General features: G+C 41.0%; 3 protein-coding genes and 1 long non-coding RNA gene across 11 annotated transcripts; 3 read left to right on the top strand and 1 right to left on the bottom strand.

Moving 5' to 3' along the window:
- Nucleotides 1–399: 399 nt before the first annotated feature.
- Nucleotides 400–7,198, top strand: LOC130249550 (uncharacterized). Of its 2 annotated transcripts, none has more exons than XR_008839818.1 (3): nucleotides 400–2,842; nucleotides 4,225–4,340; nucleotides 7,111–7,198. It is a non-coding gene; the product is annotated as an uncharacterized LOC130249550 (long non-coding RNA). The 2 variants fall into 2 exon arrangements; XR_008839817.1 differs by having other exon boundaries at nucleotides 7,107–7,194.
- Nucleotides 5,833–108,729, bottom strand: PAG1 (phosphoprotein membrane anchor with glycosphingolipid microdomains 1). Of its 7 annotated transcripts, none has more exons than XM_056484438.1 (10): nucleotides 108,502–108,635; nucleotides 84,051–84,110; nucleotides 80,375–80,557; nucleotides 46,692–46,756; nucleotides 22,766–22,977; nucleotides 20,108–20,159; nucleotides 19,510–19,606; nucleotides 16,323–16,915; nucleotides 11,730–11,789; nucleotides 5,833–9,680 (listed from the first exon to the last, which is right to left on the bottom strand). In XM_056484438.1, exons 5-10 carry the CDS (start codon nucleotides 22,888–22,890, stop codon nucleotides 9,330–9,332), a joined length of 1,278 nt encoding a protein of 425 aa, XP_056340413.1. In that variant the 5' UTR covers nucleotides 22,891–22,977; nucleotides 46,692–46,756; nucleotides 80,375–80,557; nucleotides 84,051–84,110; nucleotides 108,502–108,635; the 3' UTR covers nucleotides 5,833–9,329. The 7 variants fall into 7 exon arrangements, with proteins under 7 accessions (XP_056340413.1, XP_056340409.1, XP_056340411.1 ...); XM_056484434.1 differs by lacking the exon at nucleotides 80,375–80,557 and adding an exon at nucleotides 48,651–49,108; XM_056484436.1 differs by lacking the exon at nucleotides 80,375–80,557 and adding an exon at nucleotides 48,915–49,108.
- Nucleotides 108,730–161,418: 52,689 nt separating this feature from the next.
- MRPL53 (mitochondrial ribosomal protein L53) lies at nucleotides 161,419–164,631 on the top strand. The gene is made up of 3 exons (XM_056485146.1): nucleotides 161,419–161,553; nucleotides 162,476–162,588; nucleotides 164,218–164,631. The coding sequence occupies exons 1-3, from the start codon at nucleotides 161,465–161,467 to the stop codon at nucleotides 164,340–164,342; spliced, it is 327 nt and encodes a 108-aa protein (XP_056341121.1). The 5' UTR covers nucleotides 161,419–161,464; the 3' UTR covers nucleotides 164,343–164,631.
- Nucleotides 164,632–175,305: 10,674 nt separating this feature from the next.
- FABP5 (fatty acid binding protein 5) lies at nucleotides 175,306–179,841 on the top strand. Its single transcript, XM_056485278.1, has 4 exons — nucleotides 175,306–175,553; nucleotides 178,239–178,411; nucleotides 179,347–179,451; nucleotides 179,588–179,841. The coding sequence occupies exons 1-4, from the start codon at nucleotides 175,478–175,480 to the stop codon at nucleotides 179,636–179,638; spliced, it is 405 nt and encodes a 134-aa protein (XP_056341253.1). The 5' UTR covers nucleotides 175,306–175,477; the 3' UTR covers nucleotides 179,639–179,841.
- Nucleotides 179,842–221,856: the final 42,015 nt, after the last annotated feature.

Genomic DNA, 221,856 nt, shown 5'->3' with positions numbered 1-221,856 from the left:
GGTTCAAATCCAATGTTCTTACCTGCATTAAAGAGCATAGTGCCACTACATTCATGGCAGATCCTGTTTTAGTCAGAGACAACTTAAAATTGGTGCTGTTGTATTCATGCTTGAATTTTGACAGGATTGTGGCTTTGGGAGGAGTAAGGTGCTATATATCACAAAAAAGTCTTAGTAGTTCTTCTCACATGAGCGAAATCAGCACAGAATTCCCAGAACAAACAGAATTCTATAAAATAATGCAGGTTTTAAGACTGGCAGGATGAAGTGACTGCAAGGACTGAATTATATATTTGTTAAGAAAACAACAATAAGAGGCACAGGTAAAAAACCAACCAACCAACCAACCAACCAACCAACCAACCAACCAACCACTGAAACGAAAGACAAAGCTTATTTATTGTGGTTTATTCTGTCTGGCTATTGAATTTATATATAGATTTTATTCCAGTGAATTATGCCAGGATTTTTGAATTAAATTAATTTAATTGCAATGTAACATGTTTCCTATTTGACATCATTTACATGGATTTCCAATAAATTCAAGAGTTACTTGCAAATATAATAACCAGAGAAAATGGCAGAGTCTCTTTTAAATGCTTTCAGAGAATAATTACAGAATCATATGATTTTTTTCTGCATATAAACAAGTAAATGTTAGGATACTACTCTACATAAATAAAACCTGCATTTTTTATTATTGACCTATGTTCTTACTTTTAGATAACTGCTTCATATGTTCATGTAGCATTTTTTCCCCATAAATATTTACATAAAACTTGTCTACATTTACAGTAAATAACGTTAATTGCCTACTGTGCTTTCAGAAGCCAAAAGCTGAATTGGCTATAGAAATATCTGATGAAGATTCTTGGAACAAAGGTATGACTAAATGACATCAACTTGTAGTATTCTATTACAAAATAATGAGAGGAATTTAATGGCATTTGTAAATTTACAAATGCAATTTAGTGTTGGATCTGAACTGCTCTAACAGTAGGATAAGCCCTGCAATTACAATTAAACTACAATTTATGGAACATACATTCTGGAAAACTACAGCATTTGCAGCAGTGCTGATAAAAGTATTTTGATTTCAAACAGGTAGCAAGCCAAATAATCTTTCATGTAGCAAACAATCCTTAGGTAATGCCATCTCAGAAGTCTGCATGCATTGACTCCAGGTGTATATGGCACAGTTGTGCAGTCACTGGGCTGCTCTCACTGCTTACAGAGCTGAACTTTGCTGTATATTCAACTATATCCACTCAAAGATAGCCAGGACAGTACTAAGCCTCTCTTTTCACGAGGTCAGACTGTTTTGAGGATGTTTTGCAGTTCTGTGTCAGTGATCAGAGACTCAAATAGTTGTCCAGAAAACAATTTTTGTTGCTAGAACACTATGTAAGAGAACTTTGCTCAGAGATATTCCAGTAACACATATTTTTTCATTTATAAAACAATGGATAAAGTAAACAAAAGTGTCTGTATTTACAAATTCTTATCCATTATGTTCTTAGTATGCAATGTTCCATATGTAAAGCAATTTTATGCTAAAGCCCATATAGTACCCAATTTTAAGTGACTCTTACTGAGGCATGATTTTATTAATTAGCTATTAGACATAATTATCCATATAACTGACAATTTTTGTTGTTCTTATGGAAGTCATATCCATTCACTAATAGAAAGAAAATACATTTCACTGAAAATACAAACCAAAAGTACCTATCACTAAACCAAACTTCTAAACTCTTAGGGCCCAATCCTGCAGCCTTGGCTCATGCAAAGAATTCTATTTAAATAAAGTATTCTAATTAGAATTGATGTTTTTGTTTGGGTCTTGGTTTTGTTTTTTGCTAAAAACCCCTTATGATACAAGTCCAGATCTACACATGGTACTTACTTTAGTGCATTTATATTTGTCCATGTTGGGTTTCTAACAGAACAAAAACATGATTTAGAATTTATTCATTTCAGTTCTGTTGATACAGAGTCTTGATAAACAATAATCCAACTGCAACATGGTTGGGTGGTAATGACTTGCTCCTGCCTCTCTATATAGGGAGTATATAGGGAATACTGAGAAGAATAAGCAATGTTATCCATCTCTTGTGGGACTCTCAGCAACTCCTCCCTTTACTGTAAGCTTTTCTACTTTAAAAATCTTTTGAAACAGGTTGTCTGTGAGATGGGGGAAATGCAAATTAAACTTAGCTATTGTTACTTTACCTCTTTATTCCAGCTGCTGCAGTGGGCTGTACCTGTCTTACCCTGACAGTGAATGCTCTTCTGTGGGCCTGAAGGTGGGCTCTTAGCACACTTTCATTTAGAAAGACCAATCAGACCAAGGAGAAGCAGCTCACAACCCCTTCCTTAAGTTAAAGGGGTTGGGACTGTGAAGCAAAGGACCATTCCTAAGTATTCATTGCCACAGAGATGAGATAGGCTCTGCTGGAAATTATGAAGGTGGCACATACAGAAACTCAGGAGCCACCACACTGGCTCATTTCAAAGACCTGTCTGCTGGTAGGATGTTCTGAGGAGACTGGTTATGTGACCTTTCTCAGTCTCAGATACAAAGAGCAAATTCCAGTATCCTCAGACATGTGAGAAAGCAGTTTCTTGTGCTCTTAGATGTCTCTTTAATAATACATTTAAACATTGTGACAATTCACATCTTTTATGTGTTTTTGAATATCAGTGCTTGCAAGCTACAGAATTTCTTGCCTTGAAAGAAAGTGAAGACCTCCACAGATGTCCTCCACACAGGATGCAATTACCTCAAAACATCTGAACAACTGAAGTCCAGTGTCCTGAATCTCATGGGCACATTGAAAAGGTCCCATTCAGAAATTTTAATGTGATGCCGTTTCTGTACCCTCTGTACAACTGTCATATTTCACTAAGGACAAACGAGATACTCAGATGGTGACAGCTGAACAAAGTGGGGAAGAGCAGTTCCATAAATAAGAGGGTAGTCTAAATCCCACCTATGCTGGAAGTTAAAATATGAGTTAAAATTAAAATTGTTCTCTTTTTAGACATGAGGAATTGATGTCTATTTTTTTTTTTTTCCTTAGTAATAAGATTTGTAGGGTTTAAGCCCCCTCCTTAGTATAACAAGATTAAAAGGACAAGAGTTGGTTATATTGTCTTGTAATGAACAAGAGGCGTTCTGAAATCTCAAATGAAGCATTTTGAAGTCAAGTGATACTTACATACCTTATCAGTAATCTAAGCCGATTGTTGTATTATCATAAACTATAAGAAATAACATAGCTGCTTTCTAAACAAAAAAAAATTGTATTTTTTATACAAATACATGCTAGTCAAAATTAGCCAACAAATCTGCAAAGACAAAACCATTGTAAGACTGTGCTATTATAACAATAAACGAACACCACAAATGAAAGACAATATTTAGGGATGTGTATGGGAAGAGAGCACCACATACAGTAGTCAAGTGGCTGTGCAGTAACAGTGAGCATCTTCACCTCTACAGAGACATCCATGTTTTTAGGCACTTTGCTATCATACTTGTAATGACTGTCCTTCTGGCCAGTTTAAAACTGAAGGCCTCCAGAAACAAAACCTCACAGCTTGTAGAAACAGAACTGTAAGATTGATATTACCCATAGACTGGGCACAGACCAGTGGGTATGTAATGCAAAGATAATCTGTGCATTTCTATGGAAATTGGGGTGCTGGAGCTAAAATATATCTACATTATGTAGACACTCTTGCTGACCTTTGGATTATATGTAAATTAAGTTTTATCAATTAATCAATAGGAACCTTGTATTACAAATAAGTTGTTAGCTTTCTGCTCTTCAGGAGAGAAGAACAGTGCCTACTGTATGTGATATCCTAATGCACTCCTGGAAAATCACCATATAGGCAACTAATTTGTTTAATTTGTTTTGTGAGCCTGGGATATTTTATGCTGACCAACCAAGGGGGTGCTCTCTCCTTGAATAAAGGGAACCCTGTATTTTTAGCTCTGTGATGTTCCATTCAACAGCATTTATCTTTAACATAATCCTGAATACATGTTGCTTGCCAGCAAGGAATATATATTATACATGTATATTTTCTTTTCTGAGGCTGAGATCTGCTCTGGCAATCACTTCAGCCACCACCATCCCAGAGGAGATGCTACAAATCAACTTCAGCACCAGGGTATGAAATCATATTAACAGTAATTATGTTCCCTGCTCCCAGGAAGAGACCTGCCCTTGAAAGTCCTTAGCACACCACCAAAGGAGCATCTGTCAGGCTAAGTATCTTTCTGCATTCTTCTGTTTTGCAGCAGACTACTACACCAAATTACTTGTGAGGTATGTAAAAGCCCTATTCAGGCATACTCCAACCTCAAAAAATAAAACTCATCTGAAAAAACTGGTTATTTGCCTAAGAGCAAAAGTCCCTCACTGGAGTGTGGTCCAAATATTTGTTGCAGAAACAGATTTCTTACAGTCACATGGTAAACAAATGTATTTGCACAATAGGAGACAGAAAAAAAGTCCTTGAGCTGGGCTATGATGTTTCCAGTCCCACAGTGCACAGACCAGAGTCTCCAGCTGCTTCCAGGCCAAGCTGCCTGGCCTGAATGGCTGGGCAGGGCTGCCACACATGGTGACTCCACTCTGGATGCCGTGAGATGAGCAAGAGACAGGGCAGCACTGCCAGCTTTTGAGTCAAGAGTAGCACAGGTAATGCTAAGTTCTGGTATGCAGACAATATCAGAGAGAGCACTGTGTCACAGCTTCACACATCAGCTTTCAGAAAGCACATGCAAACCATTTATCCAGCCTCTTATAAAAGCACCATTGAAAGGTTGAACAGAGAGCACCGAGTATACAGAATTGTGTTCAAAACAGCAGACAGGAGTGTTCAGGGAGCCATGGAGAAGCATGCAGCCCAGAAGCATCCCTGCAGGATAGATTCCTTGAAGGCACGATAGATGAGGGTTTGGAGAACAAGGCAGCTGGTCATCAGCTACTTGAAACTATGGGGATGACCCAACTCTGGGTTACTCATGAATATGAATCCCCACGCCCACTCATCCCTCACTCCATGGATCCTGCTACATGTAAGCAAGCCTGCAATTTATATTGATAGAAAGACTGAAGCAACTAATTGTTCACATGGTGACATGAACACCACCTCCCTGAATGCTCACTATTGTAAAACCTAGGTTATTCAAAAGAAGACTGATAATTCTTATTGCAAAGCTTAGTCATCATAGCTACATTACTGGGCTTTATAGTGGATGTTTGTGAGTGACTATTGCTATTGTAGGGCTAATTGAGTACATTAAATGTGTATCTAACTTGAGACTAGTAAATGTTGGGGTTGTCCCTTTGTACTTTTGAGTTAAACACATGCAGTATAGAAAAGAGTATGGAAGTACTAGCTACTTTGTAGAAAAGGCACTATAACTGATTTAACTGTGGTAATTAGGTACATGCCTGTGCTACAGGTATCTGCAAAGAATTAATTTTTCTCTGTGACTGAAAAAGTTATTCTACACTCATGATAGAAAAGGATGACTGGTTTACATATTGGATTAGGTATGTGGTAAGAACAACTCTCATGAGAGACACAGATTCATGGAAGAGATGCCTGAACCGCATTTCCTATTTTCTACTAGTTCCCAGAGGGAAATCAAAAAGACATTTTCACTAGTGCAGTTATATACACATTACAGCTTCACTTGGCTTACTGTGGCAATTTGATGTGAGATCTTATTGTACAGTTTTGCCAAAAAAAGGAGGCAAAGAAATAGACTGTGACACTTCCCCAGAAAACATCACCAGGTAACAAATACTTAATTTTGGATTTATTTGGATTTTTTTTTTATTTATTTGGATTATTTATTTTGGATGTTTTTGGAAAATACTTCATTTTTAATTAGGGATATGGTGAAAGAGTTAAAAAGAGCAGTAAAGAGACAAGTAGAAGATACTCCCTTTTCTTTACAGTCAGATTAATCTCTGTGGGAATTAACGCTGGAAAAATCTTTCTATCAAATATATTAATGAAAAGGAAGCATTGACAACAGCCATAAAGGAACAGGTGTTACTTCTGGGAAGAGAGGACTGAAACGGAACCTTTATTCTTTGTCAAGAAATGTAAATACTCACCAACCTCAGACTGAATTCTAAAGCATTTACCTTTAGCATTAGATTACATAATGGAGATTGCAAGGGAGTTATGGACTCCCCCATACATCCTTGTTCAGGAGGGTAATTTGTTTTTGCAGCTCTTAAATCCAGTGTGGGTCTCAAGGCTGAGGGCAGGTACACATCCCAAAAGCAGCAATCCAGAATGTGAACTGTTTCTCCATGAGAATGAGGTCTGATGGACCATTAAAAGGTTGTGACCATCCTGGAAGTCATTTAAACAGGAAGGAATGTGCCACTGCCACAGGACGGCAGATACAGTACAAGCTCCCAGTGCAAGGCTGTATAAGACAGGTTAAAAACAGAAACCAAAGAAAGAAGAGAGGGGGAGGAGAATTTTTCTTTCAGTGTGAAAAAGGGAAGTCTAGGGGGTCTCAGGAGCAGTTGTCAGAATAGAGAAAAGACAGAAGGACTTGTGTCCCTTCTTACAAAGCAACATTTCTGATCTAGCTATGAAAAACAACAGAATGACTGAACAGTGCTCCACCACCCTTTGACCTGCTGGTCTCAATGGGTGTATTTTTAGAGTGACGTTTCCTTTTCCTCTTTTGCACCTTAAAATTTTACCATCAAGAATTCAGTGCTATTCTTTGCTATCAATGGACATTATCTCAAGGTATCTTTGAACTGGTTTTGAAATTGAATCTAGTGAACCTGGCAAACCTCATGTTCCTACTGTTTCTTCAAAAGCAGTCATCCATGTAAAGGGATAACTGCATCTTGAGATATATTTGGGAATTTCAGGAGTTGAGGTATGCCTGCCACTAAGCTGCAGGAGTCAGACTGAAGACTACATATATAAACTGGTACCCCTGAGCAAGGAACAGACAGAAAACACATAGTTAAAGACTAAAGAAATTCTCCAGACTTAGCACAACAAATCTTCTGAAACATGGTGCATCTTATCTTTGGCCTTAGACAGGGTGAAGTAGAAGGAGAGAACATTCAAAGGTGAACTTCAGGAATTCACATTCGAGGAAACAGAAACAAAAACCTTCATAAAGGAAAAACTCCAGAAAGCAAAACCACAGTCATCCTTAAAAAGCACTGAAGTGGAAGCAAAGGGTTTGCTGCAGCTGTCAAACATGGCAGCATGGTCAAGAGCAGGATGGATGTGGAGTGGTCTGAACTGCTTCTCCTCCAAGGAAGAGAGTCGTAGATCGAGCGTGCTGCAGCTGCACAAGGTCAGGATCCACAAAGTCTGATCCGCCCTGTGGGCAGAGGCTGACTGCACAATTGCACTGCTCCTCAGAGGCAAAGCCTGTAAATCAGCACACTTCTTTCAGTTATGAAACTGTTTCTAATAAATGTGTGTAAACAGATCCATGTTTGCTCTTCATAGTACCAAGTCATGTGGAGCACTGACCAACAATCCGAGAAGGGCTCAGCCATCAAAACCCAGTACCAATCGAGCTGAAAGTAAACCTGTTTTGTGTATTACAGAATAAGCCAACCTCAGTTTATGTACTGTTTATTTTGAATTGAAAATAAACTGCTCTTCAAGCACATGCCAGATATTACGTATGTGAATGTTGCCAAGCTTGAACTATAACTCACACTTGTGTCCAAATTACAAGTGTATGCTTATATACATGGGGCTATGTGCACATGCATGTCACACAATGCTAGTTCTTTATTGTTGGACTATTCTTGTACTATTGTACTATTTATTGTATTATTGTTGAAGAAAAAAGTACCAGTCCAGTACCTGCTTATTTCATCCAAGCACTGTATTTTGTTTTTCACAGTAACAAAATAACAGCATTTTTTAAAAGCCAGTGGCTTTCAAACTGCTTGTCAGAGGCCCAAGAAGGTCTTGGTTGCCCCCCTGCTCCTTTTAGCAGAACAAGGGGGACCACTGGCTATGCCTGACTAAATCCCACTGTCTCTTTTGCCTCTTTTTTGCCCTTTGGCAGTGTTCTTTTACATAGACTCCATGATTTTAGCTTAAAAACAGCAAGGCATGTTCCATATCCCTGCTCAAGGAGACAGAAAAAGCAAACAAAACAACCCCAAAGTAATTTTCTTTTATCTACTTTTGAAATAGGAATAAAATTAAAAAAAAACCAAAACCAAATAGAGCCCAAATAAAGAATGGGATTCCTCCTGTTACAAACCCCAGTAAATTAATCTACAAAAAGTTTGAAGATGAAAAATATATTGTAAAAAATAAAAATGCTATCCATTCAACACAGTACATAATATTTCCTATATAAGAAACTAGACAAACATATTAAAATATTTAAGTTTATAAAAAGGGCAAAATTCTGCAAAAAAATTACTCAACGCTACTAAGGTTAGACTACACATTATGCCAATGCATTCATTTGCACAACTTTTTGCAACATGACATGACGGGGTGTGTATGTGTAGGTGTTTATGTCCATTTGAGGGAAACAGTGCAAGAATGCTAAGGGTGACCTTGCCATTTTAAAGGGATATTTCACAAGTAATCAGACAAAATCCCTACAAATACCAGTACACATCTGAAATACTGCAAGTCACATTCTACAGCCCTTGACATTAAAAAAAAAAAGAAAAAAAGAAAAAAAAGTCAGCAGAATTAATTCAAGTACATTTGGAGTCAGTCCCTTGTGAACTACTGTTGTTTGCACTTTAGTTGCAGTGAATGTGGACAGAGCTCCCCAAAAGATGCAGAAGTGAGTGCATCCTCCCCAGCCCTGCAAAGTCTGAGTTGAGGTACAATTATCCGTGGTTTGCTCAACATTGCGGATGCCAAAACTTGAATGAAAAATTATGCTTGAAAAACACTTTGAAGAAAAGGACATAAAATGATCTCTTAAAATGAGAAGCTAGTTTTGTGTAGTCTTTTTGGTATGTAATCCTATCAGGACGACAAGCATGGCACTCCTCCCAAATTATGTTTGCCTTGGAGCTAATGATAATAAAGAAACCTTTATGCTGTCCTGGTCATCTTTCTGACCTGACGTACCCTTTCCCACGAGCTTGATCCGCCACCCAGAAAAACCAGCAGGTATCCCACCCTGGCTGAAATGTATGTTGCTTCTTCACAACTTGTGTTCCATACTTAGCTTTGTTCCTCAAAAGGAAAAGCACTTCCCTGTCTGTGTTTCACTTGTCCTTTGAAAATAACAGTGGGGAAATCTGCTGCTGGAGTGGTTAAAGTCTGGTGAATTCCCTGTGGTGCTGCAAGTCCCCTATGCTCTCATAGTCATTCTCTCCTGAAAGAGCAGTGTGGTTTGTGTGAGGCACAGACAAGGTCCTGTCTTCTTCCTGGCTCACTGACTGGATAGCTTCATAGTCCGGCTCCAGCTCCCCGTTTGGTCTGTCCGCTGGCTGAGGCACAGTGGTAGAATTTAGGGTGTTTTCAAAGTCCTTCACACTGGCATAGAGGCCACTGCAAATAGATGGAGACCTCTGAGATGCAATTTCTTGAATGCAGGTGTAAGGAGAATCCAGTGCCTTGATGGCCTGTCCTGGCTTACTCACCGATGAGTACATGGCTGAGATCTGGGAAAAGGAGACACCTACTGAGTATGAAGCTTGTGCACCAGTCTGCACCCTTGTGCTACAAGGATATTGGTTATTTAAGAACAGACAGGATCTTCTGATATAAAGATATCCTTTCTAAAAGGATATGATTTCTCCCTTGAAAAAAATATAAAATTTTTATTTTACAAATCCTTCCTTTTCTGGCATGCATTTTTAAATCAGTTTTCTTTCAAAAAAAGGATGCTTTATAAAATAAGTTTGCAAATGTAAAACTTCCTTGAATATAAAACCCTGGTGAGAAAATTAGAACTGGGCAAAAGGGAATGGCTTTGTGAGCAGAAGCTCTTGAAGTTTTGTTATGGTCCTGGAGTCAATTTGGACTCAACAGGGAGAGAGGAATCAAAGGGAGGATCAGATTGAACTGCTGTGACATAGTAGAAGAATCCTGTCTGATCCTTAGGGCATTTGAAATTATTATTGTTACTATTTTTAATGATAGTGGCTACTTTTCTGCTTTTAGAGACACTGCAATAAAAGAATAGTTAATTATTTTTATAGGCAGGACTTAAACACACATGTGAAAACAACATTAAAAATCTGAAGATAAATTACATCAGATAATAGCAAATAGTGCCAATACTGATATGCTTTGTTGACTACACTCTGCCTACAAAGAGGAGTTGTTTCTCAGGCATTGAGTATGTGAACTTTAGACTGGAGACTGAAACCTCTCAGCTGTAAACAGCAGAAAGGGAGCCAGCATTTCATTCCTAACTAAAAATTCCCTCTGGTGAGGTGGTACACTTCAACAAGTGCATGAAAGTTGCCCTTCATGAAAAAGTGAGGAGAAGCCCTCATCCACAGAGCCACAATCTCTCTGCTCAGGGATTACCTGGGCTGATGCCAAGCACAGGAATCAGTCTTAATTCCCTCTCCCAGGCCAAATGGATACTAGCCTTTGCACAGGACAGATGGCTGAATTTCCCTGCAGGGCTTCTCTGGTACCCAATATCACAGTGCAACACTGCTCTTCTATTACATTTAAAGTCTTTCCCAAGCATGCAAGGCCACTCTGGGTTTGTATCAATCCAGTTAAAAGAGTATATTGACATGAAAATGTCCATTACCATTAGGCAACACAGACTGAAGCAGATGAACCAGATCACTGCTGATAATTCTGGGATTTTTTTGTGTGTGTGTTTGGGTGGGAGTGGGTTTGGTTGGTCGGTTAGTTGGTTGGAGTTTTTTTTGTTTGTTTTTGGTTAGGTTTGGGGGGTTTTGGGGCTGGTTGGTTTTTGTTTATTTGTTTGTTTTAGAGGGACATCAACTTGAAAATGTCGATACTTCTTACTTTTTACTGATTTCAGCTAACCAAACAAAAAATGGCTTTTCTGCTTATCTGTATTTCAACTCTTCTCAGTATTATATTACATTAACTCAGTTCAAGATCTGGTTATTCATTAATGTCTGGGAATGCTTCTCCCAGCAGAAGGCATTAGCTCACTTAGTTCAGTGCCAAGTTTGTGTTTACTTTTAGAACCAGAGAACATATTTATAAATGGCATGGGATGGAGATGTTCACAAACAGCCTTATTTATGTTTAACTTTCCTCTTTGTTTAACTCTCCTCCATTTATCTGACCAACAGACATTTTAAAAAACAGTTGATGTTCCAGTGCTTTTATTGTGCTTCAGTTTACTTCCCAGAGCTCCAAACACTTTGCATGGGGAAGGTGGAGCATATATTTTAAAAGGCTGCTGGTTATTCTTCATGAGAAGGTCTTGTCATCCAAATCAAGAAATTACCCTAACAATCAACTAATTGTGGCCTCTTATTATTTTCTGGCATAATTTTTAAACTATGGGCCTGGATAGAGCCATATGTTAGAATACTTCTGATTTTAGGAACGTGGCAATAGAAACTCTGTGCAGAGAATCTTGGGCTTTCATTTTCCCTTCACACAAGTTTCACCTTTCTTAGATTCTGCTTAATCATACAGAGCTTATGCTAATTTCTGCCTAAAAACTGGTCTCTAGTTAGTTACTGAATTTCATGCAAGAAACCTACCTCATCTTCTGTAAGAGATGGATCTTCCTCTCGGGACTTGTAAGACACTGAACTAAGCCTCTGTAAAAAAGGAAGAAAGAAAGAAAATAAAAGGCTCATTACCCATCAACAGTGTGCAATCTATAACAAAACCCTCCCATTATAATCAATACATTCTATTTTATGGGCATTTGCTCTCAAGTTCCATTACACATAGCTAATATCCCCACTATTCAGAGTACTTCTCTGGAGATAACAGCCCTGAGGTTAGTAAAGCTTTTTAATGTATCTGCTCTGGTCCTGACCTGAAAAGGGTAAAAATAATGTAATGGTTAAAACAAACTCTGCACCACTGTATCCCTTTACACTTCTTATGAAGTGTCTGCAGAGGCTTCTGAACAATTAGAAGTCAGCTGTTATGATACACCAGTTGCCCTTTCACAGGATTTTACATGACAAAAGAACAATACTCAGGTGACACCTTCTGGATGATTATTATCCTTCATTCTGTAGATCCTGGACATGGGAAAGCTGTGTCCTCCACCCCTGGAATGCAGTCCCTGTGCAGAGGTGCTCAGCAGCCTGGCCTCACAACCACTCAGACCTGCTGCAGCCCCCTGAGCTGCAGCCAGCTGACAGCAGAGTCACTGAAGGATGGAGGGCTTGGTTTGGTGTCAAGTCTGATTTCCAGCATCTAAAGTGATCTGTGTGAAACAGGTCATGAAACAGCAGGGGAAAAGCATTTTGCTCTTATGAAAAATGGACCTTTACAACAACAAAGATCCTGCTGCTACACAGCAGCTGTGGGATGCCTCCTCCCAAAGAAGGCTTTGCTGGACTCCTGCTCCACAGGGATTCAGAGGGAGCCTTCTAGCACTGTATAAGGCTGCACTTTGGACTTCCACACTTCTTCAACTAAAACACTTCATACCACCTCCAATGCAAGCCAGCATGGAGGACTAGAGTTATTTTTAGCACAGTCAATAAAATACCACTTCCAGGCACACAGAACTAGTTTGTTTGTTTGGTTTTTTTTTTTTTTTTTTTTTTGGTTTTTTTTTTGGTTTTTTATTTTCAGAGGCTCATTGTGATAGATTCTTTCATCCTTCCATTTTCTTGTTGTTTTTACTCCTAGTAAATACCAAACTTCAGGTTCCTGGGCACAGACCCTGGCCCAAAGCACAGTAAAGTTCTGCCTATTGCTCCTGAAAAGCTTCCCTCACACTGACAAACTCCCTCACTTCTTTCTCACAGACAGGAGAACAGTGCTCTTTAACCTGTGGTTTGTTTACCTAAAAAAAAAAAAAAAAAAAAAAAAAAAGGAAAAGTCGAATATATTTTGGCTTTGTTAGATCTGTTTCGTTACAGCAACTTAGTTTAGTCTTTCCTATCTGCACCATTATTTTTTGTGCTGAGGAATAAATACTAATTTCATCCTCACACATTAAAACAAGGATGTGCTCAAAAAATTATTCAGTGACTTTTCTGTCATCAGTGTGCCTATAAGCACCATGTGTCAGGACCTCTTCTACAGTTTCCCACTCAAGTACTGATAAATACCCCAGGGTGTTTGCCATCCTGTGCTGTTCCCCTGGATACAGCATTCATTCTTCTAAATGTGAAGCTTGTGGCACAGGCACATCAATTTTGGAGGATACTGTTATTGTGGAAACTTAAAAAAATCCCACTTGCCCCCGAACATTTTGTACCTAGCAACATTTTAAACTATGCTGAAACCTCACCAGTAGCAACACAAACATGTGTCCTTATTTGCCTTCCACTTTCCTTTCGTTCCTAGACAGCACTTGATTTTTTGCTCTGGCTCAGCTGCTGCTCCTGACTTGGGCACAAGAACAAGAAGAACATTCTCCTCTGGTGCATTTGTAAGAGATGCTTTGCCCATCCTCAGGCTGTGCAAAGCTGAAATCAGATGGCAGCAGCCAGATGGACACACAGAGAGCATTTCTACCAGTGCTCACTCTGGAATGATCTGGGGGAAAAAGGAGATCCGTATTTCCTTTTTAAATAAAAGAAAGAAATCTATTCTGCTATTCCAGCATTATTAGAAGAACTATGCTCAAGGTTTTGTAGGTGATGGAGGCCTGTAAGAAGCCTCGTGCTATTAAAGGTGTCTTTCCTCAGCAAGTCTTTCCAAAGGATTTGGCTGGTTCACAGCCAAGAATCAGTTTAGGTAAATTTTCATCCATTATAGCACACCTGGCTCTGAAAAACATTCTAAAAATGCAAACTCAACAGTTTATGAAAAGTCTCCGCTATGATCTGAATGCATCCTTATCATGACTTCTGATAAAAACTACAAATGGAAAAATAAACTGTTTTCATGCTGTTACACATGGGAATGGTCTCTGACTTGGTCCACCTAGTTATCTCCCAGACTGGAGTGCTTCAGGAACTGGCATGGGCTGGGGATCACCCTGTCTGCCCTCTTTTAGACAGTGAGATTGAAACAGCTTGGAGACAGTCTGTACCTGTTGGCAGGTACAAGCCTTGGTTACACAGGTGCCTCCCTGCCTGTCCCTTCTTTGTGCCCTCATTATAGTGAGGGAGACTTGCATGAAGGGCACACAACCTCTGTCTGCATCAGGGCCAGGGCAGAAGGTTGAAGAGTCTGGGATACAGATGTTGCACTAAACAAAGCAGCTAAGTAGATTCAGAGAAGAGAAAGCAAAACCAGAAATGCCATGGGGTCTAACTAAAAGAGTTATCAATGTAACATACACTTCCATGAATGTCTTGGTCTCAATTGCCACACTGAAAAAAACAGGCACTGCTCTGCATTGCTTGAAGCAGCACAATAAAGGGAAAAATTATCATCATCACAACAGAAAAACAACCCCACAGCCACCTCCCCACACAATGCCAACAATAATGACATTTATATATTCCATCAATTACCATCTCAGCTCTGCTGCAGCTGTAGCTCTCAAGGACAGGACAGGCACACACCTCCATGCATAATGCATGTACCCAGCAGCGAGCACGGGAATCATCTGATGCTGCCCGAGATTTGACTCGGGGTGCCTTCAGCTCTGAATACATTTTAATTAGACAAACACCTTTTTTCTGGCACTTGGGGGACGGCATGTGTCATCTCTTGATTAATCCTTCAAAACCTGAACCGTTTTAATCAATTCCCACTCCTTGCAGTTATTGACACTGCATACACGGTGTGCTGGGGAGCTACAGAGCAGCAAAGGCTTTTCCTTTGTATTGGTGCCTGGCAAATACAATTACTTTCTGCTAGTCTTTTCACACCTAGTAGGAAAAATGTCACTGTTACACAAAGCTGTTTATCTAAAAGTTTAATTAGAAATTACTTATGGCTAGAATGTGGGAGGTGGGAATATTGCTGGATTATTGTCGACAATCACATCTTAATTTTTTACTTAACGAGCTCATTATTTGTAAAAATGTGCACTGAAGAGTCTAGCAAAACGATTTTTATACTGCAAGAAGTTTATTCATTTGGACTATACTGTGCTTTACAAGTTACATGTTATTTATTTATTTAAGAAGATATTCTTCTGCCTTCTTCCTGGATTACTCAAATTCTTCAAATAAGAGAACAACCAGAAACAGTAACAATACCTCAGCTCCACTGTGATTTCTCATGTATATGTTTACATTAAAAAGTCACATTGCATCTTAAGAATTTTTTTGAAATTTTCACCATTACCTACCTCTTATTATTTGATGACTGAAACACCAAAAATCTGCTAAACCTACAGTTCTTTCATTCACAATTAATAAGAAGATATCCAAATATTCTGAAAAATGCAAATTCAACAGTATATGTAAAGTGTCTGCTATGATCTGAAAGCATCCTTATAATGACTTCTGACAAAAAACTACAAATGGGAAAAGAAACTGTTGAAAATGCCATAATTCTAGTTTTCAAGGAATTTACCACAACTCATTCCTAGGGAAGAAGCATAAACTGCTGAGCATATGTAACTTTTGGCTGTGATTTCAGCATTTAGAAATTCCTTACACTCTGTTTATATGTGACATACAGAATTTGACAAATATATAAGCATACAGCTGCAATCCCTCTTCCTATCCCTCTCTCCTACAGCAAAAGACAAAGTGAGTCACTTTGAGCAGGTGCCTAACACTTGCTCAGCTAAGTCAAGGTGGCCCAACAAGAGGCACATCTAAAGTAAGGACATCCACCAAGGATGGATTCCCCCCTCACCTTTTTGTAAGCTGGAGTTTCATTAGAAAAAAAAGAAAAGGGGCTTCAGAACAAGATATAGATGCTGACAGAGATACTGGATGCCTTTTGTAATAGCTTCCACAAGTATAATGCCATCAAACAAAGAAGCAGAGGCCTCCTATGCAATTCCTGGATATTTGGGAAAAGCCTTATGTAGTGCACAGCTGCAATAATCAAAAATACAGGTAGCAAAAGAATAAGCATATGCCTCTAATGCAAAGACTATACTATACATTATCATATTTCCATTTACAGTCTTGCTTCATCTTCAGTGGGGTTTTTTCCTTGTTACTTTTTTTTTACTGTTACCTCTCCCACCCATATGTTCTTTATCATTATTTGGCTGTTTGATGAGGACAAATACTTGCAGTATTTACCTTTTCTGGTTTACTTGCTCCTTCTGTCACTTCTTCTTCCACTTCTTTTTCTTGCACATTCTCATTTTCATCAAGAAGTTTCATGGGTACTGGAGGGGGAAGCTCATCCTCTACATCTGGTATGTTGTCAAGAGGACTTTCTGAATTTGCACTTTGGCGACTCTTCTTATTTCTGTCAACAGATGCATATTCTGCTGACTCAATTCTGCACTCAGGAATCTGAGTCTGACCTTCAGAAACTGTCAGTGAAGCCTTTGATTTGCTGTTAGAGTTCCCTTCCACAATGACTACTGCTCCAACATCTTTAATTTCCTTCACAGTTTCGTACAAGCAGTCTTCAACGATGTTCTCCTGAGAGGAGCTGTCTTTCAAGACTTCATAAGGCCCTTCCATCCCAAGACCTTGGTCATTTTCTGCATTTCTAGATGAGATGATAGTTTCCATGGGGTTGTTAGGGGGAATACTGGGTAGTTCCCGGCTCTGGTGACATTTTATAGACTTTCCAAGACTATCCTGTTGATCTAGTAGATCAGTAGATGTCTGTACTTCTTCATAAGGCTGGATACAGGCAGCTGTACTGTCCTCAGAAAGAACTAAAGAAAATGACAGAGAAGTATTACAAACAAAGGCATAACTAAAAGGTGTGATTTGGTACTCTCTACATCACTTTGTTTTTGTGACATGCTGGAAAGGACAAATGATACTAATGCCTGGAAATGCCTAGTGATTAGCATATTTTTTGCTTATCAAAAAGTTTCAGTTACAGACATTTCTGCACTCTACTGGTAAAATATCTTTCTCACAACATCTAAAATAGTCTGCACACCCCCAAGTCACATTATATGGAAACAGCATTCACTGTGAGAACAGGGGGTAGGAGGTTAGTTGTGCATGGATATTCATCTGCCTTGTACTCAGTTTCACTGAATGATTACAGAGTGCTTAGTAGTCTCAGATGGGAAACAGGTGGGAGGCCACAAATGAAGTGCCTTAAAAAAGTCCTTGTTAGATTTCCCTCTTTGCATTTCCCCATACTTTGGAATCAAAAGGAAAGCGTTCCTTCTTCCTCCCTCCCATCCCTCAGCTTGTTTAACATGCTGGCCAGATTCTCATTGCACTTCTCTCAGCCCTCCCTGCATGCTACACCAGAAGCTCCTCACCAAGGCTGAGCCATACTTCCCTTAGTCTCGCAGCACATAATGTAGGTTGACAACCTACTAACAAGCTGGCCATATGCACAAGAACTTCAGAAGGCAGTGTTAGGCAGAACATGTTGTTTTAGGTCCCAGAAGTGGGCCACATGTCATTGTCACTAGAGGGTACTAGGGGCTGAAATGTATGGGGCTTCTCATCTTCCACCCCTCGTGTGACATTGGCATGCATTCATGGGCTTATACAAGCACGTTTCAAGCATGGTAGGCCACTTTACCTCACACTATTTCTTTAAAAAAAATCACTTCTGAACAGCTTTACTTCTCCTTTCACAGTTCCTAAGGCACTGTCTCAACAAAAACAACCCATTCTTCTGTGTCCTTCATGGTGAGAAAAGTGTTGCCAATGCAGTCATTGCCCTTGATTTGGTGGTTGCCATGGACATTGCTTTCTCTTGTGTTCAGGGCATGCAGACACAGTCAGCACCTGCAGGGAGACATACCCTGACTGCAAAACTCAGGACAGAACTGGAGGTGTATGATGGTAATCACTGTCTGAACAGGAGATGGGAGTTTTGCCTTTCTGGTCCTTGATTCTAGGGATTTCTGTGCTGTGCTGAGCACTCTTACAGAACCCAGAAAGCACACACCCCATTCAGCCTGGAGGGGATAATAAAAACACTGAGAGCTCAAGTTTCTGTGCTTCTGTAGTTATGGGTGGTAGCACAGAAGGGATCAGTGTAGCTGAAGGGTTGACATAGAGAAGACAATGCTTGCAGGTGAGTAAAGGATAAAACCACTGCATTTCATGGTTCTGCTTCCACAGCCCTGCCTCTGCTCAAAAAGCTAGCAGAAACAGTAATAAAAAGAACTATTAACAAAAAGTGAGTATGTAAGTAAGGAATTAAAGCACAGGGGTTCCTTTTATTCAGAAGGGCTGTTATGCAGAGTGTGATCTGAGTATAATATCAGACAGTCTGAAAGCTGTCTACTGGCTGACAGCACACCTTTTAGCAGCAGCTCTGACAGCTGCACATGTGGTGACTCATGGCAGAGAGAAATACTTCCATTCTGCAGGGCTTTGCTCTGCACATCAAGTCCCTCAGGGAACCACACACCTACATATACAACAAGCCAATGGATGAGAACAGCAATTAGCTGCAAAAACAAAGTTTAAAAATTACTTTGGATACTAAGGGGTAAAGTCTGAATAGCTTAGCCTGTGGCTGCAGGAGATGAGGAGAGAGCTGTAAGTTGGAGTGGAGCCCCTGGTGTTGGTGTTAGTGTGAAGACAACAGTCGGCTCCCTGTGGCTCTGAGCTGAGAGTGAGTTTATTTTTAGGTGCAGCTGAGTAAAATATTTTCCAGTGATACTTCAGGGTGAATCATTTTGAGTGTTCAGCAAAGCAAAGACTAAGGAAAAAATGGAAGCCTATTTATGTTGCCTGTTTTCTAAAATACAAAAATATAAGTGACAGCACAGCACAGGACTGTGATCCAAAGTTGTAATTCCTGGAGGAGGACCTGAAATACTTCCACAGCCTCCTTTTGAAACTCTAAGGTGCAAATTCATCTTCTGGTTTTATCCCAGTTCCATAGCTTACCAGGATTAGGGAAGGTGCCATTCTCTGCCTGATGACCTGGTCAATCTGCAGGTATGGCTTGGTGACCCAGACCTGGCAGCCCAGGAGAGAACCTCAGCACTTCCCAGTACTGTCTGGCATGGAGGACTGGGAGCAGGGGCATAGGGCTGTGCCAGAGGACAGCCAGCAGTGAAGTGGAGATGCAGCCTAAACCCCCTGAATCTCCATGAGATGATCAGCACCACTGACTTCCCAGCAAGGCAAACGACTTTGTGCATTTTTTGATTTGGTTGTAAGTTCTGTGTGATCTGGTGTCTGACATGTGAGGGATCACCAGCCCAGGACACCCAGGGACAGCAGGGTCACCCAGGGATCCCAGCTGAGGTGGGAGCTGTGAGCACTGGGAGGGTGCTGCTGGCTCATCCCAGCCCAGGGAGGAGCTGCCACTACTCACCATCACCATTGCTGAGGGCTCCATTCTGCTCACTGTTTGGGGGAGGCTCTGTAGCTGAACTTGTGATGGAATGGCTGAAAACCTCCTTCTCAGAAGGCTGCAACACAAAGTGGTGACCATTGGATCAGAATAAATGTTCACATAAATACACATGCAATGAATTTCATTCTCATCTCCAGAGCTCTGACCCACAGGTATTACTGGCAGGAGAACCAAACCATGCCAACTAGGTTCAAAGATTTAAGTGCCTGTGCTTACAGATGTTAAAAAGAAGTAAATGCAAAGATGCCAAAAGCTTTTCAAGCTTTATGGTAATAACTATGGCTTCAACCCATGAGAAGACAGCGGGCTACAGATGGAGTAGAGGAAAGGCTGGAGTACAGTGGTGGCAGAAAGGGCACTGAGAAAGTGCAGATTATCAGGATCCACACAAGTTTTACACAAGTTTTTTTCCTCTTCCTGTTCTGCACTTTTTAAAGTTTCCCATGCTCAACCATCTCGAAATTCCTGAGCTATTTTTGAATCTGTTGTATTTTGCAAGGAGCTTGGTACAAACCAACCACAAGACAGACACAAGCTGCCAGAAATACATACTTACCACATTCATCAGATTTTCATGATCTCCATTCTGATTTTTGGCCTTCTTTTCCCTTAATGAAAAAGGTACATGAATTTTTACTGCAAATTATGCTAATATACAAATGCCAATCATTCATAGACCCTACACTCCTGCAGGGAACAGAACTATGGTTCAAAATAATATGGAAAATGGAATAACTGAAAATTATTACAGGAATTGGTATGACTTCTGTGTAAAAACACCATTGAGTCAGAATGGTGATAAACATAACTGAAGAGGTATAACACACAAAACCCTTCTTCTCAATCAGTGTAAGATCACAGTGAGAATTGACTGATGATAATTAAGATATAATATAAATAATTATGTAGAGACAGGACATGGGGGAATGGCTTCAAATTGAAAGGGAGTAGGTTTAGACTAAATATTAGGAAAAAATCTTTACTGTGAGAGTGATGAGACACTGGAACAGGTTGCTCCAAGAAGCAAATCCTTGTGGATGCCTCATCCCTGGCAGTGTTCAAGGCCAGGCTGGATGGGGCTCTGAGCATCCTGGTCTAGTGAAACGTGTCCCTGCCCATGGCAGGGAACTAATGATCTTTGAAGTCCCTTCCAACCCAGGCCATTCTATATTTCTATGATAGTGAAATAATAAAAAAATATTATTCTTTAATTTAATTGTATCTGAAATTATCAGCTAAACATTCTGGTGTCAGACTACTTAGGAAATCCCTTGAAATGTGTCAGTAAAAAATGTGTATTCTACAAGAAACTAAAAAAGGCCAACAAATCCAGATAATTTCCACTAAAAATGCTAGTAAAATTGATAATAAGCATCAGCAGTTCAAAAAGACATATAGATTTCATAGCAGCATAAATGTTCCTTTAACATTTTTAAAGGAATCCCACTTCCCTGGGTCCTTCATAGGAGTCTAAGCATGGATCACATTTCCAGTTTTTACCATTTGGGAAATACAGCAATAAAGTATGAGCTTAAAATAATGTTAGTCTTTTCCTAGATGAAAAGTCAAATAAGAAGGTGAGAAAATATTGATAATATGAAATTTATGCTTCTTCTAAAGTCTGCAGTACTTCTACATCAGCAACTGTTAAAATTCTACCTAACTGGGAAATGAAAAACAGCAAGTGAGCATGCACCAATGCAGAGCAGAGAAAGAATTTCCTCTCTGGAAGTTTTTCTGACTCTGATATTTTAGAAAGAGCAAATTTTATTCAGTTTTCTATGTCCTCATCCATTTTTGAAGACTAAGCCAGGAAGAAATTCTGCATAATTGCATTTATGCATAAACAACCTGCCCTACAGAATGACCTGAAACAAAAGATACTATGTCCAAACTAGCAGCACAAGAATTTATTAAAAACATCACCAGAATATTTCAGGCAATGTATCTCTGTAACTGCAAAGATTACTCAGTAGTTTGAACCATCTTTCTGGAGATGTTTCAAGGACTGGTGTGTTACAAAACAAAACACAGAATTATAGAATCATTTGGATTGGAAAAGGCCTCAAAGATGATACACAGTACCTAAATGCAATGTTTGTGGGCTAAAGAATATTTAAAATAGATTTTCTACTTTAAAGTAATTTTTTAAAAAAAATTCTACTATTTTTTACACAGATATGACAGGAAACTGTGACAATAAGAAGATGCTGAAGTTTCAACTTACAGTTTACAAAAGTGTTTTTCCTGAATCACATGAAATTGCATGTTCTAACTTGGGCTTTTTAGGGTTTCAGCCAACTTTGGGGCCTGTTTTTGCCCACAACTGTTTTTTTGCATGGTGGGCATTATATAAATCCTGCTGAAAAACAAGACCTTCCACCATATACACATCTTGTGCCAATACAGTGCATTTTATGGCTGCACAATTCCCTCCATGTATTCAAAGCTGAAGGGGTGAAAGCCCATGCTCCTTATAGTACATGCATCCAAACTGCAGATTTTGCTGCTGCACTGGATTTTTTCCCCCACAGACTTGGCTGATTCAGCTGTGCTTGCAGAATATGGCAAGAGCAGTATGGAGCACAGCAGTCCCACTCCTCACAGCAGAGGGTCTGACTGGTGTGGCTGTGCAAGGGCACCATGGACAGACTGCAGGGCTCAGCTCATGTCATGGAGGAGCTTTGAAATGTGCACAAACTAAGGCAGCAGAAGTGCCTGCATTGGTGAAATTGAATCCTCTTATGGAGAAGAGAATAAGGATGAGGTGTAAGGCATTAATTAGTACCACTACTTGATCCTTATTCATTTTTGCTTGAAAGGCAGGATCAATAATATATACCCTATACTTCAGGAGTGACCACAGCAAAGCTGGAGTACATAATCAACTCCTTTTCCTTTTCACCTATACTTTTTTTTTGTCCTGATTAGCCCACCTAATGTTTTCAGTTTCAGCTCAGGGGTGTGATCTGCTAACACTCAGCTTCTACCTATGCTCCAGGGGAAACCACTGAACAAACACAATTGTGTACTTCTTTCACAGCAAAAGAAAAATATAATTAGATTTCAGAATTAATAGAACTACTTAAACTGAAGTTTCCTCTCTAAACTATACCTTTTTAAAAAATTATTTCTGTACCTCAGTTTTTCCTGCTATTTATACATGAAGCTATGTCCAAAGTGAATCAAGAACCATAAAGCCTTGGAGCCTTACCCATTGCAGCTGGAGCAAAGGAAGATGAGGAAGGTGAGGAACAAGAGTGTTGTCATGGCTGCCAAACTTCCCCACAGGATCACGTGGATCTGTCCACTGCCTAAAAAAACCCCCTCCAGCCCCATGGTGCTAGCAGGAGCTGGTATCACTTGGGGTGGAAGAAGTTACTCCTTGAAGAAGACTGACATCTGTGCTGCATGCACCTTCTGTTTCTGCAGAAGGAAAAACACCATCAGAGGTTAAGAGAAATTTTGAAGATAATGAATCTGACAGCTACAAGTCTGGCGGGAGAGATTTGCAAATCCAGATCTCATGAAAACCAGTTTCAAGTACAAGCCAGCCAGCCAAAGAGATTTTCAGCTACATTTCTGACAGTAACATGGAACAGATTTGTCAAATATTAACACAAGCTGTTACCCATCTACAATCTCAACGTGAATGAAAGGTAGTACAGCATCTCTGTACTTGTATTTTCAGGGAAAGATGTATAAATCCACTTTGAGGGACAGAGTAATCTATTTTGTGGTTATATTTGTAAATTTCATTGAAAAGTGAGCTTTTGAAACCAGCTACAACTTCTGCAAAGTTAACAAGCCAAAAAGGGAGCTGCAGCAAGTGTTTACCTCCTCCTCTCTCTCTGTGTCTCCTGCCTGCACGTGATTAGAGGCTTAAAGTGCAATGACAAATAAGCCAGGTAAGTCTTTGAAAGGAATACCACAACAACCTTTCTCACAGTAGATCAGATCCAGTCTTATTTCTGTGTGACATGCTTATTTTCTTAATAGTAAGTCTGGAGAGTAAAAATACTGAACTTTCTTTTCTAGCTTCTCCCCACCTGAGCCTAAGAAAACAACAGAGCAAAGTAAACAGGGTGTTTTGTTAAGAGCTTGAATAAACACAACTTTTGCTGCAGCACAGCAGCCCCTGGGGAGGACTCCTGGGCAAACCCTATTTGTGGATATGTGTTTTGGTATACAATACATTGTAAAATTCTACATATATTTAATGCAATACATTGTTGACATGGCAAAATTAAAAAGAGTTTATTAATTCTTCACTGCTGAAGGTATCAATTCCTCCATAATTTGCAAACAGGTTATGCAAAGACTATTTACAGGCTTTCAGCCTGACTTGGTTGATAAAAACTGAAATAGAATACAATGGCTAAGAAATGAGCAGATATATTTTGGGAACGAAAAAATAGCACAAATATAGGATTGACAGTGTCTAAAGCCACTAATGACTTACTTTAATGCACATATTTTCATAGATTTTTTTTTTGTATAGGAAATATGTATGTACATATATTTATTTCTTTACAGCAGAAGCACCCTTTGTAAAAACAAGTTCAATTAGGTACCCATGTAATATTTGTATACAAAAACATATCACCATTTTGTTATTAAAATCTTACAAGAAAAGATGATTTATTTCCAGAAAAAGGCCTTTGAGATCCAAGGAAATCTGGTGAATCAGAGAAGATGCTTAGTTACACATAACAACTAAGTTATGTGACCAGGTAGTTCCTACAAAACAACATTTGTGTTCCTGCATAAAGCAGACTCATTAACTTCAACCATGCTGGATCAGACTTCTGAACACCTTCGAAGAAGAACTTTACTTATTTATCCACAGTGGATAAAAGCTTTTTTAAAACACTTTTTCCTTTAGATAATAATGGCAGGGATATAAATTGAAATGGGAAGAAACAAACAACAGATGGGAAAAGTTGCTGATCCTGAAAAGACCAATTTCAAGGTGTAGTTAAATATTTTTAGTTTGGGCAAGAAAGAAGAAAGCCAGGTATTATGTAACTTCTCCAAACCCCTAAATATACAGGAAGAACAGGTGCCACACACCTTGGCAAAGCACATACATCTTACTGACACCCAAGAGCCACCACTCCTCAGCAGTGACACTGCCAAGCAGTGTGCCTCTCTGGTTACCTTGGCAGAGCCTGAAAAATCAAACATTTAAAAGCAGTGGCACATCACTCTAAAAATTACATATACAGCAGGTGACACAGCCCAGCCTCATTCCTATTTTAATGCCCAGGTTGAGTTATTTCTACACTGAGTCATAGCCATAGCACTGACTCTGAAATGGAGAGATCTTAAGGGAAACTGAATCAGATTTAGTCAGAAGAAAACTTAGTGCAATGCCCACAAAGACCTCTGTGATGTCATGCAAAGGCACTATGCATTGACATGGATTCCTGTAAAGGTGATGGACTGTGCTCATCTAGAAAACATTACAAATGACAAATGAATAGAAAGTACTTCCCTTTTAAACTTCTCTTTCCTTTTTTTTTTTTTGGTGAATTTTCAAATACATTTTCTGTCCTGCTAAAACTTAGGAAAAAAAAATCTTAGACATATAGTAGTTTCTTTTATCCAATCTTTTTGCCTTCAAAACCCCATAATTTTCTTTCCCCCCCCTAGGAAAAAAAATGATGAAATGAAAATCGAATGTAAAAACAAGTGAAACTGAACAAAATTTTTTTTCAGCATTTTTGTTGTCTTTTCTCCCCTGGCTTTCCCAAGAAATAAAAAGAATGCAAATGAAAAAAGAAAGGAAAGAAGGAAAGGAAGGGAAGGAAGGAAGGAAGGAAGGAAGGAAGGAAGGAAGGAAGGAAGGAAGGAAGGAAGGAAGGAAGGAAGGAAGGAAGGAAGGAAGGAAGGAAGGAAGGAAGGAAGGAAGGAAGGAAGGAAGGAAGGAAATGTAAGAAAGAAAGATACAAGAAAGAAAGATACAAAAAAGATAATAGGGATTTAATATCTTTTTCTTAAAACAGGAACACATTTTTATTTTCTTTCAGAGCAGATACAGACCTGTCTTAAAGAAATTGAAATTATTTCTACTACTAAGTTCATAATTTTGTATCTGCTCTGAAAAAGGATACTGTACTCTCAGAAGACTAAGTAATGTAACTTAAGCTAATTAATTTAACTCAGAAAAGTGTGGAGGTTTTTTTTTTTCCTTCTTCTAAATATAAGTCCTTAAGGTTCCAGGGCTTTAAAAAAAGATAATATTTGAGCTAAGGAAAGCTAGTGATACCTGGGGAGCAGCCCCATGGAAAAGCTGAGCCTTTGAAGGCTTCAGTACAGAGTTGGGAAGTGTTGGGATGAGCCAGAGCAGATGGAGTTCAGACTGAACTGCAAAAGGAGTGAGATCAGAAACAGTCAGTCAAGGAAAACCTCTGTGTGTGATGTCAGGAGTGAAGCACAAGACTGATGCTACACATAAGGCAGCCCAGCAGGCAAAAGTCAAAATAGCAAAGGGAATGACCAATGCCAGAAGATGTAGTTAATTTACAGGAAAACAGCACAGAATGCTTTGACTATATGCTGAGAGAAAGAGGTCAGAAAAGGACAGAAAAGCACAGTGGCACTTGATCCAGGGGAGGTGACTGCTGCAGACACCTGTGCATGCAGAACAGAGACTGACAACAGGTAAAGCCCTGAATGAAGGAAGCTGAGCAGGCAAAATGTGCCCAGTGATTCCTCTTAGCTCCTTGAAAAGCAGGAGCTTGGCATAAGTGCTAAAGGACCTAGAATCTGCTCAGCACACATGGCAGCCAGAAGTAAATACAATTACACAAAAAACATCATTACACAAAAACATCTCAGCCTTCCCCTAAAAGGGACCTACAAGAAAACTGGTGAGGGACTTTTTTAAAGGGCATGTAGTATAAAACTAGAGGAATGGGTTTAAACTGAGAGTAATTTAGATTAGATCTCAGAAGGGAATTTTTTTACAGTGAGGGTGGTGAGGCACTAGAACAGGTTGCCCAGAGAAGCTGTGGATGCCCCATCCCTGGAAGTGTTCAACACCAGCTTGGATGGAGCTCTGAGCAATCTTGTCTAGTGAAAAGTGTCCCTGCTCTGGCAGGTGGGTTGGAAATGGATGACCTTTCATGTCTCTCCCAGCCCAGGCCATTCCATGATTCCATGGCTCTAGATTCACCCTCTGTGAACCCTTATCATATAGGGACATCAGAGGGCTTACTCCTTCTGTTTAATGCTTCCCAAAAAATGAGGCTGAAATAATATTCACCCAGGCTGGTGCCTTTAACACAGGAGAGTTTCTGGAATGCTTGAAGCTGGACCAGCACTCATCAGCTGCACAACCAACCCTGGAAAGAAAGCTGGCAAAGACATATACTGAAAACACAACTGCCTGAACTCCCTCTGCTTCCACTATGTGAATGCCTGGACATTAAAACATCAATAACTGGATTTAGGAGATTCTCCAGAGACTAACTTTAAAGAGAAAGTTATTTGAAATGATGGAACAACAAGCAGCTAATTTCTAAGAGCTCTCTGACAGCTGAAATGATTAACTCCTGCTTTTACAATAGAAAGTGATATTGTGCTGCCCTCTGGTGAATCTCTCCATTCAGGGACTGGGATTTGTGGCTCTTACAATGATACTGCAGAGCTTGGTGCAAACTCTGCTGCTACAGATGGAGTTCACGTGGGGCCCTTCATCTGTCAGGCTCAAAACAGTCCCACCCTTGGAAGTCTGTCAGACTCAAATAGTTCAAACTTGCAGACAGACACTGCTGAGACAGAATAGTGGTCAATGGAACTGCTGGGGTTTTAAAAAAATGTTTTCCTATGTGAAAACCCTTTGAAGATGAAGATGTTTTCCACTGTACCCTTTCCACAGAACTCTCCACACAAGTTGTTGAGGATGCTGAGCTCTATAAGAGAATTACAGGAAAAGGCCCGGAACTCGTGGGTAAGAAACCTGGTTATTTCATCTGTGGCATAATTTAAACAATAGTCTGCATTCACATTTCAAAGTCAATACTAGTTCAGAAAACTAATCTTTACACTATATTGGATGAAATTCCTTCTTCTTCTGGGAACTTCTTGCTTTTTAGACATCAATATTTGCCATTATTGAAATCTGTATGATAAATTATGTCTGTAGCCATTCCTCAAAATTGCACTTAAATGCCCAATTATGTTTGTGGTTTCAGAATGATATTTTGTTGCATAACCTACACTTTTATGGTGAATAATGTGTTATTTTCGCTTGTGGCTGTTGCAGGGACAACATAGAGCTTAGGCAGTTCAGCCTGACGTGATGCTGAAGAAAATGCAATTTTGGTTCCAAAAGACCTGTATCTGGAGTGAAGCAGATAGGCTGCACCTCTGGGGAGCACATGAAGCAAAAATTTTAACTAGTGGGGAAGCTGCTGCAGAAGTTTGGAGTAAAACCCAAACACCTTTGAAGATCAGCATCCAAAAGACCCAGTGCACTTCAGGTCCAGGATGTGGGCAGGATTTTCTGAGCCAAGTCCTGCCTGAGTTCATGGTGGTACATGGAAAGGATGTGTCTGTGACAGGCAGCTGCCATGCTCTGGTGTCCCGGCAGGAGATGGCAGCGTGTCCCTCTCCCACCACCTTGCCCTTGGCTTCTGGGTTTAGAGCAGTTTCATTCATGTCCTGCTCAGCCCACGCCTTCCAGAGGGAAAAGAGTGGGAAATGTCAACAGCTTCACCTCTCTGGGTTTCTTAATGAATTATAGATGGAGCGTAGGCAGGAGACAGAATTGTTCTGACAGCTGAGCGACTCTGAATGTGAGAATCCAAACGCGACAGGACAGGAGAGACTCGGGGATTGCAGCTCCCTGTGCAGGGCTGTCAGCCTGTGTTGGGCTAACAGGGCACTGCCCTGCCCAGGTGCTTCATGTGCTCACCCCAAGCTCTATTACAGCACTCCCTTGTGAACTGCTCAGTGTCCTGCTGCTCTCTTCCCCCGCCACCCCTCCAGCTCCCAGTGCTTTCACTGTTAAACTGCAAACCAGATCAGGGAGAGGAGATGGTTCACAAGATCTCCTCCACCCCACAGCACACACCTGGCAAGGAGAATAGGAAAGAAGGTTGGGATTTTTGTATGAGATTTTTATTACTCTGGTAGCAATCCCCCAGAGAGCTGTATTAAAGCAGAAAATGGGGAGGTACAAGAGATGTGGACCCACAAATTGAGACAGGAGCTGAGAAGAATGAAGTGAATGTCCTCTTGCCGACATCTAGCTATAAATTCAGCCACAAAACAAGACCAGAAACCTGGGCTGCAACAAACAGGCAACAGCAGAAATTGTCCTGCACGTGACTAACACCTCTCACTGTAAAAGCCTTTCATCTTCTGTCCTCCAAATCCTGAAAATACACTTTCTCTATGAAGATAGCATCCTGTAGGAGACCTGAGGATTTACCCTACTCCTGCTCCAGAAAATTCCCTCTACAACTTCAGACCCAGCCCAGGCACCAGCAGGCAGAATATATCTCCAAGGGTCAAACACTGAGCACAGCCCTTGTATGTGACACCCAAATGCTTCTGGAGACAGCAGGCAACAGGATTGCTGTTTGGACTGAAGTGCTGCCTGGCAGAATGCCTCCTAACACCACAATCAAGATTGTGAAGTTTCTTCAAAGACACTTAAGAAAGTTGTAAAACATATTTGTAATTGGTCAAATTGCTGTTTCTGCATCTGCAATGGCTTCTTTTAGCTTCTAGCTGTCTAAATGTAGATCCAGTACTGAACTACACATACCTTAAGATCAAGATTGCCTTTCTCATGCAGTACCTAGTGCATTTTGCTTTTAGGGTTCCTATGCACTACATCAGGACAAATCTTTTCCTACAATAGGTTAAAGCTCTTCTGGTGCAGTTGTGTTTTGAGCTGCTTGGCTTGGCAGAACTGATTTATGAGCACAGTTCAAGACAGACACATCTTATTCCAAGCAGTGAAGACCAGATGTGCACATAATGAAGGCCTGATCCTGAAAGCCAGGCTGGAAGGAATTACTGACACGAACAGAACTGCTGTTGCAGGCTGTCAGACGAGCCTTGCAGAGACTGTGCATGCTTTTAGCCTTCAAAATAGTTCATGTTTCTGCCTTGCAAAACAGCAGAATAATGAGGTTCTGATCTAATGTACCTTATTCAGAAATCATGGCTGGTTTATCTAAGGATGTGTGTGCTTTATAATGCCAAAACAGATCTAAGACAAAACTGAACAGTCCCAAACCACTGGTCACTTTAGGCCTTAACATCTAGAGAGAAATAAAGTCTCTCTGAACCCATCTATCTGTGGCACTGCACAAAAATTAAAAAGCCTCTTGCAGCAGTAAAAGCTGATCTATGCCTCAATCTGCATTTATAGTCCAAGCAACTCATTCATGCCTTGTCACACCACATCACCTCAAGGTTAACATATTCAAAGTTGACCTGACTTCTCCTGCCACTCTTTCTCTCTATTCCTACTGGAATTCTAGTAGGTCCACACAAGCCTGCAGTGCAGGCAGCCTCTCCCCAGAAAGAAAGGAATTTGGGGAAGTGGAACGAGTCAGGAAATTTGTATGAAGAATTAAGCGTCTTAATTCAAGACAGTGGAATAGTTTTCTTGAAATGGTATTTCAGAAGATAAGAGATGTCACTATGTTTCATAGCAGGCAGTAAAACTAGATTTTCAAAGGAAGGTGAGCATAACTGCATGTGAATGTGATTGTGTCTCTGTGAAACACAGTGTGCATCCTGGGGTTAATACACGTGCATAATTATGTACCTAACCTGTCACAGAGATATCACATTTATTTCCCACATTCACAAGGTCTTTCTGTGTATAAACCATACACTCACAAATCTTGTCAAACACAGCTTCCATTATAAATCAGGCCCTGAGCAAAGAGGTTTGTAACCAAAAACTTAAAGCTCACAAATTCATTCTGCAGTGGCTAATAAAGTTCCCCCCATGACCCTGCTAGTAGCACAAACCTCCCCAAGCACAAACAGGGAGAAGGGGAGTACTGAGGCCACAGCTCTCAAATGCAGAGAGCACTGGCTGGGCTTGGCCAGCTGCTGAGGAAGAAACCCATCATGAAGCCTCTGTGCAACAGCTCCTAGGAACAGCACCACATATTTTCCCCAGGCTTTAGCAGCCAAATAATGACTGTCTCAAATGCAACAGCAGAAAAGCTTTATCTGCTGAGTGACCATGCCAAAGATTACAGCTTAATTGCTGCATTATTATGTTCTTTCCCACACCCCCACAATATCCCATATTGCTTTCTGGCTGCAGTGAGGTAATTAGACCACGATTACTGCATACTTTAGAGCATACAGAAATGAAAGCTGTCTTTGTGTTTTCCAGCTCTGACACAACTACTCCTGATAGCTTTGCTTTTCCTGGAACTAGATGCTCTTTTATATTAAACAAGGCCTGTTTATAATTGCACTTTGCTGTTTATGTAATTTTACCATGCCAAATCCCCTTTCAGTTTTTGCAGTGTAACCACATTTCGAGCAACCCTTTTGTGAACTCAGGTAATACTAATGGAAACTGAGAAATTCCTCCTAGCCTGGGAGGTAAGCACACAGAGTTTGCCTCAGTCATCTGACCTAAAAGACCTCTAAAATCCATGGCAATTGTACTTGTTCTCAAACTGGTGTTTGAATCAGGCCCATGAAACACAACAAATAGATGGTACTTTTCCAGAGGCTGCTTCCAATTTCCAAAGGACCCCAACCATATAATATTATGAAAGATTGCCAAATATGCAGCAGAAAACACACTGCTTTGATTGTTCCCCAATGAAATATAGCTTTAGAAAAAAAAAAAAAAAAAGAAAAAAAGAGAAAATCCTACTTAGAGTGAGATTCCATTTCTATATGATTTCTATATGTTTACATTTCTAAAACCAGGGTTTGGTTTACTCAGATGCTATCTACAGGATCCCACCAGTGAGATCTCATCTCTGTGAGAATGAGAAGACTAAATGACTTCTATTAAAACTAAACTTTCAGATTGTTCAAATTTTATTATTTGTAGTAAGAATAACTCTACCTGAAATGAGAAATTAAAAAATGTCCTGTATCCAACTGTCAGGATGCTGCAGCCTTTTAATGTGCCTTGAGTGAGATGCACCCTCAAGCATGAAGCACATGAAGATCACATGAAGATCATCCAATTTTTTTAAAAAATTAAGCAAAATAATTTTAAATCTAAACAGTCCAGATTACTGAGTGCCAATGCTGTCATAAAATCTATGTATATAAATGTCTGGAAGACAGGAGTGTTCCAGGGAAGCTAAGTGATGGTCCTTGGAGGTAGAATACAAATTAAATCAGAAGGGCCTGTTATATTTAACATTAAGTAATCTTGAAACAGAAGGAATTAGTGAGAATTGAGGTGTGATATCCCACAGAAAGAGAGGCAGCAGTGATTGAACTTGGTGACAGATCAATTTGAAGAAAACAGTTACAATGTGCTTTGTATAGATGTAGAGCTACTTCAAGCCCAAATTTATTTTCCCTTTAATTGATTCAATAAAATAATTTTAAACTTTTTTAGCATTCATATCTCATTAGGAATGCCAGCTTTTCTTAAGTATTTGGTGCATATATGCAGAGACTTCTTCAGTGCTGGAGATGGTCCCTGTCTTGAAGAGTCTACTTTTAGTCAAGGTAAGACCAAGATAGCACATGAGAGAATTCCTGTCTAAATAACTTCCTTTTCATGAAAAAATGTCCAAGAAAAAGAAGGATTTGATAAATTTTGAAGAGTTCTTGCTTATCTTATCCAGATACCTGGTGACCCCACCCATTGCCACCTCTCCATGATCTTTGTTTTCTCTGAGCTGGAAACACAGCCATGTTTTCCTTGAGGGAAGGTGCCACCTTAACTTCAGTGTTGCAAAAATAATCTAAACTGGCTGTCTGTGTGCTCTGCATGAACAGTAAAGACTCACTTCTTCCTGTGGAGAGAGGGGTACCTTGAAAGTTAGCTGTGAAGGTCATTCCTCATCTCCTGAGACAGACCAGTGAACTTCCAGGCACCTAGAATTAGGGGAGGAGATATCTATAGATCATGGACAAAACCAGGGGAGGTTAATGTGTGCTGACCCACTGGGAAGGGCCTCAGATGCCCTACTCTGAGCTGAGCTCCTTGGCTGACCCATCAGACCTGACAATGTGGATAACTAAGCCTTGGGCAGCAGGAGCAGCCCTTTTCACAGCCTCATGCTATGGCACAATTTAACTGCAATTTCTCCCCAAGACCAGCATAATGACATCATTCTGCCCTTTCAATTGAAAGCAGAGGTGGGGTAAATGAAAACATCACTTGCTTTTGACAGTCCAGAATATCCTGTGGATTCACCTCCCCATGAGCCACAGGCAGAGTCCTGCTTGGCACCTGCAGCAGCATGAGCAGGGAGGCAAAATAAACCCAACTCTGTCCTGCCCCCCACACCAACATTTGACATGTGGTGCATTTCATCCATCTTCTCTCCTGGAGAAGGAAATATAAAACCCTGGGCTTGATCCTAACAGACCTAGGCAGCAGAAATTAATCATGAGTCCTGCAGGAGTGATCTACGAGCTGGGTACCACCCCCCTCAACACACTCAAACCCCTTACTGCCTCATCCTGACACACAGCAAATACAATTATAAGATCTAATCAACTGCAACTAATGTAATTCTGAAAGTCTTCACAGCTAATGAAAACCAGGTCTTTCCCTTCTCAATTTAATTGAGTTGTTTGGTTCACACACCGTGGAAAAGAAACCCTCCATAAAGCTATGTATGAATATTGCATTTACATATCCAGCCTATCACAGTAGTGGGCTCTTTTTCCTGACTGTTGGATATTACATGGTAGGAAACTACCTGTGAAGGGAAATGGGCTTCAGAAAATAAATACTTTCTCCTGTTGTTTCAAGGGAAATCTCCAGTCTGAATGTCTGAATCTACTAACTACCACTTTGTAGTCTGAGCTTGGCACAAAAAAAGCATTTCCTTAACATGAATAAATCATGATCCCTAGTAAAAATACCCTCCTCTTGCATTAAAGCAAGAATCAGAAGACAGAATTTGGCCTACAGCTTGTAAACTCAAATTTGCTGAATAACAAATGACTAAAGAAAATCCCTTTTCCCCCTTCCTCCAGTGTGTTCTTCTTGTTGCCTGTTGGCATCAGTTTTTCTGCAGTTTAAGCATCACTAATGCTTCAAGACTTCCCCTGCCTCTCTGCTTTCTTGTGTCATCATTAGCATTATTTTCACAGGAAGTTCTACAATATGGGCAGTACTACAGAGAGAAAGATAAATACACCATGCCTCCTGCAAAAACTTTTGCTACTACCTTGAGTTACGAGCTGCCAAAGCATGGTGACAGAGAAGCAATGGCTGGTAGGCAGGCTAAGCAGAGCATTGCCTCACTTCACATATATATATATATACATACATACATATATATATATATATATATATATATATATATATATATATATATCAATAACCAGCTGGGTTTTGCTTCTTGCAGGTTTCTCTGCTGTGCTGACCATTACTTTTCCCCCACAGAACATAGTCTTGTTAAGGTTTTGAAAGAGAAGACTGAGATTTGATGAAAGCCTGTCAGGCTTTCAGGATAACTGCTCTCCAGAGACAGGAGAGACAGTCAAGACAGACCAGGTAAGAACAGTCTTTCACCTGTGATGCATGAGGCAAGAGCAGACAGCAAGCTCAGAACCTCTGTACAGCTGATCAGCAGTGTCATTCCCACAGCAGCTGAGAAGAGTCTTCCAGCTGTGCAGATGTGACCACAGCTGGCACATGCACAGGCATGAGCACACAGCCACATGCATGCTCACCACTAAAGCAGATGCTGCTTCCACTCCTGCATGGCCAGGAAGCCTCCACCTCTGTCACCCTGCCTCCATCTCTGTCACCCTGCCTCCACCTCTGTCACCCTGCCTCCACCTCTGTCACCCTGCCTCCACCTCTGTTATCCTGCCTCCTCTTGGCATCTTCATCCACCCTCTGCAACCCTAACCTAAATCTATTCTTGTTCCCCCTTCCACAGCTGTCTCCTCCTCCTTTCCAAAGGCCACACCAGTGTTGCCACAGTGCCACAGCTCCATGAGCTGCCATCAGCTCTGCACCCACCTTGAGGCTTGGTGCTTCAAGCAGACAGCACAGTCACCCCGAGTATTTCCTAAAAGCCCTTTTGGTGTATCACTTCTCCTTTGAATTATTTTTCTGGAATAATGTACTTGTCAAACACCCACACAAATGCTTTATAAAACTACCAGTACTGATAACAACATATATTGATTACTTTGGTTATGGCCTGTTAGTATCAGGATGCCCAAGTGGTGAAAAAAAGGACATATCAGAAATACAAAAAGCAGATGCTGAGAAATATATGAAAACATTCTCTCAGAGAGAGAATGGAATGATAGGAGTTAGGCAATAGAAGAGCTCACCTAAAATGCATTCAATAGCCTTAAGCACTATACCAGACACAAACATACATGATAATGAGTAATCAGCTGAAGAATGTATACAGAATGTATACATTCCACCCAGTAATTTCAATAGCTACTTATTTTTTACAATTTACCATTACTCCACTAACACCCTGTTCAGGTTCCATTTTCCTGAACCAAAGAATTTGAATTTCATCTCCTTTATTCTTTGAGACATGTGCCACGCTCAGGCCTCTTGTAATACCTCCTGAATATGGTTAATTTTAAAGGATAACCTAATGCTACATGGTGAAAAAAGGTTTTTTATCCTTTTTCATCACTTTGGGACACAGTTTTTTTGCAAAGCAATCAGATTCTGCAGAAGGAAAGAGTTTTCAATGAAACCATTTATAAGTCAAGAAAATGATCATTAGTTTTTGAAAGCTGAAACATTTACAGGTTGATTTGATGTCAGTGACAGTAAATTAATTTTTCCTTTTGTTGAAAGATTTTCTTGACTGCAATGAACACTTGGGAAACCGCCTGAGGAACAAAGGTAATCTAGCTCTGCATTTACTTAGATTCAATATCAAATTTATGTGCTAATTTCAGAAAAACAACCATGTCATCCTTATAGAGGATCCTTTTTGAATTTTCACTGACTTGAAACATATGATTGCAGAGGTTAGTTTGGGGCAGCTGCTAAACTACATGCTTTGCTATGTATTTCCATGAGTTATTCAACCAACAGGAGAATTGCATGACTTAATTCATCTGGAAGAAAGCAAAAACAACAGAAAGATTCATCAGGCTACCCCAGTTTCACAAGTATAAAAATAGCAGAAGGTGCTAACAGATATTATGTGGGTAAGAATGAGAGCTAGATTGGCATTGGAGAATTTATTTTTAGAAAAATCTCTCCTTTTGGAATTGTTACAGGAATGCACTGACCCAAATAGATCATGGCTCCTATCATTCCCAAGTGCGTGTGAACAGATAAAATGCTGACACGCACCAAAAAGGTTTGGGGCAAAAAAAAGCAAGCACAATCTGCACAGAAACTGCCAGAAAAAGAAAAAGCACAGCAGCTGGTACACAACTGCTAATGGGCAAAGACAGCACTGCTGGCAAACACAGGTGAAGTGAAGGAAAGGAAAGGGCAAAATGACGTTGGGAAACGATGTCGGCCCAAAGTGATGGAGAAAACAAGGCAGTTACCATGGGTGCCTACTGCTGTCTCAGAAGGACTGTCATTTCAGCCATTTCAGGACACACAGTTTATTCCACTTAGCTGGTGCTGTCCAGTGATCAAGCCACAGGGCCACTGGTGTCCCTCTAGTGCAGCTTTCTGACTCGGCTTGGTTGCCCATGGCTGTTTTTTGTGGCTATGCAGGTAAGGCAGGGGGACTGGGACACCACAGATCAAACCCAGTGTGTCTCACCAGCTGAGTTACAGAGCACAGCAGTAACAGTGCAGAACTACAGTTTTCTCTCCTTCCTTCCTCAGCCCTCCACAGCTGTTTATTTTCTCCCAGCAAAGTCCTGAGCAGCTCTGCAGGCTCAGTGAGGTGTCACACCTGTGACAGGATGTGTGGAGGCAGCCACCCATTGCGAGGTGCGTGAGATGCCCAGGTGTGTCTGTGTGAGTGATGTGCCTGAGCTCCTGTGTTCCAGGAGCACATTCCAGGCAATGGAGCCTCACAAAGGATGCACATAACCAACTCAGGGGGATGCCATTTAGTTGTCTAAACACTGGCAGCTAGAACCACCTGAGCTGCCTAAAGGCATCCAGGATGTCTGGATGTTTATGCAGATATGTCCGTAGAGATGAACAACTTGATGCACGAACTGCAGGAGATTTGTGTCCCTCTGGAGTGGACAGATGGAGGCCAAAGGGCATAGTTTGTGGCATTTCAAACACCATTCAATTCCCACTCTTTAGGCAGATGAAACCTGCACCTGGATGAGGTCAGCAGACATGGCACAGGACCGACTCTCACACTTCTCATACAGATATTAAGAAACCACAAAAAATGTACCAGGGCACCTCAAATGGCACCAGCTGCTCCTGCATGAGCAGCTGAAGGGGGCTCTGATTGCCACTGACTATAATGGGGCCTGAAGATGCCTTGCAGATACTTGCCTAAATTCAGGAGTTTCCAGCTGCACTTGAATCTCACACCAGTAACGCCACGCTTCATTACACAGGCACAAACATCTTCCTCTAAAATCATTTCCTACACAAAGCTGAACGCTCTTAGCACTAAATCCTTCTCAGAAAGCCATAAGGATTTATTCAGGGATAAAACATTTTAGTCTAATATCAGAAAAACACTTTTCTCCAAGTAAAACAATGCCAGAGCATCCCACTCCTTCCAGCTGGCAGGACAAAAAATTAATGTCCAGACTTTCAGAAGCGTTTACTATCACAGACCCTGTAATGTTTAATTATCTGATGGTGCTTAGGACCTTGGGTAGAAAAGAAAAGAAGCAAATAAAACAATACAAATCTAGTCATCATATGAATATTTCAGACCCCTCTGCTGGAGAATCAATGTGTGGGCTCATATCAACATTGTGTTTAATGTCCCTGTGCAGCAACTGAACACATATGTAAGCATAAAATTAGCAAATAACTATCAAAAGACCTCTATTCAGGCAAAAAAAAGAACTTCTTTTCCCTTTATGAACATTTTTAAACAAAGTGTTCTTTTTTCCTGTAATTTTTCCCCATTAAAATTTTATGTTACTGCAAAGAGATAGAAAGCAGGAAACTTCTGGCCCAATTTTGTTCCCAATTGCTCTTGTATAGTAACTGGAGGCAGAATTTTGTTCTCTCTGTAAAATTACGTACAACTGTAGATTTTCTTTTATTTAATGCAACATTAACATACAGATATACAGACTCAAATATTAAAACTCAATTACAGGCAACACTTCTCCAATTAGCTCATATAAAAGTAGAATATATAATTAAGCCTCTTACTCTCCAGTTAAAGAGACCAGCAACATTTCTAAGATAGAGGAAAATGCAGAGATGCTAAGGGACAAAAAAAAAAATCTGCTGCAATATAAATTTTCCACTAATCTCAAAAATTTGAAGTCCAGTCATGGACCTCTTTTGTAGGCTTTAATACTGGTGTGCTGTTACTAAGGAAATAGCCAAGTGTCCTGCAGATAGTGCTGAGGACTAGTTACTATTTTCTGGAAGTAAGTTACAACTGAAAATGTCAGCCTTCAAAGTAAATCCGCCGAGATCGAGCCTCTTCCCAGAGTAATCTATTACATGTCAGTAAATAGATGAGATATAAATAAAGTAGGAGCTCTGTGCAGTGTAAGTCAGGCACTGCCACCATATTAAGAGGCTTATGGCAATGTTACTTAGCAGTATTTGTTTTAAAGTCTCAGCAGGCTCGTCCTGCTGAACGTTTTGTGTAAAACCATCTGCCCAACAGACAGAATCGATCTCTGAGTGTGTCCTGCTTGGTTTGTAAATTTACCCACTGTGACTAAGTACATAACTCATTATTAAAAACAGTCAGACCTGGTCTTTCCTGAGGGCAAACTAATGTTTCTCATCATCCTTAAAAAAACAACACGCAACATGAGATAAGGAATCAGCAAAGCATTTAAATAAGAGCTGTTATTTGAAAGATTCACTCCCGTGGCCTGAATCAACATGCAAACGTGGACTCCCAATCATCTTCAGAAGATAATTATAATTCATAATTGGCACTTTAAAGTGTTTTCTTGGAGCTGTGCAAATATTGACTAATTAGCCACAGCAGAACCCTGTGGGCTAGGCAAGCAGGTACCCTAATCCTCTTTTTATCTGAGTGAATTGCTGGGGAATAAAACCCCAACCCTCACCTGCTGGAGGGGATGAGAAGGTGGGGAAGTTTCCAGCCCCATTCCCTTCACCCAGCTCCCACCACTGACATTCTTCCTCATCTAGAGAGGGGATGAGATGAGCTCTATACCAACAGAGCTCTGGAAATAGTGGACAAACATCAGCTCCTTAGCTAAAGTCCTGTCAAGCAAAAGGTCTAGATATTCAAATGTTAAAATAAAGCCTGAGGATTTGATACAAGTACATGCACTATTTACATGAGGATGGTAGCCTCTTCTGCCAAGGAACACTTAAACAATGATGTACTGCACAATTATGGCTTATTCCTGGAAATAAAATATTACACTGGTACTTGTAACTAAATATTAGGAAAAGAGGCCTATGTGTATGGAGTAAGACACTTTTTAACTTAAAATTCAGGGAAATCTTATTATTCACCGTGTACCCAAGATTAGGCTGAAGAAAATGTGTTAGAGCCTCTAGAAGGCTCTACCTTCACCATGCCAACAATATCTTAAAGATAGGTCTAAAAATGGACTGAAGATCCTTGGAGGCCACAGCAGCTAGAAATGAATACTGAATACATCCTCCATTAAATCCAGTTCTTTAATTAAATTGCCTGTGGGAAAGCAATGATTAGTCATTAGTGTCTCAGGTTTTCTGGTTTAAACCAGCAACCACTAATGATGGCTTTATTCTAGAGCTTTGTTACGAATCACCACATTCAGGGGCACAAACAAGTCTTTTCCAAATAACTGTATTATTGCAAGCTTACAAAATACACATGATATGCAACACGAGCCATTTTTATTTGGTGTAATCCTGCTTTGTCTATTGAAATAATTGGTCATATGTTGTGTCTAATTTCAGCTACAATCTCTTTAGGGCAAAGATTGTGTCCCTGTGGTTTTGTAAAGCCTCATTCACAGCTATAATGGTGTATAAATTAAATAAATAATGAGAAATTATGATCTGTGGGAATTTATTCTGCATTTATCAGGAATTTACAAGTGAGGATATACATATTTTTTAAATGGATTTTTTTTTAAAGATCTTCCAGAGATCTGGTTCTCTCCTCTGTTTTAGAAATTGAAAGATGCCTTTCAACTGCAGCAACTACTTAGGTAAGAATAATAACAGGAAAAATCATGTTAGTGTGGTGACTGGTTGAATAATAAATCTAGGGTTATTCCACTCTGAAGCAAATTCTTCTGCATGGTTCATGTATAACAGCTTCTGAGACAAGCAGGTTTTCATCCATGGTAAAGAGCATTAAGATGATGGTATTTTAACTACTATATTAATTATCAACTCTGAGCAAAGCTAGACAAAACAAATACTAGGAATAGAAAATAACTGGATGCCTTAGTGAGCAGAATTCATTAAAAAATGCCCAAACCAGAAGAGTACAGATTAGGTGGCTTGGGCTGCAATATGATAAAAGGTTTCTGTGCTTAGAAGATTTGGAGAATTGTGAAACAGTTCAACAAAAATTAATATTTTATACATTTGGCACCCCACATGAGTCCCCTAAATGCTGGAACAGGGGCTGGGGGATCATGGCCACAGCAAGAAACACACTCTCAGCAGTAACAAGCCAATCTAAAGCCAAAGCAAGTCTATGCTAAAGCTCTGTATGCCATATCATTTTGTGTGTATGTGCCCTCTTCCTTTTCAGGAGGAAAAGAAGAGGGGGGAAGAGCAAGAATTGTTATCAAAATAAAGAAGTATGTTAATGCAAAGAAGCATTCAGATTGCTCTGAGGATTCAATGAGAAGCTCAAAGGACCTCAGGACTCTGCTGGGCTCCCACACCTGGACCTGGCAAGTTGGTGGGAACACAGTGTGACTCGGGTCTGTAAGAATAAAAGACACATAGTAGAGTGAGTGCCTCTTTCCAGGTACTCCAGTGTGTATCTGCAGTAGGTAAAACACAGCGATAAAGTAAAATAAGTCAGCTGTGTTACTAGAAATGTTAATTGTCCTGGCTGGCCTTTTGCCCTTAAAGACCTGCAACTTCTCAAGCCTGCAAGGTGAGAGGTCTGGTCCCCACAGCCTGAGCATGTAATTACAGATGGACATGCCCCATCCCTCAAGATGCCAACTCAAACTCATCAAATGTATAATTTTCCTCATTTTTCTTTTAGGTTAATAGAACTAAAACCTGCAAAGGGAACAGCATGTGAAGTCAACTCTGTACACTAGGATGGAAAATGCACTGATTTGCACAGAGTTAATAACATGCCCTAAAATGGCCATTCACCCTCAAAAGACATTAGCATGTAATAGCAGCTGCTTATCCTTTGAGTGCAGATGAATATTGGAAAGAGGTGCTGAGAGGCTTTGTCCTAGAATTACATGTCACTGGCTTAAACATGATGTGTGAAAATTATTTAAATTGCCCATATTAGTCCGGGGCTGAAATGGTCTGGTATTGTTAGGAGTGGTGCAAATGTCTTCCTCTGGTCAGGGTGTTGTTTGAGAAGAACATGTACTATCTGAAAGTCTAGAAAGCCTCACTACAACATGAAACTGAAAAACCAAAAAATCACCCCAATAAAATAATACTGAAAAATATTAGCTAGTTAATGGCAGTTTTTAATTGTCTTACATATAGATTTATTGCAAGTAGGAGCACTGAAAGAGCAAGAACTGTTATTTTTCAGATAAATGTTACAGTTCAAATGTCACTGACTATATTACAGACATTCACAATTGGCTCTGAAATGTAGGGGAAAAAAAAAACTTACACTCTTGTATGAAGGCTGGCAATGATCACAGTGCTAATGACCATGAGAGAAATACGAGATTTTTTTTTTTTAAGCATCATTATCTAGTGGCCTTGAGTGCTAATCAAAACAAGGACTATAATGCCTGCTTTAATGGGGTTTGTCTCAGTAATGTTCCTAAATGGAATAAACTATATTAAATCCATACAAACTACAAAGAGAGACAAATGACAAAACAATACACTGAAAACTTAAAGATTCTTTTAATCTATTATTAACTGAGTTACCATCCATGAGAGTCAGAGTTAACTGTGGTTTTGTAATCCATTTACTGAATTGTACAACTAAAATAGAAATGTTGTTGTCCTTCTGTTTAAAACAACAGACTAAATAAGGCCCAAATCAACCCACAAAACAGCCTGGCAAAGGCCACACTAGAACAGGCTGCATGTCTATTTTCTTCTTCAAAATTCAGGAAAGCAGCTTCTCTGGAGTTTTTTCTCCAAGTAGAGGGAATCTGACCCCACTGAGGTAGCTGCAAGTCCTGCACATAAAATGAGCACCACAAGAAGGATGCCCTGGGAAGACAAAGGGCCCCACACTCCCTCACTGACCCAGTGCTGCAGGGACAGACCCTGACACCCACAGGCTTTGGGTCATACTCCTAATGTTTACAGCAAGAGGCAGTGAATGCCAGAAAGATGAATTCATCACCATCCTCCTCCTCCTCTGCCTTGTTCCTTTGGCCTTGCTCATCCCTCCCCTGCAGATGCTGACCAAATGCACAGATAATGGTGAGTTTCTTCAGCTTGATACCTCAGAGGATCAGTTACATCTGAATTCCTCAGAAGGAAGTAAATGGGTTTTCTATTCTATTTTGCTGTATCTCTCACACTGCAATGGGAGGATATGTAGCAGCTGAGGGTGAATGCAGACTATAGCATATTGGGCAAATCCTTCAAGAAGAGGTGACAATTTACTAATGAAATGACAGCCAAGGCATAGAGGTAGTGACACTTTTATATTCATTTAGATGCAAGAGTGAAATATTTCCAGAGGTCCAGTTTTAAAAGGATGGATTAGCTCTTTGTTCGTGGTGTACATAAAAAAGCAGGATTGTGCATCTTATCTTGAAGAAAATTTCAATAAAAGTCTTTACAAACTGAAGCTGTAGCTTAGGGAACATAAAATTCATTCTGTAATTAATGAGTTCCCCCCAGTATTACAGAGAAAAAAAATCCTGTGGTTTTATTGCTTTTGTAAAATGCTTGTTCTCCTGCTCTGAAGGGACTGCAAAAGGTCAGAGGTGTTGAATATACATGATTTATAAAGTCCTCTGGGATGAGATGTGCCGTGTAAATATAAAACATTATTAGAGCATACTCTCTTTAATTCACATACACTGAAATGCAATTGGCTGTGCCACAAGAGCAAAACTAAGAAGCCAAGTCAGTCTGATGACAGCAGATTGTCTAAGGCTACTGACAGTCCAAACAGCACAAGGATAAATTCATTTCACAGACATATTTACCTAATGCTGAAAGTCACTGCTATTCATCTGGAACTGGTTATATGTAGATATGAATGTGAAGACTGTGTTACATAGAAATGACTGAGCAGGCAAAGACTGTGGGTGCTCTGTACCATGATGAAAAAGGGGCTTCTGACAAAGCTGTAGGCACAGGAGCAGCCCATGTAGCCCATCCACCCTCTGCAGAAACTCTGCCTTACACAAGCCTGTTCCCAAGTGTTTGCCAGAGATGTCTGGGATGCCGTGGTCCTCACATGCTCTGTAAAGTCACACTCAGGTGGCACTCAGCCTCAAAACATGCATCCTGTTTACCTCTGGCTTTGACAGAGGCTTCCAAGTTTCCATTGCAGATTTGAACCTTGAGATTTGTTCACCTCCAGTTATATCTATCCAAAGAGGCTTCCTAAAAAATCCAGTCTCAGAGAACTGGGTTGGAATGAGCTGAACTGGACTAACAGTCCCATTCCATCTCAGGGAAGCATAAATTATACTTTCAGCCCACTTCTTGGGATTGAATCCAGTTTTTCTTTTTCTTCTGTCCACAACAGTCTATACTTCAACACTGCAATAAATAATCAGTTTGAAGTAGATTTCAAAATATTTTAACAGCTGGAGCAATGACATTCTTACTTGACTTTACTGTAAATGGAAAAATTCCCATTCCCTCCCTCCAAGACAGAAATGGCAGATCATATTCTAAATTCTTTTCAAAACCTTGGCCAAAAGATATCACCAGCACAGTCTGTTCCTCTTCACATTATTATTCCCACTCTCACAGATTCTTTTATCTAACTCCCTTCTGCCCTGAAGTTTACAATCTCCTTCCAAGAATTTTTCAACTTCCGTTCTCTTAAATTCCCTCTCATCAGCTTTCAAATAATGTGACTTTTTTTTAGAAAAGTGATGCAGCACTACAGAGCAATCTGTTCCTAGCTTTTTCCCTGTGCTAAAATACAGACTCTAATTTTAATTTTTTTTTTTAATATAAAAAGGCCCAATACAACCCTTTAGCAAAAGTATATTAACTTCTTGCTCATAAAGAAAAAAATGAAGTTCTTACTTTTGACTGTATTAATTCTTTCCCATGAAAATTGATACATCTGTCTGGGAGATAAAGGAGATTTGGATTATACTATTCAAGAGAATAATTAAAAGAAGTTATTGCAAAAAATGATTAGATTTTCCAGCAACACAAGTTTGATTCTGTGATAATGTTAAAGTTATTCTCATCTATGCAGAACACTTCTCATCCACACAAGAGGGGCTCTTAATTTCCTCTGTACTGAAAAAAAAAACATTGTATTTTCTCTTCACTGATGATGTTTAATATTTTATTTCTTCTACTTTCTTTAGATAATTTAATAGATAGATTTGCTCATTTGGCTACAGCTAAATTGCTGTAGTAGTGGCAGACAATGACACTTTTAAGGCTACACTATACATGATTAATCTTTGCTTCAACTGAGAGCATTTATCATCTGGGGGCTACCCTTCCTGTTTGTTTTTTCTTTCTGTTCTCAGTTCTCCTTTCCTATCAAGGAGAACAACAAAAATCATTATGGGTTTTTAACCTAGGGAATGACATTTTTAGCTCTGAGGCCTATGTGCCAATGTAAATTTCCAGCTGTTAGAACAAAGAAATAGCAAATGTGAGGCAGATGTTAATATATTATCCATTGTTGGTAATACAAGCAAAAATCAACCTTGAAAAATCCCCCAGCTATTCTAGTAATGAAAGCTTACTCACATGGGTTTTTACATGTACCTGTACCTTCAGAAATCAGATCTAACTAGTTTCTTGCAATGCATGGAGTCTAGACAAATCCTCTGTGTTGTTTCTTCCTCTTCTGATGTTAGCAATTCAAGGGCTAGAACACACAGCCAATGAAATCATCTCCAGATGTTTCTTCTGCTTAGCAATCTGATGAATGCCCTAAGACCATTTACTGCACAATGCAATCAAGTGGAACCTGGGAGGATTCTGGATCCTATGCTGTTTTTCAGGACCAATCTCAGTACCAAAAGTTAAACCATGTGTTTGGTTTCTGTCAAGCACCACTTGAATATAAGTCTTCACACACTTATGAAACCAGCTCTGGCAGAACTGATGAGCAACCACTCTGAGCTCCCTAAGAACTCTGCTTTCCCTTGAATCCACTGGCTGAAAAACCACAGCACATCTGTGAATGCAATAAGGTGCTTCCTGCTGAATCTAGTATATTTGTTACCTCTACCATATTCTAACCCTTGAAAACTTCTGAATTGACTGTCCTGGCATGGTGAACACAACTCATAGTCAGTGGCATGGAGGACATTCAGAGCATACTTACAAGTTTAGGTTTCCCTCCAGAGAGGGTCCAGCCCTTGTTTAGCCCTCACCATAACACATATCTCATCATCTTATGTCTCTCATCTCCCATCATCCCCCCTATAGACCTTGGATCCCCACAAATCCTGAAAAGTCCTTCAATCTAGCATTAATACGGCAGGGACTTCCAAATGCCTAGTGTCAGGCACATTTGTGTTTGTAATTCCTTTCACACTAGGCAATTCATTAAGGGCTCTGTTTTGATTACCAAAATGTGTGAACACAATTTTGTATCTCATCTATACAGGGTCACTCTTATGTCAGCTCATTTCTGACTGTGACAGTCTTTTCCCATCCTAAAGGCAAAACAGTGTTTACATTTGGTTAGTTAAAATATTTACATTACACATTCAAATGATGCATTTTCCCAGTGACAGGGCTCTCCCTGGCATTTCCTCCTGTACCTAATATGCAACGGAAATGATTAAGATGAATATTCTGGGTGTCTCTAAACAAGCAGATTAAGGAAACATGCAGCACAGCTGTACTATACTAACACTGCTAGACTTTGTAATATGCATGCAGGCTGTGTGAACTGCCTAGCATGAAACTCTGTCTTTTAGGACTCCAAATCAGAAGAGTTCCACATTTCCTCATCAATTTATTTCAAATAGATTCTTCATTTATTGACAAATTATTTGGTCACCCAGTGCATGAACTAGAGTAAAACCTGGGAGAGGAGGTGACAATGGTGCTGTTTGTAGATTATCAGTCTGCCTGCAAATAAAAGCCTGGAGTCTGCAGGGGAATAGAGATGATGGAGACTGCTACCCAGACAGAGAAGAGTGTAGAAGGAAAGGTGACACTAAAGCTGGCAGGGAAGGCCACAAAGTGACAGTATTTCTGGCGACTGCACACTCCTGTTTTAACATAACAATACCAAGTTGAACAAAACACTGCAAGTGATGCTGCACCAAGAGGTTCTCCAGACACACAGCATGAGCCTCTCCCCAAAGGGACAGCTTGAGGCTTGTAGGAGAGAAACTGAAATTCAACATCATATAAGACATATCATCATCTACACTGCAAACCCTTAGTCTCACTCATTATTTGTTACTACCAAACAATGGAGAACCACGTGCAAGTCTCTCTGACAAGAAATTAGAGCGTAGCAACTTCTTACACAGAAATTCTGTAGCAATGCAAAATTAAGAACTTAAAAACACATCTAAGGTATATTCCTTACCTTATAACAAAATCCACACAAGTCTTCATACAGGCTCTCCCAGTGAGGAAGCAGAAGCTTCTGGGCTAAAAAAAAAAAGATGAAGCACCAGTTAAGACATTATCTCAAAACCCCTGTCTGTGCTTATATCCATCCCAAACTCTGCTGCATCTTTTTGTTTACAGAAACATATACAATAGACCGAAGTCGACTTTGCAAGCAAAAGCTATTTATTTTAAATTGACCCTGCCCACTTAGTGTCATAGACTCTGAAGGAAATGGGTTATAAAAGTCTCTATATGTGAGGCACACAACATCTAGCAAAAAAATATAATGCAAGATTATTTCATGTGGGACATGTATTTACTCCACTTTTTAAAACTAACAGCAAAGGAAACTTTGTTTGCCAGTTAAAGCCAATCAGCAAAAGAAAAGTAACAGGCTTTACACCACTATATTCAAAATAATAAACAGCCAATTTTGATTTAACCTAAAAGCCTGCATGGAAGGAGTGAGCAGGCTCATTACCTGCCTGCCTGGTGCCCAACCAGCCCCATCACCAAGCAGGGTGTAGGGATTAGTGGGCAGAACACTCCAGCAGAAAGGGGATGCCAGCAATCCCCGGACTGAGGGGGCCAGGACAAACACAGATTCTGCATTTTGTGCCAGCAGCAGCAGCCTCACAGTTTTAATTCAGCACTTTGAAACGTGATTTCCTTTGGCCATCCTCGGGAACACAGAGTTTGGCTGGCCAGCTCACAAAGCCCCGCCGTTTTTGGCAGGGAACGTCCAGGGTGATGGGCAGCGGCTGCCGCTGTCACTAGCAGGATGTTTTCTGGAGTTTCTCCTACAAGGCAACGTGTTTATTCTTTGAAACAGTTGCTCCCAAAAGATTAAAACTGAACAGAAGCACAAAAGCAGCGTGTGTCCTCTGGGGCTGCTACGTGCCATCGGGCAAACAGGAGGTACAAGCTGTGTTCTCCCAAATTACACAGAACAAACGGTGCTGCACTGGCAGAACCGAGTAAAGTTCTTCAGCACACAAACTGCACTCTCCTCATTTTAACCTCTTCTTAGGAAAAAACCTTTCAAACACCACTTGTATTACTGAGAGCTCCAGATTTAGAGTTGGGGGGGGGGGGGGCGTCCTTCAATGCAGTTGAGCCCGTTCATCCCAAAAGCATGTCAACCTGGGCACAAAAAATGAGCAACAGCCACAAGGCTTGTGCTTTTAAGACCATGTTTCTTATCATCCCTAAACAGCAGTACACACTCTCTAAAACAGACTTAACAACCACAAAGAACAGACAGCAATATGAACAGCAGACACTCGGACAAAATATATCTTTACTTAGAAACTAAAAAAAATTAGTCATATAAAAACCAATAAAATATGATTGAAGCACTAAGAGCACATGAGAAATACTGGCACAACAATGAAAAATCTGTTTGGCACAGTCTGTGCAATCACAGTTATTGCAAACTGGCTGGAAGAATAAATGCAACAATCATTTTTCTTTCTGCTAATGTTATTTTTTTTTACTACTGTACAGGGTGCATTGTTCTCCAGGGAGTACCTTGAAGGGTGAGGAACTGTCTCTGGTAATACGAAGTATTTACCTTGCCTAATGGCTATATATCAATGCATTTCTACTAGCAGAATTAATTTAATATTGTATATAAATAATAATTTTTGGCTTAAAAAGCATGATGGAGAAGGAAACTAAATAGTCTTTTTTTTTTTTCTCTGATGGGAACACACACAGATTTTCTTATTCCTGGTAATGCAAACTAAGCCCACATAAAGGGGAATAGACAAACTTCAATAACCCTCAGCATGATGCCACAGAGAAGCTTTATTCTCCCGCGGAGTACAGAGGACTTCTTAACTTTCCTCCCTGTTGCATCACTCTCATTTTAATAAGCAACCAAACAGCAGCAATGACCGCTATCTCACGCTACTCTACAGACAGCGATTACCTCTGGTTAACAGGGACTCCCGGTGCCAGACGCGCTCTGCCGTGCGCAGAAGACACGCGGAGCGGCTGCTCCATCCAGCAGCGCTCCCCGCTCGCTCCCCGCGGGCGCTAACGGGAGCTCCCAGCCCGTCCCGGGCTCTCCCGGCTCCTGTGCAGGACAGATCCAGATCCCACTGCCAGGCGGGATCGGCTGCCAAGCGGGCACAGCCTGCCAACAACGCCGCCTGTCAGCCCGCCCAGCCAGCAGCGGCACAAAGGCGCTCACCCGCAGCCCCGGACCGCTCTTCTCTTCTTGGAGTGCAGGGTGATGGGAACGAACGGCAGAGAAACGCTGGTGTGTTTATGATGAGCCAGAGCTCCGCTGTGTCCGGAGCGAGACAGCAGCATCAGTGCGCCCGCAGAGGAGACGGGATCTGCACTCCCTGCCTTTGCACATTTCTGTTTCGGATCCGCGGGTGGCTGCGTGAGCAAGCAGCCAGAATAGGGGAGGAGTTAGACAAAAACGCAGTTTGGGACTCGGAAGCTTTGTCCGCCTTTTCAAGGGGAGGACGAAGAGACGAAATCGCAGCGCACCGAGAGCACCGTGCCCTTCCCACCCCACCTCTCCAAACTCCGGGAAGCGCCTCGTCCTGCCCGGCCGGGCGCCTGGGACAGGCACAGTCACGGGCACAGCACAAGCACACAGCTGCTCTCCACGCCATAACCAAGCTCAGCAGCACCCTGGCTGCCCGCTCCTGCCCCACAGCAGCACCAATTCCATTTTCAAAAAGGCACGATGCTTCATGATCTCCATGAGCAACTAGAGGATGAAACAAAAAACTACCTCAGCAGATGTTTCCAGCTGTCACTAGGCACAGGAGGAGACAGCAGCAGCTTAAATCTCAGTTTTCTGCAAAGCTTTCCTTGGAAATCAGAGGTGAAACCAAAAGCCCTTTTAAAATCAGATATCCATAGTTTTCTTGTTTTGGAAGAGCTATCACGTGCATATATTTCATGCAACTTCAGCTCTGTTTTCCTTCCTATGAGAAAACGAGAAGCAATGTCTGGCTCAAGATGAGACAGTGATGATTCCTGCTGAAACCAAATAGAATATTACAGTTTAACTCAAGTATTCCCAAGCCAAGCTCTATGATAGATGTGAGATATGTGTTCCTCCACATTAATTATAGATGAGATCCTAAAACACTGCAAGCAAATGGAGCAGCAAGGAGCATTGCCTTTTCTTCTTGAAGTAAATCCCAAGGAACACACATCCCTTGGGTGCAGCACAGCTATGAACTCATTCCAGTCCCTGATGAAGAACTGCAGCCTTACAGTATTTTCCCATGCAATTAGTATTAATTGGTGACTTGCTGGCAGTCTCCCAGGGGCCCCATCTCAACCTTTTAGCTAGTCCTACCAGCTCAGCCTTGAGATGAGCATCAGGGCTAGGCAGCCATCCTACTGCCCCACCTCTCAGGGCTCCTTCTTGCTCTTGTATTTTTGGGGACTTTGGCAAGGGTTACCTTGAATTGCCAACAATCAAAGATATGCCTCTTCCAAATTAATATATCTGAGTTTGTAACATGAGACAGCAAAGTAAGAGGGTGTCTTCTAGAGAGAATCTATAAGCACTTTTAAAAAATATGTTGTTTGGAAGTATTTCACTGAAGCTAAACTCCAAAATAATTTTCAGGAGAACTGAGAAGCAGAGCTCAGTTCAGTGTCTGGATAGTAACATCTGCATCTTGTACTCAAAATTAAGCTGACACAGGACAACTGTAAATTTTATTAGTTAATAACAATTCTTAAAGATTTCCTTTTATCTATTAGTAAGATAAAATTTGTCTTAAGCATCTTGTCAAATGGACTTAAGCAGGTTCAAGAATATTTTATATAAGCAGAGTCCCACAAGTCCATGGTAATAAATAAAATCAGACATTCTTTGACTGAACATTATAAACATCTAGAACATAGAGTAGCTTCCAGGGTCATTTTCACATTGTGAATATATTTTTTCAGAATTATGTAAGTTACCTCAAAACTTTAAAAACTGGTACTGAGATGGTTATTCTGAGTCAAAAGGATGCCTGGAAAGAGAATTGTGCAGGGATCAGCCTACACACACCACTCAAGATCTAGAAAAGGATGCAATATGTAATGGTAAAATACATTAGGAAATGCTTGTGGCCAGAGGCAAGCAGAACTACTTCAACTAAAACAGGTCAAGTGTAATCAAGAGCAATGTCCAACAGGCCAGCTTTATTCCTTCTCCCAAGTTTCCAGTACACATAAATCAGTGTTGGTGTTACTCCACTCATATCACTTTTGTCTTTTACTGTACAACATTTAGAAACCACAACATAACATAAACAGATGCCTAAAAACGGTGTATTTTGGCTTGGAGGTAGTGATGAACACTAAAAATGGTTATTTCTCTTGGAAATCTTGAGCCTGGAGTGGAGGAGCCTGCCTGTGTCATCTGACTTCATCTCTAACAAGTTGCACCTTTAGATTTTACTTAAGGGATCGTGTACTTAGTGTACATAAACTCAAATGTGAAAGCCAAAACTCAGTCCTTACACTGGTCAACAGATGTAGAGAGATTTATCACTTACACAGAAGTGGTTTATTTGACATGGTTTATTGTTTTTTGGGTTTTTTTTTTTTTTGTTTTGTTTTGTTTTGGTTTTTTTTTTTTGTTTTTTTTTTGGTTTTTTGGGGTGGTTTTTTTTTGGTTTTTTTTTGGTTTTTTTTTGTTTTTTTTTTTGTTTTTTTTGTTTGTTTTTTTGTTTGTTTTTTTTTTGCTTTGGAGATATACTTCTCTTTCTGAATCTTTGTGATCCTACTTGATTTCCATTCATTTTTAAAAGACCTTACTGTCTTTTTTCCCCCCATCTATGGCAAGTAAAGATCCAGATATTATTTGTCAGGGCCCCATGAAAAATGAATATTTTCAGACTATTCTCTCAAACACTTCAGAAGTACAGAAGAAAACCTCCCTTTTACTGGTGCAATTTCCCAGCAATTCCATTAACTTGCAGTATCTTTGGATGTACACCATCAATCTGAGATAGCCTTCACCACTATCTCACACATCCTTAGCTCTCAAAGTGTATTAAAACCACAAGGATATTACTCAGGGCAACTTAGATGGCAGAAGAATTCTGTCATTCGATGGAGGGATGGATTAAGGAACCACAGAATAAAAGTTTCAGAGAAGAACTCCATAAATCGTGCAAGAGGAAGGAGCACAGCACACATCCTCTGGCAGGGTCAGGAAGGTGCCACCCACGTCTTTGGAGGTGTAGAAAACTATCAGATTTCTTAGTATGATGCTATCCCGAAAAACCTGGTTTGCTTACAAGATTTTAAAATACACACATGTTCAGACTCCCACTTTGCAAGTACAACTAAGAGAAAGAGGGACTCAAAACTCAGTTTTCTGAAAACATGAGGCCAAGAGATTCCTTTCCCAAAAATGTATGCCAAGACTTACTCACTGCCACTCCAATACCCTGAGAGCAAACTCAATCTTTACAAACAGAAAGCAAACATCTTTAAACAAATTATGAACATCTCTGCCCATACAGATAAGACTTACACTTGTAAATTACTTCTCTAAATAGGTGTTATATCAAATCTCCAGTGAGTCCATGATAGATGTGTTCAGCCTGCATTAGGTGATAATGAAGCCTGAACCCGAGAGATCTTAGTTAAATTTGGATTAGCTGTTGATGAAAACCAATTTGATAACACTGCTTATTCTAGACTTCCCTCAATTACAGTTTTCCCAGTCAAACTTGTCCCTGCTATTCCTTTACTTTTAGTGATTTTATTTGTAGTGTTTTGTGGCATTGGTACATGCCCCTCATCAGGTCCTTCTACTTGCCTGAGACAAATGCTGGACTATACCAGGTCCTCTCCCTCTATGGGAGACTAAACACAAAATTTCACTTAATCAAGGACCACCTCTGGCTCTGCTGGGAGCCTGCCAGAGCAGGGAAGTGCAGATCTCCCAGACATGCTGAAGGCAAATACACACCAGCTGCCCCCACTGCTGAGAGGTCTGTATTTCATTCTGAGCTATCGATCAACTGAAGTGTTTTACTTGGGCACAGATCATTTGGGTCTATGCTCTGTTCTCTGCTAAAAGCTCTTTAACTCTTGACTAACCCAGGTCATGGGGATTTTTAGCTTGGCATAACTTGCACATGTCCAAAGTCCCTTCTCAGAGCAGTCAAATCAAAGCCTTATAAAGATCTGACATATACCAATATAATCTAAGTCTAATATTCTGTACTACAAAGAAGCAAATAATTTTCTTGAATAATTTTTCTTACGGCAGTTGGTTTGCAACATTACAGTACTCATGAACTACTACACATCCAGCAAAGTATTTAAGAATAACTGATGTAATGTGCAAATTTATTTCTCACCTGTCTGATAAGCACTGATAGTGGAACTGAAACTTTCCCCTCATCTGAGGTGAAAGCATTTAAACATCACTTTTTGGCTTCCCTTTGTATTAACCAGAATTTCCAACTGTTTTTTCACCCATGTACTTGATAGATTAAGGCTTGTTTCCTCCAGACAAGACCAAATGTATTCAATCTGTTACAGTCAAGACTAAATACTTACATATGGCTTCCTAATGTTACTCATTAGGACATAGATGGCTACAAATGTGCTTCCTTTGACTTCAGCTGTCTTTTATTCTTCCCTGCAGCTTGCTCATTTTTGTTAAAAATGAAGAAAGGAATCAAATGACTAAGTTTTCATTTTCCACTCTTCCTAATTTTCAAATTTATGACATTTATAAGGCCCAACTATTCTGTGACAAGAGTTTTTTACACCATTTAACAGGACCAAAATCTTGAGGGAACAGAGACTTTTGTTTTTGTTTTTTTTTTTTAATCGTCTCCTGCATCCACCCACTTTTCTATTTCCCACTTCTTAATTAAACTTCAGGTCAAAGATCTTTCTGACCCAAGACATCCAAGTGTTTTCAGATTTGGCTAAAAAATTCTGCAAATCCATTATTCTATACTGTCATATCTAACCATGAGAAACTCTCCTGAATTATTTAAATATAAGGACAAGATCTGATTATCTAAATCAAATTGCTAAACTCTAATGCGTAAGGGAATATAATTTTTTTATTTAAGTGTCAAATATGATTTGAGTATACTCAAAATAATTTATTAGACTATAAGATACTAGTGGGCAGAGGTTCTGGAAATGGAAGTGACACCACTCTAATCAAGAAAATAGCCACCAGAAGACAGAAATCTACTTATTTACAAGGGTTTAATTTCGAGATTATATGCCCAAGAGACAAAAAATGACATTCTCCTGTCATTTGTTGACAAGCTGTGACAGGGAGAAGCTTTGTCACCACTTCATCACTATCCTTGATTTCTCTGCATCTTGCCTCCAATGGCTGACTTGCATTTCTGAGTACTGATCCTGTCAGACCTGTTTGAATTATCCCAGTTTTTCTGCCATGAGTGGTGGCATCCTACTCAGCAAAAACATACCAGATAAATCTGTGCTCAGGAAATTGCAGTATATGAAAAGTAATTATTAAGATATGATTTTCTCTGTAAAAGCATTTGCACAAACTATATAAGTCCTCTTACCACAGCCACTGCCACACAGAAACTGTGGAAGTACTGGAAGCACACTTAAATATTGCACCAGTGATAAAAGTGCCCACAGCATTTATTTATTCATAAAACAAGGAACATAACCAAAAAAACACAAAAACATCCCATCCCTCCCCAGGAACCTTTGTTTAACCACAGTGAGTTAAGATAGTATTAATACTCAAAGTTTAAATTCAGGAAAAACAGGATGGGATGTAGACTGTCAGCTAACCATTCTTGCTCTCTTTGATTATCACTGTATCTTTCAGAGTGAAAACTGGTTTAAAAATCAGGAAAAACAAGCTGGACAACCTTAGACCCAATACAAACAAAGAGCTGGTTAATTACATCAAACATTTCTTAACTAAAGCTCTTTTTGCTGTCCTCTTAAGTACCCACAGGACAGAGCAGTGAGCTGGCTGCCCCTGCACCTGCTTCACGTGACACTAGACTGAAATCCATCAGTGTTGCCCACAGTTTGACCTATGTTTCTGGCATAAAAGAAAAAAATCCCAAAGGATCTGCTGACCCCTCAGATTCAAACAGCTTTTGAAGCAGGTGAACAACAGATCAGTAAGAGATGGTGTTTCCACCTCCTTTCTGCTGTTGTGGGATTTTATGCTTCTTTCCTGGACTCCACACTACCTGGCTTTTTTATCTAATATTGTCCTTCAATGCTTTGTTCTCCCTTGGAGATATCTGTCAAGGATGGATGGACACATATCTGAAAGCCTCACCCAAGCTTGGTTCACAAGACTGAACTGAAAGAATTTAGAGACTAATTAAAAAGGAATTTAAAAGGGCAAATATTTCAAGTGTCTGATAAAGCCAGTCTTATGCAATGAGGAACTGGGCCCTGCCCTGACTTTAAAGTACCCTTTAAACAATCACTACTGAGAGGGAAGTGGCCCAATAAACCAGAGGTGTATGTCCACCAGGGGAGCTCCATAAAAGCTCTCAAAGTATCTGCTAGTAAAGACTTTGCCCTGGTCACAGAGCAAAGCTGTGACAGATATTCATTGGCTTAGGTTTTTATAAACAGCTAATATCAACATAATGAAAGTTATCTTAGGCATCAAGAATACATTCCAGCTAGCAAGCAGAGCCCAGCTTTTGGCAGGCCCCTAGCCCACCAGCCTGCAAGGGAGATGTGAGCCTGTAAAGTGAAGGCTCTACAGGAGCAAGGCACTGCCAAATGGGAGGTGCTGGGGCAGAGCACCCTGGCCAGCCTTCCCCCTCATTTCAGTGGGTGAGTTTTGCAGACAGCTGTTTTTTGGGTGCCACCATGTACCACCCTCCTCCTGTGCACAGGTGACGGAGATGGAGATGTAGAGTGACAGATGGAGAGTGCAGAGCACCACTGCTCTAACCAGGGTCCCAACAAGAACATTTGTATGTCTCTCCCTTTTGAAAATGACCTTTCAAATCACTCTGCCAGTAAGAACAGAATATAATGTTTAAAGGAAACCTGCAGTAACTTGTGGATAAGATTTTTTTTTTAACTCTTTGAATGTGACTTCTTCATTTACATGAGTGGCTGAGACAGCCAGAGTACTAGTGTGCACATTAACCACCTCCAGACTCCACACTGGACTAAATGCACTGGAGAAGACAGTAAACAGAATTTCCTATGCCAGCTCATTGAACTGGGAGAGATACTAGCATAAAACCCCAAATCCCAGAAATGGGATTTGCTTAATCAACCAAGCTTTGCCAGAAGATGCAATCACACACCACATAAGATTACATTAGACTTTTAGAAAAAAACCCCATACTTAACCAACTCCTGAAATTCTGCTTTGGTATTTGCATTAAATCCATGCAAATTGTATGGGCTTCAGCATGTGTGTTCTCCCACACCAAAGCAGCCAGATGGACAGCCAGGGATGTGAGAAAAATATTTTCTGCTAAGCCTGAGGGGAGAAGAACAAGAAAAGAAGCCCCATGTGCTTCTCCCCAAGTTCAGCACATACATCCCTCCCCTCCCCATACTGCGAGCCTTCTTTTCACAGAGATCCCTTCCTTTGAGCATGGAGAAAGCAGTGGTCTGGGTAGACAGTGGGCAGTACTCCTGCCACACCTCAACCACAGCCAGGAAATACACCTGGGGTGCTCTGTGCAGTGTCAGAGCAGGAAAACATCTGGGGGTCCCCACCTTCACTGCCCTGCCACCCAGCAAGGCCCTGGGCAGAGGGGCCACCCATAGGCATCAGTTATTGTAACACAGAAGGTGGCTTTGTATAAATAGCTTTTGTTCCACTAAAATGCATCTGCACCAGCTTGCTTCCTTCCTAACAGTTGTCAATGGATTTCATTACAGTTTTTCTCTTTTTTCATGTGCATTCCCTCCCTCCATGAAGAAGGCATGGGAGCAGCTGCAGCCAGCTGTGAGCTTTCCCAGTGGGACCCTGACTGCTGCCTCTGAGACCCAGTGACAGTCCCATGATGATGGAGAGCATCTTAACTGCAGCAAGACTGCCTGCTGCCACCGTGGGAATCCTGGCAGCAAAGTGCTGCTCACATTCCAGCCAGGGACAAGATGAGTGGGCCTTACACACTGAAAGAAGGAGAAGCACTTCATTTGAATTCAGTGAGAAGAAACAAATTCATCATGCAGAATGTTTAGAAAAGCCTCAGCCCCTCTGAAGGGTTCCAGGAATAAAGTTCAACAAATCGTAATTGTACTCTCCCCACATTTGCTTTTAATAACTGAGGAAAGGAAAGACAAAACATTCATTCTCTTTTTCCATAATTTTCAAAATACATTTTTTGGGTGGCTGTTAGCATCCTCCTAAGCACTAGATACCTTAAGTCAAAGCCTGAATAGCTTTGCTTGGACAAATCTCCTAGAAACATCAGCTTGGAAAGCTTGGGAAACAAATCAGTACTTCCTGACATGGGAAGCATCTCAGCCAATAATCCCAACTAAAGAGTATCTCTTCATTGTTTTACTTTCCTAATTTTATAGAACACAAAGAAAATGCACTCAAATAAGGGTATTTCACATGTGCAGCCACCTCAAAACTAAAACCCAGATGTTAAGAACATGAAATACCAGCTATATGCTATATGCTGGCATATGCTAGATATTCTCCAAGTGATTCTATTAGGACAGAGATAATTGGGTTGGCAGACACACCTTCAAAAATTGCAGAAATCTCCTTGCCTCTCTCCATCAAGCAGCTTTTACTGCTTTGTTAGTTGGCTTAAGTTTAGTCTTTCAATTAATTCCAAATCCTGATAAAATAAAACTTATTTTGCTTGATCCTAAGGTCATATAGCACAGGAAGAGCTGAATGCAAAAATGTTAAGTTAAGCAGTCATTTAGATATTTGCTCATTTAAACAGGGGCATTCTTTGCAGTAATTTAATGCTGTCAAGCAAGCACGGGAGGCATCAAATGCTTTAGCTTTTATGTTGCTCCTTACTGATATAATAATAATTGCTAATAGATCCTTAAAAAAGATACCAACAACACAACAAAAAAAAACACTCACCATGCTATTTGGGGGTTTTATAACAATATTTAACAGAGGGGAGAGCATAAAAGGAGAAGGACCTGAAGTCATGCCTCCAAGCAAAGTACATATTTACCACTCACTATAAACTATGTGCAAAACCACTGTTGATAGATACAACGACAAGGCCAGTCAAGGACCTACCTTCTCTGAATTCTGCTCCTTGCTCCTGTTCTTCAGCCACCCCTTTGCTGCAGCATCCCTGTCCTTCCCCTGCCTGCTGCTCCAGCCCTCTCCTCCAGCAGTGTTAGCAGTGTCTCACAGCACTGCATATTGCTTACTTGATTCATCACTGAACCAACACAACATAAATCCCCCAGGTACACCAAAGCACTGCTACATTAATGCTTCATCTACGCTGCAAGAGCATCTTTTAAAATGCCCAGAAAAATGTTTTAGAAGACCATGGTTGTGTTCTTGCAGCAGTCTAGCCAGGAAGTGGTTAAAACAAAGGTGAAAAATCACAGCAAGTAATCTGAAAAACTGTATTCCCATCATGTTTGCCACTTCCAATCCTATTTTTTCCTATACAAGTCTTTGTGCAGTGGCTCTGTTGAAATCATTAGGAAGGCTCTGGCTTTCTGCAGGTGGGAAAAGGCAAGAACCTGATCCAGTGTGCAGGACCAACACCTCTTCACCCACTGTGAGCCTCTGGTGCTGCATCAATCCGTTATTTCTCCAGACACGCCGGCTCAGGAAGAAGCTTTTACAGAAATTGTTTTAAATACATTCTGTCTCACATAAGCATGCAGCCAAAAAAGTTTAAAGCCTGCTCTTGACATAGTCTTTTTCAATACAGATGGGAGTTCACAGGAACCATTTGTCTTTCACATTTGTGTTTTCAGCTTTACAATTTCCATTTGCTCAAGAACTCTTCTCACATCTCCTTTTTATTTTAGTGCTAGCCCTAAAAGAGCCAGAGAGATGATAATTTTGACTCAGCATCATCCTCCTATCCTCAATTTGCCTTCACGTAAAAAAGATAAAAGAAGCAGCCCTACCCCTCCATATAATGTTATTTCCTCACTAATAGTGTCTGAAGGATGGATAAATGTGTGAAAATAAAACAGAGCTGCACATGTGAGAGGGGAAGGATTCCTGTCACTGCTAAGAGCCCATCTTCTGCATTTTCCTGACTCAGCAGCAAAGTAGAGACACTCCCAAATGGTGACAATGAGCAAGAAAGTTTGCTTTGCAAACAATTTCCTTTTTTTAAAGCCTTGGGAGGAACTATTTGATAGTGTTAAAGTTTTTGTCTCTTAAACATGCAATTCTCTACTGAAAGAAGATAATGTTAAGTAAAGTACTGGAAAATCAAGTGGCTTAGGATTATACACAGTCAGTTGGGCTTTCTCTAAAGAAGCACTACACAGACCCTTTACAGCCTGTGAAGCCGAGTTTCTAGAAGCCAAAAGAAGCAGCGTGGAGTAACTGAGGGCTTGTGTCAAAGGACACCAGCAGGCAGGAGCCCACACAATGGGTCTGCACTGCAACCACACTAATACCCTCCTACAAAAGGGCAGGAGCAATAAATAAGAATTAAAGGGAAGATTAACTCCCAGTGGTTTTACATCTAAAAGGCATATTAGTGGGGCAGCAACACCAGCCAGGAGGTTTGGATTCCAATAGCTACCTTGGTCACCACTCCAAACCAGAGCTTGACTGTGTGACCTCTCCAGCAGGACACCCTGTGAACACTACAGATGAGGAGACTTTGGAGAGCTAACGTGGAAAACACATAACAGACCGTGTCTCGTTCAAATAACCTCATGGCTTTAGATTTTAAAAGGGATTTTAAAAATAAAACCAAAGAAATTACACTTGCCATCACTGTCAAGAAGTGGAATCTACTATATAAGCTGAGAAATTATAAATACAAGAGCTTAGGAGTGCAGAAAGAACTATGTGAAATCAGAAATGTGTCTTGCAACACAGTTATGAAGAGAGTAACAAATAGAACTAGCAAAAATACTGGTACTTTCAAAAAATAAAACTACAGAAATCATCAAGTTCAAATTAAAACTACTTAGCTACAAGTATGAGAAAAAATGCACATACAAAGAAGAAAAGAAAGAAAAATGGACTTACCAAGATACACAGCTATGCTAAAATAAAGCCATATTAAATTCTATGCAAGATTCTTTGCCCTTATTTTTTTTTTTTTTAATTAAATAGTAGTGCTCGCCATCTGTTTGGGGACAGCACACAACAAGAGTCCTGAAGCCCTGAAAAAATCTGTACCAGAAACCTCCATTCTCCTCTGGTATCCCATAGCACAGCCACACCAAGTTCAGCTCTCTGTGGTGTCTCATGGACAAGCCTGCCTCGAGGGTCTGACTGCCTGGGAAGGGCAATGCCAGAACACACAGAGAAACTGAGACAAAAGTTCCTTCCTAATTCTACCCCATGCAAGGACCTGAATCTTCAGCTTTTGTGGCAAATCATCATCTTTCAATATTTTATCCTGTCCACCCCAAGCACTGCTACTGTGAACACTTCCAGGCTGAAGAGACTGCCACCACATCAATATTCATCAAGAAGATCCTGAAGAAAGTTCATTTATTTTTCAGAATTATTACAGTTAATTGGAAACATCTGCTCCAACCATCAGTATGCCAGGAGCATCCCAATCTACTAGGCAGTCTCTGCAGGAATACCCACTCTGTCCTTTCTGGATAGGTTTTGCCAACGGCATCGTTATTGTCAAAGAAAAGACACCATAAGACTAATCGCCAAATGCAGAGTTTAAATTGTCTCTGCTCATTTTCACACAAAGTAGTAACATATGTTGTGCTGTCACAGCTGTGAAAGATATTTTCATCTCCATGTTGGTTTTTAACTGCTTTCTTGCAGTGAACCAGGTCAAAGAGTTTTGGGAACAGTGCTCCCCTCTGATACCCAGTAGCATCCTTAACCTAATAGAGTGCTGCAGTGAGAATATCCAGGCACAAGCAATCAACATTTTACATTTGTATTGAGATTAATGTCAATATATTACAGGAATGTGAGTACACTAGTTAATGTAATGTGGCTGTTGAATATTTGTTGAAGTATTTAAGTTAATAAAGGATAACTGTTTGAATGTCCAGTGGAAAAATGTTCTTGTGGGGATAGAATGCAGCCTATGAAGTATTTGCAAATTCCAATAAAAATTCACTGAGACCCAGTGAAAATCTTGGCTGGAACTTACAAACATAGAATTTCTAAACACATTGTCAATCATAATGAAAAATGCATGTGCAGACTGGACTTCCTAAGCCTTCTGTCCAAATCCATTGTAATTTTAGATTTTAATAGGCTGAAATGTGAGGCATGATCATTTTTAGAAAGAGATTCTGTCAAAATTGTGAATTATTAATGGAAATCACAATGTCAATTTTTTTTTAAGGAAAAAGATGAACAAGACATTAATATTAAGGAGTGAAGCATGGTTGTATCTCTGATGAAGTGAGATGAATGTTTATGCTATAGACCTTAGACCTTGCCCATAACAGCTGGAGGCTTTTTACTGTCTGTATGAGGCAGCATGATGGAAAAATTTGTTAAAGGTAAGGAGTAATTAGTCAGAACCTCCGAAGACATCTTTGAAGCAGATGCTCTTCCCTGAGATTCCAGACTAGAAAACATTACTCAGGGAGAGAAAAAACGCAAAAGAAAAGCCAGTTTTTTGAAAAATATTAAATTGCTACAGGTAAAATTTTCACACAGATGGTCACTATGGATTCTCATCCCAAACCAGATTAGAAATAGATTTTCTTTTTACATGAAGAGCAGAAATCAATCTTCTGTAATGTAATCTTCTCTTAGGTCCTTGCCTATCCCAAAGGTAAGAAGAATTACAAATTTCTTGTTTAACAGTGTGGGAATGTACAATTGTTTGTCTACACCATTAAGAAGTTTCAAATCACAGTGAAAGAACTTGCACACATCAATATAAATTAAAAATGAACTGTGAAAAGCAAGAAGACCATGGAATGTCTGGATATGTATTTTCATTTGGCAGAATTGTGACACTGATAGTTATAAAGCAAAAATAATAATGCCTCTGATTGAAAGAGCAAGTATTCCCTTATTGCCTAGAACAGAATAGTTCCCACACTATATTATAACTGCAGCAATAATTAGGATGTGAACTGGTCCAGTTTTCTTCCTTTTATGTAATAAGGGTATAAGGACCTTAATCTTCATCTCATGAGTTTGAACAAACTGGTTTTTATTTTTTTCTGCCTTCTTCAAGAAGAGGCAGTGATAAGGCAGGCAGTGATTATCAGTGAATATCAAGAGATACTAAGTGAATAAACCCATGGATCTCAGTGTTCAGGTTAAAGTTCAATGTCAATTAAGAAGTATTCTTGAACCCTGATGATACTGCTATATAAAAATAATACAACTGCTCTGCAATTTTAAAGCATAATCAGACAGAAAATTACAGAGTGAAGTGTACTGTCTCTGAGCACATTCATTGGTCTTTATGCCATGAGAAATAAAATCCTTTCACTCATTTGGACTGTGAAGCAGTTTTTTCTCAGACAAGCAGTGGGCAGTGCCACAGTGCCTCTGTCCCCTTGGGGAAAGCCCAGATCAAACTTTCCTGGATTCACTGCAGAAATGCAGAAGCTGTACTCACAGGGAAGTGGGAGATGTGCCATTTCTGTTGGTATTAAACAGAACTAGATGACTGAAAGAAAAATCACACATTCTTGTCTGTAGCACTAAGTCACTCTTGATTCTCATGTTTGTTGGCTTGCCATGCTGCACGTCTGACACAAAAGACAATCTTACTCTCAAAGCACAGTAAATCAGCAAGTAAAATTCTTGGAATAACAACACTGAAATCTGTCCAACACTTTCCTAAAAATGCATATTAAATCTGCTTCAGCCATTAAAACTTGATTAATGTGTTTAATATATTTGGAAGAAATAATCATTCATGTCAAGTGTAAACAATGCAAGCGTGGAAACTGGGTGAGAATAATATGAAGAGGCAAAAAGAAAAAAAAGAAAAAAGAAGCTTCAGGATACAATCCCACTACCAATAACCATGGTCATAACTAATCCAAAAAACAATATACCCTAAGTGGAGTAAACTGTCATATCCACTGTGTGATAGTTAAGGCAAAATTAGCATTAGCATATAAATAAATGAAACTAATGGCTGGATTTTCTGTGAAATCTTAATTTCTGCTTTTTCATGATTAGGGAGAACAGAAATAGTGACACATGTCTTCTCCTGAAACCCACAGAGCCCAACAAACCTCAAAGGAACACATGCAGGGAGGGAAGATGAGCAGCCACAGGACTGGGGAAGAAGCAGCAGCTTCTCTGATTCAATGCAAGCACCACAAGCTCAGCTGCAGGCCGATCCTGGGGCACAGAAATCCCCACCACATACTCCTCTGACACTGAAGCTCCCTCCCCAGTGCACCCAGGTCCTCTCCCAGTGGCAGTGTCCAAGCAGCAGAAAAGCCATACTTTGGCCAGAGCACAGTGATGGTACCCAAGGGAACTTGTATATGCCTGCCCTTGGCACCGTGTGCTGCTGGAAGGTGGCACAGCAGAGCTCACACTTACCCAGAGTGTGCCTGGCATGGAAAGTCAATTCAAACAATCAATTTAGGAGCTCCAGCCTGCCTTTGGCAACTGCAAAAACGTGGGATGTGGCTCTTACCTTCAGGACACGGCTCTCTCCTGTCTTCCGAGAGCAAAACTCATGTGCTGTAAAAAGGGATTTTTTCTATTTCTCTGCAGGCAGGCCATTATTTCAGCAGTGCTTATGAGCAGTGATGGCTGATCATCCAAAGAGGAGCAGAAACCCAGCACATTCCCACAGCAGCAAAGGGCCTGGGATAAGAGGATATGACTGACAACCATCCCTCCAGGAGCTGCAGAGTTTGCTCTCTCTCTTTCCTGCTGTGCTGCAGCTGCGTGCACAAGAACACATCATCCTTCCTGCTGCTCACAGTGCACTGACACTGACACCACTGGGGAATGCTCCAAACACATGGAAGCAGCTAGCAATTTAATTAAAACATCCACACACAGAGAGGCACATGCACATCCCATTCCTCAAGAGAAACACCTCAAATAAATACAGGAGCACAGGACTGCAAGAAAACTCATGAGTCCTTTCTATAAACTCTATGATGCTCCATCCTAAAGCTGCTCTTTATTTTTTACCTCTGCTACACTGGAAAAGTGTAATAGTGCAAAGAGATAATCAGGGACTGGTTTTTATTGCCCGGCTTCACTTTACCCAAAGGAAAAAGCATGGCCTTGCACTTTGCACCATTACTTTCCATGCCATACCTATAACACCAACTCAGAAGAAAACATAATCCTTGCATGATGCAATGATCCTCTTCTGAAATACCACTGACTCTTACCTTTCAGTCACCTATAAATTCATAAGAATTCTGTCATCTGTCAAATACATAAGCATACTACTACTTATTTATGACAATGATAGGAAAATATTAAACATGCTTCATCTCCTTTGAGGAATTTAATTAGCAGATTCCCTTTGGACCAACACTCCCATTTGAAGACGAATATTGACATCTCCACTTTATTCAATTCTCTACATATTTAAAATTTCTTCTATGAATCTTCTTTTTATCAAGATTGAGATGAATTGCATCTATTGCTTTTATTTAGCAACAGAACTGAAGAAGATGAAATAGCTAACCTTGACACAAAAATATTTATTAATAATTTTTTATTTTATCCCATTTTCCATTTATGTTGTTCAACATCGGTTCTAAAATATTATGTGTTCTAGAGGTTGGCCTAACAGGCTGTTATTTTCCAAAATCTACTTCCCCTGGCACCATCTCAAAATCTGAAGTTTACATGTTGTATTTCTCATTCTCATGCCCCAGTGTTCAATATATTCTTTAGAAAGTCTGCAATCTCACTGCTGCTATACTCTGTGTCTTTTTCCTAATTACTTAAGATCAGACAAAGTATCACAGCATGGATGGAAAAGGATACAAAAGAGGCTCTTTCAATCTCAGTTTATTCCAGGGCGATGGTACGGCCGGAAAGAGGGAGAATCTCTCTCCGAACCAGGTATTCAGGAGAGGGGAATGGGAGCGGCTTTGGCTGGCTGCCAATGGGATGAGGACACAGAGGGACTAGGATCAGCATACCGACCCCCGGTGGGTACAGGGTCACAGGGGAAGGTCACAGGACCAGAAAGGGGATATGAACTGGGGACTAGCAGGAAGGAAGCTTGCAGGGTATTTAATTTCTTATACCTCAGATACCGAATTACAACATCTCATATAACAAAAAATGGCTTTCCAGGGAGGAACAAGAATGCTTTTTAGAAGTAAAAATCTGACAACCTCTCACTGCAAGCCTCTGCAAAAGAAGTGATGTATATGATTTCTCTGCCTTGTCCCTGAAACTGCACTGCTGTTTTAATGTTGCAGTACACTGGTTTTCTTCAATAGGTAATATGGGAAACATGATTCCTTTTAAAGAGGCCTCCCAAATCAAACATAAAATCAAATATCTCCCCATAACTTAATGGGTTAAAAAGGTCAAGAGTATCTTCACCACCAAAGTACTTGTCCAATTCTCAATAGGAAATTTCATTTCTGTCATATGGAGCAAACGTGTATAATGCAAATGGCATTCAGAAATTCTATTGCACTTTGAAACTAAACCCACTTTTTGCAGCTGCTGCTTTAAACACCATCAGAGTCTGGAATTGAAACAAAGCCTTGTCCCACTGACATATTTCTGCATTAATATGAATTCCAGCAAGTGAGTATAAGTGGGTTTGGCCACCAGCTGTGGAACTCTGCTGTACATTCCACTGTACACTAGTCTAACCTAATTAACAGCCCTGCAAAAATTCCAGATATCTGCTAATATTATGCACAAAGATGTAATTAGAAGCGTGTGTGAACACAGATATGTTTGAAAAAAGAAAGAACAAATGTGCAGCTCCAACTGATATCATTATTAACTCGCTCTCAGTGGCAGTATCATACACCAGGTTAGTGTAAGGTTAATGCATACCCCACACTGTGACCTTTCAGACTGAATTTAATTGCATCCCTACCAACGATATAGCAAAATGATAAGGTGCATCCTGATTGATTTTCTTCCTTGCAGACCACAAGACCTCATTTCAACCAAATCTTGCCATTAGATTTACAGCACAACTGAAAAGGAGTTTTACATTATATACACCCTAATCTAATATTTAAAACTGTTATATCAAAGACTCTCTTCATTATAAGCTGCAAAATCCCTATTTGCCTCTTCTGCAAACCCTCTGCACTGCATTATCCTTCAATTGTTAGTGTGCTTAAAATGTGTGTCTAACACTGTCAGAGCCATGCTGTCAAGCATTAAAGAGCACTTTTAGGCATTCTGCCCCTGTAATCCTTGGGGACTTCAGTAACTACAAGTCAGGGGAAAATCAAAGTAAAGAGAAAAGACAGGTCATCATGAGCCTAAGTGCAATGTAATCTCGTGATAGACATTTCTACTCTACATGCACAACACATTTAGGTTCTACAAGAATTTTACTATCCCTACTTCAGTAAAGCTCGGACGAGTATCTTTGTTAACATACCACTGCGTGGTGAACTACCTGAACAGGAATATTTTGTCAGATTATTTTATTCACTGTGAGTGTATATATAAAGTATTATATATACATATATACATATATACATGTATATTATACATAAAAATATTATATGCCTCATTACAACAGTGTTTATGCAAGACTTAGTGTCTTTTGTTTGATAACAACTTAGATTTTTTGTGAATTTTTCATTATTCTTTCAAATAAATTTTTGGTGATATTTTTAGGTATTCAATACTAAGACTATATTCTGCATTAAAAAAGACCCTGGGAAACTGTCTGTTTTATGCAGTTTCCACTCACAGTGGATGAAAGTAACAGCCAACCACGCTGGCATGTGAGGGTTTTTTTAAGGAGGTGATGGCAGGAATATTCTGTAATTACTGTTTAGGAGTTTTAGCTATTCATCATCATGGTCAGAACAGCTCATCTGCATTAAAGTCCTGAAGAGCACTGTGCACAGCTGAACCATCACTTAGATCACTTGCATTTGGAGGAACAGAAACTTGGACGAGCCCCAAATTATGGCAGACCTAACATCTCATTTGCCAGCAAATCATCTGTATCAGAAATTACTTTAAATGACAACACTAAAATTGAATTTGTCCCATGTTTAACATGCCCATTAAAGGGAAATCCTTCAATGCCATTCACTGCGGCTCAGATGCAGGGAGTGAAATGACCATATGGTCATGGCCACAGCCCACCCTCAGCAATACCCCTGACTTTGATAATCTGCAAATGCTCCGGAGTCAAGGAGGAACTTCCCACTCAAAAGCTCTCACCTTTACAGGTGTTCTAGTTTCATGAGTCTCTGAGGCACAGTTACTGAGAGTGCTCTTACAGTCTGGCTTACAAGAGAATTTGTCACCTTACCATGACTCAATTTTAATCTCACTGCAAGACCATACCCAAAGCTGAAGCTTTCAACCACCCCAAGCTTCCCTTGGATGACCTCAGGAAAGACAACACAGTGGCAGCAGAAGGTTGGGCTGGACCTGATGCTGGGTGAGTTTTGCAGAGCTTTGAGCAAAGTCAGTGCTCTAACAAAGCAACCCCCTGAACTGTGAACCTAAACACCAAATTTCTCATTCAATTCATCAGAATACAAGTGCAGTGTGAACAGCTCCACCAAGGCAAAGACAGAATTAGCCTCATCAGACATGCAGCAGCATATGTCTCTTTCAACATGCAGTGCAAAATAGATACTGAATGGAAAACAGATGATTTTGAACTTCCTATTCTGTCTACCGGTAAAAAAAAAGATCTCAAAATCCTGCAGATCTTCATGTAAATTACTGTATTGCAAAGATAAATATCAAAGTTATGCAAGATGATAGATAAGTAGAAAGACTTAAAGGAACAAGGAAGAAATAAAAACACCTACAAAACCCCCAAAGACAAAAAATAAACAACAGTTTGTGTTCCCAGGAAAGTCCAAAGTCAAATATTAGCATTTTCTTCTGAAGGCAGCTTTCTGTGTATTGAGAGCCAGCTTAAATAAACGACTGGCTTTTCTTCTCAAAATATTTGGGGAGTCTGCAAATTTTTTTTCTCCTTTGAAAAAATAAACATGAAGAACAATGCAGGAACAACTTCACACAGGAGTAGTAAAGAAATTCAAATACCTAGTTATAATTATAAATGAAATTTTAGCCATGCAAAATGCATAAGAAATGCCGTCAGGTGGAATGTTTGCCAGCTACTCTTTGGAGCAACAATCACAGAAATCTACTTGTGCCACCTCCTTGCTGATCTCCTCTCCCCATGCTTCATTATGTATTTTAGATGTTTTTTTTAGTTTTATTCCCATATTTTTCTCTTAGTCTTACCTTAGCCCATTCCCTCTTAGATCCCTGGGTTGTTCACAATCTCAGCTCAGGACTTGCTGGTATCTAACATTAGAGGTCTGGGGGCTCCAGTCATTTTTAAGCTGCAGTAGTAATTTTTTCTACTCTGTAAAGCCTGAAGGGATAGTACTTTTCCTTCCTTGCTAAATAGTAAACATTCCCCTTCCAGAGGGCAAACAAATTATCTTCTGTTGTTTGTAAAGACACTCAAACAATACCCTTGTTTACCTTTAAAATTGTTTTTGTGCTATCCCTAGTCTCGCTCAGGGAATGGAGCTGAAGGGGAGCAGCTGACAGACAGCAGGCAGCAGTAAATGCCTGAACACCCAGAGAAATCTCTGCCCAGCAAAGTACAGAAACACTCACTCTGAAGCCTGAGTTTGGGCTAAGACAGCAGCAGCAAATTGGATCTCAAGACAGGAAGTATCTTTAGTAAGCAAATTAATTTTACTCATCAGCTCAGCAGAAACATGGTTTTCTGCCTCCAGGGAAGGGTGCAACTTGTACTCATTAATGACTGTTTATTCAGATCAACACTACTGCTGTATAAATTCCCCACCACCACCACCTTACATGAGGTATTTCATGATCAAAGTATTGAAATCAACATTGCCAAAGCAACATGATTTGAGCAGTCAAGTTAAGCACAGGCACGTTTGAAGGATCAGAACTTAATGAGGTTTGTTTGTTGTTTTTTGGCATGAATACAACAAACACTTCAACACAAACATAACTCTGCCCATGCAAAGTACAGAGGTCTGCTCATGCAATTAGCATTTACAAGCACAAGTAACTATTTGAAAGAATCAAACAAATCATTCAATAATATTAGTTTATTTTATAAATAGACTAATTACTTCTGAAATAGCTGCTTTCTTAAACCACATGGCCAATATGTAATCTGTTAACCTTCATTTACCAGTTTTCCTTTAAATGAATCCTATAAATCTGACCCAATTTCATTAAAACCAACAAGTGTAGCACAAATCTTTACACATGGATCCAAATGAAAACCAGTCTATTGCTGACAAAAAGGCTGAGCAAACTAGTACTTCTATCTCAGTCATCACCACCTCAACTGTGTGATGTGCATCAGCACACAGCTTAGAAAATGTAAAGCCTGTTAACTCACAGGGTCCTTCTGAAAATGTGAACACATCCACTGCTCACACTACTTCGTTTAAAAGCTGGTTCTAAATTTATCAAACTGTCTGAAACTGAAGGTGACCGAAATGTTTTGCACTGCTATATTACTTCCTAAGAAACTGATGTTAGAAATATTTCCCAGCTGTGGGTTAAGATGTCCAGATGAACAGAGAGAGCAGGTGAAAGCAGGAGATGTGAGCTCTGACCAAAAGCCACTGACAGTCTGTATTAAACAGCTTTGCCCAGGATGTGTCAGACAAGAGACCTGAACTGGGTTCCTGTTGCTACAGGAAAGTGCCTGGCCAAAATACACTTGGCTGCTCTGGCAAGAGTTTCTCTCCATATTGTTTCATAAATGTTTCCAAAAGGTCCAGTTTTGCTTCTGTATGAAAAAAACCCCAACCCTGCAAGTTTCAGCTCTCTCACACTTTGTACCAAAATAAACTGTGGGGTTTGACCAGCCACAGACAACCAGACTTCCAGTGCATCTTCCTGAACTATCAGTGCACAACAGAAACTTAATATGAACTTTTCAAAGCATTTAATAAAAAAACCTTACATAAATATCTCCTCCAAACTCTGATTAGTATCTGCCACACTTAGATTATTTTTTATTTTTCTGCACATTTTTCACACTCAGAAACATTTTTATGGTTTTAGAGTTTTTTATGGCATCAATAAGCTACATGAGGAATGAGAGACAAAATCAAAATGTAACACAAAAGGTCTCTAAAATATGCTGCAATGTTGTCATCAACAGACAGTAACTACAGAAACAGCATGGAAATAATACAGGCAATAAACTGAAGCTATGTGAATATTTATTTTCATTTTCAAGACAACTCCTGAAATTATGAGATCAATTTGGCCTTGTTTTTCTCTCATCACTTTTCAAACTTGTCAAAAGGAAGTGTAAAAATGCTGCAATCAATACTCTCTCTCTTGCTAGCCTGGATTAATAGATTTATGTTAATTGCAGACATAAAAAATGTCTCTTAGTATTCTTCTTCCACAGGACCTTTATTGAGGATGGAAATTCTGATCACACAAAGTAAATAGAATTTTTTACTTTATTTTTTTTAAGGGAAAACTTACCTTGCAGCAAATTTTCAGCAAATGTCATGAAAAGGTCTGGCTGCTTCCAAAGGCTTTGATCTTGCTATCATGCAGCAGCTCCTGACTGAAACAAGTGACCTCGGGGAGACTGAGGGAATGGGGATCACTCATCTTAGAAACAGCCTTCTCACATCAGACATGCTTTTTCATATTCTATTGACTTCCAGGCTGGGCTGCATGAAGTATCAAATTTCTGCAGCTCCAGCTGATGGGATGGGAACCATCACTCCTCCAAGGCTCACCCATCCAGCAGTAAGCAGCACACCTGCTCCCCTGAGACCTGCTGAGTCTGGTGGGGTGCTGCTCAACCTCACCTCAGTCCTCTGAGGAACACCCAACAGTGAAATAACAGAAAGACAACCAGCCAGCATCGATCACTCACAGCTTTCAGACAGGCAGAAAACCAGCAGAAAAAGCCTTAGCCAATGTACGGGGATTTTACAGCATTTGACATTTCTTTCAATAGCATGAACTAAGACCCAGTAAGCATCAAGTGAAGAATGAGTTGCTTGTCCTGGCTAAGCACTGAGCTTAGATAGCGGGATAGAAACTAACAAGAAAAAAATCATTGAAAATGCAGCATCTGTTGACATTTTCCAGTATGCACTGACCTTTCCAGTACCATTACATTTGGCTTTGCAGCACAATTACAGTTTCAGCTCTATGTATCGATAAGATCCTCGTTATCTGAATTCTATCAAAATCTTTACACTTCTCAAGAGAGCAGAGAAAAAGGTCTGTCTGAAACAATATTCAGTTCAGTGACATCAAAAAGACCCCCACTCAGCTGCTGGAGTTAATTGTTCACACCACTGCACTGTAACCTAGCCAGGTAAGTAGGGGGAAGAGGCTGAACACTACCGTGAGGATGATTCCTCATGACAGTCACAATAGTAGGCAGCTAAGGAGCACAAAATGCAATATTCAAGGACAGAGCCTAGAAAATGACTCTTGCAATCACAAGCTCACCTGCAAACCAGAAATCATTTCATGTGAGAAGAGTCCAAGTTGATTTGCCACTCTGACCTCAGAACCCCACATTACCCCTTGTTTAAGTCAACTTACAAGGTTATAATGGCTAGTTTTGTTTCTAGCCAACCTACAAACCTGCTTTCCTTCACTTCTCCTCCTCCATTTATTTAATATGCAAAGATAATACATTTTATTACAGAAATAAGGAAGATCTGCATTAAGTCATGTCTGCCTCAGAATTCAGTTTACTCCCCACCAGCTGGAATCTATTATTTGATTAAAAATGTTGTTGTGCCAGCTGCCATGCAGCACGTTTCACTACTCTGATTCCAGGTGGACTTAAATCCATACTGAAAATGAAGTCTAGCATGAATCAGCCTCTTCTCAATACTAATATTGAGAATGCCTGGGATAAAAAAAAAAGCATTAAAAAACACCTAGCATTAAAAAAACAAACCTAGTCTTCCTAGACCTGGCCATCCCAATCTCTAAAGCAGAAAGTGTTCAGTGGGGAAGAACTTAAAATTACACATATTATAAGGTAGTAATTTCATAAAGCAATATCCTAATTATACCCTCAGGTTTGTTTTTAAAGTGATATTTCTTACCATTAAAATAAACCAAACTCCTCTTCCAACAGAGCCAGTCCTGGAATTAAAGATAGATGCCAAGTTAAAAAAATTAAAAGCTTTTGTATCGTCCTGATACAGTGAAGTATTTACTAGAGGAGGGTAATTATTAGAGAATGTGCCCATAGTAAAAAAAATAATTTATAGTTAAGTCTGCTACTGCTAATTCAGTTAGAATGAGAGACTGTACTGGGCAAAAAGCCCATTTAATTGAAGGGGATTTCTGCCTGTTGTGGACTGCAGGAATACATGTCAGGAGCACATACTGTGAATAAGCACTGAAAATGTTGTTCAGCTTCTTGCAGTGCAAGAACATTAAAAGCTTTAAGGCAATTATTTGCAATGCCATACTTACTCGGCCCCTCAATAGAAATACAGTGATGGCATATTGATAGGTCTGATTCTTACTATTCTCTTTTTCTGTTATCTCAAAGGAAGTTGCAGACTACAGCTTCAGTAACTCTGAAAAAAGTCCATTGTTAGCTCTGAAAAAAGTCCATTGTTAGCTCTGAAGAAGTTTATATTCAATGGATGTTAGCGGCTTTCTCTGTTCAATGGATGGTGAGAAATTAAAAAGTTACAAGGTTTTGATGGCTTCAGGCAACATACCATCTCTTAATGAAAGGTGAAGCCCACACCCCTTCCTGGTGGTGTCAAGGCAGAGATAGTGCTCAAAACTTTATTTAGAAGAATAGGTAAATATCATGTGGATATTTCACTGATTAAGCTGATAAACTACAGTCAATCTAAATTCCAAGTGGCACTTATGCCATGTATAAAATAGCTCAAGGAGAATACAGTAGGCTTTAGTCACAGCAGTGAACATAACTGAGGGGTCAAATCACTGCTGACCCAAGCTGCTGTGACTTAATGTTTGCTTAAACTGAACAGAGGCTCTGAGCAGGGCAGAGAGTACCCAGTGTGAGCACTACAGACAGTGCCATTGTGATGGGCAGCCTTGCTGACAGTGTCTGCAGGGAAGTGAGTCCCTGCAGCTGGAGCCCCACAGATACTGAACTGCTCCTCAACCCTGAACACGGATATCCAATTCCAACCCTCCAGAGAAACAAAAACAGATGAAATTTGTTGCATCTTAGAGATCTTCTTTTCAAATATATTTTATTTCAATTTAGGAAAACTTCTCAATTTGTGGGTTTAAATTATTTCCATTTCCAGACCAACTATATGACTTCCTCAATAAGCAAGAAATGTATTATTTAACCTATTTTTAAAGACTGAGCTTTATGTATTTTAACTTTTCATTCTAAATCCTGTTTCAGCCCAGTACAAAGTATCATGGTGTAGCCCTTTCCATGCCTGTTAAAGCACCAACTAGAAATGCACTATGTGTGCACATAGTGACAAACACCCCGTAAATACAGAAGACATGAAAATAATGTTAAACAATCATCCCATTCACTAGCTTTCCTGGCAGCATAAGCCAGCAACCTCAATCCACCATCATCAAATGAGCCATCTTGCCATGGATGCATTCTTCTTGTCTGTCATGCAAAATGGATATACTCTCCATGCCAAAAACACAAACTTCCAACAGTACCTGCTTCACTGAGTCATCCAGAGATATCACTAAGAGGATTTATACCACTGGAAAGGAACTTTAGTTTTCCTGGGTAGACTTGTTTCAAAAGTGTCACAGTGACATTTAATTTCATGATGCTCGTATATACTAAAAAAAAAGCCAAAAATAGAGATTTAGCATGATTTTAGGAAGGGAGCCCTATATAATAGGAGTACAAGTCCCAGATTTGCTAACAGAGATGTTTAAAAAATTGATTCAATGGCAACTGCAATACTCATATCCCAAATGGTAGCTAAAACTTTATCCCAGCCTATAGTGGCATGTATTGTGTGTAGACCTGACATCTCAATAAAAGGAAGCAAATGCTTTTAACAGCACATTACAGAGTATACAATGTACAGGAAGGCTATTATATCTCAATAAATATTTGATGACTAAATATACTATTTCAGTTATATTAACCCTTATGAAATCAAAAAACATACTGAAATTTAACTATATTTTAAGAAAACTACTGAGTATTAACATCTATAAGGTGTTTTATGTAAAAAAATCATACATTTATATTTTTCTTATAGTTGAATCATAGATAATGTCCCATCCATACTCAAACCTTTCCCAACTACTGATGTTCAGCAGTGCTGAACTTAACCTGCAAATGGAACTCCAAGAGATCCGAAATACTAAGGAATGCCACAAGCCCTTCTTTTCTAAAAAAGAGATATTTGTATTTCAGCTCAGATATTTCCTAATTATTAGAAACCTTTAAGAGAATTCCTTATTAAGAGCATACACCACCATTTTTCACCTTTATCATATGATAATATTTGTTTTCCTCACACAGTGCTGTAAAAAAGTCTGTGTCAGTTCTGAAGCACTGAGCCATCATAGCTATATTCTCTTCACTGTGTTATGGTAACGTGGAATCATAGAATGATAGAATGGCTTGGGTTGAAAGGGACCTTAAAGATTATCTAGTTCCAATTTCCTGCCATGGGCAGGGACACCTTTCACTCCACCAGGCTGCCTAGAGCCCCATCCAGCATGGCCTTGGGCCCTTCCAGGGATGAGGCATCCACAACTTCTCTAGGCAACCTATTTCAGTGTCTCATCCCTATAGTAAAGAATTTTTTCCTGACATCTACCCTAATGTAAACCTACTCTCTTCCAGTTTGAAGCCATTCTCCCTTGTCCTACCACTACATGCTCTCGTAAAAAATCCCTCTGCATCTTTCTTGCAGGCTCCCTTAATGTACTGGAAGGCCACAATTAAGTCACCCTGAAGCCTTCTCTTTTACAGGCTGAATAATCTCAATTCTCTCAGCTTCTCCTCCTAGAAAAGGTACTTCATGTCTCTAATCAACTTGGTGGTCCTTGTGCTGGGGACCTCATCTAGCAGTCCCAGCCAGGATAGAATCACACTGGGGGTTGTGTTCATGAGAACAAAAAAATATAATTCTCATCCAGAAAGCCACATTTAAACATTAAAAAAAGGTCCAGTAAGTAGATATGGATTGTTGACAAGGAAGTAGGAGGAAACGGAGACCACATCAGTCAACACAAGAGACAGTGGCTGTAACACATCACTAAACCTTTTTTTTTTTCCAGGGATTATTGCAGAAGAGACTCTAAGAAGGGATTTAAAAGGAGAAAATGAGGTTAAGTGTGTTGATGTCTGTCCACAGCTCATCCTTAACTTCAGTGTAGCAATGAATAAAGCCTGCAGATGCTGTTTTGAATACACAGCAGGTCAGTGACAAAGCTGGTATTGCAAATGAGCTGGAGGGCTGTGTAGATAGATGGCCAAAGGGGCTTTGGATAGGAAATCAGACTGCTTCTTTCTACAATTATTATCAGAGAAATGCATGAACACTGCAGAAACACTCAACAAGAAAACAAATTTCTTTTAACAGGAGGTTTGAACATAGTAAAAGTTCCATAAACTATCCGTGGACCATGCTTGACAGTGGACTGAAGGATGGCATTGCTTCACGGCCACAGGCATTCCCAGGGCTGACTCCTAAACATGACTCAGCCACAGACATCTCTGGAGGAAATGAACCCCCTATTCAATAACTTTCATGTTCATTTTTTAAGATCAGGACATCATCAACTATGTGAGTTGTTATAAGGAGTTACTATCTCCTAATGACTCCTAAAATATCTGTACATAACAGCTGGAAACTTCTGCATTCCATAACTAATTTGGTCTTCTATAAAGTGATTTATAAATGTACTTGCTATTTAATTCTGCTAGAATATATTTAAGGCAGTATTTTTTTCTGTCACCTCCTTAGCTCAGCCATTTACCAAGTTAAAAGAGCAGTGGCTAAGGGGCCCATTTGAGCTCAGTAGCAAACCTTGGTCTTAAAACACATATGCCTCTCAGCAGATAGTCTCAACAGCAGTGCAGCCTTTTATCCAACTGACCCATGAGATGGACTGGTGTTTGCCATCCTCATAGTACACCTCCCAAAATACCCAAAATACCTGCTTGTTTGGCAATCCTAGGTGTTTTGCCAAAGATATGTTGATATTAGGTAAATTATTGCCACATTAGGTAAATTACTGAAACAAGAAGGCAAAAAAACATAGAAAACGGCAGCAGACATTATCTTCCCATACAAGGCCTTTTTAACAGTGCTTAAATGAACCACTTTTCATCAAAGGTTCCAGTAAAATGTCAGCAGAAAGCAATTTTAGGAACACAACAGCATCACAAAGTTAAGAAAATCCTTTCTGCTGTGCTGCACTGTATTCATGCAAGCCTTATCAACAAAATGCCTGTTAAAAATGTGGACTATCTTTGATTATTTTGCTTAGTGCTCTTCACTGTGTCCTTTAAAAACTAGTGATCAGCACCCAAAAGAAAGCCAGGAGGTGACATACTAGCTAGCTATGTACCACTATCACAAATCTCCATGAGTTGGAAAGCACAGCAGTTGGAGTCCCTGATAACAGGAATACAGCCCAGTCTTTCATCTGTGAGGGATCCCACCAAGCAGAGCCTGGCTCAGGAACACCAGCAGTGCCTTCCAGGCTCTGCCACACACAGGGATGACATTTCCCCTGGCTCCAAGGGAGATGCTATGCTCACATGAAGACACAGCTGTCCAGAAAGGAACTCAGAATGTGTCAGCCTGAAACTGAACTCCACCCCACAACTGGTACTTACACTCAGATTACAGCATCCTGCACGGTTTTTAGAAGATACAACTCACCATACAATAAAATAAGCCTGCAAAATATGTTAAATGAACCATGTCCTAACAGTAGCCACTTCCCTGCAGTGACTAGAGCAGGACCTTGGGCAAACAGCTCTGGTGCACACATCCTCTGCCTGAGTGTCCTGAGGAGCACTCCAGGCAGTGAAGCAGAAAATGCACGTATTCATGTTTTAGTGCTTTATCTGGGGTGGGTACTCCTCCTGTCAAAAGCCAAGAGATATGTTCCTGACAACAGTAAGGACAGGAAAAATCAAGAAAAGAGTTCAGAGAGGCAGAGAAATGCAGTTGAGCTTCTGATGAACAAACCTCATTAACTGACTGGCTATCAGCTATCCAAATAGATTAAAAGAATTATTATTACAGCTGTAGTTTAACAGTTTGGAAAAGTGACATTTAAAAGTCACTACATAACACTGTCACCTGCAATGCTGTGCTGTAAATTTGTTATTTAAAACCTACTTGCAAACACACAGCAACCCTTGCAAGTAAGTCATTGGCAGCATTCAAAAGTACTGACAAGAGCAAATAAAAATGCAAGTAAAATTTTGGGGAAATTGGGTATTCTTATGACTTATTGTTCTCATCAAATAGCAAGCATTAAAAATATGCCCATTGCAAATGTGTACAATAGCCCAGAAAAAATGCTGGATTTGCTACACTTTCTTCAGATTGAGTCAACTGAAATTAGGTTTTTAAATCCATGAAAGACAGGCATAGTCAAATGCTGTAATGCTTTCCCAATGCCTTTATATGTCCCAACACTACATGTGAAAACATGTGAAAGTTCATATATTGGATTTCCTAGAACACACCACTTTCCCCTTCTTTTCAAAACCATACCATTTCCCAGGGAAAAAAATATAAATGTGTGCATGTTTCAGACACTCTTACTTGTGGATGGACTCAGATTATGGTGCCTCAGTAGAGTGATTTAAAATTGGATTTATTGTGATTGTTCATGACTGAAGAGGTCAAAGCCTTCCCTGTGGAAAACAAGTATAAGGTGTTCTGCAGACCAGTTTAAGGAGTACATGTGAAATTCTTAGCTTCACAAGGTTAATGTGTGTCTTGGTTTCACCATAAGCAACACAGCCTTCTTATTAACCATGAGAGAGACAATAATTTTTATGTCTATGGAGTAGAAATGAATTATTTTCTTGCATTTCCCCTCCCCCCTCAAAATATGCAAAGCAAATATTGAAATTCCCAATTCAATATGTATCAAAGAAGAAAAGGGTTCAAAGTCAAGTCCTAGAAAGTCAAGAAAAGCCAGAACAAATTTAGTTCAGCTCCCTTGAGCTTATACATCAAGATGAAATATTTAATTACATGATGACATGCTATTTTTTGACTGCATTATCTGTGCTTTAAAGAACAAGAAACAAATTCCATAGTGGCCTGATTGGACCAGATGTTTAGATGTTCATTGCATTTCAAATATAATATTTCAGTAGTTATTTATCTTATTGAAAGGTGTAAGGTCACACTAAAATTTTCCTAAGATTATCTAATAGTTTGGTATTCTTTTCAGTAGAAAAAACATTATTGGAAATAAAATATATCTTCCGCCAGCAAATACTGCTTGTTAGTATGCTGTGATCTATTTTTGAATTAACAAAACCAGAACAAATCTCACTTGGCCTGACGGTTTTTTTCAAACAGGTCTATCACAATGACTAACTTATCAAAATATTTCAAATTGCATTCTAAAAATACCAGCTATTTATTATTTTACTCTGCTGTACAGACATCAGTCTAACACTCAATCAGACTAAGTGGTGATGAATCATGCACATTTTAGGAATGTCTTGGCTCTCTGAACATTTGGGTTCTAAATCTTTAATGATAGAAATATCTTACTTCCAACAGAAATTTACATACAAATGTGTAAATCAGGGCTAGAGCAGCAAGCCTGTGTTATGGCTAAGAGGTCTCTGGGCTTGGCTAGCTGCCTTCAGTGCCTATTTCCACCTTGGCTCGGATAATTGGAATACAGATGAATGAAAATTTAGGCCTGCAGTTTTAATAGTAACTATTTGTTATTTAAATTTCCCGTTCCACACTAAATGATTGCAAGAATGTGTGCTCTGAATTAAAAGGCTGCTCTTTAGCATCAGCACATTGATTTCTTGGGGTCCTTGCAAAGCTTTTCACGTTGTTTCTGGACTACAGCTCTACACCCCTCTAACTGCCTGTCAGACATCATTTCTGCTTTATGAATAAATAATATGATGCCCAGGGGAAACGTTGGGCTAAGACAAAAAAATCAATATGTGTCTAGCACATATTAGGCAGTTGTTCAGCTGAAGTCTGTCTCAAATATGTGGAGTAATTTTAATAACAAAACAAATTCTTTCCACACTGAGCTTAAAAGAGGGTTATTAAGACAGCACTACCACTATATCACTCTGTATCCTATTTGAAGATTAATAATACTGTTCTCTTAAAATGTGAATAAATGTTCTGATTGCAACGTATTTGGTGATTATTTGTCTACAAATTTCAAATATTCACGCTAGAGAAAAATAATGGTAGCAAATAATTTTTCATTCTGTTCCTCTTGGAGTAGTGCTGGTGCACATCTGCGTAGTAAAGCTGTTATTACAACTGACTTGCTTGTTATTTTAAAAACAACTTCCAAAATCGCCCTTTTTTTTTTTTTCCAGAGGACCCAGGATCAGAAGTGAAACAAAAGCAGGGTAAATGAATCATTCATGCAGCTCTGTAATCATCTTAGTCATTCCTGCAATGTAAGCCTATTTTCACAGTCAGCACAGCTCCTAGTTCAGTCTCCCAACGTGCCCAGATGCAAACCCATCACAGGAACACTCGAACTACTCCATTTCTATAGGACCTGTCTAAATAAACAGGCCTAACTCCTGCCATGGGACAGTGCTTAAATTCCTTTGCATTATGCCCAAGAAGGGCTGGCTATGTTAACTGCACCATGTGTTAATTACCATAGCTGGAAAAAGCAGCATTGTAAGAACTGCTGCTCACTTGCTGTCACACAGCTTATGGAAGGTGGACAAGCTTGACTCCTACACTCCTTCCTCCCTTCCACGTGTCCTTCATCACCAGGAACGCTTGGGCTGTGCCAGGCAGCAGCACTCAGCCCCTGCTGACAGCACATCACTCCCCCTCCCAGCTCACTGATGGCCAGCAGGGCTGAAGTGTCACCCATCCTCACCTTCTCAAAAAGGTGGCCTTCCCACTGCACTCCTCGAAAACACAGATCTCATGCTGGAAAACCATGGGGAGATGGATAGGTTATTTTGGGACAAGGGACAAGCTGCCAGTGCTCCTAGGAGCCCTCTTGAAAGCCACAGATTCAGCAGCATGGCCGACAGCAAAAACAAAGGGGTAAGGACAAACTAGCAAGCTGCAGTCAGACCCATGGATGACCTCTGAGATCCCAGACTCCAAGTCACCAACACTCAGCTCAGGGACATTGCTCTCAAAGGGGGTTTTTCACCCCCCTGCTGCTATGCAAACCTTTCAGTGCAGATCCTCCCCATGGGAGCTTGCTGACACGGCGGCTCCTCCTGTTATGTTCAGGATAATGAAAAGCACAAACTTCATGCATTTATGACCCTTTCAGACTGAGGAGCTGCAGCTGAGTGCCCTTGCCTGGGGGTGCTCACTCCTGCAGGAGAGCTGGCCATCTGGAAGGACAACCTAAAGAAAGCAGAGGGAAAACCTGACATCCCAGGCAAAGAAACCTGCACAGTGCAGAAGCTACTACTGATAGTAGTAGCTTGAGGCTCACACCAGACAACACATGGAACCCATTAACATCAACACTGATAGGAAACGCTTCCATCAGCTCTAAGGAATGATAAAGACAAGAAGAGGAACAAGAGTTCTTATTCTAAGAACAAACAAAAAAAGGAGCAAGCAAAAGCCTCCCCGACAAACTCAATCTAAAAAAGAGCCCATTAACAAAGCCCCACACACTCCTAAAAATCTACACAAGTAAAAGGAGAAGCCTGAGGCTGATGCTTGTATGGATTTCTATTGATTCCAAACACCTACAAACCCCAATCCCTGGGTGCTTGGTGCAAAACAGCCAGAAAGGAAACTGAAAGCAGAACAGTAATTTCCAACACAGACAAGCTGTCAGCTGTAAGCACCAAACCATGTATCCTGTGCAAAGTCACTCAGAGAAGCACCCCTTCACCCCTTCTCACTGCCTTTCTGGTCAGGGCCATGGCCAGGGTCCTGGAAGTGCTCCCATGCCACCAAGCCCTCTCCAGCTGGCACCTGGCTCACACATCTTCCCTCAGTCCCTGGCCTTGCACCTCTGCCATGCCAACACCAGGCCAGACAGCCCAGAGCAGAGATACTGGGAACGTGGGCAGTCAGTGTGATGCCCAGCCATGGCCACTACAAATGTGGAACACCCCAGTCCTTTACATGTTCTTTACAAGATGTAAGTTAGAGGGGATGACCTGGCAACACCTCTGCTATCCTGCTGTAGAGACCTACCCAAGAGACCCCACCCTGCTCTTCAACCCTCACATGTCCCTCACCGTCTTACCACAGTCTGTCTGTGTTAGAAGCCATTCCTGTGCTTCTAAAAAAACACCTGCACGTGTATTTCTGCCAGCCCCCAGGAGACAGGACCACTTGACCTTGGACACTTGACTCATGACCATTCAACTCACACACTCTTATCCTTTTGATGCTATTTAAGTGAATAACTAAGCTTCCTAAAACTGACACTGGCTGTAACCTCTCACTGCTGCCTTTGAAAGCCATGGGAGCCCCAGGGAGGAAGCTCTGTGAAACACCAGAGCTGTCTGTGCGTGCAGTGCCTGGGGTTGTGGCTCCTCACTGGCTGAACCAAGTCCTCACTTCAGCAACTTCCTTCATGACCTGTCACACTGTCTTCCCCACCTCCCCACTTCCATCTGAAGGTATTCCAAACCACATCCATCAAGTGACCCATTTGGTTGTTTTGTTTTTTTTTTTAACACAGCCCAAAATCTGCCAGATTAAAGATTAACACAATTTTACCACTAACATAGTTGGCTGAAAAAAGGATTCAGTCCTCACTTTCCAGGTAAACAGCTGTTTCTGGGCTGTACTATAAATCAGAGAAGTACATCCAGATTTCTGAAAGACCCTAGAACCCAAATAATTATTTTTTTTCAGCTCTAAAGCTCCCAGCTTTTAACTGAAATGATCATGCTCTGGACCTACAGCTCCCCTCAGACGGCACTGTGCTGCTGTCTAATGCTGATGAAGGAAGGATTACATGGCATGATAATATCTGTTCACAAGTCCTGATTTCCTCTGCAAGAGTTCAGATTATGCAGGTCTGTCAGACACGCTTCAGAGTCATCAACACATTTTTACTGCAAACAAAATTTGCAAAATTATGAGCAACACAACAGAGAAGAGAGAAAAAAATCCTCAGCTTTCAGATGTGTTTCATTTCCTGATCTGAGTATCTTTCACAGAAAATGAGAGTTCAGAAGTAAAATGCTTCATCTTCAACAGACTTAAAGGCAACACGACCTCTCTCTGGCTTCCACAAGGTAAGACATCAGAAGCATGAATAGTAATAAATTGATTTTACATTAATTTTATCTCTAAGGTGTCTGTACAAGCTCATGGATTTCTATGTTAATTTTATAGACAGCTATTCCCAAGAAGCAATGATTCTATGAACCATACTTTTGCTGTATGTATTTATGCCTTTCTCATGAGCTCAAAATCTGGAACTGAAGCATCTCTGTCCTACATAAAGATAACAAAAAGAGACAGAGAGGGACTGACTCATACAACCAGTCACTGTAGCTCAGGAGGCACCTGGTCAGACAAGTTGTGGTAACCAAGTATGTTATCAGAGAAGTGCACTCCATCTTGCAAAGGAAAAACGAAATCTGTCCAGGGTTTAAAAAGTTAAGCTCATCTGAACAATCCAATTTTCCTTTAGGAAAAGCTAGGAACATGCAGCAGGTCAGTTAGCACTGTGGGGTTACCCTGACAGATTTTGTTTGCAGTACTATCAATATCCATTAAATGAAGAGCACCTGCTTGGTGTGCAGTAGCAAAGCACTGATTCCTCATAAAGTTTCAAGGCTCTTACTGCCTTAAGAAAGGGACTTGAATTCTTCCCAGTATTTTTCTACCCAGGCACAAATTGTGTGCATTACATACAATTAGGTCAAGTCCAGTCTGGTACCACATTACTTACTAGTAACAGCCACCCAGCAAGGGCTGGGACACTTGGAGTTAAAATCACTTCAGTCCTTGGAATCTACCTTTTGCCAGGTGTTGGGAGACATTATTTCAGAGGCAACCCAGTATAAATTTGGTATTGCTCAAATCTCCTCATTCCTCCAGTAAAAGAAGGTAAGCAGCACCAGCTGCCTACTGAAGCTGGATGTTGCTGGGCTCCACGCAGAGGTACCAGCTCTGCTCTGCACACCAACCTCCTAACCACAAAATTCCTGCCTTACCCAGCACAGAGGGAGAGCTCTGTAACTTGAACATGAAATAAGAACCCCCAGCAGTCTATTTTGTTCATTTGCTGTCCACGCCTATGGTGACCTCATGGCTTTGAGATGAGCAAATTGCTGCACAGATCTGAAGCACCTACCACAACTGCAACAGCAGAAACAGCTTTTATCAACTTGGCAAAGTGAGCTAAGACTGTGATTCCCAGTGAGATGGTCATGGCTTTGCTTGACCAAAACATCTGCACTGACCAAATCCATTTCCAGGGGCAGGAAAGCCTGTGCCAGCACTGCAGGACACACAGTGCCTCTCACTCCTGCAGCTCCAGGAAGAAAACCAGCTGAAAGACTGGGATGCTGAGAGGCAAGGAACAACTTACTGAATGACCACACAAACCCATATTCAGCATGTTTTACCTTTCAGCTGGAAGTGGTACCACTGCTTCTTAAGACACAAATACAAGAAGTGCATTTTCAAAATGTATCACACCTTTGTTTATACATTCAACAGGGCAAAAACCAGGCAGCTCACCACGGATCCAGAAGCTGTAAGCAAGTTTCTCTAGAAGCTACTTGTGACACTGCTGCTAACTACTTTAGATGCTTAGCACTGGCACCTTCATCAATTACAGGGGTCTTCAGAAAATGAGTTAAAGCCAAGCAGACCACCACAGGAAACAGAAAGCACTTGTACAAACAATTACCTTGTAGTCTCTGTAGGGCTTGATGTTCAAGTAAGATACAGTATTGACAAATTATTCCTCCTAGACAGGGAGAAAAAAAATTTAAAAAAAAATCAAAAAAATTCACAAGTCCAAATTCAATTATGTCACACTTTAAGAATATGAAATTATACATTACATTCTCTGATTTATCAAATTTAAAATCATATCCAGAGAGAAGCACCTTAGGAAAAGGTTTTCTTACTATAATAAAAATACCCAAGAGTAACTAATAGTCTTCAAATTCCTTTTCATTATTTTTGTCTGTGAACTGATCTTTTGGCTTTTAAAGATCTGATAAAATTAGGCTGAGAATTAGGACATTATTATTCTCTCACCTATGCAATGTTGTCAATAATACAAATTTCATAGACCAAATCAGAATTAAAGGCTCATATATGTAAAGTTAGGATAGTTTATATTCATACAGTGACAGAGATATTTCTGTAACTGCTTGAGTTTAATAAGCAACTCATTGTTACTTAGCAATTTAAACTTACTGGTTTAATATCTAATGAAAGAGCATCCAGTTCAGTGATGAGAGATTTACCAGAAACAGAGAGAGGTAAAGAGGCTGCAAATTTTCTCTTGGCACCAGCCTTGGAACACACACTTTTGTTTACAGGATAACAGAGGGGCCATATGGTGGCAATTTGTCCTGCAATGCCTGCATAATAAAAATTACTAACTCTGGACTTTGTTTTTTTCCCACTGCTTACATGAAAAATTTACTAACTTGGTTTGTAAATTCACTTAGCTAAAAGACAGTACGTTCCTCTCCCTGGACATTTACTCCAGATTTAAAGGGTCTTACACCATTAACTTTGTTGGGGACTAGCTCACTGAGATATTTAAGACCATTTAAACCAGAATTAGAGCAATAAATAAATTAGGCTCTGCAATACTAACCTGTAAGATTAGGAAATATAATCAACATCAAAGTAAGGGGAAACAGATATAAAATAGACTTTCCGAAGGAATATGCCATTTCTTCTACACCATTAGTTTTCAGAAGAGACTCAAGTTATTAAAGCAGCTTAAGAAATCAGAGATACTGCCAGGCTATCTGCTTGTTCAGACCACAGAAGGATATATTGATTCAATTACTTTCTTTTGATGTAAATCCAAATTAAAAATGGTATAAGCACATATTACGACAAACTTTGTGCAAAAAAAAATTATTTTTTTTTTTTAGTAATCATTAACCAGTTGTTTTGCTCATTCATGCCCATGAGCCTGTGTCCCACTCCCCCCCCCCCACTGCACCAGTGTACTCAACTAAAAATAAAGCAGTGCATGCTCCTGGAGAACTGTTGCTTAGCTACATTCTCAATTATCACAATGCTGGCCTTACCCATTCAGTGACAAGGTCAAAGCAATTGTTTCTTTACTTTAATGATGAAGTATCCTGTTTATAAAAATCTTATCTGTTTCCTACTTGGTAAAATATTGCACATTTCAGTCAATCATTGCTAGCAAGTTCCCCAGAAAGACACAATGTGAGAATATAACTAGTAGTGTTCATTTTTGCCCTTCAACAGAGAGGGGTTTTTCCCCCAACAACCCCACCCCAAACGTCAACTGCCTCACACTGACACACAGGCAACCAATTATACCAACATTTGCTTTCCTTCTCTGCTGTGGCCAGGCAAACATGGCAGAAATGCAGCAGCTGTATATTCATTCTTATTCTTCCCTCCATCCAATAAAAAGCATAAGTAAAGTGGCAATTTTTAATTAGTGTGTACCTAGAGTCGGTGCTGTGGGAAAGCTAAAGAAAAGAAGGATTTTCCCCATCACTTGTAAACACAAGAACTTTGGTTTTTCTTTGCCTTTGAGGGCAGGTGTTCAGCTGTAAGGACTGCAATTCTCCCTAGGCTAGTCCACACTCCTGAATATTTCATAGCCCCTGAGAAATGCAGCTGTAATCAACTCACAAATAATGAAATGGGCAGCAATAATACAGCAGAGGTAAAGTGCACCATTAGAAAGCATCAGTGCTTTGACTGCTGCTGCATTCCTGCTGTACCAATTTATCAGGTTATTCGATAAAATAATAATGATATCAACTATGAAACAAAAATTAATGTTATATCAAAAAAAACAAACCAACAAACCAAATAAGTGTCTCAGGTGGCCAACATGAATAGTAAACAGAAAAAAAGTCAGAAAGCATGTCAAAGGAGTCACATTCAAGACTGAAACTCCATTAGATGTTTTAATCACATGCCAATTACACACAGCCATGTTCAGGTATTAACAGAAAAGTAAATTTAAACAAGTTACTTAACTCAGGAAAAGCGTCATAAATATAAAAATAAAGCACAGAAAATATTTTGGAAGTAATAAACATGTTCATCTTAATAATATTTTGCAGAATAACCCATCCACTGTCTTAACTTCTTTGTAACATGATCTTGAAGTTTGACATTCAGAGTCTCAACAGTTTATGGTGTCCTACCTCTATTTTGGTGCTGGTAAACACTAAAAAAACAGCAAAAAAACCAGCAGTGGCCTTACTATAACAGCATTTCCTGAAGATATCATCACACAGTGATCCACATGGATGGACTGGGATACAACCTACCTGAGTATTTTCTACCAAGAGGATGTCTAGACATCTTCATGAATTTGGATGGAGGTGTGACAGACACAAACTGTCTACCATGATCTGCATTGATAAGCATGGATAGGTTAGGAAATGCATTTCTCACACAAAAGGGCTCAAATGACCTCCCCCAGAGCAAAAGGAGTGGTGACTGAGAGAAGTATGGTCTCAGGCATGGTTTTTGCTAACCTCATGGTCTGCTATGTATCATTAGTACAGGTGAATTCCACTGCCAGTGTCCAGACTGTAAAATAGAATAGAACTGAATATTTCAATTGAAAGGACCTACAACAATCACCAAGTCCATCTGCCTGATCAGTTCAGGGTGACTAAAAGTTAAGGGCATCTTCCAAGTGTCTCCCAGACACTGACAGGCCTGGGGCATCAAACACCTCTCTAAGAAGCTTGTTCCAATCTTTGACCCTCCTCTTGGTAAAGAAATGCTTCCTATTGTCTAGTCTGATCCTCCCTTGACACAGCTTTGAGCCATTTCCCATGCACCCTGTAACTGAATATCAGGTAGAAGAAACCACAACTCCTTTTTCACTTCCCCTACTCAGGAAATTGTAGGGAGCAGTGAGGTAGCCCCATAGCCTCCTTTTCTCCCAAGCTAGACAAACCCAAAGTCCTTAGCTGCTCCTCATTCCTTCCACCCTTTTCAAAAGCAAAAAGGTGTATTTCAAGTCTCTGTGATATGCAGCTGTGGGGAAAAGCAGCTGAGAAACAAGCAGAAGCTGGAGAATAAACACAGTGCTCCAGTCTCACCTTCTGGAAACCCAGCAATCTCCCAAAAGTGCCATGCAGCAGGTGGATGTTCCACAAGACAGCAGGCACTGTCCTCCCCAGCCCACATTTTCCCAGGTGCCACAGGACAACCTGCCAAACCACAGCTCCCAGGGCTGCATAACCCTTTCCCACCCTCCCTCCAAGCAGGGGCTGACACTCAGAGCTGCCTCCTGAGAAACACACAGAAGTAACACACCCAAGCTGTGGGCAATTCACAGAAGGCTGAGTGCCTCCATTAGTTAACTGCTGAGACCCACAAGAATATGCTGAATGTTATTTCCAGAAGTTAATGGAAGGTCTGGATGCAGAACTGTTGGTAGGTTCACATGCAACACAGCACATTGCAGAGAAGTCTTGATGGAAACGTGAAGTTGCACAAACACCTGTGCAAGCAGAAATCTAACAGCAGTGGGAAACAGAAATTGCTACATGCTTTGAGAAAATTTGAAAACTTCCTGCATGGAGAGATTCTATGTCAGTCTAATCACTTTTTAAGTGTTTCAAAAAGTACTTAATAGGAACTCAAAGAATCAAATTGATAAAAACACACTCTTCCTTCAGTGCCTTTGTACTTGTTCTGTTCTCTACAAGGACATGCTGTATTTTCATTTCTTTCCTCACCAGCAACAGATACAGATTGTGGAAAGGTTTAATGCTGCCAGAGAAAGTGTGGTGTACACGTGTTCAGTGCAGCAGGGGGAAGTGAGCTCTCTCTAACATCCCAGAAACACATCACCTGTCACTCTGGTGTCTCAGGGTGATACTGCACTGGAATAATTCCCATGCTTTGATAATTAAAGTACTCCTCCTAATGTTATCTTCCATCTGCTGGAGAAGGGATCACACAGACAGACCTTCCAGCCACACGGAGCTCCCAGAAATTCTCTTCAGCTATCAGACGGCTCAGACATAACTAAGATGCCCTCATTCATATTCTCCTACACTCTCTCCTGCAAATATCCAAAGATAAATTACTCAGACAAACTCCAATTTGGACTTTAAATGTCACAGGCAAATCTTATGTAGCTCATTTTTCCTTTCACTTTTTTCTGTGGGATGAAAGAATTATTATTAACTCCCTGGGGATCATGTCTTCACTCTACTGTGAAAAAGTACATGATAGACAGAGACAGACCTTGAACAACATAAGGCTGGTAGAGCTGCTCTACAAGTTTCTCCATTAAAAATTCAAATACCTATTTCAAGAGCTGTGTATTTTCTGTCACATCACTAATCCTCTTCCTGACAGCAGCATCCCAGTCTAGCCCTTCCATAAAACAGTAAGACTATGGTGATACAGGCTGCTATTATTTGTGAGATGTCTTTTTTGTTTTGATTTACAAATCTAGAACTAGGCTTAGAGGAAGGATGATTAGGAGATACTAGAATTGTGTGTGTGTGTGTGTGTATATCAAGGGATTCACAAACCATGCCCAACTTATAAGTGGGGCTCTCACTCCTCAACTCTTGCAAAGCAGCAAGGCAGGCAGCAGTTCACCGCTTGTGTGCTGCCTCCTCCTTGGGCAACCCACTCTGCTGGGAGTCTTGTAAAATCTGCAGCATCATATTAACTTTTTCCAAGATTCTTATTTACCAATATATTGTGGAAAAGGACTTTGAAGACATTTAAACTCAAACTGGCATCACATAATTTTGTGATGATAACTACAGGAGGTGAGGCTAGCAGTGGTGCTGCCTGTTACACCTGTTGGCCACTTTCCCCTTTCCTGATAATTTTCAATTGTTAAAAAATGCAGCTTCATGCTAAATGTAATTTTGGGTATCTCCACTAAAACAATGCATATGCTTCTGAAAATAAAGCCAAAGAAAAACACTTTTCACTGCACAAGCTAAAAGGTCTTTTTCTCTGAGAAGCTCAAGTACTTCTACTCTTTGAAGAAAGGACTTGACAAGACTCAGGAAAAAACTTTATGTCAGAGAGATGCTTTTTACTGGCTTCTGAAATGAGATAGGTGTACTCCTGTGAGAACAGGAACAAGAGTAAGGAAATTAGAGAAAAGTAAGGGAAAAGGGGAGAAAGTGGGATTGAGAGAAGTGTGGGCAAGATGATGGATAAGAATAGGCATGGAAGTTTGGCCGGGGAGTCTGGGAGAAAAGCAGGATGAAAGAGGGCAAGGGAGTAAAGAGGAAAGAGGTGAGAGAGTCAATCTAGGCAAAATCCAAGAAGAAAAAATGGGTGAAAAAGGAGAGTGAAATCAGGAGTTACATGGATGAGATCAGGGTGAGCTGAGACCCATTCAAGATGCAGCTGGTACAAGGGGAAACTGGCACTGGCTGGGCAGAGACAGGACACAGAGCTAAGGAGGCAGCAGCACAGACCTGGAAGGCTGGATGGGAGATTGGCAACAATGGGACATCAAGTGAATGACAGGAAAGTAGTAAGTCCTTTGGAACAAAAAGCAAAAATATACAACAGATTGTTAAGATGGGAACAGCAGCTGCAGGGAGAAATACACTTAGGAGAGCTGTAAGTGTGAGGAAAACATGCAAGAATAAGACTTAGAAGACAAGCAATGCAACAGTAGAAAGGAAACAGGTCTAAGTCAAAAGCAGAAGATCAGAACTAGACAAAAGAGTCTGTATCACAAAAGCATATTCCTCTCCAGAGCCAGGCCCATGACTGAGCACACACCCACAGTAACACATACACTTTAGGGACAACCAGGCTAGAACATAATTTTTGCTTTACCTGATTTCTCATCTCTGCTGGCACCAATAGCACAAAGCAGTAGAGCAATACAATGAACAGACATTACAGAATAGTTCTTTCGAAATGTGAAATGGACCCTGGTAAGGATGTGACTACATGAGCTATGGATTTTGTTCAAACCAACTTCAAATATGCCAATGGCTCAAGGGTCTGCCATAGGGCCCTGACCATCCTTGGAAAACCAGGCTGGCCTGCCCTGTGATCTCTCATGGCCAGCATCAGCAGGAGGCTGTGAGAAGCCAGCTACAGCTCAGCAGGGCACTGACACCTCCCATCCTTGAAGTGCCTCCAGCATAGCTAGTGCTTTCCAAGTACCACCACAGGGCTGGAAGAAAATGACCCTTAGTTTCTGCTAGACAAGACAGGGACACAGCTGGCAAACTGCATGAGATGGGTGGCCAGATCTTTTTAATGCTTGAGATGGAAGGAGAAAAAACACCCACCTAAGCAAACACATGCCCCGAACTTGCCAGAAATACTGAGGTGCTCTTGTAACTACAGCTCTTCCCAGATTTCTCGAAGCAAAGCACGAGTGTATGGGGCTCCCTTGGAACCCCACATCCAGGTACTATTCCTGCAGGAACCATGATGCAATGGATGGAGAGACAAGAAGTGCTGAGACACCTCCCTCAGTTTCACTCTGATGGGTCACACACACTGTATACCCAGATCTGGTACTCATCAGCTCACTGACCTAAGTGTGCCCTAAGTTACTACCACAGTAATTGGCAGGCACACAACCACTCCTTTATGTCTTTGTCTGTTTTAATACATAAAACTGATGTGTAGAGCCCTGGAAAAAATGGTGACATTTATTTCCTTATTGAAAGAACCCTGCCTCTTACTCCTAACACTGGCCAGCGTAACACATCATTAACAGCAGTATCTAACTGATGCATTTTTTCAGCAGAAATCAGAATAAGTTTACAAAAGCTTTCTCTCAGAATTTTCCTCATTTCCTGCAGAGTACCTGGTTCACAGCTCCTGAGCCAAACAGGCAAGGTTCCTGCCTTGTATCTCCAGAAACCTTTCTGTAGCAATATCCCAGTAAATCCACACCACTTGGGGCTGCACTTCAGCTTACTTCTGAATTACAAAGACACCAGCTTCAAAAGATTCAGTAATTTCATACATGTTTTATATTAACTGGGGATTAGATGATTTCCTGCAGATTTAAAAATACTGTTGCTGCAGCTTATACCACTTTTTGTAATTTTTTCTTTTGCCCAAAGGTTATCTGCTACCTCAGACTGCTCCTTTGCTTGCACACTCCCAATGCAATGGTAATAAATGTGAAAGACTAAAGGTCTCCATGTTCTTCTGTAACAATCCACTATACTGACTGAATTTTAGAAGAAAATACAGGACAAAACTCTTTTCATCCCAGAGGGATTTATGTGCTGCAAATTATTCCTTTAAAAGTGAGATACAGCAAGAGGCAACTAACAGAGCAGGTGGTGGCACAACACCCAAAGTGCTCTCTCCCCCATTAGTCTAGACCCAACTGCAAGGCATCAGGGGTGTGTGATATTCAAGAATAGTGCCCACACACAGCTTTCTTTGCTGTCCTCCTAAAGGCCCAGCACAGAGCAGTGCTAAGCTGCCTGAAGAACAGACAGCACAGCAGATCACTGTCACATGCTGGGATCTTAGGAGACTTGCCTTTAATCAGGCAGCACAGTCCAGAGCCAGCTGAAAAAAAGCACCACTAAGAAAATACCCTGCATCTCAGGCACAGAGAGCTTGCTTCAGGAAATCTGCAGACAAGGCTGAAAAGGCAGCAATTTTAAACAGCAAAATGGGACAGTAAGAGCATTTACCTTTTATCTAAACATGATTCATGAGGCAGCCCTGCAAAGTGACAGACAACAACAAAGCAGTTCATCTACTATTGATAACCCAGCATTCCTAAGCCATCAATAGCCATTTGAGTACTCCCAAAGTAAATTTAGCTTCATCTTCATTATTTTCTGTATTGAAAAACCTAGGACATATTCATGGATGTTTATGCAATGGCAAGAGAGCACAGTATTGTATGTTTTATTACAGTACCAAAGCAGAATCTCATTCACACACTGCTAGCATATAATTTCTGTCTCTCTCAAAGCTGGAAGGCAATCATTAGCATGTTGAATATGGCAAGTTCCTATTATCTATCTGGTAATTATAGAAAGATGGAGAAGCCTTCAAAAAATACCCTCCAGCTTCTACACTTACTACACACCTGATCAAAATACTACCCCTATCCTAAATTAACAGATACTTCCCATAAAACATTATTCAGAACATATTAGCATTAGTATAAAAACCATGAAAGAATTTTTAGAGGCCACAGAGACTATTAATTTATCTTCCCTTCCAACTTCAAAAATATAAAACTATGCAATGACAACCTGAATGCAGGAAAACATCTTACTGAAGGAGATGACAGGCTAGGCTTCCTGGTCATTTGTCAGGCATTACTAGCCCAAATGAACACTACAACACAGCTCTAGGTTTTCAAAATATGTATACCATTACTCAATGCTATTCACACTGTGGCAGTGAAAATATGCTAAATACACACTCAAAGATAATCCCATCCTCCAGAGACTGCTGAAAAAAAGGACAGAAGGATGAGAGACAAGGCAGTGGGTGAGGCCATACATATGCACACGTATACAAAGTAATTGGGGAAATTGGCCTCATTATCTCAGTTACTCATGCTTCAGGTAGAGGGGAAGGAGGAGGTGCCAGGAAAAGTACAGAAGCTGGGACAAGATTGGTACAAAAGGAGCTGGAAGAACAGAGAGAAATCAGAGCAAACAAACTGAGGCAAGGGAAACAAGACCACGAATGAACAGTCAGCCAAAACCAGTGATTAGGGGTAAAAAAAAGCCCAAACAAATGGGGGACAGTCTACATGGGGAGCAGAGGAGTGTAGGAAAAAAAAAAAAATCTGTGGTATGCTTTGGTTTTTTTATTCTCAGGCAGAGGCTTCACACAGCCTGTCACCTCAGAGGCTGCATCAAGCCCCATGTCATAGCCTGAATGACACCAACCAGAGCAGCAGAGCTCCTTATCTCTCTGGCTTATGCACCATTCCAATTACACTGCTTGGCCAGGCCCTAGGCAGGCTGTCCCCTGGGGCGGGGTGGGGGCTCAGGACAGATAACCAGGGTGTCCCCAGGGAGCCCCCAGCTCTTGTCCCAGCCCCTGCCATGGCTGCAGCATGGCCAGCCCCCATCCCAGTGCCTGCCTTGTGCTCCTTGCAAAGAAGCCTCACTATCAGGTAAGGCTGTGAAGGCTGCAGCAAAAGTGTCAGTACACACACCTCACTCCCCACTAATTCCCAAAACTACAGCAACAAACAAACAGATTCGATTACCAAGACAGGCACTAGCCCCATTCTAGGGGATTGGTACATCCATTACAGGAAGATGCTGGAGCTGCAGCCTGATCACATTTACATGAAGAAATCACTTTATGCAAATCTCTCATCCAGGGGTGAAAGCTGTAGAGGAGAGGAGAAATAGCACTGCAAGGAGATTCACTATGCACAGCAGATAGGCAATTTAAGGTAAATCACACAGTTCAGTTATACAAGACACAACCTGGGGAGAAAGTGTGTAGCTTCAAAGTCATAAATTATTTACAAATAATAGAGCCTTCTCATGAAATATCCAGCAGGCCAAGCATCTATTTTTCACATTATTTTTCTCCACTTCCACAAAACACAGCGAAACTGAAGATGAATATCTTATCAAGAATGAGCTAGGTTTGGGGGAGGATGGGCTCAGAGTATGGAGTTAGGGGTTTGCAGGCAGGACAACAAGAACAGAAGGCAGCAAGGCTGATGTGCTCACCCATCTGGAAGGGAAACATCAGAAGTCACAAGGAGGGAGCTGGAGTGGGCTGAGGAAAGGAACTGTCTACCTGGTTACTCACAGCCTCCCAGGACTGTCACCGCCTGATGTTCAAACTCACCACCTAATTTCCACCAAATATTTCAGGGATTTTAAAATGAAATCCATTCCCCACATTCACAAATCACAGCTGTATAATCCACACGTGTGGTGTGTTTTTCTGTCAGCAGTAATGAGTCTTCAGAGCATTGGCCTTGCTCTGTACAACACATGGTCACACCTCTGTATTCAATTTTCAAATCTCCAGCTTCCTTCAGCACATCTGTTGTGACACCCTAGCAGTTTGACACCTTCTCATCTTTGTTACCCAATACACCTGCCCAAATTCTCCTGCAATGACCAATTCAACAGAGGTATTTTTTCTGATGTCCTGCCTGGTGACCCTGCATGCCTTCCCAGTGCTCTTACAGGTATCAACTTTTTCATAGATATACACACGACTCAAAATTTTCTTTTATGTTGCAGACTCTTTACTCTTCAAAGTCTTTTTCAGATCTTCATGCTCAGCTGCATCCAATTCAACACAGTCTGGTTGGGATTTTTTTTTGCTGGAATCATTAGGGGCAGATACCCATCTGTTCAAGGATATTTCTGTAGCCTGAACAACTCCTAACACTTGTGCTTTCAGCAGACCACTGTTTCTGCTTGCTTATATACACATGCCTTAAGTGACTTTTATAATGTGTTTAAGGAGCTTCCCATGCTGAGCCCGAGGACACTAATTTTCTCTCTTCTGACTTGCTCTTGTTTTCAACTGATCTGCTCTTATTTGTGTGTGGGACAAGTACTTTAGTGTATAAAAAGCCCTTGAGGTTAAAAGAGACATTTTTACACACTAACTCAGAATTTTTCTGAAACTCTTCAAAGTCTTTGAGTGCATTTTCTTTGTATTACAGGTTTGCCTAAATGCAACAGCAGTGTTCACTGCTTGTGTCACATGTGCAGCCACATAAGGCAAATAAAGTATACAACAGAAAAAAACCCAATTTATTTTCTTACTAGCTGCAGATATTAGCACGTCTTACTTGTATCAATTGCAATAAAAATATAGAAATACCAAAATGTTTCTTCTCAGCTTTAGGACTACAGCATTTTAAAATGATCAAAACTAAGTGTACCCCTTGGATAATAAAGAGCAAATGTAAAAGAGTGACACCAAGTTTCACTTCATCCATGCAGTTACCTCCCTGCAGCACCAGTTCATATGATCCCTCCAAAGCCATCACAGGGCATAAAATGCAAATTAAAAGGTGACATGAAATCTACATTTTCAGTTATAATGGAAATCTTCTCAGTAGCTATTGCTCATGTACACCTATGCCTGTCAACAACTGCAACCTTGTGGTTAACAAAAAAGTCTGGTTCTGAACATTCCTAAGTATTTTTAAATCAACTAAAATACCATATGAACTCAAATCCTCCCAAGCATTTTTTCTTCCTGTATGACACACTTCAGTTACTAAAGCCAAAGAACAAAATCTCTTTTCTGGAGGAAGGGATGCTTCTCTTGGCTAAACTTGTTGCTACCTAAGTCAACATCCACATCCTAGGTCAGATGTAAAAAGAAGAAGTTGTCACCCATTTTGCAGCTCACTGAGGTCTCAGCCACTCTGTCATATGTGCAGCTGTTTCTCTTTTGAAGTCTTTGCTATTGCAAGTATATTCAAACCTTAAATGGTACATAAGCTCTTGTGAATGCCTTTAATTGAGAAAGACCTGTGTGAAGGCCTGAATTTCATACTATACTAAAAAAGTAATGCTTCTTCTCCTCTGAGAGAACTACACAACTTATTGTAAGACTGCTCCTCTCTTGCCTCAAAAAACTATCCCTGACCTGGAAAGCCTACCACAGTCTCCAAGGATGGCACTAGAGCAATAGTATTTACACTGAGAAGGCAGCACCCATGTGTCTAAGATCAAGCTCTCTGCAACTTTGAAAAACCATGAATACAAAATAAATTTATATGCAAAATACTCCAGTCCTAATTTTTCAAACAGCAAGTCAGGAGATAAAGACAAATTGAACATCAGCAGTCAAAGTGTAACACTACTGTAGCTATCCTGTTGACAAAGATTAAAGCTATGCCTGTAATTAATACGAAATCAGCTTGCAAGGCAAGGAGAGGAGGCTGAGGTCACTGATAACAGCTCCACTCCTCCCATGTGCATCAAAAGTGGCACATTTGGTGAGGTTTGTTTCCAGGGCTGTTAACTCACCAGGAGGAGGAACATACAGTGGTACACCTAAGCATTGTGGTATACAGAAGCCCTGCCTGTAGGGCAATCTCCTGCCTTGAGTCTTGGATATGATACTGCTAAAGGCCCATAAATCAGCTCAGCTCCTCATCTGCTGTGCAGTGGAGGCACACCAGACGTGATGCCAGTTACAAATCACTTGAAAACAGAGTTCATGAGCAACAGGCTTTAAAGGAAAGGATATACCTCCAAAAAAACCAAAAACAAGACAAGGGTTTGTACAACAGGTATCATTTGTCCAACATTTACAGGCTCAAGTCTCAGCAAAGAATGAGATTTTCCCTTATTCTTCACCAGCATATTCAAAACAGTGATGAAGGAACTGCTCTTTTGCACACATCCTGCAGGAACAGGAGACAGCAGATACTGCACCTCTGCTTTATAATCCAGCGAACATGTAAAAGATTTTATATCATAAAAACTAAAGGCGAAGAAGTGGGAGCAAGCTGAGATATCCTTTTTTCAGTGAGAATGGAGAACCTTTTTCCAATTCTTAAAGACAAACTATAGAACTGTTATTTTAGAACAGGTCCTCTTAAAAACCCTGTGCCTGCAAAGAAGGAGGTATAGAGGTCCCTAGCACCTATCCAGCACAGCTGCTAAAGAGCTGGTGCTGTCACAGAATCAGAGTGAGGTGGGAAGGGACCTCTGGAGGTCACTTGACCCAATATCTCTGCCCAACCAGGGCCTCCCAGAGCTGATTGCCCAGCACCATGTCCAGGTGGGTTTTGAATACCTCCAAGGATGGAGACGCCACAGCCTCCCAGGAAAACCTGTGCCTGTACTCAGCCACCCCCACAGTGAAAAAAGTGTTTCTGGGTATTTAGAAAAAATCTCCTGTATTTTTGGTTTTGCCCACTGCCCCTGTCTTTTTACTGAACACCATTGAAAACAGCCCGGCTCTGTCCACTCATCAGGCATTTCTACAAATTGACAACATTCTCTCCCCAGCCTTCTCTTCTTCAGGCTGAGCAGCCCCAGCTCTCTCAGCCTCTCATATGAGAGATGCTCTAGTCACTGAATCACCTTCATGGCCCTTTGTGGGACTCCCCCCATTATGTCCATTTCTCTTCTGTACTGGGGATCTCAGAACTGGTTTGGCCTCACAAGTGCCTAGAGGAGGGGCAGGATCACCTCCCTCCACCTGCTGTCAATATTTTGTCTAATGCAGTCCAGGACACAGTTTATCCTCTTTGCCACAAGGGCTCATTTGCTGGCTCATGTTCAACTTGATGTCCACCAGCTAGGGAATAGGGATAACTCGTAGCTGCTCCCTGCTCTCAGAGCAGGGCTGGCATGCCTGAAGGCAGCACTGCTCAGCTGGGGCCAGCCAGACTCTGGTCAGCGTGTGACTGACCTGTGATCCCAGATCCCATGCTGGCTATGTGCCCCAGCAGGGCCCACTTTACAGTCTGCACTGTATCAGCATCTGTTGTTTTAAAGCTCCAGAGGCACTGAATTGCCAGGCTGTGCTTTTGGATGTTAATCCTTTCCTGTACCAAACTCCATCACTCCCGAAGCAGAGGGACAAAAGTCCTTTGGAGAGGATCAAGCAGGAGGGTGAGAAAATGCAAGTTAAAGTTTCAGCCCCAGCATTCCTCTACTGCTAAACTGAAAGATCAGATACAGGAAGGAAGAGAAAGCAGCACTGTGCTTCTCCCTGACACTAAAACCTTGCTCTTTACCATACAACTGACTTAACAGCACTAATTTTTTTGCTTGCTCCTATCTGCAGGCAATCAGGCTGGTGCACACACACACCATAGGCACCAGAGTGCTACTAAAATCAGGTAGCTAGGTGTTTAAAAGTATCAGTCTCACAGCTCTTGTCCTGATCATTTACCCACAGCAATCTTCACACTTATTTTTTCAGAATTCAGTCTTTTTAAGTGCCAGCTGCTGATGAACTGCAGGGAGCATAATTTTTATTAAATTATGAACGCTAAAACATTAGAGTTATACCTCAGAAAATCAATTTCCTATTGCCTTTGCACAGACAGCTAAAGCCCAGAAATTCCCAAGGGTTTTCTAGTGCGCTTTTTTGGTTGGTTTTGGGGGTTTGGATTGTCTTTTTTTGGCTGGTTGGGGTTTTTTTCTCATTTCTCTAAAATCCAATAAAAGAAAGCCTTTGCTGTTTAAAGTGGTTGCTTCTTAAAGCACCAGTCTAATTAATTATACAAGCTAATACTTAATACAGGAAATACAACTGCTCTGTGGAGCAAGGCACGTATCGTGCTGGCTGGAACATGGAAACTGCCAAGGCTTTGAAATTCTGCTTCTTAGAGAATCACACCACTGCAATGTGTAATTTCTGCCTGGCTCAGAAAACCAAGGGAAAACAAGTTTTCTTGTTTAACGTGTTTTTTGAATAAAATATTTACTGCTGATTAAAACTAGCAACTTGTGCTGATTTCACCACTGTCCAAGAACTGATATTTCAGCCATTCCCACCGCTGGGAGAAGCAAAAAGTGACAAAAATCAACCAAGGGTTTCCAGGTTCCCAGATTAAACCATGAGGTCCAAGGCTTTGATGTCTCAGGGTAGCTACAGCCAGCTCCTTGGGCCATCCCTACAGTAGTTTGGAAGTTCCATCACCCATTTCACAGACTGGCTTCTCCTCCCAGACCAGCTACAGACATTGATGTGCCTGTTGAAAACCAACTGCACCATGCTACTTGTGCAGCCTATGCCTGAGTGCTGAGTAAACATCAAACACAGAAATGCTGGGTTATTTGCTGCCTGCCTGCTTTGCCAAGTAAATAGTATAGCTAATTATGCCTCATAATAATAATAATGGCTTCCTGTTTTGGTGGGAAACCAATCCTCTGCTTCTAGTTTGCTTTCCCCAGTTCTTTTCCAGGGGTGGTTTTAGCCAAATCTGCTGAGAAGAATGATAACTGGATCACCTGGAAACCAGCATCCGTTAAATCAGTGTAACTGGTCAGGCCCCACACCAGACCCAGATATCAACTCCTCCCCTATCATTCACCTGACTGTTAATGCTAATCAATTCTTGGTATATTAGCTTTCTAGGAATGAGATGGATTTGCCAAGCAAAATTAAAGATGGGAGTCACAAGTGAGTAAGAGCCTCAGGGTTCACTCACACAAATTAAAACATAAAATTGATACCAAAATGTAAATCAAGAGTATGAAACTGAATCTTCAAGAATTGAAAAAAGAAATTAATTCTTTCTCGGACTTCTGTCAATATAATTGACTGCAACAATTTAAAAGACTTGACAGATTGTCCACCAAGATACCCTGGAAAACCAAACTATTGTACCTCTACATTACTAGCATGAAACCATTTCCCAATGAACTGGCAAATTTCATGTACTAAATTGTCAGGAATATTTTCTTCAAAATTCAGTTATACTTGTAAACAGCAAAAGGTGACTAGATGTTTGCATCCCTTTTGATTACCAAGGATATAGTTAAGAAAACATATAAAACAGAAGGGAAGGAAAATCATGTAAGTCAAAGTGCATTAACAGATAGTATTTGAGGCACACATTCAGTATAGGTGATCCATAGGTAACTGTTTACCTCAGGTCCACGTGCATAATGTCACATGCTGCTGCTCCCTTGAGTGATTAATTAACTCTCAGAGAAAAGCTCTGTGACAAGTCACTTCACAAGTCATGAAATGGAGGTTACTGTGCCAGCCAGCAAATGACACAATAAAAAGGGGGGAAAAAAGGCAGGAAATGCTCTTTACGCTTTCCACTTCAGTACAAACGTGAGGAATTTATTTCACTAATCCATGGCTGGCAGTGTCAGGGCTACTTGGAGCTGCAGAGACACAGAGAAAGAAGCAATTTTCAAATCCCCTCCAGCTATATGAAGGTAAGAAAGAAGAGCACGCCTGCCCCCACAGAGCTGTTATTGCACCACTGCCAACACCATCTCCTGAAAAGGCTGAGCTAGGCTAAGAAACAGCCCCTCCTATAACTAGGAGGGTCAATTAAGATGGCCAAGATACTTTCAAAATATACCTTTTTATAGGGTTCTCATTTGTAGTTTATTTTGCCAGTCTGATTACAACATTACATTCCTATTTGTAGAGTATGGATGGAAATGCACAAATGACTTCGCCCACACAAATACAAGCTTACTCAGACTATTTAAACATGAGGTCACAATCTACCCTTCTGGGGGCAAAGCAGTGTCCTTTCTTACAGTGTGCTAAAAATAAGGCAATATTTGACAGCACATCAAAGGCAGAATACATGCACATCCAGTTTGGCCTTTCTGTATTTTCTTCTTCTTTTTCCTTAGGCAAGAAAATCTATAAAGCCTTTCATTTAATGTGTTAGATTAATAAATGATGAAGCTATAAACATGAGAGCCCCACCCTTTCATGGTGTGAGTTCAATTATTTTGCATTTAACAAGAGTAAAGGAAAACTAATTTAATCTCTGTAATTGCCAAACTAAATGGCACAACCTTGCCTATTATAACAGATCAAAACAATACACGTACATCTACCAAGTTGTCGTAAAAACTGTAATTTTAAATCTGAACAGCTTTTCTTTGAAGCATTAGCTTCCATTTGTGGAAAAGTAACTACCAAATGTTGCAGTAGAGGCCAGGGAGACTGTGCTTTTCCCCACTGCTAGGCTCAGGGTCAAAGCTGTTTTTAAGCAAAGCTCTTTGACAGCATTTCAAAAGAAAGTAAAACTGTATTTTGGAATGTGCTCAATGAATATTCCAAACTCAAGTAAGTCTGCAATCACAGGCGTTCCTGTTTGCAGGCTCAAACAGCCTGAATGTTGGTCTTTGCACCCCACTAGAAGGAAAAGTAGCTGTTATTCACTGAAGGAAGAAACTTCTGGAGACAGTGCAGTTTGTTAGGAAATCACCCACAACACCATTCTTTAGCAACCTCTTCAGCAATGCCTTCCTGTCCCTCTAGTCTCCCAAATCAGCATGCCTAGGGGGCAGCCTGAGCAGGGACAGGATTCAGAGCGTGGTGTAGGCACCAGTGTTCCTCTGCACCCCTTATCCCCAAACCTGAACCCCTCTTCCATGGCTCTTAACTCCTACTCCCACTCAACTCACTGCTCTCACTCCTCATTAACTCCCCCCCAACCACAGCACAAGCCCCAGAAGAAGGGTTCAGGTTATCCTTCTCTGTGTTCCTGGAAACAGCCTGCCTGAGGCAACTGAGCACTTTCCTTTGCCATTTTTTGTGGGCACACCCCAGCAGTGGCTCACAGCTCTGTGGCAACAAGCATATCAAGGGCTTTCTCTCCTTCAGTCACTTCTGAACGATGAGCCTCTAATCCTTTTGGCTTCAGCTGCAAAATTCCCATTGATTGATAATGGATTTTCCACTGATGTAGAATCGGGCACTTCGACTACACCACTACGAATTAACAGAAGAGAGCTCTGTTAATCCTTTATAAGCAAGCTTAATCTTGTGGTTTAGAGAAGGAGCAAAGGCTCTGTTCTTTCTAGTATCAGCCAGAATGTGATTACCATTTCAGAAAATCTCTCATTTTCTTCGATTGATCCAATATTTCTTTGGAAGACACAAATCCAGATACCACCACTGTTGCATTTGAGCATACTTCTGCCATGTAAAAAAAAAGAAAGAGTTTGAGCTATTAATCCTGAAGCTGAAAGCTGGGATCAGCACTCTAGGACTTCCAGTTATTACATAGAAAGTGTCTGCCATCTAGAAACAGCAGTCTGACAAAGCCTTTATAGCATTCACCTTTCAATTAAAAAGAGTAACATCTGAAACCTCACATTAAAACAGCTGTAAGATTTCTTAGGGTTCTCTCTCAATTATGTGATTATCTGGATAATTTCCTGTACATTAGCAATAGTTAAGGCTATTAAATGCAAGCAAGTATTAGCACCTTTAAAGACTGCTACAGAATCTGGCTAAAAACTCTGAAGCAATCAAGTCATCAAAAAGATGAACTGTACTTACATTATGACACTTTTTCCATTAAAACAAGATTTTGTGAGATCAACTCAGACTTTAGGTCACTGGACACAGAATGGCTCTTCTTTTGCAGAAAAGGAAATTCATCACTATGCATCAATATCTGACAAATGGGAACTCACTCTTGCTCCAATGAGAAAGCACTGCTCACCAAGACTTGTCCCATTTGCAGCAAACAGCCTGAGCAAGGATGCTTAATGGTATTATTAATTAGCAGTAAAATCATGAAAGATCAAGCCCAAATATTACAGCTGTAGCTGGTACTGCACAGCAAATGACCCTTAATTTGACGTCCTGTCCTGCAGCACACTAGATGAGAACATTTCTTGATTTACTAATTCAAGGTATGCATTGCTTCTGTGCTTGGATGCAAAGCAGTCTTAAATACAGCAGCTTAGAGGTTCCTCCAAAACACTGGAATGCCACGTGTCTCCATAAAATGTTTATCTTTGTCAAGCATTTCACTGCCACTGTTTAGTACATGACCTTTGCAGGGAGCAGAGGAGGCTGTCGTGCACCTTCATTAAAGCAGCGCCTCCTCTTCCCCGCCTGCGAGAACAATGAGAGCGGGAGGGAAGAGGTGAGCAATCCACGGAGTAATGAAGAGATTTTGTTTCAGAGGGTTATCAATTATTTATGAGCAAATCCCCAGATGAACACGTCCCAAGCTGAGCAGTTTTTAATACATTTCACTCCTGTACACACGGCACAACACAACCAGATGCGAGCTGAACTGGACCGGTCTCATTATTCGAGGTGTCAAACAGTGAGTTCAGTCTGGACATTAGTAAATCACCATCATGTTTTTCAAAGTTCAATGACCTAGATTTAATATCTTCTACAAAAGTCTTTTAAGGCTCACAGAAATAATTCTTGACAGTATATCCCATTCATCCAGATCTCAGCAAAGAAAAATCTCATCCTGAAGAATTTCTGCAATTATGCTAATATAGACGTCTAAATAGTCTAATACTCAAATTCTAATATTGCCCGGCTGTGAATGGGATTTTATTCCACAATGGGATTAAACAGATCTTAACTTTCCCTATTAAGAAAAGATAAGAACAAGTAAAGGTCTTTTCCTTCAGAACACGGTTTATCCTTTTCAAAACTAAGACTTGCTTCTAAAGTAAAATCTTTTTACAACTGCGCTTTTTAAAGAGAAGATACGAAACCTTTCCATGATATGGGAAAGACAAACATTACACATTCTTTACAAGCAAGGGCAGTGAAACCAAACAGTTGTATGTGCAAGACAGGCTTTGCACAAAAAGTCATTAATCTGTTTACAAATGCTATCATTGAAAATAGTCATCCTGCAAGACTTGAAATGAAACCCACTGGCACGGAGTGAATGCCCAGATCTGCAGAAATGTGCTTTGAGCTCCAGTTTCCCACAGCTTCCAACCAACAAGATGCTGCCAAAGCCACCAGCACCACTGCAGCCACACTTCAATGATTGTCTATGGCATTTGTCACGCTGGCCCCGAGGCCACCTCTAACACCCAGCTCAGGTACTCAGAGCCAGGACCCCACCTGGGGCACCCCAGGATGTGTCCTGCAGAGCAAGCCCCCCAGTCAGGTGTGCACCTGGCCAAGCAGTGGCATGCCCTGCACAGCTGGCCCCAGAGGAAGGCAGCCAGTCATCCTGAGCTTGGGGGGCTCTCTTGGGCTCAGCACAGCCCAAGGTGAACAGACAGCAGGCACTGCAGGGTCCCCTTGTCTTGGAGCCTTGTCTGCAAGCTGCCTTCCAAAGGGAAATGCCTGGGGAGACATTCATCAAATAATACGTTTTGAACTACACATGGGATGAGCATTTCCTGCCTTTACTGCTCAACAGCCCAGGAGAAGAGCTAGGTCTCTCACATTCCTGCCATCCTCTCCCCTTTAGTCCAGCAGTCACTTCAGCATCTACTTAGCTCCAGGAGCAAGCTCCATTCCTGGCCTGCCCTGGGTAGGCTAAACTGCTCCAATATTAAGAAAACAAAACTAAAAAAAAAAGTCACTTAGAAATCCATTTTAGATGTGTTTGCATTACTTTAAAGGTTTTGCTATATATTTGGATGAAAGAAGCCCATTAAGTACATCTATATTTACTTCATTACAGCGTGGCTCTTGAAGTTAGATGAAAAGATTTACCCTGGCCAAGTTTGTTTATTCATCAACATCAGCTAGATATATTTTCAAAGGCTCATCCTCATCACATTTACATGAAAGCATACAGATTTTTTTTTCAACAGTTGTAAGACATTCTGAGAGGTACAAAAGGGCAAAAAAAAACTTTAGTGAGAATTACAAAATCAAGGAACAGAAGAGGAACAATTCCTATCATTTCTGTTTATTAATGGGGGTGGAAACCCACTCTTTCCCTCCTGGAGTCATTCTTCTCACCCTGCAGATGTATCAACAGCAACAAACTGCATTTGGATGCTCAGTTCCCTGACTCGTGCCCTGATAAAGGTACCTGGCACACTGCTTACCCACAAACACCACCTCCCAAAGCTCAAGATCTTAAGCAAATAGCCTCCCAAGTTTCTAAAGTTTTGCTCTGAACTTTGACAAGAAAAATTAGATTTTTTTGTCCCCACAGGTGGCATTGAAGATGAGCTCTTCCTCACTGCTAGCAAAGTATGAAGTAGAAGCACAGCCTACCAATGATCAAAGCCAACTGTACAAGTCCCAGTTATCTTTGACAGGAGCCCAAACATAACTTGGTACTTGCATGCCTTTATTATCAAAATTGTATCCTCAAGTTATTTAAATATTTAAATGACATTTATGGGCGCTATCTTTCCTCATGAGTTTACACTTTCCCACGGAAGACTTCCAGAGTGATTAACAATGCTGATCTTTATCCTTCACACTGACTATTCATTCATCCTTTCTAAAACGAATACTGCTTACATATGACCCAAGAGGGCTGTAACAAGGCAGTATTTATCTACCCTAATAATCTGCTGTGGCTGCTTTAATTAAAACTGGGTTATATTACATCCATGAAGCAAAGACACACCTCCTGTCGCTCGTCATCCACCTCACAGCTGTGCTTGGTGCACCTTCTCCAGAGCAAGCTTTGGAGGTCCCACCACCTGCAGCTTGCCCACCCCAGCCCAGGTAACTGAGGGCACAGTACTGCCAAAAAAACCTGCTTCACCACAGGAGAAGAAACTCTGAATAGAATGAAACTGCAGAGGGGTTTGCAGTTTGGGGCCTTGAGTGAGCCACAGAACACCTGCAGGCTGTCATTCACCCCAGCTCACAAGCAGGGCATCACTGCTGGCATGGCACACAGGGATTTTGGGAGGTGAGGGACCAGGGGGAATGAGAGACTGATGGAGAACCCCTGGCACTGCACAGCAATTCAGAGCATGAGGGGTGCCAGGATAGAGATGGGGGAACAGCAACCAAGGATGCCTCAATTAAATGCAGTAAAACTGGCAGCCAAATCAGAATTCAGCTTCCTCACCTATGTTGCAGCTTTCACAAGTCCTCCATGAGCCAACATGATTGCATAGTGGTTTCAAAATTCAGAGTTTACTTCTGGTAATATTGCATAAATGAGTGTGCACTGCTTGCCCTTTCCATATTTCACTCCGTGCAAGCAGTGTCTTATCACATGAACATTTACAAATAGACCATTTTCCCATGGAAGAAACTTGAGCTTCTTCCCTCACCAGAACTTTTTTGGCATTATTATACACAGTATAAAGCCTGCTACTGATGGCCTTGGGATGCTGGGATGGGCAGCAAGCAGCAGGCTGTGCAACCAGGGCCCCATCCAGCACCTCTCCCTGCTGGCTCCACGCAGGACCTGGGCCAGCAGATGCCACACATTCAGCAAACCCTGGAGCATCCAAGCTCCCCATCTCAGCTCAGCAGCCTGGGGATAAGGGTGATGGCAGCACTCTGCACCCCTTCACCCTGCCTGGGCTCCCTCCCAGGCACAGCACAACCACCTACAGGACACCTGCCCCTCCCCACTGCTGCTCCAGGGCTGAGCTACCCTCCCATCCTGTGCCTGAAACCTGCCCCACTCTCAGCACCTGGGAGCAGAGGCACTGCTGTAGGGGCCTGGGTAATACTAGTTGAATGACTTATTGTTTTAATTGTCACATGGTTTTGAGTCCTCTTGGTCTATTAATCTTATTCTTGCATTATATTTTGCAGTTACAAATCATACGGGTTTGGAACTACTTTGAAAAAGCCCCTCAGTTCTCTATCCCCATCCATACTGAAAGTAAATTAACTGTCCTGCTCCAGCCACTGACCTCTACAGCACTTTACCATGGGCATCAATGATAAACTCAATTTAACTCCTTTGTGTGTCAATGAAGTTCCCAGTGCTTGGGAACCCGGGAAAGAGGGCTCCTTAACTAAATGTCACTGCACATCCAGCAAAAAAAACTTGATTACTTTTCTTGGGGACTTCTCAGTGCTCCCTAAAATATAAATTAACTCTCAGGTCATCAATAACTCCTTGTTTAGGACTTGGAATCCGGTTGCCATTTTCTGATCAATATAATTTTAATAGTTGAATAAATTCAGAACTAATCTAGTAGGAGTCATTTGTATACAATACTTGATCTAAAGCCACATTCACTCTCAAATGCCTGGCAATGAGGCTTACAAGGAGCACTGTCTCTTAAAACACAATGGATTACCCGTTTCTTTTCCTCATTAAATGCCATCTCAATAAAGGAACCAAACAAAAGATAGGTGAGTTTGATGACTGTCATATCCCACAACCTTTACTCGTACAAGCAATGTGTTGCCTCCAGATCAGGTTCTCATTTGGAAGTTGCAGATCCTCATTGCTGACCTGAATATTGATTTTATGTTAATAAAAATCTGTGTTGAAATGCAGGTTAAATATAAAATTGCTCTAGCACTTCAGGCCTGCAAGGTGTTACACATGCTGTACTATTTTCTTTTTCAATGAGTGCAAATTCACTCACCCCTTACAGGAGACGCCCCACAAGCTGCAGAATTTGGCCCTTGTTAAATAAGCTATTAATCACTGAATTAATCACTTTTCCAAAGAGGGGAAGCTCTTTTGCTATAATGAAGCTGTGCACCTGAAAATTTTTTAATGATGCAAAATAAAACTTCCTGGAATTTGAAATGTCTTGTTCTGCATCACCTAAGAGAAACAAGTACAATAACAATGTGCTTCCATTTACCTACTGGGTATCTTTAGCAATGTTTGCTTCTACAAATTCTCTTAACAGATGCTGCTCCAGTCATCACTTATCTGCAACAGACAGACTTTGAGAGGACTAAGGAGGATTTGCCTCTGGTTTTACACAGCATGCTTGTTTTTTGAAGTTTAATTTAATAAAATAAGAACTCTGGATAAATGTTAATGAAGCACAGCTGCTAGGCTTCCTAGGCTGCTAGTAGGGAGGAAAATATTTTCCACCAAAATTTTTTATTTGCTCTTCCTCTGTCTCACTCTTTTTCCTGCATTTATTGCTTAGGGCTTAGCACTATTTCAAAGGCCATTCCTTTTACAAATGTAATCAACTCGTGTATTCAGCATCACAGAGAATACATTACTCTCCTTAAAACCAAATCTCTGAAGAATAGATCAGAAAGAAAGGTTAAAGAGCTCTATGGTTCAAAGCATTATAGTTCAGACACCTATAAATCACTGTGTTTGTTTATTTAGCTAATTGGCCCATTAGCGTCCGTAGCATCTCGAGATGCACAACTTTGCGGTGTGACCGCGGGCCAGTTCCTCCTGTCCCTCTCGGGGCACCGAGAGCCCAAAGCTCCGCGCAGCACACGACGGTAAAGGGACAATCTGCGCTCGCAGCTCCGCTCGAGGAGCAGCCCCCGCTCGCCCCAGCGACCCCTTCCTCCTCAAGACTTCCCCAGAGCAATGCCACAGCGAAACAAACTGGAGCCTGTCACTGCGTAATCGGATTTCAATGGAAATGCGGTTACGGGGCTGAGGGGAGGCGCGGTAACTCCGCGCGGCGATGGGCACGGCTGACCCGCCGGGCCGAACCGGGCCGGGCCCGCACCTGTGCCCCTCCTGCCGCTGCCGCCGCCACCGCCCGCACACCGCGGGCAGCCAGGGCAGCACGGACCGCGGGCAGCCCCGCCAGCCACGCCGCCGGCCCCGCAGCCACCGCGCCAGCCCCCCAAACACCCACACGGCAACTTCGCGCACCGCCCCAACTCACCGGGAGGCGCCGGCCCCGCGCCCTGGATGCGCCTCCCGCTGCGGCCGGGCAGCGACCAGCAGGAGAGCAGCGAGCTCAGGCAGCAACTTGCGGCGCGTCTCTCGTCTCTCTCCTTTTCTCTCCCTACCCGCCTCCTCCTCCTCCCGCTGTGTCCCTCCCTCCCCCTCCTCCGCCCGGCGGGAGGCTCGGGGGCGGCGGAGGGGCCGGAGCGCGGCCGCGGAGCGCGGCGCGGGCACTGCGCATGTCCCCGCGCCCGCCGGGGCCGCCGGCGGAGCGATGGATGCGGCGGCGCCGCGGGCCGGCGGGGAGCGGGGCACGGCACAGAGCGGCACGGCACGGCACGGCACAGAGCGGCACGGCACCGCACGGTCCCCGCGGGGCTCCGGGGCACGGCTGCCCCCGCCGCCGCAGCGCCCCGCTCCGCCGCCCGCCCTGCGGCACCGCCGCGGCTCTCGGCCGCCCCCGGGCAGCGGGGAGCAGCGGGGAGCAGCCGGGGCCGCGCCGGCGCTGCGGATGCTGGTGCTGGTGCTGGGGCCGCCGCCCCGATCGCTGCACAGGGGCTGCGCGGCTGGAGGATGCTCCGCTGGCCGGCCTGAAAAGGAGGAATTGAACCATCCTGGTCTTATTTTCTTTTTCATTCCTCTCCTCATTATGCGAGCGTGAACTAAAGAAGGCAGGTATTTTGGCGGAAGGAGCCCCGGCATAGTTACTGGTGGCTTTTTATAATGTTGTACCAAGGTCTTTAAGCAAAAGAGATAATCGTGTTTTTACGTGATGTAGGGAAGCACAAGGACTGCAAGTGAAAAGCACTGTAAGAGCAAAGGCAGGAAAGGCTGCAAAAGCGAAATACCTAACTGAGATCTCTGGGGATTTTTTTATTTTTTTTAGGGAAATTGCACAATTACTACAAGTTTCCACCCATGTATAAGGACTGACTTAATACCCAGTGAGCTCTTACTTCCTGAGAATAAGTTCAAACCCCATATGCCATTCTGCATCAACAGTGCTGTCAGATGCATGGCTGGCCCAAGGTTTGAGCCTGGATCTGCATTTGGTGTATCCAAGCCAGGATTTGCCTGTGCAGGAAAGTGCTGGTTTATTGCTTGATTGGTTACTTGGGGGTTTTTGTTTTGTTTTGTTTTGTTTTGTTTTGTTTTTGTTTTAAATCCAAATACAGCAGTACCACCAGCATTTTCATTTTCACCTAATCTTTGGTGAGATTATAGCTCAGTTTATTATCTCCATGTGTATCCATCCAACGAATCCTCAGAGCTGATCCTTTTTCATCCCACCTTTTATTATTGCCAGCTGTTGGGTTCCTCTGTTAATTTGTTAACTTTTTTTTGAACCTTCTTTGAGCTCTTTATCCAACAACTTCTGTCTGCACTGTATATAGTCCATGATTAGCTGAGTCCAGTGCATCTCAGTTTGTGCACATGGCCCCTGTGACAAAATGCCTATTAGTGTAGCATGTAACCTGCCTGTTCTTGCAGTATCCAGCTGATGGTTACCATTTTACCAGTCTGGTGGTGCTTTGCTTCTCCATTTCTGACATGCCACTTTACTGGTGCACTGTAGCTGAGCTAGTGATGTTTTTCTCAAACTTTGTTTTCTCTGGTTTCTTTTACCTGCAGTTCTTGCAGAAAGTTCCCATCAAATCACTCAGTTGGAAACAAGAAGACTTTCTGAAACCCCTAACATCCACATCCCACAGGGTGGCTCTGCACTGAACCCAACTACCCAATACTTTAACTCTTTCAGCTCCAATAGGTTTCTGGTTGCTGTAGTCAGTGAAGATTAGCACAAGTGGAATCCTGAATTGGCACTTTTCTCCCACCTCTGCATTCCTTCATTCTTGACCAGTGGCTCTCCTGCTCTGCTCAAGCCTTGTAGATGTCCTATAAGGAGTGGTAGGCCATCATAGCCATTTGGTGCCTCTGTAGTACTTTCAGCTTAAAGTATGAATTGTGAAATTGTGATTTGTAGGAAATTTTGGAGGCTAACAGTAGTCTGTAGGTCCAAAAAGTCTGGAAACAAATGTTCTAGCAGCTACTCCCCTTCAGCTGTATCTTTTGGCACAGTTTGATGTCATCAGCAAAATAGAGTTTTCGTTGAGTTTTGTACAAGGAATGTTCAAAGCTTGCCAGTACACTGAAACCCAGAGGAACTTTCCAACTCTTTAATCCTACTGTAGACGTTCCTGTTTCCTCCAGATAGTTAGTTTATTTGGATTTAATTAGTTGAAAAGAACCTTTCAAAGATCATAAGCCTAATCAAGTCCATATACTCACTTTTGAGCCAGAGTCACTATGTAGGGTATAAAAGGGTATTACCAAGGCAATCTGGACTCTCACCTTAATCTTTATTCCTGCTAAAATTAAAACAAAGCCAAAGGCAGTTCCAAAGGAGAGGAGTGGCTCTTGCTTGCCTCTTCCTTTCTTCTTTCCCACCTCTCATCTCCCCTTTGCCCTCCAGCTCCAAATACCTTCTGGTTTAATTTATCTGCCTCTGCATTTAAGAAGAGGGCAATATTAGATGTTTCTCTTTTAGATTTGGGGAAGTGGAGTTTGCTCATTACCTAACCTTTATTTGCAGCCCTAGTCAGCAGAACAGGCTGGCCAGGAAGGTCAGGGAGGTCCAAAAGGAGAGATGCAGAGAATGAGGGACAATTTCTTGATTAAAGGGAAGGATCAGGCATGGAGTCACAGCAGAGGAGTAGGAGGGGGATGTAAAGGTGATGGGTAGCTGGTGGAGACGGAAGGATAGGAGCTGCAAAGGCAAAGAGGAGGCCCTTCAAAAAGGCTGGCAAAAATCAAGCAATCTCAGACATGACTAATTCTGCACTTCACAAGAATGAAGCTATTCCCTCCTATCATTTCTGTGACAGGCAGTCCCCAAGGCCCCACTGCTGCTAGAGCTCCATTATCTGAGGCATTGCACCTCATGCTGGTGGCACACTCTCTGCCACAAGGGCCTTACAGTTTAGCATGACCCAAAATGCAAGAAAGGAGTGTAACAAAATATTGCACGAGACCAGGAGAGCTGGACCCTTGGACACCTACATTGCATTTTATGTTATGCAATACCATGGTTATAGTCAGAAGTAAATAACATACAATTCACGTACAACATAGCAGCAGCCCACCCTCCATCTCAGGCATTTCTACTGTCTTTTTTTTTCCCCATTCAAGAATGAGGAAATCCGAAGCACCCGATTTAACCTCTTGTCCAAGGGCCTGTTGTTGGTAGTAGTTAGGGCAGAAGGCTGACACAGGCACAGCTGAAGCACAGTACATGCTGCTAGAGGTCACAGCCTTTGACTTGTGACAGTCTGAGAGCAGCAGAAGGGAGCAGCTGGACATGTACAAGCTTTGCTCTGACTCAGCCTGGAATACCCTGCCTCTGTCCCTTGTTCTGCCCTGCATCCTACTGTCACAGCTCTTTGCAAGTGAGCTGGGTACAGAAGTTACTTTTCAGCTGGACCAGTTCCCAGCCTAGCTCCCGGGGCAGGCATACTAATGTTCTTCCAGCCACTGTGGGAAGAGTGTCAGGGCAGGCAGGGGGGCAGCAGGGCTTGCAGAAGCTGCTGGAGACATTCTGCTCCAGAGGCACAGGACTGGCCTCAGCTGTGCTTGTGCAAAGCAGGTTGTTTTATTAAATTGCATCTTCAACTATCTAAAATGGATTTTGGTACTCAAGTTGGCCACCTTAGTGATGCAATTATGTTGAGACAGACTGGCATCACCACCAGTCCTTTATTAGAAAACTTTTTCATGCCTTCTTTCCGACAACTCTGACTCATTCCTTCATAGGCAGCTTCACACAGCACTGATTCCTTTTCTTAAAGGTAGCTCCACACAGCTCTGACTCTCTCTCTTCTCTGCAAGTTCCCTTCTTTCTTCTACACGACTGGCTAAGCCCCAAGCTATCCCTTACCTGACCCTGTCTGTCCCTCACACTATCAGTCCCTTGCACTACCACATGTCCCTTCTTCCTCACAGCACAGCCAGCAGCCTCCATCCCAAACTGCAGCAGATTCTGAGTCTCAAGCTCCAACTAAAACCACAACCTGTAGCCAGCTAACCCACTCTTTTATAACACCCATTGGGTAGGCACAGATGTTTCTACTGTCAGTAATCAGTACAGGTGTATTCATCAGGAGAAATTACCTTCTGTACTATCCATCCAACCTATCTTCCCACACCCAGGATGGTAATCACTGAGCCAGCAGTTCACTCCACCAGAGTGAGGAGGCTCTGTTCCCAGACATACAATCCCATGATCTCTCTTTTGTCAGCCCTGCTAGCTGTGAAGGAATGAAGCCCTTCAGTCACCAGGGTTGGTCACTAATCAAGCAGAAATGTGACCATGAAAGAAGCAGCTGCCTGGTTTTCTGCTGTGTCATTGAGTTGTATCAGCTCACAGGCAAGTCAAATAAGCTCTAGAGCCACCACAAATGAGAAGGCAGGCTCTGGCTGGAAAGAAGCTTGGGTTAGAGGAGAAGGAAGAGGAGAAGGAACAAGATTTCCCCCTTATGGCAAGATCAAGCCACTGGATATGCTGAGGTGCTCACAGATGCAGCTTGAGATGTCAGTTTACATGTGTTAAACCAGGAATACACAAACTCTGCAGGAGCAGGCAGCACTGTAGTTTGCTGCAATCCCTCAATTCCATCCAATTTTATATAACAGCATGGTCCTACCTCCACATATCTTATTCGTGTAGAAATAATAATTAAAGAAGTTTTAGTAAATAATTAGAGGAAAAATCAGTTCTTAGCCTGCAGGCTTCTGTGCTTTGAGGAAACAAGTATCTTTTGAAGATATGTACATCCCCTAATTATCATTTGTATATAGTATAAGCAAAACTCATTATAAAGAGAATGCAACTTTAAACCACACAAGTGTAAATTTCCCATGAGTTCATAGTGCAGGGCACTATCATGGGTTTAAATGAGCCTTTTCAGTGTCCCTCACCCCTGCCAGCTCCTGGGATGAAGTGTGCCCTGCCTGCCTGAAGGCAGAGAAGATCCTTACTAAGCTCTCCCTTGCCAAAAAAAAAAAAAAATAAAAAAAAATAAAAAAAAAAAAAGTTTGAATAGACTGATGTGTTTCTTTCCTCATGCCAGGCCTGCATCTCTAGCATGGACTTTGTCCTCACTTAACAGAGTGTATTATGGCATGGCCTAGAGCTACCCACAAGGACAGCAATTACTCCTCTGTATTGCTGGCCTGGTTTTTAAGTAGGCCTGGGCAGTCCTACTTCTTCAAGGAGCAAAAGGGCCTGAGGATGCCATCACCTCTGGAAATAAGGCATTAAGGATAGGAAGAGGATGTGAAGAAAGGCATGGGGGCTTGTAGGAAAGCATTGCTTCCATTCAAGGAGCACATCAGTAAGAAGCTGCCACAGTCAAGGGGAGAGAGTAAATAATCCAACAGAACTTTCTTGCAGGCCAAAAAGCCCTGTGAGAGCCTGGATGTCTGCACAGCACATCTCTGAAAGCAATGACAAATCACATTATAGTTGAGCATGTAAAAGGGTTCTGTCAAAGCAATGGCTCCTGGCGTGGCCGATTTGACTGAGACACTCATCACTAGTGCTGCTCCTGGTTCATGCTGAGCCCTTGAGGGCAGGTAGACTATCTTCTGGCTGCAGTGCTGGGCTGAGGCTTCCTCCAAAGGAGAGAAATGTGTCAAATGGACAAAGTCATTCCTTGTGATGCCACCCATGGTGTCATTGGATACTGCTGGGAACCAGGGAAAAAGCAGCCTTGAAGCCTTGGGTTTCTCAGGTTGCTCAAGGACAAGAAATTATAAAAATGATTACACACCTGCTGGAGGCATGTTTTGCAGAAAGCATGTTTTCAAAGAGGTGTTGCCTTTTGGACCAATGAGCCTTTTCTATTCTGTTTTGCACGAACTACCCTAATGACTGTAGTGTTTCTTTAAATAAGAACTCTCTCTTCTGCTTCTCCATTACACAAAGAACTATGTTGCATTATCCTTTCTGCCAACTCCTACAGGCAAAATGCAATACCCGTGGGGGAAGCTCACTTCCACCCTTTCCACCAAGGAGGAAGGAGAGAAGACCAAAGTGGCTGCTGTATGTGCTGAGCAGCACCTGGACCCACGGGCAGCTTTAGCAAATGACTCTGCTTTTCAGTCCTCCCAGTGGGGGACCCAGCTGTGGCTTCCCACTCACCTTGGAGTGCCTTGGCTGTGGTTCCTCAGCAGCACAGCCACAGGGCAGCAGAGCAAGGGCTGCAGCACATCTGCCTGGCACTTGTCCACACACAGCTTTCCACCCAGGGATCCTATTGTCGTGACACCTCAGATGTTTTAGGCTCATTAATTCTGGTGACACAATCCAGAAATGTATTTTTAGAGGGAGTGAGCAGGTGTCCATGGCAGCATTTTAGCTGACAGTGCTGCTGAATTGCTATTCAGGAGTACTTGGTTGTTCTTGATTTGTTGATGAAAAATATGGTTATTCTTAAGACTTTACATCTTCTTAGCTTCAGGAATGGCCTGGATGAGACAAAGGGAAACATTTGCACCCTTGAATGGACTTTCATCTATCAGACTTTCATGAGGAAACTGGAGAAGTGGTACTGAAGATTCATCTGTAATATTGATAGTAGATGATGGTTGGGAAAGAGAACGAAAATAAGAAATTAAAACTAATGACTGTACCAGATTGAGGAAATATTTTGGTTCAGAAAATTACATCAAATCATGTTTTTTCCCACAAGTATTTAGAAATCTGCATAAAAATTATTCAGTCAGTAAATTGGTTGCTACTGTTAAAAATAATGACAATCTATATTCACAGTTGCAAACTCAGTTACAAACTATTTTCATAAATGTAGTTGTTTTTTTTTTCTTTTTGCATAACTACCTTAAATAAAATCGTTAAGGTTGCTGTAATAATAATCTGTACTAATAATCTTCCATCAATATTTTTAAACTGCTAGACAAAAATATGTAGGATCATAGAGCTCATTTTCTAGAAGAAACAATACAGTAAGTGAGTTTGACCCAAACCCATCTGAATGTAATTGCTAGGATGGCAAACTGGCTTCTAATGACACTCACAAGCATCATGCTTGAATCTACAAATTACTTAGTTTGTCTGAGCTCCCACTCTTTGTATTTGCATAGGTACCTATAAATTTTAGTTTGTAGCAGCAAAGTTCAGGACATTCTGCTGGCCTTGGGAAATTAAAGACTGATTTTCCATTGCTAAATATGAACAGAGATGCTGCTGTACAGAGGCTCAAGTGATCTTTAAAAACATACCAAAAACCCTGCCAAGAAATTCATTACCACAGAGGAGCTTATTACAAATATGTGGTCTGACCTCAGGGCTGACCACAGGGCAGGTATTTGGAAGCAAATCAAAACTGAGTAGAAAAAAAGATTTTTCAAATTCACTAATACTCATTTCACTCAATAGCCCACCTGCTAAGTGTAATGAATCTGAACATATTGTGGTCATTAATGCTCTAAAGTAGCCTTTTGTCAAAAAAACCCCAAAACCAAACTTGAAACAATGCTGAAAGACAAATCAATGTCATTGCTACTCTTTCACATACTGAGCTAAAGGTTGATTCTTGCAAAGACTAGAAAAAAATCCTTGTCTGTAGGCTAAGAATGATTAATTATTAGTCACAAAGACACCATAAAAATATGAAGAGTAGGAAGGATTGCTGAGGTCTTAGTCCATAGCAAGAGCTGTGATGGTTCATGAAGGGATTTACATTTCTCAAGGTGAATGCTGTCCTGCTCTGAGACCAGACATTAGTGGACAAGGCACTGCAAGCCATTCCCACCCCAAACAGGAAAGGGCAGGGTCTGTCTAAGTGGTCAAGGTTTGGGCAAGCAAGGGCTCAGGTCCTGGAGGGGAAGAGGGGCTTAGTGCAAGGAGTCCAGGCAAATGCTCCGTTTGAATGTCAAATGCTTCACCAGTGTGACCTCTTTTCACAGCTGACTGCATTTAGGAAGAGCTTTGAAGGATTACAGCCTGAAGCAGTTGACCTTTCCCACCTCCCTTTCCAGGCAGCTGGAGGTCAAGTGAGAGGTTTGAGTTCCATGGCACGCTAAACACCTCGTGTGGGCTGGGTCTCAGGCTGTCAGCCTGGAAGGATGCCCCATCACAAGGGATACAGGGGGGGATGGCCCCAGGGCCATCAGCTCCCCAAAAAGCAGCTGCAGCCCCAGGTCAGAGAGCTGAGCCATGATATGACACCTATGATGCTTTATGATACTGCAGAGTCCAGCTCCATACAAACTTTTTACCTTTGAATTCTGTAGGAGTTTTTTTTCTTTCAGACTTCTCAAATTTGAATTGTCAAGCAGTCAGAAGTTATACCTGGAAAACCTGGGGGAAAAAAAAATGTTTTGGAACCTCAAGAGTGATTTTTATGGGTATGTATATCTCATATCTCTGTTGATGTCCTACAAATAAGAAAAAAGGATTTTTAAAGGTAACCTTGAAGTTAATTTTTAATACAGGAATTAAAATTAATTAAAATTGCAGAAAATAATTTTGAGCTAAATGCATATACCTCAGGTGCCCCAAGACAGGGATGTATTTAAAATGAGAAGCAAATAAAATCCATTATATAGACAGAATTACAGACAGAATAAAATTCGTACTAGTCATTATTTGAAATACAAAAATGTAATATGTATGTTATTTTCAAATAAGTTAGATGAATTATTTCTCCACTTTCTTTTCCCACCTTTCTAAATCTTGTGGAAGGACACATGCCTCAGGCAAACTCCAGAACTATTTCCTTTTTGATAAAAGAGCCTTTCTGTTTCAAAGGCTATTTGGTCAGTAGAATCAGCTAAAGCTGATTCACATTCAGGAGGAGTAAAGCTTTTGATTTAGTATGGTGTTAATGTTAGGAAAAATGTTTAATCCTCAATTTTCTGAAGTGTCTTTACTGTCAGATATCCCTATATCAGTATGCAACATTCACTCTCAAAAATGTCTGCTACCATTTTTTTTTTTCCTTTTTGTAACAAGGTAAATATAAAAAAAAAAAAAATAAGCCAAGTTATTTTCTTGGTTAATATTAGCTCTCTTCCAAGGGACCTGTTATAGGGGGATCAGTTGTCCTGTGTTGGCTGGAACAATCCTGGTATGCAACCCCTTTTCTTTGATATCTTCAGACACTGTTTTCTTCCAGGGCTTACAGGCTGCATAGCCTGCTCCTGCCTTTGCCACCTCACATGCTCCATGGGGTACCCTCTGGGACACTTTCTGGGGGGTGTTGTGTGGGTATTTCAACTACAATACAATCTGATTTCCACATCTCTAACTGCAAGACAGGGTAACAGAAGAAAAACACTGAGAAACTCCTATAACCCTGTAATGTAGCTGGCATATGCCATGGTTGTCTTATCTGCCTAACACCTCTCTTATGCCAGCAGATGAATTCCCATGCAGCAATACTGTGGGCAGGGCCTGGAAACAATGGAAGAGGGGCAGAGGGAGAGAAAACCTCCCCTCTTCCAGATAGCCCATGGTCCTATCCACAGCAATGGGGACACACTGACAGAGGATTTCCTTCCAGTTGCAGCAAGGCACAGCAGTTCTGAAACACTCTGCTCCCTTATTCAGTGCTATGCTGGTGCCACCACTTCTTCATTTACCAGAGCATTTATATCAATGAGCCCCAATCATAATTTTTAAAAATGGGATTATTTTACTGTCCTCAATTCCTAGAATGGTGACCAGATCTGAAGAGCTGATGAAGAAACATTCATGAAGAAACAAATTCTTTATGTATCCAACTACAGTGTAACAGCTGAAATGCTGACTGTATTTTCTTCTTCACTAGATCCTTTTCCTCCCCTTCCCCACTGCACTGTATAACCACACCACAGAGATGTTAATGTAATTACTGGGCAAGACAAATCAATGCAGGCTTTGAACTGCCTGGGTGTTATGTTCGTGCCCTCTTTTCTGGGACAGCCCTTGTACAGCCAGTGCAGGGAAGCAGAAATGTTCTCTCTAATCACCAAGTCCTCAAAGGACTAAAGCAATGCAGGAGATCATTTTACCATCATAGTGGTAATGTTACAGCAGTTACCATGTCTGCCCAAGATTCTTCTGTAAAATAACATGCTTCAGGACTTCCCAATGCAGCTACAGAAAATGTTGTTCCACTTTTCTCTTGAGGCCGATTTTATGAAATCAGAAGCAAATCCTTAAAGAGCTTAAGATTATAATCTGATTTGGTTTAATTTATGAGAAATCTTTCTGTTTAAGAGAGTGATTAAGGATTTGCTTTGTATAAGCTCATGTCTCTGCCTGCTGGCATCAGGGTCAGGTGTTTCTTTGTTTTAGGGAGAAGTTTGTGTGCCTGTACCACTTTGTTTGACAGCATCCATCCACCATGGGCACAGCCTGGGGGGCAAACTGTGGTGGAAGGTGCCAAACATGTCTGTCCTGGGCTTTTACCACCCTCCTCTTGGGCTGGTAAATATTCCAACATCACTTTGCTGAGAATGTGCCTTGGCAGGGAGCAAGGGCTGTGGAGAAAGTGATGTTATTTTAACCTTCAGAATTAGTGTATCCAACTGAGATAGACACTGGTATCCAACATGCTGCTGTTGTATTTTTTTATACACATAAGCCTGGGTTTAGTAGAGCTGCTATTTTGCATGAAGAAAGAAAAAAAAAAAAAAAAAAAAAGAAAAAAAAAAAAAGGAGGATCTTCCAGTAACTTCTTTTTTACAAAAAGAGGAAGAACAGCAGAAGGTCATCAAAGATTTTAACGTATCTGGAGTTGCAGAGACTGCCCTTTGAGAGAAATTCCTGTAGGGCATTTGCATGTCATCTCATTCCTTGTGTGTACTTTTTATGAAAACTGTCCTTGTTTTTCCCAGCATTGAAGATTCAAATTCTATTTCATGACTTAGTTTTGTATTTTTTGCCATTTCAGAAGATGCTGTATCCCTGTAAAATACTACAGTCTTCTGGTACTGAAATGCCAGAAGGATTTGTAGTGACTTTCACCAAACCACCTGAAAAGTAGGTCAGTAACTATACAGTTTCACGAGAACTGCAATGCTACAGCAGAAACTGAGTTAATCCTGATGTATATGATGAATATATCTCCTAACCTCGCTGCAGGGGACAGTGTGGACATAAATATATCTTCATTAATCTTTTCCCAACTGGTTATTTCCAAAGGGGAGGGCCTCATGACATTTCCTTTTTCATTAAATATCATGGGGCCAAATCTGTTGAGCTTGTTTATTAAAACAGAGGCATCTAAATCCAGATTTAGCCTGTAAACTCTCTTGAGGAAAAAAATAAAATTTCATGGTAAGAAGAAGAAGAATATGTAATAAAACATGTTTTAAATTAATTTATATATGGAATTCCTCTTCCTAAAGTAAATCTGCAATTAGCTTTATTTAAATAAAGGACAAACCTCTCATGGTGATGGTTCAGCTAAATGTGTAGATTTAGGTCTAAGTAGCTACACAGAGTCACCATTAAAACCCTGCAGGAGAGCCCTGGTGTATTCTGACTTAGTGAGTTTCCCTGGAGCAGTTCTTCACTGCTGTATTTCATTTCAGCCTTGGTTTATTGCTTTTAAATAGCTATTTTTAAAATTCTGAAACCTCTTTATAGCTGGCAGACAGAAAGCGTAGGCTGCAGGCAGAGAAATGGGTAGGGAAAAGGAGGGAAGGAGGAGAGCAGATCTGAAGTATGTCAGAATGAATGCAAACATTGCATAATGTAACATGTAAACACTTCTAAAACCATGTTAAAGCCTTTTTAGACTGAACTGACAGCAGGGAACAGAGCAAGGGTAAGCACATAAGGTCACATATACTGCATGGAATCCCACCCAGAACAGTTCCCATTGAGCTATAAACCCTTGGACTAACGTGATGCAAAAAGACAAATTATCTGTCAATAACTTAACCAAAAAATAGAAATATCCAAGTAACTATAGGTTGCCTCAGATGGGGACTGATGGGGAGAGAGGGATTATACAAAGGATTTCAGTGGCCTCTTAGGTGATGGATAAACACGAGCTCCTAGTGGGTTGTGTGGCTTCAGAGGACTAACAGCATGCTGCAAGAAGCAGGAGATGACAGGAAGAGACACAGCAGAACCAACCCACTGCTCAAATAATTCCAGCCTTCAAAGGGGAAGGGGGGTGATGTCAAGGGGGTGATGGGGAAATGGCAGCAGGGCCATTGCTGGTGCTGCTGGGACGACCAGCAGAGCAGGCTGAGCTGGGGGCTGTGACACTCTGATGGCCCTGAAAGGTTTGTCCTGATGAGGAGGGGACTGCACAGGTTAGAAACAGCTCCTGTGCAGAGCAGATGCCACCACTGAGAGGTAGAGCCATGAGACAGAGCACCACAGCTGTCCTCCAGGGCTTTTCTTTGGGTGACGGAGCTAGAAATACCTATAAAAAATCTAATTAGCCTGTAAATGAGGAGATAGCTGGAGTGATCTGTCACGGGCTATAAATAACACAGTTCAGAAAACAAAGTTCTAACAGAGGCTTTATGGGTGGAAGCTGGAGCTGGATAAGTTTGAGCTAAAAATAAAATGTGGATCTTGACCAGTGAAACACCTTATGACAGGATGTGGCTAGCTTCTCTCTCGCATTAAATCTTTAAATCAGGATTAGATTTCCTTCCTTAAAAAAATTCTCACATTCAGTCAGCAGAGAGTTGCTCAGCACTGTGTTCCCAGGGCACAGGGTAAAATCCTAGAGAGTTGTGCTGAAGCCTGCAATGATGCACCCTGGGCTTAAAATCTGTGACTTTAGAATAACCACCCTTGAGCAATATGTGATTAGAAGGTTTGCAAATGTGTATTAATTAACACTGAAAAGCTAATCAAAGTGGGTTGGTAAATCAGGCAACCATAAATGACAATCTATAAAAACAAGTTAAATTTCAGCATTAGAAAATAGGTGGGAAAGCATTTCCAGAGAGTAATATTTCTCCTTCAAAACACCCTTATGTAAGATAATTAATTTATTGTAGGCTTTTTGTAGCTAATGCATAGTTAAAAGTTCCTAACTTATGCATATGTACATGAATTGCAAAAAGTCCATGGAGTGTAGGCCTGCATGGGGTTACAGAATTGTCATCAGGCTGTATCTTTCCAACAAGTCACACACTGAAAGCAGAGATGAGACTTGGGTCCTTCTCCTTCACAGCAAGATTTTATCTTTGAGCAGAGGATGCTGGTTTCTGTGAGACACAGCTGAATGGCTCCAGCTTTGCCCAGCTGAGAGAGGCTGCAGATGAATTTGCTATAGAAAAGTAAACCTCAGAAGCATGTGGAAGCTTGTGAAATCCTCTTGGGATTTCATCCCTAGTGTCTTAATATGTCTGGTTAATTGTCAAGTGCCAAGTTTACATTCATCAATTAAATGAGAATGATTACAAACTGTCTCACCCATTGTCACAGAGGCAAAGGTTCCTTTCAACTCTAATAAATTAAATTAAATTGGCTCAAACCCTGCAACCCCAGACAGATTGGCTTTATGTTGAGAGGCATTAGTTTGATTGACACCTGTCTGGTTGACTGGGAATGGTTACTAGAATTAATAGCATCAGACAATGAGGTTTTGTGTATTATGGGAGGGATTTTACATGAATAGGCACAACATCAGCTGGTGGATGCAGCACCTGGGAGAGGCATCCAACCAGTTATGTAGCATTAGTGGCTTTAAATTAGAATATAGGAGTCTTATGAAGCCCTGACCATGTGGATAAATGTGTGTAAATATTATCATTGTTGCTTTTCTAATTCCAGTTATCAAGCAGGAGACCCTGTGTATTTGCAGAGATCAGCAATTCAGTGACAAAACATATTTCACATATGAGATTTTCTCCCAATAATAATTCTTCCCAATTAGCAAACACTGGGGTGTCCATAAACACCTAGAGTTTAGCTTTGTTGCCAGGAAGGGGGTCTAAGTGATCTTTACCTTGTCTGTGTGTTTTAGAAACAGCTAACAGCTCACCAGATCTTCCTGTTTTCAAATAGTTTAATCAGATCACTGTCTGTAAAAAAGCCCCTACACAGCATCACTGGTAAATCATCTTTGCTAAACCTCATCTACCCTGCATTTACTCTCAGGAGCTGCTGCAACCTTGGATTCAGTGTGGGGAAGCTGTACTGTCACACCAAACACCACATGGCTGTGTTCTGGCAGCAGATGGTTGCATAGATTAATAAAATGGTTTGGGTTGGAAGGGATTTGAGATCAATTAGTTCCAACCCCCCTGATTTGGACAGGGACACCTTTCACTAGACCAGGTTGCTCAGAGCTTCACCCAACCAGGTCTTGAACACTTCCAGGGATGGAACACCTGCAACACCTTTAGGAAACCTTTGCAGTAAGTAGTTGTCTGGGAGCAGTTCAGCATCAGTGTTGCCAGTTTGGATACTCAGCTAGTACAAATCAAAATGGTTCTGCTTAATCCATTAATCCATAATTCTTTCTCCTGAGGCTCTGGTGTGTTGGACTTGTGAGAGGAATAGGAAGATTTACACATTTTTAAAACTTACTCAACTATTTTAAATGTATCTTTTGCAAACGTTGTGTAGTTGAATTAAACAGCTATGTAATTCAAAATGCAGTTAAGCTGGCTGCAATTTTGCAAACATTTAAATTTGAGGGTAGATAGCAAGGGAACTGAATGTCTCTGGTTATAGGCAGATCATATCCTAGCTGTATAAGAAGGGCCTAATGGTCTGACTTGCTCTTATAAATTTAGGTACAAAAGAATTCAAAGTGATAATAATTAAAAAGCAGGTCAATGTGGAGGAATATACCAATAATTTTATCATGTAAATGTAAGTGATTGACAATGCATTTAGCATTGTGTTTTCTGGGCTAGTTACTTCGTCCTGAGAAACATTCAGCCAAATTTTATTGTAGCACAGTTTTCTGGCCTCTGTTTCTAGAATCCCTACTCAAGCAGTGTCACTTCTGTCTTCCTGCCTTTCAGTGCTTTAGGTGTGGTTCTCAGAGCAGAGACACAGGTGGGTATAACCACCAGCAAACACCAGTGAGGGAGCAGAAGCAGCCTGTGCTGTTGGTTTCAGAGCCTTGGTAGCAGATGGGGGTGAGGGTGGATAATGGTGCTTGTGGTTTTTCTCACTCTGAAGATAAGAGCTCTTTCTTATAAATATCTGTTTCTCTTCTCAGTCATGCAAGCACAGCAGATTTCAGTGTTTTGCTGCTGACTTGTCCATGTGCTACAGACTGTCACATCAATCAGTAAGAATGGTTTGCACAGCAAAGCAGCTGCTGCTGTAGATTCTGGGTCCATAATGTGTGAAGAAGCTGTATTTTTACACAGTTTATGATATGATTATGTAATGACACCAGAAGTTTATGTCTTGAGTCTAGAGAGATTTTTGGGAGACACCACCTTCAAAGTTTCTCTTTGAGGCTGAAAGATGAAAAAACCCAACAAAGATGGAAATGGCTTGGGTCCAGCCTACATCTCACTGAGGAGAAGCTGTGCCCTAGTGGCTGGTAAGATTATATGTGTATTCTGACAGAGGTGGGGATTTTGGCATCTCTGTGCTAGGAATTCTTTTTTGTGGGTAGCAAAAATACACAGAGAACTAGTGCCATTTTTACCTTCCCAGACTAAGTCATGGATAGAAATTATGAAGTATATGCTATTCTTATTATATTAGCATGGCTCTCCCACAGATGAAAATGTATAATAAGACATTAATTCAGTTTTTGCATATGAAGTTTGTGACTGCAAGGACAGAAGAATAGCTCCTGACAGTGCCACCACCTAGCTGCAAAGAGATGATCAAAATATTTTTCCAATTTTCAGTATCTAGCATGCTCCACACATTGCTATTCAATACTGTATTCCAGCTGTCATTCATAAATTACTTCAGCTGTATTCCCTCCTTTAATGATAAAAGCACACTTCTTAACAAAAGTAGTGTATTCCATTTTGAATCAATTAATTTTATGTGTACATCTTGGCCCACAGTAAAATATATGTGGAATAATTTTCTGCTGTAACACCCAAAGTAATTAAAACTACATGAGGACAGTTTTGACAACGTACTTTGTCATTGGGATGTATTTTCCTGTTACACACTCAGAGGGCAATTTGATGACCATGTAAACAATTAATCACTTAGGAATGAATGAGGAAAACTTTCTCAAGAGTCCAGAGATTTAATTTCCTTAGCAAGCCCATCAGTACATAACAATAGCAGGTAAGTACCAGTGCCACAGATATCATATGGGAGATGTTGGTTGGGAGAGGAGCAGAATATGGTTCCCCTTTTTTCCCAAAACAACAATAGGTTCCTCTGCTCAACCATCTGAATCAAGGAGAAAAAGTGGTGAGTTACATCATGCAACACAAGTTGCTATCAGACATGAAGACACATTTTTAATCCATCAGGCCATTGTTATTTGATGACATGAATGTCTGAAGTAGCTGATGTGCCAAGGTGGATGTACCAAGCATCCATCTTGGTATGAAGATGCACATGCTCTTGATTTGGCTTCACTGACAAGGTGGCATGCCCCCTGTCAGCCCCTGTCCCATGCAATGTAGTAGCAATCTCCTCCTCTGTGTCCTCACCTGGCCCTGAGTGCTGCAATATTCACAAAAAGATGAAAAAACCAGTGGTTCCTTTTTGCCTGTTATGTGCAGTGTCTGCTCCATAAAAGACTTTTCTCAAGACTATGCAGAGTGAGAAAGACAGGGTGAACTATTCAAACTGAAAGCTAAATATAGAGCAAATCTCTACTTCTGGACCCTTGAAGGCTCATGCTTGCAGGATCAACACATTTGTATGATGTCAGGAAGACAGCAAATGCATTAAAGTTTGGTGCACACAAGTCAGGGCACCACGGATGGAGGCTGTGCTGCCTGTCCTGTGGCACACCTGCAGCAAAGTGTTGTGCTGGGGGAGGAATTTCAGCCTGCAATAAATCTGCTGGAGATGTAGAGCAGTATGTAGGAACCTGATCCTCTGCAGAACTTTGGCATGTGTGTAGGGGTCCTCCTACTGCGGTAAGGGAGCTCTCCAGTGCTGCAGCTGGAGATCAGAAACTTTGGTCCTGGATTGTCTAAACTTAATCAAAACTTGTCCTGGATTTGGGGTAGAAAATCCTGATTATTTTTCTTGAGTTTCTCCTGTTCCTGCCGCTGTGAGAGAATCACTGCAGGGAGTAAAGTAGGAAACAGGTTCCTGAAGAGCCTGGGATAAACAGAATTGCAATGACAGAGATAGAGACTTGGAGAGCACTGTGTACAAATTCACCTTTGGCTTTGCAGATCAAGACTGGAAACTACTGAGTATGAGATGTAAAAGAGCTTTGTTTTGTTTAGAAAAATTCATTTCAGTGGAGATAAGCAGAAAGGCAGTATATACCATGGGAATTAAATTAGCAAAGGCAATTGCTCCTTGTCAAAGACAGAAAGTCACAAAATTATATTGGTTCTGTTTTTGTTTTTGTGGTTTGGGCTTTTTAAATTAGATGCCCAAATAAAATACTTGCATCTAAGGACTGGTCCTCTGAATTCCTGGGTTCTCAGCTCAGCTGATGGATTATGGACCTTCACTTTTAAAAGTTCTGACTAACTGCACTGTGGATAGTTTAACACACAAAGCCATGCAGAAATTTGCTGAAGCAGAATTTGTAACAGAGGTTTTTGCTACTGCAGCAGCAGCTAGCAGGAGTTGAGTGAGCTTAACCCAGTCTGGCAGTGTTTCTGTGAACAGTGACTGCAATGCAGACAGAACAGCAAAAGAGGAGTGGCTGCAAACAGTGAAGGAGTTGGAGTCTCTCTCACATACCAGAGATTTACTATGATGCTAGGCAATTAATTGCTTAAAACCCAGTATTTTCTGAGGTGTTTCCCCAACATGTTCTTCATTTTTACACACTGAAGACAGCTGGCTTTTTTGTCCCTGTCTGAGCCACACAGCAGTGGAGGGGCTCTGGCAGGGTGCAGTGTGTCCCTGCTGGGTGCATCTAGTCCAACCTGGAGAGGGGCCAAGCAGAAGTGATAGCTGAGGATCAGGGAGCTCGAGTGGAAGGCAGGTTTCTGTGTCTGGCTTAGTCTCTTGCTGTGTTATTAATTGGCTGTAAAGGGGTGTCCTATTTGGAAAGGGTTGAAGGAGATGTTGAGTAACCTTGGTCTGCCTCGAGAAGAAGCTAAACTACTTTATAGTGCTGGTTATCCTGGTTTAGGCTGGGATAGAGTGAATTTTCTTCTAGGTAACTGACAGAGTGCTGTGTTTTTAGTTTAGGATGAGAATAAAGCTGATAGCACGCTGATGTTTTGGTTGCTGCTGAGCCGTGCTTGCCCTAAGTCAAGGACTTTTCAGCTTCTCATTCTGCCCTGCCAGCAAGGAGACTGGGGCACAAGAAGCTGGAAAACATGACCCTACCTGGCCAGAAGGACATTCCATACCATATGGCATCTTGCTGAGTGATAAAACTGGAGGGATTTGGCTGGAGTCCCCCCTGCTTGGGGACTCACTGGGCATTATATCAGTAGGTGGTGAGTAATTGCATAATCCATAATTTCTTTTCTATATTCTTTTATCATTACTACTATTTTCCCTTCCCTTTCTATTCTATTAAACTGCTTATCTCAACTCAGGACTTTTACCTTTATTTCCTTTTCTCTCCCTCATCTCACTGGTGGGGAGTGAGGGAGCAGCTGGGAGGTATTTGGCTGCCTGCCGGGTTAAACCAATAAACCACCATAAATAAGCAAAACAGAATAGGGAAGCAAAGCTCTTCCTCCTTATTCTTGCTGATGAGGCCACCGAAGTCAGAAACTAACTGCCTGAAAGAGAATTACCAGACAGAGAAGTCTGAGGGGTTTTATATCTATGGAAAAAATACCCAAATGCTGATTCATATTTTTTAAATTCTAATGCGCACCAAAAAGAGATCAGGATCCTCTCTGGTTGTAAAGGCTCTTTGTGTCTTTTAGGGCTGAAACATTTGTTTAGAGTAACATAACAGAAAAGCAAATAAGATCCAGAAATTAATAATTTCTTTATGAGGACTTGTTAATTAATTCTTAATTAAGATGCAGTGTAAAAAGAGTTTGCTCTGTACCCACATCATTTATTTTCTGGAGGCTGCTTCCCTAGTTGAAGATGGCAGAGCAAAGCCATTCATACAGTCACAGTCTTACAACTCCTTATGTGTAACTTGTCTTGACTGACAGGATCACTGTACCTTATCCAAACAATATGAAATCTGCTGTTCATCATCTCTTGGAAGACAGAGCTTCCTTTTCTTTAAAGAGAACAATTCTGAGTAGAAAAAAAAATGTTTATTGCAATTTATAAGCAAAAGCCAGATATTTTCTGCATGGATAATTTTGTTCAGATGCAAATGTAGCCTTTGGAACAAGCTCCATTGGATGTACAGTGTAGTGCTTCTGAAAGGATATTGCTGATTTCTGCAATATTTGATTTATATATTATGAATTAAAAAGACAGCTCTACAACACAGCCAATATTTTGGTGTTTTAGGCATTTAAACTTGCTGCTAGATGTCTTCCTTTGAATTCAGTTTGTATACTCCACTGGGCCCATAGAAGGAAGAGATCTAAAGTGTATGTGTACAGTAGAGACGTACTATTCACTTTGTGTAGATGTCTTTGATTCACAGCAAAAAATATTTTCTGACTTGCTTGCAATTGTAAAGCTCAGTCTCTTTGCCAGCTAATTGCTACACTAGCTTCTGCTTCTCACCATACGGAAACACCCTTTTAAATATGCAAAAAAAGAAGCTAAAAATAAATCACAGCTGCTGTTAGATGTGGGTTGAAAGATACAGCCAAGGAAGTAAAAAAAAAAAAAAAAAGAAAGGAACTGTCTCAGTTTAAATACAGCTAAACCATTTTTGATATTGAGAAGTTATTTTTCTGTTCTCCAAATCAATATTCATTAATAGTATTCAGAGCAGAGAACTTTGAATATAAAACACTGAGGTAACACCACTAATTTTCACATGTGGTTTTATAGCTGTAATATTTTTGTACTCTGTGTTGCTTTAATGATTGCTGTTATAATTTGTATTTGGCTTATGAGGGCTGATTTACATTAATACATTTCTTACTGGTATGTTCAATTTAAGTTCAAATCTTGATCTTAACTGACAACAACACACAGCTCTGTAGGTGGAAAAGAGTTTTCCCTTTGCAGCAGTAATTGCTCCTGACCAGCAATGGTGGCTTGACCTCACCCACACAGGATCAAGTGAATATATTGAGCCCTGATATGTTTTCTCTGATTTCCTATGATCAGCAAAGTAGAAATCTGAGAAACATTTCACCGTGCTGTGCGTGTTATCCAGAGCTGACCTATGATAGAAATCTGTGATTTATTGCACAGTCACACATATTCTGCATAATTCCCAACCAAACAGCCATTTCTTTCCTGTGTCAGATCTGTGGGTACCCACAACACAGGAGTGGCAGTGAGCAAGGGGAAAATAAAATCTTTTCCCTCCCACCTTTCACTTTAAACTTCCATAAAACTACAGTATTTGTCTCACTTGAGGTGTCTAAACCAAACACCAGCATAACCTTCTTTTAACTCACAGTCTTTGCAGAACTTCCCATCCCTCTTTGTAAGAATGGGAAGTAGGGGATGAGCCTTGCCCATCCTTTCCATTGGTGGCTGCAGGGCTGGCTCAGCCAGAGCCCTCTGGGCTCCTCTGCTGCCAGAGGAGGGAGAGAAAGGTGAGGGTGCAGGGCTGGCCAGGAAGAGGGGGCACAGCTGGGGGACAGCAGGGCAGATACCTGTGGATGTGCACTTGCTGTAAAGCCAGCCTTGGTCATGCTGTCACTGTGGGCTGGTGTGGCAGAAATGCTCTCACTAGGAAAAGGTTATATTTTAATGCTGATCATTTCCCTGGCCCATCTGTCCGTCTGGTACCCTGGGACCTGTGGTGACACTGCTGAGGGGATGGTGGGGCTAAGATTGAGAGGGAGAAGAGGGAACTCTTCACCCCAGCCTTGCCATGGAGAACTTAGTCTGGGTGCCCAAATCCTCAGTCATTCTGCTCTTCCCCATCCTCTTTCTTCAGGCCCAGCTGATACTGCTGGGAAACAGAAAGCAATCCCTCACAGGCAGCAAGAGAGCAGTTATAGAGGGGCAGCAGCATGCTCCAGATTAATAACAAATGTGTGCAAGCTCATCATGAGGACAACCTGGTGATAACAGATCAGACTGTCATGCAAATACCTGCCTTAATCAGTAACAAAACTTACATTACTACCTACTTCCATCCAGTGTACCACCAACAGAGATTTTAAAACTTCCAGTTTTACAGTAGTTCAACATTTTTTGTGTGTTTGGAACAATCTTCAAAGTCAAATTGCCTGCTTTCTGCAGAATGCAGTGACTGACTAGAGCCACCACTGAGTCAGGCATCACCTCTCAGAGAAAAACTAGTGAAGCAGCTGGGTTACAGACCTGAAAGATTCACCTGAAAGAAATGTCAGGTGTATTACTGAAATTGTAAAAGATTGCTGGTTAGCAGAGTTCTCCAGGATGCACATCTGATTGTCAGACCTGGAAGTTGAAGCAGGAGTGCATGAAAAAAATGTGCTGTCCTCAGTAGCAGACTCCTCTCTCGGAGTGAAGCTGAGGATTAATTAGGTGCTTCAGCAATACTTTGTGCCTTGTGAAACAGACACCTATGACTGAGGCTGGCTGCCTGCACTATGCACAGCTAAAAGACCTTCATGTTTTCAGCTGCATTGTGATGAATGATTTTCTGAAGTCTCTGTCTGTTATTTCTCCTTACTTAGTATGTACTTACAAGTCTCATTCCTGAGCTGAGGTGAGCCTGTGCTCAGCCCCTGCCTGGTGTGCCTTCCTTCCTTGTCCCAGCCATGTCAGTACAGACACATGTGGTGGCCCATGGGCTGCACCTGAGCCTGTCACCATTACTGGCCATGGCCACTGTCCTCACTGGGCATGAGGGAACAGAACCCCAACAGTGCAACACTGCCTGGCCAGCTGGGATATCTCTGCTCCATCCTCTGCAGTGCCATTCCCTCTCTTTCCTTGCAGGACCACTGTGGATGCTGTCCACAGAAAGGTCTGTGTGGCTATCAGGGCCAGCAAAGAGGGTTTCAATCCATGCTCCCTCCCTGGCAGAACTGGCATCAGTTACCAAATGTGGTGGTTACTCACTTCAGTTTCATTCTAGTACCAGAAAAGAAGTAATAAAAGCCTTGCTCTGGCAGGCATCAACCAGAGCTAGAAAGCATATGTGCATCTTGTTCCAGAGACTCCTCCTCAACTATGGCAAATGGTTTTATTCTGCCTTTAAGGATTTTCTTCATCCGAGGCATTGTGCAAGCCATGACAAATGCGTCACTCCTTAACAAACAATTTGTATCAATTAATGGTACTTCACTTCATACTGACAAGCCCCAGGGCTTTGCTGATTATTTGATGGTTTTTAATTATGCCTTCAGACACACTTGGTCTTTTCTGATGGGTAGAGATGACCACTGGGGCAGGCGTTTTTCCCACTTGCTTTTCTTGTAGTGATTCCAGATGATGCTGGCATGAGCCTGACTGCCAGCAGAATCTCCTGTCAGCTGTCATGTAGGATCTTCCCTGGCCCCTGCAACCAAATCAGCCAAACAGCCTACAGGAGTCCCTATTCCTGATCATAATCAGCCCTCAGGTCCAAACTGCTGCTACTGGAATGCAGGGCAGGCATGTCAGATTTTGGGGATCACATTCTGCTGTCCCTACTCCCATAGCGCAGTTCATGTGTTACTTCTCAGCCTTCTGACATGACAAACTAACACACTCCATATGTGAGCTCTCCTCATTTTCCACCAATGAATTTAATCATATACAGCAGTAAACTGAAAAACTTCTCAATCTTGCAAACATGAATGCAAACAAAGGATATGAAACCAGACAAAGACCCTTAGAGGACAGCAGAAGGTGAGGCATGCCATGACACAGAGCCATTCAGGAGAAGGCATGGAGACTGCTGATGTCACCTGCAGCCTCTCCAGCACCCTCTGCATTCCCCAGGCCACAGGAATAAGGACACATTTAAGCACAGACTGCTGCTTCTCTGTTGTAGGGCAACAGGATTGCAGTGGGAATGTGGATTGCCAGGCCCTGTTCTCTGCCCTCACATGTGAGTATGATGTGCTGTTCTTTTGAACTCAAGAAACACTGTGTCAAAATCTCTTCCTTTACGTCACCCTTGATTTACTTGAATAGCTACTCCAGAGCAGACTGGAGCAGAAGAGGAACATCTTTTAATTCCCAGCCTATCTGTATTTATGTCTAGCATGCATGTCTTGGCTTGTACTGACTGTCCCTTTTCCAAAGTGTTCCTGCTTTGCCTCCATTGTACAATTATGGACAACAAGTGTGCTACACCTCTTACTCTCTCTGATTATTAGAATGGCCAAGTTAAGAGTCACCATTCTTCTCTCACAGGAGAGACAGCCCCTTCCCCTGCCCCTCCTGCCACTGCAGCCAGTCCTCAGGACCAGACTTCTCTCCCAACCACTGACTAGCCCAGTGGTCTAGTAGCTACTCTCTGGAACACCCTGTTTTTGCAGACATGTCCTGCAATCACACTTGATTTTCACATGATTGATTCTTGTGGTGGTTCATTCTTCAATCTGAGATCACATGCCTTCCTCTCTGGATGGCAACAGTAAGGGCCTTCTGTCACATGGGTTATGTTAATCTCAAATATATAATCTTTCATTTTATTGACATTCATCCTGTCTTTATTACTGTTATCTCTCCCATAGGATATCCAAGCCTTCTTTTTTTTCATGTCATCAAACACGTTCAGGACCTAAACAATTCTCATCAACACTGCTCATATTTATTGTGCTGAAATCCCTAATGTAATATTAAAGAAGATGGGTCTTAAGAGTGAGGAATTTCTCACTGCTAACTTCTCCTTGATGTAATGTTTTGCAGTGCCTCCATTTACTCCACAGACCTTAGATGGCAAGAACTGACAGAAGAGCTTGTGCACAGAGAGCACTATCTCATGGAGCCATGCAAAAGGCAGCTCCAGCCCAGGCAGATTGCAATTGGGATCTGCAGGCAATGACTTTATTACAAGCCAGCATCAAATTGCTCTGATGGCAGCCAGTGAACAGTGAGCTAAAGTGTTGTGTCTGCAGAATGTTTGGTTTTCCTATCACCCCTGCAGTGAGAGCCAGCTCGAGGAGAGGACAGTCCCCAGGGGCTGGTGATGGCACTTACAAATGTTCCTTTCCTATATGGACAGTGGCTGTGCTACACAGACTCTGATCAAATCAGTGTGAAAGAGTAACACCAGTGAGAATGTCTTATTTGCCCAGGTAGGCAAAATCAGCTGCTCCTGTGTGAGCAGTTTCAAGCATGCTCAGCGTGCCCACAGCTCCCAGTATCCTTCCTAGCAAACCTTAGACCTGTCCCTGGCCAGTGCCTGCCCATGGCAGGGAGCACTTTTCTGAGTAATGCCTGAGCATGGTCAGAGCTGTGTGGGTGGTTTGCTTGCAGCAACCCTGCTTGGGAGGATGAGGTAATTTATTAGCAAAGATGTAAGCCACCCAATGCCAGTTGGCCCCAGCACCTGGGAGCATTCCTAGGCACATCTAATTTATTATTATAGGCACAGACTTTGTGAGTACCACTGGGGGATACCTTGGCAGTGTGCATGGTACTATGTGGCCCAGATCTATTTGAACATGAAAGCATCTTTTTGTCTTTAAAAATATGAGTACCTGCTGTTATATGGTGGGGGAGTCAGTGTACCCTCTACTAGTCTGGCTGATGAGGCCATTCCCTGCTATGAAAGCACCTGGCAGGAGGTGGCTCAGCTGTGCACTGATCTGCTGCTTAATGGATACAGAACCAGTTTGAGGCAAACTGAAAGCAAAAGGGACACTAGCTGTAACCCAGCTGAGGTGCCAGGAAGCCTGGTACTTTTCAGAGTGGTGGGGTGGGAGGTAAATGGCACAATATTTACAAGGATACTGCAAAGAGCTTTCATTGGCATGGGCTTAGAGGACCATCAGTTTGCAGGCCTGGCACAGGCAATTAACAGCTCATCTGTCATCACTGGGAGCAGTCCAGAAGAGGTAGGCATTGCTAGGGCTTTGTGTGCCTGGAGCTTTGTCTGGCAAGCAGAAGTGCACAGTGAAACAGGGTAAGGAAATGTGATGCTGCATTACTTTGTCACATCCCTGCCAACTGACAACTGCTTTATGCAATTTTGAAATAGATTAAAAGTTTGGGTGAGCCTGCCTGTTTCTTGTGCTTCATTAAGTTCTTATCTGCCAGCAGAGTGTGGAACTATGATCTTCATTAAAGCAAGTAAAGAATGTTTTAAAAGAACGAAACAACTTTTTTAGGAACTAAGTAGACAGCAAGCAAGGTTTGCAAATGTCAGCAAAGTGCCAGTGATGCTGTCTGTGGAGAGGATCCCAGCCCACTCACAGCTCTCCAGTGATGGGGTTACATGTTGGCAGTGTTTCTGCTCTTCCCCTCACTGTGGGCAGAATAGGAAGATGCCAAGCCCCTGCCATGCCGGTGTCCTGGTGGACCCCTGCCCACCACAGCATTTTCCAGGGGGTTTCTCAGGTTGGAGTGAACTGTAAAGAAATGGTGGTAGAGCTGGAGAGATCTGCTCAGTGGCTGTTGTAGTCTAGGAAAAGTGCAAGTCCTGTTTTACAACAAAGGAATCACAGTATTTTCTTTGTCCTGGAAAAGTAATAAAATAAAATACCTTTTCATAATCTTTCCTACAGCAAGATCACTGCTAGATACCTGTGACAGTTCAGTGAGTCTTTATTTCTTCTTTCAATGTGTGTCTTTCAGAAGTGTTTGTCACCTAAATTATTTGATAGCAAAAACAATAGCAATGCTTTAAGATTTCTGTTATGTTTATAAAAATTAAGAAAACCATTTTTAGCTTGGCAGAAAACCTAGGCAAAATTCAAACATGACCTCTTCTTGCAGTTATGATCTTCATATCATAGTGCATCCAGGTTTTAATTTATTATTAGGTGCTAAGTGTGAAAAGACAATATTTTTTCAGCTCTCACATGAAAGTGTTTCTGTGCTAAAAAGCCTTTTGTCATATGGTGGTGGAGCAGCAAATCAGTGGATGAAGAAAGAGGGAGTAAAAATTGCAGTGACATTGGGCTTCATCAGCCAAGAATGACATAAAAAAAAAAAAAAAAAAAAAGCAAATATAAACAGGATACTGAACAGTGGGACAGAAGACTGTTCTCAAGAGATCTGTCATCTGTTTTAACCCCCATGTTCAGGGTACAAAGGGAGGGACCAGGTACCCCTCCAGTGACTTTTCCAGTCAGCACAGTCAACAGAGTTTGTAACAGAGACCACCAGGACCCCATCTGGATGCTGGTAATAGTGTCCTAAACTCAGTGAATGCTGTGCATAGACAGAATACAGATATACAGTCACTTCTGCTGTCTGCCATTTTAAATACTGAAAAGGCAGTATTTCATTAAAGATCTGTAGAAAAACAATCCCTAGCTTCATGTTTGGATAATAGCTCTCCATCTGGGATTGCTCTTGCTAGTGATGGCAGAGGAAGACATTACTTCTTCCCTTGACTGAGATAAAAACCATCCCATAGCAAACAGAAGCTACCAAAATAATTTCAATCACTGGTCATGGGGTTACATGGAATATTTCTCCAGGCAACACCAACTTGAGATCAGCTATGATTCCAGTGCTGATAACATTCCTGCCTTCTCTGCTTTCATCTTAAATTTTACCCAAATGGCCCAGAAGGGATCCAATCCTGCTCCCTCTGCTGTCTGAGCTTTAAGACTGCTGAAGTCTCATCCTCTGTTAAGAGTGCAGATGGGCTACAAAATCCATCAAATATGGCTGTGGGGCCCATGCCTTTGGCAGCCTTGTGTTAGGGAAATTATCCCTGATGTCTTAGCTTGCAGGCAGCCTGAAACAGCAACCTGGAACAAAGTCTGTGTTTATAGACAGATGGTACAGTGCAGTGTGGGTAAAAGCCAAACAAAAGCCTGTGGTAACACTGCAAATAACCCAGTGTGGACAGGGAAGCTTCGACCATAATGCTTTCACAAGATTTTTGCTCTATTTTCCCACACATCATCTCTCTGCTTTGCCACCTTTCTAGGCCTACTACACCTGTGTGTTCAGATGCAAGGGGTCTGAGGAAAGCTTTTTTGTGGGGAGTGAAAGACACTTGCAGAATTCCTTACATCATGTATGTGCACAAATGCTTCCTGTCCAACAGGTTGTTTCTACCACTGGGAGGGGGAACAGGGTGCCTACTTAGTCACACACAAATATAATTAAATGACTGACCACAGGAAAAAAGACCTTTTTCTCAATGGGACATGGGGAGCAGTGATAGTTTTAAGGAGCTTGAACTGATAGGAACTTATTGTAGGGTACATAAGAATCAGTCTGACCATAGCCCATCTGGCATGCTTTGTCCTAGGGCAGCAAGGGCAGCCTTGGAATGCCATGGTAACATCACTTGGGTTTATGAGTTTTCATTAAAGCAGAGGGGGAACATAACTGCTCATATAGATGAGATGAGTCTGATCCTCTTCTGCCTACCTAAATTTAGTAAGAAGCTGTTCTTTAGGAGAAAAAACAGGATTGCATTAGTACATGAGAGAACTTAAGATTCAGACTTGTCAGCCAGGGCTTTCACAGCATGGGTAGTACAGTGGTACAGTCAGTAATGGATATAAGCTGGCATATGACCAGGATTTCTCAGTTTGTCTAGGAGAACTTCTTCATTGCCATTTTGACCAGAATGTATCACTGCAATGCTGTTAAGTGTGCCAGCACAGCTCTGTGCATGGCTCAGCATCCCTGAGTAAAACTGGCTCTGTGCAATGAGTCTATTTCCCTGATCAATTTACACTTCAGCATGGAAAATCAAGAAAAGTGGTAATAGTAGTATTTTTCTGGCTGGTTGTAGCTAATGCCTTCTCTGCTTTTCACTTATGGCCTGGAAAGAATGGTTTTGCTACCATTGAACAGTGAGAGGAAAAGAGGAAGAGTAGAGAACAGCTGGGTTTAATGAGCTGGAACAGATACAAGTATTAAAGCAGTGTGTACACTTGTCATGCAAAGAGGAGGTTCATCTATATAAATGACAAACAATTTAAATCAAGACTTCAGTTACAGAGTTTATACCTGACATGATACCTCAAAAAGACTCAAAACTTGATGTCTTAAATTCTGTCATATAAAACAAATCCAAAGCAATTTAAGTTATGGGGACATAAACTATCAATCTATATTTTAATATGGGGTGAACTTTTCAGTTTGGACTATGTCATGTTTTACTTTTACAGCTATCTGTTCCTCTTATCTTGAATTTTACATTAGGCTCCCTGGGCGCTTCCAAGGCAAATTCCTAGAGTGCCAGTTGAGCAATCCTTTATTCTTTTGAAGACTACTTCAGAGGTGATGCATTAACATTTTTGAGTCTTTGTGTAGCATTTATGTGCAGCTGGAAAAAAAAAATCTTAAATCCATTGAAGAGAAATGTGATAGTTTTATAATTTCAGTGAAAACATTAAAAATAAATCATATGTTAAGAGGATCTCCATACTTCAACACTAATGCAGTCTTAAATGACAGGATCTGGTATTGGGAATACAGATTTTTCTCTGTGGGATTAAAGGTGTCGATTTATATTTATGCAAATAAATTAAACTGCTTAATTTTAGACTATTTTTCATGCTGCTAGCTTGACAGTTTCCAGTACTTAAATGAGAGTGGGATGAAATTATGAGGGAAAAAATTTCAATCTCTAATTTATTCTTTAAATCAATGCAAACTGTTAGTACTAGGGCTAGAAATTTAATAAAACATAATGATTATTAAAGTGGCTTAGAGGAAATTAAGTGTCCCAAAAAGCTGTTGCTTTTGCAATGATGACAGTATCTGTGTTTAAAATCTGAAAGAGCTTTTCCTAATTACCCATGGCTTTTCCTAATTACTATTTCACTTTCATGGATTCAGACCATAAAAGTCTCTCCCTTCCATCCGACAGGCACCTGGAGACAGGTGGGCAGCAAGCAGCACTAGCTCCTGTCCCCAGGCCAGTGAAATCACATTTCTCCAGAGGGGATTCAGCCTCAGAGAACAAGGCTGGTCCATTTTGTCAGTGGCTGGTGCTTCAGTGGTGTTTGTAAGGTGTCTCCTGCCAAAAACTGCTCCCAGCAGATGGTAACAGCAGGGTTATGCCTGGCTTTGGAAAACTACAGAAGGAGCCCTTGTGAAGGGTCTGTTTGTGATCCCAATGGCTTTTCCCTGTGAGAGGGCTTTGTTGTGCAAGGCATCATTTACTCAGGGTGCTTGGGAGGACAAGCAGGGAGTGACCTGCCTTGGTACAGCAGAATATGGGTCTGGATCCTGTGATGCAGGATACATCCCAGAGATTCAAATGGAATCTGACCTGTGTGAATGGGAAATATATTCCTTCAAATAAATGAAATCTCCTCTTACTGCTGATGTCAAAAATGCTTGTGACACTGGATATTTTTAATTGCTGTAAGAGAGGCCATTCAGACACTGTAAGGATATATAAGGAAAAGCAGAGGAGGTCCTGGACTCTCTGTGGTAGTCTTTTTATTAATGTGTGGACCTATGCCACACAATGCTCCATACAACAGATGACTATGTAAATTACTAATCTCACTCCATATGTAGATTGCAAATGGTCAGTTTAAGTAAAATCATACAAAATATGTTTTGATTACGTGTATAAATAAATCACATTTCTTTTTTTTTTCTTTTCTAGCAATAGTCTTATTTTATCCATATTATGCTGTCAATTAATTTTTAGGGTTCTCTGGAGTAACCAGAGCCTAATTAGCAGGTCTGTAATGGCTCATCAAGCTGAATTTTCAAGTCCTTGTTGACACCTAGTACTTAAGAATCCAAATTTTATTTAGAGAATATTTTCCTGACTGCAACTCGAGCACCAATTAGAGCTGCAGTGCTAGTTTCTGCACACTTAAAAATTTTCTAGTTTAAAGGACTTCAACTTTTCATCTTTATTCAGAGAGAAATTACCACACACTAAATCACAGTTGTTCAAAGCAGATAAGGAAGAAAAATGTTCTGCAGGCACAGAGATTTGTGCTATCTCATGTTAACATCAAAATAGGGAGTCAGATCCTGATATTTTGGGGCAGTTCTGATGCTTAGATACAACAGTCAAAATGCAGTTCTTATGTGACACTTTAAACTCACTTTCATTTCAAAATGAGGTTCTGGTGTTCCTGTTGTTCTTCATGTGGGGCCTGTCTGCCTGTAATCCCCCATTTTCTATATTGCATGCAGTGCCCAGTTGGAAGCACATGGGACAGATAATTATTTAAATCCATACGAGTTTAATGGAGATAAGCAGCAGGATGGGAGGTACAAGCTGCTCTTAGCCTTACTACAGGAATGGCTTGACCATGAGGAGTGTAACAGCCTTGCTAATTTAGAGAGTCCAAACAAAGAAATGTTATATCTGCCTCAAGAATAGATACTTTTATATCTTCTTAAATATGAGGAAGTTAATGCCATTAGCTCTGCTGCTCAAAGAACTATTTGCTTAGTTGTGCTTAATACCAAAGATCCACTAGTCCCACCTAGCAGTGACTAAGCCAGACAGATGTAAAACACCAGGCAAAGATCTATCTGTAAACCTACAGCCTCCAAGAATCAGTGTGAGACCTGATTTTCAGAGTCCAGGCTGGGAACAATTCTCATCTCAGAGAAGGACACACCTTTTCTCCAGCAGTAAGCCTCTTGCTAAAAACCTCATATCAAGATACATATAGGTAACTAGAGGTGTCCTGGGTTGGTGTTTTGACTGACTCCTCACCCTGCCCCCCTTGGCCATGAAGCTGTCTGCTCCCGGGGGAGGGGCCGCCTGGGCTCGGCTCTGTGGACTGGCCTTGGTTTTTTTTTTTTTTTTTTCTTCTTGCGGTGGCTCGCTTGGCTCTGGCTGCTGCTGCTGCTGCTGCTGCTGGCTTTTCGCTGCTGTGGTAGTAGTTCGTTGCCTGCTCGCTGTTGTTTAAGGCTTGCTGGCTGTTTTTTCTTTCCTTTTTCTCTCTCCCTTTCTCTCTCTCCCCCTCTCCTTTCCCCCCCCCCCCTCACCTCCCGAGGATCAGCACCAGCTCGCTCCGGAGGAACCCTGCGGCTGCCTCTGGACACCGGCCAGAGAAGCATCTCGTCCTTCTGGTGAAGATCGAATCGTCCACGTCTCTTTTTTTCTCCCTCGGTGAAATTTTTTTTTTGCATCTGGATCTGTGCTGGGAAGTGTTTCCCTTGTATGTGTTAATAAATAGGTTTTTTCCACTTTTCCCCCTGAGTGAAGTATTTTTTTCTTAAGTCTAGTGGGATAAAGAATTGGGGGTTTATTCCCTGGGGAGCTCTTCTGGGGTTTTTTTTCCCCTAAGTTTGTCCAAACTAGGACATTTCTTATTTGGTGGCCCGTACGGGGAAGGAGAAAGTGGAAAAAACTTTAATAACATCTTGTTTTTAATTTGCTTGTATTGATATCAGTATGTTTTTTGAAGCCATGATGTCTTTTGGATTGGAAGCCTGTCTGTATGTTTGCTCTTTAGAGTTTTTTGAAATCTTAATACCCCTGTGGTCTTTGGGCCTGTTCTCTTACTCAGAGATAGCCCCAGTGTTGTCTCTAGCACGTAGTTTTTTCATGAAAGGGGTATTAACCAAAATACTCATTGGGCTAGGCTTGGTTGTTATGATCTGCCAGAAGTTTATGAAGGTGTTAGAATCCACTTCAGGGATGTACAAGTCGTGGTTTGTGTTGTGCACTCAATTCATTAGAGGAGAAGCAAGCAAAGAGGATTTCTTGCCTTTATTTTCCTTCTTCTCCCCTGAATTATTTACATCTCTGTTAGAAAATGTTCAGCTCTCCCTGAGTGTAAAGGAAACCATCTTTCTGGTATTTAATTTAGTAAGTTTTTTCTATACTGTCTGCAGTTTATACAGAATGAAAGCTGAGATTTCTAGGGATGCAGGTGTTACAACCCCTGATTTGGTAGCAAAGCAGAGTGGGAAGAATTCTGAGTGGTGTGGCAAATGGGAGGAACTGGGCCAAATTCTAAAAGAGTTTTCTGAACCTATAATCTGGGATTTTTCATCTGAACAAATTCAAGACCCAGTCAAGATTGCAAAGTACTTAAAAGAAAAGTGTCAGGACAATTCTAAGGAAAAGAAAATCACTGCAGTGAGCTGGGCTCTGGCGTACGCTTATCGAACCCTGTTAGATAGTACAGGACAACAAACAAAGGAGAGGGAACAGGGAGATAACGTAGCCACTATTCCAGTTACTCAGACTGCAGTTAACTCCTCAGGCTCCAGGACAGGGGCAAAATTAGACAGCAAGCCTCAACCTATGGCTGTGGCTACCAGTACCAGGAGTAGAAAGTGCACAAAGAAAACAGATCGGCCGGGGGAGGATGAGGATGAGGAGGATGCAGGAGAAGGACCTTCAACTCCCCCTGATGTAAAATCTGAAGCTAAAGTGACTGATGGGAGATCAGAAACTAATAATGAGTCCCTTTCTCTGAAAGATCTTCGTGGTCTAAGAAAAGACTATACAAGGCGACCTGATGAATCCATAATTAGTTGGCTAGTTCGGCTTTGGGATGCGGCTGGTGAGGCAACCATCCTGGATGGCACGGAAGCGAGACATTTGGGATCCCTGTCTCAAGATCCAGTCATCGATCAAGGTATGATGAGGGGAGCTAATCCTCAGAGCCTCTGGTCACGTGTATTGGACAGTGTGGCACAAAGATATCTCTGCGCTGATGACCTGTACATGCAGCAGACCAAATGGAAAACCATCGAGCAGGGAGTCCAACGTTTGAGAGAGATGGCGGTGACAGAAATTATTTTCTCAGATGACGTAACAACTAGAAATCCAGATCTGGTACCATGCACACCGATTATGTGGAGGAAGCTTGTGAGGCTTGGACCATCTGAATATGCCTCAGCTCTTGCAATCATGAAACGAGAAGACATATACGAGACAGTGCTTGATATGGCAAAGAAGCTTCGGGCGTACGCTGATGCTGTGCATGGCCCAACGCATGCCAGGATTGCAGCCGTAGAAACACGTTTACAGAACTTGGAGGATAAGTTGGAGGAAAACCATAAGAAGCTGAGAGAGGAAATCAAGGAGGATCTCCTCCAAATCTCAGCTGTGCAAATCGGACGTCCTGGCAGTCAACGCAGACGCTCCTCTGCTGAGGAGAGAAGGTACACCCCACGTGCGGAGTTGTGGTTTTTCTTGCGTGACTGCGGAGAAAACATGAAGAGGTGGGATGGAAAGCCCACAGCCGTTCTGGCACGACGAGTGCGTGATTTGAAGGAAGACAAGGCTCAACAAGAAGGTTCCATCAGAAAGAGAGCAGCTCCAGTCGCCCGGAATCACAGTGCCACGTATGAGGAGGATGATGACGACATGTCTGATTCACTTGAAGGAACTTCTAAGACCTATGCCCCCGTCAAAAAGGATAAACAGGCTTAGGGAGACCCTGCCTCTAGCCAGGGTGAGGCCAGGGAAAACCGAGTGTTTTGGACCGTGTGGATTCGGTGGCCTGGCACATTGAAACCACAGAAGTATAAAGCTTTAGTGGACACTGGATCGCAATGTACTATATTTCCATCAAAATGTGTCGGAAAAGAGACCGTTTCTATTGCTGGTGTAACAGGTGGATCACAGGACTTTACCATAGTGGAAGCGGAAGTGAGTCTAACTGGAGGAGAGTGGAAGAGATACTCGATTGTGACTGGCCCAGAGGCCCCGTGTATTTTGGGAATAGATTTCCTTCGAAGCGGGTATTTTAAGGACCCAAAAGGCTTCAAGTGGGCATTTGGGATAGCGGCTGTGATGGCAGAGAGAATCCAGCAATTGAACACCCTGCCCGGACTATGTGAGAATCCAATTGCCGTGGGACTCCTGAGGGTAGAGGAGCAGAGAGTACCGATTGCCACTTCAATAGTACATCGCCGGCAATATAGGACAACTCGGGATGCTGTGATCCCGATCCATGAGATGATCCGGGAGCTGGAGCGCCAAGGGGTGGTGAGCAAAACCCACTCACCCTTCAACAGTCCCATCTGGCCTGTGCGCAAGTCTGAAGGAGAATGGAGATTGACAGTAGACTACCGTGCATTGAATGAAGTCACCCCACCGCTGAGCGCTGCCGTGCCGGACATGCTGGAGCTGCAGTACGAGCTGGAGTCCAAGGCAGCAAGGTGGTATGCCACCATTGACATCGCCAATGCGTTTTTCTCCATTCCTTTGGCAGCAGAGTGCAGGCCGCAGTTTGCTTTCACCTGGAGGGGCGTGCAGTACACCTGGAACCGACTGCCCCAGGGGTGGAAACACAGCCCCACCATCTGCCATGGGCTGATCCAGGCTGCACTGGAAAAGGGTGAGGCTCCAGAACATTTGCAGTACATCGATGACATCATTGTGTGGGGAAACACAGCAGAAGAAGTGTTTGAGAAAGGAAAGGAAATTATCCGAATTCTCCTGGAAGCCGGTTTTGCCATCAAAAAGAATAAAGTTAAGGGACCTGCTCGTGAGATCCAGTTCCTAGGAGTGAAGTGGCAAGATGGAAGACGTCAGATTCCTACTGATGTTATTAATAAAATCACAGCTATGTCTCCACCTACTAACAAGAAGGAGACACAAGCTTTCTTGGGTGCTATAGGCTTTTGGAGAATGCACATCCCCGAGTACAGTCAGATTGTGAGCCCTCTTTACCAGGTTACTCGGAAGAAGAATGATTTTCATTGGGGCCCAGAACAACAACAAGCCTTCATCCAGATTAAACAAGAGATCGCCCATGCAGTAGCTCTTGGTCCCGTCAGGACGGGGCCAGATGTGAAGAATGTGCTCTATTCTGCAGCTGGAAACCACGGTCTGTCTTGGAGTCTGTGGCAGAAGGTGTCAGGTGAGACCCGAGGCCGACCCCTGGGATTCTGGAGCAGAAGTTACAGAGGGTCTGAAGGTAATTATACCCCGACAGAAAAGGAAATCCTGGCTGCTTATGAGGGAGTCCAAGCTGCTTCAGAGGTGATTGGCACAGAAGCACAACTCTTTCTGGCACCCCGGTTGCCAGTGCTGGGGTGGATGTTCAGTGGGAAGGTTCCCTCCACCCACCATGCCACCAGTGCCACATGGAGCAAGTGGATAGCCCTCATTACGCAGCGCGCCCGGATCGGGAAATTAAATCGCCCAGGGATCTTAGAAATAATTACCAACTGGCCAGAGGGAGAAAGTTTTGGTGTGACAGACGAGGAACAAGAACCAGTGACCCGGGCTGAAGAAGCACCACCTTACAACCAGCTACCGGCAGAGGAAATCCGTTATGCCCTGTTCACCGACGGTTCCTGTCGCATTGTAGGGACAAATCGGAAATGGAAAGCAGCTGTATGGAGCCCTACACGACGAGTTGCAGAAGCTACTGAAGGAGAAGGAGGGTCTAGTCAATTCGCTGAACTCAAAGCTGTCCAACTGGCTTTGAATATTGCCGAAAGAGAAAGGTGGCCAAAGCTCTATCTTTACACTGATTCCTGGATGGTAGCCAACGCTTTGTGGGGATGGCTGCAGAGATGGAAAGAGACGAACTGGCAGCGCAGAGGAAGACCAATCTGGGCTGCAGAAGAGTGGAAAGACATAGCTACTCGGTTAGACAAGCTACCCGTGAAGGTTCGCCATGTGGACGCCCATGTCCCCAGAAGTAGAGCTAACGAAGAACAGCGAAATAACCATCAAGTAGATCAAGCAGCAAAAATAGGGGGGTTGGAAATAGATTTAGATTGGAAACATAAGGGAGAGTTGTTCCTGGCTCGATGGGCCCATGATGCCTCAGGCCATCAGGGGAGGGATGCTACCTACAAGTGGGCACGAGACCGAGGGGTGGATCTAACCATGGACAGCATTACTCAAGTTATTCATGATTGTGACACTTGCGCTGCCATCAAGCAGGCCAAGCGGGTGAAGCCCCTCTGGTATGGAGGACGGTGGTCCAAGTACAGGTATGGGGAGGTTTGGCAGATTGATTACATCGCACTGCCTCAGACCCGCCAGGGTAAACGTTATGTGCTGACCATGGTGGAAGCCACCACCGGATGGTTGGAGACTTACCCTGTATCTCACGCCACTGCCCACAACACCATCCTGGGCCTGGAAAAACAGGTCCTTTGGAGGCATGGTACTCCTGAGAGGATCGAGTCAGACAATGGGACTCATTTTAAGAATAACCTTGTCAATACCTGGGCTAGGGAACACGGTATTGAGTGGGTGTACCACATCCCTTACCATGCACCAGCTGCAGGTAAAGTGGAGAGGTACAATGGATTGTTAAAGACCACCTTAAAGGCATTGGGTGGGGGATCCTTTAAGAATTGGGAGCAGCATTTGGCAAAGGCCACCTGGTTAGTCAACACTCGAGGTTCCACCAACCGAGCAGGTCCTGCCCAATCTGAGTGCCTTAATACAGTAGATGGAGACAAAGTCCCAGCGGCCCATGTCAGAGGATTGCTAGGGAAGACAGTATGGATTAATCCTACCTCGAGTACAGGCAAACCCATTCGGGGGATTGCCTTTGCTCAAGGACCTGGATGTACTTGGTGGATAATGCAGAAAGATGGAACAACCCGCTGTGTACCTCAGGGAGATCTGACTGTGGGATGAGACAGAAGGAATATGTAAATGTTGAAGGTTTGAGCAAGTCAGAGGAAGTGTTCATATTGTGTTTAATGAGTGTATATCCCAATCGTGTGTCAATGATCACGATATGGGATAAGGGGTGGAATGTCCTGGGTTGGTGTTTTGACTGACTCCTCACCCTGCCCCCCTTGGCCATGAAGCTGTCTGCTCCCGGGGGAGGGGCCGCCTGGGCTCGGCTCTGTGGACTGGCCTTGGTTTTTTTTTTTTTTTTTTCTTCTTGCGGTGGCTCGCTTGGCTCTGGCTGCTGCTGCTGCTGCTGCTGCTGGCTTTTCGCTGCTGTGGTAGTAGTTCGTTGCCTGCTCGCTGTTGTTTAAGGCTTGCTGGCTGTTTTTTCTTTCCTTTTTCTCTCTCCCTTTCTCTCTCTCCCCCTCTCCTTTCCCCCCCCCCCCCTCACCTCCCGAGGATCAGCACCAGCTCGCTCCGGAGGAACCCTGCGGCTGCCTCTGGACACCGGCCAGAGAAGCATCTCGTCCTTCTGGTGAAGATCGAATCGTCCACGTCTCTTTTTTTCTCCCTCGGTGAAATTTTTTTTTTTGCATCTGGATCTGTGCTGGGAAGTGTTTCCCTTGTATGTGTTAATAAATAGGTTTTTTCCACTTTTCCCCCTGAGTGAAGTATTTTTTTCTTAAGTCTAGTGGGATAAAGAATTGGGGGTTTATTCCCTGGGGAGCTCTTCTGGGGTTTTTTTTCCCCTAAGTTTGTCCAAACTAGGACAAGAGGAAAAAAATAGATGCAGATTTTTCTGTAGCCTTTATGATTTTAAATCAGGAGGAACACGTTTTGTACACAGTGGGATTAAAATAGTTCTACATTAGTGCTACCAGAAGGATACAGGCTTGGGGTCTTCAGGTGCCCTGACAGTGATTTATTTAGTTGTGGGCATTTTCTTCAGATAATTGCACAACAGACTAGGGGTGACTGCACAGGGGAGTAACAAAATAATCTTTAATTTATTACTGCTTCACTAATATTAACAATTAATGCTTTGTTTCTGTCTAGATCCCAAGTGAGTTCTGCCCAGTGCATCTCTGCTGTGATTCCAGCACGTTGCAAATTCAGCAGTGGCCAGGCAGCCACACCAGGCAAAGGACTGGGAAGTCTGTCATGTGAGGAAAAGCAGAAGTGGGTTTGTTCAGCCTTGAGAAAAGACCACATACAGGACACCTTATCACTATCATCCAGTAATAATGGCTACAAAAAAGAGACTCCATTCTTTTACAATGAGTCACGTGCAAAAGATGAGGGGTGATGGGTATGAGTTACTAGTAGACAAGTTTTGACTGGAAATAATTTTTTTTCACAATGAGAGTAATCAGCCATTGGCATAATCTCCATGGAGAAGTTGTGGATTCCCCAACACTAGACACCTTTAAGATCCAGATGGGCTATGTTGTCTAGACCATGCTTTTGCCAAGAAAAGCTGGATAAGACGATCCTTGAGGTCCAACATGGTATTCCCTGAGTTTATGAAATACAAGAAAGCCACAAATATTGAGGGATCCCTCCCTCTTGTTTATTCCAGGAGTCAAGGTTTAAGGGAGCAGAGCTGAAGTAAAGCTGCTGTACTTAACAGCACCTGATACACCTATTTCTTTGTATTTTTTTTCCTAATCCTGTTTTTAAGTTTATTATTTTGAGCTCACTTTTATGGCTCTTTCCTGGGAAACTTGAAGAGCCCCACACATTCCTATCTGCCTGCAGAGAGTCTTGGAGAGGGTATTTCAAAGCTGTTATTTCACAAGCATCTATGTAATTGAAATACTGCATTCATACCTACGTCACCCAGCTGGAGAATACCTTAGGAAAAATCTGATCAATTATAACAAAATCTCTTCACTCAGTTTTCAAGAGTCCAGCACTAAAGAATTGTCACATAAATTTAAGGAAATGTGAACAACCCATGAACAGAAAATAGCCAATTATATTCAGCTAGGGTTTCTTTAGATGTGACTCATCCAAATATGGATCAATCTGTTTAAGTTTTTCTTGTGGGAGCTGGAAAGATTTAAACCATGTCTTTTACCTTTGTCTACAGAAACTTCCCCCTCCAGACAGTATCAGTACACTGCCACTGTCATTCTGGTTTTAAATACTGACAAGGAACAAATAAACACTACTGCTGTTTTGTATGTCCCTTGCAGCACAAATTTCTATTTTGTATCATCTAAGATCTTCCAGATTTGTTTCAGTGTTCCACCTTTACCTTTTTGTTGAACCTAGCAGTCTTGTAGTGTGCAGAAAATGATAAATTGCTCTAGTTTCAAGTGGAGAACGTCTGTGTTTGTTTCCTGGGGGATAGCAAAGCTGGTATTATTTCCCTCTCTGTGTGAAGCTGCTGTGTGCTTCTTCCAAATGGCTAAAGTAGCCACTGGAGTGATCCACATGCAAGTAGCCTGGGAATCTAATTATCTAAGGAAAATTCATTTGAGCAAATTAAATGAAGAAAGAAAAATTATCAGACATAATAATTGTAATTGTAATAGTAATAGTAATAATAACAACAACAACAACAACAACAACAACAACAACAACAAAACAACAACAACAACAATAATAATAATAATAATAATAATAATAATAATAATAATAATAATAATAATAATAATAATAATATTAAGCACTATGCAGTGGAAAAAAACCCACATACTGTTTCCACCTACAGTGCTTCATCAAATTATCTGATTGTTTAGCTAAATCCAGAGAGTACAAAAGCCCTTTGTTATAACAAAAAAAAAAAAAAAAAAAAAAAAAAAAAAAAAAAAAAAAAAAGAGCTGAATGAAGAAGGCTGTGAACTGTGAATCTGTAAATGTGGACATATTTTAGGACAGGAGCTACTCCACTCTGGTTAAGGATTGCTATCCCAGGGCAGGGCAGCACTTCCCAGGCACATCAGGACATTTCTATACCTTTGCCCCAAGATCATTTCTCATTTCTTCTCTCTGTTAGCCTGTTCACTACTACCATTGCATTGCACCTGTTTTGTTGCCAGATCTGAAAAGGCCAAAGGAGTCTGAGGTGTGTTTCTTTTGATGGGGTAGTTAAATTCCATTATTCTTCGTGTTGAATCTGTCATGACTTCTTCTTTCCTAACATCCATGTAATTGCTTAATATCTCCAAACTAGGTTTTTTCAATGCCACATTATAATGGAACATCATGCAGTTGAAGTTTGCCTCTGAAAAATTTTTAAAGTGGCTTGAATTGTAATATTCATAGCTTCAGTCAGCAGAACAAACCCAAACTGGCACAGTAAAGCTCTGTAGTAACTCTGGGAATGTCAAAGGGAGTCTTTGGCTAGGAGCTGTCTTGGAGGTGAAGCCCACACTGTTCCAGAGCTTCACACAACTCTTACCTTAGTGAGTTTGTGTGTAACAATGGCCACAATGGCCAACTGGGACAGCTCATGGAGAAAAAAAACCCAAACAGGGTAAGGATTGGGTCCTGTTGCAGCTGGAGAGATCTTACATTTTCATGAAATTCACCCAGACAGGCAAGAAGGAATTAATAGCTTTAATGTCTAACTGGGGAGGCATGGCAGGCAAGTGGTAAACTGAGGTAACTTGACAGCAAGTCAATTCTAGCAATACTGCTGGGATGACTTGTCAGCCACTCACTTGACTAAAATCTGACTCATGGGCTGATGCCATTTGTTCACTTTTGTTCTGCTCCTTAGGTTGGAGCAGGAGAAAGTAAATCATATTGCCAGAAAATCTGCCAAATCTAGTTGCATTCCTCATTTAAAATTATTTATTACTGATCTTTCTTTCTCCCATACAATAAAGCAAACTATCAATTTTAAAAGCGAACTATAAATCATTTTCTGATTTTCACAACAGCAATGACATAAAAACATATTCTATCTCCCTTTATTTTTGAGTATGCTGATCTCTACTCACAAAAAAAGCCAAACACTCTAAAGAAAAATTGAAAAATATACCAAAAAAAGTAAAATATTCTTTCATTTCTGCTTTTGCAGATCATGGCAGGTAGATGCTTAATGAGACCAAATTCTGTTTGGTTTCCTGACACCAGAATCTTGAAAACTTTGCTGAAGAGAGCCATGATTTTTGTGATATCAGTCCAAATTTATTCCCACATCCAATTAATTAAATTAAAATATTTGCTATGCTCACAGAATCTAGGGATGTAAGTGCACTCCTCAAGATGTCCTTTGGAGATGCTTTGGGATATCTAAGTCATTTGCATGGGCTGGCAGATATGTCATTTGGCTTAGGAGAAAAGCTGGACTTTCCCACAAGGTGGGCAGCTGGAGAACAGGCAGGATGGACCCACTCCCTTAAATAACAGTAAGCACACATGGAAAGATAGCTGAACCCTGTCCAGGAGTGGAGAAATCTATCAGTTCTTTTTTTACTTGGATCTTTTCAAAACCCTGGATGAGTTCAGCAGGAAGAAAAGAAATGAACCCATTCATAAAATTGAAGGCAGAGAGAGAGATGTCACCGTGATCAGTGAGTTTTCTCCTGCCATCATTCTTCATCTTTCCATAAAGAAATCCAAAGGCAGCAATTAGTCAAGAATGATTCCAGGCTGCCTGTGTCTGTAAGAAACAGAGAAGTCAGGAGGCAGCAGGGGAGCCCTTCATCCTTATAACACACAGCCCTGGCTGTAGTTTAAGTCATAGAAGATTTTCTGGAGTCCTGCAGGCCAGTGTTCCCCAAAGCAAAACAGCCAGCACACATTAGAAGAAGCAAGAAATATTTCAAAGAAGTATAATGTGGAATTACCTTCCATTTTCTCATCATTGTCACATATGTTTAGGAGAGGAAGAAAAGAAATCAGGGTAACACAAGTCTTACAAACAGGATGACAATGTAAAAAAAAGCAGAGATGCTTGGACAGACAGGACCAATTAAGCAATCTAGATGTGCCAGGAAAAAGATATCCTTACAACTGCAATGATTGCAATAAAAGCACACAAAAGACTGATTCTTTCTTCTTCAAATGCAAATAAGACTTGGAGCACACTGTGGCATGTGGCACACATGTCTGGGAAATGAAAGGCATCTGATATTTGCTTAGCTTCCAACAAGAGAGTAGCATTTTGGCACAGACAAAGTGGCATAGAAAAGCAGGTGTGAGGTATGAATTTCACATTACCTGCTTCTACTGCCAACATTACTTGCTCTGTTACTTTAGTTGGAGTCTCACATTTAGAAGACCAAAAAATGACATTGTGAAATATCCAAGAGAAGAATTACACAAGCTCTGGTTGTTAAGTCGTGCACCAGTTTGAGGAAATGCTTTCTGGAAAATACATTAAAGCAAATCTGATATGACTTGCCTGGCTGTAACTACAATTGAGCTCCACATAATGTTGGCACAATTAGACACAGTCACCATTTCTATGTCACTCAGATTTTTGTAAGGAATTCATACTAAATTCACATTAGTTAGAAGGCTATTCTGGCATTAGAGACAGTTAAGTTGTATTCAGAAATTTCAACAAGAATTTTGAACCAATGTCACCTGGACAAATTTAATGGCAACAAACCTTTGATTCTGACCACAGGTTTTGTAGCTGGTCAGTACTACCTCAGAAACAAGCACAGAGACAGGTTAATACACCTAAATGTTTGATATGCAGGGATTATTTTGGGGAATGTTTTGGATATATCTCTTCTCCCTGATGTGCACAGAAAAATCACTCCCTGAGCACTGGAAAGCAGAAGGAAAATGGACCCAATTGCTATTGCTGAATAAAATGATGACTCCATGAAGTCAGCTCCCAGGGGTTCAGAGGCTCATCCAGGGAGTCATTTCCCCATGGGCCTCCTTGAACAGGACTGCATTTTGTCACAGAACACCAGTGGTTTCAATGGATGCATCCTTACATAAGCCTGGATCTCTGCTGCCATGAATATTAGCAGTGGAAAGCATCAGAATCTTCTGTACAAACACTGGTGCAAAATACAGGTAGGTGCTTGTAGCATTTGATGCAATTCCAAAGCACCATCATCCTCATGTATTTCCAAGCAAGTTGTGGTTACTTATTTTTCCTTATCAAACAGATGAAAATTATATAACATGAGTATTATTTGGGGAATACTTTTTTTTTTTTTTTTGCTACTTTATCATTATTGTTTACGTGACTTCAATAGTTTCCAAATCACAGGTTAAGAATTAGGTTGGTATATCCCTTGCTTCTCTTTTCTGCACCAGTACTAACTTTTACAGTTAATCAGCAGTTTTCAACCAACTTTTTCATTTTGATTCTCTGACTGATACTACACATAAATGCTTTAAAGTGCACTTATTTAACTGAGACATCTCTTTATTGAACATCACCCAACTGAGCTGAATTGAATAGAATGAGCTGGAAAATAATTTCAGCTCACTGCATCCATTGTTTCTCTGGAATGGTTACCAAAAAACCAAAGCATGAGCCTTTTCAGCCAAGGTTTCAAGCACTGGCTGACCAGTGCTGCTCAGACCATACCAAGTTCCTAAAAGGGCAGAGCAATCCCTTTATGGATTGATACCAGCCAAAGGGTTTGATATCCCTTTCCTATTTCATCTAGATGTTATGTATCTTCATGCATACTCTTGTGCTGTGCAAATTCAGTGGAAAACAGTCTAAGGCTGATTCATGTTTGACTACTTTTTCTGATAGAAAATTTTCATAAATACTTACAACATTGCCATTCCCATGGCACTTTGCTTTATGGCGTTTCCTGATTTTTGCTCCAAGATCTTGATCATTCCCAAGTCATGTGGGGACAGTCATGCATATATTCAAACCTGATCTTGATAGAAAGAGCATTTTTATGCAAGAATATGCAGTGTGGGTCAAAGATTAGTATTTTAGTAAAGCTATTAGTGGCTTCATCAAATTTCTGGTGAGGATCAGAATCCTAATCAGACACTTCTCTCTGTAAAATGAAATTTTAGCAACACAGCAAATGGAGAATGGTTTAGACTCACATTTCTTTGAGTACAGCTTCTTTCTGGCCCCATTTGTCTTTGTGGGGTTCCTTTTACCATAGTCCCCTCCTCTGACTTGCCCTCCCCACATTTCTAAGATGAGCAGGCAGCAGCCTAATTTCTTTAGATGGAGAAAAAGATGAATGTTTGTAGTTACTAGCTGCAACATTTGCAACAAATTTGGAAACTGCTGGCTGCTGTTAGATGGTGGGTGGTATTTTGGGGACTCTTTAGCCACCTGCAGCTCTCAAGATGTTCAAGTGTAATTTTTTATGCTGGGGCTGCATTCATGAGCAGTGGGAGGCTGTTCTCCCATGGGGCCAACTTGAACATTTAGAATCCTTGGGAGATTTCTGAAGCCAACACTGCTGGCTTGCAAAGTAGCAATGGGATGCCCTGGGAAACTACTGTCATCACACACCCACAATCCCTGGACATTTGAAGTATGAGGATTCTGTGTAGGGTTAGGAAACTGAGTAACTGTTTCTTCTTTTGTATTTTTAACCTTGTGACTTGCTTTAAGCCTCTTGAAGGTGCTCTAAGAGGGAGAAAGAGATTGAGTCATAACCCAGTTTCCAGAAACCTTAGCAACATGACACAGACAGAACCTCAGGTATGATAAGCATAGTGGAAAAAAACCCCTGACAGCTATGATATTCCTAAAGATAATTGAGTTTTACTGAGGAATTGTAGCATTAAGGAGTAAAAAATTGCATTATTGGCGTAAGTGCAGTGAAAAATCTGATAGAGAAGCAATATCTGAAAGCAATATAAGTAATTTTCCTAGAACCTGGTCTTCTAGAAGAACGATTTTACCCATTAAGCTATTGCACGATCTATAAACACATGAGAATACTCTGATAGGGGAGAAGGAAGGTGTATAACATAAAGCAAAAATCCACTAATAAATCCTGTGACATACTTGAGTACATTCCCTAGGGGCACACAATGTATAAGTAAAACAACACAGATAGTGAAGGTCAGAAATTGTGGACACAAATCACAAAAAGGAATAAAGAAATCTTCACTCATGGAACCCTTTAATGAGATGAAACCTCCCTTCACATCTTTGGAGTTTATAGGTATTGACTATGTCCCAAAAGCCTGCAGAGAGGGGGAGACAGGAGCAGCTTGTTTAGATAGTGAGTAGCACAGAGGATTTAAAATTTAAATGTGTCACTACCAAATAGAACAGATCAATAACAGAAATAGATTGTGTATATATTGCCTAAGACTGGGAGAAGAAATCTGCTTGATCACAGCCATGTAGGTGGAAGCCCTACAAAAGGCAGGGCAGTGCTGCTGGCTACCAGGGACAGCACAGGGTGCAGTGGCAGAGACCTTTGGCCCATCACCACTGTTCCATAGGAGCTGTCTGCTGTCATAAATGTGTTCTGTGAGTAGCCACAGGCAGTTGCCTCTCTGCTGTGTGCTGCTGCCTTTCTCAAATGGTGTGCTCCTTTCTGTGCAGTCATGGCAAAAGCAGCACTCTTATTAGTGTGGACAGTGGAGCGTCTGTGGAGACAAATCAGTTCTGTGCCTGTGGCATGAGACTGGGCTAAGACATCACCTGAACTTCAGTGCTGCTAATAAACTCTGCTGCTGTACAAGGGACACATATACAAGGAAAGCCTGTGCCCCCCAAACTTCACACTGCTACTGTACCTGCACAGAGTTGGTGTATTTTGTCAGAAAAAGCTGCCTTGGAAACCGATGTTTTATCCTTTCTTTGATGATATGGATTTGCTGGGAGTAAATGTTTTTGCTACAGAAAATGAATGTACTCTCTCATAGCAGGCATGATGGAAATTGAATAAAATAGATAAATTCATAGCTTCTCTTCCTTCCTTTTGAAGTGGTTATCTCTTAAATATTTGTTTGTATCTCTAAGGAGCTCTAGAGCCTGGTATGGTCATACCAGTCACAAATGGTTTGATTTCCACTAAGTTTCTCAAAGGGGCATTGATAAGACACAAATTTTCTTACTGCTAGAAATGACTTCTAGAAAATCAATTATATTATATATATATTTTCTATATTTCAGATCTTAAATATCTTTATATCTTATATATTTAGATATATTATAGTTATTAATCTTTGTACACTGCTCATTCATCAAGAAAAAGGGAAAACAGCATAAATATAAATATATTGGAAATCATTCTAGTTTAGTAGTTTTGATCCACTGGGATATTTTTTACCCATCAGTACTAGAGAGAGAAATATGACTGACCTCAGTGAAATTTGATCCAGCAATCTCACTAGGTGAACAACAATATTATATGCATAAAACTAAATACAAGTGTTTGAAATCTCTGACTTGCACATTCTCTGTTTAATATTTCCCGTGAGAAATTGGATGAAGGTAAGAACTGAATTGGTTAATCTAAGGGCCCTGAAATGCTTAAGTTAATGTAGTTCAAGAGGAATGAAATGTGGATATACTGTCAGTAATTCAAGACTGGGCAAAAAATGTGATGATTTCTTCTGGTTTGAGTGATACAGAGAAGAATTTTTTATATTTTTAAAACATTAAGAATCTCTATCCGGAAAATTTGACCATTTGGAACCAGCCTAGTAACCAATACTCTGCTAGCTCTTATCATTAGGGCAGAAAGTGACCACTTACACCTTGGTGATCAACCTCTACTGATCTGTAAAGATTGGTAACATGTGGATCCTCACAATGTTCAAGGGGAGATTGAGACTCCTTGACTCTGACTGGAACTCTGCCAAGAGTAAGAATTTATTTTTTATTATAAGCAATCCTTCATGAACCCACAGGCCATGGAAGACTAAAGGTCCATAGGTTGAAAATCACTGTTTTGAGAAATGATACTTGCTTCATTCCTGTATTAACTGGTAATATATACCTATTCTGCAATTTATATGGCATTTCATATTCCCAATTTCATCTGTGTAACATAAATTTCCTGGGAATCTCTATCTAAATTGTCATCTGTTGCCTATTGTTTCTATAATGTAGCTTCTGCATCTATAACAAACAATTATTGCAATATCTTATTTGTTCTCCTCTATCTTCTAACATGTTGCTTCAATTAGTACACAATTATGTAATTATTACACTACTATTGTAATCACACAATGAGATATCTGACAAAAACCTCAAAATAGCTCAGATCTTCATTCTGTTATTTTCTGCAGCAAGTCAGTGCATATCACTGACCTCACTGCACCTGGAATTCCTGTGGGACACCACCTGAGTCTTTCTGTACTCATCCTGTGCTATGCAGGCTTTAACAAAACTTACCTCTTTTATTCTAGTACAAGGTAAGACCAACAGATTTGTGATCCAGTTGCTACAGCATTTGGTGTGGGTTGTTTTGCAACTGTGCATAGGACTGCAAATGCAGAATGAGCTTCACATTAAGGATGTTGTGGCTTATTTAAATTTACAACTAAGAATATTTTTATCATGGCCTCTCAGTAAGTCAAACTACCTTCATATTGGAATTACAATACTAAATTTAGTAGCATGTCACTGACACTGATAGATGTTTGAGTTTAAAGAAATAGGTCTTCTACTCATATAGATGGTAAGAACTCTTTACAATTACTCTCTTGAGGAGATACCTTTTACTTATGTTAATAAATAGATTAAATTATATGAAACTTGTTACAGCAAATGTTTGCATTAAAAACCCCTATTTTGATATCTAGTTCCTTTATGTCTGAATGTCTAGACTCTATGTTTCAACTTCCTTCTGTGTTAAGTAGGTATTCTATGGCTTTCATCTAGGCCATGCCTAGATAAAGTCTTGAAATCTATAAAATAGAAGTTAAAACTGGTGCATAAATAAGCTTGTAGAATATAAAGTGAAAGTTCTTGACATGGAAAAAATGAAAGCATACAGAGAGACTATCTTGGCTGGTCACCACATTCAATTGAGCAGTGCTGTTATGCTTTGCTGACAATACTAATAACTTAAACCATCAATCTATAGGCATAGCTATTCTTAGCAGAACACAGAAAACAAACTGCTTTGCTTATGGTATTCACAGCACTGAAGCATGCCCTTAGCAAAGTGGTACAAATGTCAATATGCTGCTGAGCTCCTCAGAACCTCTAAGTTATTTGAAGCACAGACAGACCTTCAGGAAGTCTTTGAAAATATAGATCAAATTCTAATGCAACTGCTTTCCCCAAATTCTGCACTTGTGAAAAATCTGTTCCCCCTCAGACTATGATAATGACTCTGAGTCAGACCTGTCAAATGGCACTGTGCCTGTGACCTGTGAGCCACTGTGTGAAAGGATCCTTAAACTAAAAATACATACATCTGCAGCTTCAAGAACAGATTCTAGATCTCAAGGATTCAGGTGCTAACCTTGAGTTGTTACCATTCATTTTAGCTCACCTTTGTGCCTTTTGTTATAATGATAATGAACTTTCTTTGCTGGAAGCAAGTGTATACTTTAAATCAACATAAAAATCCAAAGGATGACTGCAGATATTTAATGTAGTATTTATTAGATGGGGAAGAAAATATATGAAATAAAGCTTTTTGTATTATCCCCAAATAAAGCTTTTGGTATTATCCTCAAGAAATTAAGTTACAAGTCATGAAATGGCACAGTATGTTCTCAGCCAGTTAAATGCTGCATATTATTTTAGCAAACATTTCTGCTGGCAGTTGTTAACCTCAGGCAATAGAAATTCATGTTTGCAGAGGAGTAAAGAGCAACTAGGGAATCTGTTTATTCACTCCCATAAGAGCTTTTCTGAACTGATACACAGAGTTATTATTTCAGAATTAATTATAAACTGGGCTCATTGTACGTGGCACCTTTGCTGGTTGATTTTCATTTTTATTTTTGAAAACCACATTAGCAGCATACAATTATTACTTGGTTTATAAATAAAATGCAAAATTTGTTGTACTATTAGTAGAAAACTATGCTTGACTTCCACAATTTTCAGTGAATAAAGGACCTTTACCAGCTCTTCTCTTTGGGAAAATATTTTTAAAATTCAGTAACTGACATATGGTGTAAAATATTCAGTTCAAAGGAAGAAACAAAGCCAGACAGAAAACACAGGCTGGTTTATATTTTTATGACTACAAGCAGTGCTCTTCCAGTATGGTAGGGAATTCATTCCAACACGTCCTTCAATGTGGCACTGGTATTTTATAAAGAATTGCTGTGTGTCCTTTGTGATCTTGACTGGCTCTGTCCATGGCTCTTTCAAAGATTTGCTCCATGATATCGCACCTGTCAGAGTGTTTTTCTGTTTCCAGAAATAATTTGTTTCTCCTGTCAGGCCCAGCACAGAGTCTCTCTCTTCTGGGTGGTCATCTGGAAGCATCACCTCTGTGCAGAACAGGCAGGTTCACTTCTCAGCACTGCCTACTGCCCTGAAGGCAGCATTACATTTTATTCCTGGACTACAATGCATTATAACTAGATGTGCAGACACGACATTTTTGATTGCTAAATTCCAGGCCTATTGACGTTTGTGACAAGGCTCAGAGAAAGACTCAGCAGAAAAAGGATGAAGATGCAAAGGAGGCAATCAGCTGAGGACAGTCAGAGATAATGATCCAAGTCTCCAGAACCGAATAAACACATGGAGGTGTTACACCACACCTGAAATGAACCATTGAGAAGCCTTTCTCATGCAACCTTTGAAGGGCAATCAAAAGCCAGAGCCAAGGTGCTAAAAATAGGCATGCCCAAACCATGGAGAAATTAGATTTCAAGAGTTATGAACCATGGGCCTTTCCATAGTCAGAAAACAAAAGAGAAAATGAAAGCAGTTAAGTAAGAAACTGAAGGAAAAGCAGAAGAATCTTCCCAGGATCTAAAAGATCTGGGATGATCAATGAGAAAAGAGGAACATTTACTTAGTATAATTAATACTATAGACCTTTTTCTGCATAATTTTTTCTGCATACCTACAGTGTAAAAAGCATGGCTGTTGTTTCTTCCTTGCTGTATGTGGTACTTAGATATAAATCATCTATGGGCTCATGGCTACACCTCAATGAAACTGCTGACAAGTCTGTAGACTTGGGATGAGGCAGTATTTATAACAAAAAAGATCCACCTAATGAAAGGAATGCTAAAATAGTTTCCATTATAATAATGTATCTTTTGATGCTTCTTCATGTTATTATGCTTTAGGAGTGTGTATGATTATGACTAGGTATAAGAATCATGAATCATTCAGATTCTCAAGGATGTCCTTGAAGAACAGTCTCAAATGCAGACACTTGAGAGCTCCCAGATTACCTGCTGGAGCTGGAGAGACTGATTCAGTGTCTTACATTAAATAAATACATTAATAAATTACCAGTTTTCCTGAAAAGGCAGAGGTCAGTTGGAGTTACTCTGGTATAAACTGAGGGTAGTCCAGTGTACTGCACTTAATCACCACCTGGTTTTAAAGGCAAATGAGGAAATGCTTGGGTTTGGTTGTTTATGGGGTTTTTTTAATAGCTGTGTCACTTTCCTGCTTATTTATCTAATCTAGTAGCTGTAAAAATTCACATTCTCATCAGAATTATCATCACCTAAACTATTGCATTAGGGTAAGTGTTAAGAAAGAATTGGTTGTCCACAAGTAGGGTTAGCATCCAAGGAAGAGATATTCCTATTTCTAGGGATGAGTGGGAATTTCATATCACAGATACAGACTATTCTTTGAAGGGAGAAATAGAACACAGAGCCTTTCAGTTAAACAGATACCTGTTGTATGGTGTTACTGTGAATCTCTCAGACTTCAAAAAATTAAAAATTACTTTGAAATATCAGAGTTAGTTTTCAATTACTCTGAACAGATGGCTTAAGAGGAAAGATGCAAATTTTGCTGCTGACAATAAAAGTCAAAAAATTAACTGATCTAAGTGGGGAAAGGAGTAAGCAAAATTTTCTCTTCATTTAATTGTGCAATGTAAGCTAAACATTCTTCTTAAATTACTATCAAAATACAATAAGAGTAAATACAAAACTGTTTTGGTCATGCCTACATTTAAGTCAGTGAGTGCCACAGTACCAACAGCTGAAGAATGGAGCCCTTAGAAAAATCAGTGATCATTCTTTCTTCCCCTGTCCTTTACTGGTGTTATTCCTTCAGAGTTACCATAGAAGCCCAGGGAAATTTTGCCACAGATTTTAAATGGAATATATTGAGCTCTTTGTGCTACAACGAAGAAAGAGATTCTGAAATTTCATAAGTTACTTTTGCCTTCCATATGCAAAATACTCTATTTACCTGGCCCTGTGTCTAAGCCTACTATATAGGAAAAATTCCTATTTAAACCAGCTTCAGTTTTTTTTTTTTTTGTTTTTTGGTTGTTTTTTTTTTTTGTTTTGTTTTTTTTTTGTTACAGTCAAGTATTTTAAAAGATGTCTCACAATAAAGTATTTTCCCCATTTTTTTTCTATAAGGGCAGACCATTATATATAGCATATCAATATATATATATATCTATATATCAATATATCTATATATCAATGTATCTATATATCTATATATCATCTATATATCTAGATATATTTTTTATTATTCTATTGAGAGAAAGAATAAAAACTTTAAACGTTACAAGCATATTGACTCCGTTGTGCTTAGTTTTGCTAGTGAATGTCTTGTCCAAATCTCACTGAAGACAATGGTTTTACCAAATGACTGTGTTGGCTTCTTAAGGAAGAGTACTTGGAATCACCAAAGATATGACTCTAAAAATAGGTTACCCACTGCTAGAGATGACAGCTATTGAGAGCAGCTCCCGTAGGTGGGGATCGCGGGTCTGTGTCGAATTTCGCACAGAAATTCTCGAGGTGTGTTCGAAGGCTGCCGTGCCCAAGAAGGTCCCGGCGCTGCCAGCCTCCCACAGGGCGCTGTGTGCCATCTAGTGGCACCGGGACACCGCGACACCGGGACACCGGCACAGCCCCGAGCCCACCGGGCTGCAGAGCACCACCGTAAAGTCCAGCCTATGGCCAAACACCACCTTGCCAACACGGCACATGGCACGTCCCTAAATATTCTTTCATCCTTAAATAGGATGGTAACTCCACTGCCTCTCTAGGCAGCCCTTTCCAATGCCATTTCTTGAAGAATTTCCTCCTGATGCCCAGCCTGAACCTCCCCTGGTGCAGCTTATGGCTGTGTCCTCTTGTCCTGTTGCTGGCTGCCTGTGAGAAGAGGCCAATCCTCACCTGGCTACACCCTCCTTTCAGGAGATGGAGAGTGATCCGGTCTCAGAGCCTCCTCTTCTCCAGGCTTAATTCAAGGGCTGGGAAGCAGCTCCTGGACAGAATCAGTCATGAAATAAAACCCAGATGTGTTCATGTCCAGCAGCAGTGCCTCTTGCAGATCTCTCTCCTCCTTGATGTATTGCGAAATACTGCCTTTAATTTATCTTTAGTTGTATTGGCAGCTCCTCACTGATCCTTGTCTTCCCTTCTACTCCACTCTTGTGAAAACCCACCTGGGCTGCTGCGTCCAGCTCTGGGGTGCACAGTACACGGAGGACATCGACCTGCTGGTCCAGAGAAGGACCACGAATATGATCAGAGGGATGGAGCATCCCTCCTGCAAGGAAAGGCTGAGAGTCGTGGCTGGAGGAGATAAGTCTATGGGGGAGACCTTGTTGTTGCCTCCAGTACCAAAGGGAGCCTACAAGAAAGTGGAACAGGGACTTTTTACAAGAGCATGTAGTGACAGAACAAGGGGGAATGGCTTCAAACTGGCAGTCAGTTTAGATGAGACTATTAGAAAGAAATTCTTTGCTGTGAGGGTGATGAAGCACTGGAATAACTTGTCCCGAGAAACTGCGGATGCTTCATCCTTGGAGGTGTTCAAGTGCAAGTGGGATGGAGGATGGAGCTTTGAGCAACTGGTCTGGTGAAAGGTGCCCCTTCACAGAGATAGTGGTTGGAACGACGAGAAATTAAAACTCCTTTCCAACCCAAGCCAGTCTATGATTGTCTGACACGGGCAGGTCAGCTGGCGCTGTCCCTGCACAGCCGGGAAGGAGCCTGGCCCAGCGCCTCGGGATATTAAACGAGGCTCGTGGGGCCGGCAGCCGCCACAGCCAAGGCAGCGCCTCCCCGGGCCTCAGTTCCCAGGTGCCCGCGGGGCGGCCCGGCGCGGCCACGCCGCCGAGCGCCCCTGCGCGGGGGCTGCCGGGAGCTGTAGTAGGGGGCGGGGAGAAGATGGCGTCCAAGGTGAGCCTGGTGCTGCGGCCGGTGAAGAGTATCGTGGTGCGGTTCTGCCCCTTCGAGCCCAACGTGGAGAGCACCAGGTGAGGGGGCTGCGGGGGCGGCCCTGGCCCCCGGCCGCTCTGCCCGGGCTCCCTGTCTGTAGACGCCCCGGCGCCCTCCGTACGCCCTTCCTGCGGCCTCCCGGCCGGGCGGTTCTGCGCGGGCTCCGCGCGTCCCGGCGGGCGCAGGGCCGGGATTTTGCTCCCGGGGTGGTTCCGTGCTGCTGCTCCGGCGCCTGTGGCCGGCCCGGCCCTTGGCGTAGGCGTGCCCCGAGCTGCACCCGAGCGCTCCGCGGCCGCCCCGCACTGGGGCTGTGTGAGCGCTCCAGCTGCGGGAGCGGGGCAGCAGCGGCGCCTCGATCCCCGTCATTGATTGCTGGAGGAATTTAAGGGATTGTGCTTCTCCAGCGATGTAGGTTCTGCACCAAACTATTCCAAAATGCCGTTTTGTAATGACTTTACAGGCACATCTACTTTTAAAATGAAGTTAGCTTAACTTAGAGTATCTTTAAACTGCCAGAATAGCAGCTTAAAGTGGCTGTCATGCATTTCAGAAATCTACAGGAGACCAAAGATGTCATATAAATAAATGCTGTCTCAAACCCAAACAGGAAAACGTTGGCAAGCAAATGATGTATAAAGAAAAATGAAATGAATGCCTTTGCTGTTTATTTTTTTTTAATTCTTGTTACTAATCTAACTAAGAGAAACACAGAAAACGTATACACTGGAGTTTTACAAAGTTCTTTGGTATGCTTTTTTCATGTTACTGTATAAGGAATAACCATTTGGATTTTTAAGAGTGAATCTCTCATAAGAAATACCTGTCTGAACTTAAGTACAAATCCTATTTTGTTTTTACTTTTTTGCCCAGCAATATTGATATACACAAGTTAGCTTTAAAGGTATGCTTTCTTTAATTTCTGTCTACAACTTATTTAATATATTTTTAATATATTTTCAGAAAATTTCTCCAATGTATTTACCATAAAAAAGTCCAAGCTACTAATACAAACTGTGAAGTGACTGCTGATGTGAGACATGATGGATCTGAACCAGTTATAGATGTTATGTTTGGTAAGGAATTTGTTTCTAAACAGACAAAAAACCCCTGGGTTTGTGTTGCTACAGTGTTACTGTATTCTGTATTTTTTTTTTTAACTGTAATGTTTGTTTTTTTTTTCTTCTGGTCCATAACTGGATGTGCAGCTGGCAGGAAAAAAAGAAAGAGAGGGTGTCACTAACAGCCTGATGTCTAGATAAATGTGTATATATGTCTCTACTATTGTTAGATCTAAGGGATCTTAGATCCAGCAACTGAAAACACTGGAGCTGAGTGTACTTTTGTAGTGATGTACTTTTGTGACCTTGCAGTCAGGTATAATTCCAGGAAAGTAAATGTGGCTCTCTTTTTATATAATAATATTTTTGGTTTTTTGCTTTCTGTAATTTTTTTATGTTGCCTGTGGTGGAGGCATCTCAGTCTTGAGAACAGAAGGTTGAATACCTTTAGTTGAAGGAACTGCTCAGATGGGGGAGGCTATACATGTACAGATGGACCTGCAGAAAGAGGTCAACCACGTACAACACATTTCTTGGTTTCCTTTGAGGATATAGTGAGCAGGCAGGGAATTGGTGGTGGAAATTTCATCAGTTCTGGAAGCATCCCAGATTCTAGGCTATGAACAGATGGCTCTAATCTGCTTTTGTCCTTTTCTCTGGCTGCATCTTCTTTCCTGCTGTGTTGTAATGGACCAATATGTCATGTAGCCCATGAAAGTTTTCATTAATATTGATTCCTCTTATCTTTAAACTTCCAAATTTTTGAATTGGTGGAAATGTCAAAAGTGTTGAATGGCTTTGTTTTGCTTAGGAAAGTCTACCTATTTCAATGTTACTTGTCTCTCCCCCATTCCTCTGTCTTTCCCATCCTTGTGATGTATTAAGACTAAAGCAGTAAAGCTCTATGTTTTTTCACAGTGTAAACCCAAACCAGTTTATCTCATTAGTGCCAAGATATCTCTAAACTCTTCATTTTTAAGAGCTGATTTTTCTCCTGTAGCCCTTATAGTTGGCAAAGATGAGGCTGGAACATGGATTCTTGGCATGGTATTTCACTATATGCATTTGGGTATTGGTTTTGTACTTGCAAATCTTGCAAAATAATTAATTTGGGTAATATTCAACTTCTACTGTTCCCTGCCTGTTTTAAAATAAATTATTTCAAAATTCTAGAAATCCTAGTGCTTCCTATTTTTTTTTTTTTTTTTTGCATTATAAGCACAAGATTGTGTGAACCAATTTGTTGTTTTGGCTGAAGAAGTACATTAAATGAACCACAGACAGCAGGCTGCTGAAATGCTTAGCCATGTGTGGAAATTGTGCCTTCCAGTGCCTTCTTTGCCTTTTGTGATGTGACTTTGGGGGCACAGTCTGAGCTATTCTTATCAAATATGTTCTTTCTGTAGGCATACCTAGACAAATGCTTCAGAATTTTCAATAATGAAATGCAGAAATGAAAATGAAATGCATGCTGTGTGCAGTTTGGTATGTTTGTTTGGTGGTGGTGCATAGTCAGGTTCCTTGGAGCTGGAGTACTTTCTAATCAGACAAGGTGAACTGTGTATTTGGATTTATATGTTCAAAACAACTGCACACCAGAGTAGTTGTCACTTTGTGACTTCTTAAAGTTTTCTTCATTTATAGCTGATGGAGATCGACTGATAATGAAGGGAGCCCACTTGACAACAGGGGAAATGTTATCAGCACTGGAGTCCAGATGTAATGCAAAAGACCTTAAGGAAGAACAGAAAAACAAGAAGAATCCCTGAAGAATGGAAAAGCAAGTGTGTTTGCATCTACATGTGTTAGAAACAGCAGGCTGCACAGAAGGCTATTTCCTATGCAACAAAATCTGAGAGACGGCCAAAAGAATAGATGTTCCCTGCCTTCTCTTGAAGGAGAACATGCTGGATCAGATCTTCTAACATCAGTGGGTCAGAGTGGCATAAGATGCATGAATGCATCTTTCTAAGCAGCTGCATGTTGGACTAAGATCACATGTATTTGCATATCAATGTGAATAATGCGCATTAGCAATTAAATTAATACTGCAATGAAGCCAGATCTCTTTGAATATTATTTCCTGCAAAATTTCTATAAGTGTAAGGCAAAACATTTTTAGAGTGGTTATTATTATTATTTGAAAGCTGTTAAAGTTACTAAAAATTTGAAGAAAACTTTTCAAAGAATTCATCATTGATTTAGCTGGGGGACAGCAGGCTATGAATGTGGAGTGGTTTTTGTGCTACTATGTTTATAATACATCTGTTGCTAAGTCCCTACTGCTTTCTTCCTCTTTTTTTGAAGGAAGTGGGGAATTTGCTAAATGTAAATTTAGCTCAGCTATTAAAGTAACAAGGTTATGGGACTGTCAACACATAGTAGAGTTACTCATCCTGTATAAAAATAACTAAGTTTAGCTCAAGTTAGTTTTTTTGATAGTTGGAGAAAAGGGCTATCTTTGAAGTCCAGTTTTGTAGTGGTTTCGTCACTCACTTTTGGGATATTTCATTAACTATTTTATAAACATCAAAGGGAGAGCTTTATTTGGTGTTTATATTCTAATGTCTAACCCTACTATTTATTAAAGTAATTGCTTAGGTGTCTCATCTGTATTGCAAAGCTCTGTGGGTTTGGAATGGTCCATCTCTCCTGAGGCTGTGCAGGTGAAGGTGTCAGATGCTCATGTATTTCATGTATATCAGTTTTGTTCATAACCAAAATGTAGTTCCAGTTTTGAGAATTGCAGGTGTGGTATTCTTGAGAGGCTTTACTTTTACCTTTTTATAATCAGATGCCTGATTTCTCTAAAACTAGTATATGCATTTCCAAAGTTGGCAGCATATTTAGGACACAAATTTGAAACTAGTTTTACCTTACTTTTGCCAAGCTTATTAAAGGGACACTGTCTATTCTGGAAGCCATATGGTTTTAAATAGCACTGTCAATGTAATTCTTTGCAAGTTCTTCATTAGAGTGTTGAAGTCAAGGTGATGTCTTATTTTGGAGAAGGAGAGCTGTGCTAAAGACATTGGGTGTTTCCCATGTGTTTGCAACAAACAGAAGAGTGTGAGATAAGATAATTCAATGAAATTTGGATGTGGAAACAAGAGATGTGAAAATTTATCTGGGGTAAATACCTTTTCTGTCCTGGAAACCTTTTTTTTTTATTAGGTCACCAGCTCTTCTGAATGGTTTTGAAGTGCTGAGCTGCTAAACATGCTACTGAGCTCCCTTATAGCAAATGGATTATGAGAACACCTGAAATGGAGAGGATTTTAAATCCTGCCAAGCTAGAGGAGTACTGTAGAAGAGGACCAAATTGAAATAAGAATGTACAAAGGACAGGTTGTTTTATTGTTTTATTTTGTTTTGTTTTTCCCACAGTTTAGAGTAACATCATATACCATGACTTTATCTGAAAAAGCTTTGCAGGAAGAGTGAGAATTGTTCAAGTGGAAGACCTATGCACAATAATTGTTCCCCTGGTTAATCATGTATTCATATGTTCAAAAGCCCTCTTACTGTAACAAATCAATGATTTTTGTGTTTTTTTTTTCTTTCTTTGACAGTCTGTACATCAGTGTACAATTAGCCATCTATAAGTGCTTAAAGAGTTAAACAGGAGTTAAGTAATTAATAATTAATTATTCATATAATTAAGTTTCTATAGTATTTATTTTGGTCTGAGATTGGGGCTAATATTTATGAATAGAAAAGGGAGAAAAATTAAGATCCTGGCTAGTTTTTTATCACCAAAATGAATCCCTTCTGTTGTCAAAGAAAGGTAGCTTATTTTTTTGCTTTACTAGCATGGGTAGGCATCCTGCTCTGTAAAACCACACACTTTTGCTAAGTGCTTTCATTTTAATCCATACATGCCCAATCTTCCTACATAGGTTAGGCCAAAGGCCTGCAATGTCACCATTGAGAGATCACCAGCTATTCAGGGGATGAGGTGTAGGCTGGTCCTGCTTTTGCTGTGGGTGCTGGGAGCTGCAGTTTGCAGTGATCAAGCTCTGATATGTTTTGTGCATGAAAAAGAACTAATGACTGTAAGTAATTAAAAAAAGCTTTTTAATACGCAACATGTAAAGCAAACCTACAGGACAGAAAAATCAAGCTAAAAATGTGCATCCTCGAGACTACAAGATACTGGAGTGATACAAACAAGCAAGATGGGCAAGAAGGCACTCTGATGATTATTATGCTAATGTGTAGAAAATTGGTCTCCCTGTCCTGTGGAGATAAAGGTACAAATTTATTTTTCAAGTACGTTAAGGATAATCTGTAATGACTTTCTTCCCTGAGCATTTAGATAGCTTTGCTGCAAGCTGCTCCTGCACTCCCAGCCCCTGCTGCTGATTGCCCCAAACAAAGCTCTGACAGCTTCCTGACATGCACAGGCCAGCACTGGGGATGTACAGGGTATTAAGGTCACTCATGCACAGCAAAGCGTGTCTGGGTGAGCACTGACTTTGCATGGTGTTAGTCTTTAGCCCACTAATCTTGATTATTGTATCCCACCAAAAATGTGGGCGCTTGCCCAACTATAAAAGGAACTGGAACATACCCTAAAAAAACTAGGATTGCCTAAATGCAAATACCATGGCCATGCAGGATGTCTGATAGCAGGTGATGACATTCAAATGGCTAAATCTGTAATGCCTGGAGATTTAGCAATTACTAGAATCATCTTAGATCTTTTCATTGTACAAATACCTATTTAGACATTCTTATCAGTGCACAGAAAAAATAGTCTTGAAATGGATGAATATGCCATTCTGGTAAACACATTCAGCAACCTGGCTCCCTTTTTAATTATCTGCAGCACTGTTTTTAGAAAAAGATAATGGTATTTTTATTAAAGATTTCAACTAGGAGCAGCAATGTTAGTAAATATTGCAAGTTCTTCACTGCTTGTTTGAATTTTAAATGACCAAGAACTTTACGTGGTATAAGGAAGCCAGAAAATACCCTCAAAAGTTGAATATCCTGTGACTGTATTTAACAGTTCTCAAGATGCTTGCTTTCAAATGTATCTCTTACGTGTGTATACACTCCTTGCAGTTTTAAGAATTTCTGGCTCACCAACTCCATGTGCAGCCAGTTTCCCTGGATGCAGGCCCTTCCTTTTCATTGAGGGGCTTGGAGTCACGTTGAGACCAATGTGTTGCCTGTCTTTGATGCCTCTTCCATCTTCTCTGCCTTCTCCATCTCCTGGCCTAATAGTTTTTTTCCTTACTGGTATTGTTTGATCTCATCCAGGCTCCCCTTTTCCCCTTGGAAGGCCTGAGCCATTCTTCTGAGCCCTTTTTTAGTGTTTACCAAGAGCATGCAGTAGCTTCAAGCAGCCAAGATACTCTGCTGCTGGTAGACCACTCCATGTTCCCTGCTTCCTGCTCAGCCTTGCCCTGTAAGCTGATAAATGTTGGGATGGAGCAGCATGAACAGGTAGAGGTGGTACTTTGCTTTTGATTAACTTAACAATAAATGGTCTTTACATTGAGCTGGTCTCAGGATTTTACAAAACTAAGGATGTGCCCAGGGAGAAAATGTTAGGGGTGTGAAGGCAAGGGATCTGCTGACCTGTTTTGATCATGACTCCTGAAGTTCCAAAGTGGTACTTGAAAGCAGAGTTAAGGCAAGCCTAGAGATTCTGCTTCACTACAGTCTCCTATGTCCTGACAGGGTTAATAGCACTTCAGAGGAGATCTTTGCATTGTGCTTCACTGGAAGAGGTGAGTTTGACTTGTTTCCATATGAATGAATATTTCTTTTAAGGCAAAATAACTGGAAAATTGGACCAGCACACATGTTTTTGAAGGGAATGCTTGGTCAATAGGAGCAAAGCCCGGGAAAGACATCCTTAGTGGACAGATTTGCACAATTCAGACTGACAATCCCTGCAGGAAGTTCAGAGAACAGGTAGGAGGCAAAGCAAGTTCCTTCAGGCACTGCTCTGTTTCTTTTGAATCCTCCCCTCTTTTTCAACAAAGAGTCAAAGACTAGCCTTACTATAAAAATAATGTGGTTGGCATGCAAAGCCAGCAAGTTCATCCTCTCCAACACAGTCTCTGCATGGGTGAATGGAATTGTCTTTTCACTGTAGGGGAATCTGAGTGGTTCAAGTCACTTGCATGAATAAAAGAAACAATAAATATTTTCATGGAGTTTTAAAAGTATCTTTTTATAGATGAAGATTTATAGAACTTGACTTCAAAATCCACTGCTCAAATGAATTTCAGAGTGTTTAGTGGGGATGAGAAATTTAAGAATCAGATGATTTCTTCTTTCCTTCAAATAGCTAGATTGATATCAAGTTAAACTGCACATGGAAGAAAAGGTGGCAGAGTCAGTACCAAAAACTTTTGGCAGAAGCATAGGGAAAATATCAGGGAACTGCAGAGTAATTTCCTACTTCCTTAGAGATTTCCTCTGGTCTGATTGTTAGATAGGTAACATCAAATCTTGAGATGGAATCAGGGATGTAAACCCAAATACTGTGAGATTTTTTTCAAGTCTAGAAGACCAAGCAGGAAAATACCTGCTTGTCCTGCATGGTAGCTTGAAATGCCAGAGGCAAGAATTTTCATAGAAGACTTTTGAACACGAGTCATGCAGTCAACCCTCTTGGCAAACAGCATGTTGGCAATGGGAACAGGATAATAGTAAAAGCTAGCTTTAGCTTCCAAAGGGTTTTTCCCCCGTGTTCTTCCACAGTCCATGAAAAATGAGGTCTTGAAAGGTGAGTCAGAGCTGGAAGCTAATACATTGAGCAGCAGCCCGGGGAGCGTCTCTCTTCCTGCTGTGTGCAAGTGTGAGAAGGCTTGTGCTGTTTGGTGAAAAGGAACCCTCATCAACATGCCTCAGGCATTTTGTACCTAAGCCCTTGTCACCTCAGGATGAAGTCCTTTGGGAGCCCTGGTCGGGTAGACAGCCTACACATATTCCTAGTGCCCTACTACATGATTTTGGCCAACAGCTGGAGGAGCAATTGCAGCCCCTCTCCAGCTTTCATGGGAAAGGTGTTGATATCCACATCACAATGAGAAGACCTTTCTTCTGTAGAGTATGAGTGTCAGGCTCTGTCCTTCAAATTTCTGTAGTATGATGCTCTCCTTTGTGACATCCTGAGAATGAAAAGCATGGCTATAAATGAAACCTTATTTTTCTCCTGAAAAAGTGGTTTTCTCCCTTCACAGGGTTGGTTGATCAATATCCTTAGTAATGGAACTCTACTTACAATAAGAAATAAAAGAAAAAAGCTAAAGCTTTATATACCCTTTTAAAATCCAGTAGGCACTTCTGTTCTTTATTGATTCCAAATTTCATAATCCAATTATTCATCTTTGGTAGAAATATTTGTATTATCATTATCTATTCAAAATAATTTTGACATTCCTTGTCCTTGCCCTTATGTCCTTCTTTTTCCAGATTACACAGAAGGGACAAAGTAGAGGTTTTATTCGTCTTTATTTACAGAAACATCATTTGGGATGATTTTTTGGTATGTCTGATGTTTCTAAAAGCCATGCCAGAGTATTTACTTTTTGAAAGTCTCTTCTGTGAGCAGGTATTCCCTGCTAATGTGCTTTTGTTTTATGTGAATCAAAGGCTTTTTCAGTACTAAAACTATAGCTATGAAAGATTTGTAATCAGCTCGATCTCTTTTTTAGCATTGTAATGACTATTCTGATTATAAAATTATGCAGATAAATAAAAAAGATTTTTATTCTAATGTGTGGATGTTTGCTATTCAGGGTAGATACTACTGCTAAATAAAAATGGCTTTTCAAAGCTTTCAAAGTTAGGCACAAGCTCACATATCTGCAGTCCCTGTGACTTGGGCTGGATTTAACATTGGATTATTTTTCATCTGGAATGAGGAAAATGAAGCCTGGAGATCTGTTTCATGTCATTGCAAGCTTCTGGAGCTTTCTCTCTCATCACTGAGGCAGGCTACAGTCAGTGACACCATTGCCACAGTAAACTTTGCCCTAGAAGCATTTCCCTTTAACCTTGCTTTGAACGTGCTGCTGACAACGTAGAGGAGCTGGGCTCAGGCTGCCGGCGCCCTAATTGCATTACAGTAATGCTCTGTGCCACGAGGAGCACCAGCACACGTGAGCCTGCCACCGGCAGCTGGCAGCCCAGGGCAGCAGCAGTCTCCAGATCCACAGCAGGGAGTCTTTGGACCCATGCTCCGTGCTGGAGAGCAACAGGCTCTGTTTTGACTCAAAACCAGATGTATTGCACAAAGCTCATTGATAAAACACAAGCTATGCCCAGCTCTCCTAGCTCAGAGCTAATGAAATGCTGATACACCAGGAGATCTTGTGCACATCGACATATAAAGGAGAACTTGCAGGTTTGTGCATTGTTGCTTCATAATCCCTGGTCTAGTATTGCACAAGCAAACTCTTGAGTGGCAAAGCTTCCTTAGGCCAGCTAGGCAACTCTAGCATGTGTTTCATCATGCCTGCCCAGTGATGACATGGCTGGGAAGGGAAAACCACACTTGTACAACAAGGAAACAGAAACAAAACTGTGCTACCTATGCAATTTCCCATCCATGCCTTGGGGGTGAGTAACTCTTATTCATGGACTGCTTTAACTTTTTTCCACAGCTAGGGATAGGCTGAAGAGTAAAATTTGGGCAGTGATGTCCAATTTTTCTGACAATCTTTTAAGGCTTTTTCAAGAGGAAATCTTCTATAAAAGAAGCCTACCACTTAGAAAAGGTGGTCTATATACACAATATATCTGTATACTAGGAGGAAAGCAAGATCCTCCCTTATACAGTAGAGCACAGTGCTATCAGATTGGGTTCACTCCAACCTAAACATATGGGCAGTTTAATGAGTAAAGGTCTAGAGAAAGAGTTACACCTCCTATAGAACCTGATTAGTGATATGTTGCAGACGAGGAGGCAGTGCTCTGCCCTTCCCAAGCAGCAGGTGTTGTGACTCCAGAAGACAAAATATGGCTTAGCTTGCATGCAGGAGGTGAATCTATGGCTACGTGAAGAGAAACCTCAAGCACTGCTGGCCACAGCTCCCCAGATCCCACGCCAGATGAAGCATCACTGCACAGCTCACACCTGCCTGAAGGAGCAGCACGAAGGTCTCTGTGCACTCTTTTGCCTTGCCCTTGGTAATGCAGGACTGTAATATCCTCCCCTCCTACAAGGTGCAAGGTTTTGACTACCTCAGGAAAACATCCACCCTGGTTAGGCTCCAGCTGCCAAGGTGGTGGTTGCTCCTCAATGTGGCTACGTGCTTGCCGTGCAGCTCATTTCCTCAGAAAAAATTACACTTCTCGTTGTAAATTTCATTCTACTTTTCTTGGACAATATATAATCCAATGTGGAAATGAGAAAAACTTTGGAGAATTTATTCTGTCTGCACTGAAACAGTAATATGTGGCATAGTAATTCAATGCCATCCATGGGTGTGCGTGTATTTGCTGCTTCTCTTTTCATGCATCTAAAGAGGAGACTACACAAACACAAGAGGTCTGATTGTGATGTCAGCCTCAAACCAGGCAGGAACTGAGATTTACAGGGATGAATCCCTGTGGCTCAAGCATCTCTGGATATCTGAACATTTTAGTTTGCCTCCCAAAGTTAAAGCTGTATTTGGCAAATATACACTGTACTGTCAAGATAAAGAACAATGTGTATTTTGTAGCCCAGGCCACTTGTACCTTTACCCAGAAGGATTCATCTCTGACCCCTATGGTTACTTTATTTGCTACACAGACAGTTTCAGCACAATTCAGTTCCAAAGAAGTTTTGAGATGTGGCATTCATGATATCACAGCTAGTAATATCACTGGAAACATGAGAACTTTGTAAGAATTGAGTGCAAATTTTTCACTGTATACTAGCAATCTGCATTTCAGAAAAGAGAGATAAGAGTCTATTTTCTTCTTATGTCTTGCATGAATTTACATGCCTAGACCTGAAAATTTGTAAGGAGAATAAATCAGAACAAATGACTTGTGGGAGGATTCAAAACTGTAGCAATGTTGAGCACAGGTAGGTAACTGGATCTTCAGGTACTTCAGATCCAGGAATATTATCTCACCACTAGATGGAAATAGTGGATTTTACATCTTCTGCTGCATTATCAGCACTTATACCTGACTACCATTTGCATATCGTAAGCCATCTGCAGGCAGCACTGGAGAAATGTGGATCCAAAATTATTTGCTAGTGTATGTGGAGTAAAGCCAAGATTTCTATTTCTAGAAATTGTCCCTGCTCTACCATACTGAAGACTTCCTAATTCCTGAAGGATGATTCTGTTTGATCCCTAATCTAATGGCTTTTCATTTATCCTTTCAGTAAGCAACCAGAGATGGACAGCATGTTGATTCAACTATTATGAATTAGTCAGTAAACATCACCCTAATATAACATTTACTCTGAAATCTCTTCCACAAGACACATGCACACACAAGATGAATTTAAAAAAAATAAAAACAAGGTGGAGGAATGTTGAAAGTCTTGTGTTTCAATGTACCTACTTAATGACACAAAAAAGAAGCAATGTGACTTGCTGTCTTACGAGCAGACGCTATAATGTTGTTTGCATATTAAAAGCAAGCATATAGTCAGAGAGGCAGAAAGTAATTAAAGACAGCTCTGTAGGGAAGGATAGTTACAGAAATTTTTTTTAAAAAATCAGTTAAAAATTATCTATTTATTTTGTGTATGACAAATCTGACTTTCTACAGTCTTGAACCTTCTATTTGCTGTGTGAAGTTGTATCACAGCAAAGTGTACAGGAAAAAGTCCTTGTTCCAAAACATTTGGCTTTATGGCACCTTCTCATGTTGTGAAATGCTGGAACCAGCACAGGACCTGCCTTGTTGTCTTCTCTGGTTTTGATACCTTCATCTCCAACTCTTTCATGAAAGTACTAGCAGAGAAGTGTAGTAACAGTTATTCCATAAAAAAACCTTAAGACACCAAATGTTATCTTCACATTTCTCTTTTTTCAGACAGGAGAAAGTAGCTGTGGGTTTCATCCAGTGTGATGGATGAAAGGCCAAAAGAGGCAGAGATTGGCACAACCCTAATGCTGGAAACAAATTTTGGGAGTAGGTTGGAATCAGGATTTTTTTTGGTGCCTTAAAAATAGCAGCTTCCTCACAGAATATGACAGTAAATATCTCCACTCACCTGACAGAATCTGACAAAAGATTGGTCAAAATCTTACAGGGCCTGTTGACAGAGTGTAGTTTTTTGATACCACTTCTGTGCCAGTATACAGCAGTGGCAGCTGCTACTTTAAGAAGTAGGAATTGCAGTTCAGTATGGACTAAAACCAAGATATCATATCTCCATTTTTCCTGCTATTTCCATTTTTCCATTTCCATTTTTCATGCTAAAGCATGAGGTTGCATTCAGGCTTTGGTTTTTGCTGAGTACAGCAAGCACCCACATCAATTCTGTATTTTGATTGATTTTGTTTGCTAAACTGACCACTGTGTGTATGTAGAATGTCTGTTCCTGGGTCACAGTGACTATGGAGTGCTGTAGTTCAATAATATGTGATGCACCAGCGGGAGTTGTTGGGAAGCCTGGCAATCAAACCCAATAAACTGCTTTGGGATGCTGATGCCTTATCGATCTATCTCTGTGCCATATGATGATTTTTTGAATTAGCCTTCAAAAAACCCATGACATGTAATAAACAGCATAATTTAGCATTCAGAGTCTAGCTAGGAGCACATGGGTACCGGCACTCAGCATGCTGGACTCTCACCACGCCAGATGGAGTCTGTGCTCTAAGGAGTGTTGAGGCCACGACATCCCTTGGCAGGACAGCTCTGGAAGAGTCCCACCATTCCTGGGTGGTGCTGGGGTGCAAAGAGGGGTTGTGAGTGTATGTGTATGAGTGAGTGTATGAGTGAGAGTGTGCGAGCGTGTGTATCTGTGTGTGGATGTGTCTGCCTGCGTGCATGTGTCTGTGTGTCTATGTGCGTGTGTCTGTGTGAGCGTCTGTGAGTGTGTGAGTCTGTCTGTGTGAGTGTGTCTGTCTGCATTAGTGCCTGTCTGTGTGAGTGTGAATGTCTGTTGGTATGTCTGTCTGTCCCTGTGTGTGTGAGAATGTCTGTCTGTGTGTCTGTGTGAGTGTGTGAATGTCTGTGTGCGTGAGTGTGTGTGTGCATGTGTGAGTCTGTAAATGTTTGTCTGAGCATCTGTGAGTGTAAGTGTGTGTGAATGTCTGTTTGTGTGTCCGTATGTGTGAGTGTCTGTGTGAATGTCTGTGTGTGTGTGTGTGAGTGTGTCTGTATGTGTGTGTCTGTCTGTGTGAGTGTGTGTGTCTGTGTGTGTGTGTGTGTGTGTGTGTGTCTGTCTGTGTGAATGTGTGTGAGTGAGTGTGTGTGTGTGTCTGTCTGTGTGAATGTGTGTGAGTGAGTGAGTGTGTGTGTGTGTGTGTGTGTGTGTGTGTCTGTGTGTGTCTGTCTGTGTGAATGTGAGTGTGTGTGTCTGTCTGTGTGAATGTGAGTGTGTGTCTGTCTGTGTGTGTGTGACTGTCTGTGTGAATGTGAGTGTGTGTGTGTGTGTCTGTGTGTGTGTGTGTGTCTGTCTGTCTGTCTGTGTGTGTGTGCGTGTCTGTGTGAATGTGAGTGTGTGTGTGTCGGTGCCGCGTGTGCGGGCGGAGGGCGGGCAGTGCCGCTGCGTGCCCGCTCTTGCCGCCGCCGCCGCGGGCGGGACTCGCCGGGCGGGGGCTCGGCGGGGAAGGGGCCGGGGCGCGGCGGGAGCCCCATTGGCTCTTCCCGCAGCACATGTTGCCGGCCCGGCTATAAAGGCGGCCCGGCCTCGCCGCAGCCCGTCCTTCTGCCTCCACGTTTCTGCAGGGACGCCGCCAGCTCCAGTGCCGCCGCCATGGCCATCGACGCGCTCCTGGGTAAATGGTGCCTCGTCTCCAGCGAGGGCTTCGAGGAGTACATGAAGGAGCTGGGTAAGAAGCCGGCGGCTCCCCGCCCCCGGGAGGGAGGGATGGAAGCCGGGATGCCGCCCGGGGATGCGCTGCGGCCGCCGGCCGGCGAGGCTCTGTCCAAGGTCTGCGGGAGCGCGGTGCCGGAGCCGGGATGCAGGGATGCAGCGCGGGTGGGCGGCGGCGGGCGATGCCGGCGTTCTCCGGGATGCAGCGCTGGCCGGCAGCAGCGCTTTGCTGGCGGGAGAGCTGCCGCCCCTAGCGATGTCAGCGCCCCTTTTTGCGCGGTAATTGCTGAGAGGCTGGTGCCGGCCCCTCGCCGCCGCTCCCTCCGCAGCGCCCGGGATTAGCCCGGCTCGGCCCGGCTCGCCCCTCCCTGCCGGCAGTGCCCGGCTCGCAGGCGGCGGTGCCGCACGGCAGCGCGGGGCCGGGGCCGGTACCGGTACCGGGCCGGTTCGCCCGCCTGCGCGGCCGCACACAGACCTGCTGAGCCGGGGCTGCCTCCCCCGGACTCACCTTGGGCGTCTCCTCCCCACTAACCCCAGCTGCATCGGCTGCCTCTGGGTAACCTGCCCCGCCGGAGGCTATTTGCCTGTTTTCTTCTGCGGGTAGTAGCCCCCTTATCTCAGGGGGATGGTCCGGGCTTGTTATCCCTGCGTCCAGGTTGCCCTACATTTTGTAACACGAAGTTACCGGATGAAGAGCACACCTAAGAGATCAGGAGCCTCATCTGCACGCTCCAATTTACCCCTTTCCTTGTGAGCATCCCGGCTGACAGGTGATAGATAGCAGGTGGTGTCTGTGTGCCCCAGGAGCTATTATTTTCTGCAATTTATTCACAGATGAAAGCCATGATATTTTCTCAAAAGGCAGGAAATGTAGCCTTTAGAGGGAGGAGAAGAAGGATTTTAGGTCTTGTGTTCTTCATACAAAATACAAAAAGCATTCCTGCATTTGCGCTCTGCAGACAGTGGTGGCTGTAATTTCATTTTGGGAGGCCTGTCAGTATGTGATAGGTATGATATGAGAGCCTTTTGGACTGAAGTCTTTGGAAGACAGACCTTGGAGGAAATTCAAGAATTTAGAGCTCAGCTTGGTTGAGCCATGGATTAGGATGCCTTGGTGCTTATGTCCAATGGCCAGACCTAGGCGTGTGCTGAGTTGCAACTTCAAAGTAGAAATTAGCTGCTGCAACTGCAGAGCACCTCCCATGTGTAGGTAGCAACAGACTGTTGTTTGGTTTTAGATTAAAATCATAAACCAGTCACTTTTCCATTTTACATTTACAATTTAGGCAATTGAATTTATACCAAGTCACATTTCAGGAGCCAGTAATTTACTGGATTTCACCCTTGCTGGCTACTGTGAAACTCTCTGCCTTTGGTCCTATTGATGCACCATAAATGAGATCACGAAGATTCTGCTCATTCTCTGTAAAAGAACACTTGAGGACAAAGAAATTGGAATTTCACTTCTTGCCATATGGAAGACATGCAGCTCATCTCTGTTTAGCTGGATCCCAAGCTGCAGCTGATCAAGTATTTCCCTGAGTACTCTGGCCTGGACTACAGCAACAGAATGTGTGTGGAGGTCACTGTGGCAATAATTTCCAGTTCTGATCAGAAAAGCTGGACTGAGAATAACTGGTTTTTCTCTGTGAATTCAAGCTTGAGGCTCAGTCCTGGAATCTCATTTGAGTCTGGAGAAGCAGTGTCTGGAAAGTAGTTTATTTACCTCTTGAGGACTCAACCCTTACCTCCACATACCAGGGGAGTGCTCTGGTGATACTTGACACCATTTTTTAACTACACCAGTTGCAGAACCCAGGCACTCACTGACTTGGTGCTACTTTCTGCCTCATTTGGTTGCATATCAATTTGTGGTTTAGATATGCACTTACCAGTTTGATGGATTCATGTTTGTTGCTGGCTGCCCTCTTATTTGTATTTTCATTCTCCAGATCAAAAAGATTCAAGCAAACTCCCCAAACAATGCAGGGACTGAAGCAGGATGAATCTGAAGAGTTTTGAGGGCTGCTGCCTTCACATCATGAATTTTCAAATTCACAGAAATTCATTTGCAAATTGCTCATTTTGCTCATTTCTCCATTTCTTTTTCTTTAGCATACGTGTTTAAGCACTATTTTTATGACAATGATTTTTCTAAACATGATGCTTTTCTGATATGATAATCCTAAACACAGGATGCAAAATATGAAATTTAATTTAAAATGGCATGTTTGCAATGGTGTACAAGTTAATGGAAGGGTATTTATTGCATAAGTTTCAATAAAGTGGATTAATCTGTCCATAAAAAATAATTTGTAGAATTTTTAAAGGGTTTAGAATTTGAAGAGAATAATTTAATTTTAGTTTAAACTTTTGTATTTGTTTTCCTGTTTGATATTTATTTCTGTTTGAAAAAAAAAATCAGTGCTGAGTTCTTGAGTTTTACAAATCCTCTAGAGGGGAAAATAAATTTAACTTTAGTTCTCTGAGGAAACAAAAGAGTAACTCTGCAAATAAGCTTTTTTTCCTTCCTCATCTGTGGAAAATTTAAAACATCCTCTTTCTTTGTGGCTCTTGAGCTTTGATTCTCAAGTGTACTTAAGTGCCTAATTAAATGGGAATTAGGTATTTGAATTCTTGTGTGGCCCTAAGCCTCAGGGTTTAACTGACTTTGTGACACTCTGTGCCTCTCGCCTTGCAGGTGTGGGTATGGCTATGAGAAAAATGGGAAGCATGGCCAAACCAGATGTTTACATTATTAAGGATGGGGACACAATCACCATAAAAACAGAAAGCACCTTCAAAACTTCACAGTTCAGCTTCAAGCTTGGTGAGAAATTTGAGGAAAATACATTAGATGGCAGGAAAACTCAGGTCAGTATACTGGATTTTCTGTTGATAAAAGGCAATTCTTTGGGTCTTTTACAGAGGGAGGTGCTATTCTAAAATAAGTTTTGCCATCCACAATGCTTTATTTGATGAGCAGTTGTCTCTGTAAGTCTCATTGAAATATTTTTTTAAACATGGATTAAGCAAATTCCAAAGAGGGAGAATGCTGAAATCAATAGTCTTGTGTATTTTGCTGTTTTCATTTTGTAGCAGAAGCATTTTTTCAGTAAAACTAACAGACCTCTAAATCCCTGTTAAAGCCAAATGCCACTTCATTTGAAGCCTGTGGAAAAAAATGCCATTGATGTTTAATCAGAGGCAATTCAGCCCTAGGGTTAACCTTTCTGCTCTGTCTCATATTTGCATAACAAGAGAGCCTGGTTCAGTGTGGGGTGGGATCACAGACAGCAAGGCAGCCATGTGAATTACAGTCACTAAACTCCAGTTTTAGAAGGCAGTTTCTCCTTGCTCCTAGTGGGGAGAATATTTGTCCCAAAGGGGGTAAAACACAAAGGATATATCACATTTTCTCATGTGAGTGCTCTCTGTTTATCACCCCCCTTCCTCCAGCCACACACGTTCAGTTCATCTATTACTGCAAGATCAGATAAATGCTGCACAAAAGCTCAAAGCCCATGTACAAAGATGAATAGAAAACATCTTCTGCTCCTGTTAATTGGGATTGTGGATGCTGTCAAAGGTCTCTCTGGTGCAGAAATGTGTCAGAGCAGTGAGTTAGTTACTGTAAGAAAAGGATTGATGAAATGTTTAAGATAATTTCTGGCTTTGTCTTTGTCAATGATAAAATTTTTCTTGAGTGAGCTGGGGTGGGAATCTTTCATTTGGAACAAGGTGTTGAAAAGCCTCAGTGCTGCCCAAATGTCATGGGGAAAATACTGATGGTCAGGTTCTTCTTTCAGACCCTTGTCAGCTTAAAAGATGATGGGTCATTGATTCAAGAGCAGGAATGGGATGGCAAGAAGACCACAATAACAAGGAAGCTGGTGGATGGACAGTTGGTGGTGGTGAGTTCAGTCCCACTTTCTGATCCCCAAGTGCTGCTGGTTGGTAGCCTGAAATACAACTCTTAACATGTCTTTTTTCCCCTGTTGGTCTGCACTGAGTGGTAAATTAATAAATCCATCTCTTTTTATTTTCTAGGAATGTGACATGAATGGTGTCAAGTGTGTTAGAGTCTACCAGAAAGCATGAGGACATCTTCAGGTTCAGTAGGAGCTTGCTGCAAACAACTCAGTTCAGTGGACAGAGCTCCTTTTCACTCCATATTTTCCTTTTCCCTGTTTTCTAGTGTTTCAATGGACTGAGTAGCTGAGTGCAATTCTTTTTAAAGGCCCTGATGTAACTATTATGTAACTATCCTGAACTTAGGCTATTAAATAAAATTATTGAATATATGAAGTGAAATGTTGTTACTATGGTGGAATTTTAAGCGAGGTTTCAAAAAAATCTGATTTGGTTTTAGGCTCTACTACAATCTGCCTTCAGCACAAAACAAGCCAATATAGCACAAACATCCCTACTTTCTAAGATAGTAAAATTTGAAATTGGATCAATCCCACAGCCCAAACTTTGTTTTTTCTACCTTCCATGTTACCCACCCAATCCTATTTACTTTGTATTAATATGAGAAGTTAAATTTGTGTTCAATTAGAGGTCAGTTTGTTTTTTGTTTTTTTTTCAAACCCACAATTTTCTTAATCACAGTGTGTATATATATATATACATACACCAGTAAGCCAATGAACATGATAAGCCCAAGCAAGCACATGCACACTTTCTTGAAAGGAAGCCTTATTTTAAGAAGACTTTTCCTAGCAAAACTCTTATTTCATGTCTAGTAACATTCTAAAAATTCTTAACCAAAATCTGCTGAAATACTGCCTAAAACTGAAAGCCTCCTTTTTATTTTTTTTTAACTTGTTTGAAACACCTAGCAATGGAGTTTATGTGCTTTGAAGTGCCATAATAAATAATCAGAAAAATCAGTGTCTTGAGTATTACTTTTATACTGGTTGGGAAACAGAGCCTATAATGCTACTATTCTGCCAAAGAGATGTCAGATAAGACAAAAATTAAAAAGGTTTAGGTGAATTTCTGTGATACCAGACAAGCATGTCCTGAAAGTGAAACCATTTGATGACAGGAAGGTTTCCATGAATTTGGGAGCCTGGGGGATCATGCAATTGCACAGGTCCTGTTTGCTGCATCTGTCATTGCAGAATTTATTTTTACTTCTGAGATTTCAGCTGCTTAGTGCATGTATCATATTACTGAGCTTACTCAAGTAGAAAAATCTGTTATTTTATGTTCATTCTGCTAACCATGGGAAGTGACTTTTCCTGTAATTTTGGACCATTTATCTTTTTCATAATTTTATGACTATTTATTATGTCATCCCCTTTACCTCTGTCATCTGAAAGCATTTCTTGCCAGATAATATTTCTTACAATTTCTTCCCATGGCATCTTTTTGAATTGTCATTATTCACATTATTTTCTATTAGTATTTTTCCACATTTTAATATGAGCCCTAGAGATAGAGGGTATAGTCTCATACAGACATTAGAAATAGAAGGAATCTACTCATAGAAGTAATATGGAAAACACACTGAGCTGATAAGGGACCTACTAAATTTCAGATCAGAAATATACTAGACAGCATCAGGCATGATATGAAAAATGTATGATATGAAAATCCTGTTTCCCTTCCTAAAGAGACAGGGCATTCAACAGGGCATTAAGCCTTCTGTGGGGTCACTGGTCTGTCACTTAGCCCTCCTTGTTTACTCCTGATCCTGGGTTGTGTTAATTGTTTATCTTTCATTAGAATGGAAAAACAGGCCAAAGTCTTTTATAGGACATCCGTTTTCATTACAATGAGATCACTTCTTGTAAAACAAAAGGCAGAAGAGTATCTTTTTAGAGTGATTTCCTTTGGAAACAAGGCTTGTAAAGTCTGCATGTCTGCGCTCTCCAAATTCAGCCACACGTGAAGTAGAGGCTAGAGCTGCCAAAGATAACTATTATTCCACAAATGTCAGGAAAATAGGTAGCCTGATGAGGAGATGGACCATTAAAGTACATTGATGATGGAAAGACTGCACATGGAAGTGACACTTTGACATTAAATGGAAGAAAAACATAACAAGCTGTCTTGGCACACCTAAGAAGTTGTCTTAAGCACAGAAGCTGACCAATGGTAGGAGGTAAATCAAGAGGAAACTGGAATTCCTTAGAGCTAATTCTCCAGAACTACTTAGTCTCACATGCTTATCTGCTTTATTTTGATGTTAGCTCCAGCCTCAGTTGCCAGGAACTTCAATGTAAGTGTACTGTGACCCAGAACTACCATATATACAACAAATGACAATTGTTTTATAGTTCTGCAAGCCAAGATTTATAATGCTTAAGACTTGAAAATATATTTAGTTTCCAATTTCCTCCTATTAATTATTATACTAGAAAAAAGCTTTGCTCTTCATGAGTTTATATGCACAATATTCTCATCAGTGCAAAATAACCAATTGTCCTGACATTCGAATAACTGTAGTTCAGTCTATCACATAAGAAAGCAGAAAATTACACTTCTAAGTAGAACTGAAAAAAAAAAAAAGAGTTGTGCATTACCCAGCTAGGACTGCTTTACAATGCTAAAGAAATAAATAAGGAAACAAGTTTTGTTGTGACATTTTAGTGCATGTTTTTTGAAATATTTTGGAGGCATGGAAGAATCATGTCTAGCAAATGAAGCTGCAAGTAGAACTTGCTCAAAGACAAGCAGGTTCCATGTCAAAAATGAATTAATTTAAAGTCAGGAGAAGGGTCCAATTTATATCTTCAAATCTGTCTGCTCCAATTAGTGTAGTTCTGCTGTTTACAGGGAAGAGGCTGCTGTTCATGTGTTTGTTTGTTGGTGAGTGGGTGGGTAGGTGGAGGTTTTTGGTAGTGAAGCAGAATGAATGAGTAGAAAATGAAGTTGTTTAATAATTTAGATCTGATATTCCACCACATTAGGGAAGTCTCTTGTTTGAGCTTCCAAGAATACTAATAAAATAGCACTATGCTTTGTGGAGAGTGTACTGGCTCTGTAAAATGCTCAGACTATTAAGGATTTTCCTGTTATGGTTTGGTTTTATGATTTATTTCAAAATTGTCATCCTACTCTGCCTGCAATCTCTGCAATTAATACTGGCTTTTCCTCTTCCTCTCCCCTTCCTACCTCACACATGCCCTCCAGATCAAAGTTTTTTTAAAAAACAAAGTCAGTGGTAGTAAACATCTTGGTTTTCTGAGGATATGGTTCCACTGATAGCTGTCAGCTGTCCAGAAAAAAAGTGCTTATTTCTTCAGGTGTGAAGATCAAGTGTAGGAAGACAGTTTTGCTCTGCCATTGGCCACTTGGACTATATTAACAGACTCAAACACTGAAGAGCAAATTAATCACTGAATAGGCACCCTTATTATTATTATTTTTTAGGTTAAGACTTAAAAATCCAGTACTGTATAAACCACCTTATCTATTTCTACATAATTCTTCATAAAGCAGTCCATTCAAAGTAACTCTTATTAAGGTCAGATGCTGAAAATAAGTGCCCTGTAAATATTTTTTAAGGTCCTAAGGGAGATCTGGGTCTCTGCCCAGAAGCCCCATTTCAGCTCAGCCTGGGATGTCTGTCTGTGCCTGAGCTGGTCATCAGAGCATCAGACTCCAGCTCAGATATCTTCAGATTTCACACAAAAATTCACTCTTAAAACTAATTTTTATGAAGGAACTACTGAATTGTTTATATTCTACATAAAATGGTTTAACAGAAATAAAAGCAATAGTGCAGACCAGTTCCACCCAGAGCTTTGTTGGTGATTCCTTCCCTGCCTGAGTATGTGCTGACACAATGAATGGATTAGGAGCCTTTGCACTATGTTGATTATTTGTGACCTTAGGGAAAAAAAGCCCCAGTGTGAGAGTGGGTGGGAGCAAGTTAACATATATTAATTATTCTTTGATGCCTAATTTCAGTCCCATTGTTCAGTCCTGAGAGGATTTAGCACTATTTTCTTAGGTTTTGGAGAAAATCCAGCATCTGTGTAAACACAGTTTTGTCCCATGGTTCTTCTAGCTTTGGCTTTTCAGCCCTTGTACATCAAATTAAGTTTTTGTTGACACTTCCCAGAATGGTTTTACTTCATACTATTATTTCAGAGGAAAAGGAAGCACTGTGAGAGACCCTGCTCCCAAGAGTGAATTTGGTTTCCTTTCCAGCAAAAGTGTTTTCAAAATCAATTCCCTCTACCAGGTGGTCTTAATTATATTCTGAATATATTTACATGTGCAGTTCATTATAGTTTCAGAAGAAATGTAAAGTTTGCAACACATGTAACCTAGAACCAGTTTCAGATAATGTCCTACAAAATTTGATGAATCCCAAATAGTATTGTTGGCACTTCAAAATAAATAACATGTTTGTCATTAATCACAGAGGTGCACTCTGAAATTAAACACCAGAAGACAAATATCCCAGTCTGCAGACCATGCATACCACTTATCTAGGACTGGACTTTTTGCTCCCCCAGGCAGAGCATCTGGTTCCCTTGAGAATTCCTGCTTGAAATGATTGAGTCCACCTTCAGAAAAGGTGCTAGCTAAGGGTGAGCTCCTTGTGCAGTGCAAGTGTCCTCAGAAAACTGAGGGACTGAGTGTAATTTTAAAGCTGGGAAGGCAGTGAGTTGCTGCTGAATGCCCTAGGGGCATTCTTGTTCTGTGGCTTGAATGTCTGTGGCATGGTCTTCTGGGAAGTCCTGTATGGTGATCAGCAAATTCAAAAGCATACAGAATAGCACAGCCTGCATGGCTTGACCTCAAGAGAAACCTTGAACTGAGATCAGAGAGTCCATGACAGGGAGTTTCTGGAACCTCCTAGAGTACAAAGGCTCCTTGGGTTCATGGTAAGACTGACTCTTCTCTCTAGAAATTATGGCCAGCCCTTGTTATGGCAATTTAATTCTATAAGTAGCAGTAGACTATACCAGTAGGAATTATTCCTATTTTATTGTGTAATGTAATTAAGGCAAAATAGTAATACTATCTCTTAAACTGTGTAAAGTATTTGATACTGGGATTTGCTCTGAGTGCTTTCTATTGTCTCATCTCATTCTCCTAAACTGCCTTGCTCTGTCCAGATTTCACATAAATAAAGTTCAGAAAATGAGACATTTCTATTCTTTGACGTTTATATTTTTCTTTTGATGAGATGCAGAATGAAAATTCAGGGTGCATTTCTCTGAATAATTGCATTCTTATTGCCCACTTCATGGAACATGGTCCTTCTGTACAGGACTAGCTTAACAGTTGGCTGCATTTCTGAGACTGTGACAGAGGAAAGGAAGCCAATTGAATAGAACAGAAATCACAGATGCATTAACTCCTCACTTCTCTTTCCTCTTGTTAGCACAACACAGTCCATGCTTATCTGACCCTGAGCATTATCCTTCTGTATGCTCACTTTCTTCATAAAGATTATTCTTTTTTCCCTGTTTTTAAGATTAGCAGGTCACTCAGATTCTGAACATCCAGCTGTTGTGGTGAACTGGAACAGGGATTAAGAAAGATAAGAATATGTGTGTCTTGTCCAGTCTCCCTTTCTTATTTTCTTCAAAGCTTATTTTCTTCACTCTGTTTTTCAGCACCAAGAGAATGATGAAAACTAAGTGCACAACTTTCCACTCCAACTACATTTAATATTATCCATGGCAGCCATCTTGAAAGTCTGATTTTAAAGCAGTAAATGTCTAAGCAATATTAGACAGAGATAGAATTGTTTCCATATGCTCTTTGTTCTTATGGTTGTGCTGAATTTTCTGCAGTATTTAATCAGCATTGTCCTGACTTAAGAGAGTAGGTATGTGTTTATCCAAAAAGCCAATTTCTGCTGAATTATTTCTTTTAAATAGTGACACTGCTACTCACTTCTGAATGTAATTTGTGATAATCCAATGAAATAAACAACTTCATCCGAGAAGATCTGCTTCTTTTATTAATCTATCAGCTAAAGTTCCACAGACCTGGACAAATTTCATCATATCCAGAGGAACTGAAACTCAAGTTTCAAGCAAGAATGAGAAAATTTATACCTTAATTTTTGATTTCTGACTTGCTGTTATCTCAATTTGCAGGGTTCTGAGATTTCCCCTCATGTTGCAGATCTGCTCCCAGTTAGTCATATCTGCCAAATATACATTATTTTGGGAAGTTATTCAATTATATCCTTACCTGTGATCCTTGTTTAAGACATGGTCATAGTTCTGTAGAGGAGAAGGAATGAACAATTTAAATTAAATATCCTTTGATACAACAAAAGAAAAAGTCTGGGAAGAAAGGTCTCTCCTGAGATTTTTCTGTTACAGAAAACACAAATCTGAAAAATTACCTATTCCTGTAAAATAAAGTGTTTAAAATATCTTAGATAAGGCTGTGAAAACTCAGGTCATCAGCCATAGCTCTAATTCCTGCAGATGGTGACTTATTTGGATATGGCTAGATATTCCTCCTTGTGATTAAAAACACAGTCTGTGTGAGAGATTGTCCAGACATCCACTGGAATTTCCCTTTTCCCCAGCTGATAATCCTTTTGGTCAGCTGTGTCTTTGTTCCACTGCAATTGACTATTTTCTTAGAGATAAAATCAATTTTTTTTTCTCTATTTACTGAGATTTCTCTGGTTGTGTTGCACTCATGTCTTTAAATTTCAGGAGATGTTTTGCACTCTTCCATAATTTTTTCTATGGATTTTACTAGAGAGTTAACTTCTGCTTTGAGGCTGAGTCATACTGACTTGGGTTTCTGGGCTGGATTCCTGCTAAAATCAAGAGCTAAGTGCATTTATTATTTATTATTGCTACAGTATGATTGGATTAGGCCTTAGTAACTGAAAATTAATATCAGAAATCAAGAATGAATAATTAATATTAAGAAACATTACTGACTTTAAACTTAAAAAAATTTCCTTCTTGATGTTTGTAATACTTATGATGGGAATAGGGTTTACTGGGAATACAATTTGAGTGGCCCATAAAGTTTGATAAATTCATATATTCACGTATTTATTTTGATGAACCTAACATTTGCAGCATAAAGGAGAGATCACTGCTGCTGGTATGGTTTTATTATGCTCTCACTGTCTTACCCTTGGAATAAAGAGTAGCATGTGGAGAACAAAACATATTTTATTCTCTTGGTGTTCTTCTTATTTAATTACCTTATTATAGAAAAAATATTTCCCTTACTTGTCTTCAATAGTATCAACAGATTTTAGTAGGAAGATGATGCAATTGCATCAGAATATTCAGTTAGTATTTAGCTGTTAACTTTGATCTAATTTTTTATTCTTTAATTTAATGCTTGTTGGGACATCTTTTGAAGAAAACACCAATAAAACATGTTGTAGAATATCATGCCTGTACAGTTACTTCATGTCACAGGAAAGAAGGCTGTAATTAATTTTTGACTACCTTACAATGAGCTGTTATCCTTGCAAGTCTTGAAATTAACTTGACATAATAAAATGTCAGTTGTTTAATAAGCAGAGCAACTTTCTTTGCAGGATAAGTTGCATGTAGATACATCAAGAAGAAAAAGGAAAATATTATGCTACATTATTACTGTGAATCCAGTGGATTTAGAAAAGCCAGGTTTATTTAGTGTATAGGTCTCATTACCAGCAAAATTATGCTATATGAGATATCTCTTATGACTGCAATTGTTCTTTGAAATATTCACTTGGATGTAATTTGGTGCAATTTCAGATGTTATTTGAGAATAATAGGTTGCATGAATAAAATCATGATTTTATTAACACAATTACTCTCAATATTGAAGCGAAGAAGAACCAGTGCAAGTTTTCTCATGAGATGTAACTTCAGAGGTGCATTTTATAGGTACATTTCTTGTAGGGCAGAGCAGCACAACCTCTATTTTTATAACTTTGCCTTTCTATCAAATAAAACTGTGTTTCTTGAGAATTCTGGTGTGCCACAGAAGTTACTGTTTTTTCTAATAACCAGTGTCTGATTTGGCCAACAATACAGACATAGACCCCAAAGTACTCACCTGGAAATAAAATAACATATACTGTTCAAACGTTTTATTTATGCAAAAGGAAGAAATTGTAAGACCCTTCCTTCCTTCCTTCCTTCCTTCCTTCCTTCCTTCCTTCCTTCCTTCCTTCCTTCCTTCCTTCCTTCCTTCCTTCCTTCCTTCCTTCCTTCCTTCCTTCCTTCCTTCCTTCCTTCCTTCCTTCCTTCCTTCCTTCCTTCCTTCCTTCCTTCCTTCCTTCCTTCCTTCCTTCCTTCCTTCCCACTGTTCTTCATTAGTATTCCCCTTATACCTCAAAGAAGTGTATTATTAGAAAAAATAATAAAAAGCAGAAGGAAGGATCTTTCACAAACCATTTAATTCCTTCTTCTACCACAAAGCTGAATCAGTGGTGTCTATGTTGATAGTAGACTCTGTTGAGTTGTGACTGTTACTGAGAAATAACAGTCGAGCTATTCTTAAAGCATTTCACAAATGGAGATCCCACATTCTTTTGTGGTAATATTGTTTAAATATTACAAATGGAAAAGAAAGGTTCCCCTTGTTGCAAAGTTTGACCCTGCCCTCTATTTCATAAGTTAACGAAGGTCCCAACAAACTGATTAAGGTCTTTTCCTTCTTATCATTCTCCACAATTAGACAAATGATTTCTTGGCAACTCCCCCTCAAGATTTTTTGCTCCATGATTTTTCTTTTGTCTTTCTTACAGACTCTGCCTGTGCAGGCAGGACAACTCTGTGTTCTCCAATTTGCATTGTTCACAAAGAGTAGGGACTGATAAGGTCCTACTATCAAACTGATCGTTTCTCCAGGCTCTGTTTGCTCTGGTTTTACGTATTGCAGAGTCCATTCAGACTTGGGAGGCTCCAGAGCAGCATGCTGAGGCTGCTCCTGTCATTGTGGTGCTGTGTCCTGCACAGTGACTCTGCTTCTCTGCTGACCCAGGGGGTCACAAGTTCTTGGCTCCTCTGCAAGCCTCAGGATTCACATGGGAAGATGGGAGTGTGCTGAGTGGAATGAATCAATCCAGTTTCCATTTTTAACTGCAGTTATGCTGTTTTGGTTGGGATGAAGAAACAGATGGTCCTTTAGAAAATCCTGAAGAGTCTCACTTTTACCATCTGATGTATTAATCTTGCCATATGATAACGATTTGCTTCTATCTCTGATGGCATCCAGCTTACACCGTGATTACTAGGTGAGATCAGTTTTCTTCCTGCCTTTACGTGGAAAAGACATTTATTTCTCTTAGTGAGATCCACAAATGGACACCTAACAAAGTTCTCTTAAACAAACACCTACAACTAAGCAGTCCAAGCAAAATAATCATTTGCAAAGTCTAAGAACAGCCTGGGGACTGATGTAGGATCTTTTGCTCATGTACTTCTTCTAGACACTTAAATAATGCAGTTACTGTGATTTGAGTTGTATTCCTTTATAGACAAACCTAGCAATAGCATCTGATAGGAGCTGTAACAGCTGTGGCTCACTGTGCAGTCAGACTTGTCTCACCAAAACTCAACTGGAGGACCAAGCTGATCTGCTTTGCTCCTGCCATGGCAGTGACAAAGGGCAGACATGACCAGGTGGCACACTCTGAGGAGTAAACACATTGTGTTGTCTTCCAGAGACATACATGGTGCACTCTAGCACTATAAGCCATGATGCAGTAGGAGGCACAGAACCTCCCCCTCACCCCACAAACCTCACAGGAGTTGTGTGAATCACACAACGTGCTCCAATTCATGAGTCACACTAAGTACACAAAAACTGTATATGGCTGGAACTGCATGCTTACAAGCTGTGTTTTAGTAGATCTGTTGTCTAGCTGTGCAAAAGTGTTTTAATCATGAAGTCAATTGTTTCTGGTTTCTGTTATCCCTGTTAAAGATCTTTAGATGGGTATTTTCTGTTAACAACAGCACAGAAATAGGAACTGTCATTAATTAACTGAATTAACTGTGAATACTCATCTCTGAGTTTTGTGTTATGTTGGACTCCATTGTTTTGATTTCCTTTAGAGACTTCTAAAAGCCATTGGACGTTGCTGTCTCTACTATCAAAAGCAGTTTTCTTCTAGGAATCTCCAGCACAGGAGGTTCTTGAGATTTTGTCCACTTGGGTCAGTATCTTGGGTAGCTGATGAAGAGCTTTGCCCTGCCACAGCAAGCAGGTTATGCCTGCCTAGGTGCCAGCCCCCAGTTTGTGCAGTGCTGTCCCTGCATCTGACCATGACACCCAGCTGACTTCTGTGCATCACGTGGGTGTGTGCTCTTGAGCCAGTCTTTTTGCAAAGTTCATAAATTCAAGGGGTTTTGTTAAGGTACTTGGACTTCCTCACAGTCCACCTAAGTCCATGCCTTGGGAAACACCCACATTTTTCTGTTGAATATACAGAACATCTTAGATGATGGAACATTGCTAAGTGTTACATTTAAAGGATGACTTTGTAAAGAGACAGAAATGAACTGGCTGCAGCACTTTTCTTGGTTTTCTTAGCAGTGTCGAAGGATCAACAGTTTTGCTCTACCCTCCAGGTTGATGCCATCTCCCACAGCTCATGTGCTCACCTCCTGTTTCAGGAAAAGCACTTGGCTAATTGCCTGACCACCTTACCCAAACATCTATAATCACCTAGTGCCACCCCACCTCAGAAGTGTTTCATACAGCTGAATTTTCCCATTGTTTACATGATGGGTTGCAAAGGGTGGTTGCCTCAGACAGGTGTGTCTCATCCTCAGGGAGACAATTTGTTCAGCTGTGTGTTTTCTTATACTACTGTAGTAACCATCTTCCAGTAGGGGTATTGAATTCCTTCCTCCTTTTACTGACCCACCCCCTACTTCCTCTTCCTTTAGAATATTTGCATTTTTCTGCCAGGACCACTAGGTGTCACAAGTACTCACAACTAAACTATAAAATCCTCTAAAATATTAGTCCAGACATCTTGATATTTCCCTAATCAAGGGGTCCAAGAATTTTCATATAGACCTGATGTGTATGTGGAAGGTGCTGGATGCAATAAGAAAGTCAGATACTTCAAGCTGGTGCTTACAAAGCAAATCCATGTTGTTTCATAGCAAACAATTTAGCATCTGGGGGAGGTGTACCTGTTGTGGAAGGGCCTTAATTCAGCTAACCAGAGAAAACTTAAAAACTGGACATGATCCAAAAGATCAGCAGACTGTGTCTAATACAAGGAAATAAGCTGGTGAAACAGGGTGTATAGAAGTAGACTAGAGAAAGAGCTCCACCCTGAAAAAGCTTATGGTTAAGAAACAGAACAATCCTTTGGTAATATTTAGATGATGTTATTTCTAAAACTGAGTTTTACATGCTAACAATGAGACTGATCTTTCTTTTCTTCCCCATCTGCTTCCAGCCTGTCTGTTTATAAACTAACCAACCATTCTTGCCTAGCAGTTTGAATTTTACACTAACTGGGAGGATATATTCTTAAATTTCCCAGTGGGAGCCACAGGTCACCACAGAGTCAGAGTTGCTGAAGATGTTATTTCAGTTGTTTCAAATGTCACAAAGCCTTAACCCTGTAAACCCGTATTTCATTTATTTATTTATTTAAATGATAGGTGTTTCCTAGTGCACTTTTCTACATAAAAGCAAGTCTCCAGCACTCCCCCATCCACCTCCCCATGCACTACCTGTCCTTTTGCTGCTTTTGGAGGCGTGGCTCAGTGCAACTTCATACTGTGCACTGAGCAAGCAGCACAAGAGGGTACTTTCTATGGCAATGGGGGGAAACCCAAATCTTTCCATCTAGGGCCTCAATTCATCTGAGTCCTGTGGAAGCCACAGCCCTTTGCAGCTTCTCCTGCAGTGACACCTGCTTACATCAGTCAGGACTGAAGCTGCAGCAAGGCACAGGAAGGAAGGAGATGAGCACAGATGATGAGACCTGCCTGGCAAAAGGAGTATATGTGGATATTAGTCTAATGACAATCCTGCTTCTGGTATTATAATCTTCAAGATCACCCCCTGTCTTGAAGCAGGATTCTTAAGGCACTGTAGTAGGGACTGGATTCCCTGTGTTTCTTACCTCTCCAATTCCTGTAATACCCTTTCCATCAATTTCAAAAATGCTTTGTAAACTGCATGCCAATGGCTTTGTATCCGGTTATATCTGTTACATCACCAGACTAATTTATTCTAGCAATTTTTAACTGTAAATAGCATAAAGGGAGGTGTCTGTGAAACAGGCTTGATGAAAGGTTTTAATGATTGCATGGATCTGTTCTGAGCAGATTCAGAAATACATATTTCCTCTTTTTTCCATATTAAAAAAAAACCCTCAAAATTAGAACAGTTTTATACACAGAAATTTAAAATATGACATGCAGTTAGGGGCTTGATCAAATGTGATATTACTGCATGACATCCAAACAGACAGACAGTAATATAAATCTGGAGTGCCCTATTATGCTGTCATTTTAAGATGGCAAGATGAGAGCATAATGGCTTTGGGCTATACCAGATGGTGAATTTAGCCACTGAAAACTATTCCACAGCTCCTGGAATAGAAAAGAAGCAAAGACCATTCACTCCTTTTCTAAAACAGTATTTCAAAGATCATCATCATGTAGCTGTGAGTTATTTCTTACTAAAGCTGCCTAATGCTTACTAGCAATGCCATACAGTTCACTATCAGTCAAATGAATCATTCATTCAAGACAGCTAATTTGGTTCTAAATGCACTATTTAGAATGAATACTGAAAATTATGAACTGTAATTAAGTAGCCACCTGCTGCACCTTTATGACATTATGTTTGGTGTATTGCTGCAATAATCTAAACTGTGCTTAAAGGTAGACTTCAGTTCCAGATAATATTTTGTTAATCACCTACCATGTAAACAAATACAATCAATTATGGCAAGAGGTAATTGCAGTGTTGAATCATTTTCTTACAACACTTAAATAAGTAATCAGATTGATTCAGAAAGATTTTGAACTTTACTTGTATTTAAATGAAGGTGTGTCCTGAACCATAATAGGTGCAGCGACAAAGATAAGATTAGGGAGGTGCCAGCTTTCTGCTGGTTTTGTATAGGCTTTAAGGTACCTTTGTAACAAGGAAAGACTTTTGTAGCCCAGTGCTCTGGAAAGAGCAGGCATCCCAGGCAGAAATCCATGTCTATCTCCACTTATGGGGCCTGGCCTTTTTAGGGATGTTTCCTCTATTTGCCAACCAGAAACAATAATTGAATAAAAGAAGAATGTTACATTTTGCTACCACTGGGGTGTGCCACTTATAAGGATTATGATTTCTGCCCAGTAATTAATTCTCCTGTGGCTTCATCCTGGACCAGCGCCCTTTCCATTCACATGGAACTGTTTATATGTGAAAATCAATCCACTTGGCAAAATCTGAAATCAGCCATCACTCTCTTCTAAGAGAGAGGAAGCAAGGAATGAAGAGGTGCTGTTTCTTGGCCAGTGCCACACAAACATAGCAGTCAGAGACCAGAAGAGTCTCTGTGCCCACTGGTTCATTGCTCCTGAAGCTTGGATAGCCCACTGCTTTTAGCTGAGCAATTAGTCTCTTTGTCTTATCAGCAGGAAATCTCCAGCATCTGCAGACAAGGACATCCTACCTCCCTTGCACACCTATTTTGTAAGAGGATATTCCCCAAGAACATATCTTTGCTCCTTAACTGGTGAGGTGCAGGCAAGACAAGAGCCTATTTTAGAGTTTTAGAGGATGAGTTTAAAAGTGAATTGAATCTCACAGCTAGTGCACTTCATAACCCACTGAAGCTTGTTTAGACTGGAGAAGAGAAGGCTTAGGAAGCACATAAGTGCACCTTAATTTTTTTTTGAGATTACCTAGAGAAGGGAGTCAATCTCAATACTAGTTTGCATGGTGGGATAATGAAATGCAATTATCATAATCTGAAATAGGGCAGTGTCTGACTGGCTAAAAAGAAAAATGCTTCCCCTCTGAGAACAGCCATGCAGTGTAAGAAATTGCTAAGAGAACTCTTAAGATCTCTGAGGCTGGAGATTTTGATGTCAAGATGGATCAAGGCCCTGAACTGCCTGGTCTGAAGACAGAGCTGCCCTTATTTTGGGTAGGGCACTGAATGGTGACCCCCTCAGGCCTGAGTGAGTAGTGAGGCTGTGCTGTCTTTCATGCTGAACATCACACAAGAGGTATTATGCCCATATATCAGAGGCAGCCTGTGAAGCTAATGCAGGATCCAGACAAGATATAACACAGGGAATTCTATCAGATGTTGCTAAGACACCAGGGCCAAATTCAGGTTCAGCTGGCACCTCCAGGAGCAGAGTTTTTGGAAGCACGTCTGTTCTTATGAATGAAAATTTGATATGGCACAGGTGTGGTGGCTCTTGCCTTGGTGTGTGGGAAAAATGTAAGAAGTAAAATCTGTTTTGGAATATGAGTGAGGATGAAATAAATATAGCACAAAAATAGCACAGAGAAAAGATAGTATGCACAGGAACATGGAAACACAGTTTAAAAAGACTCAAAGAATGGCTGATTGATGGGTATATAAATTAAGTAAGTTCATTAGCTTTAAATTGAAATAGTTCCTCTGAAGAGAGTTGTTAAGTGAGATTTTTTTTTTAAGACAGTTTGAAAAAAAGTAAATCAATATTTGCAATCAAGAATGAAAATTAAATTATACTGTAGGTGGAAAACTAAAAGATGTTTTAGTAAGAGAGGCTAGTCAGGGAAATGTCACACAGGCAAATGCTTGAGCTTGCTGGAAATAGGTGATATAAACTGGTATAAAGAGAATATAAATAATAGGTCACTCAAATTCTGTGTAATTTGAGAAATATTTAGTCTGTGCCCTAAATTCTGCAGAGTTACAATCTGAAGCACTCTTGACCTTTGCCTTGGGGAATGATACAATGCAAAGTTTGTGCACAGATTTCCCACTGGCTTTTAGAGCAGACTCTCACAATGAAAAAGAGCCAAGTCAAGGTTAGATTTTGATTTCTCAATGCATTGTTAGCATATTTGCTATTGCAAGTAAATTGCACAAAAATAGCTATAAATAGAAAAACTCAGTATACAGACAAAGGAGCAAGTGCTTTTAGCTATTAAGAGTCAGGTCATTATGTCCTTTTGCTAAGCAATAAATGGGTTGAATGCTATAAAGTGATTAGTGAGCAAGACTAGAAGACACTGACACTAATCTTCTGTATTGCTTTCAGCAAATAGAATTACTTACACATAGACATTAAAAACCGTGTGCTCATGTGTCTTTTAACATGTACTTTTATCCTCTGTGCGTTTCTTTTTCATCTGAGAGATATAATGGCAATACTTCTCTACCTCATAAGAATTTACTGGAATGCTCAATGTTAAAAAATGAGGTCATAGAAGAGGGAAAATGCTCTAAGAAAGAGAGCAAATTAGTAATTTGTTTAAAAAACTATGCTAATCACTTCCTCACAGTAATTTTATTTAAAAATATGTAACTCTTCTCCACCTTCATTAGCCCCGCCTTAAATGATACTCTTTGCTCCTGTAGCAACTGAAATATTAATGTGGCATGTGCAGGAACAGACATGGTCTGCTTTTTGATCCTCAGATTTAGATATGAAAAAGAAGTTTTTATATTTACAATTTTTCCCTTCAGCTTTCCTGGAAGTTTCCCTTGCTCAGTACTGCTTCCAGGTACTGCTGGCACAACAGCCTCAAAGGACAAGGTGCAAACCAAACCTACCCTGAAAGTGCCCAGCCTGAAAGGATCTGGACTTTGCTATTTTTCCCTTTCAGTCCTGATCAGGCTGATGCCATTGTTAGCACTTCAAATGGTACCTCAATAATACAAACACAGTGGGGATTTACAGACTTCAAAGCACTTTCAACCAATGGAATAAAGGAGGCTACTTAACCTATATTTAGACCTTATTTTGCTCTATTCTACGTGGTTTGCAAGGCAGTGTAAGTTCCTCCTCCAGTCTCTACCACTGTCAGAAGCTGCTGTGATGCCATGGCCCCCTGTTTTCAGGTCAGGCCAGTGACTGAAGTTAATTACATCCTTCTTGCATGGGAGGAACCATATTAAGTTGTTGATGTTTCATTTTACAGTTTTGAAATCAAAAGACCTCTGCAATCCATAGGCATGCATAGGAATGCAGAGGCAAGCTACAAAAGTATGATGAGCAACAGTAATGAACAGAAGTCCTGAACACACTGTTGGACTAGCACCAACTTTATTAAATACAAGGTTTTTGGTTCAGTTGCAAAACAATTACAATTGAAATGCAAAACTATCATGTTCTAAATATCTAAGCCTTTTACACAGCTTCATATCAGCAGTGGCTGCCCTTCTAGAGGTCATTTAGTCCAACCTGCTTTTTGAAGTAGTACTACCACTGTTAAGTGGTAACACATTACTGCTGTCAAGTCAACATAGATTTGTTTTTACTGGGTGTTGAAAAGTCCAAGGTGGTGACTCCATTTTAATACACCCAGACTGATTTGTTTTTATGCTGGGCAGCAGGTAGAATGCTGTATAAGAAACATCTTCAGTTGCAAGGGCCAAACCCAGAAGCAAAAGTTTCTCACAATTTCCTGCAGAGAACATTTTACCCAAAGAGGAATGGAGGTTTGGTAGTTAGTGATAATTATTGTGAAAGTGATATGCCACTAGGGATTGTCAAGTATAGTCTGCCCAATGTTCTTCTAGGCAAAATAAAACTCAATGGCATTTTGTAGTCAGGGTTTGTGCAAGAGGTGCATCTGTCCCCTGGTAATTTGCTTATTGCAGCTATTGCTCTCTGGTAAATACTGTTAAAAGCTCTTTTTCCACTGGAGAACAGTATAAATAAATTATTATCACCATCTCCAAAGCTGTACTAATTGCCATTAAGTGGGCTCAGAAGGAAACAGCTTACTATTATCATCCAGCCAGCCCACTAGAAACTATGCAGTCCCCAGTTTCTGAGAATGTGCACTTTTGGATGAATGGACAAGCAGTGCTGGCTTCTAATGCCTTGTGGTGGAGGGGGCTGAATTACTGGACTGTGTGCTCCTCTGTGAAGGAAAAATGTCATTTATAATGTAGGTGTGTCACATGTAAAACTTTCAGTAGGTTTCTTCAAACTCCAATTTTTGCCTTGCTGAATGCTTCTCTTGTTCCTAATGACTTTCATCTTCCTTCACAAATTCCGCAAAAAAATTGGGCAGGAGAGATTTCTTCCAGTCAGTAAGTGCATATTCCTTAACACAATGCCTTCCAGAACAAAGAAAAAATTAACCTTAAAGGGGATATGGAAAAGTTATACAGCCCCAGCAGTGGATCCTCTATGTACAGAGGGTAAAACTATCTGTGTTGCCTTCCCAGCCACTGCCCTTTGGCTGTGAGCTACAAAGGAAACTTCACAAATTTGCTCTCCATACTTGAAGCCTTCAGGTTATTGCCAATTTTCTGAATTGATACCAAACATATGATGTTTTTTGTTTGGTGTCATTTCTAATATAAAAAGGAGTCAAAACTAAGAATGCCATCTTAGTGACAAAAGAAGAGCTGCTGTCATATAACTATGACCTTTCCCCACAATTGGCCTGTGCCTGATTTGTACTCCTAAACTGAGGCTGTAAGACTAGAATAATTCCACAGAATCACAGAACTGTTGGAATTTGAAGGGATCTCTGGAGATGCAGTCCAAATCCCCTGATTGATTTGATATCACCAGTAAACCTGCTGAGGGTGTATTCTGTACCTCTGTCCAGGTCATTGATAAACAGGCTGAATAAGGCTGGACCCAGCATTGATCCCTGGGGAACACCACTGCCTGCAGACCTCCACGTGGATCCTGCTTTGCTGATCCTGGCACTGAGCCCTGCCATTCAGCCACTTCCTGATCCACCTCACTGTCCATTCCCCTGACCCACATTTCCTGAGCTTACCTAGAAGGATGTTATGGGAGACAGTGTCAAAATTTTGCTGAACACTGCTCCCCCTTGTCTATCCATCCTGCCATGGCCTCACAGAAGGCCATCACATTGGTCAAGCATGATTTCCCCTTGGTGAATCAATGCTGACTACTCCTAGTGACGTTCTTTTCATCTCTATGCTTGTTGATGAGCTCCAGAGTATCCTGTTCCATCTCCTTTCCAGGGATGGTGCTGAGGCTGACTAGTCAGTGTTTTCTCAGGTCCTCCACCTTTTTGAAGATGGGAATAACATTGATCAGCTTATCAATTAAATATTCTCTGTTGCATTTTTACTTTTTGAAATGGCTATATGCAGGAATACATATACAATTTCTATACAATTAGAAAAAATTGTACTGCTCACTCTATTTTCCCGTGACACTGATTTCTCTATGTAAAATTAATTTGATATTTTGAATTCAAACACCACTTCATTTTTAATTGGCCTTTTAGAGTTAGAAAATGAGGAATTTGATGATATGAAAATGAGGTTTACCTTCTTCACAAAAATACTTCTAAGCCTCAGAAATCAATCCTTCAGATTTTTTCATTAACATTACATTTTATGGCACGGGCAGGTAAAACTTGAATGGGGCTGCAATTTCAACCAGATCTCTGAGAAATATAAATAGAATTAATTTTCCACTTGCTTTCTACAAACAAGTCTGTGAAGTATATCCTGTGATTGCAACAAGAATAATGCCACCTGGGCTTTTTCAGTTGTTTTGTTCAGGGCTTTTTAAAACAGAAATTATGCTAGCGCTCAAATCTCAGTCTTTATTTTTTAAAAAAGGCAATTACTATCTAGATAGGAACATTTTGTATCTCTGGAGATGCACTTCTCTTGAACTCATTCAAACTGAGAGTTGTCCTTGAAAAAGGCTGTTTGAGTGTAGCTCCTTTTTCTCCTGCCTGAACACTGGAGAAACATTTTTTCTTTTACTCAGATTTTTTAACCTTGTGCTGTTGTTGCAAGTAAATTGTAGATAAATATCAACAACTGAAGTGATGAGTACCTAGTTATGTGTGTGTAGCCATGGCATCCAAGAAAGCAAGAGGTGAGCAGGCTCCTTATTGCCAGTGTGCCACGTTTAGGAGATGCTGTGGAGACCCTTTGTGGGAACAAACTCTTCCTTGAGAGATTGCTGTGGAACAGTGTGACCTGTGGGACACTTACTGGTGCTCAAGATCCAAGCATGACAGAAATATGTAGTTTTCTGTGGAAACCTCCTGTGGGAAAGCTGCTAAAGAGGAGGCACCATTTCTACCATGCCCTCCATGCCCTCCTTGCTCCAGTGCCAGGCAGACATTTCCCATCTGTGAAGGGAAGGGCACAAAGCCTACATGAGTGCAGAATAGGGAACTGACTATTCCTGCAGGCTGGAACGTGGGGACATGGCTGTGCCTTGGGCACAGGGAATCACCAGCCCTGTGGATGGAGATGGCTGCACCCAGAGCAGAGTCCAGCAGGGCTTAATGCAGCTCCTGGATGCTGGATATGGATGCTGGACCTTGGCCCTAGCCCCAGCACAGGAGACAGACCATCCAAAATTCCTGCCTAGGCACTTTCAGGCTCAGGTTTTCTCCTCCAGCTGGCCTGGAAATAAGCAAAAACAGGAGGGTCAAGAGCCCCTTACTCACTGCTGGGTGATGTCCAGAGCCTGGAGCAATAGCTGCCATTGCACAAGCTCACTGAAGAGCCATGGGAACTTTGGGAGCCTCCCTCTTGGTCCAGCCGCCCCAGCAAGCACTTTACATTTTGCTGATTTCCAGGCAGTGGTGGCTTCTCTGTGCCCCTGGGAGCCCAAGGTGTCTCTGGCCACACTGACCAGTGTCCATAGCAGGAGTGCTCTGGGGGTCCTGGCTGGCCATGGGCGCTGCCAGGGGCTGGGACAGGGACAAGCCCTGGCTCCTGCTGGGTGGAGGGGGCTGGAGGCCTGGGGGCACCCACTGCTCCATCTCCAGGCAGCTGGAGCACAGCCTGTGCACTCTCTCTGTGCCCAAATACATGAGATCCCTGGCCCCTATTTCCAAAAGTATTGATTCTGTGTTATTATTTGTTTTTCAGCCAAAAAATGGAAATATCTCTACCAAGCTGCTGTTGTCTTCCAGTTCAGCACCTGGCTATTCAGCCATATCTTTTAATAAAATCTTTTAATTTAATTTTTTGGTTAACTCTTATGTAAGAAGAAACTTCCTTGATACTGAGTAGTTAGCCATCTGCAACTGCTGTAAGCTCTCTGATGGTGAAAGTGAGGATGACTGATCAGACACATCTCAGCACTACAAGACAGGCTGAAAGTTGTTTGGTGCCTGTTAAAATCAATGGCAGGTTTAAATGGATTTGACTGTAAACTGAGCTGTGTGGCTTTTGCAATGTTTCAAAAGCATCCCTTGCTATAAAACTGGATATCAAGGAAGAAAACAAAAATGGTGTTTGTATTATGGGGAATGGATGGTATCATTGGCAGTAGCATAAAAAGTTAAATACTTACTTTGTAATAGTTTTGAGGAAAAGCTTGGCAATTTTCAATAAGCGAAAATGGATTATTCAGATGTATTTAAAATGTATTCCATATTTATGGTAAAGCTCTGGAAAGATTATTGGGTTGGGACTTTATACTGCTTTGTATGGTTGGAGCATTTAGATACTCTTGAAGGAAATTTTCCCTAGGACACTGAGTAGATAATTTTGCTTTTTGCTAACTCTATTTGTACAAGAATGAAAAACATTTTGGAAAATTTCAGAGAAATTGCTGAAGTTCTGTGGACTGCTGGAGGCAGCTGGAGGCCAGGTAGGTACCCAAGGCATCTGTGGTGGCACTGGATGCCTGTTTTAGGCAGCTGGAATGAGCCTCAAGTCAATCCAGCCAGTGGACCTTGGTTTTCCATCTCACCATAAAGCAGACCCTTAGTCACTGGCCAACTAAGAGCAGCAGAGGCTCCACAAACTGTACCAGGCAGAGATCTGCTGAACAGGAAGGGATTTTTATGCATTCTGAGCATAGCTAGACACCCATTTTACAATTATCTCAATCTTATGTCAAGATATCATTTCCAAATGAAAAATTGCAATTATATAATTAGATGATATAAAGAATAAGTATTTTTAACTTTAAAAAAAGAACTTAAATATTTTCCTGAATCAAATTGGTAAATGTAATACAATTAAATGGATTGCTGATGGCAACTCAGATGTTAATTTTAGGTGATAAAATAGTAGATTTTTTACTTCCACTGATAGAAATGCTTTCTTTTCTTCAATCTTTTATTTCAGTAGTTTAGTATTAATATCAAGCATTTTGTTTCTCATCCCTTTCATCCATATCCAAATGCTCTAGGCATTGGCATACTATCTAAGATAGCTTATTTCTAAAACAGCCTTGCTGATGAGTAGTTTGCACATGTATTATACATGTACTTGGAAGGAATGCTGGAACTGATGCATGAACTGGCAGCTTGGAGAATTGTGTGTCTTTCAGCTGGAAGGTCAATAGACATCTCATGCATGTTGCATGAATGTTCTTGTGGATAAAGTAACACCATTTTTTTCCTCAAGAATGTTGATTTTTTTGGAAAGAGGAAAACAGTATGTGTATGTAGTGTGCTCACTGTGGATCAGAGAGAAATCTACTAGCAAAGTATATTTATTTATTTCTTTCATAATAGGTTTTCTGTAGATATAATACATGCTACTGGAAGGTGACAAATTTAAAAGAAAAATGCACACTCACTTGAAGCTTCATTTTACATGTGTGCACACAAACAAATCTGCCTAGCTTTTACTGCAATGTAACTAGAGCACCAATAACTCCTGCAGTTGCTTACAATTTCCATTCCATGCTTCTGTTTTCATGAAGGGAACAATTATTACTTCTCAAAAACATTCATCTATCTATTTTCAAATGCCTTGAATTTGGACTCTCAAACAAGCAAACAAAATAATTACTCATATAAGTATTTCTTTTGTGTTGGCTGAGTTTTATGGGAAGAAAGAGAAAATAACTCCCCAATGTTTGCATTTTTTTTTTTAGCAAATCTGGACCAAAAAACGTGGAGTGAGTCAAACATAAGTTCCACTGAAGTGGAACAATTTATACTGTGCCAGTGAAAACTGGTCTTGATTTCAGTAGTTATAAGTCTCTGAAAATCTGCCCATGGGGCTTTGGCAATGCAGCACTGAGTGCACAGTGAGCTGGGGAGCTGGCAGGGCAGGTGGCTGTCCCTCAACACACAGGTCACCAGGTCATTGGTGACACTGTTCCTGCTGTAGAATGTGATGCCAAAAATTTCCTTTTTATATAGGTATTTTCAGACTGACTAATTGAACTCGGGCACTTACAAAGGCCCCACAAATGTGGGCCAGAAGCCAAATCCCTCACCAGAAAAAGGAACTGATGCCTGCTGAGGCCAGACTAGCACTCTGACTAAGGTTTCCTCTCTTTCTTCCTCTCCCATCAGTAAGCTTTCTCCTATCCTCTGGCAGATCCATTGTCCCACCTTTTTGCCTATTGGGATGGGGTTAAACTTACTGTCTTCAGGATGGACTCAGCATACAACATCTGGACAGCTCTCTGACCTGCAGATCTAGAGCACATCCTTTGTAAGGAGTGTAGATACTGTAATTGTGGAAGGAGAGCTGTGTGCAGCTGGAACAATAGTCAGTTTGAAATAATAATGTGGTTTTCTATAGTCTGCTCTAGATTGATTCTACATAACAAGTGTTTGCACAGTAGCTTGTACTGAGGCACTGTGGTGGCTGTAATTCTGGTAACCTCATTCATAAAGGTGTCCTGTTCATTTCAGTGATCCCTGCAGAGGAGAATTGAGATGGCAATCTCTATCTTGGCTTGAAGTGTCCACTGGGGTGTTTCCTTGAGACCCACTCTGTGCCTTCTATCTTTGTGCCCTCAAAATAAATGTTCAAATCCCACTGCCTTCATTTACTGCTACTTTGGTGAAGCTGAATGGAATCATTTTGAACTGTGAAAAATCCATAATTTAAATGGGAATGTACACACTAAAATGACACTTAAAAGAAGTCTTGCAAGAGTGATATTAGAGCAGGTTGTCTAGAGTCAAGCACAGACTGAAGCCCTCAAAAGGAAGGGACCCAAAGAGCTTTCTCACAAAATAGCTGAATTCAGCAACTAGGAATCCAGCAGGTACTATGAATGGAAAATATTTGACATCAGAACAGGGTGCAACCTTGAAATTAAAAGCAGAGTGATGCTTCACTTTGCATCTGATACTTCAGCTCTTTGCCAGGAAGGTGTTTCATTAAATTTGCTTTCATCTTCCTAGTGAAACATTGCAATTTTTAATGTTTTAAAGTATTGTTTTAAAAAAGCCCAAACCCTCAAGATCTGGTTCTATTCTCTGACTCACATTCTCCATAAGCAGCAAAAACAAGCAGGAAGATACAGAAGAGGTAACAGAACATGACATTGAAAAGTTTGTATGCCACTTTTTTTCCTACTAAGTCTATTTCTTTCTTATCTTGATCTATTTACTTGATCTTTTGATAACATGGTAACTAAAGACTTCACCTTGCATTGTGACCATATTTATGATGACAATATTATGATGAAGCTACCACTTTCAAAGCCTCTTTAAAATTTGCTTGGTATAAATGGAGATTGCTAGGCCAAGGAGATGAGACAATAACCACATTTGAAAACAGGTCAGCAGACAATGTCCTTGGAGGGGGGTGTGTGGGATTTTCCAGGGATATAAGTTAGGTCTATTCAAAAGAGTCTTCATTTTGGAAGTGTGATTCAGAAATGCTTGCAGACACGCTTTCACTTCTTAAATAAGTGAGATAATGAGGCTTAAAGTGGATTTATCATTGCACAATAGCCAGCATTTCACAATCTGAAATAAAATTACCCAAGGCCCTCACAGTGCACGCTCCATGTTGCATGCATCTCCCAGGTGAAAGGCAGGAGGCTGAAGTGGTTTGAAAGCACAGTGTGATTGCATCAGCCAGGTGAGAGGCTGCTGGAGAAGAGCCCCAGCCCTGAGTCAGCAGAGTGTGGTGTGACACCAGCTGTGCTGGAAGTGCTGCAGCACCTCCCTGCCCCAGCAGGAGCCTTGGGAAAGGTTTTGGCTGGGAAAGCTCTCCTGACACCTACTCCCTCTGCTGCTGTTTTCACATTTTCACAAGGGATACAACTATCTCCCTTTGAGGGAACATTCCCTAGGATGCCCTGAAAATAATTGCTCAGCATTTACAGGGATTATACAATATGAACATGGGAAGATGGGGAAAATTGGGATGTGTATGTACTTGTTCCAAACATATGCATTAAAGCACCTAATGTGACAAATGAGTGCTCTGGAAAGACTAAAGATCCTATAAATTAAAGTGTTGGAGACTGTACCAATACCCATCAAGGAGGAGTGTAGCATGACACAGCTTTTGTATCTTGCAAAGCAGTTTTCTCTGAATTGCTTAGCACATCTGCTTGGGGGATTATAGGATAAACAGGCAAGGGAAAAGTAGCCACAATTTTTACTCATGAGACCACAAGGGATTGGAACCGACTCTTACAGTAGAGTGAACAAAGCTGTAATGCTCAGTTTTGTGCCCTTTGCTGCCCTGAATGGGAGTATCCACATCAGCATGGTTGATCCTTTCACAGTGAAAGGGTATCCTGCATCAGAGAGCAAAATTCTCCATCTGGCAAGTCTGGTACAGTATATGCTGATGGAAAGAGGACAGCTGCTGTGTGCTCATTGCTCCAAGGGGAATGTAATCTATGAAGGAAGAATGTGCATCTGGGGATCTCAGCACTTCAAAAGGCACAATGGTCCAGAACTCTGAATGGTACCCTCTCAGAAAAAAACATAATACCTCCTCACTGACTCATCATTCTTTTCATTCTCTCCTTCTGTCTCACAGGACAGGGACATGCCTTGTTAGTATGACTTACATAAATGAATGTGTGTGAAAATTCAACCCTCTTAGAAATTTCATTTCTTCAGAACCCCAAGCAGCTGTTCAGACTAATAATGAGTTATTGAACACTTCTTTCTTTTGTTCAGCCTTCTACTGATTTTACTAGATGTGTTGCAATAGCTTAGACCTCTGACTATGTGAGACAGCAAAAAAGGTGATGACAGGGCTGGATTGTGAATAGAGAAGTCCAGTCACAATGTCACCAATGTGCAGAGTGCAGTCTTCAACAGGGGCCTGAAAGATGCTTTGTGAACCAATAGAAAAGCTGAGAAGGAACTGGATGTGTGAAAAAGATGACCCTAGCTACATATTCCAGTGCTTCCTACATGGGAGATGTCATCACACAGCATTACAATCTTAGATAATTCCTTAAAACCCCAGAGACTGCAACTGCTCATTTTCTGCATATTTCTCCCACGTCAGTGGAAAATTTATATCGTGGCAAACAAATACCATTTAAGCAAAAAGCATTAATACAAATATCTTTTTTTTTCTTTTTTAGCTGCTTCAATGGTTAGAACATGCTTTAAGTGGTGGTTACATCCACCCTATTTTTATATGCTTAAACTCCTTTGTCTCCTCTCTGCATTCAGAGACCTGCAAATATTCTGGTTTTGGTTTGCATATGTTAGTGGTATAATTTGTACCATTTCTGCATTAAGTGCTGAAATTGAGTCTTATTACTCCTAATGGGTACGCTGCTTTTAATTAGCAATAAATGCCATGAATACCACAATAATGAAATAGATTATGGACTTAGCCCCTAGCACCTGATCTTCATACAGTCAGCTGCACAAGCACAGAGTCATTCACCTCATCTCCTCCTTGTTGCAGTGTCCTGAAGACTTGAATTTATGCAATATAATTCTTAAAACATGTGAGCATTTCTTGGTTTCTCTGACTTCTTGACCACCTCTGGTAAACCCTCAGAAAAGATCTAGGAGAAAGATGCCATTTTCTGAGCAGTGAATTTAGCCAATTCCCAGATGTTAACCTTCAGTGGGAAGGACGGTGGGTGCTCACAGTGGAAGGCTGGTGGCCAAGGCTGTCTGGTCTGGACTGAACAGTTGGTTTGGCACTATGGAGCAGTCCCCTCCTATCATTGTGGGAGAGAGAGCATGAAGGGCTGGTCCAGATTAACCAGCTTGTCAAGCCAGATGTAGTTGATTGGTTTGAGGTTTGACAACTCTGTACTGAGTAAATTAGTATTGTACCCATTTTAGGACCTAAATGCTCTTAGGAAGAATATAGGTCGAGATGTTTCATGATACTCTAGTGCTTAACTGATGCATATTTTTCACTTTATGGTAAATTTTTAGTATCAACAAATTTATCCCAATCCTTATACTGCCTTTGTGATTGCTATCATAATGAATTTCACTAAAACTGTCCTCCTTTTTTACTACTCTTGGTCTGCAAGAAAAAAAATCAAGCCATAGTTGGAGATCCTGATATCTTTCTGAAAGTTATCTATAATCCTTCTTTTGCTCTTTAGTGACATATTAGGTTTTTATAATTGTCAATATTTTATTGGTGTGGAAGTGATATAGGGAATATTACACATTCCCAGGAAGCTGGTTGCAGTGCTATAAATAGAGGGTAAGTTTTTATACAGTTTTTAATTCACTGGTGCCACCACTTCAATTACAGCAGAACTTATGATGTTGATGTTGATGTTGATGTTGAATCACAGAATCGCAGAATATCCTGAGCTGGAAGGGACCCCCAAGGATCATTGATTCCAGCTCATGCCCTGCACAGAACATCTCCAAGAGTCACACCATGTGTCTGACAGCATTGTCCAAATGTTTCTTGAACTCTGCCAGACTGGTGCTGTGACCACTTCCCTGGGGAGCCTGTTCCAGTGCCCAAACACCCTCTGGGTGAAAACACTTTTTCTAATACCCAATCTAAACCTCTCCTGATACAACTTCTGGCCATTCCCTTGGGTACTGTCAGAGAAGAGATCACTGCCCCTCTTTTCCCCTCACAAGGAAATTGTAGATGGCAGTGAGGTCTCTCCTCATAACTTTACCAGGCACAAAAGGGCAACTGAGAGACCTGTAGGTTTCAGTGTCCTCCTTTTGCCCTTCTTTAAAATCTGCCTCCTGAAAGGTTCCAGTCAACTAGGAACTCTCTGGATTCCCAAGACAGCATGAAAATCATTGAGAGAAGTTTTTTGATGACACCATTCAGCACTTCAATAATTCTTCAATAATTCTTGGGTGAATCCAAGGATTCATCTTGGATGAATCAGGCTTTATAGATTTTTAGGGATCCAGCTGGAGCAGCAGATCTCACACAATTTCAGGATCAGCTGAGAGTTGATAATTTTTGCAGTCATGGTCCTTCAAGTCAGGACTCTGAGACTTCTTTGGTCTGTCATCCACACTGAAGACAGAGGCAAAGTTACAGCATGAGTGATAGATGATAAATGTTATGCAAGTTAGACCAGAAATTAACTGCTTTTTGGCTTGAGAAAACTAGAAATTTAAGAAAACTGCTATTGCAAGCCCTGTAAAAATACTCTTTGAGCACAACTTGCAAAAGGTGCGTTTTACTCATGATGAAACTGATGGTGCTCAAGAAAATGAAACGCTGTCTAAGCTCATTTATCTAAACACCAGTTGTAGTTGTAGGCTTACAAGGTGGACAGCCCTGATGCAAAAAAAGATACTGCCAGCCCAGGTCACAGAGTATAATGAAAATAAGAAAGTCTTGTCTTGGAAACATTTGGTAAACCATTTTGCAGTTAGTTGAGCAACAATTCTGAGATTACTTAGGATTTCAAAACCTTAACAGTAGCTCTCCAGACATGGTTTTAGGGGCAGAACTGGAGCATGGCATTATGCAGATGCCACCTTCTATTTCTAGAGAAGAAGTTTCTTCTTTTTTTTTCATTTCAGAAGGAACTTGAATGTGACTTTTCCTGCAGATCAGGACAAATCCACTAGCACACTTGTCTGCAGTATAGTGGAAGTAAAATGTATACTAAGCAAAATTTAAAAAATAGAACATGACACTAGTGAACTAGAGTGGAGAGGAAAAGAATCAGCAGATGAACTTGGGAGTAATTTCTCCCTAGATGTTTGTGAAATCTCATTTTAATCCTGAAAGCTTAGGCTGAGAAACACTGAGAACAGTTTTGTTTGGGTGAGCTGATGTTTCCAGAGGTTTTGGTAATGGATTTCACAGGTTTCATTTAATTGCTCTCTGTCTGGGAAAATAGCCATGAATTTGTGACTGATTGGAAATCCAGATGTAAAGCTGAGCCATTTTTTGCAGCTGGACTCCAGTGGACGTAGTGAACAGTTAAGGGAAAGTACAAAGCGTTCCTGAGGGAACATTTGGGGAGGGAGGAGTGTGGACTGCCTCCCTTTTGGCAAAAAAAGACTACCACTAGCAGTTTAAGAAAATTACTTATAAGGGAATGTAGAATTGTTTCTGAAGGAGATGTGTCATGTTCCTTTTTATTAAAAAAAAGCCTCCAAAATTTGTGTTTGTTTCAGGAGAGGAAATCAGTAAGTGCACATTTATTATAATGTTTTTAGTTGTCTTGGCTGATTTCAAAAAGCCCCTCCAGAATGAGATGTCCTTTTGGACATCCTGCATGAAGAACTACTTTGACAACTTCATCTGAACAGAGCACTGAATATGGCACTGAAGCAAAGAAAGAGCAAAAGGTGGCAGCCTGTTTGCCTGTTAACAAGTCAGACCTGCCTCCTTGATCCTCTTCTATAGCTAAGCATGCTTTTAATGTATAAGAACAAAGGACTCTCTAGTAACAGAATAGAGCCTAGAAAATGAGGTTATTATAATAATAGCCTTTCTTAAACATAAAAGTCATTTTACTGCTTGTATTGTGTGATATCAATTTAGGTTGTTTTTTTTTTCTTGTCTGTTTGTATCTTTGACTTCTAGAGATTCTTCTTCAGAGACCAACTTCTTTGATCACAACAGAAAACTCAGCCCCACCATGTGCTGATCCTTTAATCAATTGGCAAAGACACTAGGAGCTCCATGTGTGTTCATATGGACTAGTTTAAAGATTATGGGCTGCTATAATCTTATAGGAGAAACAGTCTAAAACATTCTTTGCCGTGACCACAAACCTAATTTGTCACTCTGTGCTGGGAGCAATGCTGAGCTTTGACTCTGGCAGTGTGGTTAATGAGCCTCAGGCAGGCTGGGGCAGTGCCCCACCACTCCTGATGGGAAAGCAGAAGGCAATCATCTCTCTCAGCACTTCTATCACTTCTTGGAGCATGTGAAGCTGCTCCAGATATGCACTGTCTGTAGCCACACTTGTGCAATAATTTGGAGCCGTTGAGCCATCAGCTGTAAAACAAAAAATTAAGTTCTGTGGAGATACAGTTATGAATGGTATGATCTCGTTATCAAGCTATCATCCAAGCAAATAGCCTCAGTTTGTGGTAGAAATATTAAATGAGTTAATTTGCTTAAATTTTGCCTATCATATAAAGCAACTACTGTCTCCTTGGGTGTTCTCTGTGGAGTACAGAGATTGTTGCCCAAACACTGACCAGGCAAAACTTTCTCTCTTACAAGACAACAAAAAAATAGAAGTTATTTTTGCTTATGTAAAATAGTTCCAGGTATGTTATGTTCCTTCTGCTTTTGCTTTGGCCCATTAGCTGGCAAATCTTCACGGGCTTGCACCAAAGACAAATTTTTTCACTGAATACCTCATCATGAGTCAAAGGGCAAAGGATGCACCTCTGAAAGGCTGACATCAAGGAGGAGGTCCCTACTGAAACACAATAATAACTATGACATTTTACTACTTTGCAAAATGCTGTTACAGTATGGCAGGGTTTTATTGCAGGAAAAGGGATGGAGTCAGCAATAGTAGCTGTATTTTGTTAAAAAAAGGGATCTTCATTTCTGAGTTTAGCACTGCTATAGTTGATAAGAAATCTGAGATTAGATTTCAATAGGAATAGGGTTTAATTCATAAGTACATCTTATTATTGTAACAGCAAAGAAAATAGTATGAATTGAGATCCACTACCAACAAGAGTTGTCATAGGCTTAACCTTTGTAATTGATTTTAGTAATCAGAGCCTTGATTGTGAAAATGCTAGACTTTTGCAATGCACTTGGAAATAGCAGGCTGGGCATGTGAATCCTGCTATAAGTTGATGATTGTATTTTATCCTATCTCTTGTGATCCCTGACCTATTTAAAGCAAATATCAGATGACCTTTTGTGTTTTGTTTCATCAGCAAAGAAGACTGGGTGTTTTAACAGGTCTTTAATAAGCAGCTTTATGCAGCAACTGTGATGTAGGAGGGTGGATCAATGTTCAAGGTGGAAATGTATTTCATTTAACTACAGACACAGAAGTCCAACACAGCCACTGAGGATTCTTCTGTGGGATGGACAAGGATCCCAGCAGCCCTAAGCAAGCATTTACAAATGCAGTCAGTTGGCCCCTGGTGGTTTCTGGTTTTCTCTCTGTGGTATAGTGAGTACACAAATGACTAGATTATACCTAGATAATTTCCACCAAGAATAACAAAATTAGGGCAAAATAATTCCACAGGGAAAATGACAAAGGTGAACTGAGCTCTAACAGGATGTGACCTCTGTGAGGGCACTAGGCAGTGGTACTTAAATGGCTTGTCAAAATGCATCACTGATGAAAAATAGCCTAAATCCAATCTGACAATCAAATCAAAGTGGAACCAAGCAGTAGCCAAGAGCTTGAAGCAGACAGCTCAGTCTTGGACTGCCCTCTGACAGGACACACATATCCCAAAAGAGGGTAATTAATCATGCTGCTCCTAAGTAACCAGGCTTTGAAGACCCTCAAATGAAACTGATAAAAGGGTATGAGACCTATTATTATTTCAGCATATATATTTCTGGTTTTTTGTTTTGTTTGGGTGTTTTTTTTGGTATATTTTGTTGTTCCGTTTTTTATTGTGAATGTTCATCAGTGTTTGCCTGTCTGATAAAGGATGGCCTGGCTGGTTTTTGTTTGTTTGTTTGTTGGTTTGTTTGTTTGTTTTCTGGTTATTTTTTTCTTTTTTTTTTGTTTTTTTTTGGTTTTTTTTTGGTTTTTTTTGGTTTTGTTCTGTTTTTGTTTTTGTTTTTGTTTTTTGGGTTTTTTTTGTTTGTTTGTTTGCTTTTTTAAAGAGATCTTGTATTCTATATATTCATATTGGTGCCAAAATTGGTCAGTTCCTGATGTATTTACCAGGCATGTCCACACAGTCCTGGTCCCTTGGTAGCCAGGATACCTACCAAGATTCTTACCACTCTCTTATGCAAGATAGGAGTATTTAATCCTTGGTATGTTCTCCTTTTGAGGAGCACTGCATCTTTCCACGTTTCATACCACCACACCCACCAGCCTTTCCCTAAAGTCTTCTCAAGGTGATTATCAATGCAGCACAATACTCCTGAGCAGTGGAATGGCCTAATGGAGAATAAGGGGAAATCATTAAGATTATGTCACATTTCCAAGCCATCAGAATCGTGCAGATCTGGAAAGCAAATGTTGAACTCAGGAAAACCTTCATGCTGCCCATTGTTAAGTGAAAGCCTGGGAGAAAAATGAACAAATACATTGCATGTTTTTCTAAATATTGCTGAACTGCTCAGAATAAATGTTCTAAAAATGCTCCCATGAAAGAATAGTGAATATAATAGACACATTTTTGTTGGGACACATTCATTAGCTTGAGGAACTATCCATTTCCTGATGACTTCCTCTCTTATTAGTACATATTAGATCTTTGCAAGCATGTCTGCCTTGTTGCCATCTGATCTGTTCATTGAGGAGAGGTGATTTAAATTTCACATTTGTAGGGCATGTGAGAAGGCTTACACCAATGAATCTCTGAGAAGGAAATATCTGTTTTCTGGTAGAAGTGTCTGCTGAAGGCATTGCTGCTATTGGACACAAACAACACAGATGAAACTTTATTCAAAAGGAAATGATATAATACACCATGATTGTATTCTTTGTCTTCATAATAAATTAAAACATGGAGCTATTAATTTCCTAGGTAACAACAGACTTTTTTTTAGGTTTGCTCTTGATCTTGTGCAATACCTCAAAAGAAATAATTTGTCTTCTTTATTTAACCTCCAGAATTTTTTTATTGCACGGAAGTTCAAAGAAGATTTCAGTAAGAGCTGAATACCTTGACATTTTCACCAGTAGATTTTTTTCAAGGGATTTTGTTCTCAGCTAGAAGAATCTGTCCCCATGCTTCCTGCTGGGCAGGGCACATCAAGCTGGATCTTCTGCAACTTTCCTGCTGACCATCACCCTTACTTTTCAAAGGTGACACCTGTGAATGAGTGTTTCAGGCATGTCACAGTCAGCTCTCCCATCATTACAAGATAAAAAAGTCCCACAGGCAACTCTCTGAGCTCACCTCAGCTACTCAGTGGTTCTTCCACTCCCTGCCTCATGTCCTGGTTTGTTTCTCAGCCTCCACCCATGAGTTTTCTCTTTCTTTTATGCCTTTTTGGAGAATGTGACTATTGGTTCTACTGTTCTCTTGAAACCCATGTATGTATATTTCCCAAGCTGACCAATTGTTTTCTCTAGTGAACAAGAATTCAATAAAGTCTAACATCCAGTCTGCAGAAATAATCTTACAATAATATTTTACTTACCTCCAGTAGTTATTCAATGTCCAAATGCAACTACATCTATGAGTTGTTCATCTGTAAATAATAAGTGAATGTTGCCAATGAATAGGTCAAAACATTTTATTCACAAATGAGTTTGAAAGGCAGTATTGTGAAAATAAAGTTTTCAAGTTTTCTTTTTGAGGATTGCATTTGCTTTCAGGTAAAATTGTTTCATCTTTTTGCTTCACTGCTTTGCTTTTCCATGTTTTTTTCCAAGGCAAATCATCCATCCAGTATAACTGAGCTGTTTCCAACAATTTCTTGTTCCACATTTCAGGATGAGGTTATAACTCTAAAATGTTTGTGCCAAATAATTTCTTATGAAAAATGTTTTCTCTTCTAGCTGTGAAATTGTGTGATGCTGTTATTCTCACTGAGATGGGAACTTAGAAGTGTAGACACCTTCTCAGAGATTCTTAAGAAGATAACATGGAAGATTTCACAGGAAGAGATGGGCTAAGTGCTCATTAATATTCCTACTTGTCTAAAATATTCCTACTTATCTACAATGTCACTGCAAGCCAAGAGTGAAAGTGGTTTCATTGTGCCTCGAAGAGCCAGAGCAGGCCATGACCAGAACAACTGGTGGCACCACTGTCACTCTGGCTTGAGATTATCTGGTGCATTAATGTGCATCATCAGGCACTTGCTCAGCTCTTTCCTTTAGACTGCTGGGTGCTGTGAAGCCACTCCAATAAACTCCAGGGGTGGAAATCTGTGGTGGAAATCCTTGTGCATAAATTGACCCCTCCCCACATTCCAGTGTTCCTGCTTTGATCTCTTTTTCTCCTTACCTGCAGCTATGCTGCACCATTGCTGTCCAATTCAGATACACTAATCTCAGAGTGGAGCAGTGTTACTCAGAGCTTCCTCCTGCCTGAGAAAACTTCCCAGCCACCTTCAGAGTGCTTGTGCTGTACCTTTGAAGTTACACTGAGCTAGACAAGGCTGCCACTAGGGAAATCTCGCTCCTTATTTCCTTTTCCTCTGTATGAAGTGTTGGATTTGCACCTTTTGCACATCAAAACAAGGCTGCTGAGGGCAGAGAAATGGTCTGTTCAAATCCAGGTAAGTTCTTGTTCCTGAGGGCAGCTGGCCATAGGAAAAGACATCTGAGCTTGTTTTTTATCTATCTACATCTGTATTTCCACAATCCTGCCTTACCTTTCCATAAAGAGAGAAAATTGCTCATTAAAAGTTAAAATAATACTCAATCATCTTCTGTTTTTCAGCTTTCTGCCCTTCTAGACAGCTTTGAAAATTTAAAATCAAAACAGGCAGCTTCACTTACCATAATGAATAGGAAATATTTGTGCTGCCTACTGGTCCCCTGTCCAAAATCATTATTTCACAAGAACAGATCCACTGAATGGTGAGAATGTTTCCATTGCTATCATACTGTGTGGGCATAAGGAAGCAGAATTTGCAGGGAAAGCTTTTTTCTTTATTAAACTAGATGATAAAGGTGAAAAAATTAGGTGACATTTCAGTCTCAGAATTCCTTCTTCAGTTCAACCAAAATAATTGTGTTCCACCTATAAATGTGATTTTCTGTGGCTTGTTTCAGCCCTCTTACTGATGAAGCTGTATGAGCCTGAGCTCTGGAAGGAAACAGGACATCACTCCTGTTTATCATGCAAGCTGTCAGCTTTGATCACTAATCTGGAAAGGATGTGACAGCATAAAAAGTGTCACCTCTCAGTTTGTGCCTCATTCAGGGATCTCAGTTTTACCCAAAAAAGTTGTTTGAGAGAAACACATTTCCAAAGCAGAGCACTGGGATGCATGTGACACAGTCAAACCTCCCAAGACTGTTTTCTGAAGGAATCCATATGCTTGCTACTGTCAACACTTTGCTTAATAGCTGCAAATTTGCATTGATTTTCTCAGTACTGTAATGTCCCAATGACATTAGGCAAGAATTCCTGCACAAGTCTTATTACCACATATTCTGCAAGTATTACCAGACAAGAAAGAAGGACAACTCTTCAAATACTGGGAGAAAGGTTGTCCTAGCTCTTTGGAAATCTTGTTTCTTCTTTGACCTAGCAAAGACCTGAAACTGCCCAGTGGTTTCTTCAAGGTTTTGCAATCATGAGACAGAACCTGGCAGCTTTTTGAATTCATTTGACAGAAGTGTTTGGAAATGAGATATCCAAAAGAGTGAAGCAGGACTAGCTAGGTAAAAAAAAATACCAAGGATCAGGGCTGTGGCCCTCAGTGAGAAACTGAGCTCACTGTTCTGTGAGGCAGGGGCAAGGTTGGGATGGGGCAGATCGAGGCATATCTGGAGTTTCAAGCAGAGAAGAAAAAGAACAACAAAGGGTAGAGCATTATTGTGATGTTCCTGGCTCCTTTTTGCAGCTCCTGATGCAGAATGGCACAAGGAAGATGCTGCAGCTCTGCTTCTGTAGGGTTCTCTTGGATGTGGAAGCTGGCAAGGGATCTCTCAGCTGTCCTTGCACAAAGACATCCCTGCCATCAGTCTGCAGTGGGCCCAGTCCTGTCCAGGGAACAGACTGCCTGGTACTGACACACAGAAATCTCAAACTGAGGGATTTCTTACAAAGGCTTGTGAGGGGGATATCCTGTAGTCCATTTTTTTTTTTTTACAAGCTCCTCTGGCCCCCTGCTCCCACTTCCACACCCTGAGCTCAAGTTTGTAAGCCTTTTGAACTATTTTAAAAAATGTACAGCTTGTCCTCTAAGACATAGGAAATTACATTTGATGGTCTATTGTATAAGAATTTCCATATTTAGACAAAAATCAACAGATACAATCTCTGATTTCCTTTCCCCTATACTCCTCATGTTTGCCTCCTCTTGCATTGCTTGGTTAGACTGCTGCCATGGTGTAGCAGAGGCAAATGTCATCAATTAGGAGATGGATTTATAGTAAGAGATATATTCAAAGAGCCTGCTCATCCAGATATTTTGTACCCACTTTGGTTTTCTGCCCCACAGCTCACACCTGCTTTTTGATGCTTTTAAAGGTGCTTCAAAGATAAGCTTCTACTCAGTCTGTGCAAAATATATGTCACATATAAGAAAATTTTGGCTCCCTGGTCTACAAATCCTGAAGCAGTCTTTATAAAACAAGAGACCAGTGATATTAGACTGGATTAATTACGTAGCTAAACTTCAAAAAGGATTTCTAAACATAAATTTTGGGTTTCTCATAGTTACATATTTGGTATAATCGTGGTGTAAATTTTCCCAGTGACAGTCAACTCAGCAACAATGCTGATTGAGGAAGGAACTCAGTAACAAGAGCTCAGTAACGTTGTAGAGTCAAACCCATTTGCAGAAGTGCTGGAGAGAAACACTATCAAGCAGAGCAAAGTCAGAATAATATGTTAAAACATCAATACAATAAAAATTAAACTTTCTGATTTAAAATTAAATTCCTCAAGACCTTTAAAAGTATTATTCTGGCTAATTTTGATGAATTCAGCAAATAAGTTAAAGAAATTCCAACCCACCCCCCTAAACACCCAAATCCTTATGAAATTAAGGGAACAGCTACAATTTAGCATTTGCACTTGAGACAGGACTTTAGCCTTTGTCAATTTAGACAAGAAGAGTAATTCTTATATTCAATTTCCAAATTGTGGGATGGACTTCCTTTGAAACAAAAAATGCTTGCTAAGATCCAGTTTCTACTCTGACAGCAGCACAGACATTAACCTCTCCTTTCCCAAAACAAGCACACATTTCTCTATCTATTGCACACATAAATTTGTTCCTTGAGTGGCATTTATGAGAAAATGTATCACATACAGCAGAAGGTGGTCACCTCTTACAGTACAAATTAAAAGCTCCTGGACTTTGATACCCAAAATGATCCAGGCACCCATCTCTGATTGGCAAGGATTCCAGTGTAGTTAAAACTAATCCTTCATGAAATGTTCTTTAAAAAATTTGAGGTCTTGAGTCCAAAGAAAAAAAAGTTGTTTTGTTTTGTTGCATTGGATTTTTGTTGCAAAATGAGGCAGATAATTATAAATGAAAATTTAATGCCTTTTACTTTTAGCTCTCCCACATCTCTAAGTATTTAGGAAAGCCTTCACTGTTCAGAAAGCTCATGTAAGGCTTGCAAACTGGCCAGTTTTGTGCAATAGATCAGTTTATAATATACAGGTTCAGCTAACTTGCCCATATTTCCATTGTCAGCCTCCTGTCTCATTTATTAGTCTACAAAGAGTGTTTTGCACTGTGAAATATTCATGTAACTACAATGTTTGTATTCACATGGAGAAAATTATAAGCACATGAAAGTAAAGCACATTCCTCATGATCTTTATGCTGCTTGAAGATTAAGAATACAATAGATTAAAAGAATCCAGGAATAAGTTGGTCCCCAGGGAGTGGTCATAATATTTGTGTAAGTCTATACTGCTTTAGTACATGAATTACAAATAAAGACCTAATAGAAATGTTTGAAATTTTTTTGAAACACAATAACTATATGGCCTCACCCCCAGCTTTTGTTTTTGTGTTTCAGAAGTAAAGTTGATCAAAAAGGTTTGTGCCATGCTTTAAAAAAAACAATCAGAGTCCAGTCTGTGTACAATAAGGCTGTTCAAGATGTGTAGTTTTACAACAGCTAAGAAAGCATTACCAGAAAGACGCTGTTTCCAATTAAATAAATGGATGCCCCTAACAAATATTTAGTCCTTATTTTCAGTATTCATGACATTTGACATATAGCTGATCTCAAGACTAAAAAATACTTGGGGCTAGAGTAAGTTTGGTGTAGTTACATTGATTGGCAGGATCTGAAAAACAACTTTTAACTGCTTCTATCAAGAAATCACAACCATCTTATGACATGAAACAAAAGTTGTTATTAAAATATTAACAAAGTTAAAATAAAATATTAAAGTAACATTTTAGGTCTTGTTAAAATACAGTGGAGAATCTCATCTAGTAGGTGCCATGTGGAATGCAATAGAAATGGCACTATCACAAAAGTCACAGGTGACACACTTCAGAAAGAGTTCTTAACTTGACTCTTTTCCTATCGTTTCACCTTCAAAACTGTCTTTATTCTTTTGCCATCAAATAATATTTCAGAAACAAAGAAGTGAAAATAGGCATCTGTTTCTTTTTGATGGGTCATGAAACTTTATCTTGCTCTACCTGTCTGTCTCTATTCCTACTCAGTTTCAATAGCAATCACTTAAGTTCAAGTTGTATTTGGCAAATACTACCAGTCTTCCAAAACTCCTTCAGGCTGAATGTCAATCTATACCCAGCAGGACCTGCCTGTCAAGCATGCACTACCATATCTGCAGTTTTCTGTAGAGTTAAATTAGTTTGCAAAGACACAAATAAGACTTTAAGTATATTTTGCTATGTGTGACTGAAACCTGTAAATTAATTTTCGTGATATTGATAAAACAAAACTTATCTGAGGTGAGCAACTGCTCAGGAAATATTTGCCCTGAAAGAAAATTCTCAGTTTGTTCATGCCTACTTGGCCCTTGAGAGTATTGTGAGATAATGTGTTCTCCTGTCTCACTTTTAAATCTTTTGAATGATTTTAAGTCATCTTCTCTCAGAACTCAGGCAATGCCAAGTGACCTAAGGTCCAAATGCTGTTATTCCCTGTGAAAGTTCAGAAACTAATTAGCTCATCTGACCACAAGTTTGGCAAGAGTACTGTCCTTGGCCATGGTACTGCTGCCTTCAACCTGACCCAAAACTTCTCTGATTATTAGACTTCATGACCTGTTAACATCAGCAGGCATAACTGAATCGCAGCTCTCTGGTTTTTGAATGCTCGTGCATAAATTCAGCTTTTGGCCAGTGGTGCTTTGATGATTTCTGCATCAGGTTCTGTTTTGTGGTGTAGGCATCCCTGTGTTAGTTAACCCAGAGAGAGCTTGCAAAACAGCCATTGTGAAATGCAGACAGTGTTATAAGCAGATGTTATTAGCAATAAAGGCCTAATTAGACTCTAGTCCCATGCACTGTGCCAAGCCCAAATGTGTCTCATGCAGGCTGTTTTATTGTGTGGCATATTTAATTGAATCCTGGGAAGCAATCTAGGATTCTTATCCCCATGACTATAACCCCAAACTCCTTCAGGGTTAAATCCTCAAATGCCAGGAGGAAACTTCAAAGCAGAGCTGCTGTCAGCTTTCCCTCCAGAGCACATCCCGGTGGGATGTGGCTGGGGAGCAATCTCAGCATGTCAGGGAGCTTGTGTGCACCTTGGCAAGGCTTCCCTCCATCCTGCACAGACAGCCATGGCCCTGCAGGATCCTCCCATTCCTGCCAAATGCTGCCCTGGGAGAGCAGGGATGCTGCTGTGAGCAAACAGAAAAAGTGTGAATGGCAGTGCTACACTTCTTGTGCACACCTTCTTTATTCTCCTTGCATTCAAGAATAAAGACCCAGGTCTTGGACTGCTGTTCTTCAAGTATCTGAGTGAGACTTCTACAAAACAATTGCTCACAATAATTTTTTCATTTGCAGAGCAAGGACACACAGACCCATATTTAATGCCTAAACAACACATTTAGAGTGGTATGCCTAGATATCCAAATGAGGAATAAATAAATTAGACAGAAATAATCCCAAATTTTGCAAGGGAATTTGAAATGAAGCAGAAGTCCTGAAATGGCTGCTTTCAGACATGAGGAAGTCCAAGGCTGCTGTGACCTCACCTGTTTCTTGGACATCCTGACCTCAGCAGAGGGAAACATAAGCAGGTTTGATGATCCTGTCCTCTGGCACAAGTCAGGTACATTCCTACTGCTTTGGGCAGGGATTTCCTTTGTTGCTGGACATGCTTCAGCCTTGAATAGGTAATCATGTCATTTTCTAATAATTGCAGCCAGCTAAAATTTCACTGAAATATAGGGGCAGGGCCATTTGGTGTATTCTTATGAGTTTAAAGAAATGTAGCAAACAAGTCATATTAGACAGAAGTTCATTGAAAGGTGAGAGCAAGACACCTTTTAATTATTTTTTTCAGAGATCCTTACATTAAAAAGCAAATTATTTTGTTTCACATCTTGTTCTGGACAGGCAGGAGTTTTAGTCAGCCTGGCTAGGCAGTCTGGTAACATATTGGAGAAGGTTCTTGTCTGGAAGTGAAATTTCAGAAATCAAAATAGTTTTGCTGAAGTCTACAGGGAATTTGAAAGATGACGTTCAAAATGCTACAACCACACCCCTCTTTTAAAGATGTTTTACCCATTAAGATGCATAAATTGTCGTGGGAATTTAACTAGGAATTTTGCCTCTGATTCAAGAAGGCAGGATCACATTCCCAGTGATTAGCTCAGTAAGCTCATCACAGGCCACTTTCATTCCTTTTTTGCACATGGCTGGTATGTTCATGTCTAGCACAGGTGATTCTGATCATTCATGCCTTCTGCTTTGCAGATACACAAGCTGGGAAAAGTAAATGAGTGATCTCTGTGCAGCTTTTCATGCTATTTTAGAGAAGAGCAAAAAGGAGTTCTTTTTTTCAGCCGGGTGTTTATTTCTCCCTAACATATCTATCAAGTTTCTTGTATGACAACTGAGTTAACAGCAGCATTTGCTGTACAACACTGTGTTCACTATTCAGTGCAGCTGAGGATCCTGTATTCTCCATTAGCATTGCAATATCAGGAAGTTTACTAAAATATCAGGAAGAGCTCAAACCATTCTGCTAGTTGAGTTTTCCTGGACATTGGGGTGGAGGGGGCAATAAAATTTTAGAAATGTGCCTAACATCAGAAACCCCTTTCTATAACTGGAGAAAATGAGGTATAGAAAGACTGACTAATAATTTGATCTTTCAAGCTAAAATCTGTCTTTAACTTGTGAAAAAATAATCAAGGTCAGATGTGATACAGACTTACAAAGTTGTCTGGGGAAGATAGTGTGAATGGTTGTTTTCCTCCCTTCAGCTTCTGCAGAATTTGAGGACTTCAGGCAGCTAACAGGCAAGCAGCAAAAAAGCAGCAAATGGCTGATTTTCATGTGGTGACTCAAATTTTTGTATGGTGGAAACCGAGGTCCCAGAATGGTGAGAAGTGAAGTGTATAAATTAATTTCTGGAGAGCAGCAACCAGACTGTCCAAAGTAAGAATATTCATGTGCCAGCTCCAGCAGTGCCTCATGTGAGGGTACCTGGAGTCTGGGGGATGTATGAGGGGGAGGGATCACTTGGTACATGCCCTGCTTACTCTTGTGTGCTCTTCTCATCACCCACAGACAGCCACTGCTAGAGAACAGGTCTTAAAAGCACTTTCAGTCTGATCCAGTACAGCAATTCCCTTGTTATGTCTAGATAAGCAGTGCTTAGACACATTTTTTTAATGCATCTTTATCTCAAAAGTGCTGTCAGGCAATTTCTAAGTAATTTGAATAATTCCTTTTCACATCCCTAGTAAGGGATGCCAGGGAGCATTTGCTGTTCAGCATTTGCAAAAACGCTGATCTATAATAAGATAGTAATCTGTTCCTTTGCTGCCTGGAAAGAAAAAATTGCCATAAATTCATAGCTGTCTCATGAGGGCTGCAAGGATCAAATGCTTTTTGTTTCTCTATTTCATCCACAATAGCTTCCTTCACAAACTAGCTGCAGTAAGCAGTGGCACAGCAAGTGAATTTCAAATCACTCCAGGCTTTGTTTGACCTAGAAGTCAATATAAGACAGGGACACAACTGCATTATAGCTTCCTTCCCACAACACAGCATTGTTTGGAAGCTGCCCAAAGACTATGACAGCACAGAATACATTCTTAGCCTAGTGGGTATCAGTAGCCCAGAAAACTGGTTCCCTCATTTCTTAGTTAGAGAGCTTTCCATTCTTACTCAGTCCATGAAGCTCTATTCTCTATGTAGTACCATTAGAGTCAGTAACTACAGAGATACCCTTATAAACAGACAAATTTTACATCAGAGAATAAAAATATTCTCAACAGGAGCTTTATAACATTTTTAATTACTATTGGTGAAGCAGCAGACAATGCTTTAAATGTTTGCTTATTTAATGTTTTCTTACTCCTTCCTTCCCCTGCACCCATGCTGGTCCTCAAATTCAGTATATTTAATCTTGTTATCTTTCAAGCAGTAAGAGCAAAAGGAGTGCATGGTTGCTAGGAATAGGCATCTACCATGAGTGTGCATGTTAGTGACAGGTTACATGTTGTGATTAATCCTGGACCAGTGAAAACCATTGTTCATGGTGGCAAGAGCATTAAAAATTCTTCCTGTTCTCTAAAATGGGAACAAGGGCACAAATTCCAGGGTACTAATTGCATTTTCAGTGTTAGGCACATGCTTCACTGTTTCAGAGCTTAAGACTGTAAGACATAATATTTAAACCTAGCTATCAGGGAAGACAATTTGGGATGATTAATGAGGATTTAATTGTGCAATTAATCTGGCTGCTCCACAGATTAAATATTATAGTCCTGACATAAACCTCTCTTTATCTGATGCTGAACAGCCTTTGGCCCTGTTCCAAAGCCCACTGAAGAGAGCAGAAATCTTCCCAGTGCCTTCAATAGGCTTCCAACCAGGCTGCTTGGTGTTACCTATTTATAAATTATGTTCATTGAATTTTCTTGTGTTTTTACAGCACCTGAACAGCTGCTGATTAACCACATAGGAGTATAATGGAGAGCATTCACCTAAAGAGTGGAACACCAGGGGTGTGGCTTGGGGCAGAAAGCCCATGCCTGGCTCTGACAGCAGCTTCCCTGGGGCAAGGAGCCAGGCTCACTTCAGCAGGTCCAAATCC

The sequence above is a fragment of the Oenanthe melanoleuca genome, chromosome 2 (assembly GCF_029582105.1).
Source record: "Oenanthe melanoleuca isolate GR-GAL-2019-014 chromosome 2, OMel1.0, whole genome shotgun sequence".
Lineage (NCBI taxonomy): Eukaryota > Metazoa > Chordata > Aves > Passeriformes > Muscicapidae > Oenanthe > Oenanthe melanoleuca.
Note: the sequence above shows the minus strand (reverse complement) of the source record. Positions and strands in the feature narration are given on the sequence as shown.

What these genes read in the sequence shown, in the direction of transcription:
- PAG1 (XM_056484435.1), bottom strand. Translation starts at nt 22,890, where the DNA reads ATGGGGCTGGAGGGGGTTTTTTTAGGCAGTGGACAGATCCACGTGATC. An exon ending in ATGAAAATCTGATGAATGTG is followed by an intron (nt 19,607 to 20,107) that starts GTAAGTATGTAT and finishes TTTGTGTTGCAG; the next exon opens with CCTTCTGAGAAGGAGGTTTT. An exon ending in GAGCAAGTAAACCAGAAAAG is followed by an intron (nt 11,790 to 16,322) that starts GTAAATACTGCA and finishes CCTTTTTTACAG; the next exon opens with AGGCTTAGTTCAGTGTCTTA.
- FABP5 (XM_056485278.1), top strand. Translation starts at nt 175,478, where the DNA reads ATGGCCATCGACGCGCTCCTGGGTAAATGGTGCCTCGTCTCCAGCGAG. An exon ending in TAGATGGCAGGAAAACTCAG is followed by an intron (nt 178,412 to 179,346) that starts GTCAGTATACTG and finishes TTCTTCTTTCAG; the next exon opens with ACCCTTGTCAGCTTAAAAGA. An exon ending in TGGATGGACAGTTGGTGGTG is followed by an intron (nt 179,452 to 179,587) that starts GTGAGTTCAGTC and finishes TTTATTTTCTAG; the next exon opens with GAATGTGACATGAATGGTGT.
- MRPL53 (XM_056485146.1), top strand. Translation starts at nt 161,465, where the DNA reads ATGGCGTCCAAGGTGAGCCTGGTGCTGCGGCCGGTGAAGAGTATCGTG. An exon ending in CCCAACGTGGAGAGCACCAG is followed by an intron (nt 161,554 to 162,475) that starts GTGAGGGGGCTG and finishes ATATATTTTCAG; the next exon opens with AAAATTTCTCCAATGTATTT. An exon ending in AGTTATAGATGTTATGTTTG is followed by an intron (nt 162,589 to 164,217) that starts GTAAGGAATTTG and finishes CTTCATTTATAG; the next exon opens with CTGATGGAGATCGACTGATA.